Raw genomic sequence first — 288358 nt, 5'->3', positions numbered from 1 at the left:
GCAAGGATTGAACTCACAACCCTGGGTTTAGCAGGCCAATGCTCAAACCACTGAGCTATCCCTCCCCCTTCATCATCTTCAATGACAGGTTCACACTCACTGATTAATCAATTAAACACTTCTATTGCTGCAGCATGGCTAAGTATTATCTCAGTATTGTCTCAGTTTTGCAAGTGGGACATTGAAGCTCAAGGTGGCTAAGTGACTTGCCCCAGGTTACACAGGAAGTCTGTGGCACAGCCAGAAACAGACCTCAGATTTCCTAAGTCTCCATTTTGTGTCTCAACCACAGGATGATCCCTTAAAGTCCAGTTCCTCTAGCCCCCCCCCCCCCCCCACATAGTCCCCAAGTGTATCTATCGCTAATATAAATAAATGAAGATTTTTCATACCTCCATACTTCCACCTGCCAGGCTGTCTCTCTTCCAGGTGTGTCTCATTTCTCTCCTCACTCTTTCTGTGTCAGAGATCCATCCACCACATTGCTAAACACTTACCAACAACAGAGCACCAACAAAATCCTACAGAACAATAGAGCAGAGTTTACATGGCCAAGACGACTGATATTTTCATCCATTTCTCAGCAAATCATAAAAGCTATTCTTGACAAGCCCTTCTTTGTAATGCCAGTAATCAGGAGGACACAGTACATACTATTGGCCATGGCCCCTCACTAAAAAATACCCTGCAATCTTACACGACAACAAAAGCTCCCACTAGGGCGAATGGATGGCAGAGTGAAAACAGAAACCAAAGGCTTCAAATTGCACAAATTACAAAGGTAGAAGAACTGAAAGCAGCATGCCACTAAAAGCCATCTGCCATCTTGGCCCGCCCATGTGTCCCTTCTCCCAGCAGTGTTTTATATTAGTAATGATGTCTCTGTATTATGTATGACAGAGTCTGATGCTTTCAGCAAGCAATAATACAGCTCCTTCAGTCTGGCGCATGGCATATGCACACATAGCTTGGGAAGCTAAAGCTTCTAGTGTGTACAGTTAGTCAACTCTTTCTGTATATTGTACAACTAGAAGCCAACATTCCTTCATTTATTATACATTATCCAACTAAAATATAAATTGGCTATTAGAAAAAGGAAAGTTTCATGCACATGAGTGCCATAGCCTGATTATGTAGACTCATGGGACCTAACAAATGCTTTGGTTTTGATTTTTAATTAAGTTATTACTAATATGAATAAGTGAATGGTGTCCTACCTATAGCTGTGTCTACAGTTTATACGGCTTCTCCAAGCAAGTTCTGAGAAGAGTTTTAAGGGCGGAAAGGGATGAAGAGAGGAGTTCCAGCCATTGGGGCATCATGACAGAAGGAGAAGAAAGGAGGAGTTATCAGACACTAAGTTTGCTTCCCAACTAACAGCATGGGCTGAGGAAAGAAGGCAGTGTAGAGTCAAAGGATAGCAGAACAGAGCTGAAAAAGAGCCAAGTTATGGATGTTCTTGATGGTGAGAACAAGGCACATGCCCGGGATTAGGGTGAAAACAGAGAGAGAGTGGCAGGACATGAGGGGGGGCTGGTCCAGGTGAGATGGATGATTTTGGCAGCTGAGTTTGGTGAGGAATGCAGGGACACAGGCTGGAGCTGGGGACAGCTGGCAGAGGAGAGCATTTGTAGATTATTCACATATATAACTCACACCTGCTGTTTGCCAGCTGCTGGAACTTGGGACTGAGCCTCTAAGGGGTTCTACCTGATGCGTGACTTCAAACAATAATGGCCCCCGAGGCCCTCTCTCACCATTTGCCAGTCTGCTTGGAGTTGGACTGGAAACACAAATCTTGCTGAAACCAATAGGGATGCTACTGCATGGGGAGATCAGGACAAGCCCTGCCAGAGTGAGCAAGGCTGCTCAGCCCCTCAGTGGCAGGGGACAGCTGACTCAGAGACAGAGACTGGTTTTAATTTCAGTTCTGAGCTCTGTGTTTGGAAGCTGGAAGGAGCTGAGAGAGAAGAACAGCAGCCCAGAAAGTCTCTAGTTAACTCCAGCTCCCCACAAAGGAAGTCTGACTTGCTAGGGGATCCAGTGCAAAGGGCAGGCAGTTCAAGCCCTGCAAAGGCTAATGTGCAGTAAGGCAGAGATCCAACTTAGAGCCAGCCAAGGCATGTGCAGGACTCTTCTCCAGAGTCAATCAGTCCATGCCTGGGACAGGTTATGAGCACTGGGATATGGGAAATTAGTTGATGTGTTGGTACTTATTAGTTAACCCTAGGCTTCTCTTCACTAGGTCCTATTTCCCTGCTCCCGGTGAAATCCCATTATATTGTTACTAGAAGATTTGCCAGAGTTGTTCAGATACTTAACTCAAACAAATGTTGTTGTTCTTCATTGAAATCATTTCCCTGGGGTGTGGCTAGGGATGAGGGGTTCAGTCTGCAGGCTGCCCCAGAGAGCAAGGACTACCCCAGCCCTCTCTCACCGCAGCAACTTGGAGCCAGGCGAGAAGTGCCTCTCCTTGGATGCTGCAGCGGGCACAGCCGGGGGAGAAGTGCATGTCCCATGGCTGAGGGACGGAGACAGACAGACAGACAAACAGATGATTTCTCTGACAAATATAATAGAAAGCTGCCCTGTTCTCTATCCCATCCTGTTGGCCCATTCTTACTTTTCCTGTCTTTGTGGAAAGTACCACATTATATTTTTTTAATCAGAGGCTGAAAGGAATCACAGTGATTTCATCACTTTTTCTTCCAAGGTTGCTCAGTTGAAGAGCTAACATCATAATGCTTCTCCTTCACCTGAGGTCAAGTGTTAACAACACTAGACAAAGACAGCAAGTCATTGCAACCCTAAATAAGTTTCCCTCCCATCAACGATTAAGAGCCCGCCTGAGGAGAGAGTTCTGAAACTCAATTACAAATTAATGGGAAATTTAACCCTTCTCCTTTTCAAGGTGTAGGTCTGTCCTGAATGTATTCTGCTGGACAAAGGTGGAATTTACTAGAGAAACCCAGAGTAATTTTTCCAGTGTGTGTGTGGGGGGGAGGGGCAGGATGCAGAGTGTTGAAACCCAGACTTTTAGTATGAACCCATTTCCAGGTGGGATCACACACATAGGCCAGAGAGAGGAATTTCCCAATGAACTGCAGAACTAGGAATCAAGAAACCATACATTTAATTCCTCACTCTGTCACCTACACCATCGCACATTCATCACATTTCTTTATCTTAGTTTTCTTCTCTGTATAATACGGACAATAATCCTTGACTGGTGTTTAAATAAGTATCAAATGACAATTTATTGACATCATCATGCAGATAACTTTATGGAACTATTATAGTGCAAACTATCAAAAGATGACCTGGAAGGGTTTGATTTTGTTGATGCTTGTGCTAAGACAGAGAATGGTTAGTGTGAACTAGAGCTTTCTAGGAGTTTGAGGTAGTTCAACCTGAGATAGATGCTTGTGCAGTTAATAAAATTATTGTGCCTTCTCTTGATTCATGAGTGCTTATCATACATTGCATGACCTGAAAAGCTATATTATAGGAAAATAGGATCCATCATTTTCTCCACTTCCACTAGATTTGCAGGAAAAGTTTACAGAATAATGGTGGCAGCATAATGACCAATTTGAAAGCTCTTGCATCAGTGATAAAACAATATCCAATGACAACTAATAACTACACCTGGTAGGCAATAATTTTAACTGAGGGCCACTTCATGAATTCTGGTATGTACTCATGGGCCTGCTCCACCCCCCTGAAGGGAGGGGTTTCCGGGGAAGGGGTGGGACTGGGGCTAGAGAGAGAAAATGTGTGTAAGTGTGAAAGAGACACTTGGTGTGAGAGACAGACTTTGTGACACAGATTGAGTGTCTGTGGTACGCATAGGTGTGCGCACAGGGTGTGCCGGGTGTGCCCAGGCACACCCTAATGTCTCGGGCTGGCTAGCAGCTGCTGGAGGAGGAGGGGGATTTGAGACGGGGTACCACAGCCCGTCATTTTCCCCACGGCCATCTACGGGGCACTATGGGGCAGAGAGCGCACGTGCGTGGTGGAAGCAGCTGGGTCTGGACCAAAGATGCCAGCCCGAGCCATTTTTTCACCCTGAGCCCCGCCCAGCCCGGCAGCACTACGTGGTGCCCTTTCTGCAGCTTGGGGCTCCCCTGCCCAGCGCGGCAGCACCGCGTGGCACCCCTTCTGCGCCTGGGGCCGGGGTTCCAGCCCCAGCCTCGACCCCAGCCCAGCAGCAATGTGCGGCACCCCTTCTGACCCTGGGGCCTCAGCTGCGGCCCCGGTCCCGCCCATCCTGTCAGCACTGCGCAGCACCCCTTCTATGCCAGGGGGTGCCCCCATCCGACCCAGACTGGCCGCGCCGCACCGCGCAGCACCCCTTCTGCACCTGGGACCTTGTCCTTGGCTCTGCCCGGCCCAGCAACACCATGTGGTGCCCCTTAAAGTGCGGCACCCCTGGCTAGAGCCCGGTCAGCCTGTAGCTTGGGCTGCCTCTGACTCCAGCCCAGCAAGTTGGAAGGCAGAAGCCGGCTTAGCCTAAGGTAAGGGAAAGGGGGAAAATAGGCAGGGGTGCGAGAGGAAGAGGCCTGTGCTGAGGGGAGAGGGGCAGGTCAGGAGAAGAAAGGGGAAAACACCAAGGAACAGGGTGGAGGAGAGAGAAATGTCAGGGGGCCAAGTAGAGACAATGAGGAAAAGGGCGGGAGGGGAGGTGTCAGTGGGAGGGGGGACAGGGTGATGCTGGGAGAGGAGAGGGGAAGGGCATTGGGAGTTTGAGGAGGAAGAAGAGGTATTGGGAGAAGGCTTGAAAGAAGGAGTGGGCATGAGGAAGGATGGGATGGAGCAAGGCATGTGAGGGCACAGGGGCATGAGGGAAACAGGGCAGAGGGTGGTGAGGGGGTGGGCATCAGGGAAAAAGAGGGCAAAGGGGAAAGAAGCAGTGAGGGAAGGGGGAGCACCAGGAGGGTGCAGATCTAAGGGAAGGTGCAGGTGCCAGGGGATTCTGGGGGTGAAGCAGAAGGGCAGACACCTGCAGGGGAGGGACCAGCACCAGTGGAGAGAGTCAGGGCAGGAGTGTAGAGGGAGGTGTTAGGAGAGGGGATGAAGAGGGGTAGCTCACATGATCAGAGTGGGGTTACTGGAGGAGTGGGCACAGGGGGGAGAGAAGGGATGGTGGAGGGGGGCAGGTCTCAGGAAGGCTGAGACGGGCAGGAGTCAGGACAGCAGAGGAGGGTGAGGGGTTGGGGGGGCAGCAGGCACCAGCAGAGCTGATGGAGCAAGGGGAGATTTGGCAGCAGAAGGAAAAGGTAGCGGTTTATAAGATATTTATTAATAACAATGGCACATCCAAACAAGCCACATGAACTCAGTACTGGTGTACAACACAAAATTCATTCTGCTCATTGGCAGGAAAGTTTTAGAAGGAACACTTCCCCCAGCCTCTCTGCCCCTGAGTTAATGTCGCACACATTGAGTTAATGCAACTGCAGGATAGGGGGGTTTGGTGGGGGCCAAACTAATTCCTATTGATAGGAGGATAGTGGGAAAAGTCCTTAGAACGGGGTCACATGACACCTTTTACTTCTGGTCATGTGTCCATCTTGCCCTGAGAGTGTTACCTCTAGAGGTGTGGCCAATGGGAGTCAGTGGGTATAGCTAATGGGGGTCATGGGCGTGGCTAACAGGGGTCGGGGCATGGCTAACGGGGGTCAAAGAGTACATTTAAAAACCTTCTTTGGGTGCGCACCCTAATGAAACGTGCTGCGCACGCCTATGGTGGTACAGAGACTGGGAGAGTGTGCGTGTGTGACCGTGTGTGACTATGTGCCACTGACACAGTGTGGCACAGACTGGGTATCTGTGACAGTGACTCAGAGGGGTGGGGGATCCTGAGAGAAGCCACATGCTGTCCCTTTAAGACAGGGAAAGCTGTCCTGCACTGTTGTCTCTCCGCTCTCCTGCTCTGAAGAGATGAGCTATGGGGGAAGTGTGTGAGAGTGTGCGCGCAGGCACTGAAATCTTAGAAAGGTGCACTGCCTCTTAAAACAGGCACTTCTCTGAGCCATGTATCATCCACGCTTCAGGCTGGAGCAGCTCTTCTGCATCTCTCCCTCTCCCAGACTCCTGCTCTGCAGAGATGTGGTACAGGGGGAGGGGCACCTTGACGTCAGCACTCCCCTCTTCCCTGCACCCCTGCTCTGCACCACTAGCAGAAGAATCCCACAACCAGAATAGCTGCAGGACTCAGTAAGGTGGGAGGAAGGGCAACTAAACACAGGTTGCTGGCTGGAAGTGTGTACTCTCTGCTAATCAGCTGGGCGGGCTGGAGAGAAATGCTTTTGTCCACCCCTGAACTACGCTCAGAAGTAAAGATATTCTCCATTTTCAGTGCAGAGCATGTCTTTTGTCAAGTAAAGCTAAATGTGACAAACTGTAAGATTGTTACTACACCATTTGGATGGCATACATTAGAGTATATGTAATTTAGCATTGGTTCTCTTCAGAGGATACTTCAAAAAGTGATTTTACAGAGTGAGCAGAAATTTCAAGTTTGTGACATTATAATGGCTATGATTTTGCCATGGGATTGGACCTTATACAAACAATAAAAAGGTGTCATTTTTGCTTAATATTGATATTAAATGATCAAAGATTGGTCTAAAAGAAGTTAATTGTATTGGACATATATTGAGCAAACATGTCTTAACTGTTGATCAGGATAAAATAAATGAAACAGTTTAAAGCTCAAATCAACCTGTGGGGATTAATGGCATGAGAAACAATCTGACAAAATTCATTATACATCTATTTCCTATTGCTAGAAAATGATGCTGCCTGGCACTGGGAAAAGACATAAATAGGTATTTCAGCAGTTTAAAAACACTGATCACCAATTCACCAGCTTCAAAATACTTCCAGTTAACTATGCCAGTTATTGTGTCAGAAGCTGCATCTTCAAAAGGATTAGGTGCAATCCATATGCAAGAGCAGCCAGCTGCATTTTCATCAAGATCCCTAAACAAAACAAAAAGATCAAGAAGGAGATGTTGGCACTTGCGTATAACTGACTTATGCCCAACATTTGTTTGGGAGAGAAAAAATATATATACAGAAGCCAAGCCAATATTACTTGAAATTTTACTTAAACACACTTGCTTTTATCACCACATAGAATCCATCACGAGCTGCTAAATCGGCAAAGATACTGTCTCAGTGGAAAATGTAAATTGGGTAAGGAACTGTATATGTTACTCTTAGCAATACAGTAAACAGATCAATCTTACTGGAAAAGGATGCTGATGAATATGAAATTCATCAATGGGTGCAGAATTCATATTAATTCCAAATTTGCAGTATTCCAAACCAAAATACAGAGAGCGCTGGTTATATATAAACTGAAATTAACAAGTTTTTCAAGGAAGACCCAAAGAAATAGAAGAGAGAGATTCAAAATAAGACCAAATTGACCACATAAAAGAGAAATCAATGAGAACAACCATCTGCTAAATGAAGGAAGACCAGTTGTTCTACAATTTCTGAGAAAAGAAATGATCATACAGAGCACTCATCTACGTAATGAAAAATGTAAGCAAAGGGCAAGAAACTATTTTCTAGCCTAGGGTGAGTGCTTAGATAACAAAGTAACTCATTGTATACATGTAATTGCTTCCAAAGAGCACCGGCAAAATGCAAGGTCACAAAGTCCTAGAAAATTCATGGAAAAGACTAGTAAGAGATTTTTAGTTGAAATGTATTAAAGAATTTACAGTAATTATTACTCTAAATTCATGCCTGTTCCCAAACTAACACATCAAGTATAATGGTGGATTATCCACATCAAGTAAGTCATTCCATACAGTGTCTTAAACTATACTCATCACTTCTAATAGCACACTGAGCAATGTGGTACACTTCCCCTCTCACAACATGAAAACCAGGGAATATCAGAAATTCTGATTTATGAAAATAGGTCACATTTTTCATATCACCTCCAAACCAAAATACATGCACAGAGTCACAAGACAGAATCATTCTGACCATTCAACACCTCCTAAAAGTAACCTGTGAAAGAAAACACTTTCATTTCCTTTTAAAAGTTTCTTCCCCCCTCCCAACACACACACACACACACATTTTACAGGGAAAAGGGAGGAGGGGCTTGGGGAAGTTTCCTCTTGTGTTTTATGTTAGAAATTCAGATCCTATCTGGATTGGAAGACTGACTCTAGGGCAGTGGTCTTCAACCTTTCAGAGGATGAGGTCACTTTTTGAATTTAAGTGCAATCCAGGACCTCAAACCCAAATACTTTGCCCTACCTCCTTTGTGTCTCTTCTCCAAGGCCCTGCCCCTGCTCACTCTATCCTTCCTTCCTCCCCTATCCTTCCTCCCTTTCATCAGGCAGGGGCAGAGGGCTGGCACATAGGATCTGGTCTTTGGCTAAGGAATTTGGAGTGTCAGAAGGGTCTCTGAGCTGAGCCTGGGGCAGGAGTTGGGGTGCAGGAGGAGGTTCAGGGTCAAGTTCTGTAAGGGAGTTTGGGTCTAGGAGGGCTCAGGGCTAGAGCAGAGGCTTCGGGTGGAGGAGAGGGTACATGATTGGGACAGGGATTCAGGATGCAGCCTCCAGGGGGACACTGTTTACCACAGGTGGCTCCTGTGTGGTGGTGAAGTGGGGCTAAGTCAGGCTCACCCCTGCCCTAGCCCTGCACCACTCCCAAAAGCAGCCAGCAAACTCTCTCCATCCTAAACCCTGTTGTGCTTCCCACCCTGGTTCTGTGGAGATAGATGACAGGGTGGGAGAGGGGAACAGGTCCAAGGCAAAGGGCAGGAGCTGTGCAGCAGTGGGGGGAGTGACAGCTGAAGTCCTGCTCTTGGCCAAACCAGTCAAGATCACCTATCAGAGGCTCCAAGATCTACCCGTAGATCCTGATCTACAGGTTGGTGACAACTGATCTAGGGCTACGTCGAGATTACAGGATTTTTTTTTTTTTTTTTAAAGTGGCCTTTTTTCGGGGGGGGGGGGGAGGGGGAGAGGGGAGGAACTTCACCTGCATCTAGACTGCCGTCGCATTCTTTTGAAATTAAATCGAAAGAACGCAGCGGTTTTTTCGACAGCGGTAAACCTAATTTTACGAAGAAGAATGCTTTTTTTTTTTTTTTAAAAGAGCTTTTTTCAAAAAAAGGCGTTCTTGAACACAAACAGCGCTTTTTCAAAAGAGAGTGCCCAGATTGCCTGGGTGCTCTCTTTTGAAAAAGCAGATCACTTTTTTGAAAGTGCTGTTGCTGTCTAGATGATCTCTTTCGAAAGAGGCTTGTCTAAATGTACCCTTGAGGCGCGTGTGTCATGATTATGAGGGTTAGCCAGCAGCCTGGGGATTAAGGGGTTAACTACACCTAGCCAGGTGGAGTGACCAGTAGGAATGTAGGTGGGACTTTCAACCTGGGACAAAGGAATTTGGGTTTTTCTTTTCTCCCTTTTGTCTCTGGGGGAGAGTTCTCTGCAGCTACAGAGAGGGACAAGCATGTCTCTCTCTCTCCAAGACACCATTCTTCATTTTCTGTAAGTAGGGTAAAGTTTAGGCAGTTTCGTTAGGTTTTATTGTTTTAAGGATTGGGTATGGGATCTGAGATCTGGCACTGTGTAAAAGATGTTTTGGCTTTTCTTTGTAACTAAGTTCTAGGCCAATGGAGTTTCTCCATGAGTATATTTTGTTACCTCCCTATCTAGTCATTATGTTTGCAAGAAGAATATTGTTGTAATAATAAAAGTTCTTTCTTTTCTTTTTATTAACCTGGCAGTGGTTAATTGTGTGCCTTGATTTTTATTTTAGGGGTAAGATTTCCCAAATGATCTTTCCCCTGATTTCTTTATCAACATTTGAGTGGTGGCAGTGGAAGTTTTATTCCCAAGATCTAGGTTTTTAAGATTTTGGGGGGAGTTTGATACCAAAGCCTGGTAGATAAGGCTTTGGGGTACACTTGCTGGCCCCCACTTCTGCATTTATCATGCCAGAGTGGGGAAGGAGCCATGAGGGAAGGAGCCATGACAGCGTGTAAACTACATTCCTCTTTTGAAAGAAGAATGTAAATTAGGCAAATCGAAAGTGCAAATGAAGCATGGATTTAAATACCCCACACTTCATTTGCATATTTGCATCTGAGCACTTTTTTGAAAAAGGGTTTTTCGAAAGTGAAAGCACAGTTTAGATGCAGTTCTTTAGAAAAAAAAACCCTTTTTCGAAAGAATCTGAACTCATTTTTTCAGGAGTACAGGTTTTATAAAAAAAGGGGGGGGGGTCAAAAGAATCGCATCAAGACTGCACTTTCACTTTTGAAAAACCCTTTTTCAAAAGCGACGAGGAGTCCTGTGGCACCTTATAGACTAACTGAAGTGTAGGTGCATAAGCTTTCGTGGGCAAAGACTCACTTCGTCAGATGCATGTAGTGGAAATTTCCAGAGGTTACATGATAACCAGTAACACGGCTACCCCTTTTTCAAAAAAGCACTTGGACGCAAATATGCAAATAAAGTGGAGGATATTTAAATCCGTGCTTCATTTGCACTTTTGATTTGCCTAATTTACATTCCTCTTTCGAAAGAGGAATGTAGTCTAGACATAGCCTAGATGTGCTACTGAAATGGCCACATTCTAAGAGCCAGGGAAGTAAGAGATGAGCAATTGAGAGAGAAGGAATATTTTGGTCAGACTATCTAAAACTGCGGCTTTATCTGGGATTTATTATCTACAATGAGTAATTAGCACGTTGAAAAAAAGGAAATGTTTGTTAACCCTATTCTTCCTTAAATTGAAGAATTAACACTCTATGTTCCTTTACAGCTTCCAACAAATCCTCTTCAAAAAAATCAAGGAAGACCAGAGTAGACAGTCTTGATATTACAAAGACAAAAAAAAAAAAAAGGACAGAAAAATCCCCCCCACATCCAGGCCCTCTCTTAAACATCACAGAAAAGCAAACCATCTAGCCCACAGAGAGGTAAGAAGAATTAATTAATTTGAATGTCTGAGGAGGTTAAATGCTGTATGCTGTATTAAAAAATTGTGTTGCACAAAGAAAAATAGAGAATACACAGAAGATATTGCTCAACGGTAATTTCTGTTTTGCTTTGAAAAAAATTGTTTTCTTGGGCATCCCACATGTCTTATGAAAATGCATATTATAAACTATTCTGAGAGAGCACTAAAGCACCCCCAAATTCAACAAGCTAGTGTACAGTAAGATCTACACCACAGCTTGTACACATAGAGAACATTGAGCAAGCAAATTTCCACTTTGTTCAGAAAAGGTGCACAATGTTCCCAGAGTGCTAAACCAGACATCAATCTGTTCCTCAGTATAGGTTGGCTCTGGAAATTATTTTTTCTCCAATCAGTACAAGGCATAAATGCAACTGTCTACCCCCAATTCAGGAGCACTTAAAAGAAGGGCACCTTTTCCTCTTCTGGCAAGCATAGAATCACAGACCAAACACTGAAACAGCAGAGAGGCATTATCTGAAAAAAGGAGGTTTGTACAAGAGGTACCCAGTTGCGAAAGCGAGCTATGTTTTAACTACACAGTTCATGCCCTGGTTGTGGGGATTCCACAAGAACGCAGGGAGATGGAGTATTTTTTTAAACAAAATCAACATTTTACATTATGAATTATGAGCTGCGATTGCAACCTCTACCACATAAACAGCAGCATTCCTGTATCTGCTACCATGAAGCTTTATCAAATTCCACACAGCCAACAAACAGCTCTTTCATTATTTTGTAAAGACAGAAAATTTAAACTTTGTCTCATTTTCCAGCTCACTGGTGTACTCCACATATCATCAGTGGGAAAGGATCCTACTAAAATAAACCAACTACTTACTGAAAATAATGGAAGACCCCCTTGTAAGGATGAAAGGATATTTTCATTATATTGTAACAACACCAAGGCAACAGTCAGTCATTAGGTGTATTAGGCACCGCATAACACACAATGAATAGACGGTCTCTGCTCCCAAAATTGTACATTACAAGTGTAACCCTGTGGCCTGAAACTCTAGAGGGTAAAGAGCAAATACTGGGGAATATAGGAAAAGCATGGTACAGGCAGAGCATCGCTTGCATAAGATTTCTAACTAGAATTCCTGGAGTCACTCTAACCATACACACACTCAGAATAGGTTGGGTATAGTAGACATGAACAGAAAGAGGGGAGAAGTGTTTCTATCTTGAGTCAAGGCCTCTGTTCAGAGTTTCTCTATGTGACTGGCTTACCTTAACTGAGAGCCCTGAGCTATTGGGAAGATTGACAAAGTGTGGTGAAAAGAATTATTTGCAGAGGACAGCAAAAGAGTCGAGTGAATGCTGGTGTAGTCTTGCCCACCCATTCATTCCATATAGCTGAAAACACTCTCGTGGGCTTAAGTGGCTGGGTTAGGTGATCAAGAGGACAATACCCAGTAGTACTTCCCACCAGGCCAGAGAAAGTCCTTCCTGAGTGAACCTTTGGCCCCAAGAGAACCAGGATTCTGGCATTGTGCTATTCATTGACTCCAAGTGGTGGCTCTAAGATGCGGGGAGCGGGGCGTTATTTGCTTATTGGAATTATTGGCTTCAAAATAGAAATCTGCAAATTTCACATTGCAGATTTTGCATTTTCAAGTGGGGAACAGTTAACAGACTACTGCCATAGTTAATGTGAGATGTTGGATCTTTGGTTCAGTGTTGACTCAAATGGGAGACAAACACATATTCTGTCATTAACCTGACTTCAGCAGCAAACGAAGATAAATTCTTACCAATCTATTCCACAAGGACCAAACAGGCTCAAAGAGCACACTTCAAGGTGGACTGATTTTAAAAAGGAGGCACTAGCTGAAATATGTTTTTTAAACAGAAATTAAGTCAGTTGTATCAGAAAGCATCAATACAGGTCTGGACAGTAGCATGCACAGCAGAGGTACGAAGTTAGACTCTCTAGGTGTTTCTGTGGATTTTTTTTTTCTGCTTTGTTTGTACCATTATTGTCTGTATCTGAAGTTTTTGGTTTATAGCAGCATTTTCAAAGTGTCCGTTGATGTTTAGGAATGTACAGATATTGGATATATTACAGACATAGGACAGACAGAGTCCCAGGTACAGGACAATAGTAACTGGAGAGGGTTAAGGCTTTTCTACAAGCCCAGGATGTAATCCCAAGACCCGTGTGGAGCTGAGGGAAATATTTCTGTCCCAAAATTTTTACTTTTCATTTTTTGCCCTTCAAGCTTTTACTTTGCCACAAAATTAAACTAAAATGGCCATTTTGACAACGAAAACATGAAATTTCACATTGCAGATTTTGCATGTCGCATTCCTCAGATATGTCACCTAAAAAGAATGGCTCAGATTTGGGAATCTCCCTAACATCCTCCGCCCTGAAGACCAAAGCAAAGAATTTATTTAGTTTCTCCATAATGACCTAATATCCTTTAGCATCTCGATCGTCCAATGGGCCCGCTGGTTCCTTAACAAGCTTCCTGCTTTCTGGTGTACTTAAAAACATTTTGCTATTACTTTTTGAATTTTGACTCATTTCAAATTAAGCACCAAGTGTGTGGAAAGTCACTCTTCCAAACGTTTGACTTTTGTTTGTTCCAGCAGTTCAGTATAAGGAATCCTGTTCCAGCTGTTCAGTATAAGACCTGTCATATTAAAATGATCCCTATCTTGATTTCAGATTATTAGAGGAAGTTAACCACTTAAAGCAGGTGCCAGATAGCAATGAAGCTTGATCTGAAAAATTGTAAATCAGAGAACAGTTGAGAAACTAACAGCAAACCCTTCTGCCCCGTTATATATTCTCTGGTTTGCCACATTCCAGCTTCAAAAACCACTCTGCTTCTCTAAATTGTTAGCAGCTTTTATAGAGAAAGACAAGTGTTTTATCACTTTTAACTTCATTTTTGCATCTGTTTTGTCATTTAGCTACAGCAGGTTGTATTACAATGAGACAATTAATGAGGAAATGGATACAAACATTTTTATTTCAAATAGCAGCTCTCGGACAAGATCTGGAAAACAGAATCAAGCCATATGATTGTAAAAGAAAAAAACCTGAACAAGTGGGCATCATGCCACTATTTGTGAATACTCTGTAAATACAAGCATCATAATGGGGAGGGAAAAAATGTACATTTTTCACTTTAGTCTGGCTTTTTTTATTAATGTGGCCCTTTTTGTTTCACGTAAATCCAAACTTGAGCATGGCACATCAACAAACAGGATCATTTATCTTTTCATGAAAAACCAAACATGGCATACCCATTCAGAAAAAGCAGCATATACAAAATACATTGCTAATAACTGAGGTCTTCCTAATGAAAAAATAATCATTTCTGTGACTCTCTGTAATACATTTACCATGCACATGGTTCATTTGTAATTATATTTAGCGAAGAAATGTCCTTTTAGTTTCATAATTTCCTGAAGATATAGAGGCAGAGGAGGAATGCATATGACTGAATTCCTCCTGGAAAGGAGAGGCACTTGAGTGCTTGCTACAAGAGGCAGAAAACTCTTCTTGATGTAAATCTTGAAGAAATGTCCTTTGACTTCAGGGAAACAAACATTCTTTCAATTTTATTAACATTTTCTGAAATATTTATCTGCATTATGAAGTTCTTCTGAGAAAGCACAAGAAATGTTTAATCCTATTACAGATATGAGAACTCCAAACCCCCTCTCCCCCAAGTATTGAAAAATACTGATGAATATAAAATTAGATAGACCGCTACAGATAGATCAGTTGCAAGCCTCTAGATTCTACACTTTTATGTCACTGAAACATTTGGCCTATCAATATATTTTGCCTATTATGCCAGGCAAGGCTCTGACTCCACAGGAGAATAGCACTGTAGATCTCTGCAGGAATATAAGACCGTTTTTTTCCAAGTAAAACGTTCCCTAACTCTGCAAGGGAGGTTGGCAGTGGATCTCAAACTCTGGCCTGTCTTTTTAATACCCCTACAATAGCTCAGTTGGATTGAGACCAGCTGTTGGTGCATTACCATTTGTAAATGCTTAAAGCGACTACTCCTTGTTTTCTTGGCAACATTTACTATGGAGGGGAAAAAAACTACTTTCATTCAAACATTAAGAATTGCTGGATGCCAGCTTTGGCATACACAAGCCATTGTTTGCACAATTCTCTTCAACAAGTTCTCAAAAAAAAAATCAACCCTGTAGGCAGGAACTGAGCCCCCATAACTCAGATTTACAGGGTCCACCTAGTCTTCATTTGAAAGAATATGCATCTCTAGTCCAACCGTTAAGAGCCACAGACCTATCAAGGCTTCAGTTTTCCAGACACCCCCAACAGATCACCTAGGTGACTCTCTCACTAATGATTATAATGACTTCCCTATGTACATCTAAGATTAGCAATTAGAGAGATTGAATCTTTCATTTTATGCAGCCCAAATTCACAATTTAGATTTTGAGAGTTTGGGGGAAAAAAAACACAAAATGCACATTTTTAACCAGGGTTTTATAAGAGCAAAAATGCTCCCATAGACACTTATATTTTATGCAGGTTATACATATTAGAACACCACCACCTTGGTCAGAGCAATGAAGGACACAGACTTACTTTTTATTACTGCTATTCAGTTGAAAACAGCTTTTGTGACCTTTCATTTTCTCATCCCTCCCAACCATCCCTACCAGCACTTGGTGCGCTGGAAATGTCTAAGCATGAATGCTAACATCTCAATAGTTGCAGCTGCTAGTACAATAGGATTAATTTGCCATCTACCAACTCTAATGCCCTTCTGTTTCATCTTCTTTCCCCACCAGGGGCAGTGGTGACAGCATCTGTTTCACTGTTTTTTAGTGGCGTCTTTTGTGCTGCTGCAGTTAAGGGTCTGTCATCATTTCCATTGCACACACACACCTTCCTTGAGGGAAGACAGAGTTTACAATAACCTATCCCAAAAAAAATTTTGGGTTGCAAGTTGGCACTTGCACCTACGAATGAAACATTTTAACAAAAATTGAGGATGTGGAACACACTAGTATTCTGTTTTTTAATTAACGTAAAAATAATAATGGCTGTAAGCAGGTTAAGATGTTTGTTGACTTTTTTTTTTTTTTTAAACAGTTTTGTTCCAAAATAAATCCCACTACGCTTTTAAATGAAATCTGGCAAGATATACCTTATTCTTTATTTATTCAGAAACTAATAAAGCAAGTGACGGGGCCTAGCCCAAAAAGTGTGTAGCCCAAATTTTCAAAAGTAACTAGTAATTTAGGTGCTCCTATTTGAATGCCCAACATGAAATATTTTCAAGAGGCACAATTTGCAAAAAGTGCCACGCATCTGCCCTCTGAAAATTCTTTCAGATTACCAACAGTTATTTGTATAGCATCTTATCTCCACCCAGGGAATTTTTGCTGTTTGCTACTGTAACATTTGGGGGTGGGGATTATTGTGGCCCAGCCAGCAGAGACAATGAAATCTACTAACAGATAATGGAAATTTCCATTAGCTCCTGGTCTGAAGGTACCTATGAAATATACTCTCTAGCTTGTCTGAGTGCATGGATTCATTGCATATCACTTCATGAGAGAAGAACTTCCCATGGCTTAGAATTACCAGTCAGCATATTGGAATGACAACTCACTCCAAAGAGACTTGCCTAAGAGTACCAGAAATAGAGCATGACAGTGTAGTTTGGAGAGCAAATGAGATCATTCAAATCCCAGAAATACACAAGAGCGATGAGTGATACACCGTCATTTTCAGAAGACTCGAAGGCAATTGAACCTCGTACAGTTGCACCTCCCAAAACCGGAATTCTCTAGTCCAGCAACATTAATGGTCCGACAGGACCACAGATGTTCCTTGATCATCATCCTTGTAGCCTAGTGGCAGGAGGGCAATCCAGGAGGGGCCAGGCTGAAGCAGCAGGATAGGGCAGAGGCAGGGGCCTGCAGCCGCCTGCAGCAATGGGGCTAGAGCCAGCAGCAGCCCCCGGCAGCTCCCAACAGCCTATGGCACTGGGACTGGGTCAGGGCAGCCCCTGGAAGTGCAAGATTGGGCCAGTGATAGCCTGTGGCAGCATGGGGCCAGAGTCAGAGCCCCAAGAAGCCCACAAAAGCAGGAACAGAGCCTGTGGGCTGTCATGGGGGCAGGAGCCTGTGCTCTCAGCAGTCCACAGCAGAGGGACTGTGGCCAGGGCTGGTGGCAGCCTCAGCAACACATGGCAGCATGGGGCTGGAGCCTCGTACAGACCACGGAAGTGGAGTCAGAGCCTGCAAGCTATTGCAGGGCTGAGACTGGAGCCTGAGCACTCAGCAGCCCCTGACAGCCTGACCAGGGCCAGTGTCAGCCCCTAGAGTCCAGCAGGCAGCCTGGCAGGGGCTGCAGGTAGTCCCTCCTGGTCACTGGCAGAGTCAGAAGCTGGGGGCTGTGGCAGGGAACCTTCTCTAGTCCAGAAGATTCCCTGGTTCAGATCCAGTCAAGTCCCAAGGGAGCCAGATCAGAGCTGTCCAACCAGTACAGCTACAGTTAGCACAGCAAGTATTTTCCCTCACACCAAAGACATTTTTAGTATGGACCTATGGTGCATATTCAGGCTTTGCTTTATTGCAAAGGAACCCTGAGCCAATGTAACAGGCCCAAAATCTCTGGAATGAAATGACTCCAATGCACTAGGATTTCCATATTATACAGAGGAAAGGTTCAGGAAGGAGCTGCTCTGATCTAACCAACCTTTCCAGAACCCTATTCTCTGGGAGTGACATTCACTATAGTTTGGATTTCCAGAACGAGGCTCTTGTCAAAGGACTAGAATGGTACATAGGGCCCTCCAGCAGACACCAGCCAGCAGAAAGAGGAGACCTGCAGGAGGCACTTTGGCAGTGACCTGTTAAAGGGTATAAGGACTAGGTGGTTCTGTCTGATTATGGCACTAGTTCCCCATTTGTCCTTTGTCAAGTCACATATCCATTCTGTGTTTCCAGAGATTTTGGACCTGTTACATTGGCTCAGGGTTCCTTTGCAATAAAGCAAAGCCTGAATATGCACCACAGGTCAATACTAAAAATGTCTTAGATGGTTGAGGGAAAATACTTGCTATGAGCTGAAAAAGGTACTGAATAAGAGAGGAATAAGTATTATTATTAATTCTTGTTAGTGTGAGCTAAAACACTTTGCCCTGGGGTCCCTGCAATAGGTAAGAACAAAAATTAAAGCCAGAATTCAGAGGATCCGTCTGGATTTTCAGGCTTCTCTGAATTTCCCAGCAATTTGAGAGCTGATGAAAAGACACCTGAACATTACTTTGATCCACTGTTTCCATTGTGTAGAAAACTATTTGGAGGCTGAACACATTGCAGAAAATGTGCCACATCTCATTGCTTTAAAAACCAGGATGGATGAAAGAGGGGAAAGGAGGAAAAGAGAAAACAAATGTACCTCCCAGAAATACTATATTCATGAGCTGGATGAATTATTTAACAGACAACTGAAAAGAGGAAACTCAAGAGAAGCATACAAAAAATACAGCCCACAGTGTATTTGGACACTTTTGCAGAAGCCCATGACAATGAAATACATTTTATATCACTGTTCATCTTGCCAGCAGAGAAGGCTAGTTTGCGGCTGCCCACCTCGCAGCACTGAAAAAGCAAGTGCCCGGTGGGTATCATTCTCCATTATCTCTCAAACCTTTGCCACCAGCACGTGGATAGAAGCGCCGGAAAATGAAAAGTGTGTATATTGTAAGCGTTGGTTAAACAACCCCACAGTAATTCTTATTTGCTGGAGGTTTTAGAGAGCAGATGTAGGATTGGCAGGGTCTGGGAGCTGGCTGTATTGTTCTAGCTCATTTAGAGCCAACATGGAAAGAACACGGAAAGCTGCATTTGTGCTTGTGTGTGTGTTTGTCTTCTGCCATCCACTAGTCTAAGGTTTCTTGGATTCACACTGGCATTAAAAAAAAAAAACACCAGGTTGGTCACTGTCCAAAAGAAATATGACTTGTATCAGCTGCTGCATGAGAGTCTCTCAATTGCCACTGCTAAGCTGCCTATTTTGCAGTAGCAAGTGGCCATGTGCTGTGACACACTGATTGCCCACTTTGGTGGTATCGGTTGCTAGAATAAGGGCAAACAAATGGGGAACCAAATATAAAAAGCAGCCAGCAGCATTGAAGAAGCATTACAGCTGCCAGGCAATAACTTAGATAGTTACAGCTGCCATCACCTAGTTCACGCAAGCTTTTTAATATCTTTTGGCAACGCTCAGTGTCACAGCACAAAAGGAAAGTTGGCACTTCCTAGCATACTTTGTTTGACATAACTGTAGGCAGAACCCAGCTGATACCTTCATCAATGTGTATGTTTGCTCGCTCTTAAGGTACATTTTAGCAGATCAAACATTGTTTTTCTCTTTCTGCTGCACACACCACTGTTAAATCATAGGTTGGAACCAGCCCAGATTAATAGGAGAGAGCACAGTATGTTGGAGCATACGGCCAGCCCCAGCAGCAGCACCCCAGATAAGGGAAAAAAATAATTACTGCAGGAAAGGGGTGGGGGAGGGAGGAGGCTAAAAAAATAAATAGATATACGGCTTTCCCAAAGCGTTTTCCCTTCTAGCCAGGAACTGCAGCAGCAGGAGGAGGAGAATCAGGCCAAAGTCTCTTCTCAATTTACCATACTTATAAAAAACCCACAAGCGCAGACAGTCACATCCATATAATTAAAGCATCGACATCCCTTACTGTGATTTACAATCCACACCACCAGAAATACACTGGTGTTCCCAGGATTTCATCAATGTTTCATCTGGTGCTCTTGGCACATTCAGCCTCTTGGTTAGATGCAGCACATGCTATGCCCCAAGCCTCATTTGCTCAGCACTGGGGAGGCACGGAGCAGTACCCCCACTTGTCCTAGGGAGGACAATCAGTATTAAGTGTGTCAATAGAGCTGCTTGATTTGCCGCTATGGCACCTCATCCATCAGGCACTGGTAAAGTCTAGTCTGAAATGCTGGATCTTAAGGCTGTTTTTCAATCATCATGAGTCTTCTATATGGCCCAAGAGTCTCAGAACAATGATGATATTATTTCATAGCATCAATAAGTGACTCAGTGAAAATATACAGAAGAGAGAAGCCTGTGCCCCAAAGAGCTTACAATCTAAACTGACTTCTTGTGTTAAAATTTTTATTCTTCTCTATTGACCTTTGGAGCTATTCAATTTTTACCTTATTTTATTTATATTTTGTCCTAGGCTACGTCTAGACTACACCCCTCTGTCGGCAGAGGGATGTAAATTAGACATTTCGAAAGTGCAAATGAAGCAGGGATTTAAATTTCCCATGCTTCATTTGCATAATCACGTCATGGAACTGTTTTGAACAAGCGCCATTTCAAAAGTGAAACTACGGTTTAGACACTGTTCTTTCAACAAGGGGGCGCTTTTTCGAAAGATCCTGTCCTCCGAGGAGGACAAGCGCCCCCTTGTCGAAAGAACCGTGTGTAGACAGCGGGTTCACTTTCGAAATGGCACTTGTTCAAAACAGCGCCATGACACGATTATGCAAATGAAGCATGGGAAATTTAAATCCCTGCTTCATTTGCACTTTCAAAATGTCTAATTTACATCCCTCAGTTGACAGAGGTGTAGTCTAGACATAGCCCCATAAGAGAAACTCCAAGACCTAGACTTTTCACTTTCATTACCATTATTTATTATGTTTACAGTACTAAAAAATTTCACTAAGAGTATTACAGAACAAGAAAGAGGACCCATCTATGCTCCAAAGAGATTTGACATAAGTAGTGAAGGTAACAAGCAAACAAAAAAGAGGGAAATGGAGAGCAGTAGTTTCATTATTCTTCATCTTTCAAAATGGGAAACTGAGACACGGAAAGGCAAAGTGACTTAGCCCAGGTTGTGCATGTCTGTAAGAGAGCCAGAAATTGAAACCTGGTCTCCCAAGTCCTAGTCCAGTGTCTGAACCGACTATCACTGAATTTGAGTATGGTTTCAGTATCTTCACTGAAATCCAAATCCTCTTTTTGAGGTGGGCATCTACCTCTACAATGGGTTGAGCCAAATCCCAGAACCGAACACCCTAGAATTATTGGGAGTTCCAGATCTGGACCTGAATTTTGTGCATTAAACCTTTCTATGGCCCCTATTCAGGAATGTCTAATGGGACTAACGTCATATGCTTAAGTAGCTTTCAAAATCAGGGCCTATGTAATGGCTTATTATAATAATTTATAACTGACTGACAACCCCTCACAACTCCTCCCCTTTCCCAAAGACAACACCTCTCCAGTCATAAGGAGGGAAGCAAGGTAACAGGCCACTTCACATGTATTTCAAAGGAGTATTCAAGTGAAGTACACTAAATCTTACACTAAATCTACACTAAATCTCTTCTCTTGCATTTTGCTCTGACACTCCGAGGAAGGCTACGTTTGTACTGTGCACCTCACAATGACATAGCTGTTCTGCTACAGAACGCGAAATATAAAGGGCGAGAGGATTCACTTTGGTCTGCCTGAGAGAGGAAAATTGATTCGTATCATGGAGCAAACTGATATTAATAATGGGTTGCTAAATAAAACTGAGTTACAGTAGGAGGGGGATTGACTGTGGCTAGAGAAGGGCTGTGTGAATTAAATGAGACCAGGAGAATTGACTCACTGCTAACGGAGAAATGAATCCTGCCTGGGTGGGCTTGTTGTGTTTGGGGAGGGAGGAAAATGGTGAAGAGTGCTGGGGAGGAGAGTTGGTTTTGATTTTTGAGGTCCGGGGGGAGGGTTGTGGTCAAAGCAAGAGAGAAGATGGCTCACACGATGCCCTCCCTAAAAGTCTGTACTATGAAAAGATGGTTTATTAGATGATGAGCTTTCGTGGGCCAGACCCACTTCCTCAGATCAAATAGTGGAAGAAAATAGTCACAACCATATATACCAAAGGATACAATTAAAAAAAATGAACACATATGAAAAGGACAAATCACATTTCAGAACAGGAGGCAGATGCAGGGGTGGGGGGAAGGGAAGGAAGGTAAGTGTCTGTGAATTGATGATATTAGAGGTGGGGAGAGTGGGATGTTTGTGAGTTAATGGTATTAGAGGTGATAATTGGGGAAGCTATCTTGGTAATGGGTAAAATAGTTTGAGTGTTTGTTCATTCCTTGTTGGAGAGTGTCGAATTTTAACATGAATGACAGTTCAGAGGATTCCCTTTCAAGTGCAGATGTAAAAGGTCTTTGTAGCAGAATGCAGGTGGTTAAGTCATTGAGAGAGTGTCCTTTCTGGTTAAAATGGCAAGAAACTGTTTTTTCTTTGTGATCTTGTCTGATATCTGTTTTGTGGGCATTAATCCTTTGGCGAAGTGTCTGGGATGTTTGTCCAATGTACATAGCAGACGGACACTTTCGGCACATGATAGCGTAGATTATATTTCTGGATGCGCAGGAATATGTGTTCTTGATCTTATAACTCACTTGGTTAGGTCCAATACATCTGCACTTGAAAGGGAATCCTCTGAACTGTCATTCATGTTAAAATTCGACACTCTCCAACAAGGAATGAACAAACACTCAAACTATTTTACCCATTACCAAGATAGCTTCCCCAGTTATCACCTCTAATACCATTAACTCACAAACATCCCACTCTCCCCACCTCTAATACATCAATTCACAGACACTTACCTTCCTTCCCCCCCCCCCCCCCCCCCCCCCCCCCGCATCCACCTCCTGTTCTGAAATGTGATTTGTCCTTTTCATATGTGTTCATTTTTTTTAATTGTATCCTTTGGTATATATGGTTGTGACTATTTTCTTCCACTATTTGATCTGAGGAAGTGGGTCTGGCCCACGAAAGCTCATCATCTAATAAACCATCTTGTTAGTCTTTAAAGTGCTACATTGTCCTGTATTTTGCTTCAGCTACCCCAGACTAACACGGCTACATTTCTATTACTATGAAAACATTTTGCTAACCTATGATATACAATAGAAAGAAATGCACACACAGACAGGCCTAGATTTACAGTCACCCACCAAGGTAGAACAGGTGGCTGTAATATAATAAAAATGTGTTGCAAGGAACTCGTCAAGAATTTTAAAAACAAAAACGCCTACAGACAAAACAGAACTGGAGTGGTGCTCATCTAAAACTAAAGAATTCAAACTATTTTAAAATAATAACAGAGGATTACAGAACAAGGGTCTGTTTCTGCAATCACTTACACAGACAGTAACTTCACGAATGGGAATCACCCCAGTAGTAAATCCTTCAGCTAATAGAGGTTAGCTAAAAGTGTTTGCAAGATGAGGTCCTAAAGACACCAAACAACTGAGGGAACAGAATTACAGTCAAGCAGGACAGCCAAACCCTTGCCATTTTGTTTGGCTGGAACATGCAGGATTTTCTGTTCTTGGAGTATTTCAAACTATCCCAAAGAGCTGGAGTGTTTCTTAATTGCAGTGATGTCTATTTTTTTTTAATCAGGATAACAAGAAAGCTTGTGTGTTATGGGAAAAATAGATGAATAGATTCCCTGGTACCTCCTCATTCTTTAAGCCCCACATTCCTGGTCATTGGATTTGTAACAGGATGAGGGAAAGAATTTTTATGCACAGCCCTTACTAAATCAGTGGCAGTGCAACATTGGGCAGTATCATAAATAAAATAACCTGGATTTGCATTGTAAGACCTCAGCAGTACAGGAGCAATAAGAAAAGTTAAGAATGTGATAGAAAATACCTAAATTTTAAGGAACTTTGGAGCCTGACCTAAACTTTGCAGTGAGGAGCCATCCAACTCTACTGAAAGTCTAATTAATGAGTTACATTGCTTTGACTGTTCCTTTGACTAAAAGAAAGCAAAGCTCAGGTGTGGGGGAGGAGGGAGAGAGATAGGAAGGAGAAAAACAGGGATAAATTGTTTATTATAATAAACAGGTTTCCTTGGTAACTATATTTATAACTGTGGTGATGTTGTTGCTATTATTTTAATAATGAACAGAAAGGTTTGATGTTAAGTTACATAATCCAGGCTTACGCTCCAGCGTCTGGTTCATTGGCAAAGCTGAATCCAGATCTTAATGGCAGACGGTAAAACGCAAAAGGCTCCATTGTTCTCTTTGGATCTGAAAGCATGGAAGCTCCCAACCATCTTCCTAGAGAGAGGTGTGCTTGTGCTGCCGAATTACCAGCTTGCTCAGACACAGCAAGTTTGAAAGTTCGGTAACAAAGGAGTTTGAGGTAATTTTTGAGCTTCCTTTCAGAGACACTGCAGGGAAAAGAACAGAGAAAGAGATGGGAACAATTCCAGTGAGAAAACTAATCAAATCACAGGCCTAGTTTAGAACTGTTCCCACAAATAAATGGTGTCATTTTGTGTTCACAGTTGCCACAATTGTAGTCATAACAGAGCTGCTTGCACAAATGAATGTTTTGATAACTGGTCATTTATTCTGGCCAATGTCTGAATTCCCCTGGCTAAGCCCTACTAGCACCCACTTGTGCCAGCCTTAGTTGGGAAGGGCTGTTTCTTTTATTGCCAATACTTAGCAAAAAGCATTTCTGGCACTTCCTGGCCCGATTCAGGAACACCTTTACCTTTGGCCATTACTAGCTTAGTGTTACTTTTGTCCCATCCCAAATCTGAGGTGCACAAAAGTGAAAACAAGTTCACCATATCCCTTTATTATAGAATGTCCACATTCAGTTGGCATATGGGTGAATATTTTTATCTTTATCCAAAGCACAGGGTTTGCCCTACATCCAAATGTCTGAAATATAGCTTTGTGTGTGGAAAAGTCAGAGCAGTTTAGTTAGGGTGACTAACTCATTCATACTGGCTTTATTTGCAATGAAATTTTATGCAATGCTTTCACTGAAGGACATTCAGGAGTCAGGGAATGGGGCAGATTTAGCAACAATGACAAAGGCTGGTGGAAATAGGTTTGAAGGCATGATCCACAGCTCACAGAAATCAATGCGAGCCTGTCCACTGATTTTTAAATAAGTTCCTGCCTGAGTGTGACAGATGTTGGGGTGACCTATTAAGATGTTACAGACTAGGGAGTGGAAGAGGCCAACAGAGGAAGGGAGAGACCTGGAGAACCAAGCAGGCAAGCAAAGTGATCTAACATTTAGGGAGGATCCAGAGGAGCTTCAAACCTGAAGTTCTCACACGCACAGTTTCAGATTTGGAAAATGTCACAAAATGGACCCAGATCTGTGAAAGGACTTTGCCATAAAACACCAAGGTTACTGACAGAGGAGTTACTGCCAGTAGACTATTCAAAAATAATTCCTTTGACGGAAAACGTGTCATAATACTCAATGGTAAATAAATAATAATATTAAAAGGGCTGCACAAAGATTCCTCAGAGGAGGAAAGGCTGCCATTTTTCTTGTGCTTCCATAACACACAGAGTCAGTGGCCAACCAGGAACAGAACCTAGGACTTGGGACGGTCTTGTCAGTATGTTAATTACCACATCATGGTACTCCCTCTAATAGATGGCCCCAAGTAAACAATAAAATTGTTCTCCAGAACATTAGCACTTCAGAACTCCCTGCACAGGTTACGCCAGCACTTGCCACCCTCTTTGCTCTGCCCAACCAGTATATCACACAGCAAGCAAACACACAACACACACACAGAAAGGCACACACATCAGTAACAAATCAGCCCTCCTTTAAGCTAACACATCATGCTTACCATGGCCCTTTGTACTTTGTGACAGCAGGTGTTTTAGAGCTGCCCATGGTGTTGCATACACCACACAATTCCTGCTGCTGCAATACTATATTCACCACACAAAGAATCAAGGGTTAAGGGGGTGACAGTTGAACAGCTTTCCAACTATTCTCTAAAGAAATGCTACATGATAAGTTTAAGCCCGTAACAACAAGGCTGCAAGCAGATATGGCAAACTTTAATTAGCAGTGAAATCAATAATCTCACTTGATATTTTGTAATTTCTTCCACCATTTTTTCTTCAAGCCAGAAGAGTCATTTCAGTATCTTTGTACTTAAAACAGCGTCCAAGTGGTTGAGAGGTGCGTGTTGTTGGATATTTATTGTAAGGGGCTCCATGTGGTTAGAGGTCAAAGCAAAGCACTTTCATTTGTACACCACAGCTCTACAATCTCCTTATACCACTCAGTAACCCCATCTTCAACCCTTTAATATGGCAATTGCTGAGGATGTTCTTACAGTTATAAAAAAAAAAAAAACAGAACTCAGAACTGAGACCTGGCTCTGAGCTCTGTCCCAAGCTTCCTATGTGAGCTTTGCTAAGTCATTCAGGCCCAAATTTTCAAAAATGATCCACTCATTTTGGGTGCTATCAATTGTATGTGGCCTCATTGTGACTCCTGTTGGCTGATTTCAAAGGGGCTGAGTTCCAGCAATTCCCATTGACTTTCCCCACACAGCTCAAAGTCAGATTCTGGGAATTTCCAGCTGGTCCCGTGGAAGAAAGAGGCACCCATAGTTAGTGGTGAATGTTGGTCTTCAACCTCTTTTCTTCCGTGATTCAATATTTAAAATTGGGGTAATACTTAAAGGGGTGTTGGGAGAGAAAGGAACATTCTACTTTGACTATTCTGTCAGGTACTTCTATCACCCTTTTGACCATAGTGTTGGAGGCCCTCATAAAACCATTGTGAGATGTGGGTATCAGTACTTCCTTATTTTACTGATGGGGAATGGAGGCATAAAGAAAGGCTAGATGACAGACCCAAAGTCATACAGGAAGTTTGTGGCAACATAGGGACTTGGAGACACATTCAAAATCCTGTGCTAGGACCCTAATCACCATTCCATCCCTTGCCTCACTGAGCCTCTACATTCTTCCCTGTGGTTGCAAATAACAGCTAAGGTAACTGAAAGTACCAATGATTAGAGATATATTATATTGAGAGAGAAAGAGAGAGTTTGTGTTTACTTTGCACTTTTGACAGCATAATTTGTCAGTATTCACTTTTACTCTTTGCCACTAAATTGTCACCTTCAGTTAGCTTTTCTGGGAGTCACACAGCACAAAGGAAGTTATAGTATAGGAATATGCAATTGTAAAAACACAAAAAAGTCAGCGGGAAAATTCAAAGTCAGAGTTAGGACTTGAAACTACTTTAATTCATTTTGAATTGACTTAGATTTCAGGTTGATGGCACCACTTGAATTCACTCATATTTCTAAGAAGAAAAAAAAGTGCTGTTATGCGCACACAAAGTACTATTATGGCCTAATCCTCTTGAAAAATAAGTGTTTAATATCTCCAGGAGTAACAAATGAGTTTAGTATTCCTTGTTTCTGTTCAAAATTTGTGGGTGCATGTCTACGATCAAAGGCCCAATTCTGTCCTCCCTATTCATGCTGAGTGATATCTCATTCCCCATCACTTAGGCTACATCTATACTTCACTCTTCATGTGCAAAAGCCTATGCAAATGAAGCACAGATTAGCATATTGCCATACTTCATTTGCATAATTAATTAGGGCCCGTTTTTGTGCAAGAAGCTTTTGCGTAAAAAGAAGCCGTGTAGACCTCTCCTTTTTGCACAAAAACCCCCTCTTGTGCAAGAGCTGTTCTTCCTGAAAAAATGAGGAAGAATGGCTCTTGTGCAGGAGGGTTTTTTTGCGCAAAAACGGCCCAATTAATTATGCAAATGAAGCACGGCAATATGCTAATCCATGCTTCATTTGCATAGGCTTTTGCACGAGAAGAGTGCAGTATAGCTATAGCGTTGGTTTCACTGATGGCCACAGGACTACAGGTTGAACCTCTGCAGTCCAGCACTCTGGTCTGGCAACATCCAGGGTCAAGCATGATTTTAATTAGCTGGATGTCCATTTCTCATGGGTCTGGCCAAGTTTCTCGTAGTCCCATGAAGTTTGTTTACAGCCACCAGTCCTGGCTCTCAGTGTTCTGTGCTGTTATTTAGCTCTGATTTACCCCTAAATGTCTTCTAAGAGCCCAGCAAGCAGTGGAAATGCTGGCAATGCTTCTAGACAATACTGACCTCCCATGGTCCAGAAAATTCTCTGGTTTGGCACCAGTCAGGTCCTGAGGGTGCCATACTAGAGAGGTTTAACCTGTAGTTACAAAGTAAATTACTAGTCAATGTGAGTAAGGGTAACAGAATCCAGCCCTCAACAAACAAGAAGTCAGTCTGTAAGCACATCAATATCTGAGTTAATTGTTCTCACTTAAATTTCCAGGGCAACACTGCAGCATCAGTGATCTAACCTCAAGCATCTTGGCAAATGCAAAGCGATGTTTAGGATAATATTATCACCCTTCTTATGAAAAGTGAAAAAGCTTTTAAAGTAATTTATCATCTATCACTCTACTTGGTGCTAGTTAGTGTACATAGAAACACATACCATAAACTGTAATGCATCACACTGTCTCTTGGAACACGCCCTCCAAAGCACTATGCCTAATTAAAGGAAAAGCATGGTCAGCAGGATGGTGAGGGAAAAAAACTTTAGGTATAGGGTAAAAAAAAAAAAAAAATACAATTCACAGATGTTAATCATCTAGGTCTTGATTTTATTCTAAAACAGAGGTGTGCTTCATTTTAAGAGAAAATGCTTCAGATCTTTCTCCTCCAGTGTAGCAAGGATTAGAAATGGTAAAAATTGGGGGGGAATACAAAAATATATCAATACACCTATTGTTTTTTAAAAACACAAGAAAGTAAAATTAAACACTAAAAGGAATGACCTAAACCTTTCAATGTCCAAGCTTTCACTTCACTGACTACAAAATTGCAACACTCCCTGTTTCAACCTGATGTCATGAGAGTGAGCAGAAAATACAGGGAAGTTGGCAGATTTTATAAAATCCCAATGGGCCCAATTTCACAAAAGAGTATCCCCCTTTCCCATTCTCTCCACAGTAAAATTAAAAGCTGTTTACCATTTTGTAGAAATGACTAGTGCTCTGCACGGCATCTAGAATTGAACCAGCAACAGATCACAAGTGCAATATGCTCTCAGAAGTCTGCCTTCTGTAAAACATGGTGTTCTGCAACAAGTGAAGCTTCTGAATTGCCTTAATAAGTAGCTTTGACAGAGCAACTTGCAGCAGTTTAGTTATGGGGTGACAAAGGCATAGGTAATTGTGGCAAGGTTTGTATGAGAGGAAAGGGCTCAAATATCAGCAATTCAGCACAAATGTGAGGTGAAAGCAAATGAGAAAATTAATCAGAACTAACGTGGGATGCATTAACACTTTTTCCTTCTTGTTTTAGACATGAAGGGGAGCTTTGATGAATTATAATTTTATCTATTTTATTTTTCTACTTTATGAAAGGCACCGATGTGGAACGGTAGGTGCCAAGAACCTTATTGTGATGGTCTTTCAAACACTGTGATATGTTTAAGTCTTTCTTGGATCCCCAACTGGCAGAGTATCCAGGCTGTTCCACTACCTCATTGTCCGAGAAATTCACTGTAGAACTCTGCAAGAATCAGTGGCCAAAAAAACCCACCACAAAACAATAGCACAGACAATTCCCTTTGATTCAGCACCTTTGTCCTCGGTGAGAATTTTTAAATATACCCATTTTGGGGGCTATTCATCCTTGGTGTAACGCCACTTGTTTAAATGAACTTCTGCCCAAGGTGGTGATTGCCTTATGACCATAAGCTGGAAAATTGAAGCTTGCCGAGGCTTTAGCACACAAAGAAGAGACGAACTAATCAGCTTCAGAAAATCCAGGGATGCCTTAGATTATAGTCTCTGTGTTTTTCCTCTGTTTTTGTAATATATTGTTGTGTATCAGTTACAAATGTGTGAAAACATTAAAGTTGAGCCAAATACACAATAAGCTAATATCTTGTGTTTTCTGAAAAATGCAAGCTTAATTAGAGTTTAGGTAATTAAAGCTTTCACAGTTATAAAAATACAATACAGCCATTTATGCAAAGCTGCCACTGAGTGAGATTTGAGTAAAATACCATGTAATGTGCATAACATCAAAATTTTGCTTACAATTTAACTGCCTGCAATGCAAGTTGTCTTCCTAAATTTTAGGCTCATGCACCGTAATTCTTCTACCTTATGGATTTAAACTCAGTTGCTTTGTCTTCATTTTAAAATAATTAGTAGTTTCTGGGGGATTTGTGTGTGGCCATGTCCCTCCCACCACTCAACACCTACAAGATGATGCACAAAAGCAGATACACGATGGGTGTGAATGTATACAGAGCTACACATTAATTATGTTATAGCATACATGGCCAGCACACACAATATGTAATTGTAAACATGAACTCCTGTGGAACCGTTCTGAGAGCATCCAACTCAGGACAAACTACTGAGAAAAAGGGCAGACGCAGCCTGGTGGTCCTCCACTTACAAGCTACATCAAACCAACCAAAGAGAGAACTTCTGTTTCACTACACTGGCTAACAAAAAGTCAGCAAAGCAATTCCCTCAGATACTTCAATTACTTGGTATCACCACCAGAAGCACCATTTATAGGGAAGAGTGACTATTAAAACCAGTTCCCCCAATTAAAGGTTCTTTTGATCCCAAGGAACCAGCCACACACCCTGGTAAATATATTACTCAGATCTTATCTTACCTTGTGTCAGGGTGTGCGCTCCCCACCGTGCCTCAGCGACCCACTGACTGTCTTCATCTGGCCCATCTCCGGGCAAGCTACAGTCTGTACGGGTCGCTCATCACCGGCACTAGGGTATATCTGCTGCCCCGCTTACCTGGGCTGCGTTGCTACCACCCTCCAAGCCCCGGGCCTTGCCTCAGGCCCCCAGCCAGGGAGTGCCTTAGCCGGCGTTCCCCTAGCCCTGCCTGGCTGCCCCAATACTGTTCTCCCTCCTGGGAGCCTCCTGCTTCCTCTGCTGCCAGCTCTTCACAGCTCTCCCCTCCAAAGCAAACTGTGCTTCTTTATATACCCCCAGCTGGGCTCTCATTAGCCCTAACAGCCTCAGCTGGGTCTTTGCTTTCAGCCCCTGCTCCGGGCCTGAGTTTTGCCCTTAAAGGGCCAGTGCAGGGCAGGCACCCTGTCACACAACCTCCCTTTCGGATTGGGCTTCCCTTCTCCTGCCGGCCCCTGTTCCAGCCCTCTCGTATATTTTCCGTCTGGACCTGGTTTCCCTCCAGGGCCCTAGCTATCCTCAGGTTTGCCCTAGCCGCCTCTGAGCATGCGCAGCAGAGTCGGCGTGACAGCCGGCGGGCTCCCCAAAGAGTCACCACGCCGCTGCCAGTGCGGGGCGACAATGCCCCGTCACTCTCCCCCCTTTACGGAACTCTAACCCCTTCTGAAGGCTCTTCGCTGGCTATGGACCTAGAAAAAAAATCTGTGTTGTTATGGACCCTCCCCGGACTGCGGCAAACCTCAAATTTATAAGGCTGTAAGGCCAAATACCACCTCATGATACGAGGGTTGGTATCCTTCATTGACTGAATCCATCGTAATGGTGCATGGTCTGTTATCAGTGTGAAGGTTCCCCCAGTAGATAATAGCGCAGGACCTCCACTGCCCACTTAACTGCCAGGGCCTCCTTCTCAATCGTGGTGTATGGTCATTCCTGCGGTAGTAATTTCCTGCTTAAATACAGGATCGGGTGTTCCTCCCCTTCCTGCTCCTGCAAGAGGGCGGCTCCTAGTCCCCTGTTCGACGCGTCCGTCTATACTATAAATGGTTTTGTAAAGTCTGGTTGGTAAAGAACTGGTGCTTGCGTCAATCGTTGCTTTAACACTTGGAACGCTTTCTCACACTACTCAGTCCATTGGATCCTTTGGGGTCGTGTATTTGGGTTAAGTCCATTAAGGGTGCAGCAATTGTGGCAAATTGGCTAATCCCTGGCCAAAAGAATCTTTGAGTTATACGCTGGAGAGTTTTTTCCCGCCCCAAATGTCCTGCCCAGGGATTAGCATGTGCAAGGTCTAATACCCGCCTCCGGTATCTTTGTAGAGGCCAGCTCAGTCCTTTCCACTGCTTAGCCCGTAGGGCCTCCCAGGCCCTCCAATACTTATTCTTTTTTTTCTTCTCCCCCCAGTTCTCCACTCTCGTCCTGTGGCCCACTGGCCAACATTTGCTCACAATAGCCCCCTTCCCTCACAGTGGGGCAGGGCTACCATACCACAATAGCCCCCTTTTCACCAAAGGGGGGGGAACTACAGTACCCACATTCTCCACCATCTGTCAGGGTGTGCGCTCCCCACCGTGCCTCAGTGACCCACTGACTGTCTTCATCTAGCCCATCTCCGGGCAAGCTGCACACTGTATGGGACACTCATCACCGGCACTGGGGTATATCTGCTGCCCCGCTTATCTGGGCTGCGTTGCTACCACCCTCCAAGCCCCGGGTCACACCTTGGCTGGAGGAACAAAGCAGTGACAGAAGTGCTGCCTGGAGATTTTTCCTGCTGCTCCATTGGCCAGAACCCAGCCAATGGAAGCTGTGCCTGGAAGCCTGAGAGCAGCACGGCGTGCAAAAGCAGACTTGGCCAACAATTTGCCTGTAAAGGACCCACTGCTGCCATGATCATGTCCCTGCTGCTCCACCCCCACCTCGTGCCACCCATGTGTTCAGTGCACTTGCATCCACCGGAGAGCCATGTGGGGCTGCTGGAGTCCATCATCAGCCTGAGCACCTTCTCCCTGATCTTCATAGTGCTGGCGGGCTGGATCCTGGCCAGCCTGGAGAGATATCAGAAAGGTGACTGATCGGGCTGGTTCCCATCCATGTACGGACCCATTGCCTGGACTCCCTGCACTCCTGGCGAGGTGCAGCTTCCATTCCACACTCGGCCTTTGGGCCGCTAACTTATTCCGTCTCCTGTGTAGAGCAGCAGCTGGCTGCCAAGTTGGAGTGACTTGTATTGGTTACAATGAATAAACCCTGTTACAGATACAGGGAAAAAAGTAGGTGCTGCCCAGACCCTGTCCACTCCCCTTCCCCCCCTCCCCCGCCGCACCACCCTGTGCAGAGACCCTGCACCGCCAGCCTGCTCCTGCCCCCCACAGCCAGACAACTTCCCCAAGCCCACTCCTGCACCCTCCTCCCAGACAAATACCTACCCCCAGCCTGCTCCTGCAGCCTACCTCCCCCCCAGATCCTGCACCCCCATCCCTATCTCACTCACTGGACCCCTCATTTTTGGCCCCACCCCAGAGCCTAAGGGGCCACACAAAATCCACTAACCCTGGAACCCCAGAAGAGTTAATCTGGCCTAAGGCCTTGAACTTCAGTCCTCCCTCTCCTCTCCCCCCTCGCCCTCCCCCCCGACAGTGCGAGGAGAGTGAAGTGTCTTAGAGCCACCTCAGTTAGACCTGGGTGTGTTTTTTTTAGGGTTTTTTTTTTTTGTTTGTTTCTCACTTGTGTGATTTTTCTGTGCGTCAGTGGGCTTTGACCCAAAAAAGGTTCCCCACACCTGCCATAAATAAAGACAGTGCTGAAACTTTTTGTGTTGGACATAATATTTTACTTTATTTAAAAATGAAGCCTGGCTAACAAGTCCCCAACTGGGGTCCAGCCCCTATCTGGTCACAGCATCATAACACTCCTACACTGCCCCCCCCCACACATACACACCCCAGCCCTTCATACACCCACACTCAGAGTCCTGCACCCTACATCCCCAGTCCCCTGCCATAAAACACTCCTGTACCCTCCAACCCTGAGCAATGTTCCCTCTAAACTGTGAGGCAGCTCAGCTTCACAGGTGATTAATCAGCCCCGCCCAGTCAGAGGTGCTAGCCTCGAGTCAATCATACACCCCAATCCAGACTCCGGCACTCCACATCCCCTGCCATAAGATTGACAGAAGACAGTGTGCATGAAGTTGGATTTGACCAGTTATGATGTAAGCTTCAAAGAAATGTGCAAAAAGATGCAGCTGCAGAAGTCCCATTGAATAAAGTCTGTGAGTACAATGTTTCATTTCTGCTATTATTAATCATCATGTCAGTGATCAATAATATTGAGTTGTCTATTTTCAGTCATGCAAATGGGTATTCTTATAGGGCTCTTTGTTGACCACATGTTCTGAATTTGGATGTGACTTGGCTCTTTGGTTTGAAAAGGTTCCCGAGCCCTGGTCCAGAGGATGGAGCAGCAAAGATGCAAAACAGAGATGTTTCCGGGGCTTTTTATAGCTTCTGCCCAGGGCAGATAGATCCTTTGTTCTCCTTGTGGAAAATCATAGCCCACACAAGAGCCATCACATGGGCAAATTACCTGACCAGGCGTGACTCAGTTCTTTACATGTAGAAGCCATTGCTCAAATGCTAATATGAACGTTCCCAGGAAGGCTCACCAGATGTGGACTGGCATCTCCCAAGTTCCACTGTGAGCCAAGTACTCCTTGATGGGCCATTCAACTTGAATAGTCCCTTTACAATATGCTAGCCAAATGCTTCATTGGTACCCACTCAGAATTAAACTAATTGAAATACAAGTATATAGCTAATATCTATAAATTCAGACAAGAGATTATACATGCATACAAATAGCATAATCATAGCCAGCAAATCATAACATTTCCATAGACACCTCACTCAACAACCTTTGTCTAAGATTTGCTGCAATTGTATAACAGCAATCTATTTGGTCATATTTTAATCACATCACAAATGATGATTGAAATTTGCATTGTAAGTCATTATTATCTGTTATTACTTAGTACTGACACTGAACTTGGATCTGTACAAAACAGAAGAAGGGAGACAGTCTTTGCCTCAGAGTGCACAGATTAAAGGTACATCAATACTGCATGAGACCCTATGGCTACATCTACACTGCACAGTTATTTCGGAATAAGCTATTCTGGAATAGTTATTCAGAAATAGCTTATTTTGAAATAGCATGTCTACACTGCAGGGAAGCCTCAAAATGAGTCCGAGGCAGGCTTCCCTAATGTAGACGTGCTATCTCAATTTAGAGCCCAGGAGAAATAACTTAAAATGGGCCTGCTGAGGGGCTGTTGTGAAATAGCAGCAGTGGAGCGTCTACACAATAGCTATTTCAGAATCGGCATTACTCTTCATAGAATGAGGTTTACAGAAGTTGGAATAAGCTGTCTATTTTTTTGAAATTATTTTGAAATAATGGAATTACTGTGTAGACATCACATGCTACTGTGTAGACACACCCTATGATTGCAGTGCAGCCATACCCAAAAAGGCAAATAAACACGATAGTTCAGTAATTTCCCAAGTGCCGAGGGACTCTTGTACCCATGTGGTGGCTTCACTGAAAAAGTTGTAAGTCTGGGAATGATGACAGGGCCCACAAGGCTGGCACTGGTGTGGAGCTCTCAGAGAAATTGCATAGGAACCAAGAAGAATCATTCTGACTTGGATGATCAGGAACTGACAAAACAGCCACAAAATGTCTTCAAAACAAAACAGGTACTAGGTCTGATTCTCTAGCACAGTTGTTTTCAACCAGGAGTATGGGTACCCCAGCAGGTCCTTCAGGAGCACATCAGCCCCTATAGATAATGATACTAGATATTTGCCTCATTTTACCACAGGCTACGTAAAAAGCATTAGAAATGTCTGTACAAACTAAAATTCCATAGGCAATGACTTGTTTATACTGCTCAATGTACTACACACTGAAATATATGTACATTATTTATATGCAAATTTATTTATTTTTATAATTATATGGTAAAAAATAGAGTCAGTAACTGTTCAGTAATTGTGTGCTCTGACACTTTTGTACGTTTGTCCGATTTTGTAAGCAGGTAGTTTGTAAGTGAGGTGAAACACAAGAAAAATCAGACTCCCGAAAGGGGTACAGTAGACTGGCCAGGTGTGGGAGCCATGACTCTAGCCTGTGCACAGTCCCTTTGTTCCACTCATGACTAAAGGGGGGCTTTAAGCTAGATGCTACTAGCCTGCAGAGAATTCTCCTGGAGTAGGAAAGCCACATGCTCATGCACCTGTACTGCTGCTGGAGCCTGTCTCTGTGGCACAGGGCACATGTTGAAGGGGAAGAGAACGTGTCCCTGTAGAAGGAAGCACAGCAGATTTCTACTCTACTGTCCCAAGTCATGTCATTTTGAGATGCCTGTCTATGTGTTACTGGGAACCAAGAATGACCCTCCAAATCCAGGTGCACCCATCCCTCTCTCCAGCACAGAACAGAGATCTGTCACAAGAAAGAATCTGCCTCTTCATAGTCACTGAAAACGGTTAAGGACTGTGGCAGATTAACTTGCAGACCTAGGTATACGCTGCCCACACATCCTGGATTTTCCAGAACACTCCTGAATTTAAATACTCTGTCCCCATTTCCCCATCAAGTAGTTAGATGTCCTGGAAAGCCCAGCCAGATCTGGCTTGCAGGGAAGCAGCAAGCTAGAAATGGCTCCATGCACTGCCATTTCCCTTCCTTCAACCGAGATAGCCACACAGGAATGCACCCTAGTGTGATGCAGCAAAAATACCCCCCCAGACCTCAGCACCTTGGAGTAGCCACTTCAGCCCCAGTAGGGGCCACATGGAGCCCGGCAGAGGTGCTGCAGGGGAGGGCGCACTCAGTCCCTTATATATTTGAAGGGTGACTAAATGTTAACTAGATCTTCTAGGGTAATGTCAATGATTAAGTTAGGATTGGGCCTTTGTAAGCAGGTTGGGAAGTGGTCTCATTTGGCAATTATTAGTAGCATGTTCACATAATATCAGCATTGCCACCATGGTATTGACACATACATTTCTCAGTAGTATTACATATAAAATAGCCCATCCCCATTGACCTCCATGGGAAATGTACCTTTCCAGCAGTGGTGAGGAGGGTTAGTGACAACTGGTTAATGTTAGGTCACACTGGGGCTGCCGCCGGCTCCCAGTCCACTCCAGAGCAGCCCCATGCACAGCAAGCTGGACTCCTCACGGAGAGAGGCTGCTCTGGACACTAGCACAGTCCCTGCCAGCTGACACCCCAGGTTCCCCACAAACAGGGGCTGCTCCAGACATAAGCAACCCTTGTCTGCAGCAGGCCTTCTGCGAGGCTGGAGCAGTCCTCTGCCCACAGCAGGTGGGGAGCTGCTCCAGCCCCCTCTGATTACCAGGTAATTGGAACCAATGAGCATCATCCATTAATAGGACTATGGAAGTTGTCTCATGAAATTGTGGGACAGTTCCGGATGATTCCCAGGCTCTGAGTCAAATGGGGCTGCATCTATACTGCAAAGTAATAGGTCTTCGATCCTGGATATCATCTTGAATGAAGGTTGGACCCCTAGTGCTGCAGTGTCATGGGACCCAAGGTCTGGGGCCAGGGTTAATGCAATTGCAGTGTAGTTGCATGAGGGGGCTCCTATGGGGCACAAACCCATCCCTGATGGTAGAGGATGATGGAAGGAATTCTTAGAGGGGTCACAACACATTTTACTTCCTGTCATGTGTCCATCTTGATCCCAGAAGTACTACCCCCAGGGGTGGGACTTCTGGGGTTAGAGGTGTAGCTAACAGGGGATCAGGGTGTGGCTAATGTAAACCCCATTTTTGGTTTATAAAATATGGTCACTGAACCTATGTAGTAAAAGAACATCATTTTACGTAGTAAAAGAACATCACCATGACTGTGCCCATTATAGTACCTTCAACATGACAGAGCTTTCAGAATCTTCAACTGATTGAGAGCTATTGGAGGGTGTCAATGAGTCAAGAAACATTCTAAGGGTCTGTGATTATATTAGTGGACCATTAATTGACAGAAAGCCTTCTGTACAACACTCCAATAGGTGAACTGATATGTTTTTTTAAAAAAAAATCAGAAAAGAGCCTGTGAAACTTTAAGCGGAGTTTTAGGCAATAGGTTAAGGCAATGTCTTTGTTTATTTAAAAAAAAAAGATTGAATCTGTTTATTTTTTTTATAGGGAAACTGGAATTTCCATGTGAAAAACTGAGATCCTTGTCCCAGAGAGGGAGTTAGTGAATAAGTGATTCATCCCTAGTGAGTATAACTGAGATGCTGATAAAAAGTTGTGGTTAAATGGAGCTAGGATAAACAGTACTGTATTGTACACTCCCTGAGTGTTAGAACTGTTGAAGGAAAGGGGATTTCACACATGACTCATTGTTTGGTTTGTAGATTTCTGGACAGTGCAGACTGAGATCTTAACAGAAGCAGTCAGTAATAGGACTGGTTTCAGTTTTACAGCTCTCACTGAGTGCTATTACACTGTCTTTATTGACAAAAATTGCCAAGGCTGTGCAGAGGGACAAGAGGTATGAAAACATCCCATTAGTTCAAAACACTTCAGCAAGAGAAACTAGCTTCCCAGAGGGAATGCCTTTCTCCTAAAGAGCAGAGAGGAAAATCTTAATACCTGGTGTACTAATTACCGGGGAGGAAAGATGGTAAGTAATTTAAAACTGGCTTCAAAAATTATTGTAGATAATTGGGCTTTTAAAAATCACTAACAGATAATTTTGTTCCATTTTTAAATCCTTTGACTCTTTCTTGGCAATCAGTGGGGGGAAAAAATCCAACCTGGAAATGTCCTTCATTTGTATTTGCATACTGTCTTACCTGCTCTTTTGTTGATAAATTGAAAGCTGTATTTGCAAAAAACTAATGATAATATACAGCTGGATGGGCAGACTGCAAAAAGCAAAGAGCTCAACAACTATCTACTGTAAGAGATTTCTAACTGTCTTTACATCAACAAGTGTTTTTTAACAATATCATGCAGATTTTAATTGCCATTAATAAAGCCCTCTAGGTCTTAATCCCATCACTATGGTGTTGCAAGTTAATGATATATTAGCCAACACTGTATATCATGAACTTAGAGAAGGGTCACAAATAACATACCACCACAACCCAGAGGTGGGGAGGGCAGGGCTGTCAATCAACAAGCCAAATGAATGGCCACTGAATTTCTGGTTAACTTCCTTTCACACCTATGAATTCTGTCAATCATCATCCATTATCAGCAGTTCTCGCAATAGCTACATGACATCTATACATTGACTGGACTGCCAGATCTCAATAGCAGAGGTCAATGACTCTGAACTATTGTTTTCAGTGGTTAAACAAATCATTGGAGAATTATTGTTCCACTGCTGTCCTTTTGGATATTTTCACAGGACCATAAAATATAAAAGACTATTTGTTTGATTTGGCTACAAATGACCCAAAAGGCTGTATAAGGAAAAATTAGATCTACAAGTATACACAAACTACTGGAAGACATACCTGGTGTTATCTGGGACCTTTGGGGCAGGGCGCTGGCAGTGTGGGGTGTGTGTACAGGATTCAGGGTGGAGGCATTGAGGAGGAACTAAGGGCAGGGGGCTGAAGATAACAGGGGTGAGAGTAAGGAGTGGGGGGTGAGGAGGGCATCGTGCGGGGGGGTCCTATCCAGGGGGACTCACTCCCCTCCCCATCCAGCAGGGGCCATTGCAACCCCTTCTCTTCCCCTCCCTCCCATCTGTCAGGGGCCTTTTCTCCCCCTTCTCCCCTCTGGCACAGCAGCCAAGGCCCGGGGGTATTGTTTGAGCCAGGGGGAATACTTATCCAGTGGCATGGCAGGCAAGATGGCAAGCTCCAGTCCCAGCTTGCCATTCTCTTTGTGGTGCAGCTGCCCCCTATGCTCACTGCCCCTGTGGCCACTGTGAGTTGTGTCCCTCCTCTCTGCCCCCTCCCTTTCCATGTTATGGAAAAACAGTTCCATTCTAGCGCTTCCCATTTTCCTGATACAACCAAACCCTGACCTTGCAGTGATACACAGTATTAGGCTAAGAGGAAGCTGCATACCAAATGTGGTGACCCAAGCTCTTACCACTTAGGAGGCGTTCTTGAACAAATGGATTTGTAAACAGATAGACCGACACACCCTATAATATAGAGAGAGATAAGGAACAACACTGTTGTTGATGAATTAGGCAAAAGATACACAAAGACTGGATTTGTAGCCCAGTTTTGTACTACAGAACCTCGCACCAGGACACGCCAGAACAGATGTGGGTCATCTGGGCAACTATTGTCATACAATCTGAGTCTAAAGTTCCACAAAGATCAAGAGTGCTTTATCTGGAGTTGTGATTCAGACCCATCCCGTACGCTGGCCGGCTAGCATGAGGATGATCCTAGAAGCAAGAGCATGAGGCCATCTTCCCTACCTGACTGACAATGTAGAACTGACGTGCAGAACAGTGACTCTATTGAATCATTTTCTCACATGAATTAATACACATTTGTAAGTTTTCCCACCTTTCCATAGCTCTGAACAGTGTTTAGTGTCTAGCCATCACAAGTGAAGACAAAGTCACCATCCTAATCTCACTGACATCTATGTAAAGCAAGAATCACATAAATTAATGGAATCACACCAATGTAAAGTATATAGCCTTATCTGCCCCATGATTTTAGCTCTGGCGCAAACCCAGAGAATAGACATGGTTTTCACTTGTGCAGCATGATTTTACGTTACAACAGGATAACACTGTCTTTCTGAGCTCTTAACCATCACCACTGGTATCCTGTGGTATCTGACTTACCAGAGTGAAGAACAAAGTTCTGATTTTTATGAAGTTCCATTTCTCACAGATGTTTTGAGAAAATACAGGCAATCTGCATGGGTGCCATATACCATGCTTTCAAATCCTGGAATAAGCTGCACCAGTACAAATCATGTTTCATTGTTGTAACCCACACCTATATTTGCCCTGCTATACCTGCACCCTACAATTCCAATGTAGACAAGGGGTTTGACATAAATATAATGTGGTGAGGTAGGATGGACCAGCAAACCTACAGTATCCTAAATGGGTATTTGCAGCCAGTGGAACTCTGCATCACAAGGAGTTGGGAAAAGAAGAATTCAGATTTCTGAAAAATGGCAAGGTTTCAAGAATCACTTTAATATTCTGCATTGAAACCAAGCAGAACTCTTTCAACGTTTTCTATGAAAAAAAAAAAAAAGACACACACTCACAGCCCAGTAGAGGCTGGTTCAGATTAGAGACATTAACCTGGGGTGTTAAATATCGGTTAACTGAATAGTCAAGTAACCTCATGAATTCTTATAGATTAGTCAACTATTCTATAGTCCCAAGAGGTGGGGCTGGCAGCCAGTGTGCTCCGGCCCCACTCCTGGAGAGCCCCCCATTACCCTGCGCTGCTGCATCTCTCTCAGAGGCAGTAGAGCAGGGTGCTACGCGGGAGCTGGTCTGCGAGGGGAGTCAGTTTAAAAACTAGTTCCCCTCATGGACCTAGCTGCCTGCCACACCATGTTGCTGCCTCTGATACAGAGGCAGCAGCATGGGGTGGCAGCAGTCCCTGTCCAGGGCTGGAGTCTGAGCTCCCAGATTCAGTGCGAGCCAGGACTGAGCTGGGCTGGCTGCGTGTCCAGCTCCTAATACACTTTAAATGCAGAGCCACAGCAGGGGTAAGTCCCAGACCCAGCACAAGCTGGAACTGATGCAGGCTGCTGGCAAGGGGAATGCATGTAGTCTATAGCATTAACCTATAAGCTTTTGCTTAACAATTAATTGATTAATCAACTAAACTATTATATCCCTAGGGTCTACCCCAGACCAGGTGCATGCCATAACCACTGGCCTACGGCTATAGAACCAATCAGCCTCTCTCAATCTCTTTGGAACCATTACACTTTGGATAAAAGTAAATGGACATTAGGGCAGAAAAAAATATATTTGTTAGCCTGGAGGGGGCACTCATATGGAAGACCCAGGTTCAAGTCTCCAGCTTGCCTGATTCTCTCTCTGGCTCAGTGAGTTTTTGATAGGACCCTGCTCAGGCTGATACATTCCAAGAGCATGCCATAACCACTGGGCTGTTGGCTCTCCTCTCCCAGACCACTGACCCCAAAACTTGGCAGTTTCCACAAATCAGCATTTTCACATAAAAAGGGTTTTGTTGTGAAATTCCCCACTAGTTTTAATCACGGCCTTATCCTGCAGTGGGATGAGTTGGGCATTGGCACAATATACACAAGAGCCATCGCCGAGCAAAAGAATGGTGATGTTGTGAAGCAAACCTAACAATACCAAAGCCTGTTCCTCTGGACAAATGGAACCAAAACCCACTAACGGAACTGGAGACAGGAGGCACAGATTAAAGTTTGGCCATAGACAACCTGCACAACTTGGACAAATTACTTCAGTTGTTTGTGCTTCAGTTTCTCCACATATAACATGAAATAATAAATCACTCACAAACCATTTTGAGACTTAATTCATTCCTCTCTCGCATGTCATGTTCAATGCTATATTTCTTCATCTAAGTTGGACGTCCAAGCTCTCCAGCCAGTGAACAGCGTCGGTGGTTAGATTGCAGATATTCTTCAATGAGCTAGTGAATTTTCGTGTTGGGCTTCCTTCCCTCACTGCTGGGAGGCTTACGGGATTTTAGACATGATGTCGGTGGCTGATCAAGGTATTTCTGTTTACTTGCGCAAGAACACGCAGACAGTATAGACAGGCAGCAAGTTTTTGCGCAAGAACGGCTGCTTTTGTGCAAGATTGCGCCTGTGTAGACACAGCCACCATGTGTCTCTGTCACTCTCACAAACACACACTGTCCTTCCCTCTCATCTCCTGACCCCAACATGTACATGGGGGGTTGCTGCTGCTGCTGTTACTGCTTGCAAAGTGGGTTATTTTTAGTTTTTGACTGGACTGTGAATTTCATAACTTTCATTAAATTTAATTCTTTGAGTACTAAAATGCCTAACTGGTCATGTCTGGAACAATTATCCCTATGGTTGGTTGTGCTCCTGGAGGTGGCTGCCATATCTCTGGAGCCTGCTGAGAGGGTCAGAGCAAGGGTTTGCCACATGCTGTCCTTTCCAGCAGACACCACTCCTGCTGCTCCCATTGATCAATGATGGAGAACCATGGCCAGTGGGGTCAGTACCTGTGGATGAGGGGCAGCACAAGGAGCCATTGCTGTACATGCCAGATGCTTTGGGGGTGGGGTGGGGCTGCCTTGGCTCTGCTACTCCATCCCTGGGCCAGCTGTCCAGTTGCTTCCAGGTTAGGCAGGATTTGATCCCACCATGCTGTGCTCCCCAGGGAACTGTCCTATACCCTAGTCCACTCCAGAGCCTACCCCTGACCCTACCTTCAGAGGGTCCCTTATCCTGTGTCTGGTCACTCCCAGGGTGGGCGGAGGGGGTGGCTTGAAGGCAGGTAGGTGAAGTGGGATCTCCAGTGAACTTGGGGATAGGCATCAGACTCTGGAGCACAGGGTGGTGGGCTTGATCATCCACCCACCCACCAAGGTGATGGCTGGGGAGCCAACACAGGCTGCCAAAGGGATGGACCTGGCGCCTGTATTAGGAAGGCAGGATAAGGGACTTGTGGAAGGGAAGGTGCTGGGAGAAGGGGGGCCTCTGGAGTGGCTTAGGAGATAGGGCATTTGCCTGGGGAACCATATGATGGCAGGTTCAAGACCATCCCTCCACCCCCAGGCAGCTCCAACCCACCCCAAGAACAACTAGACACAGGAAAATGGAGCCCCCAAAGGGAGAGTGGGCACCCGAGTGGGCTAGTAGATACAGCATCTGCCTGAAGAGGACAGGGTTGTGATCTCTGCCCAGCAGCCCAAGCCCTGCACACCTGCAACCAGACAGCCAACACAGAACCCACCAGAGAGGAGGTAGGCTCAGCTTAACTCTAGAGTGGCATAGGGCACTCACCTGGAGAGAGCAGGGCCCTGGGTTCAAGTCTTGGCTGCCCTGGGAGCAGCTAGGCTGCCCCAGGCTCTTGCACTAGGAAGGCATGATCAGGGACCCCCTGAAGGTGGGGGGTGAACCCTGGAATGGCCCAGAGCAGTGCTTCTCAACCAGTGGTACAAGTACCCTTAGGGGCACTCAAGAGAAGTCTGAGTACATCAACACAACTGAAAGTTGGAGAAAACTGAACTTGTTTTACATTTCACAGCACTTTATTATTTTTGTACTTTTTACACCCAAATATTTCATCACCACTTACAATTAAGTTGTTTTAACAAATGTGTTGCAACAATAAAAAAAAATGTATGTATGTGAAAACTGTTGGTACTGGGGCGTACTTTTTTGGGGGGGAGAAGGTGTACTTTACAAAAAAAAAAAAGGTTAAGAAACACAGGCCTAAAGGATAGGGCATTTGCCATTCGCTCAAGACTAGAACTTGCACCCCTACCCCAGCCTGGTGAAAGTGAATGAGATTCAGGGAGGAAGGCCAACAGAGCGAGCAGGGTGAAGCTTCGGAGAAGGGGTGGAGGAGGGGCAGGGCCCCAGAGAAGGGGGGAAGGAAGCCAGGCAAGCATATTTGGGTTTGAGGTAGATCTTATATTGAACTTAAATTGAAAAAGTGATCCTGTGGTTAAAAAGGTTGGAGATCCCTGGTATAGTCTGTATTCCTGATCCTGCCGACGAATGCTTGGTAGGGCAATGTTTGCCAGCGGCGGTAACCATTCTATGGTAGTGGGCTTTAAAGTTCCCATTATCACTCTCATGGCGCTATTCAGTTGAGTGTCAACTAGCTTTATGTGGGCACTTTCTGACCACACAGGAGAGCAATATTCAGCAACAGAATACACCAGGGCTATTGCTGAGGTCCTCAAGGTGCGTGCTCCAGCTCCCCAACTGGTTGCAGCAAGTTTTCTTAGAAGGTTGATCCTTGGCTTTAGTTTCTCCTTTGTTTGTTCTAGATGGCATCAGAAGGAGAGCGTACGGTCAAGTGTTACGCCTAGGTATTTGGGATGAGGTTTGTAAGCAATCTTTTTCACACAGAAAGCAACATCAAGTTTTGCAGTGTCGTTACGGTTGTCTAGATGAAAAGCTGTGACCATAGTTTTGTCTGGATTTGGTTTGAGCCGCCACTTCTGCAGGTAGTTGGATATGGTCAATAGGTCGGATGTTAGCATCTGGTTGACAGTTTTGAAAGATTGTGATTGTTCAGCCAGGGCGATATCATCTGCATAGATAAACATTGCAGAGACAGTATTTGGGAGGTCACTAAGATAGATGTTAAATAATGATATTTTGCATGGTTTTCACAAAGAGTATATACCTTGTTGGTTGTCCACTACAGAAGAACTACTAAAGCAATACAAAAGGACCGGTGTTGTTGAGCAAGCCACAGCGCTCTTAAAACAGATGGATGAAGAGCACCTGGAGAGATGGAAGGAAACAGTGGAGGGGCTGAACTGCACACATTCCAGCAGGAAAGCATGGGCCCTGCTTCGTCATCTGGGAGCAGCTGTGCCACCAAAGCTATGATCACCAGTGGTAACTGCCAACCAAGTTGCTTCCCATCTCTTCAGAACGTCAAAGATGTCACCGGACAAAGACAGCAGGCGAGAGATCAAAAGGGAATACACCTAGAGCTTCCAGTGATGTCCAGAATCCAGTGTTTTCTCTGCTCCATACACAGAAGAAAAAAATTAAAATAGCATTAGCAGCTACAAAGAACAAGAAAGCCGCTGGCGCGGATGGAATATTCCCCAAGTTTCTGAAGAACTTAGGAATGAAGGGGAGGAACTGGCTGGCTGCACTCTTCACATCTATCCACCAAACAAGCAGCCTCCCTACAGAATGGAAGCAAGCAAAGGTGATTGCAATTCTTAAGAATGGAAAACTACCAGATAGCGCCTCAAGGCTACAGACCAATAGCACTCCTTTCCATTACCAGCAAAGTCATGGAGCAAGCACTGTTGGCTCGTTTGTCTGCCACCATAGAGGCTGGGCTATTAAAGTATCGGGGTAGTTTTAGGCTAGGCAGAAGTACGTGCGACCAGGTGTTGGCCCTCACAACCACAACTGAAGTTGGCTACCAGGCAAAAATGAAGACTGGCATAGCTCTTGTCGATCTGTCAGCTGTATATGACACAGTGTAGCGCAAGGGACTACTATGCAAACTATCAAGGTTGGTTTAGTGCTGGCCAACACTTCGGCTATTGTCAGCAATGCTTGGCGACCGCCGGTTTCGCGTGCACCTCAATAATAGCATTAATAGACCCAGAACACTGAATAACAGGTCTCCCTCAGGGCTCCATACTGGAACCATCGTTATTAAACTTAATTCATTAGTGTATGGAAAGAGTTTTGAGATCTTTGAAGCTGAAGCTGAAAAATATTATTATTAACATAATAATATATCATAATAATTCAATATACCAGTTATCAGATATGACTTTTCTGACTAAACTAGCGCAGACCTGCTCCTTGTATTGACTCATTAGCAAAACTCTGCTTTTGATTTTAGAGGGCCTGAGTTTTTATCTGGTTGAAGCTGCAGGAGCAGAGAATTAGGATTTGGTTATTCTATAAGCTTAGTATTCAAACCTCGGCACTCAGTTGCCTTTAGCATCTTCCAGCTTCAGGGAAGCATCATGCAGTTGTTGTGAATGTAAGAAGCAAACAGACCACAAAATCCTGAAAATTTAACTATGAACCAGAAATTTACATATTGGCCTGATCCTGTAAAGTGCTGAGTCCCCTCAATTATACTGGAACCAATTCATCTGTAACCTAAATCCATCAGCTACAATGTTGCACTCAAAGTCCCAGTGGCATTTCAAACCAGTCTTGGTACACTATTTCCTTATAAAGATTTTGAGATCTTGACTTCAGTGGGACACAAAGGTGCTTGGCACTTTTGCAGGAGAGGGCTTTAAGTCATTGTTCATCAGACAAGTATCCATAGTACACTTGGCTTTCACCCAGCTAGGTGTGGATCACAGCAGTTGTCATTGGTTTCTCTAGAGAAAGAAATCAAGAGGAAAGTTCATTGTTTCCCTGACAATTTGCAAGAATATCTGAATTAAAAATGGAAGTTTTGTCATTTGCATGGCAAAAGGAGAGGGGAAAAAGAGGAAGTATTGTTAGGTGTTGGTAATGTAAAAACATAAGTATGCTGTTATTTATGTAATTAGTTATTGCTTTCATTATGGGTGCAGTCTTAATGGTTATAGTATTTATGTATAATTACCTTAATATTCACTGAAATTTCCAAGTAGCTCCCTAATTAACTGTCTCAAATATATAATTACATTGCATCTTTACGCAAGACTTGCCTAATTAATGTAGTTACACCACTTCTTTTGTGAATGTGCATTATTAAATGCTCTTTGCATCATTCTTCTGACTTCTTGTAATTCACGCTTTACAAAAATTAAGACCTTGAATTAGAAACCTCCATGAGCAACCAACTCCAAAAGCAAGAGCCAGATGACACCTTTTCTTGGGGGGGAAGAGAAAAAAATTCTTACTAAGCCTCATTACCACTTCCCATTACAAAAGCTTTCCATCTGGATGTGAAAGAAATCCCAGGTAACATTGTTTAAGAGGAGATAGAAAATACTCACTGGGGTTTGAAGAGAAGATCTAACTGGCATAAATGGCTCCAAACTTTGAAAGGCCTCCTTCCCCTGTCAAAAGTCTCTTGTCAGGGGCCTGAGTTATAATACGCTACTGCCCCAACAACTTAATAAACAGTCTGCGGGATTTTCAAAAGCACACTGCCTTAATAGCCACAGGGCTTACGAAATCGAGGGGATAGGGAGCTCACTAGTACTATCTGCTGGTGAAAGGGCAAGCAGACATGCCCTAGGGGAAGGACCTGCCTGCCACCATCCGTTGGTAAACCCAAGAAAGAATGGCCAAGGTCAGCTTCGCAAGCTGTCCACACAGAAGTCTAGATAGATAAAAGCTCCAGAAGGGGAGGAATTCTCCACCTCTGCCTGTTGGTCAGCAGTGGGAAGTACAGCTACAGAATGTATTTGCATAATAAGCCTATATGCAGAATTTCCCCATGAAGCACACTGGTGACTTAGCAGAATTATACATGGACTCTGAATTGATTTGGGTAGTGGAATAAACCTGGGAAGAGAGGGAGGGAAAAAAGGAACTTGAGGTTCTGAGGACTCTGCTTAAGAGTTCTCCATGTCATTGCTCCCCTTTACCAAAGATTTTACAAAGCGATGATACAGAGGTGACTGCACAACAAGAGTTGATAACACAGAGGTGGCTTTGAGCAGAAGCCACAGCAGATGGTAACAGAGCTGAATGAACTCTAGTGGAAGTAACACCAATGTGATGTTGCACCCCCGTATTCTTTGTGGAAATATGCTTTTAAATATGAATATAACTAACTCAAATATGCAAAATATTGCATGTAACCTATATTGGAAAGCTTGTAATCTACTGAATGCATCTAGCCTACTTGTGGGCCTGTATTATTTCTGTGTTTAAAGTCAGAAATATGAAGTGTACATGTGTTAAATGGCCCTCAGTTAGTAGGTCTAGGGGTATGTCTACACTACCCCGCTAGTTCGAACTAGCGGGGTAATGTAGGCATACCGCACTTGCAAATGAAGCCCGGGATTTGAATTTCCCGGGCTTCATTTGCATAAGCCGGCCAGCGCCATTTTTAAATGCCGGCTCGTTCGAACCCCGTGCCGCACGGCTACACGCGGCACGGGCTAGATAGTGCGGAATGGCTTACTAGTTCGAATGGCTTGCTAGTTTGAACTATCTAGCCCATGCTGCGTGTAGCCGCGTGGCACGGGGTTCGAACAAGCCGGCATTTAAAAATGGCGCCGGCCGGCTTATGCAAATGAAGCCCGGGAAATTCAAATCCTGGGCATCATTTGCAAGTGCGGTATGCCTACATTACCCCGCTAGTTCGAACTAGGCATACCGCACTTGCAAATGATGCCCAGGATTTGAATTTCCCGGGCTTCATTTGCATAAGCCGGCCGGCGCCATTTTTAAATGCCGGCTTGTTCGAACCCCGTGCCACGCGGCTACACGCAGCATGGGCTAGATAGTTCGAACTAGCAAGCCATTCGAACTAGTAAGCCATTCCGCACTATCTAGCCCGTGCCGCGTGTAGCCGTGCGGCACGGGGTTCGAACGAGACGGCATTTAAAAATGGCGCCGGCCGGCTTATGCAAATGAAGCCCGGGAAATTCAAATCCCGGGCTTCATTTGCAAGTGCAGTATGCCTACATTACCCCTCTAGTTCGAACTAGGGTGGTAGTGTAGACATACCCTAGATCAGTAATGTTACTTAAGGAACTCAATGACCCAGTATTTGGGACAATGATCTGGGAATATTCTGGCTTCTCCTGTGAGTCTGGACTATGGTTGAGCCGTCAAAGACATATGATCAGGCCACCTGATGCTGGAAGCCATTTTAGGTGGGAGTACTTTTTCACTCAAAATGAAAAATGTTTTGACCTGAACAAAGGATTTCCAAGTATAGTAAACTTCTGATAATCCGGCACCTTTGGGACCCAGGGGGTGCTGGATTATCGGATATGCCGGAGTATCAGGAGGTACTCTGGAAGGGGGGCTATGAAGGGTCTGGGGGGTGGGTGGGTATAGGGGGAAGCCCCGCGCAGCTACTGGCGACAGGCCAGCTGGGGCGGCAAGCGGCAGCAGCGACTTGGGGAAGCCAGGGGCAGAGCAGCTGGGGTGCTGCCAGGTTGGTCTTACAGCGCTGCCCCTCACCTGAGCGGCGCTGTGGGACCAACCCGGCAGCACCCCAGCTGCTCTGTCCCCGGCTTCTTCAAGTCCGCCACTCATCAGTTTCAGCAGTGGCGGACTTGGGTAAGCCATGGGGCAGAGCATCTGAGGTGCTGCCAGGTTGGTCCTGCAACACTACCCCTCACCTGACACTGACAAGCAGAGGACTTGGGGAAGCTGTGGAGCAGAGCAGCTGGGGTGCTGCCAGGCGCCAAGCAGGGGGCTGAGGGGTGGCGCTGCAGGACCAACCGGGCAGCACCCCAGCTGCTCTGCGCCTCTTCCCCAAGTCCGCCACTGGTCAGTTTCAGCAGCAGCAGACTTGGGGAAGTGGCGCGGAGCAGCTCTAATTGTCCAGCTGGCCGGAGCACTACCAGGTTCCAGTTGGTGCCGGACTATCGGGAGTGCCAGACCACTGGATGCTGGACAATTGGACTTTTACTGTAGAACAAAATATACATAAAGGCATGAAACCAAACAAATGAGCTGCTGCCAAAGGCCAGAAGACCCCTGGTTACCACCTAATATAACTGCTGAAATAATCTCAGACTGAACAGGGGGAAGGATTAGGTGTAAACTGGGAGGCTGCCTAGCTTGTGAGAAAAGGTGTTTAAGAAACTTGTTACATGCCATTTTTCTAGAGTATTAAGCTTAACTGATGTGTTTTGTTTTATTTTGCTTAGTAACTTACTTTGATATGTCTGCTATTACCTGCAACCACTTATATTCTACTTTTTATACTGTTAATAAAAATGTTTTATTCAAACCCAGTGTGAATAATTGTTACCTGGGGGGCAGGGGACTATCTCTACATAGCTCTCTTTCACTGGTAAAGGGGGCAAGCATGAGAGCTCACTCTGTATAAACTTTATGCATAGGGGCTTGTTCCCATTGGGGCTGTACGCCTGAATGCTGTGTTAAGTCCATTTGACTGAGCCTTCCCAGAGCTGGGTGGATCTCAGTGTCCGTGGCACTGTTCTGTGGGATGTGAACCCAGCCCTGTGCTGCAGCTAGGGGAGACCAGAAGTTCAGGCCCAACAGAACAGTGAGAGCAGGGGAGGGGAGCATCCCAGAAGTCTGATAAGCAGACTCAGTGGTATTTTCAGCACGTCAAGCAACGGTCTCAAGGGGATTCCTGAAACCAAACCTGTTACAACCAATATAGCTGAAATCATTCAAGCTGGATTAACATGGAGAAACCTCAGCCCAAGACCAGAGAGCACTTCCTGGAGGGGCTGGAGGTAAATATACCCATTTACACTCCTGGACTCAGGAACTACATGACCTACCAACACCAAACCATGAGTGGGGTGTAGCAGAGGTGCAGAAAGGTGTTAAAGCAACGATACTCGGACTGAGGCTCTCCAGCTACAAGAGATTCTTTAATACATCTCCTGTGGCTCTTTCCAGCACATGACATTAAAACACTATGTGACTGAATACAGAGCACTTTAGTAAATGAAACAATGGTGTCCCAGCTTTGGGGCTCTTGGGTACTGCTGATAGCTAATTTGCCTCCTGAAGCACCGAGGTCTGAGTACCCCTATGTTAAAAGGACACTGGATTATTGGATATAGGTGGGGAACTGTGTTAAAGGACAAAGACGTTCGAGGAATGGGTTTGGAAGCTTTGGTTTTGTTTTGGGGGAAGGTTATTTTGTTTGTTTTTTGTAGGGGTTTTTTAACTTATTGATTTATGTGTATTGTTGCTGAATTTCCCCAAATTGATTGTGTGTCCTCTTATGTCCTTGTTTTATACACAGACACAGTAATTGTAAGGGAGGGAGAAGTACCACTTGTTAAGGACACCCAAAGAAGATGGTTTTAGGGTGGGGGCCTCAATGTGGTGGTGTCCATTGGTATTGAAAGGAACCCCAGTCCTAGCAGCTGTCAATAACACATGAGGAAAAGTTTACACTTATATAAATGGGTTGGAAAAAAACCTTTCCCACTCTTTGCACTTAAAGATACAAACGGGACCCAATTACCCTGGTACCATGTCACCTAACTGCCTCACAGCCTTGCAATGATCCCCTTAGCACAAACAATTTGGTTGTGGAGCCCTTAGCAAGTTAGCTTCTTTCTGGCACAAGGGAAAGCCAGGTAGGTCCCTTTCATCTATCAGCCTTCAGCACTATCATGAGCTGATCTTTCCAATAAGGGCAGCAGCAACTCCTCCCTAGTGAGGGGAAACGAGGCTATTTAGAAGGAGATGAGACAGTAACAGGAGACCCTGCCATAGGCAGGATAACAGGCCAGCATCTGCCAGTCAATGCTGGGACCAAAAGCAGCCAGCATAAGTAAGACAGCTCTGCCACTCTCCCTCACAAAGCATCAGAGTCAGTAGAACACAGTAAATCTGGTCCTCAGAGTCTCTGTTCCTTCAGGCAATGGTCCAGACTGGCATCATCATCCTTATGCCATCACTCTAGCACATACCCACCCTACTGTTATTGTTGTTGAAAGTCACATATCGTCCCACCTCATCCACCTCTCAGCTCCTCCTGTCCCAGGGTCTGACTCCTATTACTGCCATGCCACCTGCCTACCCAGAGTGGAGAGGCCTCTGCAGGGGGCGGCACACTGAAGACTTGGCTTTCCACAACCAAAAGTTCACCTAGAGAAGCCAAGCTAGGGAGCTGCTGAGAAAAAAGTAGCATGACAGGTGCCCGCCTGATGCACAGCTGCCAACAATGCTGGGACATTCAATTGAACAGCACTTACCCAGGACAGGAGTTTCACAGGCAAAGACCATGCAAGCCATACCAGGTGTGTTCACAGCTACTGCATACTAAACTCCATCTTGGCTGGCAGACCAGAAATGGGATGGGACCCTAGAGCTAAAAGCAGAAGCTGATGCTAAAGGGACTAGACTCTCCAGCTGGGGTTGTAACAGACTTGTATCCTCCTTGCAGCAGGCACAGAGGAGCACCTCTGACACACTGACTTGTGGATCACACCAACAGAGACGGTGATTTCTTTAGTGGTTGGAGCCTGTGCTTTTGGAGCAGCAGCATGTAAGCGACATCAACTCCAATTGACTGCAATGGGAGCTGCTGGACCCTCCACTCTCTCAGATCAGGCTACTCTTTTAATAGCCCATGTACATGCAATTAGTTGAGGAATTTATTGAAGTCAAAACCATCCTTGACTTCAATGGGAGCACAATTGGGCTAGTGCAGAGTACTTGAGGGTTTTTTTTTTTTTTTTTTTTTTTTTTTTTTTAAGTCTTCTGACTTTAGGCCCCAACTTTTTAAAATCTTGGCCATACTGTAGTAATCAACAATATTGTGATAGCATTATCTACCACTACTCTTATGAAAGAGTGTTTAGAAATCTTTAGCAGCATCATGAGACTGTGTTTACAGGGTTAAGTATTGAATAAATATTAATAACTTACAATACCATCATATTGTTAACCAAATATTGTCTTTTAAAAACAAACTCTTGCCCATTAAAATAATAAAATAGTAACTTGCATCTTAAATGAATACACTACTCATGTACACTCTCAGTTCTCTTATGTTTTAATATGATAAAACAAAGGCCAATTCTCCAATATTTTAGTTGGATACACTTTAAATATTGGTAGAATCTATTGTATTTAATATGTAACATGTGCCTGGAAAATAAGAGTCTCTCTCCAATATGGGAATTTTCCATTGCTTCCCCAACCCCCACTCCCCAATACTGTAGTACGTAACAAGTGACCAAAATAGCCAGGCATAAAACATCTGGGAGACAAAACACATACAGGAAAATACAGCAGAAGGGGAAGATTCATGAAAACAGGAAACATTAAGAGGAGAGTGAAAATATGTCAAAACAAAGGAGGTAATAGAGCATCAGGGTGAATAAGTTCACCAATCAGCAGAAGTTCCTCAAGAGTCTTCAGAGACTAGTAAGGTGACGTATTCCCCCCATAAAATGACAGGAACCTTTTTAACCTCCATTTTACATTCACACTATAGTAGTCTCCCTTTAAACATGCAAGCTTTTCCCTGTAAACGTAAATTAGGTTCTCTCTATTTTTTGCAGTAGGCCCTATGTGTTATGATAGAAAACAGTTAAATTTAAAAAAACCAACACTGACAATGGAAGTAATGTTAGTGTGTTATCAAAGCCAATTGGTTACCATAATAGGTGCACTCTGCATGTTATTTAAAACTAAATAAAATTGTGCAAAACAATGTGTAAATACTCAGACTCAAAATGGCTGTTTGGTTCTACTTAAATCCATTGCTTCCTTGCAAATCTCATTCAAACAGGTATTTGTTTGCATTGATATTTGGGGGACTAGCTGATCTGTGCAAATGCCCCCACACTCACCAGAGGACAATCATATTTTTGCACCATTCTTCATTTTACTCTTCAAAATGGTTTGGACATTCAATCAGAGAGCAGAAAAAATATGGCAAATCCATTTGCAGAAATCATGGCATGGTACAACATGAGGAGCTGTGAAATCAAAGGCCATCTGGCAAGAGATTAAGTTGGTTCTAAAGCCTGTCAAAGGGCAACAACTTCTTCCTGTGTCTGAAGGATGACTCAGAAAGGCAGCCATTGTAAGAAGCCATCTACTTTTCAATCAGTATAACTTCAAACAGAAAAGCAGCCACATACCATTTGTATGAAGAGAAGCTACTTGTGTTATTTTTACTAGTCATCAAGCAGGAGTTAGAAATCTTATGGCTTCATAATAAGCAATGTTACAATCCTGATAGTGGGGGGGGGGAGGGGGAGAGAGGGAGAAGGGGAATAAAAATAAATGATTTCAGGAGGATTTTAAAAAAGCCTCAGTAGAACCTCACCATATATGCATATCGAAAAATTGTAAGTTTTCCCTGCTTCTTGGCAAAGGATAGTTAGATACCTAACTCACGTTCACTTTGAACTGGGAGGTAACTCCCCTTAGTAACACAGTGATAAAAGGAGGTCTCCGGTGCCTAAGGCTTTAGTACCTTTACTAGGACAGTACACTGTGAAGCATCAAACCATTAAAATCAGATTGCACTTGTCAAAATAAAAGAAATACACTGTGATAAATCTTATCTTCACTTTTTATTCTGTTCCAAATACTGACACATACTTGCAAATGTAAGGAATTTGCAATGCATCTTTAAGATACATTAGTGCAGACAAGCAAGAGTTTACTGTATCAATAAGATTTTTCTAGTCAGTGGCTTCAACACACACACATAAAAAGGTAAGAACTAGAGAGGACACCAAAACCATATGTATGGCATACAGATCGTTTCTTCTACAAGTACATAGTTCCTAAGGAATCAAAATTATTTGAACAGGATTGCAAAGATTAAATAAGAAATTAAAGATCTTATAAAAATAACTTTATTATGAAATCCCTTGCAATATATCTCAGTCTCAGTGATATGAATCATAAGCAATTATGGCAACAGCTTTAGAAATAATGTCTTTTAAGTGTCTTTAATGTCTTTTAAGTGGCAATGTGATTTTACTGATAGTCAATGACTATTTTATCCTGGTCTAGGCCTCTCTTATTTAATACGGGTCAGGATTTTTTTATGTTACTTTCACAGAATGGTGGCTTTTCATTATAGTGATTTGGTTAGCTGTGTTGTATGATTAAATTAAAATCACTGAAGACTTCTCTGCACTAAGACTATGCATGGTTTCCCTAAACACCGATCATCCTCAGAGCAACCATCAGAACCCTTAAATTATTTAAGCAACTAACCTTACAGCACAGTCAATGCAAAAAGAGGGCACTCAGCACTGAGGAACATAGGAAGTGCCATAGCAACTCAGACCAGGGCTTCCTTTTAGTCCGTCTTGCAGCAGATACACAGCCTCTCTCATAATCCAGCCCTTAAAACTAGAGCTGTTCTCCAGCAGCCTCCCACAAAACTAGCAATTACTCTGACTAAAAAAATGCCATTCCCCATCCCCCAGGCCAGTAAAAAGGCACTGCACTAACATTTGCCCTCTTCAGCTCCAAGAAGATTGTAGTAGACGCACCTGAGGCTTCTGTAGATGGCCACCATTCTGCTGGCTAAGTGAGGACTGCAGATTGTCCTTAGCCATAAAGCAATGCCATGCCCGAGTTTGTGCATGACTCCCCATCTCATGGGCTATTGAAAAGGTTTTGCAGCCCTGATACTGTAAAATACAGGTTTGTGGAATATCCTTTTGGGCTATGATTGCACTGTCAGGTTCTTAGGTGATCCTTTTTCCTTTGAGACACCTTTACAACCTCTGGTCTACCAAGACTGTGATTTCTAAGTTGCAAGGGACATTGGTACCTCGCCCTGGCTCACAATAAAGCAGCGCTCCTTGGCATCTTTGAGAATCCACCAGATTCTTGGTACAAAACATAAAATAAAATATGGACTTTAAATAGCGATCTGAGTCCAGAGTCACACATTACTCAAAGAGATGTCAATCTCTAGCTACTGATGTAGTGATCAAGAGTCAGACTGACTCCCATCAGTATAACTGAACTGTCCTGTAAGGTAATATTTTGTTAGTGTCCTTACTGGGCTCCCAGAGAAGTACCTCACTGGCCATAAATTAATTAAATAAATGCTAATACAAAAGATTGACAGATTTTGGTGGGGTGGGGGAACCTAATTACATATAGTGCTGCATGACTTCACAGAGAAAGCTTTTTCTTTAAGATCTTAAGACCACCCGCAAGCATAAAACATGGCATGAAACCTGAAAAGAATATATGAACAGGGGTTTCAGCATAAGGATCGGGGAAGCAGGCAGTTTTACTTGGGCATATGCAAATGTTAATTTTTATTTGAGCTCATAGAAACAAATTTTTGTTTTGTCTGATTAGTTGTATCATTTGTACACATGCGGGAAGGGATGAAGGGCTTGGTAAAAATATAGATCAATAAACCTTAAAACTTCATTTTTTAGGAGGATTATCCCACTATGCAAGGCTGTTGCAATAGTCACATTATGCATGTTTTATATACGGGGGTTGTTCGTGAAGAGGAAAACAAGCACTTTGTTCTGCTACCTGATCATCTCATCAAACAAAGCAAAAAGAATAAAAGTTGTGAGGCAAGACTAAATGGGTATGATCTGAATACATATTTGTGTTACATCTAATACAACCAGCATCATAGATGAACAAGATCAAATAAATGGTAAAACCTGACAAAGAGAAGAATAGATGGTATGTGGAGCCATCTGTTTTGGAGGACACCCAAATCTGTCTGAATCTGCAAGGCCAAACTACCAGCTATTCTAAGACCCTCCATTCCAAGAGTGGCCTAATACGCAACTACACAATCAGCTTCTCTCACCATCACGTTGGCTGCAACTTTTTTGTGCAATTAAGTAATTTATTCCTTTCTTCATCCTCCTGATTCTAATGAATCCAAGCCACAAACAAGCCCCAGTTGCTCCTATTCAAGGAGTCTGATTGCATCTGGCAGTAATTGCTGAAAATCCTGAAGAGGAAACAGGGAAGGAAAGCATACTGTTTGTGGGGGTAATAGGTGAAGACCTGCCTCTCTTGACCTATAATACATTAGTGTCAGTGAACATTTGGCAGCCTTCAGATGATTAGCAATGAAGATGAATCAAGCAAAAAAGAGGTAGAAATCTGCCTCATCTGAATCGCCAGAACTGCATAAATTTGCATGTTGATTAGCTGTTCTTTTGTCTGTGTTCCTAATTATTATGACACATTATGTCTTCATCATGCAAGATTCTGATCTATCTTGTTCAAAATGCATGTAGAAAAAAGTGCTGTTTATTGATTCAACATGTAACTTTAATTTTTATGTTTGCTTTAATTAAATACATATTTGATTGCCTTTGAGTGGTGTCTCAGAGGTTTTTTTTTTAACTCTTATTTATTTCATCTTGTTGACAAACAAACAGGTTATCTTTCTTTGTTATTTTCTGCTCACTGACAGATTAAAAGCACATGCCCCCTCCCTGCTCTCACACCAACCCTACTTCTTTGTAGAGAAAGGATTATCAAAAAAGAAACAACAAAGCCCCTTTAGATAACAAAATGAGCCACTAAGCAAGCAGGATAGCTGCAGTACCAAAAAGAATAGCTAGAACCATAACAATGTTATGATAGTAAAGAAATGCTCCTATTGCAATGTCAAGGTGATTTTCTTACACCATAGAACTGCTAGCAGTAAGGCTAGAAAAGTTCATAGCCACTCTGCTTTTCAGGATTAATCACTCTGGGTTAGATCCTACGTCACTGAAGTTAAAGTCAATGACAAAAAATCAGTTAATAGGAGCACAATCAGGCCACAGGGGCTTGGTCCAAAGAAATCTGAAGCATGTACCACACGTCCTCCCTAAATAATACCATTGTTCAAAATCTTTACGCTCTCTTCATAGTACCTAGAGTGTTTGGAATGGAAATCTGTCTCATACTAGTTTGCCTTCATTAGTTGGAGTTCATGAATTCTGGGTGTTAGCACTAGAGGGAAATGGAATTCTCATAGGTCTTGGCTGTTTGTTTTTTAATAAAACTTGCTCACCTTGTCTGAGACAGTTTTGCGAGACAACCAAACAGTAACTTGAACTTTGCAAATAGCTATATATAATATGCAAGGCAAATCTGGGTTTCACCAACCTTGCTTGTCTGCTTTTAAAACACATGAATGATTATTTTAAAAATTTAATATTTGCTAAAACCTACCCCTTATTTTTTTTTAAAAAGTCAGTAGTCCATCAAAATTTTTCTAGCAGTGCTGGAAATATGCTAGTCGGTATACAAAAGTTCAACCAAATTGGCCCTGATAAAGAGGTTTGAGGAGGAAATAAGCTGTACAGTCAAGCAATTGATTTAGCCTTTATTTTTTACCATTACAGTATTGCAAAACAAAATGAGATTTGAAATAACATAATGCCTGTCATTATTCACTGCTAATGGCACATGATTGGCTACAAGTGTAATCAGTTGCTCGGTATCCAATAATAGTCTTGAAATATAGGTAATGTAAATCATGTACAATAATATCAAACGTTTGCCAAACACACACAAAACCTTCATATATAAGGCTTGGACATAAACCCATGGAAATAAGGAAGGTGAAGAAAGAAGCATTTCCTTTCACTGTTTAATATCTGTATTTTAAATGCTTTTACAGTATAGATTATTCCCACCAAAATATTTATTGAATTATTTTTTCTTTATGAAAGTCCACCTATGAAATCCTCCAATACATGTACAATCTTTATAAATCTATAATTTACTAGGACCCAATATCCCAAATTAAAAGACATCTCCCTTCCAAATTGTTACAACCCTCACTCCTCTGGCCAGTCGTATTTGGAGAAAGAGACTTCACAATATTTCTAAAGTTCAACAAATTCAGCCTCAGGTGAATCAGAGGAGGAAAAAGAAAGTCAACTTCATAACTAATGACTTTCCTCCTAAAATGTTCCAACACCAGCCTTTTTATAATTAAAGTACCAGGCTGTTAGATTTGTGCTGCTTCAAGATAGAAAAGATGGGTCCTGGCTAACAGGTCTTAAAAGGTTAAAAACAGCACCACAAAACTGCATCCAAAAAGATAACTAGAATCCAGTGGAAATCACAAAGCACAGGCAACACATGCTTTTGTAAGAAATATCTACCAATTGGCTGCCCATAATGCTGAAGTTAATGATTTTAAGATACAGCTCCATATAGAGTGCTTTGCAGAAATTCAGTCTTGAGGTAATAAAGTTGTGGATCACTGTGAGGTCCTATATCTCGATAACTCTAGTGTAACTGTCTGGCCAAATGCAGATGTTAAAAAGCACTCTTGGCTACTGCTATCATCTGGATATCTAAAAGCAAGTGAGGGGCCAAAGAGGAAGCACAGATTGCAAGCCCCAGTAACAAAAGACAACCAGTTCTCTCAATTTGCCTATGTGAACCGTTTCTTCAATTTGTTTACAGCATGACTTCCATTTTGTCTTCATTAAGTATCACCTATTTAAATCCTGAGTCACAGGAAGCAGGGCCAGCTTTAGGCCGATTCATAGAATCATAGAACTGGAAGAGACCTCAGAAGGTCATCAAGTCCAGCCCCCTGCTGTAGGCAGGACCAATCCCAACTAAATCAACCCGGCCAGGGCTTTGTCAAGCCAAGACTTAAACACTTCTAGGGATGGAGACTCCACTACTTCCCGTGGTAACCCATTCCAGTACTTCACTACCCTCCTAGTGAAATAGTTTTTCCTAATATCCAACCTGGACCTCTCCCACCATAATTTGAGACCATTGCTCCTTGTTCTGCCATCTGTCACTACTGAGAACAGCCTCTCTCCATCCTCTTTGGAACCTCCCTTCAGGAAGTTGAAGGCTGCTATCATATCCCCCCTCAATCTTCGCTTCTCCAGACTAAACAGACCCAACTCCCTCAGCCTCTCCTCATAAGTCATGCGCTCCAGCCCCCTAATCATTTTGGTTGCCCTCCGCTGGACCCTCTCCAATGCGTCCACATCCTTTTTGTAGTGGAGCCCAGAACTGGACACAATACTCCAGATGTGGCCTCACCAGAGCCGAATAAAGGGGAATAATCACTTCTCTGGATCTGCTGGCAATGCTCCTCTTAATGAACCCTAATATGCCATTAGCCTTCTTGGCTACAAGGGTACACTGTTGACTCATATCCAGCTTCTCATCCACTGTAACCCCCAGGTCCTTTTCTGCAGAACTACTACTTAACTTGTTGGTCCCCAGCCTATAAGTATGCTTGGGATTCTTTCATCCCAAGTGCAGGACTCTGCACTTGTCCTTGTTGAACCTCATCAGATTTCTTGTGGCCCAATCCTCCAATTTGTCTAAGTCACTCTGGACCCTATCTCTGCCCTTAAGCATATCTACCTCTCCCCCAGCTTAGTGTCATCTGCAAACCTGCTGAGGGTGCAATCCATCCCCTCATCCAGGTCATTAATAAAGATATTGAACAAAACCGCTCCTAGAACCGAACCTTGGGGCATTCCGCTAGAAACCGACCGCCATCCTGACATCGAGCCATTGATCACTACCCACTGGGCCCGGCCTTCTAGACATCTTTCTATCCATCTTACTGTCCATTTATGCAATCCACATTCCCTTAACTTGCTGGCAAGAATATCGAGCCCCACACCTAAAAGGCCCCTGTGCCTAAAACGGCCCAGTGCATCCCGATTCCCTGGAAGTGTGCTGGGCGCGCTGAGGGAGGGGGCGTCGGCCCCAGAGGAGGAGTGCGGCGGCTTCTGTGCACTGCGGGGGGGGGGGGGGGGGGAGGTCAGCCCATGGGTTTGGCTGGAAGGTGGGACTCTGCCCCGTAGCTGGGGATTTAAAGGGGCCGTGAGTTGTTTGTTTGTGTGCTGGGTTTTTTTTTGCTCAACCAAAATTTGGTTCGAATTGGGCCCTGCACTTCCTAAAGCTGGCCCTGCCAGCAAGACACTGCACAAACCAACCAACTGTACCAGCAGGCCTGTCACAGAACTGACCATCACCCACATATTGGAAATGGGGCAGTCCATAGCACCTCACCTGAACATTTAACAGTAGGGGCCACGGGATAGAACCCGATGGTAGACATATGAAAGAGCACATGGCAATGATTAGTCATCCAACATCAGACAATCTTCTCAGCAAGGAAACACAACTGTTCAGGTGTAATTCAGTTTATTCCCACTCATACCTTTCTCAGAGTAAAGTGAAGAACTCTAAAAGATGCTTCATGCTCATTCAGTACCAGAAACAGCTTGCTGATCAATTAAGCCAATGCAGTCTCTATGCTGCACACTGCACTGAGCAGCACCAACGAAGGGTTAGGCAAGTATTACCAGAGGGGCTCAGACACTAACTTATTGGTAACATTTCTGCAAAAGTAAGATTAAAAGCTGAGTGACAGTGGTTGGGATTGTTAAAGAGATGGTTTCAGCAGTGAAAGCCTAGTAGTTGCCTCCTTCAGAGAAGTCAGTCCCTACCCTCCTGATAAAAGCCTCATGATTTTAATCAACCAGAAGGAACGCTGAGGTGACATTTTCCAGTGGATATTTTTTTAGTGAAAAAAATACAGAAGCGGTGACACCAAAATAGTTTCTGAATTTGTGTTGGTTTTGCCAAATCCTTAATTAAAAAAATCATAAAATCCTACTAGTTTATTGTTCATTTTTCATAATTGCCAGTGAACCAACTATTCATGTGGTTTAGGATAACTCCCAGGTGGAATTTGCCCCAGCATCAGTGAGAAACACTACTGTTCATAAAGATAACACTGCATATTTGTTCCCTCCAGAAATGTTCTCTCCCCAAAATGAAGAGCAAACTTGTCTTCAAAGTACCTTCCAGAGTAAAAAGTACTGTGCCGGGGAAAGGAGACAGCAGGAACTCACCAACCAGTTTTGCTGATCATGTCTCTCATAGCTCCTATAGCTAAAAGCACAAATGCCCCACTGCAATGTACATTGGCCAAACTGGACAGTCTCTACAAAAAAGACTTACTGGACACAAATCAGATATTCAAAAAGGCTACACACAAAACCCTGTTGGAGAATACTTTAATCTTCCTGGACACTCATTAATGGATCTCCAAGTCGCCATTTTGTTTCAAACCAATTCCACAAGCCAAGTACACAGAGAAGGGTTGGAATTTAACTTCATTCACAAGTTTAATTCTTATGCAAATGGTATGAACCAGAATATTGAACATTATCTTCCACACCTTAATGACTTAACCAACCAACCAACCAATGAAGGTGCTAATGGCTTGATGTCTGTGTAGAATCTGGTGTTGGTCATCTTCCTTTCCTAATGCAAACTAATGGTTCTTAGCAGCCTCTTGTAACTATTTAGTCTTTAAGGTGCTACTAGACTATTTGTTGTTTAAGTTTTTCCTGTTACAGATTAACTCAGCTACCCCTCTGAAGCTTATCTGCTCACTGTCTTTTTTTTCCCCCCCTTTTCCCCTTACTCCCTCCCTCCCTCCTTCCTTTATTTATTCTTGGATCTGGACTTCCAACATGCCTGTCATCTGAAGAAGTGGGTCGTACCTACAAAAGCGAATGATACCATCTACATGTTTTGTTAGTCTTTAAGGTGCTACTAGACAATTTGCTGTTTTTTAAGTCTTTCCTGTTACAGACTAACTCAGCTACCCCTCTGAAGGTTTTGAACATACTTCCATAGTTATGGTCCATAAGACTGTCAGATGAGGGAGTCCTGATTGTGCTTAACTGCATGCCAGCTTCCAAACACCATCAGCCTGTTTGCCACTTGAGCACTCTCTTCTGGCTCTGACAGCCATGGCCTTGCCTTGCCATTTAATAATTAGTGCACTGCAGTGCCCAAACCCCTCAAAAGTATTCCCTTAGGACGGGGGTGGGGAACCTTTTTTGAGTTGAGGGCTGCTGGACCCACAGGAAAATGAGCTGGGGGGGGGGGGGGGGGCGCGAGAGGGAGAGGAGAGGAAGTGTACAAAAGGGAAAAGAAAAAAAATACCCACGGATCCTCACTGACGTGGTCCCCGACGGAGAAGGAGAGGGGGACTCCTCACATTCCCCTTGCACTCCAGAACCTAGGGGGACCCAAGCTAGTAAACTTTGTGTTCTCCAGTCCCGGGGGGGCAGCAGGGTACTAGAGCACCAGGGTGGGCTCCCCAATGCTGGGGGAGGAAGCCCTGAGCCTCAAGGACCAAATCCAGGAAATCTGGGCCTTAGGTTCCCCACCTTTGCCCTAGGATATCCAGACCCTGACACTGGCTATTCACAGAATTATCAAGTCCTTTGAACCTCAAGGAACAGCTTACACCAGTTTCTCTGATTTAACTCAGAACCAGCACATTGCTTAATATCACAGCACTTACATATTTATAATGCAAAAAAGAATAATTGTATGATCAAGATTCAGGTGATTGTGAGTAAGGATCTTAGAAACAAATGGTTATATACAAAACATAGTAGTATTTCCTAGGTTCCTTAGGAGACATGATGCCATGAGGGAGAGAGGTCAGGGAGGTGGCAGGAGAGCGTGGGGCTTGCAGCAAGTTCTCTCTCTCTCACGCACACGCCAACCAGGTCTCCCAGGCTGGATTGTGAATAAGCTCCAACCCATAGATGGCCTGCACACAAGGAGTTTGAGAATCCAGCCCTAGACAATGTATCCGCCACTCTATTTTACTTACCTGTGATAGGTATTATGTCTGTGTCGTATTCTTGAAGAGTTGTGCTCCAGAGTAGTAGTTTGGACGTGATACCTTTTGCTCAGCAAAGCTACAAAAATAGAGAATGGTCTGACGGGATCCTAAATTTTCTGTTAAATACCAAAGATCTTAACTGCTTGATTGCCCACAAATTCACCTCACATTCTTTTTTACCACAGTAACTCGGTTACATGGGTGCTTTTTTTTTTTTTTTTTTTTTACTTAAGCAACAAGATGCTTCTTATTACTTTCCCATGGTTGCCCCAGTTCTGCTCCTAGACCCATGTCTGATACTTCAGCATACAGTTCACAACACTTTGTCAAACTCTGTATTGGCCAGAACAGGCTTGTCAAAGAGGTGAATTGGAGCCAATGGGAGCCACGAGGATCCGTAACCATAGGGCCTGTCAATAAACACCGGAGCAGCCAGTTAGCAGGTTTCTCAGAACAGTTTCATGGACCACTTTGAAAAGCACTGCTCTATTCCCTGTCCCTTCCCTATCCTGGAATGCGTCTGCTTGGTGAGGATGTCTGCTCACCAAGTGCAGGGCCAGCACTGTTCTGCTTGCAGCGTCTGCTGCCTGCTCACACAGCACAACAGCAGCAGGATTTTCACTCAGCAGAGCCAGCCCAGCTGCAGTGCCATCTACAGCAGAGAAGAAGATAGCTCAGCAAGGCCTTGTGGCAGCTTGCTAATGTCTGGTTGTCAAGGCTGGACAGAGCAGAGCCACTATGGCTGTACACAGGGCATAGCCTGGATTCAAACCTATTCTCCTAGCAATCAACCAGCACCTGTCTAGAAAGGAAGAAATTCAGGCAGTAGATTCTCCTACTGCCATTACTGTACAGTGCATTCAGGAATGCCACTGACTCCATAATGCAGAATGTCTCAATAGAAGCTAACCACCCCGGATTTCCAGCATGAACATGATGTTAGCATTTAAATTGTGATTTTATATGTTGTATTTTAAGCATTAAAATGAGTTTTTAAAAGGATGCTGACAAGCCATTTGGCCTTTACAATTGTGTATTCTAGTCTGGAATGTGATCCCTAATCCAACTAAGGCATTTTTAAAATTGATCCTTCCCAAGCACTGCTTTTTTTTTTTTTTTTTTTTTTTTTAAGAAGCACTTACCGCAAATCCTATATCTAAACACTGAGCCAACCGGACCTAGCTAAGCTTGTGGGATCTGACAGGCTCATGGCAGAAGTTGATAAAACATGAAGGCTGTACCAAAGGAAGAGTATGGGACTCTGTTACTATACAAGAATCGTATAATAATTTATATTAACCATGAAAGCACTTTGCTGAAGAACAATGTTTGCTGAATCTTTGATTATATGACTATGGCAGGCAGTCACTTTTAGGCAGAATCTCTCCTTTCCCCAGGGTCAAATTCTGAGTGTTGCCAACTGCCTGTGGCAGTTACAAAACTCACGTATGTTGAATAGTTAGTATCACAGCTATATTTTTAATAATTGCAGTAAACTCAATTTTTTTAACCTTCAGGAGATGGTAAGGCCTAATATACACAGATTTTTTTTCTGATGTAATTGTGTAAAGGATACATAATTTTTGAGATTTCCAAAAAAGAAAATACAATTCCCATTCAGGATAAAAATTCAGAATCTCAAACAAATGTAAGAACTAAAAATCTGGAAAAAAATCTGTTCATGTCAATCAAAACATTTGTTCTGAGCATTTCAGGACATTTTACATTTAATTTTCTTTTAAAAACTATATTTTACATTTCAAAACAAAAAATCATTTCAAAGCAGGAAAAAGTCCCAGAATGTTAACCTTTGAAATGTTTTAGTTTCCATCAACTCCACATTTTCTGCAAGAAATCATTTGGTCAGCCACACCCTCCCCGTAAGTCTACCAAATCACACAAAAGCGCAATGCAATGCTTCACTTTGCCCAAATCTGAAGCAAACTGGAGGAGAATGCATGGCTGATGTAAGGCTTAATCATCATAATCGTAATTTTATCCCACACATGCCCAAAGTTCCCATCCAGGATCAGGCCCCATTTTACAAGGCAATGTACATAAGTAATGAAAGACAAATCCTGTTTTTAAGTACTTAAAGTCTAAACAGACAAGATTGTTAAAAGTGAGGGAGAGAGACAAACATACATCTAGGGTGCTGGATAACAAAGACTATGATTTGTTAGGGTTTGTATAATTTTTGGTGTGTTTTTCAGGTTTGCCAAGTATCATGCATTTCATAAGACAGACACACTTGGCAGGAATATCTCACCTTCAATGGTGCAGAATCCTTTGGCCTCCCTTGGCAAGAGCGTAGATGAGGCCTGCCAAATGGACCCAGGCTGACACCTTTCACCTCCAGACCCTGCTGCAATTCTGCTATAGTGCCCATACTTAAGCACAGAGCAGCTGAGTACTGCCTCTGTCAGCTCTGATAGGACCAATAGCTGTTTTAGACCAAACTGAGAGGTCTCCCCCTGAATCCACTTAGAGCTGTCAGTCTTCAATCAAGGCCTCCTCAAGACCTGAAAGCTGCTGAAAGCAGCCAGGTGGTGTGCTCCCTCCCAAAGGGAGGACTTTCTGTTGGAGCCCCTGCTGATAAACCCCACTGCCATGCATAGGTGATGGGAGTCCCTGTCAGTGAGCTAATTGCTGGATTTGGCAGGTGCCAGCAGAGCTGGAGACCTCCTAGATTAAAAGAGCCAGGATTGGGTACACATGAGGACGCATTGTACTGCTCAGTGCTTGCATCTCCCATTGCACAATGTAGTGATAAGAGGTAAAAGTTACCTTGTCCTCTTCTCTCAGGTCCCTCAAGAGGGTACTCTTCTCCTAGCCCTCTAGAGCAGTGGTCCCCAACCTTTTGAGGTTGTCGGGCGCCAGGGGGCGTGGCCGTTTGCCCGCCGGGCGCCAGGGGGCGGGGACACTTGCGCGCCCGGGGGCGGCCCCCCTCAGCCACTCGCCCGGGGGCGGGGCCCCCTCCAGGGGCCGGTGCTCCCGCCGAGTGCCGCGCGCCCGGGGTTGGGGCTGGCGCTCCCCCCCCCGCCGCGTGCCCGGGGCCGGCGCTCCCCCCCGCCGTGCGCCCGGGGCCGGTGCTCCCCCCGGCCCCCTCCCGCCAAGTGCCGCGTGCCCAGCACTCCCCCCGCCAAGCATGCTCCCCCCGCAAGCGCCCGTGTGCGATGTGCCCGGGGCCAGGCCAGCCCCGAGCACCTGGCGGGCGCATTGAAATGCCCCCGCGGGCGCCATGGCGCCCGCGGGCACCGTATTGGGGACCACGGCTCTAGAGCTTGACATCATGAACATCCACTGACTCTGGGGAAGTGCCTGTTGTCTATGTTTCTCTGCTTGCTGTTGCCCAATGGTTTCCCCATATTACCCTCCTGAGCCCTTTTGATTTGTTCCAAGCAAACAGCTGGCCCCATTTTTCTTTGGGACCCTCTCCCTCTTCAGTGGGAAGCCAATTTTGCTGCTATCAATAGGTCACTGGGGAACCACCACCTTTTGATCAAATAGGCCAATGCCTTTTACCATCACTAAATTCACATTGTTCTTTAAAAGTGAACTTTATGAATACATTCACATTGAAAATATGCAGATTATCTCATGGAATTATTTGTATAAACATCACATAGCTCTGCACAAAACCAGGCAGATGGCTTTAAATATATTGTACAGAAGGTGGGGAAAATGCTTTGAGATCCTCTGAGGGAACATGCTATAGGAATAAAAAATAATATAGCATTGGTTTGCAACATTATTTCAAGTGAAGAATTTCTCCCTCCTCCTCCACAATGTTACAGGGACTCTCCTCATGGGATTCCACCTGTAGAGAGACTTATGTCAGCAATACAGCTCATGGTACCACCTTCCAAAAGTTTAGGTGATATTAACTCCCCAGTTACAGCACTCATGTAATGAAAGGGTTGGTTGTCTCTGTAAAGAATGCCTCTTTTGATCACAGATTATTGTTTGCCATTATTAATCTCTGTAGTCATTCTTGTAGATAAACAAACAAGTGAAAAGATGCAATGAGGTGGAAGAAAAGATTTGCACAGAACAGACAAGTGAACATTTAATTTATTTACCACTCTTAACAGATACCTGGGGTGACATTTATTAATAAACGGCATTATCAGGTGTCTGATATGTAGCTCACAGAAATTAATTACCCAGCCCATGGTAAAACCATAACAAGCCTGCAGTGCTGTAACATTTGTGCTAATTGAAAATGAGATAAGTGCTGTGGGTGCAATTTGCATGCAATGCAGTGTATTAATTATCTTCAGTTCTCTTCATGATAAATATACCTGACTGAATCACTCTGCTACTTTACTGGGTAATAGAGTCATAAGTGGATTCCCTTAGGTGACCAACTAAAGGGAGTGCGCTCGTTGGAACATCAAGGCCCAAGCACTTAAATTAGTTTGCAAATGTAATATGATTTTCTTCCAGACTGAGTTAAAAGTACACACCAAACACAAACTTGTATTGCCCATGTGCAATAAGACATTTTTATAAAAACCCACATTCCTATTTCATAAAGGTAAACAGGATACATTTCAATCCATTAATACCACTTTACAAAGCTTGATCTCTCCACAAGAAGAGGGACTTTCTCCCACTCCCCCTCCCCCCATTCATTTCACTGCCATATTACCTTGGGTTAAATTACATTTTGAGTGGAATATAAATCAATTGACATGCAATGCCAGAAGAGATTGGGAAACTACAGATTTAAAGACACTGTATAGTTCTAGTAGATTAGGAGACTAATTGTTCCACTCTCTCTGACTATGATTTGTATGGGGATCAGGTTACAGAGCCACTGTGTGCTCAACTCAAAGCTCCATGGTACCATACAATTAAGAATAATGCTTCTATAAAGGGGGTGAGTAATGCAGAAAGCCCTTTGCTAACACTCATCTTTTCAAACCAGAGATGAAGCAGTGTCTTGGCAACACCTTACATTGGACATGAGCACTGTCCTTCAATCACTCTCACTCTCATTGTTTTTTGGTAGCCTGAATTTTTCATTCACATTGGAGGCACTGTTAATAGTTTGGGCTCAGCTCAGAGCTTTGCCATGAGCAAGGGGTGGTATGTTGTTGTGCTGCCCCTGGCATAGCCTCTCTATGGTGCCCGTGCCAGGTGCAAGCCTGCTAGCACCCAGCCAGCAGACCCTGCACCTGGCACGGCTCGAGCCAGCCACCCGATGCCCCCCAGCCCTCCCCCTCTTCCCGGGACCAGGCTGGCGGCTCCCAGGAGCTTGCCCGGGACCGCAAGAGGCGGGCACCCGCCTGGGCTAGTGCGGACATCGTGGACCTCATCCACGACCTCCGCACTAGGCACAGGAAAGTGGCCAGCTAGGGCAGGAGAGCTGCCAGCCTGGCCACCCAGGAGCAGGTGTGCATGAAAATCAAGGTGGTCCACTGAGACCCTGAGCTTACCATGGCCGTACTGGGTCAGACCAAAGGTCCATCTAGCCCAGTAGCCTGTCTGCCGACAGCAGCCAACCCTAGGGACCCTGGAGGGGATGGACCGAAGACAGTGACCAAGCCATTTGTCTCGTGCCATCCCTCTCCAGCCTTCCACAAACTTTGGTCAGGGATACCACTCCTACCCCCTGGCTAATACCACTCCATGGACCCAACCTCCATGACTTTATCTCACTTCTCTTTAAACTCTGTTCTAGTTCTAGCCTTCACAGCCTCCTGCAGCAAGGAGTTCCACAGGTTGACTCTTTGCTTTGTGAAGAACAACTTTCTGTTACTAGTTTGAAGCCTGCTACCCATTCCTTTCCTTTGGTGTCCTCTGGTCCTTCTTTATGGGAACTAATGAAGAACTTTTCTTGATGCACCCTCTCCACCTCACTCATGCTTTTATAGACCTCTACCCTATCCCCCCTCAGTCTCCTCTTTTCTGAACTGAAAAGTCCCAGTTTCTTTAGCCTCTCTTCATATGGGACCTGTTCCAAACCTCTGATCATTTTAGTTGCCCTCCCCTCTCCCACCCTCTCTCTTCCCCTCTCCCACCTCCTTTTCCCAGTCTGCCCGAGTTTTGTTCAATAAAGAGAGATTCTATTTTTGAGATTCTATTTACGTTTTCTTTATTTTGTACATCAGGAAGGGGGGGGGTAGGGAAGGGTAAGTGGAAGGAGGTGAGGGAGGAATGGGGTACGAGCCCCCGATGGGGAGGACTGGGCTGGCTTTGCGGGCTTCTGGGGGTGGAAGCTCTCCTGCAGCCCCCCAACTGCCCCCTTTCTCCAGATGGCAGCCTGCGGCAAGTGCAGCCGGTCTGATGGCTGAGTGCTGTGAAGTGCCCAGTGTGGGCACTCAGGGCACTCCAAGCCAGGACTGCTTTGCAAGCGGGGCACCCCTGAGAACTGTCTGTCCGGGGTGGGGGTCGGGTCCCTTTAAGCACAGCCCTCGGCTAGCCTGAGGCAGCAGCTTCACGCACTAAATCCTCCTCCTCATGCCCTGCCGGCACTGCTTCCGGCCATCCTTAACCCCGGTTCAGGGTCCACTTAATGTGGACATGCTAGTTCGAATTAGCAAAACGCTAATTCGAACTAGTTTTTTAGTCTGGATCCGTTAGTTCGAATTGGCTTAGTTCAAATTAACTAATTCGAACTAAGTTAGTTCGAATTAGCGCTGTAGTGTAGACATACCCAGTGTCATAATCTACCTTCCAGTCCCCGCCTTGCTCTGACAGGAACATACATTGCACCATGTCTATCCCTGACTCACATGTATACCAGTGTGTCTCTAAGGGGTCCACAAAATCACTTTGAGAAACCGGCTAACAGGCTGCTTTGGTGTGTTTACTTACCAGCTCTGCTCCTTGAGGCTTCCATTGACTCTAGTTCGCTATTTGCAGCCAAGGGGGACTCCCCGGGCTGAAACTGAGAACCGGAGCCAATGGGTGCCATGAGGCACCATGGCTGTGGAGCTAGGGTTGCCAAATGGTTTCAACAAAAATACTAGACACACTTGTTATTACATAATCTACATTTCATCTTATTTAGAAAGTACCGGACATTTCTATTTTCTCAATTTGTTTCCTGAACAGAAAGCTCAAATACTGAACTGTCCAGTTCAAAACCAGACACCTGGCAGCCCTACGTGGAGCCGGTAAGTAAACAAACCAGGGCAGCCAGTTAGCAAGTTTCTCAAAGTAGTTTCACAGACCACTTTGAGAAAAGAACGGTTCCTTACCTGTAACTGTTGTTCTTCAAGATGTGTTGCTCATGTCCATTCGAATTATGTGTTTGCACCGCGTCTTCCAGAGTGTTTTCCCTAGCAGTACCCGTAGCGCCAGCAGGGCGCCCCCTAGAGTGGTGCCGCCACTGTGGGGCATAAGTACCCCTGCCGGTGCTCCCCTTCCTCAGTTCCTTCTTGCTGGACGCTCCGACGAAGGGAAGGTAGGGGGGGAATCGAATGAACATGAGCAACACATCTCGAAGAACAACAGTTACAGGTAAGTAACCGTTCTTTTCTTCTTCGAGTGGTTGCTCATGTCCATTCGAATTAGGTGACTTCAAAGCCAACCCCACTTCAAGGAGGAAGGGTCGGAGCACCCAGAAAGAGAAGTCCACGAAAGTTGAACAACCCAAACCAATTTATTCAACTAAGCGAACCCAGAAAAACTGTAGAAAAGTGCAATGTGGTACAGATAAAACAAACATATTTACAATACAGAGCTGAGGACCGCAGAGCCCAACCCTGCATCCTCCCTAGCCTGTTGTGCCAGCGCATAGTGCGCCGTAAAGGTATGGAGGACGACCACATGGCCGCCCTGCAGATTTCAGTGATTGGACCTGCGCCCCAAAAGCCACAGAGGACACCTGCGCCCTAGTGGAATGTGCTGTAACCCAGGCTGGGACCTTCCCAGCCAAGGCATAACAGTCCCTGATACACTCTGTGAACCAATTGGACAATCTCTGTGTCTATATGGGGAGACCTTTCATACTGTCAGCGACAGCAATAAACAATTGTGTGGATTTGTGAAAGGGTTCAGTCCTATCAATATAAAAAGCTAGTGCACATCTAGCATCCAGGGAATGGAGCACTTGCTCCTTAGGTGAGGCGTGGGGCTTTGGAAAGAAAACCGGAAGGTAAATTTCTTGGTACAGATGGAACAGTGACACCACCATGGGGAGAAAAGCCGGGTGAGGGCGGAGCCTCACATTATTGTCTGAGAACACTAGGTAGGGTGGGTTTACAGTTAATGACCTCAGCTCACAGACCCTGCAAGCCGACGTAATGGCCACAATGAACGCAACCTTCATAAAGAGGTGCTTCAAAGAACACGTGGCCAGCAGCTCAAAGGGGGGTGACACAAGTCTAGACAACACGAGGTTAAGGTCCCAAGCAAGGAGAAGGGGTCTAAGTGAGGGGTACAACTTGTCCAAACCCTTAAGGAACCTTTTGACCACAGTGTCAGAAAACAGAGACACTCCTGCCGAACCAACGTGGAAGGCAGAGAGAGATGCCACATGGACTTTGATAGAGGAGGTAGAGAGGCCACCGGACCTCAGCTCAAAAAGGTAGTCCAGAATGGATGGGACAGGTGCACAGGACGGGTGCTCTCCCCTTCTCCCTTCTGGACGCCCAAGACGAGAACCGCCGCCACTTGGCTGCGTATGACCACCTGGTAGATGGTTTCCTACTACTTAGGAGCACCATCTGTACCTCCTGGGAACATTCCCATTCCGGTTGGGTCAGCCACAGATAAACCAGGCCATCAGGTGGAGAGAGCTGAGATTCGGGTGAACCATGAGGCCCCCGTCCCAAGGCTGGGTCAGGAGATCCCGAACTGGCGGGAGTGTTATAGACTCCTCACTGAGCATATTCACCAGGATAGGGAACCTGAACTGCCTGGGCCACCGAGGGGCTATCAGGATGACCATGGACCTGAAGGTCTTGACCCTGGTCAGAACCCTGGGAATTAGGAGAAACGAAGGGAAAGCATAGAGGATGCCTGCCGGCCACAGCATGGTCATGGCATCCCCCCTGGAGTGTTCCCCCAGCCCCAACAGGGAGCAGTGACTCTGGCACTTGGTGTTGCGTGCCGAGGCAAACAGGTCTACCAGGGGACAACCCCACCTGTGGAAGACCTGACAAAGGGCCGAATCCTTGAGAGACCCTTCGTGGGCTCCGAAGGACCTGCTCAGAGCATCAGCCAACAAGTTTTTGCACCCTGGCAGGTACTCTGCCTGCAAAACTATGCCGTGCACTACGCACAGGTCCCAGAGCCACAAAGCCTCGCGGCAGAGGGGAGGCGACCGGGCTCCCCCCTGCCTGTTGAGGTAAAACACAGCTGCCATGTTGTCCAGGTGGACAAGGACAGAGCGGCGAGACAGCTTCGACAGGAAGGTCTTGCAGGCTCTCCTGACTGCCCTGAGTTCCCAGACATTTATGTGCAGAGCCCGCTCTGCAGGAGACCACAACCCCTGGGATCTGTGACATCCCAGATGTGCTCCCCAACCCAGGTCCAAAGCATCTGTGTCAAGTGTAAGTGAGGGAGGAGGTACAGTGAACGGAACCCCGCTGCACACCACCGCCTCCTGAGTCCACCATTGTAAGGAGGCTATCACCTCCGGAGGCATTGTGAGAACCGTGTTCCAGAGACCCATGGACTGGTTGAATGCCTTTGCCAACCAGGCCTGCAGAGGCCTGAGCCTCATTCGAGCATGGCATACCACATACGTACATGCCACCATGTGTCCCAGCAGCCTTGAGCAGACCCGGTCGTGATGGGGAACCAGATTAACTTGGAGACCAGCTCCACTATGGACAGAAACCTGGTTCTGGGGAGGAGTGCTCTCGCCACCCTGGCATCCAGGAGGGCACCTATGAATTCGAGGTGCTGAGAGGGAGTCAACGATGACTTCTCCTCGTTTAGCATGAGTCCCAGCCTTACGAAGAGGGCCCTTGTGAGGGAAACATGGGCCTCCACTTGGTCATAGGAATGACTACGAATAAGCCAGTCGTCTAGGTACGGAAAGACGTGTACCCCTCTTTTGCGGAGGAACACCGCTACGACCGCCGTGCATTTTGTAAAGACCCTGGGTGCTGTTGAAAGGCCAAATGGGAGAACTGTAAATTGTAAGTGGCATCGGGAAACAATAAAATGGAGAAACCTCCTGTGGCTGGGTCTTATTGCCACATGGAAGTAAGCATCCTTGAGATTGAGAGTTGTGTACCAGTCTCCTAACTGTAAAACCAGGATAACAGAGGCCAGGGTTACCATTCTGAACTTGGATTTCACCACCATCTTGTTGAGGTCTCTGAGATCTAAGATGGGATGAATCCCATCCTTGGGTTTTGGGAAAATGAAATACCAGGAATAAAACCCCTGCCCTTCAGATGTGAAGGGACCCTCTCCCCGGCTCCCTTTTTGAGGAGCGCTAACACCTCCTGATGGAGGATGCCTTAGTGAGAGATGTCCCTGAAAAGGGATGGGCCGGGCGGGTTGGAAGGGAGCGAGCCCTGGAAGGGGATGGTATAGCCATTCCTGACTATTTTTAGAACCCAGGCGTCAGTGGTGATTTCTGCCTAGGCATGGGCAAACCGGGATAACCTGGACCCAAACGGGGGGCCAGGGTGGGAGGCTGGTGCACAATTCTCTAGCAGCCCATCAAAACTGGTGCTTGGGCTGCTGAGAGGGGCCTTGACCAACCCCACGGTGGTTGTCCCCTCTCAGGCAGCGTTGACGACCCCTTGCAGCCGACGGGCCCGCAGCCTCCCCCACACCTCCACTGGGGGCACGAGGACGGCGTCTCCAGTAATCCCCATGGAGGACCTGGGACTGCGTTCTCCCCTGCTGTCTGTAGGGCATCTGACGACGCTGAGGAGCTGGCGTGTGTATCCCCAAGGACTGGAGAGTAGATCTTGTGTCTTTAAGCGAATGGAGCCTGGAGTCCGTGTGCTCCGAAAACAACGCTTTGCCATCAAAAGGCAGGTCCTGGATCATGGTTTGGATATCCGGAGGTATTCCAGACACCTGCAGCCAGGCACCACAGCGCATAACTACACCTGATGCCATGGTACAGGCTGCAGAGTCAACAGCATCCAGGGAAGCCTGAAGGGCTGTGCAGGCAATGGTTCTGCCCTTCAAGGTCATGGCCCAAACTCCTGATGGGCCTCGGCAGGGAGCTTATCCTTAAACTTATTCACCGCCTGCCATGTATTATAAGCATATCGACTCAGCATCACTTGCTGGTTAGCAATGTGGAGTTGCCCCCCACCAGTGGCATACACCTTACAGCCCATCAGGTCAAGGCGTTTGGGCTCCCTAGCCTTCGGGGATGGCCCCGGCTGGGGAAGCCTCTCCTTTTGAACTGCAGCTTGAATGACCAAGGACCCCAGAACAGGTTGGGAGTACAAGTGTTTGTGCCCTGACTGGGGAACATAACAGTGCCTCTCGACTCCCTTTAAGGTAGGGGTCAGGGAAACCGGGGTCAGGGTCTGCCACAAGGCGTTAGTAATCTTGGCCACGGTTTTATTAAGTGGCAAAGCTAAGCGGGCAGGCGCATCGTCAGAGAGGATGTCAATCATGGGGTCTGTGTCCTCCACTATTGGCTCCACTGGGACACCCAGATTGGAGGTCAGACGCCTAAGCAGATCCTGATGCGCTTGAGCAGCCATAGTAGGCAACGCTGGTGCGGGATCCGCCAAGGCTTCATCAGGAGATGAAGATGATGATGACTCCTGGATCAGTACCGGATCCAGCATAGGGCCAGGCTGAGGAGCCGGCTGGGCAGGCGGCACCGTTTGCGGAAGTGGCTCTGGCACCGAGGCTTGTGGCTCTGCCACGGCATCTGTCGTAACCGACCTCTGGGAGGAAGGAAGGGGTCGTGACAGCGACGCCAATGGTTGCACTCCGTGTCCCGAAACACCAGACATCACAGAGGAGGTCACAGGCCCCTGCCACTGGTGGTAAGCCCACGTGAAGCCTTGCGGCCTGTGTCAAGGCCGGCACCGAGGTAGAGGCAAGCGGTACTGGTCCCACAGGGGATGGTCCCGCTGCATAAGCGACCGGTGCCAGCTGATCACGCTGGTGCAGAGGCGAAGCTGGTTCCAGCACGGCCTCTGGCGTAGGCGACCTCGACCTCTCTGCCTCAACCGACGATGGAGGGGAGGTAGTGAGGCTAATAAAATCATGTGCCGCCTCAAAAGTGTCCGGCATGGAGGAACGGTGCGAGGGTAGCTGCCCTGGGCTGGGTGATCATCCCGCTCGCTTATGCTGCACAGTAATAGACGAGGACATGCTCACCAGAGACTCGGCACTGCGGTTGGACTTCTAGCTGGGAGACCTACCACGGGACGTTCTTGATCTCTTCGGTGCAGGGGAGTGAGAACGGTGCTGAGCCCTTGATACTGAGGCCCACTCCCAAGATGGAGCGCCATGCATGGACGATGGTGCACTGCGCACCGCAGAGTGTCCAGTCGGTTCTGGCTGTAAAGCCGCCTCCATGAGGAGAAGTTTTAAACAAGAGTCCCTCTCCTTCTTCGTGCACAGCTTAAATGACCTGCAGATCTTACAGGCGTCTGTTAGGTGGCCCTCACCCAAACACTTCAGACAACTATCGTGAGGGTCTCCTTTGGGCATAAACTTCGCGCACACAGTGCACGCCTTAAAGCCTTGCGGCCCTGGCATTCCTCACCCCCAAAGGGGGAGAAGAAAAAACAAAAAGCCACTAACTATCTAACTAATTTGAACTATTTACAACACCAAGAGAAACGGGGACCATTAACTGCTCTAACAGAGAGACACGCTCCAATGACCGTCACAGGCGGTAAGAAGGAACTGAGTAGGGGGAGCACCGGCAGGGGTACTTATGCCCCGCCATGGCGGCCCCACTCCAGGGGGCACCATACCGGCGCTACGGGCACCGCTAGAGAAAACGCTCCGGAAGACGCAGTGCACGCAGTGCGCACACTTAATTCGAATAGACATGAGCAACCACTCGAAGAAGAAACACTGATCTATACCAATGCACTGACTTAGCTATGGTAGTTGGCACAATGGAGGAGTATCAAGAGGCCAGCCCCCTCAACAGTCTGGAAGCCCTAAAGTTGGGGTACGTGCCCGCTTTCCGCAGGGCAAATACAACCCTGCAGACTCAGCTCCCTCTATTATGGTAAATATGGCCCTGTCGGCCTAGTCCTAAAGTACAGTCCCTTCTAGCAGGGTAAATATGGCCCTGCCAACCTCCTCCCAAACACACTCCCCTCTCTCGGGGTTACAATGGCCTAGCAGCCTAGCCCAAGAGAAGCCTCCCCGAATGCTGGGGAGTGGGATTGTTGTGGGGTGGGGAGGTATGGGGACCCGGGCCCTCACACTCCACCAGGTCCCAGCCTAGGGCCCTGTCAGCAGTGAAAGCCCCCACTGCCTGCTCAGCGGGGCTTCACACCGAAATGCGTCGAGCTCCTGGGGGACAATCCTCTGACCTGGGCCACTTCCTACCATCCCCAGTGCTGCTCCACTCTTTAGGTGTCGCTCGGTGGGTTGGACCCTCGTAGACACGTCCTCCCAGGCTGGGGCTGTCGCCGGGGTTGCTGCTCCTGGGGCGGCTGCAGCGACTGCTGCCGGGGTTGCTGCTCCTGGGGTGGCTGCAGCTGCAGGGGCTGATTAGGAGCTCCAGCCTGAGCCCCTTCCCCCCCTGTGGCTTCCTGGGCTTTTATACCCAGCCTCTCTCTCAAGCATGCCCAGCAGGGTCATGGGGGTGGGGCCTTCTTGGCCAGCTGGGCCACAGCAACCCCTTGCTCCTCAGTGCGGGGCAAATACACTCCGTCATGCACCCTGCCCCTTAACTGGCCCGTTCTGTCCCAGCATCCCCCTCCTCTACTCGCGAGAAAAAAAATCTGCATTTATATGGTCCCTACTCAGCTAGTGGGCCACGGTAAAATCATACGGCTGTAAGGATAGATACCAATCTCATGATCCGGGGGTTCATCTCCTTCATGCTGTTCAACTACCTTCACAGGGCATGGTCAGTCACTAAATGAAAGGGGTTCCCTAATAGATAATATCTTAATGTGTCCACCACCCATTTCAGTGCCAGCGCTTCCTTCTCTATGGTTGAATACTTCTGCTTGCATGGAAACAACTTGCAGCTCATATACAATACGGGATGTTCTTCCCCCTCGATCTCCTGAGACAATAAAGCCCCTAGTACCGTCTTCATTCTGTAAGTCTGTAGAATGAAGGGCTTAGAAAAATCTGGGTGGAACAAGACTGGGGCCTTAGTTAGCCAGTCTTTCAGGGTCCGAAAAGCTCTTTCACACTCTGGTGACCTTCTTCAGCTCTGAATTCTTAGTGAGGTCGGACAAGGGTGCTGCAAATGTCGTGAAGTCAGGTACGAAACAACAGTAGTATTCTGCTAATCCTAAGAACTGGCGTACCTGTTTCTTCGTGGTAGGAGTTTTACACTTCTTCAAGGCCTGCACCTTTTCGACCAGTGGGCACAGGGTTCTCGTCCCATCATGTACCCCAGGTAGGTCACCTTATGGTGCTCCAAATTACATTTCTCTGGGTTTGCTGTGAGGCCTGCTTTATCCAGGGTCTTCAGCACAGCTTCCAGGTGTTGGAGATGTTCGTTCCACGTCTGGCTATAGATCATGATGTTGTCTATATATGTGGCCATATAGAGGTGGTGAGGTGTATAACAGCTGATCCATCAATTGTTGGAGTGTGGCCGCGCCCCCATGTAACTCAAAGGGCATAGTCACAAATTGGTACAGCCCAAAGGCGGTGGGGAAAATGGTCTTCTTCTTAGAGGCCGGTATAAGGGGGATTTGCCAGTATCCCTTCGTCAAATCCAAGATGGAGATGTACTTCCCGTTGCCCAGCTGTTCTAGTAACTCATCAACTCGAGGCATTGGGTAGGCATCAAAGCACAATATAGCATTTATCTTGCGGAAATCGATACAAAACCAAATTTCTCCATCGGGTTTCGGGACGAGGACGATGGGGCTTCTCCATTTGCTGTGAGACTCCTCCTCCACTCCCATTTCTATCATTATCTTTAGTTCCTTCTGAACTGCTCCAGACATCTTCTTGGGTAGGGGCCGGTGTTGATCTCGTACTTTGTGGCCTGGGAAGGTGGCGATATGGTAGTTGACTACGCTAGTTCGCCCGGGTTGGGTAGAGAGGACCTGTGAGAAGTTCTGGACCACCTGCTGTAACTCTGCCCGTTGCTCCTGGCTCAACCCTTCTCCCATAGTGACCTGGGATGGCCCCAGGGAGTCTTCAACTAAGGGCTGGTGGGTATGGAGCAATCAACAGGCCTTCAGACATATTCTACTTGTTTAGGAGGTTTATGTGATATGTTCGCACCTCCCTCTTCCTCTCTGTTAGTCTGACCTCGTAGTCTACCGGCCCCACATGGCGCACCACTTCAAATGGGCTCTGCCACTTCACCAATAGCTTGGATTCTTTTGAAGGCAGCAAGAGAAGTACATGGTCTCCCGGCTTGAAGGATCAGAGTTTCACTCCTTGGTTATAGTAGCGGGCCTGGGTCTCTTGGGCCTGTAAGAGGTTAGTCCTGTCAAACTCGCTCAACTTTTTCAGGTGCTCCTGTAGCTGCAACACATAGAGTACTGTGCCCATGACCTGGGACTCCTGCTATTCCCAATTTTCTTTTAAGAGGTTGAGTATCCCCCGGGGTTGTCACCCATAAAAGAGCTCAAAGGGTGAAATGCTCGTAGATGCGTGGGGTACCTCGCATACTGCAAGCTGTAGGACCAGGAGGAGCTTATCCCTGTTGCAGGGGTCCTCCTCCACAAACTTCTGAAGCATCGATTTCAGCGTTTGATTAAAACACTCCACCAAGCCATCTGTCTGCTGATGGTACACTGTAGTCCTGTGGGCCTGGATATTTAGCAACCGACATAGCTCGGCCATCAGCCTGGAAGACACATTTGTTCCCTGGTTGGTCAAGATTTCCCTTGATACCCCGAGTGGGCAAACAGCTTGAGAAGCTCCGCCTCTATGGTATGGGCAGTGGTATTCCGCAATGGCACGGCCTCAGGGTACCGAGTGGTGTAGTCCACTACCACGAGAATGTATTGTCACCCAGAGCTTGCCTTCTCCAGAGGCCCAACCAGATCCAGGTCGATCTGTTCAAACGTTTCACTTACCACAGGCAATGCTACCAATGGGGCCTTCGGTACTCCCTTTTGGCTAGCACTCTGGCATTCGGGACAGGACTCACAAAAGTCACATACCTCACGGTGTATTCCCAGCCAGAAAAATCTGACCCACCCACTGCAGGGTCTTCTCCCATCCCAGATGCCCAGCCCAGGGGTTCGCATGGCCCAGATGCAGCATGCCCTTCCTATATTTGGCAGGGACCAGGAGCTGCCACATCTCCTCCCCAGTTTGTGGGTCCCAGACCACCCGGTAAAGGCGGTCAGCTCGTACTTGAAACCATGGGCCTTGGGGCCTATGGGTGTCTCCTTCCTTGCGTTCCAACTCTCTTGCCTGCTCCCAAGTTCGACTCAACATTGGGTGTTCCCTCTGGTCTTTTACGAAGTCCCAGCCACTCTCCTCTCCTCTTCTAGATTGGCTTCCTGGCCGGTCTGTCGCTGAGGCTGTGGCTGCCAGGTTGCTGCTCCTGGGTCAGCTGCGACCGCAGGGGCTGATTAAGAGCTCCGGCCTAAGCCCCTTCCCCTCTGGCAGTCAGTCCTGACTGAGTGGCTTCCTGGGCTCTTATACCCGGCCTTTCTCTCAAGCATGCCCAGCAGGGCCATGGAAGTGGGGCCTTCTCAGCCAGCTGGGCCAGGGCAATCCCTTGCTCCTCAGTGCGGGGCAGATACACCCCATCACAAGGAGCATATAGGCAAGACTCTGCCTGCTCTCCACCACCTGGAAGGGAAAAAAAGTCAAAGCTCCCTTGAGGCTGCTGTCCTACTTGTGATCTAAGTAGCCAGAGGAAGCTAGTACAGTCTTCTCCCATGCAGGCCAAGCCAGGCCAGTTTTGTATTGATCACAGAGCAAAGATTTTATTAATTCCCCAGTATTTTTGCTGGACTCCCATGCCTGCTAAAGGATATGCCTGAGTTAAACTATCGTAGAGGAAGACTGAAGCACTTCCTTCTGCATTGAATTACTTTTTAAAAGTTTGAGGCAGTGACTGTGAATTTTTTAAACACATCATTCACCAGTGTACATTTCTTTCAAAACTTTTTTTGCATCAACACTAATATTCCCTTCCTAGTTCTGCCAAATCAAAATAAAAAAATCAGTTCAAAAATATAAAATAATAAACCTTTCAGAGCTATTTACTCAGCTTGTGAATAAAGTCTGTAACAGTGATCCAGTGACACCTACACCGATATGCATTATATCACTCAGATACTTTTCTTGGTCTCTTTTAATCAATTACTGTGAAGTATAACACAATATAAGTCTTATGTTTATCACAGCACCCAATGCTACATAAGCTACGCCAGCAGGTTACATTGGCTGAATTACTTTGTTCAGATGAGAATCTAAATAAAAAATTATTTCTGGATCCCTGCAGTGCCTATCCAGTGTCTAGAGAGAGAAAACTAGTTTTGTGGTTAAGGTGCTCGTCTGACAGTGAAAAACATCCCAAATTGACATATCCATGGGAGAATCATTCCAGGCCAACATACTACAATCCTTCCCTTCCCTGCATTCCAATCATTTTGGATCACTGGTATCTGCTGGTTTACAAGATTACAGCAGTTTTCAAGAGGCCCTGATTTATGCCTGAGAACAGACTGGCATTCAGGCAGGATTCAAGATGTAAGTGTTGCTTAAAACCATATATACACATAATCCATCCCCTGTGCTGTGCAGATCTCAGATATATCCAAATTTCTAGGCCACCTAATTTACACATTAGATGTAACTATGTAAACACGTTTTTTTTTTTTTTTTTTTTTTTTTTTTTTAGGAGAGAGAGCTCGCTATACTTTAAGAGATTTGCAGATAGTACTTCTCAGCGTTAAAAATAATTCCTACAGGGTTTTAAAATCCCTAACAAAGAAAGAAACTGTCACTGAGTAACACCACATTAGATGATCAATAGTAATATCTCTAATTAGTTTTTTTTTATTTAAACCTCCTTACAGATTATATTTAACCTCTTTATACTGCAACAGGTCATGAATATAGGAATCACCTAAATTAGACATATTGCCCACCAATAGATACATAGCCAAAGCCAACAGCAATACAATACATACTCACTACAATTGAACCAAAAGGCTCCATGTGAAATAAGGTTGATTTCACCAGCATTTCATTCAAAATGGAAACGTTGTGACAATACTGAAACATCCCGTTTTAACATTTTCAGAATTTGTTTGTTGGTTTTGAAATGATTTTTGGTAAACAAAAACAGTCTAAATCAACCCCAAAGAAAACAAAAAACCCAGATTTTTTTCTTTCAGAGAATTTTTTAAAAATTTCAAGCCTTGTTTTTATTAAGGATAAAACAAATTTCAGAATCTCAAAAACCTCTGTAAAATGAAATTACTATTTTCTGTACAATTTTAATACCCACAAGAAAATAGTAAAATAATAAAAATAAAATGCTTTTCATCGGATGATCTCAAAAAGTTTTACAAAAGGAAATCCATGTTACAGAGCAAGAAACTGAGGAACCAGGACACAAGTTGTCCAAGGTCACCTAGCAGTCCAGTGGCAGGAAAAATATATCCGCCACTTGGGTCCTAGGACACTGCTCTACCCACTAATCCACACTATTAATACTACCTATGAGAAAGGAAAAGTCCCTTTATCTTTTTAAAAGAAATCCTACCATGCATAAAACAGGACATATGCTGCATTGGTTTAAAAAAAGGTTAGCTAAATCTTAACTTTTAGTATGAAGCACATTTGTTAAATAGGCATCCTAATGGTGTTATTGTCGCTAAAAACAGAGACTTGAAAATGCTATATATATTATTACACATTATCTACCAACTGCAAGAATGCGGTGCTAAAACTACCTCAAAACACCTCAGGTAAGGTAATTGCTACTAATGGATCTGAAGTGTGTAGAATTGGGCATTATTACTCAGTCATCACATTCTCGAATCGGTGAAACCATTGGATATTGTAGGTACGAGGCTCACTCATCTCTCAATCATGGGAGAAATTTGAGAAAGGGGGCAAGCTCTCTCTCATTTTGCATTGGAAGAAAGATTCAACGACAAGCCAATATAATAGGCACCTCTTTGCACTTCTGTAGCTAAGATGGGGTCAGTAATTGCTTTCTAAGCAATTGTTTTCAAAGCTTTGGGAAACATCTGCAACAGTTAGCTCCAGAATCAAATCTCACCAGGAAGATATGAACACATGATTTCATTTTTTCTGCTATTCATACATTTAAAGGAAACAGTGGCTCAGTAGGCATCAAAAAGAGAACTACATGGAGATAAATGTGAGCTTGGGTGGCACGTTTAGATCCTAATTTAGGCCCCACTCCTGCAACTTGCTCCATCCCTGAACCTGTCTAGAGTCTTTACTGTCTTCAGCTGGGCTCCATATCATCCAGGGGAATGATGCACAAGTCAGCTGGCTGGCCTGGGGCTGTGGATCTGAATTTTTCCAAAGCCCATATGAATTTGAAGCTAAATGGTTTGGGTCATCTCTCAGTCCTGTACAGTAAAAGATAAAATGAAAGTTTACTAGATTTAGGTTGTTTATGGTGAAGATTGATTCAATTTATTTTTAAGTAAAATTCCTGTTTGGGATAGATGCCCACAAACCTTGTGGGTCTGTATTTAGCCAAGTTTTCAAATCTCAAATCTAAGGTTTGAGATTGGGGTAATTTGTTATTATATTTGAAGAACTTTTTTTATCTTTTGGCATTGGTGCAAAATATGATCACTTAATTATAAACAAAATATGGCCTAATATTATTATCCAACACATTTCAGATTCTTCTGATTATCTTGGAGGAAAGAAATAAAAATAGCCAAGACAGTTTTTAGAATTGCTGTTTCTGTGCAACTAAAGAGAGCTCAAAGAAATTTCTTAAAGATGTTTATAAGACATAAAACCGTATTCACCTGATTACTATTACAGCTGAGGAGGCATATTCCTGAGCTAATCAATACAAGAGTTGGATTTGAGTATCTTTATGTTGTCAGGATCCAAAACATCTCAGCTTGGACCTCTCCTTCTCTGTGGTGATTGTTTACCCTTTGTGTTTGAAGATGAGACTCACTCAGGGACTTCCTTTGCAGTACTATTAAACTGGTGCCCCTATGTCCAATGACAGCTAGATGGGAGGATGGCTATTTTTTTAGAGATGTGATTTTATAATCTTTAGCAACACACTAATGAAATAGTTGTTAAGCAAATTTTAAACTAAGGATTTGTAGACCAGCACAGATAGTATATACCTGGGGTTGGCAAATGCCTGAAAAATAGCTTCATTACTACTTGAATGGCTCTTTCACAGGTTCATGTTCTGTTACGTCTGGCAGGATTTTTCAGTTTTAAGGTAACTAGATTACCTCTGGAGGAAGCAGAGCCAAAGAACAAGGATGGGAAGAGATGGGTGTGTGGATATTAAGACCCAGTGGTGCCCCATGCATTTTGTGTATGGGTAAGGACGGCCCTGACATCACTGGTCGGTTTGGTTTCTGTGAACACAGCAGTGGCTGAGCAGCTCAATTTCAGTTGTGAACAGTCTGTGGCACACTGAACAAAAATGCTGCTACAGGTTACTTGTGCACATTCTGCTGTTGCAAGATTTACGTTGCTGGCTGCTCTGCCTCAGCCATTCTCCCCTGCTCATAGTATACGAGATAGAAAAAGCATGACCCAAAATCCTGGGTGAGTGTTGAACTATCCCAAGGATAACTTGAACGAGTCCTTGAAACATTTCTTCTGGCCACTCTGAGAACACTTTATCTTCTTTCACTTGCTGTAAAAGATCTGCTTGGGAAGTCACTCATATGATTCTCAGGTGGAATGGCCTGCCCATCTCATCTGTGATTTCATCAACACAGTATGGACTCTCAGAATCCCTGCTCATCCAAGATCCTCAGTATCTGGTGCCTTGTCTTGCCATCTTCTCCTCATCAGTTTCTTCAGCCAGACCATGTAATTCAGCTTCCTAGCATGGCACCTGTACACCATCCAGGTGTACATGCAAACATCAGAGATGGCAGCACAATGGCTTTGTAGACTTGCTGTTTTGTTTGTTGATTAATGTCTCTATGATCCCAAATGCTGCAAGCCAAAGAGCAATAAATCCGTACTCTGTGACAGTCAGACTCAGGGCAGAGCTACACTACAGGGTTATGTTAAGTTAAGTTCCACAGTTCCAGCTATGTGAATAACAGGGATTTGGGCTTATTTACCTTACAGAAGAAAAGAGTGAGGGGGGATCTGATAGCAGCCTTCAACTTCCTGAAGGGAGGTTCCAGAGAGGATGGAGAGAGGCTGTTCTCAGTAGTGAGGGATGGCAGAACAAGGAGCAATGGTCTCAAGTTACAGTGGGGGAGGTCTAGGTTGGACATTAGGAAAAACTATTTCCCTAGATGGGTGGTGAAGCACTGGGATGGGTTCCATAGGGAGGGGGTGGAATCTCCATCCTAGAGGTTTTTAAGTTCTGGCTTGACAAAGCCCTGGCTGGGATGATTAAGTTGGGATTGATCCTGCTTTGGCCTCCAAGTTTCTTCCAATTATTCAAAGGAGGAACAGCATGCAATTTTTCATTTTAATTCTCCCCTCCGTACCATTATTTCCCTCTCCCTCCCCACCCCCAAAAAAGAGAAAAAATAAAATGGGAGATGGAAGAATTTCAAACAACCAAAATATTAGTTTTCAGAAAAATCAAAGCCTACTTTAGAGTTTATTTTGTTGAAAATATGGAAATGTGTGTGAACATATGTTCTCTGACAGTTTTGTTGCATTTTAATGGAAAATATATATTGCATTTTCTAGAGAGTCCTAATCAGAACTCAGAGCACAAGAAACTATACAACTGTGGAAAAAAACTGCTTTTCTCCTTCAATAACTGCAAAACAACCCAGTATAGTGCAAGATTGACAATTCCATTCTAGTCTGAGAGGTAACAGCTAAAATTAAAAACAATGTGTATGCTGTAAGAGGAAAAAATTAGAAGTAATTTGCCTAAGATATTTTTCTAAGATGAATGCCATAGAAATCCACCTCCAGCAGGTAGATTCACATTTCAAATCTGTCCCGTGACTTTCTAAATTGAGTTTAATCTGCCACCATTTTCTTCCAAAGGATTACGGAAGCTAAGTTTTCCAGAAGTTGTGCGTTCCAAACAGGTGATTACATACTCTACTCAGAGATAAAGTTCATTTGCTCACACACGTTTCAGGATGAGATTTTTAAACCAAAAATGTCTAGTAAGGGCCTGAATTTTCAGAAGTTCTGTGCCCTCACAACTACCACTGGAGCCAATGGGAGCCACTACGGCCTCTGAAATCAGACCTTTGCCTAACTGGAGGAAAAGCCACTTCAAATATTATAACTGAAGACCTACATGAGAGAACACAAGAAGCTTTAAATGAGAGACACAAAGTATTTCTTGCAACATACAAGCAGGCTTTCTGTGTAGGGGCATGATCTACAATACATCTTTAAACTGAGGCAGTTGATTTCCAATTCCATAACCTCATCCAAAGCCTTCTGAAATTAATATTAAAAAGGTGTCAGCTGAATTCAATAGGTTTTGGATCAGGAACTTGGAGAATGCCAAATTGTCTTAGCTGTAACAGTTTACTCTGTATGTCATCCAAATCAATTAACTAGGGATTTGAGCATGAATGTAATTTGAACTATAAAAATGGATTAATAAAAAAGTAGTATTAGCTAATTATTAGGCCTGTGAGGGCCATAGCAGCCATTAATAGAATTAATCTTTGAAGTCAGTGACTCACAATATGTGTTTCAAGTCAGTCAGTCATAGGTAAAAAGCAGCTGATTGTAATTGAGTGGGAGGAGCCAAATCCTTGTAATTTATACCAGTAAATTCTAAGTACTAGGCTAGCTAGCAAGAGGCTCAATTGAAGAAGCCCTCCCCTAACAGAGGAGCTGTCTCTAAAAAGCAAAACAACCGAACTATAACAAGCACATACCAGCTATAGTCGAACTGATGCTGACCACATTTTAACTCAGTGCACAATTCAATACAGACTATATTCTGTACCACTGCAGAGACAGTTATTAAATTTGGGCAAATGTTTGCCTTCAAAACAAGTTTTCTACAAAAACTTAAAAAGAATATATATATATATATATATATATATATATATATATATATATAATTTCCATATTTTTGTTGAAACTATTATTTCTTCCTCCCACTAAATGCAAAAAGAAAAGAAGAAAGCCCATCAAGAACATCCCCCTCCTTTTATTTTTCTTTTCATCCCTGGCTTTATAAAAGTTAAAGATTTAAAATGTTGTCTGTATCAGTAAAACTATCTATACATATTTTAATAACTAATTGCAAGGTAAGATCTAGGTCCAGCTGATACTCAGTATCTCGTTCACCCGCACTCGCATATGCCCTCAGAATAAACAACAGAAAGTTTTAGTCAGGGTTCAGGCTATTCAATTTACTGCACAAAGTGCAGAATGTATGACTACTTGCCTTGTGCTTAAGTGTATTGTATAGACACATGATGTAGTCAGTTTATGGCTCAAAGAGCCTAAATTCATGGAAGGCCTGGAGACCACCTTTACCTTGAAGGAGTTATGAAAAATGAAACAATTTAGAGGCAGTATTTAGAAACTTTAAGGAGCAGGCCCACTTTGCAACAGTTGGATTTAACTGGAACTGTTCCAAAAAAAGAGACGTAATTGGGTAAAAAAAATTGTACAATTTCAAATTAGTATCCATCCCACAGGGCTCAAAATGGAACAATTTTTTCAAAAATCTTTAAGAAATCTTTTTTGAAATGTTTGAAAATATTCAGATTTTATCAGACCCTCCCACCCTTTCTCCCTATTTTTTCTTTTTGCCATTGAATGCAAAAGGAGAAATGGTGTCTAGAGAGTGTTTGTGATGGGTTCTGTTACAGAGATCCCCTTGAGATGGTCACTTGATGAGCTGAAATAGCACTGCCCTCTGGGGAAATGCACCACCCTGTCCTGCTGAGCCAGATCTTCCAGTGTGCTTCAGCGGTGGCACAGAGTTGAGATCAGAGGCACAGCCCCCAGCAGAGCAGCACAGGCACTAAGGAACTCAGCTCTGCTCTGCGTTCTTCACTTTAAATCTCACTAACAAGTTAACTACGCAACCTATTTCCCTGAGTGTTGAACCCCATAACACCAAAACCCCGCAAACCAGTGTAAACAGGGCAGTCTTTGGCTGACAGTGCAACACATCATACTGAATGCCAGTGAAACTGCACCCTCTTCTGACACGCTTTATTAGCAACAGATAGTTTTATCAACATAAACTTCTTTGAAATGAATGCTAGGTCAGAATTTAAAAATAAAAGGAAAAACTTTTTCTTCTTCCAAACAACGCTTAACAAACTCATGGAATTCATCACACGACAGGCTTCCTATGGTCAGCGAGTGCATCCACAGCTACAGTAGGTACGCTGGATGTATGCTGGATTTAAAGTCTTCAGGGCTGAAGCAGCATTTTGGAATTAGAAAGAAACTTCCCCTTGGAGAAGATTAATTTCATTTGTATTTAAAGTGGGGATTCTTCTCCCTTGGAAAAGTCTGGTACTAGTCAGTATCCAGTCTGTTTGTACAGATCTGTTCCCATATGTAATCGAAGGTGGGGATGGAAGGAATGCCCCTAGTATTATGAATTTAATAGGCTCCACTAACAGAGAGGAAGATAGCTAGATCCTGAGATACTAGGTTTCATTGTTTTATTCTTCGTCCTGACACTGACGCCCTGACAGGTTTAACAAGCCTCTGAACCTTTCTATGGCTATAAATGTGCTCCTCAGAAAATAGGAATAATATCTACCTCTCTCTCCTCTGTAAAGCTCTTTGAGCTCCTTTAAGCAAAGCTCTCTGGAAGTAGAAAACATCATTATAAAAACTACAGCTTATGTTACACAGAACTTTTGAACCCAGAGATGACGCAATGGCCCGTTGCCAGGACAAAGAATATCTAACACCTTGTTTAACAACAGGTGTTCCATGTTATGCACTGGTGAGGTGTACATCACTGAAACCTAAAGACCCAGCAAGACAGTGGTATGGCTATGAACCTGAGCAGTCCTAGAACAAACAGAGCCATAAAATGCTAATTAGCTTCATACATTTGATATGGGCATTTTTATTTATTGACATGGTCAAATTAACAGGCAGCAGTACTTTCATAGCCTTGAGATCAACCAGAGAAAAGTTAGTATTAATGTTCAACCAACCACCATAGCTTGTGTCAACTACAGTCACATTAAAAGCACTTATCCATTGGGTAAGAGAGCAGTTATACATCATGTCTATCTGTTCCCAAACCATAAAGAATTAACTACTACTGTCGGAAGATAGGAAATCTCAGAGTTTTTAGCATCTACAACCACAAGTCTTATTTCTGCACATATATGGTTGAAAAACAGTTTCTTAGGAAGGGCTCTTTTGAATTACAGAACACAGGCTGGTGGGTTTCAAGTCTTTGATACCACCCCATAGAGCTGCCTGTTTTGAAGGAAAATAAGCATTATAGAGAACCTCTCTGTACAGCTTAGCTTAGCTGACCTCATCTCAAACGGCTTCCCTTGCAGCAAGCATGCCAGCCTTTACTGCCCATTTGTTTGCTCCACACTTTCTTCCATGCTGCCCAAACCCTTGCATAAAACAACCTCACTGAACTGATCTGTCCTTACCCTCTCCAACCCCTTATCTTTGAATTCCCCCTTCAAGCACCACTTCTGCCACAGAACAAGAAATCATGAATGGTGGCTAGGTTGAAGGGCAAATGGAAATATTTCCAAAACAAATGTTTGAAAAAGGTATATATTTGTATTGTATCCTTTGCCACTTATCTTTGTATGTCATATAACTGCTTAGATTGTAAACTTTTGCAGGCAGGGACTATGCCATTTATATAGGTACAAGGCCTTGCACAACAAAGCTCCAATCTTAACTGAGGTTCTATCCCATGTTCCCTTTAATCTTTTCCCTCCATGCATGCAATACATTTTATGTGAACTGAGGAATGTGCACCAACAGCAGCAGGAAAAAAAAATCAAACTGAGCACTCGGCTGAGCAACTGGATGACATTTGAATTTCTCCTGAGTTGCAGCACAAGTGCAAAGCTTACATGGAACACTGGTCCTAGGTGTTGCAGTAGTATAAGTATTTTAAATTGAAAAATAAGTTCTAACTTCAACTTTCAAAACAGTTAGAAAAGTTACTCTTAATGCACGGACAGATTTCCAGATATTACCATTTATTATTTGGAGTATCATAATGCTCAGAGACCATAGTCAAGAAGTACTCTGTGTCTAAGCAGCATATAAACAGATTTTAAAAATAATAAGACAGTTCTTGCACCAGAAAGTGCCAGGCTAGGGTTATGACAAGGCATAAACTGTGGGTGGACAAAAGGGGGGAGTAGATTGGAGTAGGATGGAGTGACAAGGCAATGAATAGATTGTATTATTGCAGCCATTCAGAGTGTATGTAATAAACACTGACATATATTAGTGAACAAGAGCTGTTGTCCCTTCAGGCTTGAGTGTTGATTTATATACTTTATCTTTTGCAAGCAAAGCACTCTACTGAATTACACTCTGGTTCTACAGAATTACACCTATCACCAAGAGGCAACCTCCATAGTAGTGGGTAAAATACAGAAGTCGTTATTGTGACACTGGTAGCCACACTACACAACAGTTTAAAGATCAGAAGCGAAGCACCCCTATTCATGTGATGGCCAAACTAATTACACTTAGGGCTCGTCTAGACTACATCCCTCTTTCAAAAGAGGGATGTAAATGAGCCCGATGGAAAGTGCAAATGAAGCGGGGATTTAAATATTCTGTGCTTCATTTGCATATTTGCATCAGATTGCTGTTTCGAAAAAGGGTATTTCGAAAGTGAAACTGCAGTCTAAATGCGGTTCTTTCGGGAAAAAAATCCTTTTTCGAAAGAGCCTGTACTCCTGAAAAATGAGTATGGGATCTTTCGAAAAAGGGGTTGTTTGTTTTTCGAAAGAACCGCTTCTAGACTGCAGTTTCACTTTCGAAATACCCTTTTTTGAAACAGCGATTTGATGTGAATATGAAAATGAAGCATGGAATATTTAAATTCCCGATTCATTTGCACTTTCGATCGGGCTCATTTACATCCCTCTTTTGAAAGAGGGATGTAGTCTAGATGAGCCCTTATTGTAAGAGAAAGGAAAAGAATGCAGACAGGTTTAGGGACTTGAATAGATAACCGGATTTGGGGTTGAAAGTACTCCGTACGGTAAAGCAAAAGATTTTTTAAAATAAGAGTCTAAAATTAGGTTGGGTTGTTTTTTTTTGGTTTTTTGTTTTTTTTGGGGGGGGGGGGAGAAGGGAAAGTCACAATTGTAGCTGCTGGAAACTCAGTGTTTTTGGAAAAGGAAATCATTTATTTAGGTGCCTAACTATGATTTAAGAGACTGAACTTAGGTGCCTTTTTAAAATTGTTTCCATTTTTCATAATTTTGGCCAACACAAGAACATTTAGCAAACCCCAGGGAAAAGATGTTGTGAGTGATCCGCTGATCATATTTGAAACAAACTAACTACTAGAATGCTTAGCCCAGCACATATTTCCACATAAATAATTATAGCATATGATGGAGGTTAGCTATGCCACTCGTAGGTCAACAGAGGTAACATTTTCAAAAATGCATCAAGTTAAGAACAAAAATCCATTTTCAAAAAAACCTGAGTCTTAGTTTCATTAGACTTACCCTCCTACATGCATAAGTCACTTTTGACAATGACACTTTGGATGTTTTTGGAAAGCATACCCCCTAAATTATATTTCAGGTACATATTGCAGACTGGAACTTGAGGAGATGGAAAAGTTGAGTTTATGCACATGTGCACGCGCGCACACACACACATGCACAAAATATAAAAGAACAAACACAACCAACACAGAAACAAAAAACAGGACTATGTAGCACTTTAAAGGCTAACAATATGGTTTATTAGGTGATGAGCTTTCGTAGGCCAGACCCAGGTGCCCACATAGTCCTGTTTTTTATTTCAGCTAGACTAGACGAACACGGCTACATCTCTATTACTAACCAAACACAGAGTTTTCCCTTTGTTTCAGAAGTCAGAATGCCTGTAGCTCAGAGATTTACCTGAGAGGGAAAGTTTCACACAGCACTTCCAAAAAATTGATGGTTAACTCAGGCAAAATACACTGGCAAAATAGAGTTCCTATTGAGTTTGCAAGAGTGGGATGGAAATAGAACTGAAGTTATTAAAGAATTTAAAGATGATGCAGTAAAGCTACGGCAATATGCACATACACCCATACTATGTATGCCAAATAGGCAGGCAATGCATATATGCAATTTACCGGTGCCTAAAATAGCTTTGATATTATGCTGCACAGTTGTCTACAAAATGTCATCGGATACTAACCAAGTCAGGATGCATTTTTTGCTTCTCTCCCCTTTCTTCAAGTCATTGTATAGAAGGGGAGCAAAAAAGGGGACAGCAGTTTTCAGTGTTTATCATTATTATAGGTTATATATACAGAAAGAAAGTTAATTAAGCTTTAAAAATCCATCACACATCAATGACTGCATTTTAATGAGTACAAAAAGTTGAGGTGTTTACTGCCAATTAAAGTGGTTTTTAAATAAGCATTAATTAACACAGAAATTCAGAAGAAAGTTATACCTTGTCAAAGAAAGGCCAGTACAGGCTGTGCACACTTCTGCTCCCATTCATATTCAGATAGTAATTACCAGCAAGCCTATATTTTCCATAATAATGAGGATGGGCTATCATGTCTGTCAAACAAACAACAAAAGTAGCAGGCTCAGAAATACTCTCAACCTGAAGTCAACTTTTTAAAATTTCCATGGCAAGAGTTCCTTCCAAATCGATAGGAACCTGCACTGTTTGTGCAAGGAAGCAAGTGAGGCTCTGAGAGAGAGAGCGAGAGAGAGAGAGAGAGAGATGCATTTATAATCAGAGGCCCTGATGTATAAAGTTTTAGCTCACCTTTGCATTTCCCCAGTCCTGGGGCCAGTTCAGCCCCATAGAACCACTGGCCTAAATTGCCCCTGGTCACAATGGCCCCAAAGGGCCACTCCAGCCACTGGGCCCCACAGGAGCAGTGGCACTCTGGCATCTTCCCTACTCTGGATGTGGTATCAGGGAGGTAGTGTGGAAATGGCTATGCCAGCTCTAAGCCATCTAGGGAAGCCCCCATGCTGGTCGACTCCTCAACTTTGTTGGCCAACCCATACTTATGGCCTTTCAGTGCTGTTGCGACGGATCCAAGAGAGGGGCCTACCTAGAATGTAACGTCATGGCTGAGCTGGTATGAATATGATAAAATAAAACTTTACTTTTTAACTATTACTTCTTATCTGCTTGAACCAGTTAAATGGGACCTGAAAAGAACTTTGTGAAAACAAAGTCTGGGGCTTTTTCTGTCTCTTTATGAAGCATAAAGGGTTTTGTCATTGGTTTATTTTCCCTTAGAAATGGCATGGTCATTTTTTACCTTAACTGTCAGGAATGGCAAGCCTGGTTTTCCCGGGTTTCCCAGGAAGGCTTTTTTGAGTGTGAGATGGAAAAGGAAAGGGGAAAAAGGTAGAAGGTTCAGCTTTGGAGAGCTCTCACATCTTTAAAAAAAAATTCAACAAAAACATCCTTTCCTCCAAAGAGCTCGTTAGTCATTGGAGTTAAATAAAATTTTTAGTCAAATTTGATAATTCCTCTCAATTGCTCACTTTCCATCCCTAGTGATATGTCAGTAACATGTCAGATATGTTACCTGCTGATAAACCAGACAATTGCATTTCCAACAGAAAACCAACCATTTTTGGACAAATCTCTCAGGCTTATCAGGCTTCCTGCCCCTCCAAAAAAAGTCTCCTGCCATCTCTTGGAAGGTCACCTTTTAGAGATGTACCATTAATACAAAACGTAGAACAATATATTGCTTGCTTAATCGATCAGTACCTGTGGGCCTTTACTATTTACTCAGCAGCACTCACATTTAAGAAGATGAGATGCGCTGAAACCCACGGGAATTTTGTCTGACTAAAGAGGATTGAACTGGGCCCTAGTCTTTCTACCATCACAGCACATTCGTAGGGAGAGGTACTTTTATTGCTAGAAATAGTTGAGACATTCAGAGACAGAACGGACATAATATAAAACAGAGTTTCCAGGTTCTGATAGGAAGGAGTGTTGCACATGTTAAATTCCACATTAGGCCTTACAATAATAATGAAAACCTCACCAGACCTCGTGATGTGTGAACTCATTGACACTGATCCATAAGGTGGACAGTAGTAGAGGAAAAAAGAAAGACTAACAAAACCAATCACTCAGGGATACCTAAGAGCACAACATAAACGAGAACAGTCACAAACTAACCCATAGTTTGCAGTAAAATTTCACCATCCAAGGCAGAGTGCATTTAATAAACTTACAGGTTAGAGCACCACAGCCATTTGTTACGGTAACATGACATTTTATATAGGGGAAATGGAAGCTCAGATAAGGAACTACAATTTTAATTACTATAAAACCTATATACGTATGTTCTTTGGATGTACTTGGTCCACCTCTAATTAAAGATAATAAATATACACGTGTGTATATGCAACTCACTGGTGAGTTTATATTACAGGTTATCCTCTGTGCTGATCTTTGGAGCATATGAGCTGTCTCAGCTCCCACCTAGAGAAATTTAGCTCAAACAGCAACAATGCAGTTTTATGTCTGGAGGTCCCTGCATTGGTGCCTCGCATATCAACCAAGATGACAGCCATCACACATTTATTTACTCTTCAGCAACCAAATAAAGAATCCCATCCAGTTCTTTTTAGGCAAAAAGCCCTTGTCTATTTTACACATTTCTATACACAAGAATGCAGTTGTGAAGAGCCAAATTAATAACCACAATTTCAAGGTCAGATGACACTGAGCTAGGGGGAGAGGTAGATACACTGGAGGGCAGGGATAGGGTCCAGAGTGACCTAGACAGATTAGAGGATTGAACCAAAAGAAATCTGATGAGGTTCAACAAGGACAAGTGTAGAGTCCTGCACTTGGGACAGAAGAATCCCAAGCATAGTTACAGGCTGAGGACCGACTGGCTAAGTAGCAGTTCTGCAGAAAATGACCTGGGGATTACAGTAGATGAGAAGCTGGATATGAGTCAACAGTGTGCCCTTGTAGCCAAGAAGGCTAATGGCACATTAGGGTGCATTAGGAGGAGCATTGCCAGCAGATCTAGAGAAGGAATTATTCCCCTTTATTCGGCTCTGGTGAGGCCACATTTGGAGTATTGTGTCCAGTTCTGGGCCCCCCACTATAGAAAGGATACGGACACATTGGAGAGGGGCCAGCCGAGGGTGACCAAAATGATTAGGGGGCTGAAGCACATGGCCTGTGAGGCGAGGCTGAGGGATTTGGGCTTATTTAGTCTGCAGAAGAGAAGAGTGAGGGGGGATTTGACAGCAGCCTTCAACTTCCTGAAGGAAGGTTCCAAACAGGCTGGAGAAAGGCTGTTCACAGTAGTGATGAATGGCAGAACAAGGAGCAATGGGCTCAAGTTACAGTGGAGGAGGTCTAGGTTAGATTTTAGGAAAAACTATTTCCCTAGGAGGGTGGTGAAACACTGGGATGGGTTACCTAGGGAGGTGGTGAAATCTCCATCCCTAGAGGTTTTTAAGTCTCAGCTTGACAAAGCCCTGGCTGGGTTGATTTAGTTGGGATTGGTCCTGCCTTGGGAGGGGGCTGGACTTGATGATCTCCTGAGGTCTCTTCCAGCTCTAGGATTCTATGTTTCTAAGGTCAGCACAGAGCAGGACAAGTGTTTTTCTGCTTGCAAACACCTACACACAGGTAGAAAACACCCACCATAGTTTGTTATTGTCAATACTAACCACAAAGTCCTGGTGAGCATTGAGTCAGCTAACTTGATTCTTCACAATGCAGATACAGTTCTGCAGCGTACTCCAAGGATGTCTACAACAGAAAAACTGGAGAGCAAGAAAAATAAAATGGTGGCAAATTAGTGTATGTGTGTGTGTGGGGGGGGGGAGGTTGAAGGGATATCTGCCTTTAAGGGGTTAAAACTCAGCCCCAGAGAGGGCTGGAGTGGTGGAGCTGTGAAGCCAGCAGCTGAGGCCGGTATGAGCCAATTAGGGCCCACCTGAGGGCAGTGTAAATAAAGGCTCTTGGAGGGGTGGAGACAGACTCATGCTCTAGCTGAGGAGCAGAAGGGACCTAGCTTCCAGGCAAGTTACAGAGTTCCTGACTTAGGCTACGTCTATGCTACAAGTTTTTTGTGCAAAAACCCACGGAGCATCCATACCTCCAGTGCACTTTTGCACAAGTAAATCAACCGTAAGACAACAGAACAGAGGGCTTTTTACGGTGTAGGTAAACCTCCTTCTACGAGGCATAACTCCTTTTTGCGCTACAGCAGGGGTTTCTTGAGCAAATAGAACCTATCCGAAAAAACACAGGTGCATCAGAGCTTTCTTGCACAAGACTGTCCATGCAGTGTGGACGAGCTTTTGTGCAAGAAGTTTTTGCACAAGAACTCTTCCGCAAAAGACTTCTTACGCAAAAACCCTGCAGTTTAGACGTAGCCTTAAAGTAGGGCTGGGGAAGCTCTGGCCAGTTAAGTTCCCAGGCTACAGAGCCTGAAGGAAGGCCTCAGGCTACTAAGGCTGTGGGGGAAGGGAGCAGACAAGATAGGCAAAGGCAGCAGGTCCACACAGCCCTTTGCCAATGCTGAGTGGCCATTTCAGAATGCAGTTTGCCCCTGCAGTAAGGGGGTAGATGAAGACTGGCAGTGAGTCACTGAGGCAAGGTGGGCATAGGGGGTTAGAAGTTCCCAGAGAGGAGGACCCCAGTGTGTGTGTGGGGCATTGCAGCAAAGCAGTACCCAGAGGGAGGGAAATGGGTCCTATCACAGGGGTGGAGAAACATAGGTAACAGCAGGCATGACACCAGCCAAAAGGGGGCACTCCGGGGCAGAAGAGCCAATTTCCCAAGTGACTGAAAGGAGGTGCCCATGGTGGTGAGGTGCACCATATTACAGGTGGTGGAGAATGCGGGCAACTGTGGTCCACCACTGATACAAGGGGACTAGCTCAGACTGGGTGAACCATGCCAAGAGAGACTGAACAGTGGATGGTGGGGATAGTGGATCCCCAGTATATAGATGCAGAGTCAAAGTGACCAAAACAATTTAGGAAAGTGTTCAATTGGAAAGAAAAAAATATTCTAAAAAGTCTAAATAATTTCTTTTGAAATTTCCAAAATGTCTTAACTTTTCATTTCAGACAAATGATTCCTTTTAGAATTTCCCCTCACTATTTTTAAAAGAAAAAGATTTTAAAAATATTGAAATTAAAACAAAATGTTTTCTTTCAGGTCAGTTGAAATGTTTTGATAAACACAAAATGAGTTTGTCCTTTTTTGGACCTGTATCCATACAAAATATTCAGCTACTTCTTCCTTTATTTTTGCATGTAGCCTCAGGCGATTTGGGTGTTATTGGAGATAAATATCTAGCAATAAGATAAAATCACACACATATTTCTCTGATTTTGAAGCAGGCATATTTATTTCTTCCACAAAACTGTATGCTCACTCTCTTCCTTGGGCAAAGTTTTTGTTTTTCACACCCAACTGATTTGGATGTTATTTGTATGCCCCGACTGGCAGGGCTATGTTTGTCTGGCAGGGCTACCTTTGATGATCAAAGTTATATATAAATAAAACAAATCTTTACCTGCATTACTAACAGCACTTCAGAAAGGAGAAACCAATTCACTGCTCATTTCCTGTACTGCACTTACTTTGGGGGCTAAGACTAGACTCTCAGTTGTTCTTTTTGTTCTCATATCCTGCAATATCTTTAATTATGGTTATATGTTTATATGTAATGCCATGCCCGTAGTGTTGTGAATTTACAGGTGCACTATGCCAGTTTAACTAAATCAGTGCAAATGGGAATATAAACCTCAGTCTTAAAGAGAAGTGACTTCTTGCTTGAACGACGAAAAGTCCTGTTGGAACCTTATAGACTAACAGATTTGTCGGAGCATGAGCTTTCGCGGGCAAAGACCCACTTCATCAGATGCATGTAGTGGAAATTCCAGAGGCAGGTACACCTGCCTCTGGAATTTCCACTACATGCATCTGAAGAAGTGGGTCTTTGCCCACGAAAGCTCATGCTCCGACAAATCTGTTAGTCTAGAAGGCGCCTCAGGACTTTCTGTTGCTTTTGCAGATTCAGACTAACATGGCTACCCCTCTGATACTTGCTTGAACGCTACTACTTTGACATCAAAATGGAAGACAGTATTGGCCTTCTGTCCACTACGGACCATTGTAAAGTATTTCTTACACTACTGTTGGTATTGTTTCAGTTCTACCAGATTAGGAACCTTAGTGTAGGATAGCTCGCTGGCTGACGACACAATCTGAAGCACAAGGTCAATTAGATGTGCTCCAAGTGGACATAAAGACAAGGCTGGCATCTCTAAAAACTGCTTTGAAATTTGATTTTAAAATTTGCAGCATTTAGTAGCTTTATTTACTCAGCCAAGCAATCATTGTGATTAATCACGGTTTTCTTTTGATTAAACAAGTGAAGTCACCTGGTAAAATCTGGGGCCCTGTGAAGATGTTACTGTTCACAAAAGTTGTGTAAAAAGCTTAAATGAGCACCTTTATTTTTCCCAGCTAACTTTCCTGGAATAAGCCTTTAGTTGTCACCAACCTCTCCCCATTCAAATGACAAAGGTGAGTTCAAAATTTCCAAAACAGAAACAAATCTTTAAATTTAGATACTATATTTCCAAAGATCATGCCAATAATGTGACAGGACAGTACCCTGGCACTAATATTGATGCTGTTGTGAAACAGTAGGGAGGTCAAAAGTCACCCCCTGGGCTAAGGGCAGGAGGCGATCTAGCAGCAGAGATTCCATATCCCATGCCAGAAAAGCCAAATCAAAACATACAGACACTCACATGCACGTGTGCACAATCTGTAAACTAAGGGGTGGAACTCCTAAAGGGACCATTGCTACCATGAGTAACTTATCACAGTCTGACAGCATTATGGCTGGCAAAACTCAAAGCTGCTCTAGATTTCAGATCAAAACGGCAAGATTTGTGAATTTCTTGATTTAAAAAACAAGCAACACATTGGCAAAAGAAAAATAGAAATGGATAATACATTACTGGACTTAAACAGATTTATATAAAGAAGGAAGCCTGAAAATAATGAACCAGAACTGCTCTATGCTTTTACTTTTTAAGATATAATTAAATATGCATTCATTATGCATCATATTATAATGCAGTGGCTTATTCTGAATCTTATCTTGTAACTTTAAACTTAACAGCACATGAATCACTAAAGAAGTCTGAGTTTAACTGTAATGTGCACTGACTGGGAATTTGTCAACACTGTCTCTGTATTAATGCATATCTTGAATGTAAACTGTATGGCTGCCTGAGCTGAGCAGCTGTTTGTGGAAAAAGATATTCTTCTCCTTGGAACACAGTAACACAGACCCAACATGGCTCTCAGAGGCCTCTTTTAGCTGACTTGCTTCCCTTCCCCCACGAGAGTCCTTTACCAATGAGCGTTGATCTAAAACACACACACACCAATCTGCACCATCCATCTTAATATTAAAAAGACTTAACCTTAGGCAAGGCTGTCTATGTGTTTGAGCATAAACCAAAATGAAGTTAAGGCAAGCTAGCCTTTCACATGCCAATGCTAAGAACAGTTCTTTTACCACAAATATCAACCAAATCATACACAAGAGACTTCCATTAGGACCAAAGGTTTCAAGCATATATACAAATCTATCAAGGGAAAACTAGATTTCCCACACTCAGATACTGTCTTCATTAGCAACGTCTAATATCAGAAGACAGGGAAGAGCTCTGTTTTTAAAATGCATTTTTTCGTATTCAGCCTTTAGTGGAAATGTCACCTTTCTCAAGCAAGCTGTTATCATGTGTTTCCCATGCCAAACACATGGCCTCTAAGGAGAGGATTTTATCTCTACATTTTTAGTGATTTGTATTTCTCTTTCAAGGAGCTCCATGCCTTAAGGTGCCTGAAACACTAACAGCACAAGAAGGTAAGGTTACACGAGACACAGCTAAACAGGACACAGAACCCGGACCAGAGTTAGCAAAGCTTCGACTACAATCACCATCTCCAATCATTCACAGTCCTTCGCGTGCTTAATTATATTTGGGTTCGTTGGTTAGGACAATAGTCTCAAAGACACAGCGCACCCATCAACAGACTAAGCCACATGACAGGCTCAGGAGCAGCCAGCACAACTGCCCGTGACGCCTGCCAATGAGCCAGATGCTGCCACATATTGGCATCTGGGACTTGGAATAGCAACCATGCTCTCTGTTTGGCTATGGATTCTGACCCTGACTACTGGAGGAAACAAAAGGAGGATAGACGGGAGGGAGAAGGGAAGCATCTCCTGATGATTTCACTTATAAAAAAGTAGACAAAACTCTATAATTTAGCTTCTTTATAAGTGACTGCATTTAAGTAGAAACACATTTCATGTTCTAGTCTATATGTTGTAGGAGTCCAGTTTGCAGTGATTAGGGGTAATTTATTTAAAAGGAAGAACACACAAGGAAACCAAAGCTTCTCTTTATGCTCCCACATTGCCATGAGACCGTACCACTAATTTCCCCTTATCAAAATACATGGCAAACACTAACTAACCACTACCCCATCCCTGTGAACTGGTCAAGTATCACTCTCCAGTGAGATGGGGAAATGCATCAAGGCCATGAAGCACATCAGTAGCAGAGCAAGGTCTGGGGTTCCCAAGATTCTCTGGGTCACACCATCGGTCACATCCACAATTATGAAGTCTCGTTGAGCACTCTGATTCAGTGTAAGAAATAAAGAACATTGTACTTCTCTTGTGCTGAGAAAAAGCTATATGGGTGTATTGATGGTAAAGTAACTATAGTGACTGGCTTCTGGGTCGCAGGGAACTGGCTCTACCTGGCAATTTAAAGGGTGAAACCCTAGCATTGACATCAGTGTGCTGGTTGTAACCTGAAGGTGGACAGTCACAACGCCCTTCTCCCCCAGAATAACAATGAAGCAACTCAGATAGTCAAAGGTGCTCAAGCTCTCTCATGCTGGTATTACAATGAGGAGGGAAAAAGCAGGGACCACACAATGAAGGACCCTCATCACTGGAATTTGCTCCCCCAGTTACTTTATCTGAGCTTGGATCTGTTGGGCCTTGCAGCATGTGTAGGGTTGACAGATTTGGTTGGACATATTCCTGGAGGTCTTATCACAACATAATCTGTAAATAAAGCCTAATCTTTCATTCCTGGAGACTCTTAGACAATCCTGCAGGGCTGGTTACAGAGCAGGGCTGCTCTAAATCATAACAAAGCATTGGCTCTTTTTGTGTCAATGTCTTCCTAGTGATCAAAAAAATGCTTAGCACTCTCAAACTCCACTTATTTACTCAGGCTACCAGAATAAACTATTTGCTAAACCTTTTATGAGTTAGCCATTTTCATTTTGGGAGACTACTCTTCATCATTTCCATTATTACCTTGAAAATATTCATAGACTATGTGGAGACAATGGCCTCATCTAGTGTTCCAGTTCTGTGGCTCAGGGCATCTACAAAGCAGGGCTTAACTCCAATAAGCTATGCAAATTGAGCTACGTTAATTGCATAGCTTATTTCAAAACAGCTTATTTCAAGTTTTGGTGCTGTCTACACAGCATTTATTTTGAAATAGAGCACTCCTCCTCCAACTTCCCTTACTACTCATAAAATGAGGTTTACAGGACTCGGGAGTAAAAAGTCCTTCAGCTTGACAGTATTTCAACATTACGTCGAAATAACTGCCAGCTGTCTAGACACGGACTATGTTATTTCGAAAGAACATTGCTGTTTAGATATAGCTTCAGGGTTTAGAGGTAATATTTAAAATTAAATAGACACATAGAAGGCAAGAAAATTTATTACTGGCACAGAAAGAACCGTGAAGAACATCTGAAGAACTGAGGGAACTGAGGGAGCGTGAACGACGAAAGGTTCCTCCAAGGTTCCTTCACAGTGCTCATTGCAGTGAGGATTTGATAACAGGGTTGTAGACTACGCATTGTGTGGCTTTTTTATGCAACTATTTTAGCCATTCACAAGCTGCATTTGCAAAGAATCATGGGTGATCTTGTCATTTTCTTGCAGGGGCTGCTTTAGTCAGACTCCAGTTGCATATAAAGAGCTGTACAGTAATGTGGTAAATTAAAGCATTCACCAGAAATACTGCATAATTCAATTGTGTTTTCGTTTTCAGTCACATTTGGGGGTGGGGGACTCAAATCAGGATTCATGCCAAACCAAGACTAGCCAAGACAATGATAACTTTGAATCAAACCAGACATAGCTTAGCATAGCTTCATTTGAGAAGGCCACTAACCAATGTAACATCTTCTCTTTTTCTGGTTGGCCTTCCCTTATCCAGTCCTATCATTTGCCATTTGGCTTGCCTGGTATCTTTACTCAGAAGGACTTTACCTAGATGAGCCAAAGAATCAAAGCTATTGCCCCAAACCTTCACATTGACGTGCTTCCACCAATATTCCTGCCCAGCACAATGCTGTAACAACCCTCCAGCAGGAAGGCTTTAATCTATCCTGACAGCACCCTTAGCCAAGAGGATGGAGGCAGAGCTGCCTTTGGAGAAGTAGCACCTTTAATCTGCCAATAGCTAGTAGGTGCTTCTGCGACAGTGCATTAAACCATCACCCATCCCTAGGAATTGTGAGCATTATCTCTGCTATGCTCTAGTTAGCCTCCTTTCGCCTAGCAGCAGGAACTCAGGAAATGTAGCTGACTCTAGATACAACACATAGTGGAACAACAGGCTTGCTTGCCCTGATCTGCTGTATGTTTTTTTTACATCAGCTCTTCAGGTCACATTGATTTTCTCTTAGATACCTCTCATAGACTCAAGTGCCATGATGGGAATCCACCTCTGCACAATGTGAAAAGCTGTTAGCAGAAAGGCAGTCAGTGGATTGCCGCCCTTCAGGGACAGGGCTGCAGAAAACAAGAGTTCTGAACTGCTGATGTAAAATGCTGCTGCCAAATAGCAGCTACTCTGAACTCTTCAGCCCCTCCCACTCACCCCTCTGTAGCCACATCCAGATTAAGGCCAATTGTGAAGATCAAGACTACAATGGAGTTCAAAAAAGAACTAGAAAAGTTCATGGAGGATAGTCCATCAATGGGCAGGAATGATATCCATAGCCTCTGTTTGCCAGAAGCTGGGAATGGATAGCAGGGATGGATCATCTGTTCTTTTTATTCTCTCTGAAGCATCTGGCATTGGCCACTGTCAGAAGACAGAATATTGGGCTACCTGGACTTTTGGCTTGCCCGGGGATGGCTGTTCTTATGTTCTGAAGGCAAACTTCTCATTCTCACATTCAAGGCTCTATACAGTTGCCTACATCTCATCACTTACCACCCCAATTGCCACAAATTCCAGACTTTGATGCCCACCTGGTCTTTTATATGGATCCTCACATCTTCTGCTCCCTATTGTCAGTCACATATTCTGTGCAACATCCCTCTCCTCAAAGCAGCTCCTCAAACAACCTCCAATAGATGGGTAGCACAATAAAACATTGACCTCCACAAAGTGTACAATGTTCTATAATCTTAATGATGTGCTCCTCCCTTCCCGTTGCCTATTTATTTCACTGATGCTCAATCTAGCATTGTAGATTCGGTTGTACTTAGAACATACTCAGCCAGGACAGGGAACTCCTCAAACCAGAGAATAGATATTTCCTTGATATGCTCTATGCACCACAAGAACGATAATAAAATTAAACCCAGACACCCCAAACCTGTAACAAGTGGCGCATTGAGAAAAGTTGAATATAAGAAGTCTAGGGCCCCATCTGGAAGTGATGCAAAACTGAAACAGAGAAGTATCATATAAAAGGATCAGAGCCTGAAATTACTGCAGAGGCAGAACACTGGTTACATCAGTTTCTGGTAACCATTTAGGAGCACCAGTGACAGTCTGGAGAAATGGTATCTAAGAAGGCCAGAAGGTTAGGTACAAAATGAGATTTTAAGGGTGGAGAAGCAGCAGAAAGTTTGGAAATACCTTGCAGCGCAAAGAAAACAAAATCCCTACTAATCTCTTCCTAATCCTTACAAGAAGTTGTAGGACTTCAATCTAAAAACATGAGTAACTCAGAAAAGATACGATATTAAAGGCTCATTTTCAGATGTACTTAGTCCCTGCAACTGCTATTGATGTCAACTGGAATTTTGAGTAAAGTAAGTAGAACGGAGCAAGTAAAAGGAAGCAGGTCTCCAGTATTACACATTTCGGCAACGTGGATTTTCAGATACATCAGTGGGGCTGAATAGAGCCCTGCCCCATAACAATTCAGTTAATGTACAAAGCACAGATGCAAATAAATTGACAAATGTTCATTCTCATTTTATAACTTAAATCACTCATCAGCCTTGCTAGAGAGGAAGTTGCTATTTTCCATCTTCCTGGTCAGTGTCCTTAAAAAAACAAATGGCAGCACATTAAAACAAAACAAAAAAAACCCCACACACCACAACACTGCTCACATGCCTGCCATGGCTTACTTCCCATTTCCCTATACCTGAGGTATGTCGAGTACATTATTTAGAAAGAACTGACATTCCCAGCCTTCTTTGTTTCATAGCCTTGCAGCATGGGGTTCGTTATGCAGCCTTTCAAAGGTTAAGAAGTGAACACATATGACTGAGGAGATGCAAAATACTGGCTCTGAAGTGCTATCTGCTTTGAGGGTGCAGGAAGGACTGTAGGGTAGTGCCAATGCAGCCAGAGCTCCACAAGAGGTCATTCTCACAGAAGAAAGAGGAGCTGTGCTACAGGAATGGAAGCTGATGTTTCTTACCATTTGGAGGGGAACAAGACAGTGTCCTCTTCCTTGATTTTCTTTGGATTAGATGCAAGTTTTTACAAAAGGGAGGAACGTAGTATAAGGAGAGATGGGTGACCAAACTCCCCTCATCACAATGCCCTCAATGGAGAAATTCAACACCCTGATACCAGTCCAAAACTTTTCCCTTAATAAGGAGCAAAAACTTTAACATGCTAGTTCTGAGAGGAGCAACTGGCCGGTGAAGAACATGTGGAAGTGTCTAAAGGTCACTGCTTTAGCTAAACCCTGAATTAGGCTAGAAGGGAACACTCAGGGTTCATTCTACTGTACTCAATACACAGCTCAACCATTCCTACAGCCAAAACTAAGCATCTGCAGTGCAGGGCCCCAGGAGGGGAAGATAGTAATGAGGAAAAACCCGCACAATGTCCAAACGCTGGTCTGATATGCTGAGGACTTAACAGACAAAAATACATATTTAGATACAAGGGCCATATTATGAGCTGGTGGAAATGGTCACAACTCCATTGAACTCGCAGGGCTGAATTTGAAATCCACTAACCACAGGCTGACTTTGGCCCCACAGGAGTGGTGGGCAACCACCAGCCCATGGGCCCATCAGGGTAATCTGATTGTGGGCCACGAGATATTTTGCTGATGCGGTCTTCCCACAGACATTGCCCTCTGCAGCTCCCTGCAGCCCCTTTGCTTGCAGCCACCGCTTCCCACGGTTCCCATTGGCCGGGAACAGAGAAATATGGGCACTGCCGCAGCCGATGTCAGCAAAATGTCTTGAAGCCCACAAGCTGATTATCCTGATGGGTCGCAGGTTGCCGCCACTGCCCCACAGCTTTAATTTGTGAAACCAATATATTTAACACCCATGTAGCATGACATCCAGCAATAGGAGCAATGGCAGAAACCACCTTTTCATGTGAAATTGTGTTTGCTGTAGGCCAGGGGTTCTCAGACTTCACTGCACTGCAGCCCCCTTCTGACAACCAAAATCTGACAACCACAGCTCCAGAAAAGGGGACTGAAGCCCAAGCCCCACCACCCTGGGCAGGTGGCCCCAAGCACCAGACCCACCAATGTGAGGCAGCAATGCATGATGGCTTCAGAGTTTGGCAGCAGAACACAGACTTTGGCTTCAGCCTCAAGCAAGTCTAATACCAGCTCTGGACTCCTTCTAATAATGGGGTTGCAAGGCACTTTGGGGTCCCTATTTACATTTGAGAACCACTGCTTTAGGTGATACAAGTAGTTTATTTAGTAGCAAGGTTAGTAAAAACATGGGCTATCAATGACCTATTTAGGGCAAGTTGCATTCCCACATGACAACTTCCTACTACTGTCTAGATGATTTTTCCCCCCATAAAAGAGATGTTATGGACAGCATTCAAATAAAAAGTTGAAAATATAGTTGGATTTCATTAACTATATTGCATGCTTTCCAATCAAAATAAATGGTTATTTGGTCTTTTCCAGGAGAGCGTTTTTCTTGATTTTTGGATTTCAGACCACCTCTACATATTGTTTTGTACTGCCCTTGCCTGCACTTAGACACAAACTGGACAGTTGGAACAAGACTGTCTTTAAAGGTGCCAAGACAACAAGAAAAGTGTTTCTAAAAAGTTACTGGCAATCTACCACAATGGGATAGGCCAACAAACCATATCTCTCTGATAGTGTTACCATATAGAGAACCCCAGGGACTGAGTCAGGTGGCTGAGGGAAGGGAGGATTCACTTGAGCAAAGAGATCTCCTTCCAAAGTCACAGTGAGGGCACTGCTGGAAGGAAGCTCTGGAACAGCCTGGGCTGAGCATTAGAGATTTCCTACCAGTTCGGCACAGGAAGTTGTTCCTGTGGCTCACCTGAGGGAGTTCCTGTTATGAAGCCACAGGGTGGTAGGTTGAAACGCAGTTTCTAAGAGTGAAGTCATCTTGGACAGCACTCCATAGGCCATGCTACCAGTGACCTGGGTACAACATGCCCTGTTGTTGCAGCCCCTCTGCTGGAATTATGATCATGAGAAGAAAAAAAGAGGGGAGTGAAATAATTTAAAAAGGAAAAAAAAAGTTTCCAGATTTCCTTTGTTTAAGTGAAGTATTTTCCTTTTCTACTTTAATACACAGATCTCGTGTCTAACAGATTGAGGCTGTGCAGATGCACTTTTGGGAGTGCCCATAAAATGTGCTGTTAAAACACAAATAGGAGCAAAACTTTTTTTTAAATACTGTACTTGTTGCAGAAGCCTCTCTTTACCAAAGGAATTTGCCCTTTGTTCTCCGGATAAAGTAGAGGAATAGCAAAATGGATATTTAAAAAAATGCAAATAAGTTATCTGTAAAAGAATTTGTCTATACTGTATTTATGTACAAGTCAGGAAAATGGATCAGCATGGTTGGAGAACTGCATTAAGAAAAAAGATGATTGACAAATTATTTTCATTTCTTACCTCTGTTCTCCCGACTCCCTCCCTCAGATTCCACTACTCACCCAGTTGAACCAATTGCCTCCATCCCAATTCCCACCCTGAGTTGGCTTAGTTGCTATCATTTACTTGGGACTGAAAAGTTCCCTGCTACTTCTGCACCTAACACCTGGAAACAGATCATAAGAATGGGCCAAGCCACTCATATTGTAACAATCATTAAGAAATAAGATGCAGAGGATTAATTAGGAAGAAGAGTATGGACAATTAAATCTTAAAGAGGGAGACGTTAAGAGGAGAACATGACAAGGAAGAGTTCATTAAGTGAAATTGTGGTAATTTCAATTAAGAGAGAAGAGTCTCATTTTTATATCCATACATTTATTGAGCATCATGTTTGCTTGGTCCTTATTAAGTTATGAAAGCAATATTTACCTGGCTGAGGAAAAATGACTTCCCTTTTTGCAGTGACTTAAACACAAAATTCATCCAATGTTATGGAGAGTTCCACACAGACATTGCTGAGAAAGCACAACGCTGACAGCATTGGTTTTTTCACGTGCTCTTTTCGCTACTTGAAATGATATGCAGCCATCTTCAAGACACATTCCACGGTAGGAGGTAACAGCTTTCTTATTTTTTTCCCATGGATATATATTTTTGTTTCCGAGACCAAGTTTTGCATAAAGCACTTACTATTTTCTTTTGCATATGCCATTAATAAATTATTTAATCCTTTCCCTATGGTTGCAGCTAGCACAGGAAAATAGTCTATTAACACTGTGAAAGGCCCTACTTTCTGCTGTCATGGACTAGAGAGTTATGCATTTCTGTCATCTGATGAAGCAGCTGGAGTGTGGTTCTGTTTCTACTTAATTCATAAACTGGCAGTACTAGACATGCTTACCCAACAGTTTCAACACAGAGCACACTTTTGGTGAGAAGGTTCACATACAGCAGCCACTTGCAATAAAAATAAACTAGCACCCTATAAAGTCAGTGATTTGTGTTAAAAATATTTGCTTTTTGCATGATTACTCCTGTCTTCTTTGTTCATGTTGTCCAAGGGATTCGATATGCCTTATACAATGACAATTCAGAGGTGCTTCTGTGACACACAAATTTGTCCATCCGAAGACATAAGCATATTCATAAGCTCAAAGATCGTTTCATCTCAAAAGATTGGCCCAATCTACAAGGGCAAAAAATGGATGAGATTTGATGTCTTCAACACCTGCAACTCCAGCACCAAGACGTTCCATGGGGTTAAACTGCAAAAGCTTAAAAACACATCATATAATTCAATTAGTAAAAGTGAGAACTGCTGCTTAGAAGAGTCACGGCAAGAGTGAGGTACAGCCTATCACACTAAACACAGATGAGGTTCAGCAAATTGAAGATGCAATGCTCTGGAACAGTACACACTGGGACTCCTTGTCCTCAGCGGCTAAGAAAATGGCGACAAAGACAGCACTATGGAACTCTGCAGGATGCATTTGGCCTACGGTCACCCCTTAGTCACCTGAGCATTAACATCATGCCACAGATGATGGCAACACACTGGTTTCAGTAAGTTCCCTCGTTTTGTGTCTATTACCCTAGCACACTCTACTGTTATAAACAGAAGCTTCAGGGAGTAACGGAGTTAGTCTGTTACAGAAAAAAAAATGGTCTGGTAGCACGTTATAGATGGTTTAATAGGTGATGAGCTTTCGTGGGCCGGTCCCACTTTCTCAGATCATATTCTGGAAGAGAATTGGCATGACCATATATACCAAAGGAATACAATGAAAAAAGTGAACACATTATTAACTGACAAATCAGATTTAGTATCCTATAAAAGAAACAGAAGAATATCAAGGATTACATCTCTAACCTTAAAAATCTCATCTCAAGACAAACATCCACACCGGTTAATACCTTACAAGACTTTTATTCCACCAGACAAGAAATCTACTATATACACTTCTACTCCCTACAAAAAAGAAAAGACAATAAACTTTCTAAACTACTGCACACCACAAGATACTATAACAGCAACTACCTCAGCTCACGAGATAGTATTGTCAACCTCTCTAGCTACAAACTCAACCCAGCAGAAGAGTCTGTCTTATCCTGAGGGCTTTCTTTCTGCCCTATCTTCCCCACAAACTGGATTCAATTTTGTGGTGACCCTGAAGCTTTCTTTCACCGCCTCCGTCTACAAGAATATTTCCAAATTACCAATGAACATCAATCTGACCAACCAGATCCCCCCCATCAACACCAAAAGAAAAATAATTCTATGTGGACTCCCCCGACAGTCATAATTACAATCTGGATTTCTATATACAATGCTTCCGCAACAATGCACAGACTGACATTATGCACAAACAACAAGTGACATACAATCTCAGCCGCGCTGAATGTTATGCTATCCAGAGTCTCAAAAACAACCCGGACATTATAATCAAGCCAGCTGACAATGGGGGTGCTGTGGTCATTATGAATAAGTCAGACTATGACTAGGAGACAACAAGACAACTCTCCAACACCACATTTTACAGATCTCTCTCCTCTGATTCCCACTTCAGAATACCAAAAGAAACTACACTATCTCCTTAAGGAACTCCCTGCCTCTACTCGGGACCAAATTCACACAGAAACACCTTCTGAACTCCAAACCAGGATTGTTCTATTTGCTTCCCAAAATCCATAAAGCTGAACACCCTGGACGTCCCATCATTTCAGGTACTGGCACACTCACTACCAGATTATCCAGCTATGTAGACTCTCTCCTCAAACCCTATGTAATCAACACTCCCATCTATCTTCAAGATACCACTGACTTCCTGAGAAAACTACAAAACATCGATAACCTCCCTGATAACACCATCCTTGCCACCATGGATGCAGAAACTCTCTACACCAATATTCCACATCAAGTTGGATTACAAGAGATTAGAAACACTATCCCAGAGGATACCACAGCCAATCTGGTAGCAGACCCACAATTATTTCCAATTTGGGGACAACTTATACCTCCAGATCAGCGGCACAGCTATGGGTACCCGCATGACCCCACAGTACACTAACATCTTTATGGCTGACTTAGAACAACGTTTCCTCAGATCCTGTCCCCTTTAACCCCTCCTTTACTAACGCTACATCAATGTCATCTTTATGATCTGGACCCATGACCAAGAAACACTGGACATATTCCACAGAGACTTTAACAACTTACACCCCACCATTAATCTCAGCCTGGACCATTCAACATGAGAGATCCATTTCCTGGACACCACAGTACAAATCACTAATGGAAAATTAAATACCATTCTCTACAGAAAACTCTCTACTGACTGCTACACTTTCCTGCATGCCTCTAGCTTCCATCCAGGGCAACATATGATCCATTGACTATATTCAAGCTCTTAGGTACAACCGCATCTGCTCTAATTCCACTGACAGAGACTAGAAACTTCAAGATCTCTACCAAGCATTTGTAAATCTTAATTACCCACCGGGGGAAATAAAAAAAAAATTGAAAGAGCCAGACGAATACCCAGAAACCATCTACTTCAAGACAGGCCCAAGAAAACCAACAATAGAACTCCACTTGTCATCACCTATAGCCCCCAATTTAACCCCTCCAATACATTATCAATAACCTGCAACCTATACTGGAACAGGATACTACACTCCGAGAGGCTTTGGGGGACAGACCCATAGTCTCCCATAGACAACCACCTAACCTCAGGATGATTCTTACCAACAACCACAGGACATACCACATTAATACCAACCCTGGAACTTTCCCTTGCAACAAACCCTGTTGCCAACTTTGTCCACATATTTCTCTGGTAATACCATTACTGGACCTAATCATGTCAGTTATATGATCAAGAACACATATTCCTGTTCATCCAGAAATATAATTTATGCCATCACGTGCCAACAGTGTCCTTCCGCTATGTATATTGGACAGAATTCTCAGACACTTAGCCAAAGAATTAATGCCCACAAATCAGACATCTTCACAAAGAAAAACCAGTGGCTTTTCATTTCAACCTACCTGGACATAATCTTAACAATTTTACTAAATGCATTTTGCTTCAAAGAGACTTTAACACCAGATTACAGAGGGAAACTTCAGAACTTTCATTCATGCTTAAATCTGACACTTTACGAATGGGCCTTAACAAAGATGCTAATTACCTTACCCATTATAAAGATAGCTTCCCCATTTATCACCCCTGAGTAGACATTCATTGACTCAAATAGCTATTCTCTCCCTCTCTCTCCCTCACCCCAACTTCTGTACTAAAGCTGATTTGTCAGTTTAATATTGTGTTCACTTTTTTCATTGTATTCCTTTGGTATATATGGTCATGCCAATTCTCTTCCAGAATACAATCTGAGAAAGTGGGTCTGGCCCAGGAAAGCTCATCACCTATTAAACCATCTTGTTAGTCTTTAAAGTGCTACATAGTTTTTCTTTTTGTTTTAGCAAGACCAGACTAACACAGCTACCTCTCTACTACTAATCAACATGTTTTGTTAGTCTATAAAGTGCTACCAGACCATTTGTTGTTATAAAACAGGTTTTTTCCCCTGAAACAGTATTTCCACAAAATGACTCTAACAAATAAGGGAGCCTAAAGTTATGTTCTTAAATCCAAATTTAAAATTGAGCTCTTGCAAAAAATTGGTGCGATAACTTATTGGAAAACTGCTAAAACTAAACAGCTTTGCTTGAGTAACAATCTCCAAACAAGACAGGCAATGTTATCCCTACTGAGTTTAATGTAGAATAGAAACTTTAAAGGGAATGTTAAGTCAGTACTTTAAATAGTCTGATAAAGAGCCATGAAAATAGTCTGTAGGCTTGGTGATTGTTTTTACATTAAAAATATGCCGTTCAAGGGCATAAATTTCATTTTTGCTTTTCCTCAGAATGCTTCAGAATATAAATTAATAACAGTTTCTTCTCAAAGTTGGCATGAAGGGATACTGTGATTTCCAACCTCAATGCATTCAAATGCCTACTCCTGAGAATCAAAATGAGCATAAATCCATAAGCATACTAATTTGTACGTTATGCTGTTTCTGCCATAAACTAACTTCATTCCCAAAATGTAACTCAGAGAGCAAACTGCATTCCTGTGAGAGGTTACACATGTGAGCAGGTAAGCAGATGCAGTCACTTTCACTCTGCCTTCCCCTGAAATGTAAGAAGTGACAGCAGATGGGAAAGTAAGCACAACACCATTTATGTTCTGAAGTTCTGCATTCCAGGACTAAAACTTTATTCTTAGGAAACAAATGCATTGTCAAGTATACTAGATAGCCTTTTCTTTAAAAAAAATGCATATTGTCCCAGTGAAACACAGAAATATCTAAAGAAAAATCCTGAGGACAAAATACCAGTTAAATATAAAATAAGAACCTTAGTTTACTTGTTTACCAAATAAAAAATAGGAAAAAAATCTGTTTTCTCCTAAGTGAAGGACATGATGTGTTGGCTACATTAAGAAGTGAAGTCATCAGCAAAGTCACCAGCATTGCAAGCTGTGTGCTAGGAGACAAAATTTGGTATGGTTTTCCATGTAGTTGCACATTTATCCCTGCAAACTATTTTGTGATGTCCTGACCTGCATAACCTGTTTGGGGGTGGAAGAGGAAAGCCACAATGACAAATTGCTAACCATGCCAAGAGACCCTTCCTTTTCCTGACAAGGCTTCCTCAGCAATGAATGGTAGTTTCCTTGGACAGTCACACAACAGAGGTTTGATTTACTAGCCTATGGAGCTTAACCTCCATTCTATAAGTCACCAGACTGCACATAAGAACTTAACCTGAGGCACAACTCAACAGATATGATTTTGTTATCAATTTGTCGTTAACTGAGGAATACACTATATATCAATGTGTCACTTAAAAACTGTAAGTGGGGAGAAGCTCTGAAGCTTGGTATATTCACAGGTGGATCAGACAAACCACTAGTAAATTTAAAACAGAGACTAATCCTTATCCTGTCAGAAGTGGACTAAAGCACCCAATAAGTCTCCAGCTCTAAAAGCATACGTGAGATATTTCTTTCACTGTGCAATGTTCCATTTCCCTCACACTTTTGTAACATGGCACATGTGGAGGCTGGATTAGGAATTGGTGCCATATTATAATATGAGTGACAGACCATAAATCAGTGGTTTGGGGAAAAGACACAAAAGTTAGTCTCCTGTTGGTTCCTTTAAACAATCAGTCTTTAAATCTCCTTATTTTTCAACTGTGTTTAAATCAAGACTGAGTTCCTAGGTGATGTCATCAGTTGTGTAGCCTCTAACCCAGATGCTCTTCATCCAAATCACAAAACCATCATGTTTCATTTACCATGCTCAGCCATTCCTAGGTAGGGATCCTAGGTTACATCTGAAATTAATGAATGCATAAGGAGGAGAAAGGAGAATTCATTACAATTCTACGCTGATCGTGCAAAAAATTATTTCAGCATCTTGTGTCATCAATCATGAACACCTAACATGGAGAGCTAGAGAACACCAAGTCTTGTATTAAAATGTTTTAACACTGAGGGGAAGGACAAAACACATTGGTTTAGAAAGCTGTGTATTTTCTTTCAAGTCAGCACCCCTTGTCCTCTAATGGGCAACATATTAAAATGATCTTTTGGTTGCAAAAGCCAGATTGTTCACACTTCAAATTACTCTTCTCCTCCATCCTTAAGGGATGCCTTGAAGTTCTCTTTCTTCATGGAGAGTAGTAACACATTTTCAAGTACAAAAATGTCATAGGTATGGTTAACATAACAGTAAATTACAGAATATTTAGAGTCTGTATGGTGGTTTTGGATTGAATTAAAATGTTCATGGAAACACTTTGGATGGATTTAGGACAAAACTCCTAAAATGGTTGTATACCACCAGAGGATTTTCAAAGCACTCAGCACTGGCTTAACTTTTCTCTCTTTGAAGTCAATGTTAAACTCTTAGTCCTCTACTTAGAAGTCTGGCATCAGAAGTCAGAATTTCCAGATGTAACAATATAGTCATGCAAAATTCATAAGCAATGACAGGAGGGCTGCCTATATCCCCGCAGTGAGCTTTCTATAGTTAGGTTATTTCACTGCTCCAGCACAGTTAGAAACGTCTGTACATATATGTATGCTTACATATGTAAAATACTTTCCCAGTTAAATTACCTGCTGAATGAGTGATCTGGCCTCCTTGGATACGTGATCTGGCATGTTCAAAGAAGTGTGAGTGTTTATTCCTGCTGGATGACACTCAGCCAGAGTCTGAAACAGTCAGTTAGGAACATTTCTTAACCAACATAATGCAAAGATAGAATAGGGGCACACTGAAGCAAATACTGGATTAACAGCAATCCTCAGACTAATAAAAAAGCAAAGCTCAGAGGAGTATATAAAAGGTATTTGATAGTTTCACTGGAGCTATGTTTTTATACCATTTATATTTTAAACTTCTTCCTTTCCCTGCCCCCTTCATCTTTCTCTCGCTTCTGATCAACTGGATTCTTGAACTTTGTTCAAAATGAAACTATGACTGTCCATGTCCCCCAACAAATTTGATTTGGTCAGACAGTTATTTTAAAATACGGAGTAGTTTTCCCAATAAGCAGTAATGTCTTTTTTTTTTAACCATCTACTTCGTTAACTACATATCATCACTCAGGCACATTAACCACCTCATACATCATATTTTAAAATTATTGATCATAGTATATACTGTAGAACATACGCAGGAGAAATGTCCAGCAGAGCCATATGAGACCAGGCAATAAGAGCGGAGAAGGAGAAATTAATTTTACTGACAGGGTGGTCAATCTATATCGAAATTGATTAAATATTGACATTTCACTGCAGACCCAGCTCAGACCTGAATTAACATCAGTATCAAATATGTAAGTATATACTGTTCCCTGGACTGATGGCCGATTTCTTCAGCACTAACATTTGCATTAATGTACAGATCCTGGACATGTACATTGAAAAATGTAAGGCAGAAATAGGAGATAAAAAATTAGCATGGCTTTTTTATTATTATTTACCATTCTGTGATTGAAGTTAATACAATTTTCCCACTTTTTTGTGCTGAAGTTTGAACATGTTTGAACCCCTGAGAAACCTGCACTGTTCCTCTGATTTTATGCAAATCAAGAAAATCTAGGTAGCTAGGTCTGAAGACACAGCTAAAAGGGAGACAGTAAAAAGCACACCAAGGCTCAATTGTTACTAAGGATGGTGCCTCCATGTTGATTTTATTAAATACCTGCACCAAAACCTACCTTTCCAGTGAGCAGTTCAAAGAGAATGGCACCTAGACTCCACCAATCACAAGCTTCTGTCTCTTCTAGAATAGCTCCAACCTCTGAACACAAAACATTTAGATAAAGATTGATAAAGTCAGTTTCACCTCCAAAATTAGTATTTATTTACAGGGTACTACTTAATGCTGCCCGAGCACACACTAAGCACTACAGAGCGTCCTTTAGCCGCCTATGGCAGACTGCATTTTTCAAAACAGCTGCCCAATATACTCAATGTATTATTTCCTCGCTCCTTGTACAGACAAGGGATTCCTCTTCGCTGGACTGCAACATTTCCTTTGACAACAAAATCTGATTAGCAAAATTAGGGCTGATTAAAGGGACCAGATCAAACATTCTTAAGTCTAAAATAGATTTCTTCATAAAAGAGGGACAGTCTATCAGGGGTGGATTTAGGGGCAGGTGACCCAAGCAACCACGTTAGGTCCTAGGTTAAGGGAGGCCACTGATTTTTTCTTTATTTGTTCATATGTGACATGAATAAATGCTGATGTACAGAACATGCAGATTTATCACTTTACATGAGAGGGATAAAGAATATGTGGAAATCCTGCATTAAAATGATGAAATGGGCTACAAATGCAATAAAAAATAAGGTATTCAAAAATTTCACAAATGGAGGGGTGGGCACCAAAGACTGTCCTTGCCTGGGGGCCACTTCAGCCTTAGAGGGTGAAAGGATCATTCAGTTATCTCATGACCAGTCCTGGCAACCTCAGAGTCCCAAGGAGGATGCCACTTTAAAAGGAAGACACTAGTCCACTGGAGACCATAAACTCTATGGAATGACAGAAATGTAGGGCTGGAAGGGCCAGACAACTAAGTTATCGCAGGATTTCACAGAGACTAGTCAACAGTCAACAGAATTTAGTAACTAAAAGTGGCTACCAACTGGACTAGTTTCAAATCAGCTACCTACCTACTTGTTAAAAGCTCACATCCCGAATACCCAGCCACCATCCAAACTATTTCGTTATTTTCTATGCTGAGGAGACAGCAGACACCACAGAGCAATATGGCCTGTAGACACCCACTTCATGCGCAATTCCATGGCCATGGCCATAGCAAAAAGGCGGCACTAACTGAAAACCAAGCTAACCCCTCTCTCGCACCAAGAGGAGCTGTCTGCTTTAAAACAAGGGGAATCGTAGATTGTAGTGAAGAGGAAATCTTAATTTTGATGGTCAAAATTGCAATAGCGGCACTAAAATTGCTTTAGTGTCAAAATCCTCAGCAAATTCCAAAAGTCAGAGCTCTTAGTATATGGTCACGGGGCAGTTGCAATGAAACACATTGTGCTTGTTTAGAAAGAACTTTTGTGGATCCTTTTATGTAGATTAAAATGAAGATGGCAGGAGTGGAACCTACAGATGCACCAGATTCTTGTAGCAGAGGAGGGCAAAAGAGCAATTACAATTCTCCACTGGACCAAAGCAAGATGTGGAGTGACAAGTGCTGCTACAAGGCAAGTGAAATGCTCAGCCCTTGCAGGACTGTCCCCTAATACAGCTGTTGCCTCCTTTTTACGCTCTCCAGTACCAGATACATGGGGCCGTATTATTTTAACACACTATCTACACTAGAAAGTTCACTAGTATAGTTAAAGCAATGCAACCTATGGTGGTAACAGATGCTCATTTGCAGAATCAAACCTATAGTGCCTTCTACCAGACTCCCAAACCTATTTACACAAGAGGTTGTTACATATTAATTCTCTCATTTTGCAGAAGGTCAAGCGGAAGTGGCAATTGGTTAAGTGGCAAAGTGGGGACAAGAATCCAGTTCTCCTGAGTCCTAGGCCTGACGACTAACCATTAGAAAACTGTCAAATTATAAAAGGAACCGGTCTCTGAACCACAACATTCAGAACCTAGCACCTCCTGTCACCAAACACCCATAAAATGATACAATTAGGGTAAACAGAGACAGACACAAAAAACAAGGCTTAACTTGCACTGAGGGGTCTGGCAAGATTGTTCATGTGGTTTATAGTTAGAACCCTAAAAAATCTGCGAGTATACACATCCATGGATATAAATGTGGGTATTTGCAGCTCATTTTTGCTGATACGAATACAAATTTTGTATCTAGAACCCTGCAGATTAGTGGATATCCACTTAATATCCGTGGGTAGCTTCATCTGCAGATGTGGATGCAGGTATCCGTGGCTCATTTTTTCAGATAAAGATGTGGATGCGGATACAAAATTTTATATCTGCACAGGGCCCTATTGAATCTAAATGATTAGTCACCAAAATCCAAAATAAAATGTTAAGTATAAAAGCCATCTAGGTACAACATCCATATATATATAGTAATCAAAATTGAAATTAGCATTACTTTTCTCCCGTTCCCCACCACCACCTGTACCTCACGGTGTACTGCTTTGCACTTGTACCCCCCACTTTTTCAGTTTCTAAATCAAAGTAAGATGTTTTCCTTAACAAGAAATTGCTGCATTTAAACATATGCTGTTAACACTCCATTATTTTGAGCAGGTCACATACACTGATAGCAATAAGTTCAGAATGTCATATCAATATTTTTGCATTTTTATTTTGACTACACTTGATGGGAAAATTTAGAAATAGGTTATGAAGTGCTTTCAAGTCATGCACAGAAGCCATCTAATGCAGTACCACACAGTGCATGTGCTTTTCAAAGCTTTAATATTGCAATAAATGTGAACCACACTATCTGCCCTCACTACAGAAAACATTTTCATCTCTATCCATCAGCAAAGTAATTTAGACAATAAATGGTAGTGACCCATAAGCCTAAGTGAATAACTTGGATATATTTGTGTCAGTCCTTTATCAACAGTTAAATCAAGGACCCTATCCACATTATGATATGAACACACACACACACACACAAGTATTTCCTAGGATTAACACAACACAAGATCACAAGATCCTTTCAACTGAAAAAGATGATAAGGTGAATACATCAGTAGGTCATCAAACCTTAATGTAACTTGACTAAACAGAAAGCACTACTTTCTTTCCCCATAAATCATGTCTATGGGACAGAAAGAATCAGTTAATGCAGCGCAATAGTGCTAAATTCCTGCACAGAAATACTTTACCTGTAATACCTATTGATAACTGAAGACAAGCTCTGTGAAATGTTATCCACTTTCACTCCAAGACAGATGGTGCAGATAAACAGCTTCTGTGCTATTCTTCCTATATAGCAGCTGGTCTTGACTGAAAAGCCTTCTTTCCTTCCTACCCCTTCCGCTCCCTCTACGCCCCCCAATATTCATCTAAACATGTATTTTATATGTAGTGATACCTTCTTTCCTGATATGCAGCTGATAAACTATTTTACAAACATGCAAGCCAGTTCTCGTGTAGAAAGGGGAAGCCCAAACTAATCTATTTTGGAAGGAAATCCTTCACACAATTATTAATTTGTAACCAAGATGCACATTGACTGTTGTCCTTTATAAAATGCATACAATAACGGTACGATGCATTACATTGACATACCACTTTTTATGCTAAGATCTCAAAAAAACTGATGTAAAAAGGCGCATAGAAAATTTTTATCGCCCAAATCACCTCATCTGAGGCTGACCATAAGATCTCTTCAGCAGTACACAGTGCTAGTTTTTGGGATGAAAGATACCAGGTCCAGGAGAAGTTAATTCCCAAATCAGACATTTCAATTAGTTGAGGCACAAGTCCTGAAGTTAATACAAATGAAAATAAATTGAGCTGAAAGTAAGTGGAGGCATTGCTTCATCCAGGGCTACTCAACATGCGACTCGCAGAGCAGGGTTTACGTGGGGCTCAATACACAGGTGGGAGCCAAAACAAAAAAGTAGTCAACATTGATGGTCAAGTAGCCTTCTGTTGATGTGTGTTTTAGTAGTTAAATTCCTGGACTGTCATTGCTCATTAAAAGTGCTGCCATATGAGTGCAAATTGGGTAAATAGTGCAGTTTATTAATATCAGCAGAACTGACTTAAATAGGGCCTGTGTGTTGTGTAGTCTTGCCTTAATCTTTGTATTCATGCCCTTTTGAAAGAAAGCATTTGCATATATTTGCATGTATATGTAACCACACTTAATTTGCGGCTTTTAGCATGTACTGTGAGCATCATTGTGGCTCCCAGGGTGTCCAAAGTTAAGTAGCCGTGACTTAATCTAATATCTAGTTTTGCACTGAGAGGTGTCTTCTAAGCTTAAAAAAGGTAACATTTGACTTTTGATTGATTGATAGTAATTATTTCAAGTTTTCATTTATATGGCATGTCTAGTGGAAATAAGGTAACATCTAACATAGTTCATCCATTGGCCAGAACCTAAAAATGTAGAACCCCAAACTCCTGTCTGAATAACCACCATGTGTCACTGTGGTATCCAGCCAAAACTACTAAAGAGAACTGATGAGGGGACAGAAAAGGACAAACACAACCCCCAATAGAGATGGAGTTTACCATTCTCTGCTGCCATGTAGACTATACAGTTCTGCATGTGTAGCCAGCAGAGTTGAGAAATTCTATTTGCCTTACATATGTAAATATAAAGAAGCGTTTGCTAAGAACCAGATAAAAGAAGCCAAAGACAATTTACCCCACACATCTTCAGTCAAGCAAGAGCCAATAAAATACAGTAAGAAATTACCATATCACATGAAAGTGATTTAGTCGTAATGCTCTCCTAAAGTCTTCGCAATTCATAAAATGTAGACATTGGTAGTTATGTATCAAAAGTATATCATGGTCTTTAAACAACAAAGTAGTGAGGCCAGTCAAATGAAAATCTGCCAAGATTAATGTGGGTAAAAAATAGGAAACTGCATATTTAGGTATTTAAAAGTCTACAGGTATCTGTGTTCCTCTTTTGAAGGAATTTCCTCATGTTGCTTAAGAAAAAGATGAACTGTAATAGAATGGAGTATATTTTTTCTTCCTAATAGCAACCCATAATGGATTTAAAACTTCCTCTAGAAGTAAGGTGACACAGGAGACCAAGGCTTTTTCCTCACTGTTATCAGAAGGCAAACCTCGCACCAAACATGATCTTTAACCCTTCAGTTACCTCTACTTACATTACAAAGCCATCTTCTTCATTAATTTCAAGTCTTATGCCCAATCCAATATACATCTCCTTTTGAAATTAGTTTCTTCTTGAAATTCTAACTGGGTGTTGTTCCAGGCAAATTGAAGGAAATGTAAAGCATATGACTGATTTTTACAAGCCTGTGGAGGGGCGTGGCGCCAGGGCGACCCCCTCCGGGCCAAGCCGGGCCGCTGTCCCGCCCCTCCGTCGTCCCTCACCCGAGGTCTCCGTCTTAGGTGCTCCCTACACCCTGGTGTCCTGCCCCGAGTCCGGCAGGGTCGGTCCACAATTGGGGTTGACTTACTGGCGTCTGCGCCGGCGGGGGAGGGTAGGGGAGCTCGGGCCCGCCCTCACTCCGAGCCCCAACCCAGGGCCCTAAGGTCTGGGGGATGCTACCCCCAGTCCTGGTCGGTGGGGGAGAGGGTCCCCTTAACACACCAACCTCCCGGGTTCCAGTACCCTGCCATGGGTTGCTTCCTACCTCCCTCGTCGCATCGCCATGGCGGCTGGGTCTCTCGAGCCTCCGTAGCCGGGGCCCGAGATGCCTCCTCCTAGCCGCCCTCCGTCCGGCGGCTCTCTTCCCTCTGCTCCGGCGGCGGCGCTCCCTTTGAGCGTCCCGCCCCGATGACGTCTCCGGCCGTGGGGCGGGGCCGCTGCCTACACCGGGGGGTGTCATCCTGCCGGGCGCTTGTGCCGTCAGGCACGGCGGGGCCGAGCTGGAGTCCCATCTTCCCGGCCCGGCCGGGGCCGCAGTGGAGCAGCCGGACTCCGCTCGTGTGTGCTCGCGCTTGGCCCTGCCCACAGCAGAACAAGCCGCACAAGGCAGGAGCCGGCGCGGCGCCGCCGCTTCTCCCCAGCACGCCGGGGACGGCGCTCGGTCCGTGCGGGGCTCGGGCGCTGCCCCGTCACAAAGCCCATCGCATTCTAAATGTCTTGTTGCTTAAGTTCCTGTGTCCTAAGAGAGTCCAGTGCAAGAACATACATTGCCTGAAGAGAAAAATTGTAAAATATGCCCTAAGAACAAGCCACATGAGTTACTTCTGGAAAATGTTTAATGATCTCGGCAAGCCCACGCCTTTCAACAATTCTCTGCCCTGTGTGCACGGGATTTTGAGATTTTGGAGTTGGATTATTTTCTTTTTGGCATTTTGAAGAACAGTATTTTACTTCTCACTTCACAATAAATCAATATTTCCTCTGAAGCTCTAGATCCTACTTCTTAATTCAGTTGGTCTAAAGTATATGCAAATTATTCTTCACCAAGCTTGTTTTCTAAATTCAGTGCTTCTTACATTCAAAATAGTGATAGAAATGTAGCCGCGTTAGTCTGGTGTAGCTGAAACAAAAAACAGGACTATGTAGCACTTTAAAGAGTATTATTAGGTGATGAGCTTTCATGGGCCAGACCCACTTCCTCAGATCAAATAGTGGAAGAAAATTGTCACAACCATATATACCAAAGGATACAATTAAAAAAAATGAACACATATGAAAAGGACAAATCAAATTTCAGAACAGAACGGGGATGGAGGGGAGGTAAATGTCTGTGAGCTAATGATATTAGAGGTGATAATTGGGGAAGCTATCTTTGTAATGGGTAAGATAATTAGAGTCTTTATTCAAACTTAAGTGTAAAGTGTCGAATTTAAGCATGAATGATAGTTCAGAGGATTCTCTTTCAAGTGTAGTCTTAAAAGGCCTTTGAAGCAGGATGCAGGTAATCAAGTCGTTGAGACAATGTCCTTGCTGACTGAAATGGCAAGAAACTGTTTTTTCTTTGTGATCCTGTCTAATATCTGTTTTGTGGGCATTGATCCTTTGGCGAAGTGTCTGAGACATGTGTCCAATGTACATAGCAGATGGACACTTTCGGCACAATGGCATAAATTAAATTTCTGGATGTGCAGGAATATGTGTTCTTGATCTTATAACTCACTTGGTTAGGTCCAATAATGGTATCAGCAGAGTGAATATATGGACAAAGCTGACAACGGAGTTTGTTGCAAGGGAAGATACCAGGTTTGGTATTAGTGTGGTATGTCCTATGGTTGTTGGTAAGAATCAACATTCAAATTAATCTTCACTGCTCAAAATGTCTTTAGCTTCCATTTCTACTTTCTCCTTTGCATGTAGGCTCTCCATATAAAAGTTCATATAACAAGTCAATGGAAAAACCTGAAATAGTACCCTGCAAGTCCACTTTTTCACTATAATCATTAGACCAGCCCTCCGTTTGATTTCAAGGGATCAATGATATTTTAATCCACAGATTGAACCTCTCTAGTCCAGCACACACTGGTCCAGCAACATTGGTGAACCAGCATGATTTTGGATGATTATGGATGTGGACAAGTTTCCTGTGGTCCCATAAAATGTGTTTAGATCAACCAGTCCTGGCTCTCACATTCTGTGCTAATTTATCCCTCAGAGTCTTCTATGAGCCCAGTAAGCAGTAGAAATGGGTTGGCATATATTTGTCTAGCAAATAAGCATCCTGCCATAAAGACCAATATTGCTGATATTTTTCACTTTTAAAAAAATATTGTGTGCTTCCAACCATCCATTCTTCCTTGTAGGAAATTGTCTAAGAGCAGAAGAGAAGCTGTCATTTCACATCTGGAAGCTTGTGGTGTGAAGCAATTAGGGTTTTTTTGGACTAAAGTTTTTATCTACAAATCTTTGATTTTGATAGGCTTTGTACGACATACAGTAAACACTGGTTCAGATTAGGGCTGTCAGTCATAGTTAATTCATCCGATTAACTCAAAAATTAATTGCGATTAATCAGAGTTTTAATCACCCTATTCAACAATAGAATACCAATAGAAATGTATCTAATATTTTGGATGTTTTACTATATTTTCAAATATATTGATTTCAATTAGGGCTGTCAAGTGATTAAAAAAATTAATTGCAATTAATTGCACGTGCTGCCCCTTTGAAACACTGCAGCGGCATTTCAAAGGTGCATCGTTGAGGGATCCCAGGATCCGCTGGAGTCCTCAGCTGACCCCAGGCTCAGTGCAGCTGTCCTTTGAAACACCATCCCAGGGGAAGCACAGCAGGAGCCCAGGATCAGTCCCATGGCGTTTCAAAGGGGCAGCAGCAGCACTGTGGGAGCCTGGGATTAGCTGGAGTCCTCAGCTGACCCTAGCTCCATGCAGCGCTGCCCCTTTGAAGCGCCGCCCCAGCATTTCAAAGAGGCAGCACCATGGGAGCCTGCCAGCGGCTGGTGTCCTCAGGGCTGCGCTTCAAAGGGGCAGTGCCACACAGCTGACCCCAGACACTGCCCCTTTGAAAAACAGCAGCGTTTCACAGGGGCAGTGCTGCCCAGAGTCCGGGGTCAGCTAGGGACTCCAGCTGATCCCAGGCTCCTACTGCACTGTCTTTTTGAAACATCCTGGTGGCGCTTCAAAGGGGCAGTGCCGCAGAAATGCCTGCGATTAATGCGTTAAAAAAATTAACGCATTAATTGTGCTCTGCCTAATCGCAGGCATTAACCCGCGTTAATTTACAGCCCTAATTTCAATTACAACTCATAACACAATGTATATGTTGTTCACTTTGTTATTTTTTATTACAAATATTTGCACAGTACAAATGATAAATGAAAGAAATAATATTTTTCAATTCACCTCATACAAGTACTGTAGTGCAATCTCTTGAAAGTGAAAGTGTAACTTACAAATATAGGTTTTTTTGTTACCTATATAGCTGACTTTAGAAACAAAACAATCTAAAACTTTAGAGCCTGCAAGTCCACTCAGACCTACTTCTTGTTCAGCATATTACTAAGACAAACACATTTTCTTAATATTTATGGGAGCTAATGCTGCTCTCTGCTGATTTATGTCACCTAAAAGTGAGAATAGGTCTTCACATGGGACTTTGGTAGCCAGGATTGCAAGGTATTTATGTTTCAGATATGCTAAACATTTATATGTCCTTTCATGATACCATTCCAGAGCACATGGTTCCATGCAGCGGCGGATTTAGGGCAGGGCAAGCGGGGCGTCTACCCCGGGCCCCGCGCTTCCCGAGGTCCCGCACATGCGCTGTGGTGCCACGGCATATGCGACATGTCAAAGGAGGGGCCCTGCAAAATTTCGCTGCCCGGGGCCCCGCAGCACCGCCCAGGGCCACGCGGCACTCTCATCCACCCCTGGTCCATGCTGATTACACTTATTAAAAATATTAATGCATTAATTAAATTAGTAAGTGAAGTTCCTGGGGGAGAATTATATGCCTCTGGCCCTGTTTTACCCATATTCTGTCATATTTCATGTTATAGAAATCTCAGATGACGACTCAGCATGTTGTTCATTTCAAGAACACTTTTGCTTTAGATCTGACAAAGTGCAAAGAAGGCACCAATGTGAGATCTAAGAATCTGAAGTGCCTTCCAAAATCTGAGAGGGATGAGGTATGGAGCATGCTTTCAGAAGTCTGAAAAGAGCAACACTCCAATATGGAAACTACAGAACCCAAACCACCAAAAAGAAAATCAGTCTGTAGCTGGCATCTGATTCAGATGATGGAAATGAACATGAGTTGGTCCACACTGTTATGGATTATTATTGAGCAGAACCAGACATCAGCATGGATGTATGTCCACTGTAATGGTAGTTGAAGCAAGAAGGGACATATGAATCTTTAGCACATCTGGCATGTAACTATCTTGTGATGCCAGCTACAACAGCACCATGTGAATGCCTGTTCTCACTGTCAAGTGACACTGTGAACAAGAAGCAGGCAGGTTATCTCTTCCAAATATAAGCAAACTGGCTTGCCTGAGCGATTAGCTAAAAAAGAAATAGGAATGCATGGACTTGAAGGAAATAAAGTTTTACAGTTTCATTTCTGATGCAGTTAATTCTTGTATGCAAATCTACATTTGTAAGCTCAATATTCCGTGATAAAGAGATTGCACTGTAGTAGAGAATTGGAAAAAAAACATTTCTTTTGTTTTTTTACAGTGAAAATATCTGTTAATAAACTAGTGTTGTAACTGAAATCAATATATTTGAAAATGTAGAAAACATCCAAAAATAATTATACAATATTCTATTATTAATAGCACAATTATTTTTAATCACTTAACAGCCCTAGTTTAGAGCAAACCAAATATACTGATATACCTGCATACCATCCATATACAAAGATACATTTGAACCACTTTAATCCATCAACTTTGGGAAACAGGCTATTCCAGATTATGGAATTTTCCAGACCAGGGGTGTTCAATGTATAATTTTTGTTTTGAAGGTGAAAATAAAAAAGTTTTGAAAAGTACTGAATTTTTATGTCACATGTAACAGACAGCAATACATACAGGTCTGGGAGGGAGGGAGGATGGGTGCAGGAGCATGCTGGGTTTGGGGGAACAGGGAAGGAGGGTGCATGAGAGAATGGGAATGAGGCACTTTCCTGACACCTGACTCCCAGGGGCTCTGCATGCCTTACCATTCCTAGGCCCTGCTCCCCTGCCACTTTGGGAGTGATGGGGAAAAAGCTGGGGGGGGGGAGGGGAAAGAGGGAGCGGCATCACAAAAAGCCACTTCCTCTTCCCTCTGCCAAGGTGCAAACCACTGGTGTTCATAGATTAGGGATGCCCGGATTACGTAGGTTCAAGTGTATATCATGCATATGGGCTCCTTATCACATCAACTGGGTTGTGAGCCATCAAAATATTAGGACACGTGACTAGTAGGAGGACTATTTCCTTCACGCATCCTACAAGAGAAATTGATGATAATTATGTAGTTAGATCTCCTTGGTGGCCTGAAAATCTCAAGTATATGTCTGTCTTTTTACATGTCCAAGTTGTTCAAGATTAACTATTGGGGGGAAAAGGGAGTAGGAGACATGGGACTTCAAAACTCATCTGTTCTCACATCACCATTCCTAGATAGCTAGATTTCATGGCTGTAAAATATCAGTGAAAAATATTTGTATTGTGGAATGATTTCTAAGGTAACTTTGTCAATCATAACTTTATACATTGTGATCCTGCTGCTAAAAATGATAATAGATTTTCTTATCTTTTCAGAAAAGCCTATCATATTTCAGTCTACGGTATTGCAGCTATAAAATCTAACCCTCTGATAAGATCATAGTCTTATCAGATTTTTTAATCTGTTCTTTAGATTATAATCAGGGTTTCTTTTTTAAAATAAATCTGTTTCAAATAAAACCTAAAATCATTAGATCAATCTGTGAAAATATTTAAATAAAAATGTTGAATCCAGGAGACTATCAAAAACTTTTAATTACAATTTATAAAGGAAGAATCAAACAAGGGAAAAAATCTAAACTTTTGAGGCTAAACTTTATAAATACGGCACAATAGGTCATGTATTATATCAATGGCTTGATCTTGTGGAGGAGCCCAGTGACTGATACACTGATGCAAGAGACTGGCAAACTCATTGCAGGCATCACTGGCGTCTGACTCCAGGCAGCAAAAGGGTATATCAAAAATCTACAATAAGGCCCTTTTTAGTTGTATATCAATATGTTTTAATGATAATGTCAACCAGTAAGAATGCATCTTTCTTTAGAAAGTAAGTGAAGTTCAGATGGAAAAGTTTAAATTAAGACGTTCCACTTGGTGCTTTAAATCATGATTTTAAATCATCTTGATTTATAAATAAATCAATACACCTTGAAGTACAGGGAGCCCAAGATGCACAATCACATGTGTTAGTGCAGTAGTTTTTTTCTGGTGCACTTTGCTTTAGAATTTAGAGATACAAACGACACTAAAAGGACTCATTTGTGCTTTACCAACAAGACCTAAGCTTGATCAGGTATGCCACCAGATGCTCTTGATATGGCTGCGGCTGCAGCCATTTATGTTTTCGTTTTTTTCACAGATTTAACAAACAATGGCTTGGGTCTTTTAAAAGCTCCAGTTGTAATTTTATAAACTTGCGATTATCTATGCCCTACCAAGAGTGTAAAGCAATTATTGCATTATTTATATGGTAATTACTCTTCAAATCTAAGATTAAAAAAAGTTGGCAAAAACTGTACTTAAACAACAGAAAGTGATCATTTGCATTTCAAAATTTATCTATTTTGCTTTCTGCTTTCCTTAACTTGGACCAAAACATGTTGATTCACAGGTAGAGAGAGAGAGGTATGTGTGTGTGTCTGTGTCTGTGTGTGTGTGTACACGTACATGTTGATTCAAAGGTAGGTGTGTGTGTGTGTGTTTCTTTTATAAACTTATTTATAGACCAGAATAATGGTCCCCTGCTAGCTTGGCATTTGCTCAAGTTTCTGTCCTTGTAAATTGAATCTGTTACAGGAATTTTCCCCCCTCAAAATACCAAAGCACATTAACCAAGAGATAAAAAAAAGTTCTATTGCTGATATTATAAACCATGGGGTAGAGAGGTAGTAGGTTGTGTGTGGGATGGGGTGGGATTTTTTTGGGAGGGAGAAGGGGGACAAATATGTGATAAGAGTTCTCAGGGGGCACGACAGCAAAAGGCTGTTTAAACAGAAGTGAATCATTCTCATCATGATCTGGTGGCAACTTTACTTTTTATTCAATCAGCAGCAGCTCAGCACATTTTTTAACTATATTTTTATTTTCTAAATGATGTAAAAAAAGGAAACAATATGCACTTCAGAGTTAATGCAGTGAAAATTCTCATCTGTGGGTTTATCATTTCTTAAACACATTTGTTACTTATAGTACATTAATCTTGGCCAAAAAAAATCCACATTTTTTACTCTTAATGGTGCTGAATTTATAAAGAATGATTTATAAGTCATTTTCATTTCCCTTACAGTTCAGAGAAACAAAATCTGACTTATCATGGGTGGACAGCAAAGATTTGGCTTGGCTCTTAATCAAAGTATAATAAAGGCACTACTTTTAAGTATCTCCAGATAGGTTTGTTATTGCATTATTTATTTCAGCCTGAACTTTCTTAAAGTCAATCTACCTAAAGAGCTACGGGGCTTTCTGATTTCAACCATACAGCACACTAGAGCACTCTCAACTCACAAATCTTGAAAGTACAGTTCTTGTTATGCAAATAATTATAACAAAGCTCTTCTCCTGTCTGCAGATTTTATCTAAAGTAAGGTAAAGAGGGTGCCAGCCACTCAACAGCATAAATCAATTAATGGTATGATGCCACCTGCTGGTCAACTATGAGAAATGTACATTTTTGAAAAAGATTTTTCTCTTTTAAAAGAAGCTTTTAATTTTATACAAAATCATAGTCAACTTTCCGTACAACAGCAATTTGTTATCAGATGTCTATCCTAGGGGACTGTTTACACTTTTGTTTTTTTCCCATTTTCTTGCCACTTTACTCTTCATAAGGAGCCCTTTCATATTAACTCTCATTTAGTGAGAGCCGACAATCTCGTTTTCCATAGTCTAAAATGGTGATGGGCAAACTACAGCCCACAAGCTGCATCCAGCCCATAAACCATTTTAATCTGTGCTGGAGCTTTTGCTGGGGAGCAATGTAGGGGGCTTACCTTGCTCTGCATAGCTCCTGGAAGCAACAGTATGTCTCCCCTCTGGCTCCTACACATAGGGCAGCCAAAGGGCTCTGCACACTGCCCCTGCCCCAAGTGCTACCCAGGCAGCTCCAATTGGCTGTGAATATGGCCAATGGCAGCTGTGGGAGCAGTGTCTGCGGATATGGCAGTGCATAGTGTTGCCTGGTGAGCCTCTGCATAGGAACCATGGGGGATGTGATGCTTCTTCCAGGAGCTAAGTGCCACCCAGCACCTGCACCCATCACCCCAACACCCTTCCCCAATCCTGATCCCCTTCCCTCCCTAGCCCAAAGCACCTCTCTCATCCCAAATCCCTCAACCCCAGTTTCCCCTCCCCCACAGAATCTGCACCCCCCTGCCCCGCTAGAGGCCTTTCCCTTCCCCCCACTGTCCATACTCCAACCCATGCCCCAGCCTGGAGCCCACTTCTGTATCCACAAAGCCCTCATCCCCACACCCATCCCAGAGCCTGTCCCCATGGCCAGAGCTCTCATGTCCTTCTGCATCCCATCTCCAATTTTGAGAGCATTCATGGCCCTCCATACAATTTTCATTCCCCGATATGGCCCTCAGGCCAAAAATTTTGCCTGACCCTGCTCTAAAAGTACATAACTATTTCTGTAATACTGACAACTATTTTATTTAAAAAGTAAACAGTGTCCTATATTCCTCAGTTCAATACCCAGTTTTTTAGAATGATTTCTTAGGCCTTGATCCTGCATTGACCTCCACATGAAGTGACTTCTGCTCGATGTGGACTTCAGCATTGAAGAGAGTCTTTTAATAGTAAATTGTCATTTTCTTAAGCCATTCCAGTGGTTAAATCTGGCATGCGGATACACTGGTAAACAAAGAACTTGTTACAATCTAATTCTTCTCTCAGATACCAGTGTAATGGGTACACTGGACACTAAATAAAAAGTGAAGCAGAAAAAGATGCCATGTTTTGAAAATCAGGCCAATTAAAAAAACGTTTTAGCCATCTCCTCTCTCCCAACCTGTCCCAGTTTCTCATTGCATAACTAGACAACCCATTTTTCTATTTCTTCTTAACCCATATTACTCTCCTCTCCCTCTCATATTGAAGACGATGACCAAAGACAAGCTAGGCCCATTACTCAATGGGGGAGAGCGGGAGCAATAACAGAAAATGGAGAAGTGACAGAAATGCAAAATGATTTTTTCAGCTTTCACTAAACAGCAATTAGACATTTAACGTTGTGTATTCCAGTGAAAATGGGGATGAGAAGCTGAATAAAGGAAAGAAGTTAAAAATTACTTAAGAGAAGTAAGGGGTCTTGATGTCACCAGGGTATGCTGAAATACATCCTCGAATACTCAAGAAGCTGACAAAGGAGATGTTTGAGCCATTAACAATTATCTTACAAAAGTCACAGAAGACAGGAAAGATTCCAGGGAACTAGAAAAGGGCAAATATAGTGCCAATCTATAACAAGAGGAATATGAATAACATGGGAAATTATAGACCAGTCAGCTTAACTTCAGTACTCAAGAGATAATGGAGCAAATAATTAATCAATTTGCAAACACCTAGAAGATAATAAGGTGATACATAACAGTCAGCATCAATCTGTCAAGAACAAATCCCATCAAACTTGAAATCTTTTTCTGATAGGGTAACAAGCCTTGTGAATAGGCGGCAAGTGGTGGATGTGGTATATCTTAAATGTAGTAAGCTTTTCATACGGTCTCGAAACACCCACACATTAAAAAATAAAACTACAGAAATACAACTGAGAGGGAGCGACTCTAAGATGGGAGTAAAACTGGTTGGAAAACCATTCCCAGAGAACAGTTATCAATAGTTCACAGCCAACCTGGAAGGGCATATCCAACAGGTTCCCATAGGGATCAGTTTGGGGGCTGGTTCTGATTAATATCTTCATCAATGATTGAGATAACAGCATAGAGAGTATACTTCTAAAGTTTGCAACTGATACCAAGCTGAGAGGGGTTGTAAATGATTTGGTAAATGCGATTCAAATGTGCAGTGGTCTGGACAAATTGGAGAAATGGTTTAATGTAAACAAAATGAAAATCAATAAGGACAGATGTTCCTTCCTATACAGAATGAGAAAGGACTGCCTACAAAAGAGAAGTCTCAGGATCCTAGTGGATCAGAAGAGAAATTAGGGATGTTAAATATTGATTAATTGACTAGTCGAGTAACCTCATGAATTCTTATTGGTTAGTCGACTATTCTATAGTTCTCAGGAGCAGAGCCAGCAGCCAGTGCACTTGGGCCCCACTTCTGAGGTGCACCCTGCAACTTTGGGCTGCCGCCTCTCTATCAGAAACAGCAGCATGGGGTGCCAGGTGGGAGCTGGTCCATGAGGAGAGCAAGTTTAAAAACCACCTCCCCTCACAGTCCGGCTGCCTGTTGTCCTGTGCTGCTGCCTCTGTCTAGGGGGAGGGGGACCGGAACCAGCTCCTGGACCCAGCATGAGCCAAAACCAAGCCAGGCTGCCTGCCCATCTGGCTCCTAATATACTTTAAATGCAGAGCCGCAGCAGAAGAAGGTCCTGGACCCATTGCAAGCCAGAACTGAGCCAGCCTGCTAAAAAATTTGCTGGTAGGGGAGGGAAGGGAAATGCATGTAGTCTATAGCATTAACCTATAAGCTTTTGCTTATTGGTTAATCGGCTACACAATTACATCCCTAAGATAAATATAAGTCAACAGTGTAACTTTTTTTTTTTTTGGCAACAAAGCAAATATCATTCTGGGATATATTGGCAACAGTGCTGTAAACAAGACACAAGAAGTAATTGTTCTGCTCTACTCTGCACTGACTAGGCCTCAACTGAAGTACCATATCAAATTCTAGGCACCACATTTCAGGGAAGATGTGGAAAAACTGGAGAAAGTCCAGAGAAGAGCAACAAAAATTATTAAAGGTCTAGAAAACATGAGCTACGAGGGCATATTGAAGACATTGGTTTTGCTTAGTCTAGCAAAGAGAAAACTGAGGGGGGAAATGATAACGGTTTTCAAATACATAAAAGGTTGTTACAAAGAGGAGAGAGAAAAATTATTCTCTTTAACCTCTGAAGATAGGACAAGAAGTAATGGGTTTAAATGCAGCAAGGCTGGCTTAGGTTGGACACCAGAAAATAATTTTGCCAGAGTAGTGAAGGACTGAAATAAATTGTCTAGGGATGTTGTAGAATCTCCATCATTGGAGATTTTTAAGAACAAGTTAGAAAAATACCTGTTAGGGATGTTCTGGATAAAATTTAATTCTTCCATGAGCGAAGGAAATGGATTAGATTACCTCTTGAGATCCCTTCCAGTCCTACACTTCTATGACTGTTGTAAAAGAAGCATACAATCAGGGAAATTGGCTGACTAAATGTGGAAATAATCGAAAAGTAAACATACTGAAATAGAGATTCTCTCTCCTTCAGTTTTAGCAATCTCCAGTGTTACTTGTACCCACAGTTGAAAATTTTTTAGACCTTTTACATAGCAGTCTGATTTTAAGTTGCTGATATCCTTCTCCATGTTAAACTTCAGATTAATTTTCTGCGGATGAAACCGTGTCCAAAATTAATAGAAATAAAGAATTGCATCTCACAAATAACTAATGTATATAGTATCTATAATAACAAGACTCGTTTTGATACGAGAACTCTCCTTTGATTGAAATGTGTAACTGAAACTGTACTTAATTGCTTCTCACAATGTAGTGGAATATAGACAGTATTTTAAAATAGGCTATCCTAAGGAGGACGACAGAGCAGAGACTTGGGTCCTCAATTAGAGATGTGAAGGTGTATCCAGTTAACGGGTGGAGCTGCAGCAGTTTCCTGCCTGTTGCAGGTAGGGGGCTGCTCTAATCCTGCAGGGGGCCTGCTGCAGACAGGGGCTGCTCCATCCAGGATGCCAGTGCAGCTCCTGCCTGTGGGGCACCCTGCCCATCTGCAGGCAGGGACTGCTCCAGCGTTCTGGCCAGAGCAGCCTTTGTCTCCAGCGAGGGGAGGGGAGCGTTACAGCCCCACTCATTCTCCTTCAATCTGTTTACTGGTTAAACAATATATTTAACCGGTTAGCCAATTAAACAGGATTTTACTTCCCTATCCTCAACAGAATGACGACTGCTGAAGCACCACCTATCTGGAAGCAGACTGAAATTAGCTGTCTAATGATGAGCAAGTGGTTTGGAGTGCCTATATCAGTTATTGCTAGGCACAGCTATGAGGCTGCTACTCAGAATAAAATCTTCCTCCACTCAAAGCAACATACTCTTAAGTTACTGAAAACAGTTACATTATATGCAACATTGATTTCCAAAACTATGCATTAAAGCAATGTTACATTTTGCAAAAAGAATCAGGAAGAGTGGAAGTTAAGAATCCTACAGCAACATTAACTCAGTCAGCTTGCAAATATAATATTCACACATGGGGACCCCATCCTTTAACTGGACAGGTATGTGTAGACACATGCATTTGCACCCATGCAGTGTTCCAGTGATGTCAAATGCAAAGATTCACCTAGATTGATCCACATTGCAGGACTGGAAGCGTAGCCAAAAAAACAATTCAATGTCTTACAGTTCAATACTACAAACATGTCCTAAAGTAGTTACTGATGGTGCAGGAAGCCTTAACTCTTGCATTTTGTTATTTTTAAAAAAGTTATTCCAACTGCTCTGTCAACACTGCAGACTGAGGTTGATTGTTTAGCGCTTATGTCGCCATTACAATGGCTCCAGATAGGCTTTGATGTTCACAGTTCATTCAGGCAAGGGGATGGGGAAATGAGGTATTTCCATCTTTTCCACCATTACAATCTGCTGAAGAAACCTTCCTGGAAGACAACAATACACTGCTTGCACCTTGCCAACTGAAAGACAGGACTTTTCACCATTACAAAGCAGCTGAAATTGCTAGAACTCTAAAGTGAAGGTATCTGCAGCCATGGTGCCAATTCAGATATTTCTCATCTCTCACTAGCAGGAACCCCACTTGTGCCCCTGCGTGAACCTCAGACAGAGAGGCTATGTCTACGCTGCTGTTAAACACTTGCAGCTGGCCCATGTCAGCTCACTTGAGCCTGCCAGACTGCAAGGCTGTAAAACTGCAGTGTAAACATTGGGGCTCAAGCTGCAGCTCTGGGATCATCCTGCCTCTTGAGGTCCCAGAACTTGAGTTCCAGCCTGAACCCAAACAACTACACTGCAATTTTACAGTCCCACATCCAAGCCCCATGAGCCAGAGTCAGCAGACAGGGGACAGCTGCGGGTGTTGAATTGTAGCATAGACATACCCAGAGTCTCCCCTTTCCTACCTATAGAGTGCCAATGCCTCCAAAACCTGAGTTCTCAGATGACTTCCCTGCACTCTGCCACACAGGAACAGACTCTTTACATGCCTGCTCACACCATTTGGCCTGATTACCCCTCCATCCGGAGGAGCAGCTAGGCCCAACTGGAGTAGTGATGTGACTCAGGGCACAATGCCACTCATTGAAATTTGGCCCAGCCATCACTCTGTCAACCCTTCTTCCGGACAGGTCACATTTCAGTGGCATTGGAACGATGAAGCTAGAGCCATGTTCCAGTCTGCTCTGGCAGTAGCCAAACTGATTTAGCATGGGACCGGTACATTCAAGTTGTCAGGCCATGCCTCTCCCTCCTCTCCCACTCCATGGCCTATGGAACTGGGATTTGACCAAATGCAAATGCTCCCCAGAAGCAACCCCAATTAGCACCGCAGATCTGGAGGTTTCCCTGTTCCTGTGGTTAAGGTTGGGGGGGGAGTTTTGTGTTGTTTGAAAATATAAAAGAGTATTTGGCTGTGATTCAGAACCTGTGAAATGGCCCAGTGGCAGCCTCTGTGCAAGTCTGGGCTGGGCAGAGACAAAATGCATTGTCACAGAATGGGGGTCCAAATTCAAGTTTTAACAGTTTCCACTGGGCCATCTTTATTCATATTGAGCAGTCTCTTACTCCATTTGATTTTAAGGGCACTGACTCACAAGTGAAGTGCTACTCGATGCTAAGTTAACAAGCTTCGACACCATCTTGTAAATGGTTCAGAACATTATTCAACCAGTCTTTGTTAAGAGTGATCACTGGGCTATGTACAAGCTCTAGTCAAAGTTCAACCTGCAATTCAGCAGAAGTGGATAGGGCATTCTAAGTTTTAAAATGAGGAAGTTTTCCCCTTTCACAGAGAGCTCAAACAGTTGGACAGGTTTTCTCAAACTTCCTAGAACAGTTTGTCCCTGGGCAGAACCCACAAGTGAAAAATCTTAGCCACTAATTAATTTGGATTTTCAAAGTTACTTGTATTTTAAGCTAATCTATAACCTCATTTTTAAAATGTCACAAGTGAAATTGTTTAGCAGGTATTACCACTTGACTACTGTAATATCAGGAAATAAAATTTGGGGTGTTCAGTTTCAAGCACACTATTTACCAGAAAATTAAGACACACATTTTATCCCACTGAGTTTAATGACAATGGTTCAAAGAAATGATAATCTCTGAACTGTTTCAAAGCCCAATTTTGCTCATCACAGATGCCTCACACATTTGTTTATTATACTTTCATATTTAAAGATGTTGTAAGATTCCTATTATTATTGCATATTTATTAAGTTTGTATTTTAAAATCTTTTTGTGGCATCTTCAATCTGAACAGTTCTTCTTTCTTTAATTGCCCTTTTTGAGGATCGGGTACATGCTCAAAAGTGTAAATTATCCTCAGGAATACAAAATGTTTCCTAAAAAACAAGAAGTTCAATGTAATAATCTTTTGTAGAGGAGCTAAACAACATATCAAACTATAGGGTCAGTTGAACAGTGGTCTAGTTACCAACTCTGTCAGATTCCAAGATAGTCAGAAAATGCTTTCAGATATTGCATGAACTTGAGTCCTAAAGAGAAGTATGCTATATAGGCTCCATGAGAAAATGAAAACTGCTAATCTGTTTTCCAAGTTAAACATTTTAGGTGATTGCGCTAACCTGGGGCACAGTACAGTCTCTCCAAGGCATCGTTGTCACAGGAATCTTCAACCTCACTCCACCTGCTAAAATACGTTAGCTGAATGTGTCCTAAAAACAAAACGACAGGAGAAATCAAAACATTTTTCCCTTCCATTTTCTACAGAAGTGAACTGTAATTACTCCTTTTGTAGCTAAAAACAGTATCATTAAGAATAATGGCATCATTAAGTACTAGAAGCTATTACTGGGGGTGAATTTGCTGCACTGATAATGAAGCTCTAGACAGGAAATGAAGATACTAATTACAAGATAAAACGCCTACCCAGTTAATTGGAAGCAACAGCGAATAAAAAGAAATGCATTTGCAAAAGTTCCTGACCTCTATCATTCAATAAGATGTTGTTTGGGTTCAAATCGCGGCACACAATTCCTTCTCTATGTAAAGCATCAAGGGCTACAACCATTTCAGCTGCCCATCTTTGAATGCAACCCTCTGGGATGTGAAATCTAGAGGTTAGTGCTAGTCTTTCATCAAGGTCCTGAAACATTTGATGTATTTCCTTCTCTCCTTCTAGTGCTATTTCACTTTTGCCCTCCACCACAGCCTCTCTGCTTTCAGCTTTTGGTAACAGAGTACAGTCTGTTTTCTCTTTAACAAAGTCTTCAGTTTGATCAGAAAAGAGCAACACAGTTTGATTTCTTACAATGCCTCCATCTTTAGCACCTGAGACTGGGTTAGAAATAAATAAGAAATTTTCTTCTGTGCTTGTTGCATTTAATGATGAGGAAGAAAATGCTCCAAGTCCTTGAAACTGAGCCACATCTTCTGAACGAGCTGGGCCACTATCCGATGTAAATATTGTCCTGACAATTTCCCGAGTGACATCATATTGTCCTTTTGATTCCTTGCCAATAGGATGGCCCAATTCTGGTGCCACATGATTTAACTTTTGATCAAGTGCTTTGCATTGCTCTGTACTATTATTTAATTGTAAGACATCAGGAGTTTCTAACAATTTGCTTTCCAATATGTCTACATCAGTCTTTGTAAACTTTTTTGGCCTAACCACTGTTGCTTCTTCCTCAGATACACCAGGTAAATTTATCAGAAGATCAGGTCTTCCTTCATCAACACTACTTACATCATCAAAAGCAGCATCCTTAAAAGAAATTACTGGCACAGAGTCATTGGAACCCCGGCTTATTGTGTCATGGGCTTGAACGCCTGCCTTGCTTTCTATAATTTCAAGGCTCCTCTCATGATCTGGTGCAGAAAAAAATGGCTTTAAAGATTCTGATTTTAAGCTCTGCAATTTATCTCCAAAATCAAGCCCCAGAAGTTCACTGGTGCTATCTTTACTGTCTATTCTGAATAATTCCATAGGACTATGTTTGGATTTACTTAATGAGTCAGATATCCTAGTAGGACTAACTACTTCTGGGTCAGCATCTTCAGTGAAAAACTTTAGTTCATGTGAGGTGATCGGAGAGCTGAAGCTATCACTGCCAGCTAAAGTATGTGCCTGTAAGCACCCTAAGTCTTTGGTTTTAAGATTTTCTCCCTCGGGTTTCAGCATAGGTTCCTCATTTAGAGAGCCAGTGTCAATTTTTTCTTGCCCATATTCATTGCATAACGTTAAATAACTAGTAGTGCATTCTTCTTCAGAGGTTGACCCAGAATCTGTCCATTTGGGGGAACCTTCCTGGCCATCTTCCTGGTTACTACTATCATCTTGAGAACTTGGTGTAAGGCTGCTCTTTAAGGGTATAACTCTCAACATGTTCTCCCCATTGCTTTCTCTGGAGTCAACACTACTGCCGATTTCTTTAGGGCTAGGGGTTGGCAGCTGCAGGTGAATTTTAGTAGAACTTGAGAGTTCATGAATTTCAAAGCTTTCTTCAGGGCTCCTATTCAAGAATTTACTGATGTAAGACCACAGCTTGCCTCCTACAAAGGAAGAAAAAGGAAAATCACCATTTAACCCAGAACTAAAAAAAAATTCATTATGAGATATAAAATACACAAGTCACCAAGGCAAATTACTTCCTTATGCCAATTAGAGGAGGTTAGAACTGCTATTTCAATAGAGAATAGCTAGAGGGATCCTGTCGACTTAACTCATAGTTCAAACAGATTTATTTATACATTCATGTTGATAGTGCATCTTAGATTATTAAAAAGAAAAAAAAAATAAAATCCTACAAAATGGTCTCTCCCAAATTGTTCCAGGATTACAATGGCTCATTGGCTGTCATGTTTCAAGACAAATAAGGTTCTCCTTAAACATTCTGAATTTCCTGAAATGTTTCTGGATCACAGCTCCAATCTTCTGAGTGACATCAGGGGAGGGAGCTGGAGGGATGGAATACAGGTGGAATTGTTATCCAGGTCTTTCCCCCTTTTCAGTGTTGTGGGTGTTAGAGCCCCTCAGTTCCTTATCAGAATGATACAGGATATAGACATTTGTCTTCCTTTTTTAATATATTATTGGTCTATTAAATTGGGATCATTTCTCCCCTGGGCCCACCAAATAAAGATTTCTTCTCTGGTCCCTTGCTATATTATGATATATTGGGGTTTTTTGCAGGGAATCAGGGAGGACTGAATCAATACACTTCAGTAACAGATATCAGAATCTATAGCTAAAGAGGAAGGAATAAGAGAGTATTTGTCTCTGTCCCACCCTGACCCCAGGTTGCTCATTTCTGAAGAGTCCAATAAAGTTACAGCACTAAATGTAACCACTGCATGGCTGCAGATAAGCTTTGGAAATAACAAAAAAGGACTATTATTCTTCAAAATATTATAAATTGTATTAATGTTTTCATAAATAATTACAGACCATAGGTAAAAAAACAGGTTTCACAAAATGAAATTAGCAGGTATTAGTTCTATTGTGCTTGCCTGGACCTAAGAAATTGACCTCGAGCAGGGAAAGAGAGGTCCTGGAAAACTTTCAGAGGGAAAAATACAAATTCAAGAAATTCCCATTCATAAAAACAGAGTTTACTGGAATTCCTGAAAGTACATGTGATCCAGCAAAAATCTTGGTTGGGAGAAACATTAATACTTCTAACTGAACATTTTCAAAATTGAGAAGATCAAAAGTATAATCTTGTGGTCCCCAACGCGGTGCCAGTGGGTGCCATGGCACCCACGGGGCATTTATGTGCGCCCGCCAAGTCTGCATTAGGCACACCCTAATGCAGGGGCAGACTGGCCCGGCGTGACAGAGCCACTGGGCTCTGCAGTCCTGCACCAGAGCCGGTAGGGGCGCTGCTGGTACTTACAGCCCCGCCAGAAGAACCCACCGGGCCGAGGAACTCCGACAAGGAGGCAGGCAAGCTGACCCGGCCGGGGAAAGTACCAGGCCGGGGAAAGGGAAAACGGGCATGGCTGAGAGAGGCGCGAGCATGCGCTGTCAACCCAGGTGGAGTCAGGGCTACACCGGGGGTGAAATCACTTGCGGTGCACCGAAGGGGGTGGTGCCACATTGGTGTGGCGTTGCGGCGCCGTTTTTTAAAATGGCCAGCTGTGGCTCGGGGAAGGAGGAGGAAGAAGATGTACCGAGTGGGGCGCGGGGGAGCAGAGCCTGGCTAGAGGAGGGACGGCGGTGAGCGCACCTGGCAGGGCGGTAGTGCTGTGATAGGCCGGGGCTGAGAACGCTGAGCAGCCCAGCTCCAGCACCTGGTATGGAGCCCAGGCTGCAGGGACTTCTGGGGCCTGATCACAGCAGACTCCAGCCCTGCAAACTGGAAGGCATAAGGGAAGGGAGGGGAGGGGAAGAATAGGGGGAAAGGGTGGGAGAGGAAGGGGCTTGTGCTGATGGGAGGGGGGGCAGGTCAGGAGAAGAAAGGGGAAGGCACCAAGGGACAGGGTGGAGGAGATACAAATGCCAGAGGAGGGAGGCAAGTGGAGATAATGAGAAAAAGGGCAGGAGAGGAGGTGTCAGTGGGAGGGGGGACAGGGTGATGCTGGGAGAGGAGAGGTTAAGGCCTTTGGGGCTAGAGTGGGGAGGTGCTGGGAGAAGGCTTGAAAGAAGGGATGGGCATGAGGAAGGTGGGGATGGAGCAAGTCATGTGCAAGGACACAGGGGAATGAGGGGAACGAGGGCAGAGGGTGGTGAGGGGAAGGGCATCAGGGAAAAAGGAGGCAGAGGCAGTAAGGGAAGGGGGAGGCACCAGGAGGGTGCAGGGGTAAGGGAACGTGCAGGTGCCAGGGGATTCTGGGGGTGAAGCAGAAGGGCAGACACCTGCAGGGGAGAGACCAGCACCAGAGGAGAGAAGCAGGGCAGGTGTGTAGAGGGAGGTGTTAGGAGAGGAGATGAGGAGAGGTAGCTCACAGTAGTGGGGCTACTGGAGGAGTGGGCACAGGGGGGAGAGAAGGGCTGGTGGAGGGGGGCAAGTCTCAGGAAGGCTGAGGGCAGTGAGAAGGGCAGGAGTCAGGACAGCAGAGGAGGGTGAGAGATTGGGGGGCAGCAGGCACCAGGGGAGTCGATGGAGAAAGGGGAGAAGACATGGTGGGGATGGGGAGTGTGAGATTTAAAGGTGCCATGATTTTTTTGGTGGGGGAGGGTGCGTTTTTTGCTCAACAACATTTGGACATCCTCCCCTTTTTATTAATGCAGAATTTTGTTTAAAAATTACAACATAATTAACATAATTATCCAACTAAATTAAGTTTCTATCAAATTTACCCAATTCACATTTCATATGAAAATAGCAAATTCACATGGTAAGGTGAAAGAGTAATTGCTGAATAATTTAATTAATACCTTTTACATGTAAAATTACCTTTTTTATCTTAGGATTCATATATTAAATATGATGTTTTTCGTATTCTTTAATGTACAAATACAAAATAAGCCTTGAAAAATTGTTGGTGCCCGCCACACTCTTCTGAAAACATGAATGTGCTATTGGCCACAAAAAGGTTGGGGACCACTGGTATAATCCCACAATAATGTCCCTCTTTAAACACTTTCTATATCAAGAGATTCCTTTTAAAAAGATTTTCTATTTTACCCTAGAAAAAGGTTTCATATATTTCCAAATATTTCAAAATAGCTTACCAAAGGCAGAAACTCCTTCATATTTTAAAAATGTGAATTTGAACAACATAATGTAGAGGTACCTTTCCAAGTTAAAATCGTTTTGAAGCAGCTATGATGAAGCTAAGTATATTGGACAAAACATAATAAAAAATACAAAAAGTCTGGAATTTGATTTTGAGGATGACAATCTGGGTCTATTCACACAGCTCCTCTCAACCTAGAAGTTGTAAATAGCTGTCAGGGTGTTACCACTTTCCATTCCTATATATTTAAATGTTAGGGTCCTACCTACATAGCAAGGGAAACATGGACCAAGTCCTGGTACAGAAAACACTGAGAACCAATCATGGCTTATATCATAATTTCAGATCCTGATTTTGAGATGTTCATCATTATCACGAATATTTGCCTGTACTTAAATGATTTGGGGAATTTTTATTTTATTTTTTTTTATTTTTTATTTTTTGGTATTATGTAAAATTTTGGGAGTTGGTCAAATTTTGGGAGGGTTACAAAAGTTTGATGCTTTGTCCACAATGTATCCCTTCCACACACACCAAAAATTCAAAAAAAACCCACAAAAAAACATGTTTTAAACAATTTATTAAAAATATAGTTTCAAATGTTCTGAGCTTCCCACTTCTACCATTTCTCCCCTTTCTTTCCTCCTCACTTTAGCAACAGGCGAGGGAAGGGGCCATTCATCTCTCTTGCCCTGTCCCTTCACATACTTCCCCCAGCTCCAGTTAGAAAGAAAGAGAGCGAGCGAGTGAGAGAGCGCGTAGAAGTGAAAACAGGACTTTAATTCTACAAGTCTGAATTAAAATTTAAGTTTTGATGAAATTATATTTTAAAATGCTAAAAATTTGGCAAGAATAATACTGATCAGTTCGTTTATTTATATATAATGGAAATATTTACAATTTTCCTGTACCAGTTAATTAAGCTTCATTTAATAACACTCCTCAAAACCCTCCCATAAATATAGATCTGGAAACTTTTTGCATGGGAGAGGACTGTTATGAAACTCTCATATGAGAGCAGCAGTTCACAGACATTTAAGAGATAGCAGAATGCAAGCTTAAATGTATACACTATTGAGGCCAGAAGAAATCCTCTAACAGAGACACCTTTCAGGCATAAAAGCTCCATGATCAGGGAACCAGATGTGGCATAGGGACCCTGGGCATCCACAAGTCCCAAGCCAGTCCCCATTCTCATCTCTTCCTGATTCCCCTCCAGAAATATATCAAGAAAAGTCAAGAGTGGGACAAAGGAACCCAAGGGGTTTTCCATCCCCAAATCCTTCTACAAAGGTTAGAAGGATGACCCAGGACATTGTTCCTTTATATTCATAGACATTTAACCCTATCAATGTATCAGACACTAAAGTCACTATGTAACTCTTTAAAAAGAAAAGCAGCACATACAGTTTGCAAAGGTTTTTACTTCTGATGCCTTTTAAACAATAAATCCAATTCATAGAATCCTAGGGCTAGAAGAGACCTCAGGAGGTCCTCAAGTCCAGCCCCCTGACCAAGGCAGGATCAACCCCAACTAAATCAACCCAGCCAGGGCTTTGTCAAGCCAAGACTTAAAAATCTCTAGGGATGGAGATTCCTCCCTAGGTAACCCATTCCAGTGCTTCACCACCCTTCTAGGAAAATAATTTTTCCTAATATCCAAACTAGATCACCCCACCGTAACTTGAGACCATTGCTCCTCGTTCTGTAACCTGTCACCAGTAAGAACAGCCTCTCTCCATCCTCTTTGGAATCCCTCTTCAGGAAACTGAAGGCTGCTATCAACTCCGCCCCCCCCTCCCCCCCGTCTTGTCTTCTGCAGACTAAATAAGCCCAAATCCCTCAGCCTCTCCTCAGAAGTCCAGTGCTCCAGCCACCTAATAATTTTGGTTGCCCTGCACTGGACCGTCTCCAATGCATCCACGTCCTTTCTGTAGTGGGGGGCTCAGAACAGGGCACAATACTGCAGATGTGGCCTCACTAGTGCCAAATAAAGTGGAATAATCACTTCTCTGGATCTGCTGGAAATACCCCTTCTAATGCAGCCTAATATGCCATTAGCCTTCTTGGCTACAAGGGCACACTGTTGACTCATATCTAGCTTCTCATCCACTGTAATCCCCAGCTTCTTTTCTGCATAACTGCCACTTAGCCATTCGGTTCCCAGCCTATAGCAGTGCTTGGGATTCTTCCTTCCTAAGTGCAGGTTTCTGCACTTACCCTTGTTGAACATGAGATTTCTTTTGGCCCAATCCTCCAATTTGTCAAGGTCACTCTGGACCCTATTTCTACCCTCCAATATATCTACCTCTCCCCCTAGCTTAGTGTCACCCGCAAACTTGCTGAGGATGGAATCCATCCCTTCATCAAGGTCATTAATAAAGATCTTGAACAAAACCAACCCTAGAATCTACTCTTAGGACATCCTGCTTGAAACTGACTGCCAACCAGACATCAAGCCGCTGATCGCTACCAGTTGAGCCCAACAATCTAACCAGCTTTCTATCCACCTCACAGTCCATTTGTCCAATCCATACTTCCTTAACTTGCTGGCAAGAATATTGTGGGAGACCGTATCAAAAGCTTTGCTAAAGTCAAGGTGTATCACATCCACAGACTTCCCCATGTCCACAGAGCCAGTTACCTCATCATAGAAGCTAATCAGATTGGTCAGCATGACTTGCCCTTGGTGAATCCATGCTGACTATTCCTGATCACCAGGGCTCGACAAATAATGCAATCTATTCACCTGTGGCGAGTGGATTGCAACCCGGAAGAGCCGGGTTCGGGTGATCTGCACATACGCAGAACGATCTGTGCGTGCGCAGATTTCTGACAGCGCGGCTGGCGAGTGGGGCTCGCTGCGGTTCAGCACGCCCTGCTGATCACTTTCCCCTCTTCCAAGTGCTTCACAATGGATTCCTTGAGGATCCCCTCCATGATATTTCCAGACTGAGGTAAGGTTGACTGGTCGGTAGTTCCCTGGATCGTCCTTCTTTCCTTTTTTAAAGATGAGCACTACATTTGCCTTTTTCCAATCATCCAGGATCTCTCCAGATCTCCACAAGTTTTCAAAGATAATGGCCAAAGGTTCTGCAATGACATTTGCCAACTCCCTCAGTACCCTCGGATGCATTAAATCTGGATCCATGGATTTGTGTATGTTTAACTTTTCTAAATAGTTCTTAGCGTATTCTTTCTCCACCAAGGGCTGCCCACCTCCTTCCATACTGCATTGCTTAGTGCAGTAGTCTGGTTCCTTCAGCACTTGTCTGTCCCCTATGAGAACCAGGGCCTGTGATCTGGAAGCTTCTCTTAGTTGTCTGAAGAAAGCCTCATCTACATCATCCACCTGATCAGGTGACCTATAGCAGACACCAACCATGACATCCCAAGACACTATCTCTCTCTCTTTCTCTCTCTCTCTCTCTCTCTCTCTCTCTCTCTCTCTCTCTCTCTCTCTATATATATATATATGTTGTTGTTGTTCGTCCATCGTATTCAAAGAGGACCTTGACATCTAACGGGTTGTGGACTGTCCACGGTGTGTCTGCAAATGGCTGATAAGGCTGATATGGGCACGGAATGTTCTGCCACATGTCGGGCAGACATGTGCGGGCACCACTGTTGCAGCTTTTGCTTTACGGAGTGCTCGCTTCTCTTGTGCTATGGTTGTCCTTCTGGCTTCAGATGTTTGACAGCCTTGGTAGATCAGCGTGTGCCATGTTGATCGGTCTTGTGCCAGGGTCTCCCAGGAGGTGGTGTCAATATCCAGGGACTTGAGAGAGGCTTTAAGCGTATCTTTGTATCGCTTCTTTTTTCCCCCGTGTGATCGCTTCCCTTGAAACAGCTCACCATAGAAGAGCTGTTTAGGGATGCGATGATCTGGCATCCTTGCAACATGGCCTGCCCAGCGTGTCTGAGCTTTCATCAGCAGGGTGTAAACTGACGGCAGGCCTGCTCTAGAAAGGACTTCTGTATCTGGCACCTTATCCTGCCACCGGATCCTCAGAAGTCTGTGGAGGCAAATCGTGTGTAAGTGGTTCAGTTGCCTAGCGTGCCTCCTGTATACAGTCCAAGTCTCACTGGCATACATCAGGGTAGTTAACACTACTGATCGATAGACTTTAAGCTTTGTAGCAAGGCTTATTCCACGGCGGTCCCACACTTTGGTCAGCAGTCTGCCGAATGCAGTTTGCCTTGGCGACTCTGCAGTTGACCTCAATGTCAATTGTCACTGCGCGGGAGAGGGTGCTGCCAAGATATGTAAATTGGTCCACTGCTTGCAGCTTTTGTCCCTTCACTGTGATGGTGGGCATCTGATGTTGAGCTTTCGGAGCTGGCTGGTGCATCACTTCGGTTTTCTTTGTGTTGATGAGAAGGTCGAAGTTGTCGCATGCTGCTGCGAATTTGTCCATGCTGGCTTGCATTTCCTGCTCTGATCCAGCATTCAGGGTGCAGTCGTAGCAAAAAGGAGATCTTGTAGCACAGTCTGTGCTACGAGATACACACACACACACACACAGGAGCTCTGAGCAATCATAGTGCTCTCTTACATACAATGCAACTCCTCCTCCTTTCCTTCCCTGCCTGTCCTTCCTGAACAGTTTATACCCTTCCATGACAGTGCTTCAATAATGTGAGTCATCCTACCAAGTCTCCGTTATTCCAATCAAATCATAGTTCTTTGACTGTGCCAGGACTTCTCATTATTCCTGCTTGTTTTCTAGTTGTTCATGTACAGACACTTAACATAACTAGCTGATTGCCCTACCTTCTCCATACAAATCATGGGTCCTCTTCTGTTGCACTTTCCTCCTTGTATTTCTTCCCGGTATCCCACTTCCCCACTTACCTCAGGGCTTAGGTCATTGTCCCCCAACGAACCTAGTTTAAAGCCCTCGTCATTAGGTTTGCAAGCCTGCCCGCAAAGATGATCTTCTCTCTCTTCATTGGGTGGATCCCATCTCTTCCTAGCAATCTTTGTGCCCAGAACAACATCCCATGATCCAAGAATCCAAAGCCCTCTCTCTGACACCACCTGCACAACTACGCATTTACTTTCATGATCCCTACCTGGGCCTTTTCCTTCAACAGGAAGGATGGCTGAGAACACAACTTGAGCCTCAAACTTCTTGATTCTTCTTTCTAGCGCTACATAATCTGCAGTGACACACTCAAGGTCATTCTTGGAAGTATCATTAGCTCCTACATGGAGACATAGGAAGGGATACAGGCCCGTACACAGGGAGGGTGCAAAGGGCGTGAACACACCCCTCATGGTGCCCCATGTGACTGATTCTGGCCAGGCTGGGGAAGGCTGCAGCATCTTCAGCCAGACTCAAGTCACAGCCACCCCCTCTGCTGATTCCTTGCTGCAGGGGCCAATCAGACCTGACAAAGAATGGAAACTGCTGCCAATGCCTGGCCAGCACTGAAGGGAAGGGCCCTAGCCCTCTGGGAGCTGTAGTCCTGCCCCTATCCCTCTGTGCCACCAGACACAGGGAAGCAAAAAGGACTATAACTCTCAGCATGCCATGCAGCTCTCCTGTGGAACATATAAGAAGCCAACCCTGTAGGTGGAGTGGACTTAGAGCATGGACCAAGCCTGCCGGAAAACACAGTGAGGAGCCTCAGGCAGACTCCTTGCCAGCACACCATCCTCTTCCTCCCCCCGCATGCTGCTGAGAAAAATTGCTGCAGGGCTTTGTCTGAACAGCCGTGAGCCTTCTCACGCTACTCCCACATCCAGCATAATTCCATTGGCCAGTTTCGTCCAATGGGAGCTTCCTGTTGTTAACAGGTAGATTACAAACCACCGTCCCTCACTCCTCAGGCTTGTAGCTGTTCAAAGACCATATGCCCCCTGCAACCAATGCAGGGGCAGGGCGGGCCACGGGTCTGCTTTAGAAGGCTGCTGGTGAGTCAAGCAGGTAAGCCTCCCAGCCAGAGCCTGCCTCTGGCCCCCCAACTCCTCTGCCCCCTACCCCACATAACTCAAATCTTCTCTGTCCCTTTCCTGCCCCCATATCCTCTCCCAGATCCTGCACTCTAATCCCCTGCCCCAGGTCACAGCACAAACCCTCTGCCCCTCCCCCCTGCACTCATATCTCCTCCCAGGTCCTACACCCCAATCTCCTTCCACAGGTCACAACCAAAACCCTCTGCCCCCCCTCCTGTACCCCAATCCCCTGCTCTAGTTCATAGCCCAGACCCTTGCATCCTTGTCCCCTAACCCAGGTAACAACTGTCTCCTTCACCAAAATTCTCACCCAGACCCCACACCCTCTCCTGTACCCCAGGCCCTTACTGCAAGCTGCCTTCTGCATCCAACCTCAATCCCAGACCCCACACCTCCTTCATTAATATGGAAGAGTGCGGCCCTTGACCACTTTCCAAATTCTTGGGAGTGACCCCTGCATTGAAAATTATTGCCCACTCTTGGTATGGACTAACTCTGCACACAGCAAAAGTGGGAGGCCTCTGAGACCTTCATTCTGAGTCTGGGTCTCAAAGGTCTCATAGAGAACATATGAACTGAACAGACACACTGGTTTTATGATTCATTACAACAATCTGTGACCCCCTTAACTAGCCCATGACTGAGGAGCTGTTAAAGGGCCACTGCACCGTAAGTGGTCCTTTGAAAAATGTGTTAACTATTTATGCTAAATCATCTGTTCCATCTTATATTTGACAGTGACACTGACTCTGAGAGTGTAGGGGTCAACTGCAGAAGAATTCCATACGTGTGAATTATAGGGGTGGTGAGGCCTGCATTCACTCCCCTTTTACATTCCCCCTCCCCTTCCTTACTACTGATGAGCCAGAAGTAAGCCTCTACATATGCTATTGTATCAAGAACGAACTGTAGATAAGGGCGGGAACACAACAATCTTGTTTACCTATATGTACTGATCATGTAAATAAAGTCAAAGGACAAGCAGTACAACTGAGCCATACTGTAACAAGCAATGAGTAACCTCCAGATATTTCCAAACTGCCACAAACAAAGTAGAGACACAGTATTTAAAGCTGCACCAGAGCACTGCAATTTGGACCTCCCCGATGGGCTTTGGGTACCGGCACCTCGGAAGCTGAGACAGCCTCCCACTTCATCCGCAGCCAAAAATCCCCCGCTAGCAGAAGGGATGTAAGAAATGCTGCTTTTCCTATCAGGTTGTTCTTTTAGTTAAGGGGCACAGCTGATAGCTGTCAGGAAATAAACTGCTTGTTTTTGACAGATACCTGTATAGCGTTTTTTGTACTTTGAGAACCCGGTGTCAGACCTGAGATTTACTCTTGCCGGCAACATTTGGCGCAGTGAGCAGGGTTCTCTTGGTACAAATCGCTCAGCATGTGGAAGAAGGAGAAGCAGATGGGCAAGGGAGAGAGTAGGGTAGAGCGCCAAATTCCAGGCTGGCCGTGCACGTCAGCCTGGGGTTCGGGTGCTCAAATCTGGTATGATGTAATGCCTGCCATGCAGTTTGAGAGGGAGCTAGCTGATGGGGTCAGTCCTGCTGGTATCCAAAAGGTGCTGGAGACGTTGGAAGTCCATAAGAAGGATAAGGGGGTGTGTCAGGCCGGATGGCTATTCCTAAGCGCACTCTGCAGTGTATGTGAAGAGGAAAAGGAGTAAACTATGTTTTTGAAGCAAGTATTGAAATAGTTTAGGCATGGCTAATGGTCTGATAATACTTCAAGCAAATTGGCAAACGTTTACAAACCCTTAATCTCACCCAAAAGATACTGCTGTAGTCTGTCTGTCTTATGAAAAACCCTGTGCTGAGGAGTTTTTAAAGAAAATTTAGCTGACAGCAAAAATGAACATTTGGATTTTTACCCAAGTAAAGGAATCAGAAGGTATGAGAGCTAATCAAGGAGCCCATCCTTCTTACTAAATTAATAATGGACAAAACCTGTGTCCGTGGAAAGGAGCCATTTAGCAGGAAAAACAGAATCAGGTATAAACCATGAGAAGGAAGGAAGCATGTGAAAGGGGGGGTAAAGAAGTTTGGGGTCCTGTGTGGGCATAGTAGAAAGAATAAGAAAAGCAGTAGTGCAGGCATTGGAAAGTTAAATTACTGGGAACGAGGACAGTTTTTATTTGAGGGATAATGCAAGTGATTAAGGGTATGAGAAGGTGAGAAGTTGACTCCTTGGGAGTGTGAAAGGAATTAAGCAATTGTGGTAATGTATTAGAAGGAAATCTGCTATAATGGACTCCTTGTTTTTGTGCAACCTCTCTCCTAAGCAACGTGTAAATAATCCAGGCAAAGAAACAATCTAATTTAAATAGTTGGCTATGAACACTTTTGTTAAATTTGCTAAATAGGAAATAAGGGATTCTACTGGAATTTAACTGGTCAAATGCATAACAGGGAATGCACTGCAAATTTGTGAATCTGTTTGGTAGGTTTCAAATGAATTGGTTTTATTTTGTTTTGGATAATGCCCTCTCACTTAAAATTGCAAACTGACAAGATACTTTGGGCCACACTCAAATAGCTAGTGCTGCTTGTCTTGGGGCATTTAACCCTTAAGGTGGTTCTAAGAAGACAAACTGTTACGCTAATAAGCTACATAAAACCTGTAAAACACCTCATGTACTTCAAAGAGAAAGCCTTTTAGGCTTGCTGGAAAGGTAACTAGCAAACACCTTGTGCTAAGGAAAATCACTATAACAGTAAAGCCTCTCAGTTACTACCTGTGAATAAATGTGGAGCTTCACAACAGACAGACTATTAAAAACCTGGTCTGCAGTACAAAAGGGAAATTGAGGTATACCATCTTTAACTTAATAATTGAGCAGTGAAGTACTTTATCCAAACCCTTAAAAGCTGGTTTACAAAACAAAAGCATAAGTAATTATTGGGTAACAACAGGCTGATCAAGAAAATCAGCAAGAATATTTATAACAGAAAGAAGCTTTTTAAAATACAATGTGCCACCCCCATAAGGAAAGGAAATTTTTTCTTTTGTTTTTCAGATCAGAAAGTGCTGATACCAGCTGAAGAGCAACAACAACAACAAAAAACTGTTTAGCAAGGGAAAAGGAAAGAAAAAGGATCGGGCCCAATCAAATGGCAACTCTAAAAAACTTAGTAAAAGGATAATAGTTTAGTAATTTTTTAAGCTAGGTGAATGCTAACAATGTCTCCACAGGTAAACAAGAAAAGGAACTAAAAGGTAACCGTAAGACTGTTCCTGCTGCAGTTCCTGCTACCTTTATGGAGGCTGACAAAGGGAGCAAAGAGTGTGCCATGTAAAAAGGAGGACTGGGAGTGATGTCCCAACCCCCTTCCACCGGGTTTCCTTTGCTTTAATTGCCACACTAATGAAATATTTAGCTTTTGCAAAACTTACACACTAACCGTGAAAGGAGCTTGGCCAGAGGTAACAATAAATCTGCAAGTGGGACATCAGAAAATCTGAATATAATCATACACCATTGCTCACAACAATAGGGAAACTAGTAACCTCACCATTGTAATAACAGCCGATTGCCCAGGTACTCTGGTGCAAGGTACCTGATGCCTTAAAATGCTTTGAAAATACCTAGAGAGAATCATGGAATTGCATGGGTTCCCCGTTAATAATGAAAGACATTCTTAAGCCATGCTGTGGTCCTCTCAGGGGACAGTATTTGCAATTAATGCAACCAGCATCCAAATCACCTTTAAAAGAGGACAGCTGCATACTGATAGCCAAGGAAAATACAAGGCGCTGGGCTACTCCTCATTTAAACACAACTACTTTGCATACTATAACAACACTGGCATTGAAAGAACCACACAATCCTCTGTATTAGAACTTGAGTGGGGCAGACTCTGAAGTTGCTAGAAAGGCACTGTACCCCAGTGAATGTTGCACTCACTCTGACAAAGAGATTCTATGTACACGTCCATATAATGCTTTAACTAATCTGTCTAGGTTCAAGGTGGCTGTTACCAAGAAACTAACACATGCAGAGTTGGTCCAAATAAACGGTATGTGATTGTCCAGAACCACTCCATCAAGTTAAATGAAAGCCCTGCCCCTCAACACAACCTATCCATGTGCATGACAGTCCTTCGCAGGGAAATTCTGACCATTGACAGGATGCGGCTCTACCGTACTCCACCAATGACAGGTAACCTAAAATGGGATCCGGAATGGCACTTCAGCAGTAAGTACCTAGAGGAGGGCCTACTGGCCCTGCAGGCGAAGATCGAGGAGTTGGTGGCCGAGGCCCAGAGATGCATTCAGGAAGGCCGACTGAGGTACACTCAGATAGGGGAAACCGTGGACCAGGTTAATACCAAGTATTCCAAGGCCCTAAACCAGGCAGTGAAGGTTAAAGCTATGGGCAGAGCCATCTCAGGGGATGGAATACTCTGGGAATGCATTTGGGTGTTGTTTTGCCAAATTATGTGGGGTGTATCTATTATAACATTCCTATTGGTACTAGTGCTCTACCAACATTCCAAAGTAAGCTAAAAACATTAAAATTGCTATATTTAACCTGGTGGGTTAAAGAACCTTAGGGTAAGAGAAGGGAATGTAAGAACAGGATTTTAACCCACTGTAGCTAGTAGCCCTTTGATATATAGGTAAAACCTTAAACTACGATCTGTGGCTAAGCTGTCCCCCCAGAAACCTGCTGTTCAGCTGGAGCAAAGAGACAAAGCCTAGCAGGCCTAGCTGAAGCCAAAACAGATAACAGGAAGCTTGGAGAAAACAGGACAGACACAAAAAAGCAGCCCTGTCTGTTTATAAGCTAGGCAGCACAACACCAAATGGACAGCCAAAATTGTATATCACTATCATGAACTTCACATATACACTCAAGTTTATGGCCCTGCGAGGTGCCCACAGTCTGCATGTGAGATAGATACCCAGCTGCCCTCTTAAGGCCAACCACAAATTGTTGCTAAGGAACAAGAAATAGCACCCCCTTTCATGAGCCCAACTTGCTAATTTACCAAACACATATCATAAAGAATTGCTAATGCATATCTTTCTTTGTTGTGTTTTTGCTTTATACTCCTAGACAAGCACCTATGGACCACACCTATCATCTATCAGGAAGACACCGTTACCACTCCTATGCATTCCAATGAGAATATGGGGGCTCATCCTGGGATCGGGAGCTGGAGACTGACATCCAAAGAAAGGCACACTTGCGTAAATGCGCCAGAATCAATGGATGTGTCCCTTCAAACACCACATTCTGGATCCTTGTAGAATAGAAATTGATACAGTGAGGGAGTGTGTTATGGATGGTATATTCAATCAGACCACTGTGGTATTCACTAATCATGTCGGGTGCTTATGTGTGGTATCTACTACGCCTGTTACCTGGAGTGACCACACACTCAATTTACCACCCCTGTCCGTGAATGCAGGTGCAATGACTCTGCCCTAAGAAGCTGTCAGCCACATTTATGCCAAGCCAGTGTATCAGCAATCTGAGGTTTTGGCTAAAATGCTTCCCCCAAATTGGACTCTTTCCCTCGGGCCAAAATGGCAAACAGTGTGGGATCAGATCCACACCCTTAACAAAATGACCAGGTCATCCTCGAATGGCTGACACCCTATTTAAGGGGCATACTGGGGTGAAATGCAGTGCCCCACCACTCAGGGGTTGAATGTAGGGGTCAATTGGGGAAGAACTCTGTACATGTGAAGTACAGGGGTGGTGAGGCCTTCATTCCCCCTCCCCTTCCCTACTACTGATGAGCCAGAAGCAAGCCTCTAGGAACATAAGCCATTGTATCAAGAACGAATTGTAGATAAGGGTGGGAACACAACAGTCTTGTTTATCTAAATGCACTGATCATGTAAACAAAGTCAAAGGACAAGCAGTACAACTGAGCCATACTGTAACAAGCAATGAGTAACCTCCAGATATTTCCAAACTGCCACAAACAAGGTAGAGACACAGTATTTAAAGCTGCACCAGATCACAGCAATTTGGACCTCACCGATGGGCTCTGGGTACTGGCGCCTCAGAAGCTGAGACAGTCTCCCACTTCATCCGCAGCCGAAATGGGTCCCCCGGCTAGCAGAAGGGATGTAAGAAATGCTGCTTTCCCTATCAGGTTGTTCTTTTAGTTAAGAGGCACAGGAAATAAACTGCCTGTGTTTGACAGATACCTGTGTAGCGTTTTTTGTACTTTGAGAACCCAGTGTCAGACCTGAGACTTACTCTTGAAGCCAACAGAGTGTATTTCCCAAACCTGAAGAAGAGCTCTGTGTAGCTTGAAAACGTGTCTCTCTCACCAGCTCAGATTGGTCCAATACAATTTATACATGACAGTACCTCAGCCAACTTGTTTCTGTGAGGTTTCTGCAAATCACACTTGCCCTTCTTACCAAGGTTTGTGGAAGCCCTCAACTACCAGCATGGGGGTAGACATGGTTCTCCCAAGCACAACAGAGTTAAAACTGGAGAACAGCTTCCGAATGAGGTTTCAAATACAGGCAGATTTCCAGTTAGCAATTTGAACTGATGGATCAGGCCTGTATGAAAGGGGTGCAACGGATATGAGGGCAATGCTCTCTGGTCCCCCATGTAGCCGTGCTCCAGCTGAAGAATGGGGAAGGGAGGCTTAGGCAGTGCACTGCTCCTGTTTTCCCCCAGCTGGCCAGAGCACGCTTACTTGGGGGACCTTACAAGGAAGGGGTGCACTCGCACTCTTGCGGTCCACATTTACAAAAAAAGCACCCACACACAGAAATTCCTGTGAATGGGTCTGGGGTAGTGGTCTGAAGGTTTGCTCAGTCTTGGAAGACTCTCAGTCACATTCTGAATCCTAGCTCCAGGTAAGCAGCACACCTCTCCAGATGCCTGGTCTAGATGGCAGACGGATGACTCCGTCTGTCTTAGACGGGAGTCCCTGACCACCACCACCCATCTCTGTCTCTTAGGGGTGATGGTTGTGGAACCCCCATCCCTAAGACTATGCATCCCAAGCCTTCCAGTAGATGGGATCATTTTCTGATCCCTTCCCTCAGAAGTCTGTGCCAAAAGCATTCTCCTCCATAGTACCTGTGCAGAGAGCCTGAAAGCAGTTACGTACTTCTATGAGGATTGGGAATACTTGAATTGTCTTTCCTCTCCTGGAGGTTACATGCTGCCAGTTTCCTTAGTCCTAGCTAGCATCTAAAGATTGTTAGTAAGTAAGCTTCCAATTATATTTAAGACAAAAAAAATTAAATTTATATTATTCCAATACTAGTGAAAACAGTTTAAATCAACATTCTGTCTCTCCTTCAATAATTATTCCTATTATAAACCTTCTTCTTCTTAAAAGCCTAAGAGAAAAAAGTTTATAATTCAAAAATTACTTGCAGTAGGAAACAAATAAAAACTATTGCCTTCTGATTTACAGTTAAGGGCAACTACATGAAAAACCATTGGACTAATGTCCAAATTCATACATGTAGCTGTTTACACGTAAATATTTCAAGACTGGCCTCCTGGTCAATTGGGAATACATAAATAAATGCTGTTCAATACTGAAAAACAACAATTTTATTCCTTTCTGAAAATGCCCAATCCAGGGTCAAACAAGAGGGATATTTGTATCTGGGTATATAATTATGCCTTTATGAGTGACACACAAATAATCTCCTCCCTCCTCCCGCCTTGTGTTGTGTAAGAGCAAGAAAACCCATTAGCAAGCTGTGCTAATATTGTAACAGGAATCTATAAAAACTAAAATTACAACAGTCAGTCCACACAAGTGAGCTTCAGTCACTTTATCAAATATTGTCTAACATTTTAAATAGCTATAAAAAGTATCACTCCAATACTGAAGTGCAAGAAACTAGCATCAATGCAACTAAGTTGCCTAAATCTAATGTTTCTACCACAAAGTTTGCAGTCATTCTGTACGTTGTATCATATAGATACATGAACACTAATGTACTAAATGAACTGATACCAAGTAAGATATGAAGTATTTCCTTTGTGCAATGTGGAAGAGTTAATACTTCAGCAGAAATCTTCCAAGTGATACCTACTTGAAGTTTAAAAAAATAAAAGGTTTAAGTAATTAGACATATGACATTTCTAGCTAGCACTGGCCGTTTATTTAGTTGCAGAAGGCCAAATCACTTCAATCAGAAAAAGAGAGGATTATTTTTTACTTTTTTATATAGTTACCTAACAAAAAAATCCACCTTTTGGATTATATAAACCCTGGATGAACATTCCAGAATGAATTTAAGAAAGTTAAGTGCACCTGAAAAGTGGGATCTTAAAGCGCAAGTGGAAATCCAGCCATACTGGTTGCTATTGGTAACCATGACAAAATTAACTGAAATAGAGTGTATTCAAAATAAAGTACCAGTGCCAAGGCAAAAAAAGAGTATTTGACTCTTGTATAGAATTAAGAGAAATGTTTCAGCTGAAGTTTTTCCCTAAAAAATGCATATCTGGTTGACCAAAACATTTTATGAATTTGTGTCAATGCTGTCAAATTGTTTCAGTCAGAAAAAAAAAATCAGAAGCATCAAAAGATGAATGCCCTAATCACTGGACTACAGGGGACTTTGATACAGCTCTCTCAATTTGTCATGCTTTGGATAATAGTTAAATATTCATTGGTCCAGAGGAAGAGAGACTCACTCTAATGGTTAAGGAGGTAAAAAATCCAAATTGTAGTTCTTGCTCCAATTAATATTTAATTATTTACACAAAAATAGCACATTTCCCTCACTTATCGTGAAACATTTTACATATAGGCTATGTCTACACTGCAGGCTTTTTGCACAAGAACGACCATTCTTGCGCAAAAACTTGCAGAGCGTCTACACTGCACGCACATTCTTGCGCAAGTAAATTTACAGTAAAGTGTCAGAAAAGAGGGCTTCTAGCACAAGAGTTATTCCTCTCCCCATGAGGAATAAGCCCTCTTGTGCAAGAAGGCAATGCGGACTGGCAACAGTGATTTCTTGCACAAGAAACCCCTATGGCTAAAATGGCCATCAGAGCTTTCTTGTGCAAGAAAGCATCCACACTGCCATGGATGCTCTTGCACAATGGCAGTGTGGACACGCTCTTGCACAAAACAGTTCTTGCGCAAGAAACCTGCAGGTTAGACGTAGCCATAAGGGTCATCTCTGTTGTACAAATATGGAAACTAAGGCATTAGGTGAAGTGACTTACTCAATGACATACCAAAAGGGATTTGAAGAGCAAGGAATATTTTTGGCTCTCCCAAGACCCAGTCCAGTGTTACTAGAGCCCATCAGCTACAATGGAAACATATTTAAGGGAACTTTTACACACAAAAATGCAAACAATGCACTTACAGCACAGTGCATATCAGTCATGGAGACAACATGTAAGAAGATTAGAGCTGTGCCCCCAAAGAAATGAATTGTACAAGTCAGTGTACAAGAAAGTGATGGGAAATTTGGCTGTAACCAAAAGCAATGTGGCTAGTCAGTGAAGCAGGAGAGGAGTCCTGTAAGTTTCACAAAGTTTAGATTTTCTTTCAAGGGTTTTTCATAGAGAATGGGGGTGGTGGTGAGTATTTGCTAGACAAAAGGATGCAAAAACCAGTGGATAAGTATCAGTAGGATGAAAGGTAGCCCTAATAGATCAGTAAATTCCATTCTCCATTCATGCTTAAGTTTTAATTTACAAGTGGAATTAACGTCCTGTTGAATTTTGACTCAGGAAGCCTGCAGACATGTTACATTGTAAGTTCACATCCTGAAAAATTAAGTGGATGATTCCCCCCAAAAAAATCATTTTGCTTTTGATAAGTTGGCCCAAAAGCCTGCAATGCAGAGCCATTTATTCCAGTGCCTTCAGAACATGATTATAGCTGAAAATTGTGGACATCACGGGATTTGGGCTTTGCTAAATAAAGTGAAAGACAACAATCTGGGTTCCAAATAATCATGACAACATAGGGGAGAGAAAAGTACTAAAAGACATCTATTCTACTGTTCCTTTGATCACAAACTGCATAAAGTATCTCATGTCTTTTCACTGTTGGAAGGAAGGAAGGAAGGAAGGAAGGAAGGAAGGAAGGAAGGAAGGAAGGAAGGAAGGAAGGAAGGAAGGAAGGAAGGAAAAAAAATCCAGATCTTGAAAAGAAGAGATGCAGCCACTACTAGTCAACTTTATAACATATACAATGATTATTAAAACATATATTCTGATGTTTATGCAGTGCATGATGCAGCTGGGACCTCACTTCTGGGCATTACCATAACATAAGCAATATCTCCAATGCATGACAATAGTAGCAACAGTGGAGACAAGTGTACATAAGATGCAGGAGTTTCTGGTGATAAATCTCTAACACAGTGGTCCCCAACCTTCAGAGGCTCCCGGGCGCCCGGGAGGTGGGGCCACTCACGCGCCGGGCGCCCGGGAGGTGGGGGCCACTCACGTGCCGGGCACCCGGGAGCAGGGCCGCTCGTCCGGGGGCACGCCAGAGGACTGGGATGCCCTTTGTAACATTCATTTTTGCTTGCCTGGAGCATGCAGGGCACACAGAACAGTAAAAGCCTTGAACAGAAGGCCAAAGCTGCTGTGACCGTGAATGGCTGTAAACAGAGATATGCCAATTGCTGACCAAGAGGCTGCTGAGGAGTGCCCTTGAGTGAAACCCATATTGATACGAACACACAGCCGTCCGCAGTAAAGAATATCCGACACTCCTAATTTAGCTATCTTCCTCTCTTACAAGTGTAAATTATTTGAAACTTGCTTGTAAGAACTGGCACCACAAAACGGACCAGTACAATTTGGCATCTTAAGATAAGAAAGAGGATACAGGCCCCTAAGGGTATAAAGATGGGTCCAGCAGCACATTTACTCTGAGTGTCAATCTACCATCTATCTGCTGGTCGGGTTAGGTGTTTGAACTCCCGAGGTTCTACGGGGACACCCACCTCGTATTCGTCTTTCCTAGGAATTGAGGGACCGGCCCTGGCTTGACCCACTGGAGTCGAGAGGCACAGAAAGGGGTAAAAATTGTACCTGGATGTGGTCCTTTGTCTTAAGTGTACACATAGACTTAGAGCTCTTTAAAGATTAAGCTGTCACTTGGTACCATTATTTCTATTTTCTATCTTTATTTTCTTTGTAACCATAAGATCTGTATTTGCTAGCAGTTAAGAAAGAGAGCAATAGTCATTGTAACCATAAGATCTGTATTTGCTAGCAGTTAAGAAAGAGAGCAATAGCCATTGTAACCATATGATTTATAAGCTTCTTTAATAAACCTGTAACTGTTTAAGTTTTAACCTGACTCCTTCAGTTGCTGTAACAGAACCAAGCACAGTTTAAAAGAACTTCAGCCGGTCATAAGGGACAGGTATAGGAAGAGCTTGGGTGTTTGGATTTGTGTCAGTCCCAGGTGACAGATCCGTTGGGGCATTTCTCAGTCTTTCCTAGACTGCCTGCTGCGAAGGGATCTTGTATTCTAGCAGCTAAAATCTGAGATGTAATAGGCTCTTCCTATAGGCCCAGGGCATCTGTCAGCCTGTTGGCTGCCTTCTGCGACGAGACCCCGGTCCTAGCAGTAAAGTCACGGATGTTAAACCTTTTCTCAGCACACATTCACACACACTGCCCTGACCGTCGGCTGACACCCCCCCCCCCAACACAGGGCTCCTGGCTGAGTCGCCAATGCACCCTGCACCACTCCTTCCCTGCCGCCAGCCCTCCCTGTTCCTGGGCTCTGTGGCCTGACCCAGACCACAGATGTTTCCAGACCAGGGAGTCCCTGTTAAGGGAGGTACAACCTATGTAAAGTGCCTGTGTGCCCACCATCTGAGAGATAGCTAACATTCAAAGCAGCCTTTGGACAAGGACAGAACAGCCACTACTACATTCTCAGGGCTGGCAATAGATTTTTCAGGGCTAGTAATGTAATCCATTCTGACCAGCAAGTCCTTAGCTTGGCAAGACAGCCCACCACTGAACCATTGTCCATTAGTTCCCATACCCTGAAAGCCTCTTCAATTTGAAGTTTCTTGAGTGCTCTCCAGACTGATAGAAGCTCCAGCTTGTTTATGCTTAAAGAGATTTGACAGTTTCCAACAGCCACTTAAACTCTGATGTACCACAGAAGCCCCCCAGCCTGTTTTTGAAGCATCTGTTTCTAAAATTTCTGGCATTGGTAGTGCCAACAAAAGCTGAGGCCTTATTAACATCAAACTAGCTCTCTACCACGTAGATCTTGCCAAATGCTTTCTGACAAAGCTACTAGATAACTTTGTGGACTTCCTTGCCTCTCTAACACACCTCTCTAAGCCCTCTAACAATGTGTGACCCTGGGAGGAGTTTATAAGGGAATCCATTAGCCCCATTAACTGTGTTTGGAGGAATGACAACATTACCACTTCTGGGTAAAACAAGAATGTTTTCTTTTTAATCAAAGAATGCTTGAAGTCAAGTTTTCCGAGTCCAGTTTAAAACCCAAGACGGTAGTTCTAAGCCTGACAGAGGATATAAGTTGTGCAATAAAGGGAGTGAGTGTAAAATTAACAGCAAGGCCCTTTGCAAATAAGCAGTTACTTTCATATGCAACTTTACAATCTTTTCTGGACAGGTCTTAATCCAAACTGTTTTCTAGGATAACATTTTTACCCTTGAACTTCCGAATGGTACAACCTCTAAGCATAAGCCACCAGGGGGCAATATATAAAGCAAATGTTCTGTTAGCTCACTGTTTCCCAAATGATGCTCCGCGGAACCCTGGGGTTCTGCGAAGTGAAACTCGGGGTTCCGCAAAAAAATTCTGCTCCCCCGCCCACTGCAGAACCCATAGGCAGCTCCCACTGGGGCTTTGCCAAGGAGGACAGGCTTCTGGGGGCGTGCGGCTTTGGCCGCTCCACCACCCACTGCGGCTGCCCCAGCCCTGAGCACAGCGCAGTCCCTCCTCATGCTGCAGGACTGCCCTATCCCAGTGCCTTGCAGCCACTTCCTCCTTGTGTGCAGGCGGCAGCGTTTACAATGGTGGCTGCTGCTTCTGCTGGGAGGAGAGGGGGAAGAGTGGCCAGAGCCAAAGAGCCGCTCAAGGACCTCGGCGTGTTTACCTACTGCCTGCTCGGGCTCTGCTGCCCCTCCCCCCCGTCAGGGCACATTCAGACTCTGCTGCTCCACCGCCCCCCCTCGGGGTGCACTCAGCCTCTGCTGCTCCCCCCTTTGGAGCGCACTCAGCCTCTGCTGCCCCCATGTGCTGCTGCTCTCTCTCCCCAGACTGGTGGGAAAGTGCAGAGTTTGATCTGGCAGGGAAGGTCGGAGTTTCTACACCCTTTCACCCTCCCCCCCCCACACTGCCAGTGCTAAGCATGGCCTAATGCTACAGCTACACTGGGTTCCCTGCTGCATGGGCGGGGGAGAGAGGAGGAGGAGACTCCGTTCCCCTCCTCCTCTGCCCCCTCTAGGAACAAGAGCATGCTGTGTGCAGGCTTTCCCTGCTGCAGCAGGGTGCCAAGCCAGGTAAGCATCCCCCCTCATACCCACACCTCGCACCCATATCCCCCTCCCCACTCCCATCCCCCGCCAAGAGCCTGCATTCCCAGCTTGCTCTGACATCCTGCCCCAAGTCCCCTCTTGTACCCTCCCTCATGGCCAGATAACCTGCCCCAAGACCCTCCTGTACTCGTCTTCCTGGCCAGGACATTGTAGATCATCTCTGTGATTTAGACACAAACATCATGATATATTTTCCAACCGTAAATGACAACAATAACTGGATTTGAAATCCATTAAGTATAACAGGAAAGCCAGCCAGTTTTTCTAAGCAAGATTATGAAAACCTAATCGAAATCACTTCAGATGGCCAATTAATACAAAAATTTAAAGAAGTTTCTCTGATTATGTTTTGGGGAGGCTTATGTCAAGAATATTCAGCTTTATCAAGACGTGCAATTCGTCAGTTGTTAACCTTCACCAGCTCATATTTGTGTGAAACTGGGTTCTCAAATTATGCAGCAACAAAAACAAAATACAGAAATCAACTGAATGCAGCACCAGATATGCAATTCCAACTTGTTAGTATTAAACAAAATATAAAAAGAATTTGCCAAGAAAAGAAGAAAAACCACTCTTCACACTGAAAACTGCCAATATAATTCATATTAGTTTTTGAGCTTTATTTTTTTGTACACATTAAATGTGATTTTTGTTTTTAAATATGTACAATTAAACTAAATATTGATCTCACGACCTTATTTAGCATTTGTTCATTATTATTATCCTTACTTATTTGGATGGGTGTGTGTATGTTGTGGTGCTCAGGCCCAGCAGCTTGCTTTTTTTTTTTTTTTTTTTTTTTTTGAGAGAGAGAGAGACAAATTTTCACTAGGGGTTCCTCGAAATTCTTCCAAGTTTAAAAGGTTTCTGTGGCCAAATAAAATTGGGAAACATTGTGTTAGCTCAATGCTCCTTTCTAATGAAACAGATTTTTTTGAAGTTTGGATGCAAAGGATGCATATAGGAGTGACACACAGCTTTAGGCATTTACACTTGAAACAAGCATTTTTATCCTGCCCCCAAAATGACTGCAAAGCATTTTTCCCAGTAGGTACTAGTACCTAAGGGTACATCTACTTTTGCAGGGCAAAAGTCAAATTCAGCTACACAACTTCAGCTATGTCAATTCCGTTACTGAAGCTGAAGTAGCTTAACTCAGCTTTTGGTGCTGTCTACACAGCACAAAGCCGAAGGAAGAACACTATTCCTTCAACTCCCTTACTCCTCACGAAATGAGGGTTAGAGGAACGGATTAAGAAGTCCTCCATCTCGAAATGATTTTGAAATAATGGCTTGCTGCTGAAACTCTCACTCTGTTATTTTGAAATAATGCCATAGTGCAGAAGTGCCTTAAGAGACTACACAGTGAGAAAGAAGTTTTGGTTTTGACTGATCAGGGTAACCTGAAAAACAGAGGAAGAGGTTTTCTAGAGGAGCAAGTATGAAGCAGCAGTAATTTAAGAAAAACTTCTCTTGAGATTTTCATAAGATTATATACGCTCAGGTCTGCTCACAGGGGGCAGGGAGAGGGGAGGGAGAGAAGGCAGTTACCCTGAGGTCTGGCAATTCAAAGGGGCCCAGGGCTCTTGGCTGTTGTCACTGCTGCTGTGGCAGCAGCTGGAGCCCCAGGCCCTTTAAATCATCACTAGTGCACTAAGGGCTGGTGGTGGGGGGGAGGGCAGTGTATTGCGCTCCAAGCAGTGTTCAGGGCTGACAACCCCAACCTCTCCAGGGGCACACACCCAGCCCCGCTCCCTTCCCCTACACACACACACATCTTGCCCAGGGGCCCACGGTGGCTGGTGGCTCCCCTATACATTTACAACATTCTGGCACTCTGACTGCTATCAGCCAACATGCTTCTCCTCTCATTAAAACACCATGCTGTTCTTGGTGACTAGCCTAACATCCCCACACAATTACAGTGCAACTCTACCCCATTTTACATTCCTGGTATCTATTTCTACAAAGTGCAATGATTTAAAAGGTCAACCACTGTACCAACCCATATACTGGGGGTCAATCAACTCCCAGTTCTTTTTCTTGGCAAAATTTTAAAAAGCCTCCCACACTGGGTATCAGGATTCCAACTATTTTTGTGCTCACAATGTTCCAGCTTCACTTTACTAAGACAGAGACAATAAGCATCTTTGGCATGGGAATCCAGATAATCTGGTTGTCAGAGAATCAGCACAGATACTAGAAACACAATGGCTATTTATTTTATGACTTCATCAACAGGGAGTTAGGAAGGTCTTGTAAATAAGGCACTGGATAGAGACTCATCAAATCTGCATTCAATTCCTGGTTCTATGATGTTTCCTGGGCATAGCCTTGGGCAAGTCACTATATCACACTGTACCTCAGTTCCCCTTTTTTAATGGGAACACCACTCCTTTCCCTCGCCCTTTGCCTTGTCTATTTTTACTATCAGCTTTCATGATCAAGGACTATTTTTTATAATGTGTATGTACAACATGTAGTACAAAAAAAAACCCACAGACCTCATCTGAAGCAGCTAGGCAGAACTGTAATATTAATACATCAAGAACTACAATCATCAGGGTCATATGGAGTTTGGATGATGGAAGCATAGCCATCCAAGAACTCTGACCACCTTGCTATGCCTCAGAGGTGAATTAGAATTGGGGGTGGCACAATTCCTTTCTGGTAATACCCAGGTATATTATTCAGGGATAGATAGGACAAACTGAAGGAGAAATTTAAAATGATTTCAGCCTGTGTTTGTGCTACTTTACATAGTTGAGTTTTAGATCAGAATGAATAAGTTCTTCTTTACAATACATTCTTTTGACAGTTTTTTCCATATATAGAATTATGTCTGATTAAGACAGACATTTTACTTTTTAAATGCAATTGTTTTCCCTTTATGTGTGGTTCACAGAAATAAACTAAATCACTATCTCGAAATCAGTAGTTTTTATAAGTAATCAGCAACTGAGTAGTGATTGAGTTTAGCATATACCCACTTCTGGGCAATATGCTGCTGTATTATTCCTAATATACAAAAGGGATTTGAGAGAAAACCCTTTGCCCTATACAATTTATACAAAGTAGGGATTTAGCAGCAGTTTAAATAAATTAATTTCCCTGATGGAACTCAAAACTTGTTCTGGTTGGTTTCGCCAGGAGCAAGCTGGCCAGGCCAGTAACTTTTCATGACATTTGTTATGCTCTCCTAACCTACCAAGATACAATATTTTCCTCTTACAAAAACTGTACTGTCCAATACATTCAGCTCTTACATACAAGAGCTCTTCTGTATGAAACATCTCTGCTTCCCCACCTCCTCTTTATTCACAAGAGCCAAAGGAAGATATTCCTTCCTGGGAAGTAGTAACCATTTCCAGTAAATTGCCCGGGGCTGTGGCAGTTTGCTGTATTCTTTAAAGATCTTCTTTGGTAGTTTGGTTATTGCCCACCCTAAGTAATTTCCCCTGAAATACCATTTCCTCTTATTCTGTACAACCCAAGGAAGTTTTTTCCTTAAAAGAATTAAAAATCATAGGGTATGTCTACACAACAGTGTTATTTCAGAATAACTGACATAATTTCGAAATTACAAAGTGTGCATTTACACCGCAAGCTGTTATTTCAAAATAATTTCAAGATGGCGGATTTCTTACTCCAACCATTTAATTTCACGAGGAGTAAGGGAAGCCGAAGGAAGAGTGCTCTTCCTTCAACTTCCTGCTTTGTAGACAGCACCAAAAGCTGAATTAAGCTATTTTGACTTCACCTATACAACTAAAGTAACTGAAGTTGCATATCTTAATTCAACTTTTGCCCTGCTGTGCAGACATACCCTTGAAGACCTCAAAATGTAATAATCAACTGATTTCCAACCACCACCACTCAATTTTTTTCTCCCCAGACTCCACGGAGCAGAAGTCCATTGGCAACTGTACATAGTTAAAACATAATTAATATTTACTCAAACTTATCTTCTCTAAAACTAGTTCAGTAGCTTGCATTCCTTCATTCTGGCTGAATTAGCGGCATCTCTTTTTTAAAAAAGGAGGAGATATAGAAGCAGAATTGAAATTTATATTCTGCACTCATTCTTCACATAAAAGAAATAATTAAAATTAGGGAATATTTAAATCCAGAGGAAAAAAAATCAAAACAAATTATTTTTTGCCACCTGTTCCCTGTACAAATAACAGGAATTTTATAGTCTGAAGGCACAACTCTGTGGTTCTGCTTTGAACTCCTATACAACACCACTGGCTATTTTCCTAAAAATCCAGATCATACTGTTTATATGTTAAATAATAAGCAAATGGTCTTGTTTTTTAGAAAGCAAATATTAATTTCTTTTGGGAATACTTCCCATTTTAGCTACATAACATTAACAAGATTTACTGGCCAAAGAATACAAAAGTAGCAAAAAGATTTTATCTCCTAGAGTTGACTTGCACATACAGCAGATTGGAATTTCAGCCAAACCAGTTTCTGTCTTGTAGAAAATAAATGGTTAGAAATGTACAAACTCAAACAACCCAGAATTTTTGGGGAAATTCAAAACAGGAAAGAAGTTCAGAATGAGAATAAGGGAGGGAAATCTCTTCTTTATATTATTTCGTTATTCTAAGATGAAAAATATTTTGTTTAGAAAAACATCTAAGAAAGTAACTTGACATTTAAATTTAGCATTGATTGAAAGTTTGCATTTTTTTTCAATGTACTTAAAGCACAGACAAACCTTCTGCATGCTGGAGCACAAGAAATACAGACTCCTCAGAGATGATGTACTTGTGCAGACACACCATGTTGGGAACACAGCGGGGAATGATGGTCTTTCTGTTCCTGCTGAACTCACTACTTTTCCTTAGACCCTGACAGAGAACAAAAAGGTCAGTTGTACCCTCAGTTGCCTTTGGAGCCTGCTGTGCTCTGTGTTTATCAACCAAACTAATCTATCCGAGTTACTCTGGGCTTCAGAGAAACCACTCATCTGCTGCTCTATGCCCCTCAGTCCCCCGAGGCTCTGCTGATGGCATCTGGCGCATTTCCAGAGAACAGAAGATGGCACAAAGCTGCCATTAAAATCAATTACATGGGTCAATGTTTTTATTAGAATCTCTCTCAAACTAAGTCATCAGACTGACACTCAGTTATTTCCTTATGACCTTTTTTAAAAATTTTATTTCTTAAGCAAAGACATTGTTAAAATCAGTCTTAAGTTCTAGAGACAATAGAATATCCTGGGTTTACATATTCTCCGTATAATTTCCACAGTACTCTTAAAACTTAGGAAGAGGTAATGATTTTGGAAGGTGGCACACAGATAAAGTTACTGGAACAGAGGGGGAGGGAGGTAAGGATGATATAACGTTATATTGATAAGATGTAAGGAGTTAAACAGAAAATATAAAGTTGATCTGTTCTGACTATAGATGCAATGTGGATGCTTACTTAGGATACAATATCTGAATTTATATAATGTTTGCAAATAGCCATTTAGGCACTATAAATGGAATGATTTTCTTCGCACAATACATGCTTGGATTTCTAAAGCAAGTTAAATAGAATTAAAACAGTTTACAGCATGTGCATACAATGTACCAGAAGCTGAGGTGTAAATAAAGTTTTAACAGTTAATTACAGCATAGTTATATCATAGTAACCTATAGTTTTAAGAAATAGGAATTGCCATACTCAATCAGAACATCAAACATTTGGTCTCTCACAGTGGCTAGTACCAAATGCTTCTAAGGAGTGAGCAACAAGCCCTGTAATAAATAATTATGGAGTAGCTTGCATATTGGAGAAATTTCTTCTAAACTTATGCCCTCAAGAAGAAGGGTTTATATCCCCTAAGCTCTAACAAACTATGATTCTTTACTGAAGGCTGCTGAGATATTGGCCACTATCATGATCAGTGATAATGTTCTGTATAAGAACTACAAAGAAAAAGAGATGGAAGAAAGGGAAAATATATTTCAAAATACATGTAGAAGATAGAAATGTTAGTGTGCCAATAAAATTCACGGAGATGACAACCATAAAATATTTTTTTCTGTGTGAGAAGAAAATTAGCAGCCCAAATAAATTGCTTAGGCAAATATAATAAAGATTTTACTTACTTTCAGTATAAAAGTCTGCTGTGTTCTAGTATCCATTACAAGTAAAACCTAAACAAATACATAATTTAAAGAAAAAATATATTTTAAGTTTTCCATTGTTATGAAGTATTTAACAGCAGTTAAAATTAACTACTGAACATTCCTACACAACAATATCTGCATGTTATTAAAAAACAAGGCACACTAAAATACAAAAAACTCTGATAACATATTAGCAAGATTTTTACTGATTTTTTTAAAATATTCTTGAAGACATGAAATAAGTCTTCTGAATACTGCAGAAACCTCATCTCATTATCAATTTACTGTGTAAAAATTTAAAGCTTGACAACCAAAAAATCCCATTACACCAATTGGTGTTTTATGAGTGAAGATATAATTCAGCAGAACTCAGGTTGTGGTAACTGCATAAAAAGCTCTGTTACCCCTATTTTAGTCCAACATTCCTTTCTCCAAACAAGACTTGTTTTCACACCATCAGGGTTTTTACACATAAGTTTTGTTCTATTCCTTTAGGCTCCTTGTTTTCTCCAGGAGAGATGAGGTGGGTTTTTTCCCCTAGAGTGAGGTTTTCCTTCCAGGAAGTCAAATAGAAGACTGTTTGGTTCGGAAGAAACAACCAAATTGTGCATTATGACAACATGGCTTGTTCTAACTCATACTAGTTGTGGCAACACCTACAGATTTTTAATGCCTTAATCACCTCTACTATCGTTGCTGTTGAATTCCTGCACAACCTTACTGTTTTGGTGCATTTATAACTGGCAACAGAAATTGATGCAGCAAAATCCAGCTGTCAAGACTCCAACATTACAGTAAACTGAAAAGAGAATATTTATTTAGGGACAAATGGATTCATTGTAGAAAGGGGAAAAAGATATAATTGCAAAAAAGCAGTCTTCATTACAGTATACTGCCTTTGCTGCAGCCACATCATCATAGACAACTTCATTTATAACTTAGGGGCACAATGGATGCTAAAGAACATTTTCTTACCGTTATAGGAGAAAAAAATCTAATTCATTAATTTAGTATTGATACTTACTGGAATGTAAGGGTTGTCTTTCAAACTTTAGGGAACTGGAGTTCTCTACATCTCTTTGCAAACCCCCGCATTCTTGAGGAGCAGGTTACCCTTGAATTTCAAGAGTGCAGATGCTCAGGCTTACCTGAGGAATTCCAGTTCAATACAATAACCTAAAATGGTATATCTACAAGACCAATACTCCAAAGGGTGTGCAGCCTCAATTGTATTTTATTTCCATACCAAGAATACTCACTCTTAAAATTTCTGTACAGTTATGCTTCCTATGTAAATCCAATTACAATTTAAAAAAACAAAAAAAAATGCACAAAAACATTATTTATGCTGCAAAATGAAGCATTCAGAAAAAAAACGGAAATGCCAAATTTACCTTTACCCATGCAGCCTTCAACACTGAAGCACTGACTGCTATTGGACTCACTACGTTAGCTGGTAGCAGCACAAGACATACCACAGGGGTAACAGGCCAGTGGTACTATGTGCTGTGTCGAGGTGCAGGCCAATCCCGCTCTCTTCCACACACCCCACTTCTGAGAAGAGGGGTACTGCTGCCCTAGCTGGCGCCACCAAAAGAGGGATGGTCTTCTGGGACAGTGTACTACCTTGGGGGTTCTGAGAAACCCACCCAGCTCTCCCTGCTCCCTATGAGTTGGGAGAAGATCCTGTCCCATGAGGAGAACTGAATGGAATGCTGAAGCCATGTGCTGGGTCTTTGGATACTGGAGCCCATTCTGCTGCTCATAGGTATTCCCAGTAAGATAACAGAAGTATGGGCCTAGCTCTTTAGAATGCCCATACTCAATTATCTGGGCATTTTCTAGGGTAATACGTAGTAACTGTTAATAATGCGGAACTCTGCTAACCTGAACAGAATTTCATGGGATGAAGTCAAGACTCTTTTCCAGCCCAAGAACTTTCTCTCTGCCTAATTTCAAAGGCCTGCTCCAAACAGTGAACATGTTAGATCTTAAGGAAAGTTTGCAAGAATCTTTTCTATTGGAAAATGGAAACCTAGGCATGGAGGTCAATATCAGCGCCTCCTGTAATACTCATTCATTGCACAAAAATATTTGATTGTTTAAGATGAAGGTTTTTGTTATGCAGCTTAACTAAGATAGAACATTTTATAGCAGCCTCTAAACATCCCAATTTGCCCACTAAATGCATGACATTGTTTGATGGATACGTTGAATGTAATTTTCATCACAATAGGAAGGCTGGTGAGTAGACAGTGTGCCTAGGCAGGTGAATTTTCATGGTGATTTTGTAAGCTGGCTCGATAGGGCTTTCAGAAACAATAGAAGCCAGTTGAATGAATCACAGCAGTCACATTGGTTTTACTATCCTTGCTTAGCTACAAAGCTTCAAATAAAATTGACAAGATATGAAAATTCAGACAGATAAAAACTGTTAGGAAGTGATACTTTGTTTAGAATTACTTTGTCTTCTTTTACCAAGTTTATTTCTAGGTAGGTACTTTTCACATTGAGGCAATAAATACAAGAACATATGTGATTTTTTTTTAAATGTGCCCTTTGACTGTCGATTTCTCCAAACAGGTGTTGGCTAAATGATTATAAATTGGCCTCTGGATACACCTCTTCAACTGAGCCGTACAGGACTGGTGATAATATAATTAGACCTAAAAACATCAGGCTGGTGAATGCTTTCCATCTGTTTGGCAATAATGTTTAGTTAACAATAGTCTTTTTAAAAAAGCACCTTCAACTTCAGCTCTTAAAGTTATTTATAGGGCCATTCTTAACACACCAGCACTCTTGCTAACAAGAGCTTTAGCCACTTAGAAATTATTAGCCATACAGCTGTATACCAAAAGGAATGCCTGCATTTAACATCTGTATCTCATGCATCAACCTCATTTAAAGTCACTTCTTAATGAACAGTTCTATGGCTCTGTATTAATATTATAGTCGCATGCACAAAGATCATAAGGAGCCAAATATTTTTTTTTAATACCAACAGTAGGCCAATCAGTAATGAAGCTGTCAGCATAAAGGACAAAATAATAGCTTCTTTAACCCTCAAACAGGATTTGTTCATTTGTAGAATACAACACACCAAATTAAAAACTGCTCATGGGTTTGCTCACCTTTATAAAGGCAAAAATCTAATTTGATACTAATTTGATACAATTGTCTTTCCAATAAAAGGCTCCTAAAGCCATATTTTATTTCATGATAAAACAAGTGCTATAACTAAAACAGTCATGAAATAATTACCTTTGATGGCACACCTTATTGCACAAATACAATTAATATATTCCTCCCTTTCATGTTTTACACTTGCTTATCAGAACAGTATAAACATATGGTGTAACAGAAGAGACTACCGACTCTTCACCCTATAGTAACATATAGAATGACTGCCGCTAACTGGAATAAAGCAGATAACCTGTCCCTTAAGGGCTAGCTTCAGTTATTATATCACAGCATCAGAAAGACTAGCCACTACTCTTTTTCAATCATGACGGAACAGGTTTTAACACATAATAGTTCTGTGTTGCTCAATTTCACTAGCTAGACTGATTAACCAATCTCTACAACCAGCCACTATTCCTTTGCTTTGTCTCTCCAATCAAGCATTATATTCACTCCTGCTGGAATTAAATGGAGAAAATAAAACCAAAGCAGAAATCAGTTTCCACAGACATGAAAATAATCTACTGATTCATTTTGTTTAATAGCAGAATTACTATTTATTAAGTACTCCAATATCTTGGCGTAACTGATTATTTTACCATGATGGAAATGTAGAGAAACTCTTAGTGCCATCCATTTACCTCAGGTTCATTGGGTAGATCTCTAGGACACATTTCATTTGGTTTGAAATAACTGCAGTTGGGTCCTAACATTGTAGTGAAACAGATATGCACATGCAACTTTGTAAAAAGTAGTACAGATGATGCCAATTATGGACAAGTCACAGAAATAGGTAATTACCACACTACACAACTTGTACTTCCCTAGACCAGGACTCTCTGGTCCTATAACACCTATGGTCCAGAAGAACCACTGATGTTCCTGGACCACAAAGCCCAGAAACAGAGAGGTCTGGTGGTGGGAATGGGAGCATGGGGGTGGAGGGAAGGAGGCAGCAACTTGGCTGGGAACACCGTGCCAGGGGATAGGCAGCGTGGAGCTCTGGCCCTAAAAGAGGATGAGCCAGAGGAAGAGAGGCACAAGCACAACCAATTTACATAGAATCCAATAAGGTCTATGCTTTGCAGAGTAGATGTAACAGAAAAAATAAAGCCAGGCTCCTCTTGGCTACCTTACTGCTGTAATGTCATCTTTCTAAAAGTAAATGTTAGTCCAGTGGGTTGAGCACTGACTTGCTCTCAACATCAGACCTTTCTCTCCTCAGAATTTTGGGCCAAGCACTGTTTACTGATACTGTTACGGTAGAAGTTATTTACACTGTCATTCATCTACGTTCCTCTCCCACTGTGGAGGAAATGCAGGAGTATGTTCCTTAGGGAGTTCTGGTAAGATTTTCTTTCAAATACAGAGCAAGCAAGGTCAGGGAGCTTCCCCATAAATAGGCTTCACTTGAGAACATGAAGTTCCGTAGCACGTTTCTTGTCCAAGTACTCTAGCCAAAGCCATGGCAGCAGAAGCATCAGCATCAGCAGATTGTGTACAGGCACTTCTCTTATGTTATGTTAGGAAGCCAATCTGTTCCTGGATTTCGTATGCTGATGGAAGCTGTTGGGTAAGGATGACTGGAGCGTGAATTGTGAGGTCTAATACCTTATAACAAATAACCATCACCCACCACATTATGCATCCATCCTCAAAAGGGAGGCAACGTAAGAGCAACACCAGATATCGGTCAGTTAAGGCAAGTGAGAATGCAATATGAGAGGAAACGAAGCTAGCTCCAATAAACATGTTACCACCAAAAACAATCCCATAGGTAGGCAGCGCTACAAGAGATAGTTTCAAAACTACACAGAAAGTGGACAAAGAGCATTGCAACACTGGGGCAAATAAATGCCTTCATCAACATACTCCACTACTGTAGCTCTCCCGGGCAGGCTAGGAATGTTCCAAAATGCATATAAAGCCCAGAATTATTGCCACCTACGTACTAAAGCAAAGGGGGCATCAATAATACGCAAGGTTCTTTCTGGGTTTCTAAGCAAGGTTTCCCATTTCATTTTTAAAACTGGAAGTTAATTCTGATGTTATGTGAAATACTTCTAAAAATAACTGTACTTCAAGGAACTTCAGATTACTGTGTCCAATAGCTCAGTTTTCAAATAAAAATAACTGTTAAAATACATTAGATACAATGAATTGGAAAAAATAAAACCTGATTGGTAAATAACCATAGTTTAGCTTTAAGAAAACAGTTAATTTTAGGATTCTTTACATGCATAGAAATTAGCAAGTGTTTCAGTATGCTAATTTTTTTAATTAAAAGATATTTCTGCAGTAAAAGCTCTTTCATATGCATTACTGATTCTTCATCAAACGCTAAGTTTTCAACTTAACACCAGTATAGCCGGTGGCAGCCTGAAGGTTTGCCATCTGCTGCCACCCAAAGTCACGGTGGCCACCTTCAGAACATATGCATCAAAGCCTTGAGATAAGAGACTGAAGGAATACCGCAGAAGTCAGCATAAGGGGAATCACAAACCCAGAGGCAGGCAATAGGCAAGTCACCAGAAAGAGAGAACATGGTGAGCCATTAGTAACCCTACAAAACACCCAATCAAGGTCACTGGGGACACGAGAGGATGAAATAAATGCTGCTATAAATGCACTACTCTCTCCCGGGTGGCTTTAACAGAAATGCAGTCGCTTTACCAACTGCAGTTAAAACAAGGCAGAACCTAATCTGCTGTTGCTGCTTCAGTCCTACACATTCTCAGAACAGAACACAACCTATTACACTAGCTTGAGTTTGTTATGTTGACTTGGCCAACATTTATCGACTTCCTAAAAATGTAGATTTAAGTTTGCTGAAAAGGACATGACAAATTTTAACTATATATCCTAGTGTTTAAGGTTTTTGCAGAGAAACTACTCTGTTACTGAATTGCTGAAAATATGCACGTTATAATGTATGTGATGCTGTGCCTCTACATTTATAGCAATGTTTTTAAATATGAATATGCATAGCTCAAATATGCTTTATGCAAAATGGGGCAAGCAATTTGTGATTCAAGAGCTTGAATGTGTATATTCTATTTGTGTGCATGTATCATTCTTGTACATGAAGTTAAAAATATCAAGTAAAAACCTGTTTTATTAATCTAAGTCTTCTAGTGAAAGCCATTAGTGGTATTTAATGAACTTCATGGCCCGGTGCTCAAAACAATGGTCTGTGAATGGTTTTGTTTTTCCTAATTATGCCTCCTGTCCTGGAATCCATCTTGAATTTGGTATTTTTCCATAAAGGGGGTGGGGAGAGAATTGAGCAAAGGATACCCACCCTGGGAAAATTCTATTTAAGGGATGAGGAGCAAAGAAAGATCATCCTCAGCTAGCTCCAAACTGCTCCCCTCCCGAAGAGGACACCCAAAGAGACCTTGAAACAAAGGACACTAACAAGGAGAGAAGCTGTTAGACACAGGTCATAGAAAAGATCAGCTCTGGCTTGAAAAATTTTACCCAGTATAAGAACTAGGACGAGGAATTATGTTTTGTAACAATCTTTCTTAGTGTATTAGGCTTAGCTGGCATGTTTTGTTTGTTTTATCTTAGACATTTACTTTTGATCTGTCCTACTTTTTATACTAAATAATTAACTATCAAATCCAGGGTAAATAACTGTTATGAGAACGGAGGGAAGGACCACAGACGTGCATCTCTCTCTTCCATTGATAAAGAGGACAAACTTTATGAGCTTTTTCTGTGTGAAATGTTATACACAAAAGGATGGATTTGTTTGGGTTTTGGTTCCTTTTGGGGGTTGTGCTTCTGGGTGCTGACAAGTCTCTGTAACTGAGCCCTCCCTGAGCTGAGATGTTATCAGTGTCTGTGTTACTCTACTGGGGGGGAAGGCTGTTACCCCAACTCTGTGTCTTGGCTGGAGGAGACCAAGCTCCTGGCCCAGCAGGACAGGTGGAGTACCCAAGAGACCAGGTAGGTGGGCTCAGTGGTATGATCAGCACAACAAGTGACAGGGGATCTCTGTGATACAACCCATCAGTGCCATCACTGATGTAACTCCAGATCAAATGTGCTCCCTTTTTTGAGACAGTTTTTCCGACCACAAATTCCACAAACTCAAGCTGGGATCTGATCACTAAACTGGATTTTTTTCCTCTTTGCTTATCACTTCCAGGACTACAAAGTTCTGAGAAATGTCATTGCCATCAAGGGGGTTGCACAGGTGTAACTGACCAAAATTTTCTATATAATTTTGTTGATGTTGCAGAAATAGGAATGCAATTCACCTTACTTTCATAGAACCATAGAATCGTGTGGCTTCACCAGAGCCGAATAAAGGAGAATAATCACTTCTCTAGATCTGCTAACAATGCTCCTCCTAATGCACCCTAATATGTCATTAGCCTTCTTGCCTACAAGGGCACACTGTTGACTCATATCCAGCTTCTCATCCACTGTAATACCCAGGTCATTTTTTGCAGAACTGCCTCTTAGCCATTCGGTCCCCAGCCTGTAACAATGCTTGGGATTCTTTCATCCCAAGTGCAGGACTCTACACTTGTCCTTGTTGAACCTCATCACACTTCTTTTGGCCCAATCCTCTAATCTGTCTAGATCACTCTGGATCCTATCCCTGCCCTCCAGCATATCTACCTCTTCCCCTAGCTTAGTGTCATCTGCACACTTGCTGAGGGTGCAATCTATCCCCTCATCCAGGTCATTGATAAAGATGTTGAACAAAACTGGCCTTAGAACCGATCCTTGGGGCACTCCGCTAGAAACTGACCGCCAACCTGACATCGAGCCGTTAATCTCATCAGAGCCAGTTACCTCATCATAGAAGCTAATCAGATTAGTCAGGCATGTCTTGTCCTTCATGAATAGTCAGCATGGATTCACGATCACTTCTCCTCTTCCAAGTGCTTCAAAATGTATTCATTGAGGATCCCGTCCATGAATTTTCCGGGAACTGAGGTAAGGCTGACTGGTCTGTAGTTCCCTGTATTGTCCTTCTTTCCTTTTTTAAAGATGGGCACTACATTTGCCTCAGCTGTGTTGGCTGTAGTGGATCCTGGCCTAAGGGGGGAGGGGAGCAGCTCCGTGCCTCCTGAAAGGGTGGGCAGAAGGGGCTGGAGATAGCCTCCCTCTGGCAGCCTTCAGTGCTGCCTAGAGCATGCTGTACCTAACTGCAGAGACTCCAATGGTGACTTAAAAGGGCTGGGAGCTCCAGTAGCCACTGCTCTCTCATTAGCAGCAAGGCAGGATCCCTGGGCCCTTCTGAATCGCTTGCCCTCTTTGTCTGCCCCCATCAGTGGACCTGGCTGGCTATGCAAGGCTAACTGCAGTAAATGGTATGCTTAATAGACAATGTATTTGGCTACTAAATATAGTCCCTACTCAGAGCAGTTCTATCCTCTCCTCACCTTTATTTATATTATTTGAAACCCTCAAAGATTATAGAGACAAGAAGGCAATTTTAGTAAAGCACTTGGCTGGTACTTGTGGAAAAAAACTGGGAAGTACTCATCATTATTTGTGTGATTGGTGTATGCCTTTAGTGATCCCTTTTTTAGTGATTACCCATAATTAATTTATGCTTTGTGGATTCTTTTGATGAGCAATATTATAGTTAGCAAAAGATACACTATATTGGTTTAATTACTGAAAGTGCCAGACAGCAGCAAATATCAAAACTCACTTATGTTTTTAGACTTTTAGTTGGGCTGTAAAAGGTGAAAACTTATTCCCTTGAAGCAATACCATAGCAAATCAGTTTCTTCATGGGCTGATTGTAGCTTCATACTAGAGAGTTGCCCAGGGCAGGGGCAGAAAAATCAACATAGATTCTGAAACACATAACTAAATCCATTTTGATGGAAAAAAGTATGCTACTTCCAAAAGAAGTCTGGGGGTTGAAGGTGTTTTATTGTGCTCACATAACTGATAACACTTGGTCGGGGGTATCTATAAATAGATATGCACACAAGCCGGATCTCTGAGATGGCACACCAGCGCTCCTAAGAGTGTTGCCCTCACATATGCACAATAGATTAGAACCTGAACATTCAGGCCATGTCCAGACTCAGGGGTTTTTTCGGGAAAAGTAGCCTTTTCCCGAAAAAACTTCCCCGGCGTCCAGACTCAAGCCGCGTTCTTTCGAAATTATTTCGAAAGAACGCGGCTTTTCTTTCGATGGCGGTAAACCTCGTTTCACGAGGAAGAACGCCTTCTTTCGAAAGTTCCTCTTTCGAAAGAAGGCGTTCTTCAATGTAAAGAGGCTGTCTTCGAAAGAGAGCATCCAGACTCGCTGGGTGCTCTCTTTCAAAAAAGCGGATTTCTCTTTCGAAAGATCCGCCTGCAGTCTAGACGCGATCTTTTGAAAGAGCCTCTTTCGAAAGAAGCCTGCAGTCTAGACATAGCCTCAAAGGGTAACAGTCCCATTTTTCATTCAGGCCCATAGGCAGGAATTTCGGTGAGGGAGAGTGAGCTGTGAGAAGGGCTGGTGGCTGCCCCTCCCCAGCTCTGGCCCCAAGACCCAGCCTTACCCCGGCCTCTCTCCTGGGAGAGAAAGGAGGAAATCTGCCCCAAATTTCTCCCAGCTGGCCAGACCATGGGGGAGGGAGGCTGGGACAGCATGTTGCCTCTGCTTTTCCCTGGCTGGCCAGAGCACAGGGAAGGGAGGCTGGCAGTATGTCATCTCTTCCTTTCCTAGACCAGCTGGAATCGACCCCATGGCGGACCATGGGGGCGGGGGATTGGCATCCTTCACATCCACACCCTGCGTATGGCCTGTCATTAGATTAAAATACCATTTTCAAAAATAAACCCCACCTTCATCCTCCCACACACACTATTCATAGAGGGACCCGTCCCCTTATAAAAATATAAAAGCCTGTGTCAAGAAAAGCAACACACAGCTTACTTAAACAAATAGTCCAAATGAAAACAAAAAAAAGAAAGAAAGCTATGGCCATTTTTTTTGTCAATTAACTACCTGTAGTAGTTTTGGGTGCCCAGCCTAAGACAGTTAGAAGGAGCCAGAACTTCAGAAAATGATGAACACCCCCATTTTCTGAAAATGAGGCGCTTTTCAGGCATCTCAGGGTGAGCACACACACAAAAAAGTCACCATCATCCCTTTTTACAATCCTAGTCAATGTAATGAGACACTGCATATCCATCCAAGGACTCTCTCAGGGTACATCTACACAGCAACATTATTTCAAAATAACTTCATCTGTGTCTACACAGCAGGCAGTTATTTCGAAATAGTGTTGAAATACTGTCAAGCTGGAGGACTTCTTACTCCGACTCCTGCAACCCTTATGGTATGAAGAGTAAGGGAAGTCAGAGGAAGAGTGCTCTATTTCCAAATAAGTGCTGGGTAGGTGCTCCCAATTTCAAAATAAGCTATTTTGAAATAAGCTACGCAATTGACATAGCTCAATTTGTGTAACTTATTTTGAGTTAAGCCCTGCTGTGTAGGCCACCCTCAGTGTTTGAAAAAAGTTGTTTTTTCTGAGTCTTCATTGGTGTAGAGCTGGTACAACTCCAAGACCTCTATCAACTATGGGAGCACTAGGCTATAAATCAGTAAAAAATGCTGGCAACCAGATTATTATCTAGATTTGTTTTCAGCAAAGTTAGACACCACAGTGGTAAAACTTCCATTAGTCCCTCTCCATTAGCACTCTCACTGCTATTAGGAAAGTTGTATCATGATGAGAACAAGGATTAAGAGATTTTTCAGAACGAACTCTGTGTGATGCAGACCTAGTCACTCCCTGTTGGGTCCCAAACCATTATGGACTACTTTAAGGCAACTGTGTTTCAGTCCTGAAAGATCAGGCTGCCACATGACTTTGCTCCATCTTCACAGACAGAACATGTTATAATATGGTTTGGGCTAATTGGTGAAAATGGATGCAACTGAGACAAGACCAAGGTGTCACTAGTCTGCTGAATTGTACTCAAGTACGACAACACACAGTGTATAGTGTGCCTAAAAAGTACCTACTCCTCAGAAAACCCTGCCTTTCAGATGACATTTGTTTCACTTTTAAGAGGACACTGCATCCTGTAGACTAGGGGTGGGCAAAAGGGCCTTCGCAGGCTGGATCCAGCCCACCAAGCGGGTAGATCCAGCCCAAGGAGAACGTGCCGCTCCCCTGCCCCCAGGCCAATTAGGGTCTGGGGCAGGGGGAAGTGCACAGTTTCCTCTGCCCTGCCAGGAGCACACGGTGCGCACTGATTGGCCTCGGAGTAGGGAGAATGCACAAAGTTTCCTCCACCCTGCTCCCGCCCTGAGAAGTGTTCATGGCACTTAGAAGCACCACATGTTCCTGGCAGAGCAGGAGGAGACTGAATACTTCCCCTGCCCCCAAGCCCTGATTGGCCTGAGGGCAAAGTCTCCTTCCACCGCCAGGGGCATGGGTGCCCAGGAGGAACCTCGGGGGGCAAGGAGGGGAGGGAGATGCTCCTCTACCCCCAGACCAATCAGGGTCTGTGGGTGGGGAAGCAGGGAAGTATCTTGCCTCCCCCTTCACTTGAGGCCCCGCCCTTTCCAGTGTGGCCTAGGCAAAAAATTATTGCCCACCCCTGTTGTAGATGCTAACAGCCAACCACAACCCTGTTCAGGGAAAGGCAAAACTATTTAGAGAGTCCACATGAGAGAGACAGGTTAACAGGAGCTCTCTTGCTTTGCAGTAAGAGCAGGCTGAAATTTGTGAGATTACTCTATTATTCAATTAACCGATATTTAACATCTCTACCATTGTACAGTACACTGGCTAAATACCTATTTATGCACTCTAGCCTAGTAATAGCTGCTTTTCAGTGGTAAGTGAAACTTTCAAGTGATCCTTTAGATAATCTAATATTTATAAGTTTTACTTTTGATGTGATATTTCCTGGAATATGCTTGCTTTCAAATCACTATTCACATTAGTACTTTATGCACATTTTTAAGCTCTCCCAATATCAGATCCTTAGAGTTAACATATTGGGGGTTCATGAAGAAATGGGATATAAGGGCACACTGTGACTTGCTGTGATGATAAAAACTGTGCCCCTGTTCTATATAGATGCTAAGCACTTATTTTTATATACATATGCAGAATTACGTATTTTATATTCACACAAATTATTCTCTGATTAAGCTCTTTGGGGTAGGGACTGACTTTATATGTGTAATATAACACTGTACACTATGACACTTACGACACTATAATCAAATGATAAAAAACTAACTATATCTCAGGATAAGATTAAAATTTAGGAGAAGAGTGAGCCTGGGAGCAGATATACAAGTAGACAGACATTTAAAAATATCTTGCTCAATCACTGAACAATAATTCAAACTTAACTTTGCCCCATAACACACTAGCTGGCTGAATATGCAACAAAACACTGGTAGAATGCACGTCATGCTGATGTCTCCAGTATTACATTTTATTTTTTGTCACCACCATAACCTTGTCTCTTTCCAAGACAAGTTCTGATCCCCAGATCTGGCTATATCAGGCTTTCATCCAGAAGCTTGCTAGATAGTCTAATGATACCTGAGAAATTCATTTAGCTCATGGAATAAAGGAGCTTGGCACAAGGTACTGAACATCACCTCCAATGACTAATAACTTCCACTTTAAGACTGAAATACATTTGGAAAGGTCTTGTATCCCCCGGGTATGGATAATTCCTAATACTGTAGGCTGCCTCCTCCATCCCTTCTTAGGGAGTATTATGAGGTTACGTAGTTCCTGGAATCCCCCTTACTCTTAAAGCTTTATTCAATGCACACTGCTAACAGCTATAATCAGCTTAACAAATTGGTCTTTCATTTGCTCCTTAATAAATATACAGAGAGAAACACTGAATAGATAAGACACTTGCCATTAGATGAAAGATGATAAATGTATAGGATATTATAGTTAAAAGGTCCTTGCATGTTGTGAAACTAGCCCAGAGTGTAACTAGCCCAGAGGAGAAACATAGTAGTTATGCATGAAGTTAAAATAGTATAAGCAAAAAAATCCAAATTGTTATGTTCAGCCTAACAAGAGAGAGAGGAATAAATTTAGAGCAAAGAGGATAGCAGCAATTTTTAATAATACAAGTTATAAATGTGACATATGACCTCAAACACAAAGCACACAAGACAGGGATCACTCAAGGAACAATCAAAAGGCATCAGGGGAACCGAGTGGCAACAAGGAAATGAGTTATTACAAGCTGAATTAGCCATTGCCTCATTACTGAATAATAGATCATTTTAAATGTACTTTGTAAGGAGATAACTAATTAGTAATATCAAAACAGTGCAGCTACTTTACGCATAGTTATTCTTTTGGTCACTTAATTAGGTTTGCAAAACATCTGTAGGGTCCATTACATTTTACACGTGACAGAGGGATATTATCCTAGGATTTGGGGAGATTTTATCTGAATGAGTCAAAAATGAGTTTGACTTGTTCTAGGTCTCTACCTTGGCTGGGGATTTGTATTCCAAGTTCTAAGAGAAAAGAGAGCAAATATCTTATCCACAGGGGTCCTCCCCCTTCAAGTTTTCATACTGCATTGACTGTGAGAAAATGTCTGAATTTTTACCCTTCTGCATTTCAAATAGCCAATAGTTTAAAAAAACGGAAATATATTGACATATCCTTATCCCAGTATTGTGACTGTGACATTACTTTCAAAAACCAGGCCCCATCTGACTGAATGCCACCAAACATGTACCTTATCCTTTAGCTCAAATATATTTTGCATGACCTTACATGAATTGCTTAGATAAAAGCCTTTTTTCTTCTACTTTTGTTATTTTAAAGTGCAGATGCATTTGAGTCATTTTCCCCTTTTGTTTCATAGCCTTAAGATCCACAGCTTCAAAGACAAAATGTCAGCATGCAGTCGATTTATGACTGAACTCTTGAGGAGACACTGAAGAATTACCTTGTCAATCACCCCAAGGACTCTGAAGGCCTTCAATTCCTCGGCAGGGCTCCTTAGGTTCCAAGAGGGCCTTGAACTTAGTGATCCTGGAGGCTAATGGAAGATATCAAAGATTACACATCAATCAGGGTGGTACTTGAAGGAAGACTGCCTGCTGTAGCAAATGCCAGGCTGAAGGAAACTAAATTTATCATAAATCAGAGAGAGTAGAGATGAAAGGAGAAGTTTTCTGTTTGTCCTTAAGTGTAAGAAAAGTTGCAAGTAAATAAATCAAGATAACATTGAAAACAAAATTTTAAAATAGAAAAAGAAACAGAGCTTATTTCGTTTCCAATGCTTTGCAGAGGTAATAAAACTTAGTAACAAATAGCTGAGCTCCCACCTGGCAACAATAATCAATCATAGCCTTACGGTTTTTCTGAATTCACAATAGTTCAAGGCTTAGAGGACATGAAAAAGAAAATCAGAGACTTTACAAATCACAAGAATGCAAAATATAGAAACCTAAACATTGTTCTTTTTGTTTGATGGCAAGTATTCTCTACTCATGTCAGTCATAAACCCTGATGTTATAAGGTAACACATCACAATGGTCCCCAAAACAGCCTTAGCCTGTGCCCCATGGCTATGGGGTAGAAGAAACCCAGCTGAGACCTGCCAGAATTCCTTGCTTCATTCCATTAGCAGACACAGAATGACTTCCAGTTCCACAGTGTCACTGAGAGGGGAATCCAGACCAGAGAGAACACTGCACCAACTGGCTCGCTTATTTTAGAGCGCCAGATACTGGCTCACCTCCATCTGCCTACCCAGCAGTTGTGGTAAGGGGAGTGTTTCAAGTGTAAGCAACTCAGGACAAGGACCTGTATCTGTTTACTTACTCTGCAGATCACCATGCACATCTATGGCACTTGATAAAAACTTCTGAAAATATGACCTGTGCAACTTAACTGCCCTAACAAAGAAAAATCAGATTATTTCTCCCCCACCCCACACACCAAAAAAATCAAATATGCAGCTTCCACACAGAAGCTAACCTGCTACTTACAAAACAGACACCTTCCAGCAAATTTACAGATTAAAATAAATAAAATGAAGCAAAGCTCTTTTGTAAAGTTTATCTTTTTCCCCATAGAGAAGTCTAGTTTCTTGAACAAGGAGCAAAATGAAGTTCAAAATCTATCACTTTCAGCAGTTACCATTGAGGAAAATAGACTCCACATGAATCTCCTGCCAGACAGAAATAAAGAGCTTACAGCAAGGAAAATGAAAGGAAATCGGAGGTAAACTGTGATGCAGAATAACAAGATGAGCATTCCTGAAAATGAATGACCCTCGGAGCCTGGCTAGTAACCACTGTCCACAGAAAGGCACCCTCTCTCATTCTTATCTAGACAAACCTCATGTCAAACACTAGATGTGTCAACATTTGGGGGTGTCTCTCACTATCCAGACCACTGTAGACAAGAAGATCAGCCACAATACCTAGTTCTTGGTATCAACAATGGAGGAGTCAAAACTATTTCCCGGGTTCTCTTTTCGCCCACAATCATGCCTGCCTCCTTCTTCCCAGCACTTGACATGTCTTATGGAACAACGAGAAGTCCTGTGGCACCTTATAGACTAACAGATATATTGGAACATAAGCTTTCGTGGGAAAAGACCCACTTAGTCAGATGCATGTAATGGAAATTCCAGAGGCAGGTATAAATAAAGAGTTCCAATGAAGAGTAAGGTTAGAGATAACGAGGTCAATTCAGTCAGGGAGGTCTGACGAACTGGGTCTTTGACTTCTGACCTTATGTTCAGAAGTGGGAATGTGGTGACTACTAAGGCACATAAGGCATGTCAACAAGTATCAGAGGGGTAGCCATGTTAGTCTGAATCTGCAAGAACAACAAGAAGTCCTGTGGCACCTTATAGACTAACAAATATATCGGAGCATAAGCTTTCGTGGGCAAAGACCCACTTCATCAGACCTCCCTGACTGAACTGACCTCGTTATCTCTAACCTTACTCTTCATTGGAACTCTTTATTTATACCTGCCCCTGGAATTTCCATTACATGCATCAAACTAAGTGGGTCTTTGCCCACAAAAGCTCATGCTCCGATACTGTGTATATGTTAGTCTATAAGGTGCCACAGGACTTCTCGTTGTTCTTGCAGATTCAGACTAACACAGCTAACCCTCTGATATTTGTCGACATGTCTTATGTGCCTCAGTAATCACCACATTCCCACTTCTGAACATAAGCTCAGAAGTCAGTTTCCATTTCTGTGAGCCACTGGATAGTGGTTGTCCCCAAAGCAACAATCTATGTAAACTAATTCCGATGATCTGAAATCAAAGCAAAAACTGTATTTGGCACAAGAGTAGGAAAAAAAGAAACAAAATCAAGAATGAATAATCATGTAAAATAAATTACTAGCTACTATAACAATAGGTGGCCAAAGTTTGTGCTCCCAAGTAAAGGGATTAAGTCTAGAGAAAAATTTTGCTCATAAAGCTTCTCCTAGCTATTCAGCTTTGAATTTTGTCCAGAAAATATGCAAGTTTTGCTCTTTCCTCCCCTTTTCCTTCTGAAGTATTTCTTTTTGATCTTCAAACGAGGTATTTGTCCAATTCAATAGTTTTTGACCAAGCGGGTCCCATTGTTGTTGTGAATACTTGTACAGTATTACCTGTTTCTTCCTGTTTGCCAGCCATCGTTAATTTTTACTGTACAAAATGTAATGGATTACTCATATCTTCTTCCTGCTCAGTTTTCAAAAATACTGGATTTGAATTCAGTAAAGATTTTCCCGATTTGCAAGAACATTTGGGCCAAGAACAGCAGCCACCAAAGAGTTCACCTAACATCTCTGTTTAGTTTTGACATCTCTTGAAGAGGACAGTTCCTTCTTACGTAGCTGTGGATAACAGGCCCAATATTCAAATTGTCTTAAGTACAAATGATATAACTAGTAAAAAAACAATTCACAAAATGTTTCTCATTTACAATGTCCCCACCAATGTATTTGTGGGCTCTTACTGTAGAAACAGTTCCCCTTCAAAACACAATTAAGGTTGGAGAGATGTGTAAGAGCGTAAGATTTACTTTGGATCAAAGGACTTAATTTTATCTGATTTTCCAAAGCTTTGCTTTTTAACTGCAACAATCTCCTTAAACTGCTCTTAGGGCTGTGAAAAATAAGGCCAAAAAAAAATGTTCAGCCCTTTTTGTCCGTACTTGATACAAATGTAGACAGACGGGAAGTTTGAAACTTTTTATGTTTACTACCTGGGAGCCGTTATTGACAATCACACACAGCTTAGTGTGACTACAGAAAAAATACAAACCAAGAGCAGATATGTCCCTTGGGAACTCAATAGGGAAGGGCAAAGTAGAGATCTATTAAGCATGTCTTGAAACAGTATTTTTTTTTTTTTTTTTTGCTGCACAAGTAAGCTCAGCTAAGGCTGTCTGCTTAAAAAGGTGGAAGCAACCTCAAAAAGCAATTTAATGCTGGCAGAAATTGCTGAATGCTTCAACTATATTTACTTTATAAACTGCAGAACATGAAGTAACAATACTAACAACCCACTAACAGCACCTGTTAGAACCAGGTACCTTGCATAATATTACAAAAAAAATAAACTACATCAAGAAGCACCAAGAAATTTTTTTTACATAAATTTACCAGAGAAGACTAATTAATGTGTTTAGGATACAGAATTTTATCTAGTTTTTCAAATGGCTTTGAGACATGACAAAAAGCAAAGAAATTCAGACAATCTTACATCTTCAATTGTAGAGAAATGAAACTAAAGCCTACCCCAAAAACTGATCCATCTTCAGAGGGTATCTGGTATAAGCTGGAAATTTTTTCAGCACGCATTAGATATTCTGCAGTCTTCCTCTTCACTGCTTCTCGACGAGTTGGACTTGCCTCACCTAGATGGAGTAACAGAAAATAGTGAGGGGTTTTTTTTTATTAAGTGTTTCCATATTCTTGAGGAAAGAGATTGACCTTATTTTGCTGTCTCTGGATCTAGCCTTATTCATGGACACCTACAACTATAATAATATTCGATTCCATGTTCTGTGATTTGGGTGTTCTGGCAAAGATATAGTTTCAGCCATATACATACGCAAGTAAAGGAAAATTCTGACTTTATTTTTGCCAATTTGGAGTCAGTTTCCATGGGAACAAAATTAAGAACTGGAGCCAGTAAGTGAAATGGACTCTGTATCCATGGAAATCAGATTAGTGCATATACTGTAAAGGTTATAAATTACTCCTTTAAAAAAACCAGAAGAGGCAAAACTTGCTTATTTTCATCCTTCCAGCTTATGCTCACATAGAAAATGGGGTCAGAAATGCCACTAATAGCCAACTGAAAGTGAGAACTCATACAGATTTCAGCTGCTGGCTGCTCCCTTCCTTTCTGGCTAAGAGACTAATATTTCAAAAATTGGAGGAAGAACACACAAAATATTTCCGTTTCTCGAGTGACTGAAAGTTCATGGTCTTGGAACTCATGTCTTCCAAAACCTGAGTACTCAGATAGGTAACCAGTATATGTAACTGATTCCATATATTGCAATGCCTACGACAAGAGCTGGAGAACTCAAGGGACTGGTCTGACATTCAGTCATTCACTTAGATGATAGAGTGACTATGCTAGCAGAGGATAGTTAGATAGCTTCAGGGGGTAGCCAAGTTAGTCTGTACAGGATAAACTTAAAAAACAACAAATGGTCTGGTAGCATTTTCTAGACTAACAAAACATGCAGATGGTATCGTGAGCTTTCAGTGGCCTATATGAAGACAAAATGGTCTAGCTCCTACAGTACACAGTAAGAAATAGTGGGATAAATAAAAGTATCGCCATCATCACCAATGAAAATCTCAGAAATCAGACCAAGTCCTGAGAGTTCAAACTGACCTGCCCTTTAAGCCCTGCAGATGTTCTCCCCCACAGGCTGAGTCAGATAATTGAAGCAGCCTTGTAGAAGATTCCTCTCATCATCGGCCCCACCCACACAATAGTTGCAGAGAAGCAGCTGAGCACACAAACTGCTCACCTTCATTCTAAGAGACAAACAGGGCTAAGTGGAAGAGAACTGAATCCACCATATTAGAGCACTGAGTTCTGTTCCAAGCTCTACCACAGGAGACCTTGAGTGACTCCTCCATTATCTGTTTGTAAAATGGAGGGGAATGGTACCTGCCTGCCTTCTGGAACAGGTGTATGAGAGCCTTGCTCAAGAACAAAATGAACTCTTGGGCTACGTCTACATTGGCCCCTTTTCCGGAAGGGGCATGGTAATTTTTCAAATCGCAATAGGGAAATGCGCGGGGGATTTAAATATCCCCCGCGGCATTTAAATAAAAATGTCCGCCGCTTTTTTCCGGCTTTTAGAAAAGCCGGAAAAGAGCGTCTACACTGGCCCCGATCCTCCGGAAAAAAAGCCCTTTTCCGGAGGATCTTACTTCGAAGTAGGAATAAGATCCTCCGGAAAAGGGCTTTTTTTCCGGAGGATCGGGGCCAGTGTAGACGCTCTTTTCCGGCTTTTCTAAAAGCCGGAAAAAAGCGGCGGACATTTTTATTTAAATGCCGCGGTGGATATTTAAATCCCCCGCGCATTTCCCTATTGCGATTTGAAAAATTACCATGCCCCTTCCGGAAAAGGGGCCAGTGTAGACGAGCCCTTGGAGTATGTCTACACTGTGATAAAAAAAATGCATGGTACTGAGTCTCAGAGCCAGAGTCAGCAGTCTAAGGCTACAGAGCTCAGAATCATTGTGTAAACATTCAGCTTCATGGGGCTCAGAAGCTGAGCTCAACCCAAGCCTGAATGTCTACACTGAAGTTTTATAGACTGAGGCCCAAGCCACTCATGGCCAGACCAGGCCTATTATCAGGGTAAAGACATACATGGAGGAAAGCTCCCAGGAAAGCCTTGCTTTCCATTAGCTGTGGTTGGTCAGCCTCTCCTCCCCAGCCCATGTGAAGCAGTGGAACAGAAGCCAGATTCAGCTGCAACTTGGAACATGCCAGTAACCTCTGGATTGAGGTGGGAACAAGCAAGACAAGATTAAACCACCCAGCTCCCAAGTAGGATTCAGCAGAATCTGCCTCCCTCCCAGCAGCTGGAGGGTTGGGTCTCTAAATAGGGCCCTGTGCCTGAACCTTATTAGCAGCTCAAACATTTTTCATATCAGCCTCTTATTAATATAGTTCTGGAAAATTTTCCAAACTATCACTGGTAACTTCCACTTAGGAAAGAAAGAATAAATGGAATGTGTATTGTTTAAACAAACTCTGGCTATATATTGGCTGGAAACATGGGCGGTGGAAAGCGAGGCTTCCCCTAAGCCAAGCCCTGACCCCATCCATACTCCAACCTCTCACAGGCTGGCTGTAACGCAACGCCAGCCAGAGGCCCCTTGGCAGTGCCCCTCGGCACTAGGGACAGTGAGGGATGCCAGCGCAGTTCAAGCGGGGTTCCTCGTCTGCAGAAGGGGATGGGTTGGAGCTCCAGCAGATGGGGACAGGGCGCCGAGAAGGATGAGACCTTAAGCGGAAGGGATGGGGCCGCATAGCTAGCCTCCCTGAAGGTGGAGGTGCTCACATGCTGCCCATGTCTGTAAAAATGCAAACAAGATCATTTCTGATTTCTTAAAACTTAGTTGCAGTTTTGTGCTTGTGTGCAGAAAGAAATCCAATCTTGTACAGATGTCTGCAGCTTCCTTTGAGACAATCATCAACCCTTTCACCAGGCAACAAGAGTTGGTTTCTCAGGAAGACTAATTTGTTTATATTATTAGTATTTAGCTTCTCTGCAGCCAGCATTTTGCTTTCAAGAGAAGATTTTAAGATTAACATGAAAGTCAAACTACCACTGATTATGTGTCTTCAGTGGAATGTTTATCACTGTTTACCTATTTTTCCCCGAACGCCTCAGTTATTTTAGTTAGAGCAACCAACACACAAGACAGCCTGTCCCTCTGAGTTTTCATTGTTCTTCCCTATTTTCATTCAACATTAATTTCACTTTGACACTCAGAATAAGAAAGAGCATAGCAATATTTACTGTTAAAAATACTGTTATGTGTGAGTTATTCACTGCTTAAAATGTTAACCATACCAATAAGGACTATATTTGCAAAAAGGTTTCTATTCAAAGGGTTTTCACATCTCTCTCATGGCTCATAGAAAACCTGATCTCAAGCTTTACCAGTTCCGGCTTTAAATGCTTTAAACATGAGCTCTGTCTTTAAGCCAGAAAGAGAGACTCAAATAAGCTTGTAGAGCTGGATTTATTTTTTTAAATTAGAATTAGTTTGATCACTAATTTTTAAAAATCCAAGAAACATTATAAAAAAACTACCAGCAGGCTAACAATCCAATCAATCTTTAAAATATGAAAATTTCCTGGCACGTCCAATATATAGCACATGTGGACCATGTACAGGAAAAATGGACTACCGAATTCCAAGAAGATTTGAATACAAGTATCTTTAAAACGGTGACAAAACACTTATATTGTGATGATCATTCACTAAACTACCTTCTTTTAGCGTCTATAACCCGAGTGTTATGCAAGGTTTTACAATTCCACCCCACAAGCTATACTCATCCGTGTGTTATACAAGTTTTTTTTAACTGAAATTACAGGAAGACAAGACTGACACTTACTTGATAAAAGCAGCATATTTTAATTTAATAATAGCGGAATGATGTTAAAATACATTAAAATACATTAAAAGTTAAAACTTTAATGTGAAACTAATAATAAAAGAACAAATATGGTAAAACAGTTTAAAAAAGCCATTCTCGCATTGTCATAAAATACATAAGTTCATTCATTCTGCATCACTAGAATCAGCAGTAGCAGCATCCTCCTCAGCATCTGAGTTTTCAAAACCGTCAAAACTTTCGTCATTGTCTCTGTCTTGAAAAACATCCATAAAATTCACAACCAAGGCTTAGTCGAGCTTCGGTGACAGTTGAGGTCTGTGATGCCGAATCAGAATCGCTGTCGTAGTCGGATTCAAAGCTAGACGAGTCAACGTCTGGAAGAATTTCACATTTACAGAACCCATTCCAAATAGTAGCCTGTTTCATTCTGTCCCAAGCAGCCAAAACCCATTTGCAAACTTCCACGTAAGTTGCATGGCACTGTCGACCTGCCAGAGTGAATGTGTGTTCCCCAATTGTCTCATTCCTCTCAGATGAAGCACTTAAATGGGTGGTTGACAGCCACATCAAGTGGTTGCAACTTACAGACCAGTCTACCTGGAATTACAGTGATATGTGCACCCACGGCGTTGATATGTTTCTGAACTGAAGTGTCTTTATGGGTGGCCAAAGAATCTAAAAGCAGCAGAGATTTAGGATTTAAAAGACCACCTTTTCGTGCATGAAACAGCTGTCTGTCCATGTCTTCATAACATCTGTGTTCATGCAGCCCTTTTTGTTACAAACCACACAAATGCCAGCCGGCAGTTTTTCTCTAGGCATCGTTACCCTCTTAAAAAATCACCATTTGCTGTGCATGCCAACACTACTGTAAAACAGGTGTGTTCATGACCGGTGGTTGCTACACTGACTGTTGTCAATCCAGTTTCCGCAACAGATCAAGTAGCGGGTATATCAAATGACCTGGGCACCTCATCCATGTTAATAACGCTATTTGGTTTCAAGCCTAGCTGGTTAATTTCTTTACGTACAAAAGTTTTAAAATCATCCATTTTCTTCTCCCATTCGTTGGAAAGCCATTGGCCAACAGATGTCCGTGCACGAACTGACAGACTGTTTATCCACATAAATTTGCACACCCAATTTCCCGAGCCCCCATTAAAATCATAGATTTTCTGTTCCATAACCATAAGTCGAGCCTTGAACTGTATGGCTACCGTTGACACCGCCCGTTTGTTCTCTCTCTGTGCACGAACCTACTTCAACAGGTTATCTTCTAGATTCGGCCACTTGACTTTCTTTCCCCAGTGCACTCTTTTCCTAGGGTGTAATTTCTCAATCTCTGCTTCTTCCTTTCTCCACTCCTGAACAGACTTTTCGTTGACAGAATATTTTCTCCCTGCTGCTCTGTTTCCATTGTCCTTTGCATATGTCACAACACACAATTTAAAATCATCTGTGTAGGATTTGCGCTTAGGCATGTTTAAAAAGTTTTAAAAATACTTTTTTAAAATTCATTACAAGTTAAAACTACTAAAGGAATAAATAAATGGTAAAACAGTGTGGTTCAAAGGGGTTATATACCAGCAATAAGGGTTGTAGCATACTTACTGCTCAGCGTCATCAGCTGCGGTTCATTAACACTTCATTACAGGTGCTGTTCATTAACTCCCGCGGGTGATACACATGTGCGGGTTATCTAAGACTTTTTTTTTACACAATCAGGAAAAACCACGGGTTATGCACGGATGTGGGTAATACACATGCACGGGTTATATACGCTAATTTACGGTAAATGCAGACACTAGCATTTATGCCAGGGTTTCATTTCTCATAGCTGCTCCCCAGAGGTGAAAAAAGTGAGGCGGTGCACCACTCCTGTAAGAACCGGCTGCACTCCGGCAACAGCTGGCTGGGGCATTCCGCTCGTGTAAAGGGGCCAGCTACGGGTTCCACAAGGGGCACACTGTAGGGGACACATGCACACTCCCAGCCAGGTGAGTGAGGGGCTGGCAGTGGTAGCAACTGCCCTCATCCAGCCACAGCGACCTGGCTCTGGCCCCCATCTGACTGCACCCATCTGTCCTCAGCGGCCGTGCTCCTAGAACAGACCCCACATCTTGGCTCCAGCAGCACAGCAACTGCCGCAGGAGCTTAGCCCCAGCAGCCCAGCTGGGGCTCCGGCCCCGGCCCCGGCCCCAGCGGCATGGTCCACCTCACATTTTGGATGCAGTAGCCCAGCTCCAGTTACGGCAGCCTGACAACTAGGCTGCAATCTGGGCCCAGCTCTCATATGGGCGCAACAGCTTCTCTCTGGCTCCAATCCTTTCCTTTCCTCTTCCCTAACACTCTTGAAACCCCCACCACACTCCAAACCTGTGCCCCTCACGCACCCCAGCCCTGACTTCGGAACCCCCCACTTCTCCAGTCCCCTGCAGCCCTCTCACCAGAATCATCTGCTCTGAGCCCCCAACACTCCACCCCACACTTACATTCCTTACAAGTATGGTTGTATCACACACACGCCGCTATAAGGCCCCTACCAATGGGGGAGGAAGACTGTGATAGGCCAGTAAGATTGTGATAGGCCTGTAAGAATTTAAGTTACTTTAAACTCGCTCCTCACTTGAATAAGATACACAGCTGGATAAATACTGTTAAGTTGCAAGATCTTTCACAACAGTGATGCATACTTCACCTGTCAGAGAAATGCAGAGGGGCTGTATTTGTATGTTTTATAGGAATGAAGTATTGAACAAACTATCCAAAACCTATCCCAAAATTTAAAAAAAAAAATTAAGGCGGCAAAATAACATTTCCAATACAATCTTTTTCTCTTAAGTGTTCCTTGGGAACTTTTTATTCATATTTCCAACAGAAATCAGGAGGTCATTCCTCAATATGGAGCTCTGAATCATTGATAGGAGCATCTTTTGTTATGATTTATAGCTTTAAAAGATTTTTTTAATAGTAACAAACAAGAACTGTTAAAGCTCTTGATGAATCTTCACAACTAGTCTTACAAGCTCATCCTGTTTACAGCTACTACTATATTTTCCCATTCAGTTATTTTCCTAGAGTGTGTCATTATTCTCAAATAACTATGCGAGCAACTACACAGCAATTCCATCATTTCAAAATAATGGACAGCTTATTCCAACTTCTGTAAACCTCATTCTACAAAGAATAACGCCTATTCTGAAATAGCTATTTCAAAATAAGTCGTGTGTAAGCAATCCACTGCTGCTATTTCGAAAGAGCCCCTCAACAGGACCATTCTAAGTTATTCTTCCTGGGACTCTAAATCAAGATATTACATCTACATTAGGGAAGCCTACCTTGGACTCATTTTGAGGCTTCTTCACCGTGTAGACGCGCTATTCCAAAATAGCTTATTCCAAAATTAACTGTGCAATATAGACGTAGCCCCAGATACACTATAAGATTTGTGTTTCATTTGATCAATATCAAACTCTCCCCATACCCCAGTCCATTCATTGGGCTTAAGTCACCCATGCCATTTTCAATGTTTAAAAGCTATGCTGCTGAAGCAAGTTATAAAAATGTGGTAACGATGATGACAGAGACCTTTGAATAGAAACCCTCCAAGATTCCTCCTCTCCCTCTCTCTCTCTCTGCATTTGCTACAGAGCAGCTGTGCCTCACAGAGATTCACATGAATGAAAATATTAAGGCGAGAAACCACCCACTTAGTTTATTTTCCATATGACTTTCCTGTAATTATTTTGTAAACTGTTCACACAACAATATATAAAAACATCTGCAAAAACAGGTAATTAATGTGTCAAGCCAAACTAATGCATTTTTATGGTGTCCATGCTTCGTCAACTGTAATTATAACTCTTTTTAAGCAAATGATGATGTGTTTGTTGCGATGTGCAAGTGGTTATTTTAGATGCTCTGTTTACTGTTACTGCAAACAGAATATAAAAACTCTACAGCTACTTTTCTGTGCATATAAGCCTCCATCTACACAAGCAGAAAGTCTGCTTCCTCCTTTCCCAACAGCTCTGCATATGTCAAAGTAATAAAACGTATTTCTTAGAATCAAACTTGATGTTAGATCAGCTGGCCAGGACACCCCTGACCAGTTTGTAATACTCAGTAAATGCAGGGTAAGTAACCAGCAGCCAGCTATTTAGATTTTAAGAATTGTATAACAAAGACACTCACAAAAATAGAAATTCTCAACAATATTCAAATAACCTTCAGGATCTAACATAAATGAAGACCATGAATATCACATGACTGGCAGGTGGCTAAGAAGTGGGTATGTTAACAAATGAAAATGAGATACATAAGAGAAAGCATTATTTATTCTGTGGAAACTACAAGAGATAACCCATGAGATACTAGGAATATTATGAAGAATATCTGGATTCTAACATGCAGTGGATATAGCTTTCAATTGTCAATCTGTTGGATGCTGATGTGCGGTTACTCAATTCCAATTGGTTACCTGTTTATTCAGTAGATCCCTTGAGATATGAAGAGGAATTACTTGCAGGTGTTGGCCACAAACTATTAAACTGACTTTATAAAATAAACTTTCCTGTTCTGTAAACTTGTGCCTTGATCAAAATGCTCTTGTGGGAGCCTCAAAATGTGTTTCAGATGCTTGCAAGTAGGGTTGCCAGGTGTCCGGTATTCACCTGGACATTCCAGTATATTTGCCTCCTGTCCAGTAAAAAAAATTCAGTGTCTCCAGTACTTTCTGATTTTTTTCCCTGGCCAGGAGGCGAAAATGCCTGGCACCTGGCAACCCTACAAACACTCAGCACCTGGCCTCCTCCCCCTCACCCGATCCTCCCCCCCACTCCCAACACCCCCAGGCCTCCGACCCTAGCCCACATGCTTACCTGGTTCCCCGAAGCTGCTGGCACAAAATGACTGCCGGCCAAAAGACCTAGGGGAAGCAATGCTTCCCCTGGGTCTTAGTGCTCAACTTCTCCCCTGTTCCTATCCCTGCACTCACTCTTAAAGGAGACATGCTGTTTTATTTTAAATTTTTTTTTCTTAATAAGTCTTGGAGTGCTTTTTTCTTTTTTTCCCCCTCAACAACTTTGTTCTCCCCCCCCCTTTTTTTTCCTTCAACAGAATTTTTTCCCGGTGTTTTTATTTGGGGGGGGGGGTTCAGTATTTTTATTTCAACCATCTGGCAACCCTACGGTGGGCGCTAGGGCCCCGGTGAAAGTGGACAGCACGCGGGGGCAGGACGCCGACTGGGGCGCCCATAAGGGGAGAGGCAGGGAGGAGACGGGGGGGGGGGGAGCAGGAGCTGGCTGTGCTCTCCGCCCCCACAGGTGGTGACCCAGGTGGGAGCAAGGGAGGGGCACCAAACACCGTGGGAGACTGGCACGATGGCCCGGATGGCGGCGAGGCGCCTCGGAAGGAGCCCGGAGGACACCCCGTGGCAGCGGGAAAGCTGGGATGAGCCAGACCCCGAATAGTGATGGTGCGGACGTGTGACGGGGAGCGTCCGTGTGACGGATCAGCGGAGCGTGTGAGCAAGGGGCTTCGGCAGAAGGCCCCAGGGACACCCGAGAGGGACTAGGAGCGGGGCCTCGGAGTGACATGGGGGGGTCCCCGCTACAGGGATGCAAAATATGAAAAGAATTAGCTTCAAAGAGAATATACTAGCTAAGTGAGCTATTGCTGTTTTCTAATGCTGCACCTGAATTTCCTGCACAGATGCAATGCCAATTGAAGGACACAAGAAACAGTATATTTCCTTTCCACTTAAGGAAAGAGGATTATCAATAGAACTTTGATGAAACACATATGATTAAGTATATCCAGTTACCTTGGATTTGGAAAAACTGTTTACTGGACAGAAAAGATGCAAAAGCAGGAAAAATACACAAAACATGCATCTTCAGAGACTCCAATAATTCCTCTTTCAAACCCCAAAAATGGACATTATGATATTTTTATGGGAAAAGCCTAGCAGGAAAATCCTCAACACATATCCATTCCCTCACAAGTCTCCTTTATACATCATTGTGACGGGGTGGGACCCGCCTACTTCCCCGAAGCATGCCCACCTCGCACGGACCCTGCGATCGCGCTCTCGCTGTGGGGGACACGGCACAGCAGGGGCTGAAGAGCAGCTGAGCAGCGGGACAGCTGGCGTTGCTAAGCAACGCGCCCTGCACACGGGGAGAATCATGGCGGCCGGAAATGATGTCAGACGCCCGGGGGGAGGGGAGCGCGGGGTAGTATAAAGCCCCCGGAGAGCACCGGGAAGGGGGAAGGCGATTTGGGGGTAAGGAGCAAGGAGCATGGGACAGAGGATGGGAGGAACGGGGGCATGTAGGGTGGAAGTGGCCCAGGGCAGGGCACGGAGCCGGCGCACCGGCGGTTAAGGGGCTAAACCCCTCCGGTGGGACAGGTCCGAGTGACTCTGTCCTTAGGGCCCTGGGCTGGGGTCTGGGAGCGAGGGTGGGCCCAGACCCCCCACCCTGCACACCCGAAGTGCAGCGGAATTGAGAAGCGGTTAATAACTCTAGGCATGCAGCTCAGGAGGGCTGCAAAAAGGGAAGGAGGGGCAACGGGACCCGCACAATCATAAAGTAACAAAAGAGGCAACAAATCCTTTTTATGTTGTTGTTGAGCTTTGTTTTAAAAAATAATCACCTTTGCAGGTCACCACTAACTTTGGTTTTGATACAGTTTCACAGTGAAGAAACTTGCCATGGGCTCAGAAATTTGAACCTCTTGTTTCCAGAGATAATATCCAACCACATAAAGCTCATGGGGGCTCAGGCTTGTAAGAATGAAGCCTAGGGTCATTAGTAATATGACCTCTAAACAAATCATTTCTCTCTCAGCCAGCTGGTGAGCCAGAACAGGCTACCCCACATAAGTAGGTTCTATATGTAATCCGATCTACACCTTCACAGTTCACAGCAAACTGACAATTTAAAAATCAGTCAGTCAACATTCCAGAATGAGCTTGGCCCATCTCTTGCAAACTAAGACAAAAGTGTTGAAGCATTTCATTGAAAAAAGTGAGATCTGTGAGAAAGAAGTTACTCACCCTGTGAAGTAATGATTGTTCTTCGAGATGTGCCCTGTGGGTGCTCCACTCTAGGTGTCGGGTCCCGTCCCAGCGCCGCGGCTCGGAGACTTTTCATAGCCGTGCTCCGCCGGCTCGCGCATGTGTGGTTCCCCAGGATAGCGTTCGCGCCTTTGATCAGCCGCACGCGAGCCGGCAACCGTCAGTTCCTCTCATCCGCTCATCTGTAAGAAACATTAAGAAGAAATTTCCAGAGCGGAGAGGAAGGGCGGGTCGTGGAGCACCCATGGGGCACATCTCGAAGAACAATCGTTACTTCACAGGGTGAGTAACTTCTTTTTCTTCTTCGAGTGGCCCCGTGGGTGCTCCACTCTAGGTGACTCCGGAGCAGTACACAGAATAGAATTAAAGCGCTCCGGAATCAAGACTACCAGCACAATTCAGTACTGCTGTAGCCACAGAATAATCTGAAGTAAACTGATCGACTATGGCGTAGTGGTTCACAAAAGTCGTGTGCGAGGACCATGTTGCCGCTCTGCAAATGTCACAAAAGGACACCCCAATGAGACAGGCCGTAGTAGCAGCAACTGCCCTAGTTGAATGAGCTTTGGGACGAGAGGGGAGAGGCTTCCCTCGCAGCGAGTGGCACATAGAGATACACAACACTATGAGCTTGGAAATACGCTGAGAAGTTAAAGGCTGTCCTTTTGAGTGACTCACCACTGACACTAGCAAACGGTCTGTTTTCCTAAAACCCCGTGTTCTGTCGATGTAAAACGCCAACGCTCTTCTCACATCCAACGTATGTAACTGTGCTGCTTGCATTGAGGTATGGGGTTTTGGGAAGAAGCATGGTAAAACTACCGGTTCGTTTATGTGGAATTCAGAAGACACCTTTGGAATAAACGCTGGATGGGTCCTCAACGTTACCGATTCTTTCGAAAAAACCGTATAGGGCGGCGAAGCCATAAAAGCTGCTATCTCACTCACTCTGCGAGCTGAAGTGAGAGCTAGGAGAAATACCAGCTTGACCGTAAGTAAGTGCAATGTTACCGTCACTAAAGGCTCAAAAGGGGGACGAGTCAAAGTTTGTAGGACCAGATCCAAGTTCCATGAGGGAGGAGGAGGCCTCCAGGGAGGGTGGAGATTTGAAAGTCCCTTCAGGAACCTTTTTGTAGTAGGGTGAGCGAACAAGGAAATATCGTCATCCCTATGGTGGAATGCATTGATTGCTGCCAAGTGTACCCGTAGCGATGCAATTGCCAAGCCATTGTCGTGTAGTTGTAAAAGATAATCCAATATACAAGGTAAGGATGCAAACCGCGAGTCCACGTTATTGTCCGCACACCATGCTTGGAACTTTGCCCACTTAGCTGTATAAGCGGTTCGTGTAGATTGTTTTCGACTGTGCATCAACACTTGCTTGACTCGCTGAGAGCAGGATTGCTCAGAGTCGGTAAACCAGCCAGCATCCACACAGTGAGGTGTAGAACCTCTGGTCGCGGATGACTGATGGATCCGTTGTCCTGGGTCAACAGATTCGGAAGAAAAGGTAGAGGATATGGCGTTTTCACTGACATCTGGTGGAGCATTGAAACCCAAGGCTAACGAGCCCATGCTGGCGCTAGAAGGATTACCCGAGCTTTGTCTACATTAATCTTTTCGAGAACCCTGGGAATTAATACTGTCGGTGGGAAAGCGTACAGTAGTGCCGTTCCCCAGTGGAGAAGGAAGGCGTCCCCCAGCGAGTGTTGTCCTATCCCGGCTCTCGAACTAAAATTGGGACATTTCAAATTGAGTTCTGTCACAAACAGATCTATCGTCGGAAATCCCCATCGAGCGAAAATACGATTGAGTATGTCCGTGCGGATCTCCCACTCGTGGTCGTGTGGAAAACGCCTGCTGAGAGAGTCCGCTACTAAATTGTTGACACCCGGCAATTAGGAAGCTGTTAGAACAGTGTTGTTGGCAATACACCAATTCCATAAACGGATGCTCTCTGCGCAAAGAGAGCGGGATCGGGCACCTTCTTGCTTGTTTATATAAAACATAGTCGCCATGTTGTCCGTTAAAATCCTGGTCGTTGTATTTTGAATGTGTGACTGAAAATGCTTGCAGGCATGCAGCACCGCTCTCAACTCGAGCAGATTGATGTGCAGTAGCATTTCTTGTGGTGACCAACGTCCCTGGACCGTGGAATTAACCATGTGAGCTCCCCAGCCTATGAGGGAGGCATCTGTAGTTATTTGTGTAGTAGGTTGAGGGTGATGAAATGGGACGCCCGTGAGAAGATTGGTCGGGTTGGTCCACCACTGCAGGGATTCCCGGACATACTATGGTACCACTACCAGTCTGTGGACACTGTGCCTTGACGGGATGTAAACCATGGCTAACCAGTGCTGGAGGCAACGAAAACGTAACCTTGCGTTGCACACTACGATGGTGGCAGCAGCCATATGCCCCAACAGCTGTAGACAGACGCGTGTGGGAATTGTCGGAGCGTGGACCACTGTGTGTATCAATTCTTTGATTATTATAAAACGTTCCATCGGTAAATATGCGCGCGCCATAGCTGAATCGAGGCGCGCACCTATGAACATGAGATTTTGGGATGGAACTAGTGTTGACTTCAAGTTTATGAGAAGACCCAGAGTAGCAAATTCGTCGGATACTGTCCGACCCATATGACATGTTTCCATATAGGTCATAGAATCATAGAACTGGAAGAGACCTCAGAAGGTCATCAAGTCCAGCCCCCTGCTCTAGGCAGGACCAGTAGCAACTAAATCAACCCGGCCAGGGCTTTGTCAAGCCGAGACTTAAACACCTCTAGGGATGAAGACTCCACTACTTCCCTAGGTAACCCATTCCAGTGCTTCACCACCCTCCTAGTGAAATAGTTTTTCCTAATATCCAACCTGGACCTCTCCCACCTCAACTTGAGACCATTGCTCCTTGTTCTGCCATCTGTCACTACTGAGAACAGCCTCTCTCCATCCTCTTTGGAACCTCCCTTAAGGAAGTTGAAGGCTGCTATCAAATCCCCCCTCACTCTTCGCTTCTGCAGACTAAACAGACCCAAGTCCCTCAGCCTCTCCTCATAAGTCATATGCTCCAGCCCACTAATCATTTTGGTTGCCCTCCACTGGACCCTCTCCAATGTGTCCACATCCTTTTTGTAGTGGGGGGCCCAGAACTGGACACAATACTCCAGATGTGGCCTCACCAAAGCCGAATAAAGGGGAATGATGACATCTCTGGATCTGCTGGCAATGCTCCTCTTAATGCAACCTAATATGCCATTAGCCTTCTTGGCTACAAGGGCACACTGTTGACTCATATCTAGCTTCTCATCCACTGTAACCCCCAGGTCCTTTTCTGCAGAACTACTACTTAACCGGTTGAACTACTACTTAAGAAGTACCCCTGAGAAGGCAATCGTCTAAGTAGGGGAATATTGTCACCCCTAGTCTGTGTAGGTGGGCCACGACTACTGCTAACATCTTGGTGAAAACCCTGGGAGCACATGCCAGGCCGAATGGTAGGACCCTGTACTGGTAATGCTCGCTCCCCAATCGGAAACGAAGGAAACGTCTGTGTGCCATGTGAATTTCTACGTGGAAATAAGCGTCTTGCAAGTTGAGGACTGCAAACCAATCCTTCTTGTTCAATGACGGAAGAATGGTTGATAAGGTTACCATCTTGAAATGCTGCCTCCGAAGATGCCGGTTTAGCTTTCAAAGGTCCAGGATGGGTCTCCATCCTCCCGACTTCTTTGGTATGAGGAAATATCGGGAGTAAAAACCTTTTCCCCAAAACTGCTTGGGAACTCCCTCTATCGCCCCGATGGTGAGCAAACGTTGAACTTCTTGTTCCAACAGTTTCTCGTGAGAGGGGTCCCTGAAGAGGGACGGGGAGGGGGGAGTGGTGGAGGGAATAGAGAGAAAAGGGATGGAGAGGCCGGATTGAACTACCTCTAGCACCCATCTGTCTGTGGTGATCGTAGACCAGTGGTGGTAAAAAGAGCGTAGATGATGGTGAAAAAGATGATGAGCTTCCGTACTGACTATGGGCAATTGGTTTGCATCCTCGACAAGCAAGTCAAATTTGTTGCTTAGTCGACTGCTGATTACCCGAACGGTTCTGCTGTGGTCGTTTACGCTGGGGGCGTTGTCTAGGACGTTGGTTGTCAAAAGGACGTGATTGCTGTCTAGCAAAATTGAAGTCATATCTCTGTTGGTAAGGGAAATAATGCCTACGTTTGAAGGAAGGTGTGTACATCCCCAGTGTACGTAGCGTGGTGCATGAGTCTTTTCCCAAGTGGAGGACCTCATCAGTGTTTGCCACAAAAAGCTTAAATTTGTCAAAGGGCAGATCCTCAACCTTGCTTTGCAACTCCTTCGGCGCCCCTGCTGACGAAAGCCAAGATGATCTCCTCATGGCGATACCAGTCGCAGCGGCCTGAGCTGCTGTGTCAGCCACATCCATAGCAATCTGAAGTGCAGCGCTACATGACGTGTACCCCTCCTGTACTATTGCTTTCAGGAGTGGTTTCTTGGTGTCTGGGAGATGGTAAAACAAATCTGCTAGTTTGGAGTAATTATCGAAGTTATGGCTCGACAAATGGGCTGAGTAATTTGCAATGCGAAGTAAAAGTGTAGCTGAGGAATAGACTTTCCTCCCCAAAATATCCAATTTTTTATTGTCCTTGTCCAAAAGGGTATTTCTGTATTGTGGCTCCTTACCCCTACGTTGCGCTGCATCTACTACCAGTGAATTAGGTTGGGAGTGATTGAATAAAAAGACCAACCCCTTTGCTGGAACAAAATATTTTCTATCAGCTTTTTTACTTGTAGGTGCAACCGATGTTGGGGTTTGCCATATCTCATCCGCCACTTCCATAATCGCCTCATCGATTGGTAACGCGACTTTCACACGTTGTTGAGGGCGGAGGTTCTTCAAAAGGCGATGTTTCTTAACAGGCACATCTGCTAGCTGTATGTCCTGCGTGTCTGCCACTCGTTTGAAGAGATCATGAAAATGCTTCAGATCATCTGGTGGGGAGATTTCAACTGGGTAAATCGCTTCATCCAGGGAAGACGATGGGCAGTCCGCTGGGGAAGCTTCCGTCTTAGGGTCCTCTGTTTCCGACAACTGACCCTCCTCTGGTTCGGATTGGTCTAACTGGATTGTTGGGCTCTTAGTTGGAGAAGGTGAGGGCAGTGGTTGTGATCGATGAGGTAAGTATTCCGCTAACGGTGATTGGCAGATGTGAGAAGATCCCCTATGCGATGGTGGTGAATGGTGATGCTGGGGACGATCGACATATGATCTATAATAGCGCTCACAGTAACGTTCAGAGTGTGACGGAGAGGGGTATCAAGAAGAACGTGCGCCACCATGCTGGATATAATAAACGCGGCATGGAAAGCGCCTCACCGATCCGTACCTCGAGAGACGGGAGGGCGACCGGGATCGCGAACGGGACCGATGTGTATCTAAATACACCGCATCCCTATAATCGTGCCGGCTGTACCTACTCCTCGAGGGGGAAAAGTAGCCGTGATAGCGACTTCGCCTTTTTGGTGAAGCAGACAGGGAAAGAGATCTGTCCCTATAATGGGTCTTTGACAGTGACTTTCTATGACTTTCTATATGTTGAAGTCTCATCCCTAGCCCGAAGCACAGGGGAACCAGGCACCAAGTGAAGGTGAGACGGTGCCGGAGAGGTCAGCTGCTGCTGATCTGGTGTCGGTGCCGGCAGGGCCCCCGGTGCCGGGGTTAGCAATGGTGCCGAGTCTGAGGCACTGGCGTGTCCCGCCTCAGGTCCTGGTGCTGGAGGAGACGGTGCCAACGTCACCGCCGAGGCCGGCGAAATAGGCGCCGATCCGCTGGGTGCCGCAGAAGCCGCTGAAGCCGGTGCCAGGAGGCTGGTCAATTGCGGTGCCGGCGCGCTCGTCAATTTCAAGGAGCGTGCGGCTGAAGCTGGTACAGGCTTGCTGGTCAGCTGCGGCGGCGCTCCCGGCATCGGCGCTGAAGCCGCTCTCCTTCCGGATGGTGGGGGCTCACTTATGCCAGCCCCAGCAAGTTGTCCGGACCCCCCAGGGTTCACTTTAGAAGCCGCTGCCGGGGTTGAGACTGCCGCAGGGAGGGAGCGCGTCGGGGACGGCTTTGACGCTAAAGTTAGCCAGAAGAAAAGACAGCCTCCCCCTCCCCACCCTCTTTGTCCCCCGCAGTGATTCATGACAATTGACAAGTTTCACATTAGAACATTCTATTCCTGTAATGTTTAGAAGTCACATTTTCGAGATATAGGTACCACAAAAGGCATGGGAAAGTAACATACAGTAGGGTTGTAAAAGAGTAGTCGAATAGTAAGCCTAGGCTTATCGGGTAGTAAAGTTGACTACTCTCATTCTCCCCTCCCCTTGCTATCTCTATATCAGAGGCTGCAAGGGCGGAGAGGAAGCAGGAGCTGGTGCTGAGGGGAGCTGGTTTAAAAGCCAGTTTCCCGCTTCCCCCCAGCACCGTCTCCATGGTGCAGGGGGAGAGGTCCGGGGGAGGCAGAGGTGCAGGACCTGGTGTGAGCTGGGACTACTTCAGTCCTGACTCGTACTGGGTTCAGCTCGCTGTGCCTCTGCCTTTTTAATGTAGAAAGAGCCGCCTGGTTCTTACTACATTTCAAATGCAGAGGTCCAGACCCGGCAAGAGCCAGGACTGAAGCAGCCTCAGCTCACACCGGGTCCCAGACCTACTTGCACTGCAGCTCTGTACTTTAAATGTAGTAGGAACTGGGCTCCCTGCACACCTGGCTCCTACTACATTTAAACTGCAGAGCCACAGCGACCCCTTATCGACTAACTGTGTACTTGGCACAATTTGTATCAAGTACATGATTAGTCATTTATTTGCTATTTAACATCCTTCATATACAGTGGCCTTAAACCACCCAGAAAAATTATTTGACTGCACTGGCCTACATTTCTTTTTGGAAACAGTGGCCCAAGTGAGATTTGGAAAAGGGAAGACATTTATGTCTCCACTGTCCAGTACTACTGAGGTCAAATATTTGTATGGGCTCACTGGGGATCAGATCACTATCCACTTTCTATTTACTGACACTTTCTTTAGATACTAAAAGTCTGAGTAAGCCATTTATAATCACTCAATGTAACAGTTAAAATACTATTTTTTTAAATATATAAACAAGTTCATTTATGTCTTTCACAGCCTTCCCATACAGATCCCACAGTTGGATTTTTGAAAGAATGACCGCTTTCCATAAAGTAATAAAAATGCAAGGAGGAAATCCTTAAAAGACCAATTCTTCCCACTATTAAAGGTGGTTTAACAGGACCTTCCTCAGTAGCGGGTAACTCAGCTGTTACTTTTGTTTATCTGATGCGAGGACCGTGCAAATACTTTTTACATCAGACAAATGAGGCTGTGAAACAAACTCATGCACAGCATACGTGAACATGCAATTCCTAAAACCTGGCACAGTGATCACAGTTCTGTTGCCACTGTTCTATAGCCCTTCACTGTCAAGCACACCTGGGAGAAATGTGTGTCAGGAGGGGGAAAAGGAGCTAAATGATGAACAAGTCCTCCTCAATGCCACAGCAATCTAAAATTCATTTTAAGTTGCCTGCATAATTAGTTGCTGGACATTTGCATAGAATCAGAGGGTGGAAGAGACCTCAGGGGATCATCAAGTTCAGCCCCCTGCTAAAAGCAGGGCCAATTAGAGATGTTAACATGTAGTTGACAACACGATTAACTAATAAGCCTGGGCTTATCAGTTAATCCTGTCAACTACATGCACTCCCTCACTTTGATGCTTCTGTTTCAGAGGCAGCAAGGAGGTGGAGGAGACAGAAACCAGAGCCCTCCTCCCTGCGCTGGTGCTTCTGATTGAGAGGCAGTAACATGGAGAGTGAGGGAGAGGGGCGGCAGGCAGGAGCCGGTACATGCGGGAAGCCACTTTACAAGCCAGCTCTCCACGCGTGTCAGCTCCCACAGAGCCACCTGCTCCCCTGCCTCTGCACTGCTGCCTCTATCAGAGGCACCAATGCAGGAAGAACAGGCGTGAGCAACTGTCCTCCTCTTGCTGCCTCCCAGAGGCAGCAACATGGAAGGGGGGATGTCAGGGGAGACTGCTGTGGAGTAGCCACTGTCTGCAGCAGGCCCAGGCTCGTCACAGACAAAGGCTGCTCCCAGAGGTGCCAGCGCAGTCTCTGTCCGAGGGGAGCTTGGGCTCCCTGCGACCAACACTGCTGCCTCTGATATTTGATGCAGTTACACAATTATTCAATTACATGATATCTAACATCCCTAGGACCAATCCCAACTAAATTGTTATTCTGGCAGCTGTCAAGGGGGCAGCTAGCGATTGCACCTCCAGCAAGCAGTTTGGGATGGAAGATAAACACATATGCAGACAGTTTGTTAATGATCAGCATCAAAACAGTTAATGTTGACATTTTATCTTCTTCAGGTTTTAGAGCTGATTGAGCTAATGGTGCAGTTTGCTTTTTTGAGTTATTCTGTCTAGCTATTTGCAGATTTCATTGGCTATCTACTTAACTGTGAGGAATAGTCTGTATTTAAGTGAAGCTTTAACATGTGAAGCACAAATCTGTGGCAGCAAGTGGAATTCCTAGAATACAGAACCCTCATAACTTTCCAGTTGGTATATAAGGACAAATATTGGGTTCTTCTAAGGACTCTGAGCATCCCCTTTTAATGCAGTTTTCCCTAGGTATTTAGCACTCACATACCCTGAATGAAGGCACTAATGCCAACTCAAGAGAATGAAACAAAATGTAACCTACCTTATGGGTTATCACAAATCTGACCAGAAGTCTAAAGCTATCTGGAAAAATATGTAGAAATAAGTGCTCAGGTTAAGGCTACTTAGGAAAGTGTTCTGCATGTAGAGTGCTCAAGTAACTGATGGTTAGGTAGTAATTAAATCCATAACCATAATACATACAAGGCATAGCTTTTTTAAATCTTTTTTCATAGAATGTCTCTTCAGATAAAAATGTTTCTTGCATTTATCACTGAGTTAAAACAGGATAGAAGGTAATATAATCCGTAGTATGTGTGTGTCCAAAGAAACCAGTGGTCTGGTCATGTGATACAGACCTAACTAGCATCTGCATTCACACCGAGTTCTGGCTTTATTTCCCATTGAGTGGTTTGAAAAAGAAGCAGTCTTAAACTCCATGGATTCTACAATGTAAGAAACATCCCTGGATATTCCTCTGTTTAAAAAAAATCTGGAACCTAGATCAACACAAAACAGAAGGAGAATCAGCAGCTTCCTAGCACTGATAAGAAAACAAAATGGTGCCAGCAGCATCATGTCCTCCAACACTAGCACCACAGAAACAGGAGACCGCTTTGGCAGCCAGAAGAGTAGACACCGTTACACAGAACTTTACCAGAGAAATGAAAAACTAAATGTTTCCAAGCTTCTCTGCAGTCTGTTCTCTGTTCTATCAAACAGCAAGAGAGGACTGAAAAAGTCAGCGAATGCTACACGGCAAAGGAAACTCATTAGGAATTTGCGCACAGACTCCTAACTCCAAGGGTACGTCTAAACTACATGCCTCCATCGACGGAGGCATGTAGATTAGCCAGATCGGCAGAGGGAAATGAAGCCGCAATTAAAATAATCGTGGCTTCATTTAAATTTAAATGGCTGCCCCGCTCTGCCGATCAGCTGTTTGTCGGCAGATCGGGGCAGTCTGGATGCGACGCGCCGACAAAGAAGCCTTTCTTGATCGGCACAGGTATGCCTCGTGAAACCAGGTTTACCTGTGCCGATCAAGAAAGGCTTCTTTGTCGGCGCGTCGCGTCCAGACTGCCCCGATCTGCTGACAAACAGCTGATCGGCAGAGCGGGGCAGCCATTTAAATTTAAATGAAGCCACGATTATTTTAATCGCGGCTTCATTTCCCTCTGCCGATCTGGCTAATCTACATGCCTCCGTCGACGGAGGCATGTAGTTTAGACGTACCCCAAGAGAAACTACAACAGCCTGAAGAATGAAGAATTGCAGGAAGGGAGGGCAAAGGGATTAGTATTACAGGACTTCCAAAAGGCAGTGTGAACTGCCTGATCTTACTAGGGATATAATCATGTAATCGATTAACCAATAAGCAAAAGCTTATATGTTAATGCTATAAACTTCACACATTTCTACACAAACACCCTCCACCAGTACATTTTTTAGCAGGCTGGCCAGCAGCCCAGCTCAGTCCTGGCTCGTGCCAGGTTCGGGACCTACCTCTGCTGTGACTCTGCATTTAAAGTGTATTAGGAGTCGGGCAGGCAGACAGCCCAGCTCAGTTCCAGCTCACGCTGGGTCCGGGAGATCAGAACCACCCCCCAGACAAGGGCTGCTGCCACTCCACACTGCTGCCTCTTTATCAGAGGCAGCAGCACAGGGCAACATGTTTTCAAACCACAGACCTAGTACTCCCCTCACAGACCACAGACCTAGTACTCCCCTCACAGACCAGCTGCTGCCTCTAATACAGAGGCAGCAGCACAGACTGGCAGAGGACTCCTTGGGAGTGAGGTGCACTGACTGCTGGCCCCGCTCCCAGGGTCTATGGAATAGTCAACTAACCAATAAGAATTCATGAGGTTACTCAACTATTTAATTAACCTATATTTATCATCCCTAAATTTTACTTCTCTTTCCTTTTGATACGAATGCTAGCCTCCTACTTATTTAAAGCATCAACAAAAATTAAACCAAAAATTGAAAGAGTAGCCACAACCCACACTGATGCAGCCCCACAGCTGTGAGAACAGACAAATGCTTTTAAGCTGTTGTAATTAAATACAAATTAAAGAAGAAAAAATAAGATCCCCCCCATCAGTAAACAGTGGCATGTGCATGTTTCTTCCAAGATGTCTCTCTAGCATAATGTACAGACTTTAATAAGGAACTGTGATGGGGCGGCCCTGCAACGCAATCAAGCCCCGGGAAATCACCTGGAGCCGGGGGTGGAGAGGGCCCCACCCACACAACCCTACTGGGCATGCTCCGAGGGGAGCCAAGATATAAAAGGCTGCTGGCCTGCTCAGAGGGGGCAGACCACGGCCCGAGTGGGAGCTAGCACCCACCGGCCAGAGAGGGAGTCGCCAGGACTGCTGAACGTGCTGCTGCCAGGCCCCAGCCGGGCTCGCCCCCAGCGACAGAGCCGCAGGCCGGCCCCCCGTGACCCAGGCACCAGATCAGACACTGCTGACGCTGACGGGGGAAGTGTCGCTACAGCCACCTGACCAACGCCGACAGGTGGGACCGCGACAGGCCGGGGGCCGGAGGTAGGAAGTGACCCAGAGCAGGGAGCTGGAAAAGCCCCTGAGGGCTCGGGGCGTTGCGGGGAGGAGCCCCCGCCGAGTCAATGGTGGGAGTCACCCGCCGCTCATAGGGCCCTGAGTCGGGGCCCGGTGGAGAGGGAGGGCCCGGGCCCCCCACCCCTCCTGCCCTGAACCCCGGCGAGTGGGAAGCTCAGTCTGAGGACTAGGCCACAGAGCCTGCACAGGCCAGTGGGCCGTATTCCCCCTGATACAGGGGCAGCCGACTTTGGGACTAGGCCAGTGGGCCGAACTATACCCCGGACGGGGGCGGCAACCCCAAACCAGGGGGGAGCCCCCCGACACATGGTGGAGAATGTGGGTACTTGACCCCGCCCCTGGGCAGAGGGGCCGGTAAAGAGGGTTGTTAGACCAGGGTGAAAAGGGCCCCGGAGGTGGAGGGATTGGTTGCTGGCTTGGCAACAGCAGCAAGAGGTGTGCCTCACCGGACTGCAGAGGCAGCTGGCGGGGTTCCAGGACCAACAGGACCGCTGGGAGCGGAAGGTCTCGGGCCAGATGGGGGCCCGGGGAAAGGGGGGACCAGAAAGGGAGCCTGGAAAGGAGGAGCCCCTCATGGTTTGCCCCTTTGGGCAAGCACTGGCGGCGGAGCCTGGAATAGAGCCAACAGACCACACCAAAATGCTGGTGAGACTCAGGGTAGAGGGGATCCCCACGGTGGCACTGGTGGACTCGGGGTATAGCCAGACCCTGGTTAGGACAGACCTAATACCTGACCCCGAGCCAGCCGGGGCCACCATCCAGTTGTTGTGTGTCCATGGGGACGTACGGGCCTACCCGACAGCTTGGGTGCAGCTAGATGATGGCCAGGATGCCGGGGGTCTACAGCGTGGGGTTGATCCCGACGTTAGCCTACCCGGTGATATTAGGCCGAGACTGGAGAGGCCTAGGCCGGGTGCTGCGAGAGTGGGGTCAGCAGTCAGCACAAGGGACCGGTCCCCCTTCACCCAACCTGGAGGAGGCGGCCCAAGGCAAGAGTCTAGAGGGGCAGGAAGGGCCGCCCCCGAGCCAACCGATGGACCTGCCGCCGGCCAGGGGAGACCACCCAGCCTGGGAGAGCGAGGTCGAAACCCTGGAAGTGGATAGCGATTTCCTGAGAGAGCAAAGGGAAGACCAGACCTTGAGCCGAGCGTGGGAGCAGGTACAAGACCCAGGAGAGGGGACAAGCCAAGACGCCCGCCATGCCCAAGGCCCACGGTTCCACGTGAGGGCGGATTGGCTATATAGGGTGGTCCAGAACCCCCAGACGGGGGAAGACATGTGGCAACTCCTGGTTCCCCGCAAATTTAGGAATACTGTACTCCGGCTGGTGCACCGGCTTCCATGGGCCGGCCATCTCGGACGAGAAAAGACCCTGCAACGGATAGGGTTGCGGTTTTTTTGGCCGGGCATACACCACGCCGTGCGTACCTTCTGCGAATCCTGCCCCAAGTGTCAACTCACCAGTCGGAAGGGGGTGCCAAAAGCCCCACTGGTGGCTCTGCCAGTGATAGGGATCCCTTTTGAAAGGATCGGGTTGGACCTCGCAGGACCCCTAGAGAAAGCCAGTTCGGGCTGCCAGTATATCATGGTGGTAGTGGACTACGCCACACGCTACCCAGAAGCGGTGCCACTGCGCAATACCACCGCCCACACCCTCACGGAGGAACTGTTCAAACTGTTTGCACGAGTGCGGATACCGAAAGAGGTCCTGACCGACCAGGGGACCAATGTGTCATCCCGGCTGATGGTAGAGCTGTCGCGGCTAATGAACATACACCCTCTGAGAACGACTGTTTACCATCCCCAGACCGACGGCCTGGTGGAACGTTTTAATCAAACGTTAAAGACAATGCTGCGCAAGTTCGTGACCGAGGACCCCCGACACTGGGACAAACTCCTACCAGCCCTGTTGTTCGCCATTCGGGAGGTTCCCCAGGCGTCGACAGGATTCTCCCCATTTGAACTCCTATATGGACGACAGCCGAGGGGAATACTCGACCTATTAAGAGAAAGCTGGGAGGAACAGGAATCTCGAGTCCAAGGAACAGTGCCTTATATGTTACAGCTGCGGGAGCGTCTGCAGAAGGTGGGGGAATTTGCCAAGGCTAACCTCTTACAGGCTCAGGAGACCCAAGCCTGGTACTACAACCGAGGGGCCAAGCTCCGCTCTTTTGAACCAGGGGACCATGCACTCGTCCTACTGCCATCCAAGGAGTCCAAGTTGCTAGCCCGATGGCAAGGCCCCTTTGAGGTGGCCCGGCGAATAGGAACCGTGGATTATGAAGTGAGGTTGCCTGGAAGGAGGAAAGAGGTACGAACATATCACATCAACCTCCTGAAGGAATGGAAAACAGCCACAGGACTACTGGTCACTCCCTATCCTCTGGATCCAGAACTCGGGCCGGCCACAGGAGACCTCCAGGGGGATGCGCAGGTCACAGTGAGCCCGGAACTAAACCCAGTACAGCAGAGAATTACAGCGGGTGATCCAGAGCTTCGCACGGTTTTTCTCCACCCAACCCGGCCGCGTCAGTGCCACACATCACCACATTGCTACCCGGCCGGGCCATAAAGTACGAGACCAACACAGGCCCCTACCTAGGAAGATGTGGGATACAGTCCAGCGAGAACTCCAGATGATGTCAGAGATGGGAGCTGTGGAAGCATCCCGTAGTGAGTGGAGGAGCCCTATAGTTCTCGTCCCAAAACCGGACGGTACGATGCGGTTTTGTATCGATCTCCGCAAAGTCAACGCCATCTCGCGGTTCGATGCCTACCCGATGCCTCGGACCGAGGAGCTCTTAGAACGGCTCGGGCAGGCAGAATACTTCTCCATCCTGGACATGACAAAGGGGTATTGGTAGATCCCCCTGACACCAGCTTCTAAAGAGAAAACAGCCTTCCCTACACCCTTCGGCCTGTTTCAGTTTGTGACCATGCCGTTTGGACTACATGGGGCCGCGGCCACGTTCCAGCGATTAATGGACCAATTGTTACAGCCACACCACACCTACGCAGCCGCATATATAGATGACGTGGTGATCTATAGCCCAACCTGGATGGCCCATCTACAACACTTAGGAGCAGTATTGGAGACCCTGAAGGAGGCCGGCCTCACCGCCAACCCACGGAAATATCAGCTGGGACGCCAGGAGGTGACCTACTTGGGGTACACTGTCGGGCGGGGGACGGTACGACCACTAATAGACAAGGTGAAAGCAGTGCAGGAATGTACAACACCTACGACAAAAAAACAGATACGCCAGTTCTTGGGACTAGCAGGATATTATCGCCGGTTCATTCCAGATTTTGCGGGAACAGAACTATGCCACCATAGAAAAGGAGGCACAGGCAGTGAAGTGGGCTATAGACGCTCTCAGGTACTATTTATTGGGAAATATGTTTCAGGTGGTAACGGACCATGCCCCCCTGAGGTGGCTAAATAGCATGAAAGAGACTAACCCCCGTCTAATGCGATGGTACCTGTCTTTGCAGCCTTACGACTTCAGTATAGCCCATTACCCGGGGAAGACCCACACGAATGCCGATTTCCTTTCCCGGGTGGGGGAAGAGGAGATGGGAACAAGCAAGGGGGCAGGTACCCACTTAAGGGGGAGGGTGTGTGACGGGGCGGCCCCGCCCCGCACTCAAGCCCAGGGAAACCACCTGGAGCCGGGGGTGGAGAGGGCCCCACCCACACAGCCCTACTGGGCATGCTCCGAGGGGAGCCAAGATATAAAAGGCTGCTGGCCTGCTCAGAGGGGGCAGACCACGGCCCGAGTGGGAGCTAGCACCCACCGGCCAGAGAGGGAGTCGCCAGGACTGCTGAACGCGCTGCTGCCAGGCCCCAGCCGGGCTCGCCCCCAGCGACAGAGCCGCAGGCCGGCCCCCCGTGACCCAGGCACCAGATCAGACACTGCTGACGCTGACGGGGGAAGTGTCGCTACAGCCACCCGACCAACGCCGACAGGTGGGACCGTGACGGGCCGGGGGCCGGAGGTAGGAAGTGACCCAGAGCAGGGAGCTGGAAAAGCCCCTGAGGGCTCGGGGCGTTGCGGGGAGGAGCCCCCGCCGAGTCAATGGTGGGAGTCACCCGCCGCTCATAGGGCCCTGAGTCGGGGCCCGGTGGAGAGGGAGGGCCCGGGCCCCCCACCCCTCCTGCCCTGAACCCCGGCGAGTGGGAAGCTCAGTCTGAGGACTAGGTCACAGAGCCTGCACAGGCCAGTGGGCCGTATTCCCCCTGATACAGGGGCAGCCGACTTTGGGACTAGGCCAGTGGGCCGTATTACCCCTAAAAGAGGGGCACTGCACTTTGGGGCTAGACCCAGGTGAGCCGAACTATGCCCCAGACGGGGGCGGCAACCCCAAACCAGGGGGGAGCCCCCCGACACGAACATTCTCAGACAATATCGGTTATGGATGAAGCCCCATCTATCCAGCTTCTTTAAAGTTTTTCACAAGGAACGAACATAAAACCTTCACAAGAATCCTTAGATTCTCAACTGCTTACAAGATTGATGCAAAGATAAGCTCCTGACTATATTAAAATCAGGTATTACAGTATTGTGTAATCTACAGCATACCAGTAAGTACTATATGTGGAGATAGCTCTGCTTAATTGAACCTAAAAATCATCCCATTTACATCTTCATTGGTTTACCAAAGCTGAGGAAAAAGGCTGTAGGCAGACTATTTGAGTCTCTAGAAGGTGGAAATAAATTATTTTAGGACAACAAACTTTATACTTTTTCATTAAAAAAACCCACAGCGCTTGTTTCTGTATTCAACAAGGTCTACTACTTAAAGAGTAATTTGGAACATCCTACCTTAACAAATGGCTTGTTACTACAGTCAGAACACCCCTAAAGAGAGGAGGTAACCTTAAGATCTGCCTTTGGAATATCCAGATCACTTGGTGGGGACTCAGAGAGAAAACAATGTTTGGGTGAGATATAAAGAAAAAAAGAGGGAGCTTGGGGACAATGAACTTACTGCACAAGACACACACCTAAAAAGTAGTGAGGAATACCAAGTAGGCAAAGCATTCTGCACCTTATTCCATTTCTACAAGACCAGAATGAGTATTATGTGAAAATGGTTACCAATTGTAGTGCACAAAACTTCTACATAACTAAAGATTAGCATATTGTAATATGAGGCCTTGTATACTGGCGGCACTGATCTTTTTTCTAAATATATGAAATTACAGAAAAATCTGAAATACTGTAACTCAAATTTAGCTATGTTAATACAATGAAAATGAGTGTATATGTTAATTAGCATGTGGCACAAGACCTAATTTCAAATCCATACACAATTTTTGTACACCGGCAAAAGTAAATTTAGCCAGAGGCTCATTTCAGTGACAGAACTTAATGAGATGTTTAAATTCTGCAGGCAAAAGCTCAGATACCAGACATACTAGATGAGACTTATTTCTTCTATCTATACTATATGCTGAAAAGTCGTGAGTCTACCCCAACAGGAATAATCTCCATTCTGCTGCACTGTTCCTCCAAACAGATGATTTAAAGCCTAATCTTCTCCATCAAAGTGGAGGTAACTGATTTCACAAACTGGGAAGTTCTTTTATTTATGAAGTGGTCAGAAATATCTAGATGTCTAAAATAATATTTACCTAAGGCAACTCGATTCCCTTTTTTCTGAGAATGCCTCATTATACATAATACATAATGTAAGTGGATGTGCAACTCATGTCAAAACATTTTGCCTGATAGTAGAAGTTTATCAATGAAAACTATTGTTCAAGACCTGATAAACAGAACTAATTATTTATCTTAAAGTTCTTAGGTTTACTTATAATCTAGAAGTACACCACACAAATTGTGTACAGCATGGTTCATTTAATCAGATACTCAGCCTTGAGGACTGTAGTGGACAAGTGCTCACTCTACATAACCAAGACTGTTCATTCTCTACATACACATGCAAGGGAAGAATTTAAGAACAGCCCCAAAGTAGTACAAGCAGTCTAGATCTATCACAGATTAAGTATAACACCTTCTTCCCGATTTTCATGTGTAACAATAGAGAGACCTGCAAGTAAAGATTTAATGATTAACCCTTACTTTTTGAAGCTTATGTGACAGACTCTGTTATCCTTATTCATATCTGGATCCTCTGCGTCTTATATCCTTCTTACCTCACCATTTTAGGCACCGTCAGCTTTTTTAAGTTAAAATAAGTAATCATGTTTTAATTATCTGCTTGCCATACAGCTCAACTTGCCAACACCCAAATGAGGTATAATTTGGAACTGTCACACAATAAGGAAAGAGTTAAGGGGGGGGAGATTATTTCTCTAGTACAAATAGCATTTTCCATTATCTCAGCTTGCCAGTGAGTAGGGGTTTATTTAAATTATGTCCAACAATAAGAATGAGGGGACACCAGTTTCATAACTAATGGAGGGGCAAAAATGACCAAAGTCCTCAAAAGGAGGGTGTGACGGGGCGGCGCCCGGCGCGGCCACGCCCCACACTCAGGCAGACCCCGGGGCCCACCTGGGGGGTCCGGAGACGTGGCCGGGCAGGAACAACTCCGGCGCGGCCGGGACGGCCGGTGGGGAATGGGAGGGGCAAACCCCGACGCCAGCTGATGACATCTCCGGCATCCCCTCGCCAGGGGTGGGGCCACCGTGCGGTGGGGACGTGACGTGGGGGAGGGGTCACGGGCCAGCGGCGGAGGGAGTCCATTTGAATGGGTGGCGCTCGACCTGGTGGGACCCCTGGAGAAGTCAGGCCGGGGCCACACCCACATTCTAGTCCTTGTAGATTACGCAACCAGGTATCCGGAGGTCGTCCCATTGCGGAAGACGACCACACAGGCTATCGCAGAGGAGCTGGTAAAGATATTCTCGCGGGTTGGCCTACCCAAGGAGCTGCTGACGGACCAGGGGCCGAACCTGACCTCCAAAATTATGTCGGAACTATGTAGGATCCTCCAAATAAGGAAGATTCGGACCTCCGTGTATCACCCCCAAACCGATGGCCTGGTGGAATGTTTCAACCGGACCCTGAAAGGTATGTTACGCCGGTTCGTGGAAGAGGACCCCTGAGGGCGGAATAAACTTCTGCCGGCCCTGATGTTTGTCATCTGGGAAGTACCTCAAGCGTCCCTTGGGTACTCCCCCTTCGAGCTGTTGTACGGGAGACGGCCCCAAGGTATTTTGGACCTGGTGAAGGAAAGATGGGAAGCCCAGGCGTCCCCCGCCTTGGGAACGGCACAGTACGTGGAAAACCTGCGGCGGAACCTAGGGTCCCTGGCGGAGTGGGCGAGGGACAACTTCCTACGAGCTCAGGAGGTACAACGGACTCGGTATGACCAAGGGTCCCGAATGCGGACTTTCGCCCTGGGCGACCAGATGCTGTTATTACTCCCAGAGGGAGACTCTAAACTACTGGCCCGGTGACAAGGGCCCTTTAGGATAACTCAGAGAGTAGGGCCCGTAGACTACGAGGTCCTGATAAATAGGGTACGCAAGGAAACCCAGATATATCATGTAAATCTCCTAAAAAAATGGAACCCCCGGGATGCCCTCCTGATCGAACCCCTAACAGTGGACATAGAGTTTGGTCCGTGGGGGGACCCAGTGATAGGGCTGGAAGGGGCCCGCATGGGGGAAGGGTTATCCGAAGAACAGAGAAAACAACTAAGCCAGGTATTGCGGCGATTCCAGCCTGTGCTGATGAGCCGACTGGGGCAAACCACAATGATCTGCCACAATATTATAAAGGAGGCGGGGAAGACAATACGGGACAATTTACGTCCCCTTCCCCGTAAACTTTGGGACACGGTGAAGTGCGAGTTGAGGGCGATGCAGGAATGGGGGGTGATAGAGGAGTCTCATAGTGAGTGGAGAAGCCCGATTGTGTTAGTACCAAAGGCAGACGGGTTGACCCGATTTTGTATAGACTTCCGAAAAGTCAACGCCATCTCCCGCTTTGACGCATACCCGATGCCCCGCATAGATGAATTATTAAATTGGTTGGGGCAGGCCAGATACCTGTCCACCATAGACTTGACAAAAGGGTATTGGCAGATCCCGCTAGCTCCCGAGGCCCAGGCCAAGACGGCTTTTGCAACGCCGTTCGGTCTATACCAGTTTACCAAAATGCCCTTTGGTCTGCATGGAGCAGCCGCTACCTTCCAGAGGCTGATGAACCGCGTGCTGAGGGAACACCAAGAATACGCAGCAGCCTACATAGATGACATTGTCATCTTTAGCGAAACCTGGAGCCAACATTTCCAGCACATAACGGCAGTACTAGAAGCGTTGCAGGAAGCCAGGCTGACAGCGAATCCCAAGAAATGCCAGTTTGGGAAATCCGAAGTATCCTACCTGGGGTACACCATAGGGCAAGGGCGACTGAAACTGCTGGTTGACAAGGTACAAGCCGTACCCCATTCCCACAACAAAAAGGCAGGTGCAGCAGTTCTTAGGGTTGGCGGGATATTATAGAAGGTTTGTGGCGAACTTCTCGTCACTAGCCGCTCCCCTCACGGACCTCACACGCGAAGGTCAACCCCAGAGGGTGAAGTGGATGCAACCCTGTGAGGAAGCCTTTAGGCAGCTCAAACAGAGGCTCATAACCGCCACCGTACTGTCCCAGCCCAATTTTAAAAAGCCATTTATTTTACAAACAGATGCCTCGGAGGCAGGGCTGGGGGCCGTGCTAACCCAGGAAGAAGGAGGGGAAGAGCACCCCATCTTATACCTAAGCCGGAAACTCTTCCCCAGAGAGAAAGGGTATGCGACCATTGAAAAATAAGCCCTAGCACTAAAATGGGCCATTGATGCACTACGATATTTCCTCCTAGGGGACAAGTTCACGCTGGTGATGGACCACGCACCACTCCAATGGATCCGTACAATGAAGGAGACGAATCCAAAGATATTACGCTGATACCTGAGCCTGCAGCCGTATAAGTTTGAAATAAAGCACCGACCTGATACCGCTAAGGCGAACGATGCCAGTTTGTCCTGGATACCGGACCGGGAGGGCGAGAGGGCGGCAAGTACAGGGAGGAGCCGAGGGGAGAGGAATGTGATGGGGTGGCGCCCGGCGCGGCCACTCCCTGCACTTGGGCAGACCCCGGGGCCCACCTGCAGGGTCCAGAGACGCGGCTGGGTGGGAATAACTCCGGCGCGGCCGGGACGGCCGGTGGAGAATGGGAGGGGCAAACCCCGGCGCCGGCTGATGACATCTCCGGTATCCCCTCGCCGGGGGCGGGGCCACCATGTGGTGGGGATGTGACGTGGGGGCGGGGCCACGGGCCAGCGACGAAGGATTCAAAAGGGGGCCAGGAAGGCCCTTGGGGAGGAGGGAGCGGAGGCGGATTGAGGCCTAGGGAGGAGGCCAGGCCAGGTAAGGGCTCTCCCTCAGCGCGAACCGAGGAGGGGGAAACGGACTTCCCTCGGGGGGGGGGAAGAAGTGGCCCAGGGCGGGGCCGCAGAACCCAAGAACGGAGGGTTTGGGGTTAGCTACCCCCTCCAGTGGCATGGACTCGACCGAACTAACTGGAGGCCGCGTAAGGAACCCCGGAGTCCCGTCGCAGCTGGGGCGCATGGCCCCGCAGCGGGTAGGGGGGCTTGTGACAGAGGGACAGTTGGGAAGCACAAGGCTTGCTGTTGATGGTTTTTATTTTGTCATTTAGTCAATCAAATGGCCTGAAGCAATATACTGACTTTAGACTGTGCTGCATGCTAACAAGACAGAAAGGAAGAGACATATTTGTCAGCCAAACTAGTTCTGAAGCAGCACACGAGATGGAGAGAGCAACGCAACAGCCACTGCCTCCCACAGCGCCCCATGGGACTGTACTGCAAGAAGCACTCTGCCCTTTTCAGTCTGGAAGTGTGTTCAGCGAATAGGCAATGCTACTGCAGCTCATGGCTCCGATGCCATTCTGAGCCTGGGCAAGGGGTGGAGAATTTCATCTCTCTATGCACAGAGGCTGTGCATAAACAGAATTTGACCTAAGGTGTTTCTTGTATTGATGCCCAGAGCAACAGTTCTACAGCTAGTGCTACCATTCAACCCCCTTTATTCCCTGAAAGACACCCAGATCAGTTTTCTTGCCAGGACAGTAAAATAGAACACTAAAGATTTCATGCCAAAATGCCACAGGAGTAACAGGAGAAGATACAAGTGTGGTGCTCACAATGTGGTTAACAGAGCCATGCTTTCCACTGTGCACACAAAGGAAGCAGAGACAAAAGTAAACATTGCCATCTCCTTGGTTTCAGCACATGCAGTACTTTTACCTCTGGGTTTAGTGCTACCAAGTCAAAGAGCTGAAGAGTCATCAGGAATGTCAGATTTGTCCAGTTAGAGATTGTTTTTATGGCTCAATAACTGGGATTCCTCATAGGCTAAGGAATTTCATCTCTACAAGACTAAAGTAATAGTCAAAGATATTCACAGATTGGAAAATGGGCAATACCACAAGGCCAGATCAGAAGCCAGAGCAAGTATACCTTATGGCAAGTCAATAGGCGCGATTAACAACAACAACATACTGAGAAACTTGAACTCCAAGTCTAAGATGCTGAGTTACTAAGGGTACATCTAGACTACATGCCTCTGTCGCCAGAGGCACGTAGATTAGGCTACCAGGCATAGGAAAATGAAGCGGCGATTTAAATAATCGCCGCTTCATTTAACTTTACATGGCTGCTGCGCTGAGCCGACAAACAGCTGATCAGCTGTTTGTTGGCTCAGCGCGGTAGACTGGACGCGCGGGTGTCGACATCAAAGGCATTTGTCGATCACCCAGGTATGCCTCCTGGGATGAGGTATACCTGGGTGGTCGACAAATGCCTTTGATGTCGACACCCGCGCATTCAGACTACCGTGCTGAGCCGGCAAACAGCTGATCATCTGTTTGTCGGCTCAGCGCAGCAGCCATGTAAATTTAAATGAAGCGGCGATTATTTAAATCGCCACTTCATTTTCCTATGCCTGGTAGCCTAATCTACATGCCTCTGGCAACAGAGGCATGTAGTCTAGACGTACCCTAAGCTATCATACCAAGAGCAGTCAGAGGGGAGTTCCAAAACAGAGGGAACTGGCGGTTCGCTACAATAAAACCAGAATCACAAAATGCATTGTAAGTTTGAATACCTATTTTCTTGGTGCCACCAAGTGGCAGCATTAGGAATTGTCACTTTGTTTGGAAAGGAAACCTTTAGTGACACTGTGGCACCCACCAGTTTCTAACAAAATTTTATATAAATTAAAATTGTTACACAAGAAAAAAATACTAAACCAAGGGATAATTAACAAGGTGCATGACCCTGCGGTACTGGAGTCAGGGCAGGGGCTGGGAGGGCTCAGGCCAGAGGAGTGCAGGATTCAGGACAGGGGGGAGCTCAATATGGGGGGCTGAGAGGTCGGGGGGGCAGCTCCTCACTGAGTGGAGGCTGCAGCTGGGCTGCCCATTCCACTGGCTCTTTGCAGGGGGTGGGCCCAGGACTGGGCTGCCTGGCCCCACAGGAAGCTGCTCGCTGGGAGGGGGAGGAAGCAGAGCTGGACTGCCTGACCCCTAGCCAGCTAGCAGCTCTTTATGGGAGGAAGAGCTGGGGCTGGGCGAGGGGGGAGCTGGGGCTGTGCTGCCCAGCAGCTCCAGGGGTACGGGGGCCAGGGCAGCTGCCTGGCAGCTGCTCACCTGGCCAGTGCTGCAGCTGAAAGCCAGGTTTAGGGGCCATGTGGTGGCTCTAGCCCTGGCCAGGCCTTGGCATCCAGCCCGCCATAGCTGGAACTCGAGACAGTTTCACCACACCACAGCTCCACCCGGCAAAGAGGCGTAGGGCAGCCACGCAGCCCCACCAGCTGGGATGCAACATCCAGCCCCCCGTAGCAGCCAACGAGGCTGCCCCAGCAGAGACAGTCTCACCACACCGCGGCTCCAGCTGAAGCAATCAGGTACAGGGCAGCCTCCTGCCACCACGTGGCCTTGCTAGAACCCACCAGACTGCCACCACCACCACCCACCTTCTGGTCCAGCAGGAAAGTGAGTGGTGGCGAGTGTTGGTGCACGGCTCTGCAAGCGGGTCTAAAACTTGTGTGCAGCTTAGAGGGAACCCTGCTTTTGACCACACCCTGGGATTTTGAAACTGAAGGGTCTGAATTAGCCATGTCACTATGCCAAAGAGACTAGCAACTTCCCTGCCAGGCTGTGAGAGCACCAGAGAGAGCTGGATAGGAATTTAGCTGGCTCTCCCTGAGCCGAGGGGGAGAATCTAGCAAAGGATGACTTCCTCTGTGAGGGCCCGGATAGAAGAGGGAAGTGACAAGCTCAGAACGAGCAATCAGGGACAACTCCCAGCTTCCCAGCTCTAGCCCATTTTTGAGCAACTCTGGGGCTGCTCTAACCTGGATTAGCTGGCTATGGATTCCAAGGCATTACATGCCAGCAGGCAGCAGAGTGAAACACATTCCAGCCACATCCGCTCCCTGATCCTCAAACCCTAGCACAGAGGACCTGTCATATGAGCAGAGAAAGACTTAAGTGCCAGCTGTACTAGCTCTGCACCAACACTGAACTCTCCCACACTGGAGGCATCCCCAGCACAGAGTTTCAGCAGTTACTACTGCTGCCCATGTGGTAGAAAGGAAGCAAAAAGGGCAGAAAATTCGTAAAAAAAAAAAATACTAACATAGGAATGGTCAGCAAGCCCAATATCCTGACTTCCAAGAGTGGCTAGTTCTAGACGCTCAGAGGGAATGAAAATAATAGCAGAATTACCAAGTGATCTATCTCCCATCACGCAGCCCCAGTTTCTGGCAATCAGAGGTTTAGGGACACCTGAAGGATGGGGTCGCATCCCTGACCATTTTGGCTAACAGCCATTGACTGACATACCATCCATGAACTTTCTTAATAATTTTTGAACCTTGTCATACTTTTGGCCTTCACAGCTTCACTGGCAACCGCTTCCACAGATTGACTTTGTGAAGAATAATTTCCTTATGTTTGTTTTAAACATTCTGACTGTTAATTTCATTGGGTGACCCAGGGTTCCTAACTTAAGTAAAGAGGTAAATAACACTTCCGTATTCACTTGCCCCACTCTTGCTGGAGGATCCTTTGACTCTTCTAAAATAATATTTCACCATCCGGCTGAAAATCCTGGATACCAATGGGTTAGATCTTAGAAAAGACGACTGGGAATTAGGACTGTCCAAAATAGCTATGCAAAGAGCTAGCTAATATTAGAGAAAGGAAGAAGTCTCTTAGTTCTTAGAGAAAAACTCTATCAACTGTAGCAAACTAGGAATTCAGACAGATTAGTCAAAAAGGCCCTTTTATGCAGACGCTGCAAATAAGAGCCTTGCATTATGGTTAAAAAAGCAGAAGTGGTTATGACAAAATGGAAGCAGTAGTGAAACACACAACATCCTAAAAGAAAGTATATTAACAAAGAATGAATAGCAGGGCTGCCACCAACAGAGATTCCCCACATACTCTGTGTCTGAAATGAAAAGCATGTTGCTGAGATGGATAAGTAGAGACAAAGTGCCAGTGAAAAGCTATGACAAGCAAAGAAGCAGCCAGAGGAAAGGCAAGAGGTAGATTTACGAACAATGAGTTGGCATGTTTCTAGGCGAGGTTAAGCGCATACTCTTGGCCCCTCACCTACATTTTCACCAATACTATTCCTACTGTTTTCTGCTTGACAGCATACAAAGCAGTACTCAGGCAACACCCATTCACAGAACCATACAGGGACCCCTCCAGAAGATCAGTGCATGTGTCTTTATGAAATACAGTAAAAATCTGAAAACTGGCCTGGGTGGGAATACTGAAGTTAACGTCTCGATCTCCTCAACCTGTGACTTTGCACTGTCAAATAAGATATGGCCATGGAGTCTAGTCTTGTATTCTCAGCAGGCTGGCACAGGTTGTGAGTTCTGCACAGGCTCTGAATTCACTCCTACTGCTCTGCTGCAACTCCTGCAGCCATATGAGAAGTTAACAGATTTCAACTTTCATTGGCTTGAAAGGCTGCTAAAATGTAGGGGTTGGGGGTGGGGATACCAGGGATGGAAGCTTTCCCTGAACGACAAGCAGGATGCTCTATCTGTTAACTTCAGCATTTGCAAACTGACATTTTGCAGGGGTGAGGTCATATGTGCATACAACTCTGTTCTCCTCTGGCAATGCAATAGCTCTATAAAACAGAACCTGGATGGCCGTTTACATGTATGTGTGTCTTTTACCTAGAAAAGGCAAGGTGGACTAGCAGACTGGAAAGAGGGCTGGGAGGCAGAAAGACTTCTGCTCCTTGAGGTGTTTGAAAAGTTACCCTGAGTCCATTTCTCTATGTGTCAAGAGGGAATAATTAACCCTCCCTTAACCACATAAGTTATGTTACAATTGTTTTGCAAACTGGAAGGATTTTAAATAATTATTCCCAATGGTACATAAAGAATAATTCATGTGCAATAAAAGGGAAAATTTACAGAGTTAAACTGAAACTCAGCATTTAAGATTGCAGTTCATTTTTGAAAACAGGTATTTGATACTCAGCATTCCTGTTCAAAAATAGTCCCAGATAAGAGAAACCACACAAACACACTTCAGTTCTCAACTGCACACCATTTGCCATTGAACAATTACTAAACTGTTGTCAGTTATAGAAGATTAACATATCAAAAAACTCATTCAGTGCAGTGAGAAGATACATACCTTGAACACCTTCCAGGAGCAGATCGACCCCTCTCTGATAAAAGCTAATAGCAGCTTCATAGTCTTCTTCTTCCTCCTTCTTCAATGCCAGCTTGATCAGCTGCCCTGCTTTTTCCAAGTAGTCTTGCTTGCCAAGCTTCTGTTTTAAGCTCCCAGGAAACAGACTACGGTTCTCACTCTCCCTCTCGCCTTCCGACTTGTTCCACTCACTATCAGAAGCAGTAGCACCTTGTCCTAAGGACTCTGAAGCAAGGCTGAGACCAAAAGCTTTACTGGGAGAATTCTGGTTGGATGCCATTCCATCATCTAATTCAGCAAGGGAGTCTATATCAACTGTCAAAGAGATGAGGTCACTATCACTGGAGAGACCTGGAAGTATGATCACAAGTGTGTACAAAGAAATTAAAGTAGCTAGTATTAAATTAAAGTAGCTATTAGCATTTCTACTAATACACTGAGAAAACAATGTCTTCCTTGTTACCCACCATCTATACTTGAGGGAAACCTCCATAACTAACAGTCACATCTCTGATATAGGTCAGAATAGCTACAGATGCTCTGGTTTTCTCCTCTACCATAACCACCATTTGGAACTCTCCATCATTAGACTTGCCATTCCTGTTCCATTTTGAATTTCAAGCCTCCCGTACAGACTCTTTACCTCATCTGGCTTTAGATGCACATCATAAGCCTTCAGGTGTAAAACTAACCTTGTACACCAGCACTCTCTTGGGACCTCAAGATTTTTGAATTCCTATAGAAGCAGCCCAATTTTCTCCAAGTTGTCGAAAGGCCAACTCTCAGATCAAATTCCTCATTAGGACAATGGAATGCAAGAAGGTTAAGCAACTAGTAGCCAATCTATATCTTCAGGGCCCACTCTCATTTAAGCTTCTGGAAATGACATGGCTAACTCTGCTTGTGTGGATGCATGAAGGCACAAAATTAATTCAGACTGCAACTGCTTACTGATACAAAAAAAGAAAACTTCATTATTAAATTACCATTTTGATATTTGTGACTTATTTCACATACATTTTATATATAGGTTTCTACTTTTTCTCTCTGTATATCTTCTCATGTACACAAAGGCATCAAGTTTCACCTCTCAAATATTATTTTTGGTATTTGAATCTATGCCAGATTATATAAAAAACACTATTTCTAGATCTCACCTCCACATTCTGATTGACTGGTAAGCGTCACATCATCAAGTCTACTTAAATCCTTTTGAACTAAAAAGGACAAAGGAGAAAGTTATTCCATATATTTTTATAATCACAGAATAAAAGTTAATTTAATATCAAGCAAAGGGGAGAACAGACTTATTGATGCATTCTTATCATTGATAAAAGTGTGTACAAAGCAACTGCACTCAAATCTATTTTCCAATGTATTCATTTTGGGTTGCCAAAATGGATACATCATTATAATGGTGATTTTAGTTCTTTCATTTCCTTGAGGCCTTAAAGGTTTAAAAAAAAATTAAAACAGGAAAAGCACCTATTTAGCCAGACTACATGAAGCCTCAGTACCATATTATTGCATCCAAATTCAACTGTGATGGCATTTAATCCCAAAATACAAACTATTCAGCTGTTTCACAATTCTTATAGAAATATAGGGTTTGAGGGACTTGCAAACATGCATACACTTTAAGAAAACACACAAGCTTCCAATAAGAAAAGCAATTCTCCAGAATAACATCCTGTACCAGATATCTGGAATAGGCCATAAACTTGGCACTGCCAGCTTGATCGTAAATGGGAGCTTGTTTTATCTTGACACACGTACTCCCTGAAGCAATGAATGAACAGGCCACCAGCTAAAGAAAATTCTGAGATAAACCCTGAAGGCTTCTGTCTCATACATTACTATTGCACTCAAGACACTCTACACACTGCCAAGTAATGTTTCGTGACTCAAGTGGTCCTTATAAACTAAAACAAGTTCCTATAGACTTTCTCCAGAGCACTAGGGACTAAGGAGTTTGGGGGGAAGGATGAGCAGATTTTTCTCCTGCAAAAGTGGTCTCTGGTGAGAAGAGGAGTGAGGGGGAAGAGAAGGTAGGAGGTAGAGCCACTCCCACTTGCTCTTTCAGGGAAAGGCCTGGGGGAAGGCAGAGAGTGCAGAGCACTACTGTTCTTTTGCAGAAGGTAAGGAGAGAAGCTGGAACAGAGCGGCACAGGCACCACCAGAATTCTAAAAGGAGCAGAAAGAGGAATAGAGATTGCTAGGAAGCAGACAGTTTCCTGCCCTAGGGCTCAGTGAAAGAGAAGGAGGGCAGAACTCATCAGGAGGAGAAGGGGAGAGCGGTACAAGGGGACAGCAGACAACCCTACGGGAGTCTTTATTTATACAGCCCCAGCTGGGTTTTAATTGGCAGCTACTTGTGGAGCCTGGAGCTGCGGGCTCCACAATTTCAGCCCTCTCCCAGGCCAGGGTTTAACCCTTGTCAGGCCAGTGTGGGGCACCTACCCTGCCACACAGAGGAAGAGCAGTTCAGGGACATGGCCCCTGCTCTGTGCCTGACTGCCATACAGAGCTACAGACAGAAGTTACAGCTTTTTATCTCCCTCTGAGGTTCCTCTATTGAGCAGCCTCAAAGTGATTCAGCCAATGGCCGTGCACCTACTACAGGAGCCACCATGCCAAGGAGAGAGATACAAGCAGAGCAGCAGCCACTCCTATAATCTGGCTCTACAGGGAAGGGCATTCCAGTCTTCATGGATCACTGATTTACATTCCCCCAGTCAAGCCCACTGATGGGGGGAGGAGAGTAGATAAAGGGGACAGTTGTCCCAGGACCAGGGGCTCCCACCACCACTATTGCTACTTACTGCTCTGAGTGGCTCTCAGGGCTGGGGGGAAGAGGGGTCCTGTGCTGCGGACCTGTCTAAGGGTTGGCTGCCCCAGCCCTGTCCCTTCAACTTATGGCCCGGCCCTGCACACCTTACCCAGGGGCCTAGCAAGCCTGTCAGCCCCCCTGCACCCAGTCTGTCATACCTAGGGATGTAATAGTGTAGTTGATTCACCGATAAGCAAAAGCACATATATAGGTTAATGCTATAGACTACACACATTCCCCCACCCTTGCCAGTAAGTTTTTAGCAGGCTGGCCAACAGCCCAGATCAGTCCTGGCATGTCCCAGTCTGGGAACTACCCCCACTGTGGCTCTGCATTTAAAGTGTATTAGGAGTCAGGCAGGCAGGCAGTCTGGCTCAGTTGTGGCTCAGGCCAGGACTGGGAACTCAGCCCCCCCCTTCCCAGACAGGAGCTGCTGCCACCCCATGCTGCTACCTCTGTATCAGAGGCAGGAGCACAGGGCAACAGGCAACCAGTCCATGAGGGGATCTGGTTTTTAAACTGGCTCCCTTCGTGGACCAGCTCCTGCCTCCCTCCCGTCCCCCAACCCCCAACGCTGCTATCGCTGATATAGAGGCAGCAGTGCAGAGTGGCAGGGGACTCTTCAGGAGTGGGGCTGGAGCACACTGTCAGCTGGCCCCATCCCCAGGTACTACAGAATAGGGATGTTAAGGACTAGTCAACTATCCGACAATGCATCAACTATTTGATTAGTGAATTACACGATACTTAACATCCTTACTACAGAATAGCTGAGTAACCAATAGGAAGTCATGAGGTTAATCAACTATTCAATTAAATGATATTTAACATTCTAGTCCAACCAGAGGACAGGATACAGGGAGAAAAATAAGATTAGGAAGGCCTTTTACCCTCAAGCATCAGCTACTATGAAGTAAAAAATAAAGTTACACACAATTATCCAGGTCTGAGAAATCTTCGCACTTTTCATAAGATTATGGATGGACCTGCTAGATGCAAGATTCCAAATTAGGTGAAACCTTGGCTTGTTCTGGTGTAGGTACTTCTCTATTCACATGTAGTTTGTTGCTTGGAATGGACTTTCAGATGCTGACTCAACCATATTGAACGATTTCCTCTTTTATATATTGTAATGGACTGGTCTCTTGCACCCCGCCCAAGTTCGGGGGGGCAATAAAGTCCCCTCGTACCGAGGGACCACTGACCCACCTTTTGGTATAGCGGCAGGGGCCAGTCGCAAGGTGGGTCGCACGGGGGGACCAGGGAGGGGACTCGGGCCCTCCCTCTCTCCGAGTCCCAGCCCAGGGCCCTAAGGCAGGGGAAGGTCTCCCTTGCCAATGGAGGGGGTTGAGACCCCTTAACCCTCCATTCACAGGGTCCGCGGCCCTGCCCTGGGCCTTCTCTCCCCGGTTCGGGTCAGTCAACCCCCCATCGCGGCGAAAGACTCACCGCACGCTGCCGCCTCCGAGCCTCCACAGGGGTTTTCGGCTCCTCCGGTTCTCCCCCCGACTCCTGTCCCTCCTGGCCCTTTTGAAAGGGCCGCCATTCCGCGTCCCCTCTAGGCTCCGCCCCCGGCTGCGTCACCCGGCTCCCCGGGAGTCCCGGGGTGACATCACGGGTGACGTCATCTGAGTGCGCCGGTATGGGCTGAGGCCCCACCGCCACAGCCGTATCCGCAGCGGGCGGAGCGGTCTCGGGCTCCCCCGCGACTCCCCCGCCGCTCTTGACAGTGCGGGGCAGCGGGATGAGACCGGCTGCCTCGTCACATATATACATCCAGAAAATGAGGAAATCTTTACATGTAAACAAATCATACTGACACAAAAAAGTCTCTCTCCAAGATTGTCTGTTTCAGAAAAAAATACAATAGATGTTGATTTTCCTGTTCTCTGAACTTTAGAAATGCAGATGTTTTTGGTTAGGTTGCTGAGAGTCACTAGTTGTTAAAATACTTTTTGCCTCTTGAAATGAAGCCTCTCTCTTTGACCCCAGGTTTTGAAACACCAAAGTCAAATAAATAAATCTAAGTACTAGCTCCATTCATGGTAGTATCCAAGTGCTTAAAAAAAAAATCACAACCAAGATTTTGAAATCTGTTAAAATCAGCGGCCTGACTTCAGAAGGGCTGAGCATCCAAAGCAGTTTATTTGAAATCACTGAAAGCTGCAGCTGCTCAGCCCTCCTGAAAACTCAGACTTCAGGAGCCTAACGTCAAGAATCATAGAACTATAGAGCTGGAAGAGACCTCAAAAGGTCATCAAGTCCAGCCCCCTACTCTAGGCAGGACCAATCCCAACTAAATCAACCCAGCCAGGCATAGGAATGCGCAGCACATTTCATTAGGGTGTGCACCCTAAGAATTTTTTAAAAGTGTATTTTGACCCCCATTAGCCACACCCCTGACCCTGTTAACCACGCCCCTGACCACCATTGGCCACACCTCTGGAGGTAACACTCTCTGGGCAAGATGGACACATGACCAAAAGGTGTCATGTGACCCCTCCCAAGGACTTTTCCCACTATCCTCCTACCAAGAGGGATTAATTTGCCCCCCCTCCCCAAAAAACTCCCCTCATGCAACTATCCTGCAGTTGCATTACCCCAATGTGTGTGACATTAACTTGGGGGCGGAGAAGCTGGGGGAAGTGTTCCCTGTAAGAGTTTCCTCCCATGGGTAGAATGAATTTTGTGTTGTGCACCAGTACTGAGTTCATGGGGCTTGTTTGGATGTGTCACTGTGGCACCCAAGTTCTTAATAAATATCTCATAAACCTCTACCTTTTCCCTCTGTTGCCATGTCTCCTCCCCTTGCTCCATCAGCTCCCCTGGTGCCTGCTGCCCCGCAACTCCTCACCCTCCTCTGCTGTCCTGATTCCTGCCCTTCTCACTGCCCTCAGCCTTCCTGAAACCTGTCTTCTCTCTCCCCCCCCACCCATGCCCACTTCTCCAGTTGCCCCACTCTGATCATGTGAGCTATCCCTCCTCATTCCCTCTCCTAACACCTCCCTCTACACATCTGCCCTGCCTCTCTCCTCTGGTGCTGGTCCCTCCCCTGCCCTTCTGCTTCACCCCCAGAATCCTCTGGCACCTGCACCTTCACCTTCCTTTACCCCCTTTTTCCCTGATGCCCACCTACTCACCACTCTCTGCCCCCATTCCCCTCATGCCCCTGTGCCCTCACACATGCCTTGCTCCATCCCTGCCTTCCTCATGCCCACCCCTTCTTTCAAGCCTTCTCCCAGCACCTTCCCCTCCCCCCTCTAGACCCTAATGCCCATACCCTCTCCTCTCCCAGCATCACCCTGTCCCCCCCCTCCCACTGACACCTCCCCTCCTTCCCTTTTCCTCATTGTCTCCACTTGGCCCCCCTGGCATTTGTCTCTCCTCCATCCTGTCCCTTGGTGCCTCCCCCTTTCTTCTCCGGACCTGCCTCCCTCCCCTCAGCACAAGCCCCTTCTTCTCCCACCCCTTCCTCTTATTTTTCCCCCTTCCCCTCCCCTCTCCTTCCCTTCCCTTCCTTACCTTTGGCTTCTGCCTTCCAATTCGCGGGGCTGGAGTCAGAGCTGGCCCAAGCTACAGGTGGGCCAGGCCCTCGCTGGGGCGCCCCACAGTGCTGCCGGGCCGGGCGGGGGCATCCCCAGGGTGCAGCACAGTGCTGCCAGACTGGGGGCGGGGGGGCGCCTCAGAGAGGCCATGTGGTGCTGCTGGGCCGGGCAGGGCACCCCTGGGGGCATACGGAGCGGTGCTGCAGGTCCAGGAGAGCAAAAATGGCTCCAGCCAGCCGGCGTTTGTAGTCGAGCCTCAGCTGCTTGTGGAGCTGGGCCGCACGGTTTGAAAGTCTCGGGCCATGACCTCACGCCACGGCCGGGCCTCTCCCCTCTCACCTGTTGCCCAGCGTTTCAGCACGCCACATGCCCCACAGTGCCCCGTAGATGGCCATGGGGAATTTAAAATGAGAGTTTGCCGCACCCCGTCACAAATCCCTCTCCTCTTCCAGCAGCCACTAGTGGGCCAGAGACATTAGGGTGTGTCTAGGCACACCCAGCACACCCTGTGCGTACGCCTATGCAGCCAGGGCTTTGTCAAGCCGAGACTTAAACACCTCTAGGGATGGAGACTCCACTACTTCCCTAGGTAACCCACTCCAGTGCTTCACCACCCTCCTAGGCCGTGTCCAGACTCAGGGGTTTTTTCGGGAAAAGTAACCTTTTCCCGAAAAAACTTCCCCTGCGTCCAGACTCAAGCCGCGTTCTTTCGAAATTATTTCGAAAGAATGCGGCTTTTCTTTCGATGGCGGTAAACCTCGTTTCACGAGGAAGAACGCCTTCTTTCGAAAGTTCCTCTTTCGAAAGAAGGCGTTCTTCAATGTAAAGAGGCCGTCTTCGAAAGAGAGCATCCAGACTCGCTGGGTGCTCTCTTTCGAAAAAGCGGATTTCTCTTTTGAAAGATCCGCCTGCAGTCTAGACGCGATCTTTTGAAAGAGGCTCTTTCGAAAGATGCTTTCGAAAGAGCCTCTTTCGAAAGAAGCCTGCAGTCTAGACATAGCCCTAGTGAAATAGTTTTTCCTAATATCCAATCTAGACCTCTCCCACCACAACTTGAGGCCATTGCTCCTTGTTCTGCCATCTGTCACTACTGAGAACAGCCTTTCTCCATCCTCTTTGGAACCTCCCTTCTGGAAGTTGAAGGCTGCTATCAAATCCCCCCTCACTCTTCGCTTCTGCAGACTAAACAGACCCAGCTCCCTCAGCCTCTCCTCATAGGTCATATGCTCCAGCCCACTAATCATTTTGGTTGCCTGTCGCAGGACCCTCTCCAATGCATCCACATCCTTTTTGTAGTAGGGGGCCCAGAACTGGACACAATACTCCAGATGTGGCCTCACCAGAGCCGAATAAAGGGGAATAATGACATCTCTGGATCTGCTGGCAATGCTCCTCTTAATGCAACCTAATATGCCATTAGCCTTCTTGGCTACAAGGGCACACTGTTGACTCATATCCAGCTTCTCATCCACTGTAACCCCCAGGTCCTTTTCTGCAGAACTACTACTTAGCTGGTTGGTCCCCAGCCTGTAACAATGCTTGGGATTCTTCCGTCCCAAGTGCAGGACTCTGCATTTGTCCTTGTTGAACCTCATCAGATTTCTTTTGGCCCAATCCCCCAATTTGTCTAAGTCATTCTGGACCCTATCCCTTCCCTCAAGTGTATCTGCCCTCATGCTGAGGGACAATCAATCCATCCCCTCATCCAGGTCCTTAATAAAGATATTGAACAAAACCAGTTCTTAGAACTGAACCTTGGGGCACTCCACTAGAAACCGAACGCCTCCTGACTTTTCGTAAGCTTCCTTTTTGTGCTTAAGTTCACCAAGGATTTCCCCTTTAAGCCAATCCGGTCTCCTACCGTGTTTGCCTCTCTTGCTACGCATCGGGATGGTTTCTTCCTGTGCCTTCAATAAGGCTTCTTTAAAATACTGCCAGCTGTCCTGGACTCCTTTCCCCTTCATGTTAGCATCCCAGGGGATTCTGCCCATCAGGTCTCTGAGGGAGTCAAAATCTGCTTTTCTGAAGTCCAAAGTGTGTCTTTTACTACTCTCTTTTCTTCGTTTGGTCAGGATCCTGAAATCTACACCCCTTTCTAAAAATATTTGGCATCACACAGTTAAAAAGGCCACTGTGAACCAGTTCACTGATCTTGTGGGGGTCACTGACAATTCCATGCAGAAAACTCAAGTTTTCCAAAGGCAGGCTTGCAGGACTATTAGAGTCAGCATTTATAGCCCCTGGGAACCAGAGAGTCAGGAGTGAGAGAATACTACAGAGCCTTCAAAAGTAAACCCTTTCAGCAGTCCCCTTTCAAAAGAGGGAGTCCTAAGATGGTTTAAAAGTCCAACAGTCATCCCAAGGCCCGGGAGGAGAGGGCGGAGTAGGACTTGGGAGCACCTACATTTAGCAACATGAAACATGCCTGGAACAGGAATACAGTTTAGTACTAGTACTGCCATCTAGAGGATTTGAATATAGTTATTTCTCATTTTCGCACTGTTTTAAATTCATTGTTCTATCCCAGTAATCTAATTAAATTTAGAAAGAGCATCAATCTGAAAGCCACATGTATGCCTAACAATGTATGTCCTGTAGTTTCAACAACTACTGGAAATTATATCAGATGAAATATACAGACTTTTTTAAGCTTGTTCACTTTGTGGATTCAACAGAACTTAGTGTTTTGCCTACATAATCAGTGTGTTTCTCACTTTCTAAATTTGTAAATTTCACCTCTGTAAATTTCACAGGGAGAAATATAGTCCAGGGGACAGGGCCCTAGCCTACCACTTAGGAAACATGGGCTCAATTTCCTGCTCTGCCACAGATTTCTTATGTGGCCCTTAGGCAGGTCAGTCTTTTTCTCTCTCTCAGTTCCCCACCTGTACCCACAGGAATCGTACTAGCACTTCTCTACTCCACTAGCTGGAAAGCTAGTCAGTCTCAAGGTTGTGAGTCACTCAGCTACAATGATGGAAGCCATATAAATACCTAAAATATATAATCAAGTAGCAGAGAGATCCTTATAAACAAGGAACTCACTGTGTGAAGGTTGCACATCAGAATCTGAGTTGTAGAAAAAATAAATCTGATTTAAAAAAAAATCAAACAGTGCCCTTTTAAATGGTAACCCCTATTGCACTGAAAAGTAAAACAGCTCAAGAGTTTGTTTCCTTTTCTGGATAAGCAAAACAGTCATAATTATATAGTCATCTGTAAATTTTAAAAAACCCAACACCTTATATCAACACACATAGGCTGTGTCTACACTGGCGCGATCTCGCGCAAAAGCGGCTGCTCTTGCACAAAAACTTGCTGCCTGTCTACACTGCCCACATGTTCTTGTGCTAGTAAACTGACGTTCTAATGTATAAAATCAGGGCTTCTTGTGCCAGAACTCTGACGCTCCCGCTCAGGAAGAAGCCCTTTTGCGCAAGAGCTCTTCCAGAAGAGGCCAGTGTAGACAGGCAACATGATTTTCTTGCACACGAAAGCCCTATGGTTAAAATGGCCATCAGAGCTTTCTTGCGCAAGAGAGCGTCTATACTGGCATGGATGCTCTTGCACAAAAGCACAGCTCTTGCGCAAAAGCACATGCCAGTGTAGACACTCTCTTCTGGAAGAGTTTTTGCACAAGAACTCTTCCGCAAAAGAGCTCTTGTGCAAGAAGCTGCCAGTGTAGACGTAGCCATATAGTAATCGTGAGATCTAAATATTAAGGACAGCCATACAACCTGTAACCTGCTAGCACTGATAGGGTCTTTTTTAATTGCTTACAAAAACCACAGAGGTCAGATGATAATCACAAAAGAAACTCAACCTTCAGAACTGCAGTCGGATAAGCTGTCAATCAAGGAATCAGATAAAGGCTCAACAGGACCAATCAATTCAGACCCATCATGCACCTCACCACCCTGAAAGAAAGGAGGAAAAGAATATGCATTTAACTGCTATGTGCCAGATATATAGTCTCCTTATCATACAACAGCAAAGAAGGTGGACATGGTAAATATGGTTTGAGAGATCTAGTCAACTCCCAATTCATTTAATTTTAAATCAACTAGAGTCACTGAACTGGACTAGCTGAATAAGAGGGAAAAAATACTCACCTGGCATCTGCTATGGAGACTACTTCTGTCAAAAGCTGGTTCTGCAATTTAACAAACTCTGGTTCAAGATCTTTAGCCAGTGAATTCCAAATTCAGTGGTTTGACTTCTTAAAAATGTGGCAGAAAAAGTGTATAGTAGAACCTTAGAATTACAAAGATCTTGGGAAGGACAGTTTTTTGTAATGCTGAACAAGACATTATGGTTGTCCTTTCAAAAGTTTAGAGCTGAACCTTGACTCAATACAGCTTTGAAACTTTCTCTATTTTTTTAGTAATTTACGTTTGGCACTGTACTATATTTGCTTTTTTTTTTTTTTTTTTTTTTTTTGGAGGGGAGGGGGAAGACAGACATTTTTGCTGTCTGATGACCAGGGCTTGACAAACGGCGGCGAAACCTACTCGCCAGCCCCGTACTGTGCATGCGCAAGACCCACATTGCACATGCGTGCGCCGCTGGTGAACGGGATGACCGGCTGAAATCTACTCGCCACGAGCGAGTAGATTCAGTGATTTGTCGAGCCCTGCTGATGACAAAATTCTGGTTCATCACTCTGAGGTTCTACTGCACTGGTTTACTATTATTTTTGTATTTAATTTATATATTAGTTTAATATAATAAATGTATGCCTTAGCACAGGTTTATTTTAAAAAACAAATCACCAAATTTTAAATTTTTAAAATCCAATTTACAATAAAAAGTCCAATTTTTGAATATATGTATCAGAACCAGTATAGCTTCTCACATAGACAAGCCCATAAAGAATGATCTAAGCTACATTTTCAAAATGCTAGAAACCAAGTCTGGCATGTGGTTAGCAATTTAAAATTAAACAAACTCTATTTGTAGAGGTTTAAAGCACAGATAGTGTGGTCAGGTGTCCAGTTTTCAACTAGAAAGTCTGGTCAAAAACAGGGATCTGATGGTGTCCAGTCAGATCTACTGACTAGGCACCCAAAATCTGGTTACTGCACTCAGGGGAGGCAAGAAAGCACCAAGTCATCACCTACACACCAACCTATACTCAGCCAAGGCCACTACCTATCTGCATCAGGCAGCACCAGCTCCCAGGCTCAACTCTGCAGGCAAGCTCTTCCAGAGCCAAATGGGGGAGGAACAAGCATCAAGTGATGAAGGGAGGGGGAAAAGGGACAGGGCAGGGAAAGAGCTTGGGGGGGAATGGTGGGAAAGGGGAGGTTCCAGGACCCCCACTGCAGTGTCCAGTTTTTAAATATTACAAAGTTGGCAGCTCTCGGTACAGATGCTTTTTCTAATTTAAAGATGGACACTCAAGTACTTTAGCTCATAAATATATTTAAGCAAGGGAGAAGATTTCATTGCAGGGTTTTTTTTATAAACAGCATAAAACCTAAATCAAAATAGATTTTCAAAAAAGTACCCAAGCAGAAATGCAGTCATCAATACAGGAAAATGAAATAGTCCAGCCTATTAGCAGTGTCAGTGCCAAAGCTGAATGGGAATTAAAATAAGTATTTTAAAATTCACTTGTTCATAAAAGTAAAAATACACACCTCTATTAAATATTATTTTTATCTTTATATTACTATAAACACATAGGCCCTGAATTTCAGACATCTATGCAATCACATTGATTTCAACTGTATTATGTATGTAAAAGTATATCATGTATGTGTGTTTGCAGGATTGGGGACTAATAATGAAATGTTGTAGGAAGTGGTTAAATTTGTCCTCTACAAATCAAACACTTGTCAATGTTGCTCTGCATATGGCACTTTCAATATGGAAAGATATGCTGATATTTTAATACAAAAAAAATCCAACCAAGTGAGTTACTGTTCTAAACCACATCCTGAAGTTTGATTACCATAAACAGTTATGCACTAGAAAAGCTATAATAGTCTGCAAACTCCTTCCTATATACAATATTCATTTTGTTACAGAACAAAATATTCATTTTGTTACAATCCCTAATGACAGTTTATACTGAAAAAGTTTAACTAATTTTCCCTTGGTTCAAAATATATCAACAGTTGCTTAAAACTGTAGAAATAATTATAGAATCATAGAATACTAGAACTGGAAGAGTCCTTGAGAGGTCATCAAGTCCAGTCCCCTACTCTCACAGCAGGACCAAGCACTGTCTGGATCATCCCTGATAGATGTCTGTCTAACCTGCTCTTTAAAATTTCCAGTGATGGAAATTCCACAACCTCCCTAGGCAATTAATTCTAGTGCTTATGATTCTTTATTATCATCCTTCAGAGCATCCTGGCTCAAAACAGCATTAGTATTGCTCTCCAGATTTCCAGTATGTTTAATAAGTTAATGAAAAAAATCAAAACCCTTTCCCTAAGCACTCTGCAGAATATTTGATACTTAATGAGCAAGAATCCTGTACCTACTCCTCAAGGACCCCACTTTCAATTCCAAGCCAAGTCAATGGAAAGACCCTCACTCACCTCAAAGAGGACATCTGATTGGGCCTAAAGTTACTTCACAATTTATGAAGTAAAGAAGCAGCAGCATTAAAACTTTATTTGTATCACAGATACAAGGCACATCTGAATTGTCACAGATAGATTAACAAACCTTAAAAAAGTCTTCAAACTGCTTGCTCTTATATAAAGCAGGGATATTGGCAGAAAACTGCAGCAGATCTTCAGCGCATTGTCTTCTTTCTTTAACCACAGATTCATCAAACCGCCCTAGGATAGAAACACAAATTGACATTTTGTAAGGACTAACTGAATATTTACTTTACAAGAAATCCTCAGAAGAGAATGCCCTGCATCTGTGAAAGTCATTCAAATGCTTCAGGAATCTGTGGCAGTCTTCACATTTAGGAGTCTCAACTGTCCCTAGAGTCTTGTCTTCTGCAATCCACTTAAATGATGAAAGCTGGCAGCTATGACAGGAATCCTTGGCTCTCTCATTCTAAGAATATGTGAGGCAACACTCTTGATTATCCAAGAGACACTAATGTGTGTCCACTAATATCTAAAAGTAACTGATGCATTCTCTTATTTGACAACAGTCTTGTAATTATGTCAGTCTTAATTATGGCCCCAATCCTGGAAGGAGCTGAGCACTCGTCGCTCACTCTCCAAAACAGTGTACAGCAGGAGGGGCAGAGGAAGTAGGGATATGAATGGATAACCACTTCCCCTTCACAACCCCTTCCCGTGACCCCCTTAATGGGTTAACCATTATTGGTGAGCAGCTCCCACCTATACGTTACCATGGGAGGAGGGCTGCTCCAGCCCTACAGGGCTGCTGGCACCCAGCCCACGCCAGCTGTGAGTCGGCAGCCTTGTGCGGGGCCAGAAGTGGCAGTTGGGAGTGGAGGCAGGGGTTGCCGCGTCTAGCCCTGAGCAAGGCTGTCAACTCCTAGTCCCTGTGGGCTGGGAGCCAACAGCCCAGCGTGGGGTCGGAAGTAGCCTAGCTGAAGTAGCCCCTGCCCATGTTGTGGGGGCCACTTCAACCTGCCCACCCCCTTTAGTCGGTTAACCGGTTAAACTTAATGTTTAAGCCGTTAACTAACACAACGGGATTTTACATCCCTAAGAGGAAGTGCTACTAAATGCAGATGATCAAGAGATAACATTATGGAGTTGTATTTCCTCAGAGATTATTTATTGCAGCTATAAGCAGTGTCAGCCTAATTACAGCCAGGCTCCTATTCCTTCCCTTGTGGATACAAGAGATTTGCAGAGCTGAGAGGCAACACAGCCTTCAAAATTCACACTCCTTCCCTTACTACTTCCCCATGCTGTGCCTCAAACCTCTCACACCAAGAGAGATTTTTAAGGAAGAATCCCAGTTTCACCTTTTAGAGTTCCACCACCATTGCCTCTTCCTGATGGTTGAGGGGAAATGGAATTAATAATCTGGACTATTGACTATCTGTACATATTATGCAATTTAACCCGATCTCCTGACTTTCATATCAATTATGTCACAGCTACTTTATCATTCAAAATATATTGTTCCAAGTTTAATAGATGTAGGGGAATAGACTGAAGAGAACAAAAAACAGCAATAGTGAGTACTCCTACAAAGAAGAACAAGAGACTAGAAAACATTTTAAAGAAAAAGCATCTCCACAGCAGCATGGCAGAAAATAAGGCCACCTGACAACACTGAAGAGGATGACTATAGAAAACCACGGGGGGGGGGGGGGGGGGGGGGGGGGGGGGGGGGGGGGGGGGGGGGGAAGCAAACCTCTTTTACATTAGGGAAATGCAAAAATTATCCAAATAGAAAGTGTCAAAAGTATGATTTTTTCAGCAATCCTTCAAGAACCATTTCCACACAGGTCAGGGATGGGCAATAAAAAGGAAGCAGCCCACCAGGGTTAGTCCCTGGCAGGCCACCACCTCTACATTTATCTGTGCATTTGCAGATATCGGACAACTGCAGCTCTCATTTACCACGAACCCCAGTTCGCAGCCAATGTAAGCAGTAGGAAGTAGTGCAGACCAGGACACTACTTCCTGCCACTTGCATTGACCGCAAGCGATGGTTCATGGTCAACGAGAGCTGCAACAGTCCGATACCTGAAAAAGCACAAGTAAACATAGTGGTGGAGGCTAGCCAGCAACCAGGGCCGGCCTTAAGCTGATTCGGCAGGCCCCGCGCCTAAGGGGGCCCCACACCCCTGAACCCGGAAGTGCTGGCTGCCGGCGAGTTACAGAGCCAGGAGCCCTGCTCCACCAATATGTGGAGCTGGGTCTCTCCCCCAGCTCTGCTGAAGCAGGCCTCAGACTCCCCCTGCCGGCCCCCCCGCGCATCCTCCCACCCTGCCCCCAGAGCGTCCCCCTCGGCCCCAGACCGTCCCTGCCGTGTGTGGCTCAGCGCGGCTCCCCCTCGCCGGCTGCTGCTGCTGCTTCCATGCGCAGCGTTGCAGGTGGGCGGGGAGGACGCCCAGGCGTGACATGACGTCACGGCCCAGGATTTTAAAACTCTTTGGAGGAACGTTGCAGGGCTGCCTCCGGGTTCGGCCTCCGGAGCCGGAGCGCAGACTCCGGCCCCGCAACATGGAATGCAGAAGTTAGGGAAGGGGCGGGGGCAGGGGGCCAAGGAGAGCAGAAGGGAAAGGAATGGGCTGAGAGGAAGGGGGAGGTGAAGGTGCTTGGGGGAAGGTGCTTGGGGGGAGGGGGAAAAAAGGGGGAAGGCATCAAGAGACAGGGTGGAGGAAAGACAAATGGCAGGGAGCCAAGTACAGACAACGAGGGAAAGAGCAGGAGGGGAGGTGTCAGTGGGAGGGGGGACAGGGTGATGCTGGGAAAGGAGAGGGGAAGGGCATTGGCGGCTGGAGGGGGAGGTGCTGGGAGAAGGCTTGAAAGAAGAGGTGGGCACGAGAAAGGTGGGGATGGAGCAAGTAATGTGAGGGCACAGGGGGCAGGAGGGGAACGGGGCAGAGAGTGGTGAGGGGATGGGCATCAGGGAAAAAGAGGGCAAAGGGGGCAGGGGCAGTAAAAGAAGGGGGAAGCACCAGGAGAGTGCAGGGCTAAGGGAAGGTGAAGGTGCCAGGAGATTCTGGGGTGAAGCAGAAGGGCAGACACCTGCAGGGGAAGGACCAGCACCAGAGGAGAGAGGCAGGGCAGGTGTGTAGAGGGAGGTGTTAGAAGAGGCGTAGCTCACATGATCAGAGTGGGGCTACTGGAGGAGTGGGCACAGGGGGAAAAGAAGGGCTGGTGGAGGGGGGCAGGTTGCAGGAGGGCTGAGGGCAGTGAGAAGGGCAGGAGTCAGGACAGCAGAGGAGGGTGAGGAGTTGGGGGGCAGCAGGCATAAGGGAAGATGATGGAGCAAGGAGAGGAGACATGGCAGCAGAGAGAAAAGGTAAAGGTTTATAAAATATTTATTAATAACTTGGTATGCTGCCCATTGCCAGTTTGTTTGCACCCCGTGGTGCAGTTTGGGTTTATGTGGGGATCAACACATGGCCGGCGAGTGGGAGCCAAAACAAAAAAGTAGTCAGTGTAATGATCTTCTGTTGATATGTGTTTTAGTAGTTAAATTCTTAGACTGTCATTGCTCATGAAACGTGCTGTCACATGGATAGAAATCGGGTAAATGTTGCATTTTATTAATATAAGCAGAACTGACTTAAATGGGGCCTGTGTGTTGTGTAGTCTTGCCTTAATCTTTGTATTCATGCCTGTCAGTGTGAGAGAAGCTATTTGTATATATTTGCTTGCATATGCATCCACACTTAAGTTGAGGCCATCAGCATGTTCTGTAAATATCAGTGTGGCCCCTGGGGCTTCCAAAGTTGAGTTGCCCTAACTCATCCCTGACAGGTGTCTGTCTAACCTGGTTTAAATATCTCCAGTGATGGAGATTCCACAATCTCACTAGGCAATTTATTCCAGTGTTAACCACCCTGACAGGCAGGAAGTTTTTCCTAATGTCCAACCTAAACCTCCCTTGCCTCAATTTAAGCCCACTGCTTCTCATCCTAACCTCAGAGGCCAAGCAGAACAATTTTTCTTCCTCTTCCTTATGATACTCTTTTAGATACTTGAAGCTGCTCTCATGTCCCTTTTCGGTCTTCTCTTTTCCAAGGTAAACAAGGCCAATTCCTTCAGCCTTGCCTCATATCTCATGTTCTCTAGACCTTTCATCATTTGTGTTGATCTTCTCTGGACTTTCTCCAGATTCTCCACGTTTCCTGAAATGTGGCGCCCAGAACTGGACATGACACTCCAGCTGGGGCCTAATGTAGATGGCTCATTCCCTGCCTAGGGGATGTGAGACTGGGCGGGTTAATTTCCAATCCTCCTGTTTATTCTTTTCCTAAGCCAGGAGGGCACGGTAGTTCTGATGGGGGTTCTGCAGGTAGGCAGCCCGCACTGCCCCCTGCTTGAAACCTTGTGCAGGTGTTAAACAGCTGTCCAGCCCACCCTAGAGGTGACTGCATTTCAGCATGCCTGAAGCACCAGCAATGGACAGGAGAATGGCTCCAGGCATGGTTTGTCCATGACTACTTCACTCCCGTTGATGGGCCTCAGCCTCTTTCCTTCCACTCCTCCCGCTTTGCAATGGGGCTGTAGACTCTGGGGGGAGAGGGGTGGAGGCAGAGAGGTGTCTCCCTGCAGCAGATGTAGACATGCCTCTGTATTAATCATTCTCTCATTGAGGTTTTTAGCTTTGTAGTGAGTCCTTTTATATGGAAACTTTGTATTATGTCTTGGCAAAATAGTCCCTAGGAAAAAAGTGAGGCAGAGACTGTCCCTGTGGGGTGAATGAGGTGGGAATGGATAAGGTGGAAGGTGAGCACCTCTGGGCAGTTGCAAAGGTTGGAGAGGGAATGGAAGCCAGATCCAAGATCAATGAGCCCTGGGAAGTGGGCCGATGGAAAGGAGACTGGACCTGTGGATGCCTTGGGGGTCAGCAGCAAGGGCCTGCTTTGGGAAGCCCCCTCTTTGGAGGTGAATGTGGCAGCATTGAGACACCATCCAAAAGCAGGCACCACAGACACTAACTGCAGATTCATGGGACGGCTCTCACAGATCTTGCACATGCATAAGATGATAGATCTGCAGGAGGGGGGGCAGTGGCGTATTGAGGGGGCCGGAGGGGTCAGTTGCCCCTGGGAGAAAAATAATATAAAATGTAGTTAAAAATAGATGTCACACGTTTTTAAAAGGAATACCCTATCTCCTGCCTTTTGTCTATTTTGGTCTCTTTAGGCCCCGGGTTAAAATTTTCAAAAGCACTTGAGTGACTAAAGTCATTTTTGAAAATTGGACTTGGAAATCTAAGCCCAGATTTTCAAAGGTAATTAAGCTCCTAAAGCTTGGATCTTCAAAGATATCTATCTGATCTTTCCACACCTTTGAAAATCTGGTCATAAGTGTCCTAGTCAGTTCTGAACGTGAGATGTAGGAGCCCAGTCCTAATTCCTAAAGTTTTTTTTTTAATTTGAACATTTATCTACACTAATTACCCTCCTTTCTCTTTCACTATCCAATAAATGCATGGATCAAAATTATAGGTGCTTTCTGAATATGCTGACTTGAGAGTGGAAAGATTTCATATTGTCATGTGTGATTCCTGGTAACCCATCTCAAATATGAAAAACTAGGTTGATACCTGTTCATATCAGGAGCTGTTGAATTCAGTTCACCATTTGCAGTATCTCATTAGGATGTTTAGTGGAGAAGATATTGGGTTTTTTTTTATTTATACTGCGGGCAAAGCATGGGCTCACAAGAATTCCTCCATTGTCTTACCATGAGTATCAAAACATTTGGTGTTTTTCTAAAGGCCTGGAGTCTATTGATTATGTAGGAATCTCAACTTTCATTTAAAAAAGTTCTCTATACTTCTGGGCCTTACAGCTAAGGAGGAAAGCTTTAAAACATGAGCCCTAAAATACTCAAGAAACAAAAGGCCAATAAAAACCCAACATGTTTTATTTTTAAAAAAATCTTATGATTTGTAGACCATTCTCATAACTTTGTGTAGGTGTTCCTTGTGATTTTGGGGTTGGCAATACTGCTCTTTGATTGGTGAATTTAGAGAGGTCTCTCCCTTCAGTTTCCCTTTCCACCCTCCTTTTTTGTCACAGGTCATCAGAGAATCATAGAGACAATGGAGAGTAGGGTGAGTCCATGACTATGGTTAATGACTGGTCAGGGTGACTAACTATTATCAGCCAATGGTCTGAATGAGCCATCTACTGCCATCTGTTAATCAACTGTAGGAAAAGGCTTCAGGAGCAGACCTTATTTATATAGACAACTTACTTTGCCACAGAGATCAGTAGACACACTTGCTGTGTCAAGGTGATCAATTTTGGCTCTTTTGGGTTGAAATTCACTTAAGACTTGGAGCTGGGAGAATGAAATGTTGTTATCCATACTGTATGGTTAAAAGGTTTAAGACCTGAACCTAATATAACCTGGCTTAGGGTCTACCATAACTTGAACACTAAGCGAAGGGTAGTGAGTCACATCTAACAAAGTCACAGAAGATGGAAACAGGTTTTATTTCTGGTGGTGTAGAGTCTATTTGGGAGTCTTCAATTATATCTGATACTTTACATCCAGTGTTTAAAGGCAGAGCTGACTAGAATCAATTGAGAGTCCTTGTCTTGTCTCAGTAATTGATTGAGCAAAAATCATTGATAAAATCTTGTGTAGACTGACCTTGGACTCAACGTGCAGGCAATATGTGTTGAAGGGCAGTGCAAAGGAGGCAATGGTGGGGAGGTACCATATTACCTAGTGAAATCATTGGTGCTGAAATCACTAAGGACTGGAATTTGACCACAGAACTGACACTTTCTTAAAGACTCCATTTTTGCAATTTAAAAAGTAAATCAATGTAACAGAAAACTGCAACACTCTCTGGTAACTTTTTAAAAATCAAACTTTAATTGAAAGAATTGGATAGTTTGCAATTGAAAATATTTGACCTACACTTAAGGCAACTGATTTAATTTTGTGTAAAATTTTGCATAAGAAAGGATGGCTTTTTTTTTTTTTAAATGTTCAACTATCTTGATATACATTTTGATCAGATCTACTTCTGATGTGATATTTGTGTGTGGTTGTGGTTTTGTGTGTGTTTTGCTCAACAAAAAATCCTGGGGGGGGGGGCCGCCAAAACGGTTTGAATTGGGCCCTGCACTTCCTAAAGCCGGCCCTGCCAGCAACTAACCCTATAGACCAGTAGGCTGGAATTTTTCCAGCCCTGGTCTAGGCTCACAAATCAGTTTTTGGAGTGGGGAGTGTATTGTTTTTCTAAACTAACAAGGCAAGAACGGGGCGGGGGGGGGAGAGTCTCACCTCAGTAAACTGCAGTGACTGAAACAGCACAATTTTTTAAGTCTAAACTCTTAAATACAACTCAAGACTTAAATAACAGAAACATTCTGAAAAGGTGTCAAAGAGCCAAATAGACTGGAACCTACATCAACACAAAACGCATACTGAATATTTGAACTGTTCCATGAAGTGATTGCAAAACTTTTCAGCTCATCAACTCTTGCTGTCTCAGTTGGGCCACTAGCAATTACAATACATGGAGATAAGAGGTGGAAATAATAGATCACAGTGGCTTGGCTGTGCACTATATGCAAGTGCATGCACTTATGTAAAGCCATGTAAAAAAGCATTTTTTTTATTGACTGCAGTAAAAAAAAAAAAATGATCACACTGATGGCCCACATTTCCTACACTCTGACCCCTGATACTCTCAAGTGGGCAATCTTATGCTGCTTCTGTATTTGGATGGCACAGCCTTTCGGTTCTCAACCATTAAAGGCTAGGTTCGCAAAGCGATTTAGATGCCTAACTTCTCAATCAAACCTATTAAGAACATAAGAACGGCCATAGTGGGTCAGACCAAATGTCCATCTAGCCCAGTAGCCTGTCTGCCGACAGTGGCCAGTGCCAGGTGCCCCAGAGGGGGTGGACTGAAGACAATGATCAAGCGATTTGTCTCCTGCCATTCTTCTCCATCCTTTGACAAACAAAGGCCAGGGGCACCATTCCTTACTCTCTGGCTAATTGCCTTTTATGGACCTAACCTCCATGAATTTATCTAACTCTTTTTTAAACTCTGTTATAGTCCTAGCCTTCACAGCCTCCTCTGGCAAGGAGTTCCACAGGTTGACAATGAGCTGTGTGAAGAAGAACTTTCTTTTATTAGTTTTGAACCTGCTACCCCTTAATTTCATTTGGTGTCCTCTAGTTCTTATATTATGGGAACAAGTAAATAACTTTTCTTTATTCACCCTCTCCACACACTCATGATTTTATATACCTCTATCATAACCCCCCTCAGTCAGGCTCCTCTTTTCTAAACTGAAAAGTCCCAGTCTCTTTAGCCTCTCCTCATATGGGACCCGTTCCAAACCCCTAATCATTTTAGTTGTTCTTTTCTGAACCTTTTCTAATGCCAAAAAATCTTTTTTGAGGTGAGGAGACCACATCTGTATGCAATATTCAAGATGTGGATGTACTATAAGTTTTATATAGGGGCAGTATTCTGGCACTTTTGAAAACCCACCTAGCTGCTTATCTGATACTGACTTTTGCTTATCTTTGAAAATCTGTCCTTTAGTGTTTTCAAACAGATTTCTTGCCTGAAGCCTTTTTATCCTAAAATCATCACTGCCACCTTCAATTCTCTGAACCTCTTAGACAAACTAGAATAGTAAATTCTCAGGGATACCACCATGTCTTCTATTTTTTCTCCAGTACTGTGCACATCCACAATGCTACCTAAATAAGAGTAATACCCTTGATGTGCAAATATGTGAACTGCCGTGCATAAAGATTACAATGGGTCAAAACTAGTACCTCAAATCATGCTTCATGGTTATGCAGGAATCAAAATGAATCTCTACAGCCAAACTGACAATGCTAATTTCCTAGATACAAATACTAGAATACCTTAACAATAACAGACACATGACAATTCAAAGTTTTAACAGCTGGCTCCGTTAACAGCACTTTAAAGTCCCATGATCCATGCCAATGTGTTTTTTCCTGTGCGGAGGGTGGGAAAAGTTCAGGTGAAGTACAGGAAAGCAATATGAAATTTTCCCCAATGGGTTTCATCCTGTGATGTAACCAGCACTATTGGACCAGAATTACACACACACATACACGACAGCTTTTCGTTTGCAAAAGTTGTAGGACTAAAGCATGAAACAAAAACATTTCAGTTCAGCAGATTCCTCAATTATTTATTCCTCTAAAGGTGGAAAAATACCATAGTTTTTCCATTTCCACTCTGTTCTTGATGCCCCAGTGTTCACTTCAACTAAGTGCTACAACATGGAACACCGTGCAAGTTTAATATTTTCTGAACAGAAAATAAGAGCAGTTGTAACAGCTGATAAAGCTCATTGGTAAACTGCATCATCTATTTTTGTACCAAAAAAAGTTTTAAAAAATACATACATATTTTAAAGAGTCAGCAGCCAATGGCAATGCTAACAAATACGCTACCATAAGGAGGACAAAAAATCACCGGATGGAAGGAAGAATACAGCACAGCACTAACTGTTAATTCCTCAACTGGAATAAAAGGCAAATTCGCCCATTTTTATTCATTTTTTATTTTCAAACACATAAATTATCATTTTATACATTACCTCTTTTCTTGTGCTTTTCTCTTGCTCTTATTTCAAATGCATTTTTTTTAAGAAAGGCTCTTTGTACAAGAAGCAAAAAATAACTACACTGAATACTTTTGTAGATTCCCTCCCCTTACCCTCTGAACTGTAGTCACTTTTGTTTGTATAAAACAATAGACTAAGGGTGTCTTTCAGAAGAAAGATTTCACCCACAATTCTACTCCACTTCACAGGGCTTAAGCAAGCCTGCAAAGTGTCAGACTTAAGATTTCTGTCCATTTTAATTACTTTTAAAATCTCTTTCCCAGGAACTCTCAGTTTCTTTTTTGGGCATCTTAGCCTATAATGCTTTTCATATTTATCTTCTCTCCACTCCTAGAGCATATATTTGTTTTCAATTTAAATCTTGGACAAAAAATATCAGCTCTGAAAGTTACTTTGCCCATGATCATGCTACTCTGTAAATTAGTTATGTAAATCAGCTCAAAATTCTATTGACAATGTATTCTCCACTTAACATTGCAGCATGCAAGTGCTGACATGGCACCGATATTGGCTCCACATCCAATTTCACAGATAAGCTAAATAAAAATAAAGTTGACAGCAATTATTTGGAAGAGAGCAAAAGCCTCTGTAATACTTTAGGGGGTTCTATGCAAGAACCCATAAAATCCACATCACAACTCAATTTTCTTGTAATCACTTACATGTTTCATAGCCACGATTAGTTATCAGAGGTAAACACCATTTTGTGTAAATGCAACAGGATCAGGTAACACACAGTGACCCCTACAATTAAGGTTACTTTACATTCTTCATTATCAGACCCTGATTTCAGTAGCTTTTTAAAACAATTTTTTGAAAGTTTAACTATTCAGGCTAAACTTTTCCAAAATGGGCACCTGCCTCAAAATGAGTTGTATTTGGAAAGTTTCAGCTGAACCATTCTCTGAATAAGTCTGGTGCTCTATGGGACAAAATTGTAGTATATGATCATGTAATGGAAATCTATTATAATGTACACACACAAGGGGGTCAAATTAAAATTGAACCATCTAAATTCTAGCATTTCCAAACTTTCAAGTGCTTGATTTTGCAACCTAAGCCTTCTTTTAAAATAAGTTTCTATGTGCAATGGTAAGTAGAGGATACAAAAAATGCACATTGTATCTTGACAAAACAAAGAAAAACTAATGAATGTGGTAATTCTGCCAAGAAATAAAGACCAATTCTGCAGTCATAGTGAGTGACGCTCTTTCATTAAAGTTTACAGGATTTTTGAGCATAGAGTGGGGTCTGATTTGTGCATGATCACTGTCAAGAGACTACCAAAAATGTCCTAAAACTATTATAATAGACAGGTCCTTAAAGTATCCATTAGCTTTGAGGTATCACTTCAGGATACTAATTCAATTAATTCAAAACATTAATGAGAATTAGATTTTTATTTTCAGTCTAACTACTTACATTTTAAAAAATCCAGACTGTTCTTAACTAAGAAGTTAGGTATTTATTTATAAAAGTTTCATGTGTTTGCCTTTTCATCAAAACAATGAGAAGTCCTATGGCACCTTAAAGACTAACACATTTATTTAGGCATAAGCTTTTGTGGGCTAATGCCCACTACATCAGATTCATGAAGTGGAAACTTCAGTTTGGCAAGGTATTTATAGGGTACTATACACACAGGCATGATTAAGAGACGTTAGTATTGCCACTGAATTATAATTATTTTTTTAAAAAATCCTTACAGTTAGAATTTTCGGTTGGGAACATCGAGTGTTAAGCTTTGTCAGTTTGAAATTTGGCAAAAAATGATATAATCGCTTTTAATCTTAAAAACAAAATTATAATGGCTAAAATGTAATTATTTTGAAAATTATGCACACACATACATACAAGTGTTTCCTAGGTACTCATATAGGGATAAGCAAAGTGCCTAGTACTGGCAATATCCTGCTCTAGTATTGACAACGCCCTCAAGCATTCCTAAATTCCACACACATAATATCTCAGAAAGAGAATGAATGAAGTAAGAGAACATAGCCCCATTTTATCCCGCTGAGCACAAAGATATCTGAATTTGTAACCCAGAAATGTCTCTAACCCATTTTAGAGAGGGAGGTTCCTACAGCAGTTAGGCTCAGTTTCAACTACATAATAAATATCTATGGAAAGTAGAGGTTTATTCTTAATTGACACAGCTGGGGTATAGCTATGGAACCTATTTTCCCTTTGATGTTTTAAAGGTAATAGGAATCATATGCACTTACTGAAGTGTGCTTAGTACGCTATAAAAAAATCTACAGTAAGCTTAAGGCTGTGTCAAAAAAAACCCACAAGCAATTCTATATTGAGGAAATCAAGCCCATCTCTCCTTAAAACACAGCACATTAATCTACTAGAAAACCTGAATATTATATTTCTTTGGGACAAAAACAGTTTGGAACTTTTTTGGATTTATTATAATTATGCAGTTAATTCCAAGAAAACTTCCAATTCCTGGAGTTGTTTCAATTTTTCAGAAGTTCATTTACTTTCATTTTTAAAGCTTCATCACCTATGTCAAAAGATAATCCTCAAATATTTTTTACAAAAATATTTCAGAAAAACACTCTAAAAAACAGGTTCTATTTAATAGCTCACATTTTCTGGAGCTCTTCCTTTTCTTGTTTTTATTACTAAAGGACAATAATACAGAGATAAAATCTAGGTTTCTTAGAGCTAGTTAGTTCTTGCTCCTTATTCCTCACTTTAACTTATAATCTTCTGATGCAATATTTGATTGCTCTGATGCAATAATCAATTTCTCTAAATATAATTAATAGCAAAAATATACAGTAATTAAATAAAACTGGAAATTAACATCAAATGTAAATTAATTTCCTAAGACACAAAAATCTTTTCCTTCGCTAAATGTTTACTAATTTAATATTAAAAAATCTTGAAAAATTACAACCACCTTTTCTGGAGTAAGAACAAATGTGAAATTATTTTTTAGCTGACAATATAGAAGTGTTCACCATACAACTAATACTAGTTATATACAGTAAAACTCCAACAGTCCGGCATCCAGTTGTCCGGCACTTCTGATAGTCCGGCATCAACTCACAGCCAGGCCACCGTGAGCCGCATGCATGTTCACGGCCCATGCCGTTCCGCTCATAGTCCCCAGCACACACAGCGTCTAGCCTGCATGTGCTAGCTTTGGGCAGCTGCTTCGGGACCCGGACATAAGTTTGGAGGAGAAGGGAGACTGGGTGACAGCAGGGAGGGGAGATGTTTGGCTCTGGGGAAGGGAAGGAGAGGAGGGGAATTGGGGTGCACATGATATCCCGGCCAACTCACTGAAAAGCCGGCCGCTCAGCGCACGTGCCCCAGCGCCTGAAGAGAGACGGGCAGCTGTACCGGCGGCTCCGGGACCCGAGCATAATGTGGGTAGAGGGATTGGGCTGGGAGTATGCCCCCTTATAATACCTGCTGGTACTCCAGCATATCCGATAACCCGGCACCATCTAAGTCCCAAAGGTGCTGGATTATTGGAAGTCTACTGTACTGCAAACTGCTCAGAACAGGGAACTCAAGATTTTATGCCTGTGAAGTGTAACATGCATCCATACACACACAAAAGACATCATTGTTTATCTGAAGCAAACAAGAGGATATGGTCTAAGTTAGTCAGATATCTTCAGAACAAATCACATTTTTAAACCATGGAACTGCGATCCATCCCATATATTATTAAGATCCTCATAAGACAAAAGGAGTTGACTATTAAAACCAACATAAGTTTTATCAATTGCACATACAAAGGAGTGGCTGACCGCCTTGAGAATGAGATATATTTATGACTCATTAGCTATTATCAAACAATTCAATTTCAGCAATTCAAAAAGAAGATATGCTTACCAAATACTATTGCTTTGGCAAAAGGTGGAAACAATTCTGTATGCTTATATATGTTGTTATGAATTTGCCAGAGATCTTTGTGCAGTTTCTTAAAGTCACTGTATCTTTTCCAAACGACTATCTGAAGCAGAAAAAGGAAAAAAGCATGAAAGAGTTTAACAACACTTTGTAATAACTGTGGCTAAGTATGTCTGAAAGAAGGAGCATTTTATCATTATTGCACGAGATCATCCAAAAATCTTTAAGAAAATCAACAGGCTGTCTTAATCCATATTAAATTTTAAGGTGTAACAGTGACAAACACATGGCTTCGCAGACCACTTTGAAAAACACTGATCTAGAAACATCCCAGCTACTCTACAAATTTTAAACATGTTATAACTACCTCTACTCATACAGTTATGGCTCAAATTCTACTAAACTTAGGCCTAGACTATACTATAAACATAGGCTGAGGTAAGCCAATTTGCATCAATCTAGTTGTGCATGTCTATACTCGTTTCTCCCACCGATATAAGTGCTCCTTTATACTGCAGTATCTCTCTTGACACTAAAGATTTACCTCTTGATGAAAGTCCTACGGAGTGGGTGTGTCTAGACTACAGGGTTTTGTCGACAAAAGTGGACTTTTGTTGACAAAACTATACCTGCGTCCACACTGCCTTTGAGTTATGTCGACATAACGTCGACAAAACTCAGCAGTTTTGTCGACGTATGTAAACCTCATTCTATGAGGAATAACGCCTTTTGTTGACAGAGTTCTGTCGATAGAAGGCATTATTGCATCTACACTGTCCTTTGCGTCCACACTGTTATGTCGACAAAGCGGCTTACTTTGTCGACAGAACTGGCTGTAGTCTAGACGCTCTTTGTCAACAGAAGCTTTGTCAACAGTTTCTGTCGACAAAACCCTGTAGTCTAGATACACCCTGATGGACAAATGTTGTCGGATGCAGGTGGAGAATACCACTGGAAGCATTTAGTCACAAACCTGCACATAGGCAGCCCAGGTGTGATGGCCGTCTGTCTGCTGAATTGGAACAGCAGCAGCTCCCGTATCCGGCCTGGGCGTCAAAGCAGCCCTATTTAGGGACCGCGCTGCTTTCTTCAAAAGAAGACGGGGGAGAGAAAATAATCCCTAAACACAGTTTGTTCCAACTGCGCCCTGTCGCCTAAGTGCGACCAACTGGATATCCAATTTTTGCAGTCACAAGGGAAAAACGACTAAGCAGAAACTACGCTTTACATCCTGGAACGTATGCACACTTCTTGATCATGATGACTCCCATGAATGTAGGACAGCAATCATTGGTAGAGAACTTGCATGTTATAAAATTGATGTAGCAGCTTTAAGTAAAACACGTATTTCTGGTACCAGCCGGTTCACAGAGGTTGGAGCAGGCTACTCATTCTACTGTGTGGGCTACCCTGAGGGTTATTCAAAGCAAGCAGAAGTTGGCTTTGCCATCAGGACACCACTAGTCCCCCAGCTTGAATCCAAGCCACATGCCATCAGTCCTCGCTTTATGACCGCAAAGCTTAGACTGAGACAGGGACAATGCCTTGTACTTGTTAGTGCATATGCGCCCACTTTGACAGCTGCAGATGATGAAAAGGAGGCTTTCAACACTAGACTGAATTCAGTGATCTCTTCAGTACCTTTTAAATCAAAGCTATATATACACTGGGTGATTTTAATGCTAGAGTTGGTCAGGGCTATATCACATGGCCAAAGGCGCTTGGACATCATGGTATTGGAAGTGAGAACTCAAATGGCACTCTTCTTCTTCAAACTTGTGCACAGCATGAGCTTGCTATTGCAAGCACATTCTTCCAACAGGCAAACAAATACAAAGCAACTTGGATGCACCCTCGGTCTAAGCATTAGCATATGACTGACTATCTCAGCACAAAACAAAGAGATCTTTATGATGTCAAGTTGACTCATGCAATGCGTGGCACTGGCTCCTGGTCCAACCACTACATGGTACACAGTTTTATCTCCTTGAACCTTTGTCTACCAAAATGTCACCATTCTGCTATATGCTGCAAAAAGCTAGATGTAAGTAAACTTGAAATACCTGAGACACAAGTGCTGTTTCAACACAGTCTTGATGCTTTCTTAGGCATCCACAATGAAGGCCCAGAATGGTCACCCACTATTGAGGAGGACTGGATTGACATCAAAGAAACAACCTACAGAACTGCTGTTGAGATCCTTGGTTTCCAAAAACGCAGGCATAAGAACTGGTTTCATGACAAGGACAGAGATGCCCAAGCTCTTCTTAATAAGATGTATGTTACACATCTGGCTTGGATCAACAATAAAGAGAATGCCTCCAGGAAATCGGCATATATTCAAGCTAAACAGGAGGCACAAGTCAAATTACAGCAAATGAAAGAGGACTGGTGGAAATATCAAGCAGTTCAACTTCAAGATGCGGCTGACAGACATGGCTTTAAAGCATTTTATGACGGGCTGAGGGCAGTTTATGGGCCACGCATTGCTGGCTGTACACCAGTGTGCTCCACTGATGGCCTTACTTTGATCTCAGATAGTGCTAAAATCCTTGACCGCTGGGCTGAACATTTCCACACAGTATTGAACCAGACCTCAACTTTTGACAGCAGCGTTCTTGAAGAGATTCCTCAGTGGGCTAATGATTTACAGTTGGACATTCCATTAACTCTTGATGAAGTCCAAAAAGCTGTTAATCAGATGAAATCTGGAAAGGCACCTGGCAGTGGTGCAATTCCATCAGAAATTTATAAAACTGCTAGGGGCCAGCTGATGTACCGCCTCACCCATTTATTTAGCATCATTTGGGAGACGGAGCTAGTCCCCTAGGACTTCAAAGATGCCCTGACTGTACATATATATAAGAGGAAAGGTGACTGTGCATGTTTTGATGACCATCGGGGCATCTCTCTGCTCTCTATAGCTGGTAAGATCATGGCCCGCATCCTTTGCAACCAGCTTTCGCTATATGTGTTCAAAAATAGCATAATTCCTGAAAACCAGTGTGGATTTTGTGCCGGTTGAGGCACTGCTGCTATGATATTTACAGCCAGACAGATACAAGAGAAATGTAGAGGGCAAAATCAGGACTTCTGTGTGATTTTCACTGACTTGACCATGGCGTTGGACACGGTCAACAGAATGGGCTCTGGAAAATGCTTGGGTAAATTGGCTGTCCTGAAAAATTCAACATTGTTCGGTCTGTCCATGATGGCATGCTTGGTCACATCCTTAACAATGGAGAGACATCAGCACCTTTTGCAATATCAAACAATACAAAGCAAGTATGTGTCCTTGCTCCTCTCCCATTCAACATCTACTTTTCAATGATGCTGTTAGTTGCTTTTAAGGATTGCACGTTGGGCATACCTATTCAGTTCTGAACCGATGGCAGTATTTTCAATCTCCAGAAATTCCAGGCTCCTACCAAAGTGGTTACTACAACTATTCATGACCTTCTGTGCTGATGACTGTGCACTGTTGGCTTATTCAGAGAAGGATGCACAGGAGCCTTTTGATCACTTTGTTACTTCTGCTCACCGCTTTGGACTCACAGTGAACCTCAAGACGACAGAAGTTATGCCTCAGCCTGTCTGGAAAGAGCCCAGCACTCTAGTGATCACTGCTGCTAGTACAGTCCTTAAGGCTGTTTATACTTCCCAGGTAGCAGAACTTGTCCTGTCCTCTAGCATAGACGTTACATATCTGCTCGATTGGCCAAAGCCAGTGCTGCCTTTGGAAAATTTACCAAACGTCTATGAAATGACCATGGTATCAAACTCCATACCAAGATGGCAAGTTTATCCTGAATACCCTGCTGTATGGCTCGGAGTCATGGACAATGTATCGTCACCATGTTTTGAAGCTTGATCAGTTCCATATGCGTTATCTGAGGAAGACTGCCCACGTGAATTGGTGGGACAAAATTCCTAATACGGAGGTTCTTAAGCTGTATGGTGTCATGGGCGTGGAAGCAATGCTTATGAACAAACAGTTTCTCTGGATTGGTCACGTTATGAGGATGGATGATACATGGATACCAAAGATGGTCTTCTATAGCCAGCTTGCTCATGGAAAGCACTCTATTGGTGTTCAGTATATAGACATCTTAAAGGCCAATATAAAGTCATGTGGCATATCTCCCAATGATCTGGAAACTCTAGTTCAGGACACATTGTCCTGGCGGCAAACCACTGCACAGGCTCTTAATTGCTTTGAGAGTCAGCGTATCCAGGCATTACAGGAAAAGCGGAGGATCCGAAAAGAATGTACTACACCTGCAGCTGGCAGTTTTCTATGTAATATCTGTAATCGGCTCTGCCGATCAAGGATTGGGTTAGTCGCTCATCAATGGCATCACAGAAGATGAGATCCGTTGATTGATGGCTCAGTCCAAGATACTGCCACAGTAACATCACTTCCCCAAGTAACATTGGGCCATGGTTGATGTACTAAGACCAACACAGCGCAAGCACAGATGTTATGTAACCTGCAAGTACAGATGTTATGTAACCTGCTGGAGCCTATGTCAAAACCAACAGCACTCCAGCAGGTGTCTCACAATGCCAGACACTGACCTGGCTGGTTGCAATCATGAATTCCACAGCCCAGGCATCTGGGACTGGAAGCCATCCACCCATTTTAAAACCCTTTGAATTTTTGAAATGCCTTTTCCTGGCTGTCCAGCCTGGTGAGGACACCTAGTAGATGCTTACACTATTTACTACGTGGTTACTAGTTACACAATTTGCCACTTGGTGAGGACATTGCAGATGCAGCACTGTTGCACACAACTGCCCAGTTGAAGTTGTTAGGTACATACTCCAAACTAGGGGTGGGCAAAATATGATCTGCAGGCCAGATCCAGCCTGGCAAGCCACCAGATCCGGCCTGCAAGAGCCTCAGGTGGCTCCCTGCCTGCCCCCCCTTGCTCAGTACTCAGTGAAGCCAGTTACAGCAGTGCCATATGCTTCTGTGAATGCTGAGAGCATGGAGGGAGGGGGTAGAGGATTCTCACACTGATCCTCCCCCAGTAGCTCCCACTGGCCAGTTTCCAGCTAATAGCAGCTGCCTGTTTGCAGGACAGGCAGCATGTGAAGTGCCCCTCCCCCCTCATCCGCCAGGCTCACATGGCCCCTGTAGCTGCTGTGAGCAGTACCGGGGTGTGGAAGGCGGGGACCCTGGTTAAGCAACCTGCTGGGCTGCTGGCTGGGAGCCACTCAAGTAAGGTCTCCCAGCCAGAGCCTGTCTCTGGCACCTCAGCCCCTCGCTCCCCCCAACCTGCTGCTCCCCTCCTCAATGTAATCCAAACCTTCTACACTCCTGCTTCAGCCACCATACATTTTCCCAGACACTGAACCCCCCCCCCCAAACCCTTCCTCAGGTCACAACCACCTACCAGACTCTGCACCCCAATCCACTATCTCTGGTCACAGAGCCCACCCCTTCTGGGGTGGCCCATGACCACTTCTGAAGTTCATGAAGTGATCCCCCTTCAAAAATTATTTCCCACCCCTGCTCCAGACACTCTCCAGCCTGGAACAGACAGGAGATATTGGATCTCCTGGGCCTGTGGGAAGAAGAGAGAGTGCAGGCACAGCTACAGACCAGCTGTTAGAAATGTCAATATCTCTAAGCAAACTGCTCAGGAGATGCAGACAGGGATGAGCAGCAGTGCTGCATGAAAGCCACAGAACAATAATAGGCACCTGAGAAGGCCAGGGAACAATATTCCCTCTAAAGTCCGTGGCCACGCACAAAAAAATTCTAAGCCCGCCCACCTCCTTCACATAGCCACGCAACCGCACTCACCTACCAGGTGGATCTAGAAGGTGAGTGGCGAAGCTGCTCCAACGGCTGGAGCCACATGGTGGGCAGGGCTGAGGCTGCTACTCTGGCAGCTGGAACTGTGTTGGGAGCCACCTATTTCAAGTGCTGCTGGGCTTTGGGGTCACTTGGCGGGCCAGCAGGTGGCTGCCACAGGGCTTTGGGACCACTTGGCAGGTGAGCGGGTGGATGCCACCAGAGTTTGGGGCCACTTGGCGGGCCAGCAGGTAGCTGCCACGGGGGTTTGGGGCGGTGGGTGGCTGCTGCCAGGGCTTGGAACCTCTTGGTGGGCCTTTGGATGGCTGCTGCTGGGGCCTGGGACCGTTTGGTGGGCCAGTAGGCAGCTGCAGGCAGGCAGCTGCCACCAGCGTTCAGAGCTGCGGGCTGCCACCAGAATTTGCAGCCACGTGGCGGCCTAGATTTGGGCCTATAGGTGGCTGCTGCCGGGGTTTGCAGCCACATGCTGGCAGCCGCTGGAGTTTGTGGCCACGGGCACGTGGGGTGCTACCACCAGGAGTTGAGGTAGCGGGAGGGTTGCTGATCTGGTCTGTGTGGCTCAAACACTGGGGTGGAGGTGAGGGAATCAGAAAAAGACAGAATCAAAAAGACAGAATCAGATGAAGTGAGAGCAAAATCAGCATGTCTGGAGTGGGACTGATTCTGCTGTCACACAGCGGTAAGTCACCAATAGTGATAAAATAGGTATGCAAATAAATGTTTACACTTCTTTTAAAAAAGAACAAATGCACACAAAATAGCATTTTGGAGCTTTTTCTGTTTATAAATGTATATTCTGATGCATTAGAAATGGAATCACTCTGTTTTGAACTGTCCTTGAAGACTAAAGTGTAGGGTTATTACAGCTTAACATGTTTGGTGTTAGATTTCATTCTCCCAACTTATACTGAAATAAAATAATCTTTAAAAATGGAAGGAAAAAGAGATTTGCTGTAATCATAAACTGTGGAATATGGAAAATCTAAACATTCCTCAGTATTACACAAAGCAAAACCACGGTCCATCTAAAACATACCTGTCTGTATCACCCTTAGCTTTAAAAAGAGAGTCAGGGTGAGAGGAAAGGTTCTGATTGTCAACCAGAAACCAGAAGCTGCTGGTGGTGCTTCTAATAGTAGCAATACCAGTGCAGGCAGGAACAACTCTTCCTTTGTATTCTTCCTTGAAACAGTAATTAACCTGAAATTATTACTTTTTAGGTGCCCTCTGTGAAACTATTCATTGTGAAATTGTTACTACTAAATGCAACTAAAACTCTTGTCAAATGCATTCTTCATCTCCTAGTAGTGGCAAAAGCATTATTTACCAGCATACCATAAGCTTCTTGTGCTTTTGCCATAATTACATGAGTCATTAATGGTACCCATTTCTGGTTATTCTTCCCAATACGGGCCAGGAGACACATTCAATTTTCCTCTATAGCTAAAGTAAAAGTCGTCCTGTATTACATTAGTGTAATTTTGAGTCTGCATGTTCCTTTGGAAGACCCAATGAATTAACTGTAGATGCACATGGATAATAAATAGTTCTCCCCAGGTAGTGATTTATCTGGCTAGGACACTGTAGAAGTGTCTTTAACTATACACTGAAGACAGTTGTCTAAATATCAAGCATGAATTGGCCCAGTGATGGCTCATGTACATGTGATTCTGTTATTGTCAGCATGTGCGCACAGGGTTCTGAGAAGCTGCAGTTTTCAGGCTGCTGTGGCTCACTTGTCTGTTCAGCAGGCTTGGCTATGTCTACACTGGCCACTGAACGACAAAGCTCATGTCCTTCAGCGGTGTTACCCCTTGCCTCCCAAGGCAAAAGTTTTGTGTGCTCAGTGTGTGATGGGTGGGAGCGCTCTCGTGCTGACAGCTTGAATGCTGCTCATTGGGGGAAAGTATTTTGTCAGCAAAGAGCTGATAAACAGCAGTTGCACTGCCTGACTTTTAGCGGCATGCATGTGTTGTCGCCGATCCCAGGAGCTAGTGCCCTGCCAAGCCCGTCGGAGTATGGGGGCAAAGAGGGCAGTTTCCTTGGGACTCACTGATGACAAAGGGCCTGGGGTGCTGGCCACTGCCACCACAGTATGAGCTGGGCTGCAGTGTGCTGCTTCTTGGCCTCCTATGACTTCTATGGAACTATGGACAGCGCAGATGTAGAGCAGCCTTGAGGCTCATCTAACATACTGAAAACTTTGCAGTATTTTCTTTTTATTTGACTTCATATTAAATAAACATTTAAAGATATGTACCTTGTTAATTATACCTTGTTTTAGTATTCCTTCTTCCACAGCATTGTAATTTTATATAAATTTATATAAATAAAAATAAAATTAATAACTTGGGAGTCCTGATGGCACACATCCGAACAAGTGAATGCGAGCTCAGTGTTGGTGCATAAAATTCACTCTACTCATAGGTGGAATGTCTTCGAGGGAACTCTGCCAGGGAGGCCAACAGTCCATCTGGTGCTGAGCTGCAGACTTGCCACTTTTACAAAGAACTGCGAGTTGCACTAGATGGAGACTCCACCATTAGAGCCCTGCACAGAAGCAATATTTATATCCATGGGTGTGGCTATTCATGGTCAGAAAGAAGATATCTGAGGAGCTGCAGGGCTCTATAGGAGATGCAGACTGCTGCATGAAAGGGACTCCTCTCTGGAAGCGTGCAAGCTGCTTGCACGTACTAGCATAGGGCCACAGTGCGGTTTGGGTTTATGCAGGGCTCAACACAGGTGGGATCCTTTGAACATGGCCTCCACTGGGAACACCCTCCACAATAGCAAGGCATCTCCCAGGCAGGGTGAGCATTGAAAGACTCACAGGAATCTAGGCATGCCACAAACCAGGACTTGTTTGAAACTCCAATGCAGTTCAGTCAGCCCCAAGAAAACAAGCACAAGAGAGCCTGATGAAAAGGAAAAGCCCTCCGATAAGCATGAAAATGATTTCTTATTACAGGAATGTACTAATGGCACCCTCAACTTAGCAGGATACAGCTATCGACTTTTCATTAAATTTATTCTCACTAGAAGTAGCCATACAAAGAAGCGGGCTTTTTATCCTCTGGATAGTTATGTATGGGGGCTATAGAGAATAGTTTATATACATTTGGGGGCCACCAGCTTGAGTTGAGGGAGGCTTAGCCTCCTCTGGTCTATGATAACCACCGCTCATGCTAAAGGAGATACAGCTATAGTCTCCACCACTGAGCTGGTATCTAAATCTTTCCTTGCTGTTACTGAGGTGACAGGTGTACAGCGTCAAGAGCCAGGGAACAAGAGGTAGGCTGGGTCCCCCAGGATCACTATTGGCATTTCAAACTCTCTAAGACGATAAGGTAATTGCTGAGAAACTAAATGAATTCTTTGCTTTGGCCTTTACGGCTGAGGATGGAGTTAGGGAGATTCCAAACCTAAACAATTTTTTTTAGCTGACAAATCTGAGGAATTGCTCCAGACTGAGGTGTCACTAGAGGAGTTTCAGAATAAACTGATAAAACTTCACAGTAACAAGTCAGCAGGACCGGACGCCATTCACCCAAGAATTCTGAAAGAAGTCAAATATGAAACTGTGCAACTATTAACTGGGGTTTGTAACCTATCCTTTACATCAAGCTTCTGTATCTAATGACTGGAAGATAGCTAATGTGATGCCAATATTTAAAAAGGGCTCTAGAGGTGATCCTGTCAATTACACACCGGTAAGACACATAGATGAACATAATTTGCTGGGGAAAAGTCAACATGGTTTCTGTAAAGGGAAATCATGCCTTACTAATCTGCTAGAGTTCTTTGGGAGGGGGGCCAACAAACATGTGGACAAAGGGGAAGCCAGCAGCTATAGTGTACTTAGATTTCCATAAAGCCTTTGAAAAGGTCCCTCACCAAAGGCTCTCACGTCAAGTACATTGTCATGGGATAAAAGGGAAGGGCCTCTCATGGATTGATAACTGGTATTGTTTTTATTAAAAAGAAAGGAAACAAAGGATAGGAAGAAATGGTCAGTTTTCAGAATGGAGACTGATGTCCTCCAAGAGTCCGTACTGGGACTGATCATATTCAACCGATTTATAAATCATCTGGGAAAAGGGGTAAACAGTGAGGTGGACAAATTTGCAGACAATACTAAACTGCTCAAGATAGCTAAGACCAAAGCAGACTGTGAAGAGCTTCAAAAATATCTCACCAAACTAAGTGATTGAGCAACAAAATGGCAAATTAAATGTAATGTTGATAAATTTTAAGTAATGCACATTGGAAAAAATAATCCCAACTATATATACAATATGATGGGGACTAATTTAGCTACAACTACTCGAGAGATCTTGGAGTCATTGTGGATAGTTCTCTGAAAACATCCGCTCAGTGTGCAGCGGCAGTCAAAAAATCAAATAGAATGTTAGAAGTAATTTAAAAAGGGATAGAGAATATCTTATTGCCTCTATATAAAATCATGGTACACCCACATCTTGAATACTGCATACAGATGTGATTGCCTCATCTCAAAAAGATATACTGGCATTAGAAAAGATTCAGAAAAGGGCAACAAAAACGATTAGAGGTTTGGAATGGGTCCCATATGAAAAGACTGGGACTTCTTAGCTTAGAAAAAAGGAGACTAAGGCAGGTATGATAGAGGTCTATAAATCATGACTGGTGTTGAAAAAGTGAATAAGGAAGTGTTATTTACTGGTTCCCATAACATAAGAACTAGGGGTCACCAAATGAAATTAATAGGTAGCAGGTTTAAAACAAACAAAAGGAAGTTTTTCTTCACACAGTGCATAGTTGGCCTGTGGAACTCCTTGCCAGAGGAGGTTATGAAGGGCAGGACTATAACAGCGTTCAAGAAGGAACTAGATAAATTCATAGAGGTTGGGTCCATCAATGGCTACTAGCCAGGATGGGTAGGAATGGTGTCCCTTGCCTCGGTTAGAAGCTGGGAATGGATGACAGGAGAGAGACCACTTGATGATTCCCTAGTCTGTTCACTCCCTCTGAGGGATCTGGCATTGGGATACTGAGCTAGATGGACCTTTGGTCTGATCCAGTATGGCCGTTCTTATGTTCTAACATCACCAACAGTAACAGACCAGTTTAAGAAAGTCCCTGCTTGTAGCTTTCTGGAAAGTCCTGTTTTTACAGATGGGAGCATCATGCACCCTCTGTCCCTTTTAGAGCTGTAAAGGGAGGGATAGGTCAGGGGTTTGAGCACTGGCCTGTTAAACTGTGAGTTAAATCCTTGAAGGGGCCATTTAGGGATCTGGGGCAAATCTGTCAGAGATGGTACTTGGTCCTGCTGTGAGGGCAGGGGACTGGAATCAGCTGTTCTGGCTCCCGCCCCATCCCAGACACTGCATCTCACCTTTTACTACATTTAAATGACACAGCCACAGCGGGGTTAATTCCCAGGGCCAGAAGCAAACTCCGCTGCAGCTCTAATTTCCCTCCTTATCGACTAATCAATGGAAATTCCAATGACCACTCAATTAGCTGATTAAATGAAATTTAACATCCCTACTGGCCAGCCAGCACTGATGTTGGTAAGATATCCCTGGTGATCCAACAATGCTTGCATAACCATAGAAAAATAGTCCTCTCTGTTTTATGACTCTGTAGCAAGGTGAGCTGGTGCCACAGTAGGAATGTGTGCACCATCTATCACTCCACCACAGTGTGGGAATCCCACTGCTGCAAATCCATCCTCAATATCCTCCACTGCAGGAGATAATTTATAGCTTTGAACACTTGCATGACAGCTGCCCCTGAAGCAGGTCTTCCAACTATGAAATTATTTCCAACTGACTAGTAGCAATCCTGTGTTGTAAGTTTCTAGTATGATAGCCATTTGTTTCTCCACTGTAAACGCAGCTCTCCTTTTAGTCTCTCTGGGTATGTCTACACTACCCCGCTAGTTCGAACTACCGGGGTAATGTAGGCATACCGCACTTGCAAATGAAGCCCGGGATTTGAATTTCCCGGGCTTCATTTGCATAAGCGGGGCTCCGCCATTTTTAAATCCCCGCTCGTTCGAACCCTGTGCCGCGCGGCTACACGCGGCACGAACTAGGTAGTTCGAACTAGGCTTCCTAGTTCGAACTACCGTTACTCCTCATTCCACGAGGAGTAACGGTAGTTCGAACTAGGAAGCCTAGTTCGAACTACCTAGTTCGTGCCGCGTGTAGCCACGCGGCCCAGGGTTCGAACGAGCGGGGATTTAAAAATGGCGGAGCCCTGCTTATGCAAATGAAGCCCGGGAAATTCAAATCCCGGGCTTCATTTGCAAGTGCGGTATGCCTACATTACCCTCCTAGTTTGAACTAGGAGGGTAGTGTAGACATACCCTCTGAGCTGAAGCAAACCCTTCACATAGATTCACAATTACAGACCTGTGCATCCAAAAGTTCTGCAGCTATTGCTCATCAACCCTAGCCTGCATTATGACAATTCCAACAGTGAATGTTTGTTTCTTGGACCCAGAATGGTGCTCCACCATCAGCAGATGATCTATGAACACCACTATCAACCCTGAATTCCCACAATTATGTCACATGCCAATTCAGTTTTTCTTACAGCTCTGCAAATAACTAAGGATTGTATGTCCAGTGCTTGCTACACTTATGACAATAATGCAGAGTTGCGCAGCCTGCCTGCTTCTGCCAAAGATGTCAGACAGCAAGAATGGCCACCTGAGTTTTAGGCTTTTAAAAAAAAAAGTACAAAAATAAGGGGACATAGAGGGCATTGTGTGATGGATTAAGTATAGCTGTAGCCATGTGGGTTGCAAGCTATGAAAGAGACAGTGTGAGTGAAAAGTTGGCCCAGTAAAAGATATTGCTTCACATACCTTCTCTAATTATAGCATGGAAACAGTTGCAAGCTGGGAAGTTTATTCCTTGCTCCTAGCTACGGCGTGTAACCTGTTTCTGCTCCACCATGCATTGCCAGCACTTTCTGAAAGACAGTGATGAGCTTCACACTTGGAAACCTACCCATGATGCACTGCACTGTGAACCAATACAAGCACCCGGTGATTGCATGAAGCACCAATACAAGGAGCCTAGTATGCAAGTATACAAGCAATATACTAACTATGGTGTCTTTACGCCAACAAACGTGTGCCAGCAAAAGTTAGCAGTATAAGTACACTCTGGCTACGTCTACACTGGCATAATTTTGCGCAAATACTTTTAACGCAAGAGTTTTTGCATTAAAAGTATTTGCACAAGAGAGCGTCTACACTGGCATGTGCTTTTGTGCAAGAGATGTGCTTTTGCGCAAAAGCATCCATGCCAGTGTAGACGCTCTCTTGCGCAAGAAAGCTCCGATGGCCATTTTAGCCATCAGGCTTTCTTGCACAAGAAATTAACATTGCCTGTCTATACTGGCCTCTTGCACAAGAACAGTTACGCAAGAGGGCTTATCCCTGAGCGGGAGCGTCAGAGTATTTGCGCAAGAAGCACTGATTTTATACATTAGAATGTCAGTGTTCTTGCGCAAGTACATGCGGCCAGTGTAGACAGGTGGCAAGATTTTGCGCAAAAGCAAGTGCTTTTGCGCAAAATCTTGCCAATGTAGACACAGCCTCTTTGTAGTTCTCAGGTCTCAGGAGAACAAAGCAAGAAATCTAGCTCCTGATGGAGGTTGGATGCACACCTGGCTCCTAGACAGGCATGCACGCGTTAGTACAGCTAAAAATGATCCTAACTTTAGCAACTGAAAACTAAGAGCTACTCAGGATCTACCTATTTACTAAAATTTGTGTAGACTATAAAATTCAAGAGTCTGCCCATTAAAAACATCAGAAAAAACAAGCAAAAAACTACACAGAAAATCCAGAGGGTGCACAAAAACTTAGCCAGTTGTGGAACTGGCAACTAGCTTTTCGAGAAAACACAAGAGTTTAAACCCACTTTCCAATGCAGTCCCAGGTATGGAGTCAATATCTGGGAGCTTCATAGTAGACATGTTAAAGTTTAACCAAATAACCATTTAACCGATATGCTAATACTTATCTGTTAAATTGAGCTGGCTCCTGAATCCAGGTGGGCAAGGACTGGCAACCCTGCTCCTAGAGAGGCTGCGCTGTGGGCTCTAAGCTTCATACTGCAGAGCCCGAAGTGCGAGTAACCGCAGAGATTTGTAGAGATTACATGGTTTAAGGATGTGAAGTGTAAATGACTAGACAATTAACCGATAAACCTAGGCTTATTGATTAATCTAGTCAACTACTCACATTTCCCACCCCCCTGCAAGCCAACTTAAAAGCCAGTTCCCCCACAGCACTGCTTCACGGTGCCTCCTCCCCTGCCCCCAAACTACTGCTTCCAATCAAAGGCAGCAGCATGAGGGGTGGGGCACCAGGGAAGGCTGCCACAAAGCAGCCTTTGCCCGCAGAAGACCCTGTCCACAGGGGGTCCCAGCTCCCCGCAGACAGGGGATGCTGTCAGAGCAATCTCTGTCAGCAGCGAGTGTGGACCCCCCACGGACAGGGGCTGTTTCACGGTAGCCTCCCCTGCCCCCTTTCCCGCCCCCAGAAGCCTCTATCTGCAGGGAGCTTGGATCCCCTGCAAATAGGGGACAACCCTACAGGGACTTCTATGACTCATCCCATCACACAAGTATTTCTCATTGACCAGAGAATCACCCCCCCCCATAGCTGAAATAGAGAAACACCTTAAAAGATAGCTACATGTCATATTCTGAAGTATTTAGAAGTCAAAATACAGCAGACCCTCTCTTCAAGGCTATGCTAAAGGAGCCAAAGAGCCAGCAATGAAGTAACTTTTATTATTGTATCACAAACTACTTCTTAAGGAGCCCGAGAGCACCCTATAGTAAGAGAGAATTAAAATCTACACTCTCTCCCTTTACGACCCTTCAATTTACCCTGTTCATAGACAGCAATAATTCAGGCTTTTCAGTGACATATAAGGTGAAGCGAGAAAAAGAACACATACAGCTGAGACCTAGACTTAGATGGTGAATGTAGCTCTAATTTTACCAATAATGGTTAAAGTAAAACTGAATTTCCAATTTCAGCCATGAGAAGCTGCCAAGTTGGCAAAGCAGTTTTGTCATGAAAAGACAGTTTACTCTCTAATAATTTTATTTGAGGTCGTGATCATGATTCCTTCCTTCCCCATCACCGATGTCAAAGTTGCAATATGCTACCTTAGCTATTCAGTTTTGAATTAAAAGGCAAAAGACAGATGGATACAAAAAAAATGTTTGTTTTGTTTCTATGACAACACACATAAAATACTAAATTAAGTAAAAGATACTTCAAAAGTTAATAATGAGTACATAAAGTGAAGTACAGGCAGTCCCCGGGTTACGTACAAGATAGGGGCTGTAGGTTTGTTCTTAAGTTGAATTTGTATGTAAGTCGGACCTGGTACATATTGTAGGGGAAACTCTAGCCAAACATTTCTCCAGAGCTCAGTTTTATTCTCCCACACCTCACTTCCCTCAGTCCTTTATTCTCAAGCTGAGGTGTCTGCTAAGAAAAGCCACTCTGCGTCTCCCTGGTCTGCTGGGGGGGGGGGGGGGGGGCGCTAGCTTCGTGTCTCCCTGGTCTGCTGGGGGGGAAGCAGCTAGTGCGGGGTTGCCTCACCCCATTTGTAAGTAGGGATCCGATGTAAGTCAGATCCATGTAACCCGGGGACTGCCTGTATTTCATAAGTGTAAATGTGTTACCTCCCGGACATCCTCTGGATTTTTTCTTGAAACAATCTGAAAGACAAAACAAAAACCTGATCAGTGCCTGAATTTCAGACTGCTGAGTTAAAATAGGAACATACTGCGATCTGCTGCTGATAAAAAGAAGCCATGCAGAAGGTGCAGTGATATTGGCTTTTTTTTTCCAATCTGCAATCAGCAGATTAGTTTAGTGATGTTCGACCTATCAAAATACAAAACAGAACACAAAACCCCAAAGTATTTAGTAACAAAGCTAATTGCTATGTTAGGAACTGTCGCAAATAAATTACAAAATGGGTAACAACTTATTCCCTCTTCTACATCCCTAAATAAGTTTCTTATTAGGGACTGGCTCACATATGAAACATTTTCCCATCCATTCTTCCAATTCTTTCCCAAAGGAATTGTTATTAGAAAGACAGGAGGGAAGTCACATCTCTTCTCCCCTCTTCATCCTCTCCCCCGAGATGTATCAGATTTGCTCTTGTATATTTTCCTTATGGTTTTCAAGAAGCCCCCTGACTTGTTCCTCCACACTTCCCTAACTTCAGCCTATCATTAATTCAAATAGTTGGCATGAGGAAACATGGGTTAACAACCCCATAAATCTCAAGCTGATAAAAAAAATTGAACAGGAAAATCTCAGAGTGGAATGATGTAATCAGCATCTTTTGTAAACCCTTAATGCAAGCAGCTTTCATGCACACAAAAAAATCAATAGGCACACCAACATATATAAAATGCTCAATGCTTAAGAAGTTAGTCAGAGTATCCTACTTTTTTGCCTGCACTGCAGCTCTCGAACTTTAATAATTGGCAGCCTTTTTTTTTTTTTTTAAAAAGACACTGATTTTTTTTAAAAATCTCCCATATTACTACTCTGGATACTATCTTCTTGTGATTCCTCATTTTTTGTTTTAGTCCTTTCAATCTTTTCTTGAATTGGACTGTTGGAATTAAATACAGAAACTGCAATGCATCTTTAACTTTGCAGATGTATGTAAAATATCTCACGATACAAAGTTTAAATATAAAAAGGAATTTTTCCCTACTGTTAAAAGCTGGCTTCTTTTAAAATCATCTCCTAAGAACAGACCTTTAGAAAGATTTCCCAAAGTTAGCCCATCTTAGCATTCAGAAAGTTTTTGATGCGACCTACACCTCTGGTTTACACATTCAAGAAACTTTCAATATAGAGCTCTCCTACTCACAAATATTAAAGTGGTATTTTAATAGAGTGTATTTGACAGTAAAGCTCTTAAACCAGTTTTACACATGATCCATAAATTCGGAACTGGAAAGAAATGAGATCTTTAGTATAATGTGCTGAATACCCTAAATAACTGGCATAAGAGGGGTATTCAGTACACTGGGAAGGTCAACCTTACTTTTTTCCAGGCAGTCCCCCAAAGCTGCAGGTCACCAGTTCACAGTATGAGTGACACAGCCCCAGCAAGCATTGCGGTAGTGATGTCATATCAACCATGGAGCCAGCCAACTGCAGGGATGGGAGGGAGAGAACAAAAAGTGGTGGGGTCAGACAACTGCCTTAAACAAAATATTGTTGCATAGTTCTGAACAGCTTCTTTTAATATTCTCGACTGTCAAAATTTTAACCCTACCCAGTTATTATTACATGTCTGATTAGAGGATAAGCCCTTTAGAAGCCAGAACTGTGCACATTTCTGTGTATGTGAAGCCCCAAGCACAGTGTTTGGGCACAATGAATAATATTTTATCACCTCTGGGCTATCAGGTGTTAAAATACTTAAAAAAAATACTATCAAGGGGCTTTAAATTAAGAAGAATCTGAATTACTCTGTTCACCAGCAAATTATGTGACCCTACCGTGTGTCACGTCGAATAGAAGCTGAGAACCTGCAACTTCAGGGACCTGATAAAACATTGACATTTCCCTATTACTTAAATACAACTTCCATTCCGATTTGAAGAATTCAGCACATGTACTACAGCTGTGTGATGCTGAATTTCAAATTAACATAAGCCAAGCAGAATTCAAAAATTAGTGACGAGTACTGTTAACCCTGAACAGTGCACCATATGGACAGTATGCAAAATGGAGTTTGTGAACTGAGGGACAATTCAAGATGGAAACCTGAGAAGCTCTTGCCACCAAAATCACTATCTGCACACATGGCTGTGCACACTGCACCACGGTGCTGCACACAGTACGGAAGTTTGCACCCGGTTCTAGTTTTGCACCCAGCACCACACCCTGCTTTGCACTAGAGACCCTTAGAGTTTTATAGAGTTTCTCTATAAAATCTGGAATCCTGAAGAGATCAGGTCGGCAGTTTCTCGCACCATCTTGGAGAAGAAGGAGTCCTGTCACAGAGAAGACCGTGGTGAAGGTCCAGTCTAGCTGACAGACCTACCTGATTCCAGTCCTGCCACCCTTAGGGTGCTTCGGCCCACGCTGGGGCGATAGCCCAGCATCATGAGCCTTAGCTGCCTGATTGCTCCCTACATCATTGGGACCGAAATAGAGCCTTAAACATCATTCAGCACCTGCTGTGGTAAAGGCCCTCACAGCGCTTAGAACCGCTCTTTGACTATCACTCACAAACTGCGCGTCTGTCCATTGTGCAAGCAGAGACTTAACATCAAATCGAGCATCTCCCCACATCTTCAAGGACACCTTAGTGTTCCTCCCCGACAGCTACCTTAAGCTAAAGGGTTGAAGGTCCTGAACATCAAGGCTGCCTCTGACGGACTAAGTATATAACATTCTGTTGCCAGTTATATCTCTCCTATCTTCTTTTATTTCAGAGGGTGAGGGTCTGGGTTATCGATTCAGTGTTTTGTTGTTGTTACTTACTTGTTGTATTTTCAATATACCTTTTAAATTTGAATCTGACACGTGTCCGTGTTTATTTAACGGGACTGGGGGTAAATCCGCTAGTGACAGATATGCTGGTTTCCAGGTCAGACCTCCTTCTGGGGACAAAGGCATTTTAACATCTAATCAGAGCAGGTCCCATTAAATTTTGTTTACTAGTGAGCCTTTGCTGGTAACAATACAATTAAGATAATTCCAAAGACTGGGTTCTGATATCCTCATTAAAAAGGTATTGCTTTCAGTTTCACTGATGGAATTACACAATTATATTGACCTCTTGGATTCAGCCTGAGTTCACCAGGATGAGATGTGAAGAAACTAAATGCCATATCTTCCTTGCCTCAGTCCCAGGACAAGCTTCTTTAGCACTGAACCTACAAGGGGAAATTGTTTTCTCACTAACTCATTTTTTTTAAAAACCTGGTTTCATTTCACTTTAGTGTTTCAACATCTTTCATTGCTCTATGGAATAAAGAATCACATAGACAATGTTTTGTTCTATATGATTTTACAGTTAATGCAGAAAACTGACACGTGACAAACACCTTGAGAGCTATGTTTATGTATATATCTACATTCTATACAGACTACTTTCTACATCCCTCTTTATTTAAGAGGGTATGTGCAAATATGGACATCTCACACAGATGGAAAATTTACAACAACAGTAATTGTGAAAGGATATTGCTTTGTTGGGAAGAGGGATAGCTCAGTGGTTTGATCATTGGCCTGCTAAACCCAAGATTGTGAGCTCAATCCTTGAGGGGGCCATTTAGGGATCTGGGGCAAATCTGTCAGGGATGGTATTTGGTCCTGCCATGAGGGCAGGGGACTGGACTTAATGACCTCTCATGGTCCCTTCCAGCTCTATGAGATGTGTGTGTGTATATATATATATATTCGATAAAAGTTAGCATTTCTCAAACACTTTCTTTCTAAGTATCTCAACATCCCCCCCTCCCCCCCAAAAAAAGGTCAACCTACTAAACTCACCAGACCCTCCCATGCATTACCATGAAGCATTATCCATCTGTGAAGAACAAACGTAGAGATACAGTAAAACAAATGGCTTGCCCCAGAGAGCCAAAAAGACTTGAGCAGAACTAGGAAATGAAACCAGATATCCTAATTTCCAGGGTTTGCTTCCAACACAAGGCCATCCTCCCCTTCTTCTGGGGTCAGATTCTGTTGCCTCAGTCAAGTTTGTTCTGCAATTAGTCCCACTGGTACTTCTCATGCCTAAACAGTCATTGAGCCGCAGAGAGGCTGTGTCCAGACTGGCAAGTTTTTCCGCAAAATCATCTGCTTTTGCAGAAAAACTTGCCAGCTGTCTACACTGGCCGCTTGAATTTCCACAAAAGCACTGACGATCTCATGTAAGATTGTCAGTGCTTTTGCGGAAAAACTATGCTGCTCCTGTTCGGGCAAAAGTCTTTTTCTGAAAGACTTTTGTGCAAAACGGCCAGTGTAGACAGCAGAGATTTCTTTTCTGCAAAAAAGCCCCGATCGCGAAAATGGCGATCGGGGCTTTTTTGCGGAAAAGCGCATCTAGATTGGCCACGGATGCTTTTCCACAAAAAGTGCTTTTGCAGAAAAGCGTCCTGTCAATCTAGATGCTCTTTTCCGAAAATGCTTTTAACGGAAAACTTTTCCGTTAAAAGCATTTCCGGAAAATCATGCCAATCTAGACGTAGCCAGAGAGAGAGAGAGAGAGAAAATGACTATGTAGTTCAGTGCTTTAGGCACTCACCCTGCGGGTAGAAGATGCAGGGTCCAGTCCCTCTTCTCCAGTTGCTCATTATTTATCCACATCAGAGTAGCTTCAACAGAAGAGACTGAAGGAGCCCCACATCAATCTATGACATATCTAAGAGGTTAGAACAGTGTCCTGAAAGTGTCAGACCTCTGTTCAAATCCTATTTCTCTCCTTGTCAGAGAGGACAGAATTAAGCCTGTGTCTTCCCCATCCCCAGTGAATGCTCTAACAGGGCTAAGTTACAAGGTGGGCACTGCTTCCTCTGGCCATTTTATGTAGAACAAACCAGGAGCCTAACTCTTTCTAACAAGAAATGCCCCTGTGCCTACGCCATCTCACTCCCAGAGAGAGATTGCCAAGAATGGACTACTACACAGAAAGGCACCTCCCAGTACCTGACTCTCCATTCCTGAGCTTCTTGCACTCTGAGCTGTCTGACACTGGCCGCTATCTAGAACACAAACCTGTGATATATGGACTTTTGGACTGGTCCACTTTCACAGTTTCAAGGCAGCTAACAATTTTAGCACAGCATAAACCCTCAGACAAAACAATTATTTTTTGTCACTAAGCAGCATAACATCACCCGATTTAAGATGCTATCAGAATACCTGTGTTAGTCAGAAACTGAACAATAAAAACCAACAGTGTCTCATAGCTTCTGAGAGATGATGCACATTTAAGAAACATGCAAAATCAAGAGTTACTGCGTATACACTGTTAACCTGACAAGCATTTGGACTCTAGTCTGTCAGTCAGGTTAGGGCAAATCCAAGGATTACTCATGAAGGTACTGAATGCTTTTCACAACATCCGCACATTTGGTCTTATGAGCTGGTTAATTGTATGAGGGTGTAACCCTGACACCTGTAGACTTGGCAGTTCCTATCCCCAACACCTCTGGATTTGGCATGTTGGTTATTAAAAACTGGTTGGGCCCCTGCACCGCTTTCATTGCAAATTAAACACTGGTCTTGTGTAACCTGCACTTAAAAGACATTTATCCAAACACAGTCTTCCCTCTGGCTTTATTGTTTTAAATAATGATAACAAAGAAATTCAAACTAAATTAATCAGCTTCAAGTACTACTAAGGAAATGCTGCAGTCTCTTCTCCATTTGTAAAAGGCAGAAGTCCTCATTTGGAAACTCATTTTGAGGACACCTGTTGAATCCGACTCTCAGTGAACCAAGCTTAATTAACAACCAACCAACCAACCAAACAAACAAAACAAAACCTGCATTCAAAGTATCAGTGCTTGAGACACAACAGGCCTGGAAACAGGTATCTAGTGGCCTGGAAAAATCTGAAGAGCATGATGCAGTGTCCTTTAGGCTGGAAAGGGAAACCCCTAGGCTGTGTCTACATTGGCACCCTTTTCCAGAAAAGGGATGCTAATGAGACAAGTCGGAATTGCAAATGCCGCAGGGGATTTAAATATCCCCCGCGGCATTTGCATGAACATGGCTGCCGCTTTTTTCCTGCTCAGGGCTTTGCCAGAGAAAAGCGCCAGTCTAGATGGGATCTTTCGGAAAATAAAGCCTTTTCCGGAAGATCCCTTATTCCTGATTTTAAGAGGAATAAGGGATCTTCCTGAAAAGGCTTTATTTTCCGAAAGATCCCATCTAGACTGGCGCTTTTCTCCGGTAAAGCCCTGAGCCGGAAAAAAGCGGCAGCCATGTTCATGCAAATGCCGCGGGGGATATTTAAATCCCCCGCGGCATTTGCAATTCCGACTTGTCTCATTAGCATCCCTTTTCCGGAAAAGGGGTGCCAATGTAGACACAGCCCTAGTGTCAAGGTTACGACTGTTGGAATAATCTGCACAGATAGACTATTAGGCTATGACTACATTGCAGGCTTTTTGCGCAAGAGCAGCTGTTCTTGCGCAAAAGCTTGCTGGGTGTCTACACTGCATGTGCGTTCTTGTGCAAATAAATTTACAGTACAGCATTGGAAAACAGGGCTTCTTCCGGAAGAGTTATTCCTCTCCCCACAAGAAATAAGCCCTCTTGCACAAGAGCTCTTCCACAAGAAGGCAATGTGCATCTAAGGGGGCTCCTCAAAAGCATAAGCAAGTCTGGAATAAGGAACTGGGATGGCTTCTGCTCTAGCCACCCACATCTTTCCATGCACTGGAGCAGGTCTAAGCTTCGTCCTGGCCCTCCCTTGGGACAAGAGTGGATGCTTTTTGCCTGAGGATACATTCACAGAGACAAATTCCTGGACAGTGGGGAGAGGAGGGATACTCTCTGTCCCTCTAGGCAACGTGATTTACTTGCGCAAAAAACCCCTATGGCTAAAATGGCCATCAGAGCTTTCTTGCGCAAGAGAGCATCCACACTGCCATGGACGCGCTTGCACAAAAGCACATCTCTTGTGCAAAAACACATGGCAGTGTGGACGCGCTCTTGTGGAAGACCTTTTGCACAAGAACTCTTATGCAAAAAGCCTGCTGTGTAGATGTAGCCTTCATGATGTGGATTCAACTCCTCGAGTTAATACTTATGAAAACATTACAATGAGTATACAGCAAAGTGGAGGCAGTATATGTTGAATCACAGCAACTATCTACTTTTAAATGTCTCACTGCCATATCAAGATCATCTTCTCCCAATCCCCTAACAGTGAGACTCTGTAAAACAGATTCCTTTATGAAGAAGTTTCCTTCCTCGCTCTCTTCACCTCCCCAAAACATTCCTCACCCTTTCATTCCCACCAATGAGACTCGCAGCACATCTATGGAAGCTGAACAGATGCGCTGGGGATGCACAGAGCCAATCCCACCTTTGGGATAAACAACTGGGGTGTAGGGAAGATGTTTTCTACTTCATTCTCTCATTTAGGAAGGCAGGAAGTAGTGAGGTGCATCTAAGGGGGCTCCTCAAAAGCATACACAAGTCTGGAATAAGGAACTGGGACGGCTTCTGCTCTAGCCACCCACATCTTTCCATGCACTGGAGCAGGTCTAAGCTTCGTCCTGGCCCTCCCTTGGGATAAGTTCTGTGACAAGAGTGGATGCTTTTTGCCTGAGGACACATTCACAGAGACAAATTCCTGGACAGTGGGGGGAGGAGGGATACTCTCTGTCCCTCTTCACAAAGGCAGATCTGATATGGGGGGAAAGGATGGATGCTCCCTTCCCGCGCCCTCCCCCCCCGTTCACAGGCGAAGGGGGTGCTGGCTCCCTCCCCCATTCAAAGGAGCAGGCCGGGGGGGGGAGGGGTTCTGGATTCTCTTCTCCCCGCCCCCGTTCACAGGAGCAGGTCGGGACCGTGGGGGCTGGCAGCGAGCGGCGCTGTCGGACTCACCCGCGCGGTGACCTTGTACACGGTGTGTCCCCGAGGGTGGCGCTGGGGTTCGGTGACCGTGTAAAACCGGGCCAGCTCCCCCGCCAACTCCCGGGCGCCGCTCATGCTGGCCCCGCCGCCGCGATCCACTCCCGGGTCAGGCCTCGGCTGGGGGCGGAAGCGGCGCCGAGAAAGTCCCCTCCCCCGGCGGCGTCACAAGCAGCTGCTCTCCCAATCTGCCCCAGTAGCAGTTACTGACACGCTAGTGCAGCAGTTTGGGCTTTGCTCAGTTCTTGCTGCCCATTTTCATTAGCAGTGGGAATAGGTCAGTGGAGTTGCTATAGAGAACTCTCTGGGTGTCTGGCTGGTGAGTCTTGCCCACATGCTCAGGGTTTAGCTGATCGCCATATTTGGGGTCCGGAAGGAATTTTCCTCCAGGGTAGATTGGCAGAGGCCCTGGAGGTTTTTCGCCTTCCTTGTAGCATGGGGCACAGATCACAGCTGGAGGATTCTCTGCATCTTGGGGTCTTCAAAGTATTTGAAGGCTTCAATATCTGAGACATAGGTGAGAGGATTATTCTGGGAGGAGTGGGTGAGATTCTGTGCCCAGCACTGTGCAGGGGGTCAGACTAGATCCGTGGTCCCCAACACGGTGCCCGCGGGCGCCATTGGGCACTTGCATGCGCCCGCCAGGTGCTCGGGGCTGGCCTGGCCCCGGGCACATGGCGCGGCGCTAGCAGGGAGCGTCAGCCCCGGGCACGCGGCGCTTGCGGGAGTGCCGGCCCCGGGCGCGCGGCGCTTGCTGGGTGTTTGCGGGGGGGGCCGGGCACGTGGCTATGGGGGGGCCCCCGGCCCTGGGCAAGCGGCTATGGGGGGGCGCCCCCAGGCAAGCAGCTATGGGGGGGCTGCCCCCGGTCGCGCAAGTGTCCCCGCCCCCTGGCACCCGGCGGGCGAACAGACACGCCCCCTGGCACCCGACAACCTCAAAAGGTTGGGGACCACTGGACTAGATGATCATAATGGTCCCTTCTGACCTTAAAGTCTATGAGTCTATGAGCTAATGCTGGGAGATGGGGGTTCACTGTGTCAGACTTGGTTGCCTGTGTCCAAAAGGCAAAGGCACAGAATGAACTCAAACTAGCTACGGGAATACAGGCAGTCCCTGGGTTACGTACAAGATAGGGACTGTAGGTTTGTTCTTAAGTTGAATCTGTATGTAAGTCGGAACTGGTGTCCAGATTCAGCCGCTGCTGAAACTGACCAGCGGCTGACTACAGGAAGCCCGAGGCAGAGTTGCTCTGCCCCGGGCTTCCTGGAATCAGCCGCTGATCAGTTTCAACAGGCTGAATCTGGACACCAGTTCCGACTTACATACAGATTCAACTTAAGAACCCCAGGCGTCCCCAAGTCAGCCACTGCTGAAACTGATCAGCGGCTGATTCTAGGAAGCCCAGGGCAGAGCAACTCTGCCTCGGGCTTCCGGTAGTCAGCGCTGGTCAGTTTCAGCAGCGGCTGACTTGGGGATGCCTGGGGCAGAGCAGCTGGGGTGCTGCCAGGTTGCTCCAGTAGCGCCCAGAGCGGCGCTGCGGGACCAACCGGCAGTGCCCCAGCTGCTCTACCACAGGCGTCCGGAGAAATGCCTGGTCTGCTGGGGGGGGCGGGGATGCACTAGTTGCACCCCCCCCAAGCAGACCAGGGAGACGCAGGCGGCAGACCGAGACGCACCGTGGTCCCGCCGCCCGGGTCCTCCACAGCTTTGCTCCACAAAACGCTAATTCGAACTAGTTTTTTAGTCTGGATCCGTTAGTTCGAATTAGCTTAGTTCGAATTAACTAATTTGAACTAAGTTAGTTCGAATTAGCGCTGTGGTGTAGACATACCCTATTATAGAATGACATGGGAATTTTTTATGCCATCTTTTTCTCCAAGGATTCAAGGAATGGATTCCAGATTAATTTAAAGGCTCATTTTCCCATGCATATAGTAAAAAGTCTTTCTTCAGATTTCCATATAATTGTGTAACCTTTTTAAGAAAGCTAACATACTTTTGCATAGGTTTTGGAGGGAATACAATTGTCCTGAGGTAAGCAGGGAAACGTGAAATGTTAATTGAAATCTTCAGGACTTGCTGATAGTCCATGGCATCCCTTCCCTGGCCCCCAACTAGCCTAGCTTGGACCTGCACTGGCTGTGGGGAGGGACAGGTGCCCCTTCCCCGGCCATGCCCCTGGAGCTGCCAGGGCAGTAGACAGGTGCTTCTCACCTAGTCTCAAGCTGCTGGAGTAGAGTGGGAGGGGGAGTCCTCTTCCCAGGGCAGCCTGCACCCCAAACCCTTCATCCTCAGCTCTACACTAGAGCCCTCTCCCCTGCACCCTAACCCTGCCTCAGGCCTAAGCCTCCTCTTGCACCCCAAGCTAGGGATGTAAGTGACTAGTCGTTTCTCCCCTCCCCCCACTTGCTGCCTCTGTCACAAAGAGGCAGAAGGGAGGGGGGCTGGCAGAGGGGCAAGTGTTGGGGGGAGCCAGCTTAAAAGCCAGTTTCCCCAGCACCATCTCCAGGGTGCCCTCTGCCCTCCCCGCAGGGGTTCCAGTGGGGAGCTAGGCCTCCCCCTCCTCCCCCCGCGGACAGAGGCTGTTGCTGCCAAGCAACCTGTTTGTAGTGGCCAGCACTGACTGCCATGATCAGGGGCTGGTGCCGGAGCAGTCCTGGCTCATGCTGATCACTGCACCTCTGCATTTTAAATGTAGTTAAAGCCCAGTGGCTCTTACTACATTTAAAACGCAGAGCCACAGCATGAGTGGCTCTGGAGCCAGCACATGCCAGGACTGCTCAGTCCGAACTCAAGTCAGTTCCTCTGGAGCTACCCCTGCTGTGGTTCTGCAGAGGCACTTATTGACTAATCATTGATACAAATTGTATAGTATAGTCAATACAAATTGTATCAACTATATGATTAGCCAAATAATCACATTTTAACATCCTTACCCCAAGCCCTCCATCCTCGCCATGTCATCCATGTGCAGAATGAGTTTTTATGTGCATTAATACGGATGTAATGTATCATCTTCAGATTTGTATACTTAATAAAAGTTGTTCCTCACATGGACATAAAAAATTAGAGGAAATATTGGTCCATGATACGGTACAAATAGGTTGCCCAGTTTTGGTCAGAAACAAAATATGCATCATGGCACCCTACTTTATTTTATAACTAGGTATTTTGCATATACTAAAGAGGCTATCTTCACATAAGTAAAATCTTCACAACATGTCTTATATAAATTAGTCATTTGATGGGATTCTTTTTAGATATAGGAATTACATACAGTACACAAACTCTTCATAAAGCAATCCTTACCACAGATTTTCTTTCACAGAATCATAAAAGCATTAGGAATAGAAGAAGCCTCACAAGGTCATCTAGTCTAGTTCCCTGCTCTAATAGGGTATGTCTACACTACCACCCTAGTTCGAACTAGGGTGGTAATGTAGGCAACCGGAGTTGCAAATGAAGCCCGGGATTTGAATTTCCCGGGCTTCGTTTGCATATTGCCAGGCGCCGCCATTTTTAAATGTCCGCTAGTGCGGACTCCGTGCCCCGTGGCTACACGCGGCATGGACTAGGGAGTTCGGAATAGGAAGCCTAATCTGAACTACCTAGTCCATGCCGCGTGTAGCCGCGGGGCATGGAGTCCGCACTAGCGGACATTTAAAAATGGCGGCGCCTGGCAATATACAAATGAAGCCCGGGAAATTCAAATCCCGGGCTTCATTTGCAACTCCGGTTGCCTACATTACCACCCTAGTTCGAACTAGGGTGGTAGTGTAGACATACCCATAAGGACTAAGTCTACCTCCTAGACTACCCTGACAAGTGTTCGTCTAAAAATCTGTTCTAAAAAAGGATGTGAATTCCACTAACTCCCTTAGAAAACTAGTCTGGTGCTAAATTATCTGCCTACACTGCCCAGTTGCCCAGGAAGGGCTAGGGCTACGTGGCATGCAGCATCTCCAGCTCTCAGCTGGGGATGGGCAGGACTTGATGGGAAGAAGGTTGTTGAAGGGCTATGGTCTTGTGGGAAAGGGCAGGGCTTTGGGCAGAAGAGTCAGGGATTTGACTTGCCTTCCCCATCTGGGCCTTTACCCTCTCTGCCCATGCTATAGTTAGAATTTGTGTTCCTAATATCTAAGCTAAATCGCCCTGTCTCTGCAAATTAAGGGTATGTCTACACTACAGAGGAAGTTCGAAGCTGCTGCTGTCGATCTTCTAGGGTATGAATTAGCGGTCTAGTTAAAACAGCTAATTCGAAGCGAGAGGGACACTCCAGTCAATACCAGTAACCCTGCTTTCACAAGAAGTAAGGGAAGTCGAAGGAAGATTGTTCTTCCTTCGTCTTCCTGCAGTGTGTACAGAGCCAAATGTCAACTGAAGCTACTTCGACTTCAGCTACGCAATTAACGTAGCTAAAGTAGCATATCTTAACTCGACTTTGTCCTGTAGTGTAGACATACCCTAAGTGAATTCACTTAGGCTGTGTCTACATTGGCACCCCTTTCTGGAAAAGGGATGCTAATGAGACAAGTTGGAATTGCAAATGCTGCGGGGGATTTAAATATCCCCCGCGGCATTTGCATGAACATGGCTGCTGCTTTTTTCCGGCTCGGGGTTTTGCCGGAGAAAAGCGCCAGTCTAGACGGGATCTTGCGGAAAATAAGCCCTTTTCCCGCAAGATCCCTTATTCCCAAGTAGGAATAAGGGATAAGGGATCTTGTGGAAAAGGGCTTATTTTCCGCAAGATCCCGTCTAGACTGGCGCTTTTCTCGGGCAAAACCCCGAGCCGGAAAAAAGCGGCAGCCATGTTCATGCAAATGCCGCGGGGGATATTTAAATCCCCCGCGGCATTTGCAATTCCGACTGGTCTCATTAGCATCCCTTTTCCGGAAAGGGGTGCCAATGTAGACACAGCCTAAGTGAATTCACTTTGGGTATGTCTACACTACAGGACAAAGTTGGACTTCTTGTCCAACCTTCAATGCATACGGAGAACAACTGATTACCATCCTCTTTGTAAAAGTCCTTAACATATTTGAAGACAGTTTTCAACCCTCTTCTCTCCAAGTTTCTCATGGGATATTTTAACATATATTCTCCCAAAGATAGATGTTTATTTTGTTTATTCTGTTTTAAAAAGTTACTCAGCAATTTTTAAAGGGAGAAATCAACAAGAGGGGAACCTGCTTGCTATTCAATCACATTGCTTTTATGTTTCATGCCTTCTCCTTCTACCCTCCTTGGTATGTGCTTTGTTTAAACATCTCTCTGAGGTATGGTTCTTGTATCCATGCACCAAGCTAACACGTGGCAAAATAAAATTGTACAAGTAATGAGGTACAGTATTTATATTTACAAAGAAGCATACTTTTAGTCTATGAAGATATCCATTTGGATGATGGAATTATGAGGAATCAGATGTTGAATTAGCTGGTTGCACGGGAGTCTAAATAGGCTGAGTGCATCTCATACTTACATGAACCCTAAACAGTAAGAATCTGTTCCTTTTATAATTAAAATCATGCAGTAGCAGTTTAAAAAAATAGAACCAGTCTCTTATTAGTGTGTTATGCAGAAGATCTGATACCAGAAACTTCGATAAAATAAAAAATACTAAGTGAGGTTCTTATTAAAAGAAGCTCATGAAAATAATTCCTTTAAGGAAAATTGCACTGCCTCTTGAGTCTGACAATCTTCTAAGTCATAAGACAGATTAAAATATTTTAATTAAAGTCTGTACTGCAATATTTACTTTATTTTCCCAAGCTTGTATTGGTCAGATTTGTTTCTGAATTTCAAAGTGTAGTTCTGCTTGCATATTTCACATTCATTTGCGATTTGCTGTTTGAGCACTGGGGTAAGACACTTTAATCGTAATACAGCTATAACTTTTGATCTGAACATTTCTTTTTCCTGTTACCATTTCTGATCATTCATTTTAGATGGTCTTGACATTACCAGCTGGATAACATATGAAAAATGTACTGCAGAGATTCTTTATCCTTTTATAGTTTTTGACTAGAGTCAGAACTGCTCTGCATATGTAGGATGACCACATGGGGGCATTTTATTATGATAAAAGGACAGCTTACAATCAGACTGTCACATTTATACATGCTGAGTGATACTTTATGTATAGTTAATAGGCCTTTAAGGAGTAAGGTCCTAAGTAGCAGAGGCTGCTCCTTGAAGAGAACGAGAACTCTTTTCTTCTCACTGCATAAGAAGTGGTCATTTTGGTTTTTTTTTATTTAGATGTTATCTCTGGAAGATTGCATTTCCACAAGACTTGCCTGATCTACTGAAAAAAAGTCATACATTTTTAGGAGATTCAGGGGGTAGCCGAGTTAGTCTGTACAGGATATACTTCTTCAGAGGCCGTGCCCACAAAAGCTCATGATACCATCTACATGTTTTGTTAGTCTATAAAGTGCTACCGGACAATTTGTTTTTTATTTTTAGGAGAGAGAGCTCTTGTCCACTATATCTTTTCACAAGGCTCTGATCACAAATCATTTCTGGCAAGCAAGCGTCAAAGAGAACTCCTCTGAGATCATTTGCTCTTGTCTGTCACTTCCCCAGAACATGATTCCCTGTCCAAAAGGCCAGAGTTCATCTCATTAAATCTGGGGAAAAGCCTTGCTTTCCTATACAAATGGAGTCCACACAAAGGATGCCTTTTAGCAGCAGACCCTCTGTTTGAGGTCTTTTTAAATGAAGGTCTAAGAGAAAAAAATTTGGCCAGATGAAGATTTGGAAATCTCTTCAAGGCTTGAATGAAAAACAAAACAAATTTAAGCCCAGAAAAGGTCTATTTATCTTTCCCCTGTTGTATCCCCAGATTGCATTTGCATTTTGCAGACACCCAAAAAGGATGAAAGTGGTTGAGGATGAAAATAAAAGACCTTTTAAACAAGAGTAAGCAGGGGCTGAACTACTGCTTGTTATCAGCCACCTAAAAGGAGGAAGCTGCTCTGGGGGTGGGGGTGTTCACTCCAAAACTACATCTACACTGTCACGTTCTCATGCAAAACCTCTTTTGCAGAAGAATTTTTCTGCAAAAACTCTTCCAGAAGAGAGCATCTACACTGGCATGTACTTTTGCATAAGGGATGTCCTTTTGCACAAGAGCACCCGTGCCAGTGTAGACGCTCTCTTGCGCAAGAAAGCTCTGACAGCCATTTTAACCATAGGGCTTTCTTGCGCAAGAAATTCATGTTGCCTGTCTACACTGGCCTCCTCTGGAAGAGCTCTTGCGCAAGAGGGTTTATTCTTGAGCAGGAGCATCAGAGTTCTGGCACAAGAAGCCCTGATTTGTGAAGCGGCTGCTCTTGCGCAAAAACTTGCTACCTGGCTGGCCACGTGTTTTTGTGCAAATAAACTGAAGTTCTAATGTATAAAATCAGGGCTTCTTGTGCCAGAAGTCTGACACTCCTGCTCAAGAATAAGCCCTCTTGTGTAAGAGCTGTTCCAGAAGAGGCCAGTGTAGACAGTCAACATGAAATTTCTTGCGGAAGAAAGCCCTATGGTTAAAATGGCCATCAGAGCTTTCTTGTGCAAGGGAGCGTCTACGCTGGCATGGATGCGCTTGCGCAAAAGCACATCTCTTGCGCAAAAGCACATGCCAGTGTAGACGCTCTCTTCTGGAAGAGTTTTTGCATGAGAATGCACCAGTGTAGACGCAGCCCATGAGGAGTCTTTTTGTTGCTAGTCCAGTGGAAGCGGGAATCTTTTGTCAATCTAGGTGATGGCTAAAGAGTTGAAATCACTAAGAGCTGAAATCACTGGTTTGGCCAGGAACCAGACCCATTGCAGCCAGCGGAGCAGCTGGTGGGAATGTCCAGCAGGTGGCCGGTAGGAGCAGTGGCAGGTGACCAGCAGAGCAGCCAGTGGGAATGGCAGGCGGCTGATAGGAGCGGGGCAGGCGATCAGCGGAGTGGCCAGTGGAGTGGAACAAGACAGCTGTTGGAACATGGAGTGGCGGCTCGTGGTAAAGGCTGCAGCAGAACCATATGGAGAGGTGGCGCCATCAGCCTCGGACCACGTAAGGTGCCCCTATCAACCCCCCTGCCCCTCTTTCCACCCAGGCTGGGAAGTAGAACGCTGCAGGTGAACTTTTGAACTCGGAGGCACTGACCAGAACAGAGACTTTAGGGGTGTCAGACTCTAGATTTTGGGCTGCTGGACTCCAGAAACTCTTGGGGTGTTGGACTTTACACATGGTTTGGGCTATGAACTCTGTTTGTGGTATTTTCCCAAGTTAATGCCATGTTACCTCTCTCTCTGTTTCATTAAAAGTTTCTTTTCTACACTCAGACTCTCTGCTTGCGAGTGGGGAAGCATTGCCTCTCAGAGGCGCCCATGGGTGTGTGAATTTCCCAGGCTATTGGGTGGTGGCTCGAGCCAGTTCTGTGTGAGATGGACCCCTAGATATAGAACCCAGCCATGGTTACTGCCAGGCCTACCCGGCAGAAGGGTTACACAAGAAACTCCCAAACTTTCTAACATGATAGTCTCTCTTTACAAATGTCCTCCCATTCCTGTAACTATTCTAACCCATAACCTGAGATGACTTCCATATAATACAGCCACACAGCAACATTACTTCAAAATAACTAGCGCTATTCTGAAATAACTTAGACTGTGTCCACACATCAGGCAGTTATTTCAAAATAGTGTCAACATACTGTCAAGCTAGAGAACTTGTTACTCCGATTCCTGTAACCCTCATTGTATGAGAAGTAAGGAAAGTCGGAGGAAGAGTGCTCTCTTTTGAAATAAGTGCTATGTAGACGCTCCCAATTTTGAAATAGGCTACACAATTGACGTAGCTCAATTTGCATAGCTTATTTCGAGTTACACCCTGCTGTGCAGATATACCCATAGAGCAAACTAACATTTCTGGTAGAAGTTCATCAAAGTGTAATAGGTTTTTAACCTTGGAAAAACACCTTGGGAAGGACATGCATACTACACATTGGAACCACAGTCCACATTAATCCATGGTAAATACTGAAATAGAACTTAGTTAAATCACATAGCCAGCCCAGTTATCTACCAAGAAGGCCTCTCCTTTTTAAAATGTGGGTACACTGCAACAGATGTTTTGTCCCTTCAGTTATTAACAAGCTAGAACACTGTACTAACTGGTGCTTTTGGGGGGAGTAATTCTTGTAATCCTTTGGGGATACACCAGCATCTCCAGTTCCTCATTACTATGTCATAGGAAAGTATCAGAAAGTGAAACTCTTAAACAGCTGTTCTTTGAGGCCACTTCTTGAAAACAAGAAACTGGCAGACTCTTAACTTTTACAGATACCATTCTCTCATCCTAATCAGTCAGTATTCCAGTTCAACAGAAATGAAGCCCATCTATAAAAAGGAAGAGCTGGTGTGATGTTCCCTTAGCATTTCTAAGGGCTATGAGGTACCTTATGCTAAGGGCTGTTGGTAAGAAGAGTTAGCTGTGTCTGTTTTGGATCAGCTCCCTGAAACCACCACCATCACTGCCTTCCAGATCTTTGCAGGAATTGCTTGGTCTATATAGGTTTGCAAAAGGCATGCACCAGGTGTTCTGAAGCATGGGTTAGGACTCCAAAGTTGGCTGCAACCCCCTTTCAATGATGTTACCAGGGCTGACTTAGATTTGCTGGGAGCTGGATTTGAACTCTGAGCCCCACTGCCCAGGATCAAAGCCAAAGCCCAAAGGCTTCATTCCTGGGCAGTGGACTCAGGTTGCAGCCACCCTGCTTGGTGCTGAAGCCATTGAGCTTCAGCCTTACCCCACCCCACCCATAACAGTGAGGCTCAAGCTTTGGCTCCTGCACCCAGAGCAGTGGAGCTTAGGTGGGCTCAAGCTTTGGTGTGTCCCCTCTCTCTCCCCTCTGCAGGGGTCATGAAGTAATTTTTGTTGTCAGAACAGGGGCATGGTGCACTGAAATTTGAGACCCCAAGCATACACCAACCCTAAAGTCTTCTGACCATTTTTGCACAGCTTCTTGTGCGCTAGATCCTCACACCATTACCAGACCTGCTGTTCCTTAAGCAACAGCACACAGCAACTAGTAAGAATCAAATCAGGACCATCTCTCCATAACGTAGCTCAGATTTATATATAGCATTATTACTAGTATACAGTATTTTATTTATAATGAAAACAAGTTCATTATTCGAAGAACAGAGATTCAAATGATAGTAAGAACATTGGAAAGAAAATCTCACCGAAAATTCCCTCCAGTATTTCCAACCAAGCCTGGTTGAGACTTCTTTTCACGAAGCAAACTCAGTGTCCATTTACTTCTTATGTGAAGATGACAGGGTGTCCCTCTCTAGCCTCAAATATACTAGAGCAAACCTTTGATGTACATATTAAATAGGATAAACTTAAAAAACAACAAATAGTCTGGTAGCACTTTATAGACTAACAAAACATGTAGATGGGATCATGAGCTTTTGTGGGCACAGTTTTCCGGTCATCTGAAGAAGTGGGCTATGCCCACAAAAGCTCATGATCCCATCTACATGTTTTGTTAGTCTTTAAAGTGCTACCAGACTATTTGTTGTTTTTTTAGGTTTATCCTGTACAGAGGTGGTCTCCAACCTTTTTAAGCACAAAGTCACTTTTTAAATTTAAGAGCAATCCAAGATCTACCTCAAACCCAAATACCCTTGCCCCACCTCCTTTGTGCCCCTTCTCCAAGGCCCTGCCCCTGCTCACTCCATCCTCCCTTCCTCCCCCATTTTCCCTCACTTTCACCAGGCTGGGGCAGAGGGTTGGGGTGCAGCCTCTGGTCTTGGATTAAGGGATCTTGGATTAAGGGAGCTCTGAACTGGACTTGGGGCAGGCAGTTTGGGAGCCGGAGGGGGTTGTAGGTACAGTCTCTGGGAGGGTGGTTGGATGCAGAGGTGCTTGGGGATTTGGCATGGACTTGGGGTGCAAGAGGGGGTTCATGACTGGGATAGGGTTTTGGGATGTGGGCATCAGCTGGGCACTACTTACCTCAGATGGCTCTTGGGGGGTGGTGCAGTGGGGCTAAGGCAGGCTCACCCCTGCCTTGGCTCTGTACCACTCCCAAAAGCGGCCAGCAAACTCCATCCCAAGTCCTGCTGTGCCCCCTCTCTGCTCTGTGGAGATGGGATACAGGATGGGAGAGGGGGCACCTTGATCAGCACCCTGCTCTGTCTCCCCTACCCTACACAGAAAGCAAAGGCTCCTGAAGGGACAGCTCCAAGGCAAAGGACAGGAGGTTTGCAGCAGTCTGGGGACAGCTGAAGTGCTGTGCTTGATAACCTCTCGGCCAAACCAGTCAGAATCACCTGTCAGAGGCTCCAAGATCTACCAGCAAATCCCGATCTACTGGTTGGTGACCGCTGCTGTACAGACTACTCAGCTACCCCCGAAGCATATTAAATAGGGTTCTTCCCTCAAACACAGTTCACTTGTTACTGTTCTCTCATTAAAGTTTTCATTGTCCTTCTTTAGCATTTGATTTAGACTGATAAGAGGAGACCCATTGTGAACCAAACAGTACTTACTCCTGGAGGAAGTCTGTGCTGCTGTGCATATGCAGAATTCATGTCCCCCTGCAGACGTTTTTCTCCACAAAAAATTCTGCTGAAGAGGCACTGCAGTTACACCTTCTGCCCACCAAAGGTAGATGTGGTACAACAACAGCGGACAGCCAGCTAGCTCATCAGCCACAGCAGCCAGGAGCTGTTAAGACAGAGGTGGGCAAGATACCTCTCGCAGGCTGGATCCAGCCTTCTGACCACCCTGCTGGGACCCTTAGGCATGCAGCATCCACTGTTTTAAGCACAGGACTGCTCCATGTGACTCTGTATTCTGGAGGTAGGGGGGGCGTTTGGGTGCTCTCCCCGCTTCCAGCCCAATCCTCAGCTCCTATTCACTGGAAACAACCAGCCAATAGCAGCTAAGAGATTGACTGAATGATGAGGGCAGTGCAAGCCTCTCCACTCTCCTGAAGCGGAGAGCCAAATGGAGGAAGCAGCCTGCATTTTTAAGCGATTTGGGGGACTAGCCTCTCTCGGGGGGTACTGCAGGGCTGCTGACTGGGAGATGCTTAAGTAAGTGCCTCCCAGCCCAAACCTATCTCTGGCACCCCTGCCCCTCCCACACCCCAACTCCCTTCCCCGGATCATCATCCAAACCCTCTGTACTCCCCCCACCCCTGCCCCAGGTCATAACTCCCTCCCAGACTCTGTATCACCTCCTACACCTCTCCCCCAGGCCAGAATCCTCTCCTGCACCCACACTCCCTCCCTGACTCTGCACCCCATTCCCCTGACCCACGTCAAAATCCCCTCCTTCACCTAAACTCCCTCTCAGACCTCACACCATCTCTTACACTCCAGTCCCCATACGCCCGTCTGCACTTAACCTCCATCCTAGATCCCGCACCTCTTCCACAGAAAAGTGTGGCCCTTGACCACTTTCCAAGATCTTGGAGTGGCCCCACCACCGAAAATTATTGCCTACCCCTGTGTTAAGAGGAAAGGCTGCATTCTCATCTGGCCCCCCAGGCAGGATCCAATCAGGAGTCATGTGATATGGCGTGGAACAGAAAGCAGGGCACACGGAGTTGCTGGGGGTGGGAGGGATGTCACAGACTGAGGTTCAGAAAGGCTGCAGGAGGCAGACTGAGGCAGGAGCCAAATGGGAGTGGGGATGCAGTGACAGAGTGATGCGGGCAGATATGCCTGACTAGATGGGAGAGGCTAGGGGTCAGCCAGGGTCTGCATTGGAGAGTCTCCCCCCAAAATACTCCAGGTTCACTATTCCCAGGCTCCTACCCAGCAATTACTTCTCTCCTCTACCTCAGCTCCTCTGTTACCTCTGATTCCCCCAAGCCTTTACTCTGCTTCTGAGGGGAGTGGGAAAAATGTGTCTATTGTAGTTTAAATGAATTATTATTCAAAATTATGTACTAATATACCCAGTAAACAATCTATTTGTTAAAAACATTTCCTGTATCTTTTTTGTTGTCAGTATTGTTATAGACATACTTGCTGACAGGTATTTTGAGCTACAATTATGTTGGTAATTTGTTATTTTGACAACTATATGTAGAATTTTGCAAAAATAATAATTTTTTGCATAGGACTCCCCCAGGAGAAAATACTAAATTTACATATAAACATCCAGACAGCTGAACATTTCTTGTCAGCCAGAAAACCTTTTTTTTACCTTTGCTGGTGACACGGCACTAGACACAGACCTTAAGAACATAATTTTTACTGTACATACACAACTCCTTATATAACATCTATACGCATATTTTACAATGATGTTGATAAGTAGTGTGATACCAGCTTTTATCTGAGACTTTACTTGACAGCCTTTGGTGAATTAGAATGTACACACCAAACCTAGGAGATCCTATGCCCCTTCCCAAATGGCATTACAAGAGGTTCCTGGGTCATAGCTTGTAACTACAAGACACTAGCAGGTTCATAGTTCCAGAAATGGTATCTAACTGCCTTGGTAACCCTAAGGAAACTTTCCACTGAGAGTCTTCTATAGCCTCAAAAAGACACTGAATGCAGCAAGAAGTCATTTGAAAGCTCAGTTTCTGTAAGAAACAAATTTGAGCAATGTCATGGCTGCAAAGTATAGTACCCCAGTGTTTCAACCCGTGTATGTTAGCAAAGAGAAAATTACTATCTTAGAGATGTTTCCTCCGTGTGATCCTAGTAGAGACAAGTACACTGTCTCTGGCTATGTCTAGACTGCCCCCTCTTGCGCAAAAAATATGCAAATGAAGCGAAGCATGGAATATCGCCACGCCTCATTTTCATAATTAATGAGGTTCTGTTTTTGCGCAAGAGGGGGTTTTTGTGCAAAAAGGACACGTGTAGACATGTAGAAAATTATTTCTTTGCTGAAAACAGTGCAGAAGAATGGCCCTTGTACAGGAGAAGGGTTATGCATAAAAACAGAGCCTCATTAATTATGCAAATGAAGCACCACGATATTCCACACTTCATCTCATTTGCATATTTTTTTTTGCACAATGGGGGGGCAGGGTAGACATAGCCAGGATGGATTTATACACTAGTATGTACAAACTTTGAAATTGCTTCCCTTGAATCACATTGGCATGGGCAATCAGATTTGCTATGACTTTAAGATGGAGTGGAATCCACATATCAGTGATGAAAGGAGCCTGCGGCAATTATATGTTTGCACACATCCAGATATATAAAGCCAATAATGAAGTAACTTATTAAGTTTCACTTATTCATTATTTCCTAATCAATTATTCCTATAATTTAGCAAGATCTCTTACTCACTGTTGCTTGCTAGGTGTAAAGTCACAAAATCAAATGGTTTAGATTATTGCATTGCAAGATGACATCTAAATACTACATTTTCTGCCATACAAACAGGAACAAGTCAGTGATAGTCCTACCAATACTAGCCTTCCACTCACACCACCATTGTTTAAATTCCATGTGTAATTTCCCTTCTGTAGGACTATTGTTTAACAGTAGTTTGCTGTAATTATTTCTTTGCTGTCCCTCATCTCGCAGACTCTGTTCCGGGCACAAGGATTGTTAGGAAGAGATGGGATCCACCTAACAAAGAAAGGAAGGAGCATCTTTGCGGGCAGGCTTGTAAACCTAGCGAGGAGGGCTTTAAACTAGGTTCGTTAGGGAATGGTGACCAAAACTCTGAGGGGAGTGGGGAAGTCGGATACCAGGAAAAATACGAAGAGGAACGAGCAACAAAGGTGGACCCCTGATTCGAATGGAGAGGGTAAGGTGATCAACTGGTTATCTAAGGTGTTTATACACCAATGCAAGAAGCCTGGGTGACGAACAGGAAGAATTGGAGGCCCTGGCCCAGTCCAAGAACTACGATTTGATTGGGATAACAGAGACTTGGTGGGATGATTCGCATGACTGGAGCACTGTCATGGAAGGGTATAAACTGTTCAGGAAGAACAGGCAGGGGAGAAAAGGAAGAGGAGTTGCACTGTATGTAACAGAGCACTATGATTGCTCAGAATTTCAGTATATAGATGGAGAAAAGCCTGTTGAGAGTCTATGGGTCAAGTTTAGAGGTGTAAGCAACAACAGTGATGTTGTGGTTGGTGTCTGTTACAAGCTGCCAAATCAGGTATGTGAAGTAGATGAGGCTTTCTTTGGACAACTGAGAGAAATTTCCAGATCGTAGGCTCTGGTTCTCATGGGGGACTTTAATCACCCTGACATCGGTTGGGAAACCAATACGGCAGTACACAGACAATCCAGGAAGTTTTTGGAGAATGTTGGGGATAACTTCTTGGTACAAATGCTGAAGGATCCGACCAGGGGCTGTGCACAGCTTGACTACTGCTCACAAACAGGGAGAAACTAATAGGGGAAGTAGAGGTGGGTGACAACTTGGGAAGCAGTAATCATGAGAAGATAGATTTCAGGATCCTGACCAAAGGAAGAAAAGAGAGTAGTAAAATACACACCTTAGACTTCAGAAAAGCAGACTTTGAATCCCTCAGGGTATGTCTACACTTGCACCCTAGTTCGAACTAGGGATGCAAATGTAGATGACCGAAATTGCTAATGAAGCAGGGATTTAAATATCCTGCACTTCATTAGCATGATATCACCGGCGTGTCACTCCGCTGAACAGCTGTTTCGAAAGTGAAAGTGCGCGCTGGGACGCGTTAGTTGGAACCAAACCCCTATGTTTGAACTAACATTACTCCTCATTTTTTGGAGGAGTAATGTTAGTTCAAACCAAGGGGTTTGGTTCGAACTAACACATCCCAGCGCACACTTTCACTTTCAAAACAGCTGTGCAGTGGAGTAACGCGCTGGCGAGATCATGTAATGAAACACGGGATATTTAAATCCGCGCTTCATTAGCAATTTTGGTCGCCTACATTTGCGTCCATAGTTCGAACTAGGGTGCAAGTGTAGACATACCCTCAGAGACCTGATGGGCAGAATCCCCTGGGATGCTAACATGGAGGGGAAAGGAGCCAAGGAAAGCTGGCAGTATTTTAAAGAAGCATTATTGAAGGCACAGAGAGAAACCATTCCAATGCGTAGCAATAGAAGCAAATATGGTAGGAGACCGGATTGGCTTACCGGGAAAATCCTTGGTGAACTTAAGCACAAAAAGGGAGCTTACAAAAAGTGGAAACTTGGTCAGATGACAAAGGAGGGGTATAAATATATAGCTCAAGAATGGGGAGTGTAGTGTGGACGGGCAACAGTGATTTCTTGCGCAAGAAACGCCTATGGCTAAAATGGCCATCAGAGCTTTCTTGTGCAAAAAGCACATGGCTGTGTGGACACACTCTTGTGCAAAATAGTTACTGTGCAAGATGCCTACACTGTAGATGAAACCTTAAAGGTTTATAAAACTAGCCAGAAATGACTTGTCTCCCCCCATGAGGGCAGCCAGCTCAGCAGCGCTAACACTGTATGTTCAGTCTGTGTGAGCATGCTTGTCAGGACAAGCCAAGCAGAAAATGATCAGTGACCACACCCCAACCCGCTAGCAATAGAAAATTGGAGGCGTTCAGCAACGGCAAGAAC

At 44.2% G+C, this 288358-nt stretch overlaps 1 protein-coding gene and 2 long non-coding RNA genes across 8 annotated transcripts; 1 reads left to right on the top strand and 2 right to left on the bottom strand.

The window, feature by feature from the left end:
- The first annotated feature begins 9410 nt into the window (after positions 1-9410).
- On the top strand, positions 9411-45292 carry LOC102447732 (uncharacterized). Its single transcript, XR_331510.4, has 3 exons — positions 9411-9530; positions 10810-10966; positions 45047-45292. It is a non-coding gene; the product is annotated as an uncharacterized LOC102447732 (long non-coding RNA).
- On the bottom strand, positions 22758-32902 carry LOC142828016 (uncharacterized). 2 transcript variants are annotated; one of them, XR_012902920.1, is made up of 4 exons: positions 30601-32902; positions 28391-28446; positions 28027-28099; positions 22758-24277 (listed from the first exon to the last, which is right to left on the bottom strand). It is a non-coding gene; the product is annotated as an uncharacterized LOC142828016 (long non-coding RNA). The 2 variants fall into 2 exon arrangements; XR_012902919.1 differs by lacking the exon at positions 28027-28099 and having other exon boundaries at positions 22759-24277; positions 30601-32895.
- A 36257-nt stretch (positions 45293-81549) lies between the features above and the next one.
- On the bottom strand, positions 81550-271918 carry RPS6KC1 (ribosomal protein S6 kinase C1). 5 transcript variants are annotated; one of them, XR_012902918.1, is made up of 17 exons: positions 271762-271918; positions 263832-263867; positions 248279-248399; positions 234862-234977; positions 232004-232097; positions 222963-223022; positions 221788-222156; positions 184781-184899; positions 180964-181056; positions 166828-166875; positions 165444-165576; positions 136525-138093; positions 136164-136253; positions 115524-115606; positions 114418-114513; positions 107654-108498; positions 81550-83265 (listed from the first exon to the last, which is right to left on the bottom strand). XR_012902918.1 is itself a non-coding variant. In XM_075925178.1 (16 exons), the coding sequence occupies exons 1-16, from the start codon at positions 271864-271866 to the stop codon at positions 108388-108390; spliced, it is 3207 nt and encodes a 1068-aa protein (XP_075781293.1). In that variant the 5' UTR covers positions 271867-271918; the 3' UTR covers positions 104421-108387. The 5 variants fall into 5 exon arrangements, 4 of the variants coding, with proteins under 4 accessions (XP_014425254.2, XP_075781293.1, XP_075781295.1 ...); XM_075925178.1 differs by lacking the exon at positions 81550-83265 and having other exon boundaries at positions 104421-108498; positions 221788-222120; XM_075925180.1 differs by lacking the exon at positions 81550-83265 and having other exon boundaries at positions 104421-108498; positions 271762-271917.
- Positions 271919-288358: the final 16440 nt, after the last annotated feature.

Source organism: Pelodiscus sinensis, chromosome 3 (assembly GCF_049634645.1).
Source record: "Pelodiscus sinensis isolate JC-2024 chromosome 3, ASM4963464v1, whole genome shotgun sequence".
NCBI lineage: Eukaryota > Metazoa > Chordata > Testudines > Trionychidae > Pelodiscus > Pelodiscus sinensis.
The sequence above is the reverse complement of the archived record's forward strand: the minus strand, read 5'-3'. Positions and strand labels throughout refer to the sequence as shown.

Bases quoted from the DNA above. Each gene is read 5' to 3' on its own strand.
- RPS6KC1 (XM_075925180.1), bottom strand. From the start codon at position 271,866: ATGAGCGGCGCCCGGGAGTTGGCGGGGGAGCTGGCCCGGTTTTACACG. The intron at 166,876-180,963 runs GTAATTCTTCAG...GTATTTGTTTAG, and splicing joins TCCTTGGGGTGATTGACAAG to GTTTTACTTGTAATGGATAC. The intron at 165,577-166,827 runs GTAAGTAAAATC...GTTCTCTGTCAG, and splicing joins AGCAGACTTTTATACTGAAA to GGTCTAAGGAAAAGTAGTGA.